The sequence below is a fragment of the Denticeps clupeoides genome, chromosome 13 (assembly GCF_900700375.1).
Source record: "Denticeps clupeoides chromosome 13, fDenClu1.1, whole genome shotgun sequence".
NCBI classification, from domain to species: Eukaryota; Metazoa; Chordata; class Actinopteri; order Clupeiformes; family Denticipitidae; genus Denticeps; species Denticeps clupeoides.
Window position 1 is genome coordinate 19,635,673 of NC_041719.1, and position 288,358 is coordinate 19,924,030.

General features: G+C 41.5%; 6 protein-coding genes and 1 non-coding gene across 14 annotated transcripts; 2 read left to right on the forward strand and 5 right to left on the reverse strand.

Annotated features, from left to right (window-relative positions):
- Positions 1 to 751: 751 nt before the first annotated feature.
- lsm4 (LSM4 homolog, U6 small nuclear RNA and mRNA degradation associated) lies at positions 752 to 4,305 on the forward strand. The gene is made up of 5 exons (XM_029001225.1): positions 752 to 884; positions 1,507 to 1,548; positions 2,053 to 2,151; positions 2,293 to 2,476; positions 3,846 to 4,305. Exons 1-5 carry the CDS (start codon positions 882 to 884, stop codon positions 3,944 to 3,946), a joined length of 429 nt encoding a protein of 142 aa, XP_028857058.1. The 5' UTR covers positions 752 to 881; the 3' UTR covers positions 3,947 to 4,305.
- Positions 4,306 to 5,999: 1,694 nt separating this feature from the next.
- Positions 6,000 to 19,074, reverse strand: rab3ab (RAB3A, member RAS oncogene family, b). Its single transcript, XM_029000310.1, has 5 exons — positions 18,986 to 19,074; positions 12,449 to 12,676; positions 11,359 to 11,477; positions 11,156 to 11,280; positions 6,000 to 8,547 (listed from the first exon to the last, which is right to left on the reverse strand). Exons 2-5 carry the CDS (start codon positions 12,674 to 12,676, stop codon positions 8,357 to 8,359), a joined length of 663 nt encoding a protein of 220 aa, XP_028856143.1. The 5' UTR covers positions 18,986 to 19,074; the 3' UTR covers positions 6,000 to 8,356.
- A 570-nt stretch (positions 19,075 to 19,644) lies between these two features.
- On the reverse strand, positions 19,645 to 81,492 carry pde4cb (phosphodiesterase 4C, cAMP-specific b). Of its 3 annotated transcripts, XM_028999908.1 has the most exons (17): positions 81,286 to 81,492; positions 78,302 to 78,384; positions 70,960 to 71,237; positions 28,281 to 28,472; positions 27,426 to 27,462; positions 27,088 to 27,161; positions 26,914 to 26,963; positions 26,461 to 26,573; positions 24,905 to 24,998; positions 24,170 to 24,342; positions 23,779 to 23,877; positions 23,376 to 23,540; positions 23,114 to 23,213; positions 22,799 to 22,953; positions 22,403 to 22,525; positions 21,924 to 22,106; positions 19,645 to 21,846 (listed from the first exon to the last, which is right to left on the reverse strand). In XM_028999908.1, the coding sequence occupies exons 2-17, from the start codon at positions 78,308 to 78,310 to the stop codon at positions 21,328 to 21,330; spliced, it is 2,364 nt and encodes a 787-aa protein (XP_028855741.1). In that variant the 5' UTR covers positions 78,311 to 78,384; positions 81,286 to 81,492; the 3' UTR covers positions 19,645 to 21,327. The 3 variants fall into 3 exon arrangements, with proteins under 3 accessions (XP_028855741.1, XP_028855742.1, XP_028855743.1); XM_028999909.1 differs by lacking the exons at positions 70,960 to 71,237; positions 78,302 to 78,384; positions 81,286 to 81,492 and adding exons at positions 65,307 to 65,635; positions 65,965 to 65,990; XM_028999910.1 differs by lacking the exons at positions 70,960 to 71,237; positions 78,302 to 78,384; positions 81,286 to 81,492 and adding an exon at positions 42,589 to 43,031.
- Positions 26,116 to 26,227, reverse strand: LOC114802768 (U5 spliceosomal RNA). The gene has a single exon (XR_003751783.1). It is a non-coding gene; the product is annotated as a U5 spliceosomal RNA (small nuclear RNA).
- Positions 81,493 to 87,305: 5,813 nt separating the features above from the next.
- cist1 (colon, intestine and stomach enriched 1) lies at positions 87,306 to 97,815 on the reverse strand. Of its 3 annotated transcripts, none has more exons than XM_029001869.1 (5): positions 97,679 to 97,815; positions 96,620 to 97,234; positions 96,119 to 96,279; positions 95,768 to 95,846; positions 87,306 to 87,356 (listed from the first exon to the last, which is right to left on the reverse strand). In XM_029001869.1, the coding sequence occupies exons 1-4, from the start codon at positions 97,737 to 97,739 to the stop codon at positions 95,799 to 95,801; spliced, it is 885 nt and encodes a 294-aa protein (XP_028857702.1). In that variant the 5' UTR covers positions 97,740 to 97,815; the 3' UTR covers positions 87,306 to 87,356; positions 95,768 to 95,798. The 3 variants fall into 3 exon arrangements, with proteins under 3 accessions (XP_028857702.1, XP_028857703.1, XP_028857701.1); XM_029001870.1 differs by having other exon boundaries at positions 87,340 to 87,362; XM_029001868.1 differs by lacking the exon at positions 87,306 to 87,356 and having other exon boundaries at positions 94,767 to 95,846.
- Positions 97,816 to 98,009: 194 nt separating this feature from the next.
- On the reverse strand, positions 98,010 to 103,146 carry LOC114802389 (mpv17-like protein 2). Its single transcript, XM_029001251.1, has 5 exons — positions 102,805 to 103,146; positions 102,548 to 102,709; positions 101,337 to 101,413; positions 101,122 to 101,250; positions 98,010 to 98,859 (listed from the first exon to the last, which is right to left on the reverse strand). The coding sequence occupies exons 1-5, from the start codon at positions 102,989 to 102,991 to the stop codon at positions 98,749 to 98,751; spliced, it is 666 nt and encodes a 221-aa protein (XP_028857084.1). The 5' UTR covers positions 102,992 to 103,146; the 3' UTR covers positions 98,010 to 98,748.
- A 1,133-nt stretch (positions 103,147 to 104,279) lies between these two features.
- On the forward strand, positions 104,280 to 142,906 carry mfsd8l1 (major facilitator superfamily domain containing 8-like 1). Of its 4 annotated transcripts, none has more exons than XM_029000784.1 (12): positions 104,280 to 104,817; positions 105,081 to 105,266; positions 105,819 to 105,881; positions 105,981 to 106,100; positions 106,366 to 106,445; positions 106,645 to 106,945; positions 107,449 to 107,522; positions 108,421 to 108,634; positions 109,745 to 109,867; positions 112,857 to 112,987; positions 113,486 to 113,589; positions 142,877 to 142,906. In XM_029000784.1, the coding sequence occupies exons 1-11, from the start codon at positions 104,742 to 104,744 to the stop codon at positions 113,558 to 113,560; spliced, it is 1,443 nt and encodes a 480-aa protein (XP_028856617.1). In that variant the 5' UTR covers positions 104,280 to 104,741; the 3' UTR covers positions 113,561 to 113,589; positions 142,877 to 142,906. The 4 variants fall into 4 exon arrangements, with proteins under 4 accessions (XP_028856617.1, XP_028856616.1, XP_028856618.1 ...); XM_029000783.1 differs by lacking the exon at positions 142,877 to 142,906 and adding an exon at positions 124,726 to 124,744; XM_029000785.1 differs by lacking the exon at positions 142,877 to 142,906 and having other exon boundaries at positions 112,857 to 112,997; positions 113,486 to 114,355.
- Positions 142,907 to 288,358: the final 145,452 nt, after the last annotated feature.

A 288,358-nucleotide genomic window follows, 5' to 3' on the forward strand; every position in this document is an offset into this window, starting at 1 on the left:
ATTTCTTCCTTTTGAGTCTTTTCTCCAAATAATTGTATATAGCCTCTGTATTGTTTTTTTATTTTATTTGTTTATATGCTGCTGCTATGTGCCCCTGGCTTCTAATTAATTAATTAATTAATTAATTAATTAATTAATTTTTAATTTCTTGTAAATGTTTGTTTTTGTTATTAATGTCTGGTGGTTTTAATTGTTTTCTAGAAATTTAATTAAGAAGTTTAAGTATTTTGTACTACTTTCGGTTGGAACGTGATAATATTGAAGCGAAAATATTGATACCATAGTGCAAGCATCGATCCAACACTGATACCAACGATACTATAGAATCGATATTTAGGATTTTAGACAAAGCTAGAATTAATGCTGAGCATGCTGAGCTCTTCATTGAAGGCTTACAATAAATGAACACAATTATTTAAACGGTGCAGACATTAATCAGTGTGTGTGGTCCTTCCAAACCCACATAATTACAGTTTCATTTATTTCATTCATTATTTACAAGCTAAAACAAGTCCATGTCAATAAGTGACAGATGATGGCTAAAGAGAAAATGATGCCCAAAAATAAAGAACACAAATAAAATAAATTGATTTTAATACAACGTTTAAATATAGCTTATACAATATGGGCAATAAATACATTTCATGAATTAATGAATATGAATGAATTTACGTTTTTCTGATCTGCGTTGTATTACCGGTTTGCACTCCAGTACAGTAGGCGGCGATGTTGCATTTAATGTTATGTTATCAGCATGTAATTGTAATCGTAGAAGAAGATCAGCGACCTGCGTCAGATCCCGCGGTAAAGTCGAGTTTTTTTGGTGAATTGCTGCTGGAAGTGAAGTTAGTGTAAGGAACCGCTAATTCGTGTTCGCTGTGATGGTGAGTAAACGTCAGCTCTTGGCTTCGCCCGGCCTGTAACCCGCGTAAATTAGTCTCGTGACACATGACAGTACAGGTCGCGTTAGCTGGCATGCTAACGGCAGGGACATGATGCACAGAACTGTTCTTTGTTTTACCTACTACTATAATACGCGATGGAGTGTTTATCCGCCCCTCTTCCAAACAGCTGGATGCGTTTCAGAGCGCTTCATTCTTAAAGGCGTCTAACGCTGTCAAAAAGTCTCCGAAGCATCATAGCCGAGACTGGGGAATTCGGGACTAGTTTCTATCCTGAGGACATAAAACACCACCCCGACTCCCGTGTGGACCCCGGCATGTCCACTGCTGTTTAATGCAATCTCCCATTGTTACACGGGTTATTGCACAATCCAGGCACAATGCACTTTAACTTAATGCATATCCACTACCCACGTTGCCTGTGTTCTCACTGAATATAATATCTTGCTTGCATTAGCCTTACTAGCCTTACTCTCCTTTTATTTGATTTTATTTAATTATTTTACTTAACCATTCACAGTCAGAACAGGGTGGTTCAGGATGTGTCTCATTGTGTGTCGTACTGAACGTTGTTCTCACTTCAGCCTTTATTGTTCCTTCACAGTTACCCCTCTCTCTGCTGAAGACTGCGCAGAACCACCCGATGGTAAGGACAAGGTTTCCGTCCAGCGTTCACTACGCCTTGCCCGTTCATCACTGGCCCTTCTAGTGCGGTACCGGTCTGTCATTTCCATTTAAATGCCACTACGACATGGCCGGTGATTGAAATGCTGCAAGTTTCCATAGAAACAAAATGATTAGAGGAGTTATGTTACCCGATGCAAATTCCTTTTTTTTTTCTTTTATTGGCATGTGGACATGGCTTCAAGGATTGTCCCAGATAGGAAGCAACTGAGAGCGTTCTGCACTTTATACACAATCTGTGGTTTTCAGAAATTCTGTAGGTCTGTGGTGGCCAGCACCACTTTCTATACAGCCTGCCACTGGTCAGGGTCTGTGGACTGTCTAGATTTCAATCGATAATTGACAGCTTTGTTGAGGCCATTACACAGCAGCATGGAGCATTTGAAGTCTGAGACTCATTGGCATAAAAGTGTTTCATTTTCTCTGGCTAATACTTTCTTTCCTTTTGTGGTGCTTGTCTCTAAAGTTGGTGGAGCTGAAGAATGGAGAAACCTATAATGGTCACTTGGTGAGCTGTGATAACTGGATGAATATCAACCTGCGAGAGGTCATTTGCACCTCCAGGGTAAACTTTTTTTTTTTTTTTCCCTCCTAACCTGAATGAGTGCATTTTACTGCCCTTGGTTTAGTTCACTGACACTTCACAGGGATCTTTGTAACTGCAGAACAGATCGGAATCCAGTTCCATTTCTTTTCAATGCTGTAGGATGGTGACAAGTTCTGGAGAATGCCAGAATGCTACATCCGAGGGAGCACCATTAAGTACCTGCGCATCCCGGATGAGATCATTGATATGGTGAAGGAGGAGGTGGTGTCTAAAGGGCGTGGTCGTGGAGGCATGCAGCAGAACAAGCAGCAAGGGAAGGGTAGAGGAGGCGGAGCTGGAAGAGGTAAACACAGTTTTCGAGATTGCAAAGTTAAAGTAAATTTATTCAGCATGATCAGGTGTTACAAACATCTAGCGGAAAATATGGTGATGCTTCTAGGCCTAAAATATCATACAAAAATGTTTCACCTCTGTTTGGCTGTTTCATCTCAATTTTTCTTCTGATGTGTCATTAGAAATTTTTTTCTGTTTGTGTTTTTAAGCCCCATCCAATTAGGTTGAAATGTGTGGATGAAAGTCATAATGACTACTAAGATCAATTTCGTGATATGATAAATGACACTTGGTTGCATATCAATAAAAACCTCCAAAATGAATAATAACAAAATCTTTCATTTCAAAGTGAAACTTTCAAACTACTTATAAAATTGAAATATTTAGAGCTTTCAAAATAGAATAGTTAGAACATAGATTTTGTCTCAAAAACAGGTACATTTTGAAAAAGATGTACTGCGTATATTAGTGTAAAGGAACTGCTGGATATAGACAGGATATTTAGGGTTAGGTGCTGATACAAGTTTGTCGTCTTGTTGTCGGAACTTTGACTTTTTTGGCTCTCTGGGTTCAGTGTCAGTTCGTCTAAATTCCATATCCATTCCCATCTGGGCTGGTGTTGTGACACCCTCATACGACTAAAAACATGTCAAATGTGCAGGGTGCTTTAAGAGTGCAGTTCTGGTGTAGCTTTGAATGTTGAGGCCAAGAACTTTCTGAGGTGAAGATCTGAGAAGAAGAACTTCTCACCCTTTGAAAAGTTATAATTCCCCTTCAGTAATAATTATCTAGGCTCACCACCTGCCATGGAAGAACAGGAGTTTTTTTATGTATGTTGAATATGGGTTGTAAAAAAAATTAATCAGTCAGGTCTAACTTTTTATGTCCAATTACAGCTGGACATAATGGATTTCTACAGCATCCATTTTTCACTTCTGTGGCATGACAAGCAAGGAGTGCTGTTTTTTTCTGTTTGGCTTAAAAACATGAAGAAAACGTATTTTAATGTAGGGGCAGTGGTGGCTTAGTGGGTAAGTAAATGGACCCCTTATCGGAAAAGTTGCTGATTCGCATCCTGAGCCGCAATGGTGCCACTGAGCAAAGCACCGTCCACAAACGCTGCTCCTTGGGCGCCTGTTGTGATGGGTTAAAAGCAGAGGACTCATTTTGTTGTGTCACCGTGTAGTGTGCTGCAGTGTTTCACAGTGACAATCACTTCACTTTCACTAAACTGTGAGAAAATGACTGATATATCATCTGAGTCTATGTATTTAAAATATAAATTGCATAATTTTACATTAATTTAATCGCACAATCTGACATTGTTAGATTTGTCGTCCAGTCCTAAAGAGATGATTATATACAATTTTTGTTCTCAGGAGTGTTTGGTGGGCGGGGTAGAGGCATGTCTGGAGCTGGCCGTGGGCAACAGCAGGAGAAGAAACCCGGCAAACCACAAGGGGGTAAAAACCAGCACTGACTCACCACCTACCATGATGAACCAGGATGTGTTTTCTCCTCGTCCAGGCCTACAGTGACCAGGCTGTGCTTTGTAAATCCAATTTGTTATCGCGACTGAGGGACTCTTGTGCAGGGTGATATGAGGAGTGGGCTTCAGCTGTAGTTCTGTTTAGTTTTATTTTTATCTGTAAAACATTCTGTGTGTTTTGTTGGGTGGGAGGGATGAAGAAAGTGATGTTTGAGTTTTCTGGCTATTACCTAAGTTGTGTTCTGATGCATTTTACGTTCTGCTGGTTATTACTTTATTTTGTGACCGAAGAAAAATTATGTAATTTAATTACAGGTATAATGTGAATAAACCTGTTTTGTTAGAAACGATTCATATCTATATTATTATTATTATTTTTTTTTTTTTTTGGATGTATATTCCTGATTTAGAATATAGAGAGCAAAGCACCGTCCCCACACACTGCTCCCCGGGCGCATTTCATGGCTGCCCACTGAGCTGATGAGACATTTTGTTGTGGCACCATGTGCTGTGCAGTGTATCACAATAACAATCACTTCACTTTCACTTCAATACACAAAAAGATCCACTAAGGGACTTTTCTTCAGCAGGAATGGCTAACAACACAAAAAAAAAGTTACATTTCATTGTTTCTGGGCTGCACACTAGTGCGGTGACTCTCACACTACCAAGCTCTCTTCATGTTCGCTTTGAGTTCCTTGTACCATCCAAAGAATAGAATAGACTGCCTTTTATATCCACTATACACATGAACAATGAGATCAAAGGCAAGTCCTTCAGTGCAGACATGACTAGAAAATAATACAAGAAAAATAAAAAACAAATTTAAAAGATATAATGAGGTGCCAGAAATGGCAGTAATTATGATAAATGACAGTGCTTCATACATATGGGATGAATAAATAACTGAGTACGGTTTTATATACAGTGAGGGGGGTTGCAGATACCATTGGATTATTGCACATTGTATACCTAGTTAGGTGACATGCACTGACTACTCTGAATTCTCTGCAGTTGTGTGTGCACCCTGCATTAAGATGGTCTCCCATGTTATGACCTTTGGCAGCTGCCACCCTTAGTAGGACTATGGGTCTGGAAAGTAAGTGAGAAAATGGGCGGGAAATGTCCTAAGGGGACAATTACATGTAGGGCTACATTTAAAACAGAAAAGGTCTTGTTGCATAGTGATTACTAGGGATGTTATTAAATGTTAATATTATCAATGTGTTTTGAGAAGTTTATATTAATTTTATTCAAATTGGCATGGAATAATAGTTTTTGTGGCCCACAAGGGGGCGATATTCCTTTAATGTTTGTTGACTGCTCATTCGACAACTTATTTGCAGACATAAGATGTTCCTTGTGAGATTTTGTCTATTTATTACTATAATGAACCATGTAGATATAAACCAGTAATCAGAAGGAAAAATGAAGATAGTTGATGACAGATTGATCTAAACCTTGATTATCATACATAAGGGAATGCTTAGTGTATATTGCTTCAGGATGCCCTCATCAGCACAAATGTGCTCCTTACAGGATTCAGAACAAGTTCAGCAGCCTCATTCAAGAATTTTGTGCACTCAGCAAACCAGCTCCACCTTAAGAACCCAGTCTGCCTTATAGTCACCATAGAAACGGAAGAGAGCTGCTTATGCAGGCCTTCTGCTGACATCATTTTCCCATGGGAAAGCTGGCTATTTTCACAGTCTCTGTATTTAAGGCATCATGCAGGCATCTATTAATAAAGAAGTAAAGTCTGATGATAACAAGTTCAGAAACAGCCTCAGTCTGAGCAGACTTTATATTCCAGTTCAATAAGGGCAATCAGAAAATGCTATGATCAAAGGTTTTATTTTAAGTACCAACATGACCTTGCCTGCCTGTTCAGAGAAAGTAAAAAAAAAAAAAAAAAGAAAGAAATCGGAAAATCAGGGGTCTGGTTTCTCACTGACTGGAGTATTTGAATAATCTACACACTGCTCATAAACTGACACAATGTATACAAAAAATATATATTTTACTGACTGAAACCACAGAGCAGCACAGTTTCATATGTATTTATTTTAATTGGTCATCTGAAATATCTCCACAACATGTACAGCAGATTTGGTAATTTTAACAATTTAACATTTTGACACAATTTCCCTTATTGTAATAATAGTACTACTGCATAACATTTTTTCAATGTACATATTTTTTTTCTTCCAACATTAGAAAACAAACTTTAAAAAAAAAAATGTAAACCAGGTCAAACACTATGCAGAGAAATATCCTGTCAAATGCACATTCTGAAACAACAAACAGAAGGAATACATTTTTTTGGTTGATTTTTTTGTTGTTTTTTTCAGAGAAAACCAACAACCAAGCATGAATTCTGACTTGAAGTTGTCTATAAGGAGTTCAGAGCACAATAAACAAAACAATATTAAGCATTTCCCCTCCGTTTTGTCTTCTTTTGGTCTTGCCTCGGTGTAAACATAAGCCATAATAATACAGTCCACCACTGGATGAGCCTGACCTCAGATTTCAATCATGTTCTCACATTATCTCACTTCTGAACAACAATGGGTTCAAACACACAGCACCATATATTTCAAAACAGACATCATTAAAATAAACTAAAAAAGACCCTGCAGACTGGACCATTACACACGTAAAATCGCACAAAAAATGACTGAATGACAGTTTGCATTTCTTTCCTTTTGCTGGGCTGGCAGATGCAGTGACCGCAAAGGCCAGTGTTTATGTGTACTCTAGACATTGTAGATGTTGAAGAAATTACAGAGGAAAGCAAAATCCTGAAAACCTCTCCAGACAGAGTTGACGTCAGAAATGTCATTAACACAGAAAAAAATCGGCGCTTTAGTATTGCTTCTTCAAAGTTACATAATCATTCACAAGCAGGCACACACAAAAGCTTAGCTTTTTTTTTTTTTTTTTTAAATATCTTTTTCATATATTTTTTTGCAATCCTGGAATCAACACAACACAATTCACACTGGAGTTGAATGACATCAACGTATTTACACAGGAAGACTGCAGAGCCAGCTAAAGACCATTTTTTTTCTGCGAGGCAGGGGTGAGGGGTCAGAGGATCATACAAATTACATCAGGAACATCAACAGTGATATGCTTCAACAGCTTCCTCATCACCCAAACTGTCCAAATCACATCACTAATGAATACAGCGTTTCTGTAGTCACCTCCATCCCAGGCAATATTTGCATAAACAGATCGGTCATAACAGTCCCTGGTCAAATCGATTCAACGCTTAAAATAAAGGTGACACTTTCAATATCATAACAGAGGAATGTCATAGATATATTTTTCTACTATGGTAACAATATTAAAATCTGTGTATATCATCAATCATTTTTGGACAAAAAATAAATCTGACATTGACTTGGCCTGATTCAATGGCCTTAATATGTTCACGTGTGATGAAACCATGACAAAAAAAAAGAAATAATAACAACAGTAAAAAGGCCAAAAAAGCACAGAGGATTAAAATTTGAGCTTTCCATGAATCTATTGCACTTTGCATTGGCCCAGCTAAGCAATGTATTTTGAATGAACTGATCTGAACTACTGGACTCAATTTGTAGTGCAGATCTTAAACAGCTTTTTTCTACACATTTATATGTACACCTGCTAGGCATGCCAACTTCATTAATATTTTCTGTTAAGTACAAGTCTTCAGTTATGCCATTTGTTCAGCACAGAAACCAAGAAAAAACTAAATTATTCATATTCCATATTTATGACACAATATGCAGTTTTAAATGCCTCTGTAATATTATACCTGTATTGTACTACATAATATTAATATATACATCTGAAATAAATATAAAGACACGTCTGTTCTCTTCTTAAATTAACCTATTCTTTGTTCATAGGCCATATACTAGGAGAAATAAAATTCACAAAGAATACAAAAATATAGATTAAAACAAAAACACACAGAGAGGCAGGCCCTTGCGAGGCTAAGACATGAGTTTGATGCGAGACATGCTGATAAGGACAGTGCTGCATGCACACTTGGTGTTCCTGAGGAGGCGCTCTAGAGAACCCGCTGGAATATTCCCACACCAAATGCCTCCAACTGTCAAAAACAAACCGACCGCTCTTATGGCTTTCCTTATCTTTGATGAGGGACAGGGTTGAAATCAATGGGGAAATGAAAGAGCTGTGTTTGTTTTCTATGGGAAACTGATGGGAGGAGCATTGATACACAAGAGGTGTGGTGCGGGTGAGACCACAGGTTGGTACAAAAGCTGTACCCCTTTAGTGGCAGCCCTGGCAGAAAGGGAGGTGAACAGTGTATGTGTGTGTGTGTGTGTGTGTGTGTGTGTGTGTGTGTGTGTGCGTACGTGTGTATGTGAGTGAGCAAGTGGAAGTTTAGCATGCACAGTCCTGGTGCGGGGCTGCAGGCTGCTCTGTGAGCTGGGGTCCCTGCTTGGCCCCGGTGACTGCAGGGTCAGCAGCATCCAGGCTCTCGGACATCTTCTCACAGATGATGTCCACTAGCCTCTCGAACGTCTGCTTAACATTGATGTTGTCTTTGGCACTGGCCTCAAAAAATTCGAAACCTGCAACACACAAACAGATTAACAAACAGAGTTGAGGCATCATTGAGAAAGTTCCCATTTATATTTTAAAATATATATATATTTTTAAATAGATATAAAAATAAAAAACTGCTTTTTGCAGATGATGTGGTCCTCCTAGCTTCATTAGGCTCTGACCTTCTGCTCTTTCTGGGTAGGTTCGCAGCCGAGTGTGAAGCGGCTGGGATGAGGATCAACACCTCCAAATCTGAGACCATGGTTCTCGACCGGAAAAGGGTGGCTTGCCCACTCCAAGTCAGGAGAGAGGTCCTGCCTCAAGTGGAGGAGTTTAAGTATCTCAGGGTTTTGAGGAGACCGACAGGTGGATTGGGGCAGCATCGGCAGTGATGCAGACGCTGAACCGATCTGTCGTGGTGAAGAGGGACCTGAGCCGGATAGCAAGGCTCTCGATCTATGTTCCAATCCTCACCTAAGTTCATGAGGTTTGGGTAATTACCAAAAGAACGAGATTGGGGATACAAGTGGCTGAGGAGCTGGTGGAGGTGGCTGGGGAGAGGGCTGTCTGGGATTCCCTACTTGGGATGCTGCCCCCGCGACCCGGACCCGGATTAGTGGAGGAAAATGACATGAGATATAAAAATTAAACAAGAAATAGATAACATTAGAAATACTGATGTAGTTGAAGAAGGCTCGTGTGATTGCACATTTCATCTGTGGAACTGCTTTCAACTGCACTAAGATAATGGCACTAATTGCAATAAGGTAACTAAGATAAGTGACAGACTGACACAGTTTAAAGTTAAAGTGAAGTGATTGTAACATGTGATACACAGCAGCACAGAACACGGTGCACACAGTGAAATTTGTCCTCTGCATTTAACCCATCACCCTGAGTGAACAGTGGGCAGCCATGACAGGCGGTCGGGGGCCGTGTGTGGGGACGGTGCTTTGCTCAGTGGCACCTCAGTGGCACCTTGGTGGATTGGGATTTGAACCGGCAACCTTCTGATTACGGACCCCCTTCCTTAACCACTAGGCCACCACTACCCCAGTTAGTGTTATAGTCAGTCACCACAAGCTGGCAAAATCAAACCTGGAAAAGATGCATGGAGAAGACATTGACCCAAAGACTAACATTTTATAAAACCTACCTCACAGAATTCCTAAATCATATTGATTTTTATGTCATTTTTTCACCGATTCATAAGGCCTTAACCCTTTTCTGGCTTCCACTGATTTTTGTTCTTGTGTTTTGTTGTTAAACCACAACCATCCCAGTATGATGTATAGCAAATGAAAAGTGAAGTGATTGTCATTGTGAAACACTGCAGCATAGCAAATGGTGCACACAACGAAATGTGGCCTCTGCTTTTAACCCATCACCCTTTGCGAGCAGTGGGCAGCCATGACAGGTGCCCGGAGAACAGGTGCTTTGATCAGTGGCACCTTGATGGTTCAGAATTCGAACCAGCAACCTTAGGAGTCTGTTTCCTTACATCTTGTTTCTCACTGGTCTATTGTACAGGTTTATGGAAGTGTTTTCACCACATTGTATGATTTGTGGGATAAGAACTTCACGGTAACATCTCCACTTTTTATTTACTTTATGCTACCCTCGTGCTAACATTGGACTAACACACCCACATAGTGCTAGGAGCTCTGTGCATGCTCCATAATTCCCCTCCAGTCGTAGACTTGGAGGGAGGTAACATCTGTATTTGGAACATTTCATAATGATAATTCTTGTTTTGGTTTCTGATGTAATAGGTATATTAGACCACCTACTGTAGCAGATTCTGACGAGATAAATTCATTTCCATCCTATGCTTGTATAGTGGAAGCATGACTAAAATGGTACATTTAGTCATGTTTCAGAGACAGAGACTCTCTGTTAACCCTGCTTTGGTTACTACATTTTGCTTATTTAGTTCCAACATACATTTTTTTTGCTTCTCTTACTCTTTTTGCATCTCTTTCCGAAATTCAGCCGTGGTGCAGAATTATAGCCACATTTAGGGACGAGAAGGTGGGACGAGAAGGAAAGCGACCTATAGCAGCGCGTGGGCATTCGTGGATATGAAGTCATCAACACTTTCACAAACATCAACTGTTTGCCGCAAAAAGGAACTTGTGTCGATGTTTTCTCAGAAAATAATTAATTAACCCACTGGTTCTTCAGAGTCTCACATGACAGAACTAAAAAAAATTTATTTGTGCTAATTTTTTCAACCAGTCACCAAGCAACTACAATGCTTTGCACATTTTCAAGCCACAATGGTCGATGGAGTACTTGTTTAGAGTATGGGTGGGAAATTATCTGGATGGAGAAAGGGGAGGTAACCTTTCCCCTTATGACAATATAAGGGGAGAAATTCCAGATCTGACTGCCTGAGCTGCCACTCAGAATGACCAAAGCACTCTTCATACATATTGCCATTTCTAGCCACTTCATAACCATAGAGAGGCTAGTGGAGCTCTCACAAAGTGAATTTTTCATAAAAGGGGTGTTACTTCAAAACAAATATCCTGTCTGACTAGATTAACATTTGTATGAGAAATATTGTCATTGACGATATTTTGAGTATATAATTCTTCGGAACATTCCATTCTGTCGGCACTACACACTCACCCAGGTGTTCTGAGAGCTGCCTTCCCCTCTCAGATGCCACCACCCTTTCGTCCTCCATGTCGCATTTGTTTCCTACAAGCAGGACCTGAGCATTGTCCCAGGAGTAGGTCTTAATTTGGGTGGACCTGTAGAAGAAGCACAAATAAGGTATTGATACTGATCCAAAATACAAAAAAATTGGTGGGTATTTCCAAAAATCTTACCAGTCCTGCACAGCATTGAAGGACTCCTCGTTGGTGATGTCATACATGAGGATGAATCCCATGGCTCCCCTGTAGTATGCTGTAGTGATGGTCCTGTAGCGTTCCTGCCCTGCTGTGTCCTTCACAACAGAAAAAAACAGGGTTAAATGTCTGCATATTGGTGCTGGAGACCAGGTTCAAACCCTACTTACTACCATTGTGTTCCTGAGAAAGACACTATACCCTGAGTGTCTCCAGGGGGACAGTCCCTGTAACTTCTGATTGTAAGGCACTCTGGATAAGGGCATCTGATAAATGCCATAAATGTAATTGTAAATGCTGTGGTTTAAATAATTGTAAATAAGTGGTTTAGTGGTCAATTTAGTGGTCATTAAGTGAAATCAGACAGTCCTCTATAGCTATACCAAATTCACTGGTACTAAAAGGTTGTCTTGAAATGCATTCTTGAAATCTCTCCTATATACCTGCCTGCAAAAGATATACTTGCTGAATCATTAGATGGGCAGAACTGTTGAAAGATTCAATAAACTGTTTGCTAGTTTGTCCCATTTAACAATAACAACACACCATGGATGGATTTGGGCATCAAGTGAAGAGAATGGAGAAGAGGAGCACTAGACTCAGTGAAACTAGATATGCCCTCAGCAGTGGCACTCTTAACCCCTACAGGGCCAAATGCAACAGGGACAGACCTAAACAGCCGACTGTACTAATATTAACTTAAACTGCGTCCTAATACAGACAATGTCCACAGTTTGCTTTCCGCAGATCACTGAACCTCTATCAGGTCTGTTCAAAGCAAATAGAGTGTAAAGAGAATGGGCTGTAGTGTGAGGTGGAAGGCCTGGCCGCTCTGTGTGAAGAGGGGGATGGCGCATGGGGGAGGGGAGGAATGTGATAGGCCTAAAGGCTGAAGTGGTGCAGAGGCTGCTTTCCTCTTTCGAACTCATATCATCAAAAATGATATTTGTCCATTCACGCAGAAGCGTTTGACACAAAGGACGGCCACTTACATGCATGCCATTTTTTCATGCATTTTTAAATCCTTCCCAGTTCCATTAATCTGGTATTCCCGTAATGGAATTCTTACCCAGATCTGCAGCTTGATCCTCTTGTCATTCCTGTAGATTGTCTTCACCTTAAAATCGATGCCCACTGTGCTGACAAACGCAGGAGTGAAGGAATCGTCAGCGTAACGGAACAGAAAGCTGGTTTTGCCTACACTGCTGTTGCCTATGATGAGAATCTTGAACATATAGTCGAAGTTCTGGTCAGAGGACTCCTTCTGTCCATAGCGAGAGTCTGTAGCTGAGGCCATCTGAGAGAGAGCCAAGGAAAACAGAGTTAGAACATGGCTGACCATTCATGGGGTTTCTGAAGACTCTCTTTCTCCATCTATAGCCAAAAACACTCATGTCACTAGCACTGACCTGTACACACACACTGTGAATTATGAGACAGCTAATGAGGGCTGAAGACACACACTGCATTTAGTTATTCACTGTTCAAACATAATCAAGCACAGTATGACACACCCTAGTCCAGATCTGCTGGAAGGCAGGTCATGTGTCATGTATATTTGTCCTACACGTGGTTGCCATGGTTCTGGCATGACTGAATATATGCTCGGTGAGTAGTAGAAACTGTATAAATCAGTGGTTCTCAAACTCTTTTCTTGTGAACCTGCCGAGTGGCTAGACACAGGAAAAGAACAGGAGTACCCACTAAAACTACCATATCATCAAATATGAAACATTTATTTATCATAGTTTACCTAATATATGTTTAATATAGGTTAAATGCTCATTCAAATGCACATGCAATTGTTTAGTTAACGTCAGATTCAGTATTTTGTTCCAGTGATGGCTGTAGATCAGTGAGATTTCATCAGTTCATTTATCAACCTACAGAAAACCAACCAGCACGTGACACAGCCAGGCAGCAAAAATCAATGAGAGTGACAGGCTTAATCAGTCACCAGCATAAACGATATTTCCAGACATTTCACAAATTTCATTTCATTTTTGTACAGTTGTGACATGGCCATGGAATACTAAATAAAGGTTACAAGTCACACTTTTTGTGTTTTCAAAATATATCATAATTAAGACGCATACATCTCCTAATTCACACTGAGCTTTTGACTAAGCTGGAAGAAGTGCAAAGTTTCTTATTATGTGATCACAAAATGCTGTCACAATATAATTAATTCCAGAGCTGAAAATACAGTCACAGCACAAAAATTAATCAGCTAATCTAGTGACCACATTAAATGGAATGCACAAAGCGGTGGGAGTGAAAAATACCTTCCGCATCCCGTTCAGGGCTCCTGACCAACCAAAAGTGGTCTGAACATATAGAAGAGCTACTGTGGCTGATAACTGTTAATAAAAAGACATTAGCATACGGTGCATGACTGTGTTTTGGGCTGCTAACCAGACATGGTAATGATGATGATCCATACATGGGTCAGTGATGTGGGTACATGAGCGAACATGAAATAGACCACATAGCAATGGAGGTAGGTTTCCATGTTTGAAGAATCAAATTTCCTTCACACAATGTGGGTGGCTGTGCGGCAATTACCTGGGGAAGACATAGTACTAGGATGCACTATGGGAAGGTGAGCTGGTGGAAAACCGTGGCTCCTTGTTCAATAATGTACCCTGCCACACTGCAAAAATTATTCAAGAACTGTTTGGGATGCACAGCAATTCTCCAGATTCAACAGCTCACAATCCAATGGAGCATTTGTGGATGTGCTGGAGAAAACAAGTCCAATCCATGGAGACATGCCATCACAATGTATAAACATATGTACAATAAACATATCTGTGGCATTTGTTCCAGCAAATATGAACTGCTCAATATATACATACACATGCTCAGCTGTTTCATATATTTTTTACAACATAATGAAGACCATTCATAGGCCATCATTACTTTATGAAAAGGTTATGAATCTGCTGAACGGTGGGAGGTTCTAAAGAAAAGTGCAGCTCTTTTGAGTACGGACATGGCTGTAGTACGCCTGTCAGTGAGTTCTATTTCGGGTTGTAGGATCAATAGTTGTTACTGAGCTGCTGTTGTTGGATTTAGGTGTGTCAGTCCGGCCGTGTGAGGCACGCTTTGACCTTGAGAACACACCACTGTGTTCTCTGCTGTTAACAAGGCCAAGCATGTACTATGGTACTGTAAATGAAAGTTGAACAAAGTTAATCAGGTGTGTGTGGACACACACATCAGGTGAAAGATGAATGCATGGCCTGTTCCAGCAGAGCTACATCATTTACACCTTTCTGAGTTTACGCAGTTGGCAGGTTAGGCCTTATCAGGGCTCTTAGTTTTGTAACTCAAAATCTATAGAAACCGAATGAGAATTGCTGGTGTCTTCCTCTTGCAAGTCGCTTTGGATAAAAGCGTCTGCTAAGTAAAGTAAAGTAAAGTAAAGTAAAGTAATGCATTTGAGTGATTTGTGCAGTTCTCTGTATGGAGGGAAGGTTTGGAAAATGGGCACAAGATGCATCCAGATTAGGTGAAATGATTGGTCTGGACTGCCACCTCCAAGATGTTTAGCATGAATGTATGACAGGGGTGTAACTAGAGGTGTGAACCTTCACTGGTTCCAGTTGATTACGATTATCAATGCTTGGATGCATCCCATTAATTTTCTATATTACTTCACATGATGTTTTCAAATACATGAGTTAAGGTCTCATTCACCCATTTGGATGCTTTGATTTGCTGCAATGATCAGAAAAACTGATGGTGGAGGCGATAGTTTTTCTGCTCATTGTAGCAAATCTGAAGCTGCTTTCAGACCAAACGCAGCATGCGCCGTGAGGTTCGCACCACGCTTGCCACATGGGCTCAGATCAGGCAGCCACACTACCGGCACTACTTTTTAACAAGAAATTTTATGCCGGCATCTGAGAAATCAACAAGCAACATCATTATGATATAATCGTTTATGTCCTGCACTGCAGTGATGCAGAATCGAGCACAGAAACGCGATGCATCAACTAGTTTAAACACCTCTATCTGAATTTTCACTATTTCAAATCCATGGGTCGGTACCCCAATTTTCTACACAAGAAAAGAGATGTTGCTCTAAAAACCAGACCTCATTGCTTTCTGATGGGGGATCTAGTGGCCGTTATATAAGGAGCGCTCTGTGGTATGGTACATTAAACTGTAGGTGTGTGTGACTGGTGAGTCCCCACCATGCGCCCAATGTTCCGGGATGGGCTCCGGAAGCAGCAACCGTGATTTGGATTCAGTGAGTGAGTGAATGAAATAGATGTGTTATTTGCTTAACTTGCTGAGTGAATTACATGTGTCTCAATGTAAAATGAAAAATAAATTTGGCTCCATGGGATCCATTCTACACCTGGTTAGTTTTTTTTTATTTTATTTTATACCTATGGCTCAGCACAAAAAAAGGTCAACAGCATAGAAACTCCTGCTATGACAGGTGAAGAAATATTTAAACCCACTCCAATCTTAAGAAAACTCCCCAAATTGTTTGCATTTTCATATCTCAGGAAATATAATTTCATAACCCTAAGCATCTAAACTGTTCTAACATCTAGACTGTGAGGTCTGTATTGGTTTTCTGTGATCCACACATATTTGATTATTGAAATAGACATTGTGGCCCATCTACCGCTGCATAGGTCACATTAAAAAGCTTCAATTCATAAACACAATGACTTCAGCAGATGATGGAGAGAAAAGTGCAAGGACTGGCTAAAGATGAGATGCCCATCCTTTTCAACCAACAGAGTGTATGGGCAGAGATGTTATGAATGCTGTTGGGAGTCTGAGCTGGATTGCTTTTTCTCAGAGACCTGGATTGTGTATCACAAAAAATTTAAATAGAATTGTGAGAACTGAAGTTGAATTAAGAGAAGCCAATTTGCGTTACATGTTTAGAAAATTAAGTGATTGTCATAATGATACACTGCAGTGCACACAATTAAATGTGTCCTCTGCTTTTAATCCATCACCCTTGGTGAGCAGTAGGCAGCCATGACAGGTGCCCGGGGAGCAGTGTGTGGGGATGGTGCTAGTCCACCACTGCCCCAAATTTAGGGATGTAAAATGCTGTTGCAATTTCCTTGGAATTCAGAAGCAATTTAAAACATTCAGATTCAGTGTGTACAATACATATTCAAAAATCTTCCAATTCAATTTCAGATTGTGCAATTCAGATTCAAATATATTCAATTCAATTATGTTTTTACTGGCACAAATCTCCCAGTGTCCAGTAGAGTGTCAGTCTGGCATTTATTTGGCATGTAGTTTGGGAGCATTTTTAAAAAGTCTTTGGAAATCAATGAGATTTGAAAAGGGTGCTGGAAAGAATGTCTGTGCTTTAAACTGGTTTTGGACTGTTCTCATGTTCTGTCAAATGCATTTTCAGCATCATTAACAAATATACAGTAATATGCTGATAAATTCCACAGCACCAAGCCCTATTATTCACAGACTAGACATCCTTTGAAGAAATGTTCACTTTCTCCAAAGGCTTACTGCTAAGACTACCAGCAGCTCAAACAAACCCCTGACAAAATGTGCATTTGTGTGACTGTGGAAGGAATGAGAACAACCAAATTATCCAGAGATCAAAGTTGTAAAAAATGAATGCATGTCACATTTGGAGTATTTCACCATTTATATAAGTCTATTCAGCATTTGAGCACCACCTTATCAGGAAGAATGCCTGATAATGCTCACAGACCAGTCCTTGTCTTTCAAGGAAAATAAATCAGTTCTCATTACAGAACTCTACCCGATACTGATGACAACCGACACCGGTCCTACTGGCACCAAGAACTGCCGTTACAGCTTTATTCTGAATCTGAAGACACCACATACTGCACTGTTTTCAATACTTACTAAAGAATAGTTTAATCAAATCCAATGCAGAAAACCCGTCCTTCAATCGTAGTTATATATTTATAAATATTTAAGATCTTGGATACAACCATCACTTCATTATGAATTATGATAAGTTTGCAATTCAAACTAAAAAGAGATCCATTTCAGCCCACACAAACCCAACACTCTTTGTTTTAACCCATCAGTGTATGGATGCACTCATCAGTCGAGCGCATGTTGAGGGATGTGAAATGTTTGCTACCAGTTTGATTGTTTCCACAGCGCTGTGGGAGAATGCCAACCCTACCTGAGCCTGTGAAATCCGACCCATTCTGTCCTTCAACGGGGCTCAAGTTCCGACCGGATTCCAGTGAGCTTGCGTGTGTTCTGCTGCCGGTGTTTAAATCGCATTGTGTGTGTAACATGGCCTGGCCTTATCGGGGAAGCAGATAGGTTCATTATAGACAGGGGACGATTGCATTTCGAAATATTCTGAAAGGTCCACTGTCACAGTGACTAAGATCTTCATTTCCTGAACATTTTCAAGGTTCTCTGACTCACTCCTGTCTTGCCATCTAGATAATGTTGCATTTTAAAGTAAAAAAAAAGCATTAAAAAGCTTTAGTTGAAGATAAAAAGAAGAGGGCAGCAACATCTCAGCTCTCAGTAACCTGAGTCAGCTCAGCATTAGACTGTGACCAAACAACGACTAATCTTTAGATTACAGACTGGGCCTAGACACGCCTTCTCCAGCCACGCAGTGCACCACGGAGACGTGCGCCAAAGAGAATGGGTCACTAGTGTGACCCCGACTCTTCCGAAGCCCATCCCTGATCCCACCGCATGATGCTGCAGAGGGAGTGAAGCTGTAATCGGCGGATGGAAGGCGCTCCATCCGCATGATGAGCTGTAGGGTAATGAACACGTTCATCACAACATCAGACATCAGAGCGAATCACAGGCCGACACGTCGACGAAGAGCAAACAAGGGCTAAGATGGGAGTCGCCCCACCCATCCCTGTCCAGAATCTCCAGCAGAAGGGAAACGGTTGAGCTATAAATAGGACAGCTGACTGGCTTTTTCAAATGTATGTGTGTGTGTGTGTGTGTGTGTGTGTGTGTGTGTGTGTGTGTGTGGAACCAAAACACAGAGCTCTTCTTGTGGGAGGATGCTTTTTGGCAGCAACTCCATTAGAGCTCTCTGTTCCCCTCACGGTTCTGGGTCTTTGTGAAGTCAGAGGTGCTGTTGTGACGTAGCGCAGCGTGTTGCGTAACACATTCTCACCGTTCCCTCGTCAAAACACGCCAGTTAAAAGAATTATATAAAATGTATGCGATTGATATGTATTAAAATGATTAAGAAAGCATGTAAAGCGTGTTCCAGTATAAGTACGACACGAGAGCGATTTTAATGTATTTTGTTGTGACAGCATCTGCTGATTCGGACGCTGGCTGGCTGACTGGGTGTCGTTGTGAGGATGCTGCCCGCGACCGTATGTTCTCCACCGGAGGAGATATTCCGGTCAATTCCTCCCGATTATCACGGAAATGCACATTTTCACGTCAAATGTGTCACTGGCGTTTCTGTGGATGACGTCTTTATTTAAAACATCATATGTCAAATGAAGGTTACGAGCATGCGACGTTTCAGCGCTAAATTCGGTCAGAAATGAACTCGACAAAAAAAAGCTGAGGATTTCACCTCGCGTCCGAACAGAAGGAAATATTAAAAGCGCTCACTCACCGTTAGGAATATTTTTCAGCTCCCAATGCGCCAATGCTGCACCTAGCCCAGCACCTGCAGAAACACTGACGTCACTTGACAGGCGTGTGACGACACGAACAGGCGGAGCTTGCGCTTGCGCCACATCTGGGGCCTTGACTGACAGCTTAGATGACCAATCAGAACCTTACTCGTCATTAAAACGGGTTTCAATATCCACAAAAGGGCAGACTTGCTTATATATTATTCAGCCCTGTCGTCCCTCTATAATTAATTAATGAGAAAACAGAATTAGAAAAATAATTTAATTAATAAAATGTGGACCTCTCTTTGAAGGAAACTGCTTGGTATATCTATTCAGTTCTGAGAACGTGCTAGTGCCAGTTTATTTCTCCGTGTGAGAACAGTGCAGGTAAGAAAAATGGAAGAGCTGTGCCCTCGTCTGGCGCCCTGTTGTAATGACGCCAGTACAGCTGCACACATAAACTCACATTTTGACTGACATGAAGCTACATGCTTTGTATATGATGGTATACACAGCGTGTACCATGTTTTACCATAGAGAGAAATAGTTGAACAAATTTAAATATAAATTAACATAACCGCATAACATTAGTGTATTTTCCCCACTTTTGCATTATCAATGTCAAGAGTTTATAATAAGAAGGCCACAAAAAAGCTATCATTTTAGATCTATAATTTATTGTTTGTTCTCAAGAACAACCTGAAAATCTAGAGACCTTTGGTTAAACAAGTGGTAAGCCACTCGATACAAACCTATGCTGGAGTGACACTGACACACCTTTTAAAGGTACACTTGAATTTGCTCCAGATAAAAAAGTGCTCTTTTACAGTACAGTACAGTACACAAACTAACACAAAGAATAAATAACAAAGATGGCAGAACATAAATGGCACATACAGATTAAAGGCATACAACTTTACGTCAGTGGTGTTTATCAGAACAATTATTTTGAAATATTTGGACACTGCAGATCTGGATTTAAGGCTCTGTTAAACAGAACATTGTCAAATGCATGAAGCCTTGCTGAAATACTGCCGATTTCCCTCTCGTTCACTAGTGTTTAGTCCCATGTGTTGCTATCTGTGTGATGAGTGTTTAAAGGAAGAGGCGTGGGTGTTTAAAGACGCAGACATCAGATAAGAACAGCATTCTCCCAGCATTCCAATCAACTAGCTGCCTTCTGTCCCAATATTCTGATTCCCTGTGATTATGGTTGTAAAGTGCTCTATCATGGATGTTGTCTCACAACAAATGCCACTTTCTTAAATCTCATATGAGACTAAAAACATAAAAACAGGAGAGTACACTAAAACACAGAACAAAGAGACACTTGTACAAACTGAGTGATGCTAACTTGGGATATTTCTATAAAGGGACTACAGTCAAACAAATAAAATTAAAAGTTAAACTAATTCTGAGGCAATATTATGAATATCATAATATCAGTATGGTTTAACTCACAGTTATACAGTTCCAATAGTAGCTTGTGATATTTTATGTGCAGCTCATCCTGGTGCTAAAAAATGAACAATTCTGATTAATTCCTTACGTAAAATGAACTTTCACAAACTCTGTTTAACCATATAAAAATGTAAAATGTAGACTTAGAGGGTAAGGGCCTACCCATTAAATCCCTGCTACATTAAAAGGTTTTTCCTCCTCAACACCTTGAGGTTAATGTCTATAACTCAACATCCTATTTGATAAAATTGCCCATGTCCCATTAATAAATAGTCTATTTAGTTTGCTAAAATGAAAAAACACTAATTCATGTAAAACACTGTTCCGACTGTTTGGTCTCTGTTTGGTCTTAGAGTTTTTCTTCTACAGGACTAGTCATATTCATACTCAACAAGGATAATTAGGGATAGACCTAAAACATGTTAGATGGCAAATTAAAAGGAACACCAGTGGCACTAGTGGCATTACTAGCGTCCCACTGACTTATTTTAAAACAAAACAAATTTTCTAATCACTCAGAGGAAGACGCTCTATCGAAGGAGAGCTCTTTGCAAGGTCAGCATCACTTTAGAGTGTGCTTGTAGTCTATGTGCAAAGAGAATACCATATACAGTAGTCTGTGTCCAAGACATGACAAATAAAAAAAAAAAAGAGAAAGAGAAACCAAAAACACTGCAGATGAATGCTGGGAGGGGAAAATATTGAAAACATTCACTGTCTAAAATGTTAGCGTGAATGAGAGAATGAAAGCTTTTGTCTGATGCATCATCTCCAGGTTGATCACACACACTCTGTATGTCTCCTTTAGTGGCTCCATTCTTATTGGTGCGGCCATTTTCACAAGCCATTTTAGAACCATGAGGGCTGCCATTCAGTGTTATGTGCCAAACTGCAAAGTTGACACGCTTGTGGCTTCATGCTCTGGTTCTTGCTCCTTGGAACCATGGTCGACTATGCCAGTGACCATTTCAGTGGGGACCAATGTTCTGTGCCCCCCTGACATGGTCATTGAGCCCAGTGTCCGACCTGAGTGTGGTAATGGTGGCCGTGGTTTAGCGTTGGTGAAAGTTCTGGAGGTTGAGAGCAAACACTCGGTTCCCGCTTGGGACTCGTCCTCTGTGGGACTGTCTGAATCTGACTCCCCCTCCTCCAGGGTAATCTCGAACTGGAATTTGTCCACAGTGGAGCTGCAGCCCCCTGAGCCATCACCCAGAGCACCTGTTGTGCTGTCAGGTCTGTTCTGCTCTTCAGGAGGTGGAGAAGGACTGCGGGGGATCATGCTCTGGTACCACTCTCGATTGTCCTCTAGTGTGTCCAGGATTTCCTGAGCATCCGGGTGCACAAGGTCAGCCCAGGTCTCCCACAGAGGATGGACTATGTAGTCAATAAAGCCCACCTGGAGGGAAACAGAGCAACCATGTGAGAATATCTGAGCTCTTGAGCTATTAATGCTGTCACATAGAACACACTCACCTGAGACTTTTCTATGGAGGCATTGTGTTTGTCACACATGGGGCTGATCTCCATGCCTTTATCTCTCTCACGGTCACCCTGGGTGAAGAACTCTACCATGATCCTATCAGTCCACTGACGGTACAGCTCCAGTGGTTTGGTAGGATTGCTGAGGTCAGCACAGTGCACCATGTTCTGGAGAACCTGTGAGATCAGTCAACAAAGGTCATATCATTATTTATTTATTTGTTTCTTGATTTTTGAGAAGTGATTGTCATTGTGAAACAGTGCAGCACAGCACACGGTGACACAATGAAATGTGTCTTCTGCTTTTAACCCATCACCCTTGGTGAACAGTGAGCAGTGGGCACTACTCAGTGGCACCTCAGTGGTACTTGGCGGATTCAAACCGGCAACCTTCTGATTATGGGGCCACTTCATTAACTGCTAGGTCACCACTGCCCCACCTAGCGGTGGCATAGAGCCAGACTGAGACTGACCTGTATGCGATCAGAGTAGTTATCCAGTAGCAGCACGCCAAGGCTGGTCACCTTCTTGGTCTCAACCATGGTCTTCAGGTCAGCCAGGAAACTCATGTGTTTGGACATATCAGTGGCTAAAACCTTCAAAGGGAGAAATGTCAATTTATGAGTGCAACAATTTCCAGGACGTATCTTCTTGCAAAGGTTCAAAATAAATGTTCCTGGGATGATTATTTCTCATATAGGATTCAGACAGTCTAAAATAAGAATAGCCAACAAATAATGCAAACACATGTATTATCACATCTAAAAACCTGACAGACATTTTTACCAATGACTTCCTAATTACACAATAAGAATTTTACGGCATATTGCAATAAGTGTGACAAATATCATGACATATCACAACCTCACCATGTCAATGACCATCTTGCGCATTGACTGTCTCTGTTTTTTGCTGAGGTTATGGAAGATGTCACAGTTCTCTTCCTGAAGCAGCTTGAATCCCACAGCCAGGTGATGGTTCTCCAGCACTGAGGCATCGTTGTACATCAGAGCCAGCTCAGAGTCTGTCAGGCAGGCAGACAAGTTAGCTGCCAAAAGTATCAATGTTGATAACAGCCATTCTAATAGCTGGAATACACAATGTGAGCCCAAATACCCACAACTTTTGTTTCGCATTAAAATAGAGTATTGTCAAGGTTCTGTGTTGTTTCATTTCGCATTTACTTGTGTTGATGAGGAACTGGTTGGACACCCCGGGGTGGTCCACGTCATGTATGGCACTGGCAAAGAGTGCAGCCATGATTTCAAGGTCAGTAAAGACAGCCTAGAAAAGAGGGAGAAGAAGGAGTGTGAATTTTATGATGTCCTATAACATGAATAATAATTTAATGACATAAACAATGTTTGACAATGTTAAAGAGAAATGTGAACAATGTTAAGATAACTAGTGTAGAAAGTGCAAATCACAATGAATGAGCCATTGGACCTCCAGTGCAGGGCTTGAGAGGAGCACGTGTGTGGACTGCACCACATCAGCAGCGTGGATGTTGTTGTGGTAGGCTACATCTGTGTGGTAATGGTCTTCCAGAGTCATCACAAATGTGATGAAGGTATCCGATGAAATCTTAAAAGATTTGAGTAAATCCCGCTCCTAAAGTAGAAAAAATATGTATATTTATATAAGTTCATATCAGGCTAAACAAGAGCATGAGGAGGTAGAGAAGGGGGGTGAGGGGTGCACATGTAGAGAGCCTAATACATATGCCTGTAATATGTCTGCAGCTGGGAAACAGTAAACTAGAGTAAATAATCAACTTTCTAAAGCACTGGCATTTTATCACAGTTATTATTAAATTACATGAAGTTGCTTTGATGTGAAGAGCCACTACCTGAAAAATGGAGTACATGATGACCGTCAATGGACGGTTCCCTGAATATTCTGCTACCTTGAAAATGTCTAATCCCCATTGGTTAACGTTGTCCAGTTCCTGCATGATTAGAGACATAGAGCGTCCAGGGTGGTCCTTAGTAAATTGTAAAATGCAAACAGGATTGATAAAACACACAAACAACTAAATATAAACAACAAAATACATAGTGAGCAAAATAAAATTGTATATACATCCACTCTTAAGCTGCTATGAAATTCACATTACCGAATTTCCTTCCCACCATGCACTGGTTAGTGCTGCTGTCACACACGTTATCTGTACAATGTTTTGAACTAACTGTATTCTTGCATTCCTTCTCAGCATGACCCAATGCTTTAAGGCCACCCACCTTGGCCAGCAGGCCCTCTTCGTTAGTGTTGACGCCGAAGCGTGGGATGCAGCAGGGTGCGAGGCTAGGGCTATGGGTCAGTTTCTTTACCCCGCTGATGTGGGACATTGGCCGCCTCTTCTTATCCTTGTCCTTGAGTGGTGGGGAAAGGATCTCCACATCCTGCTGTTTCTCTGGAGGACAGAAGAACGTCAACTCATGAAAGCATGTGAAATTGAAAACCAGATCTGTTGCATTCTGCATGGGAAACATCAAATCAGCAGCAATAAAGTTTCACTAATGTGAAGAGGAACAGGTCCCACACCAACATCACTGTACTTCCTTTTCCTGTCAGCTAATGCCAGGGAACTCATCCCCAGCTTGACGGAGGACAAAAACGAGGGATCTCGCTTCAGACATAAAATCCATCTTCTGCATATGCAGCCATTTCTGCAAGGCCTTTCCCCACAGGAGCGCTAGTTAAACACCAAGTACTGACGCACAGCCACGCTAATAATATTACTGTTGCCATGGCAACCACAGACAGCGGGTCAAGGAATGTTGCCTCATCCAATCTCCTTGACCTTGCTCCCTGGAAGCACATTCTAAAGCACATGGAAGTAGTAGACAAACATAACAATAAATGGATTGAAGAGACTCATTCAAACCCGGGTGGGGACAAGATGAGGTGGAGGGAGTGTCATGCCAGACACACACTTCAATTCTAAGGACTATCTAGTAGAATTTAACACTCACCTAAAAATGTGCTGGCAATAAACTCTGAGACCTGGTTTCCTGAGCGGCTGGTTTCTGAAAGCTGCGTCAGTTCTCTGTTCAGCATCCTCTTAAACTATAAAGGAGAAAAAATTGAGTGTTCTATTTTACAAACAAACACACATAGCAATAAACAATCATACATGTTATGTGTTAAAAACAACTGAAATGCTGTAAAAATGGGAAATACTAAATATATAAAATCTTATCTGTTATAACCAATATCACAGGGGCAGTGGGGCCTAGTTGCTAAGGAAATCTACATTTACAGCATTTATCAGACTCCCTTATCCAGAGCGACTTACAATCAGTAGTTACAGGGACAGTCCCCCCTTGGAGCAACTTAGGGTTAAGTGTCTTGCTCAGGGACACAATGGTAGTAAGTGAGATTTTAGCCTGGGTCTTCTGGTTCATAGGCGAGTGTGTTACCCTCTAGGCTACCATCACCCCACCCTATAGAAGAATCTACCCGTAATCAGAAGGTTGCCAAAGTGCCACTGAGGTTTTCTTGAGCAAAACACTGTCCCCACACTCTGCTCCCCGGGCGTTTTAATGGCTGCTCACTGCTCACTAAGGGTGATTGGTTAAAAGCGTAGGACACAATTCGTTGTGTGCACCGTGCGCTGTGCTGCAGTGTTTCACAATGACAATCACTTCAATTTCACTTTCAGTAAAAAAAAAATGTGTGTTGTGTTGAGATGAGGTTGATTTGGTGACCACACTAACAATGCTGGGAATTTTGTATTGCAGGTAGAGAGACACATTCATTTACATTTACATTTACATTTACAGCATTTATCAGACGCCCTTATCCAGAGCGACTTACAATCAGTATTACAGGGACAGTCTCCCTGGAGCAATTTAGGGTTAAGTGTCTTGCTCAGGGACACAATGGTAGTAAGTGGGATTCGAACCCGGATCTTCTGGTTCACAGGCGAGTGTGTTACCCACTAGGCTACTACCACCCATTCCTACTCACTTGCACACAGTCGCGAGATTCAGACAAACAAGTGTGCACTTCTCACATGTCACATCAGGGTGGGGTGTGTGAGACCCTTGGTGAGCAGAGGGCAGCCATGACAGGCGCTCAGTAGCACCTCAGTGGCAGCTTGGCAGATCAGGATTCAACCAAGAAGGAGAGTGATTATGTGACCGCTTCCTTAACCACTAGGCCACCACTGCCCCAAAAGTGTAGGTCTGTCAAAACAGAGCCACCAAAAATATTGTGGGCTTGTTGATGCCCCTCTCCAAGGAAATCTTTAGTAAAAGGCAAAAGATTTGTACGTAATGGGGGTGACTGTGTGTGAATACGTGTGTGTCTCTGGTGCACGTGAAAATCAATCAGCCCTTCAGCGCTTAAACTCTAAACCAGGGTCCATTCACATGCAATATGAATGAATGAGGAAGGTGTGTGCAAGCCTTTACAACAAAATCTGTGAATGGCAACAGTGGGAGAAGCCAGTCACATGATTCAGTAGTTTGTCTGTGTCTCCCACATGCTCACCGTGCATCATCTGTGAGTCTGAGGGAGGAGTTACCTTGTTGGATGCCATCTCACTGACAGAGTTTCTTGTCTGCAGGGTCTCCAGTTGGTCCAGACACCAGTCCAGTTCCTCCAGTGTCTCCACAGCCAGCTTCTGATATGTCTCATCTGCAAGGAACCATGTCTGGTTCTCAAACTGTGGTCAGTTTGCTGCTCTAGTGCTACTACAGGAGATGCTGACATTATTATAGTTTTTATTATTAATATCATCAGTCTAGTACAGGTAACATCCTCACTTGTTGTGTTTGACTGCATTCTTAACAGAGAATCAGAGTCTGAGGTGGTGTTCATTGTGAAAAGTGTGAGAACCACTGCCCTACTGCCAGAAAACTGATCTGTTGATTCAAGCAGTATATGTTATAAATGTTAATTATTGGTCAGTAAGGTCTTTTGTGTGATTGCCCTTTACAAGCAGCATGCAAAAGAGCAACAATGTAGCACAGCTGACCTGGTCCACTGGGATTACACATGGAGGCAGGGTTGTTGATCGAAGTTCTCCTGCAAATGGCAAAGGGGCAATATACTGCACTCAAACTCGTTAATCTAGTTGTACCAGCCAGGAATATAACTAGTTCATGTCACTTTCACTAGTTGCTTTAAAGGAAGTGGAGAAAAGCCTTACTTGGTCACCACACGATCTTGCAGATGGGTCAGAACAACAAAGTTACTCCTCACAGTCCTCAAACTGGCCAGGACCTATGAGAGAAGATCAGCATACATGCAATTCCACTTTATCATGATAATCAATTTCTTTCACCTCTCCTGTCAAGGGTATAAATGCTGTGGCAGATGGTGTGAATATGGTGTCTGTGTGTAATATGGCAATGAAAAGTGTTGCTTCATGCATACAAAAAATACAAGTTTAGTCACTTGACTGTTACTCCCTCCATTAGACTAAACCCTTAATAGGATTTCTATTTCTATGTTAAATACACATTTTATGAATGTTCTTACACTTACCTGTGCAAATGGTGTTACGATCATGTCTTCTCCATGTCTGAAATCACAGCAGGGACAAGCTGTTACAAATAAAGCATTCAAAGGACCCCTGCTGCAGGGAAGCTAAAGAATGATCAAGTCCCATTTTATCAAATCCTAAAAGCAACACATCTGGGGCCTGGATGACACTACATGTAGGTGTCTGAGGACAGTTTCCCACAGCCATCACACAGAAGACCAATATCACATTTTATGGAAACTCTTTCTGTGTAGGAACCTATAAAGTTTTCTGGCCACCAGGAAAGAAGAGTTGAGCTTCACAGTAAAGGTTGAAGCTGAAGGGATTAGCACAGCAAAAACTGCTGACATATTGATTATTCTAACAGATGGTCATGAAAATAAAGAAAACACATTAAATGAGAAGGTGTGTCCAAACCTTTGACACAGTATCTCATAAAATTGGGCACAATTTGGAATTTTTTTTGTTCCATTTTAGACATTAATGTTAGTGTGTTTAGATATATGGAGGGGACAGCAAATTTATACTGTTATACAAGGTGTACACTGACTACTTTACATTGATTCAAAGTGTCACATCTTCTGCGTTGTCCCAAGAAAGATATAATGAAACATTTCCTAAAATGTGAGGTGTACTTACTTTTGTGAAACACTGTACATGCACTTTGGGTATCTCTCCAAAGCAGAATTATGAAATAAAGACACTCCTACCACCAACTCTGTGCCTACATTAATTCATTTTTTTCATAATTCACCCACATGCATATCACTGAGCTAGATGGTCAATTTCAGTGAAAACTTAATGAAGTTTTTAAAAAAAATTTAATGCTGAAACTGTAACTGTGAGAGGGGACATACAGCTCGCTGGCGGTGGACGAATTTCTGGACATAGCTTTAGGAGACAGGTCGAAGTCCGAATCTGAGCGATACAGGAAGGACTCGCGCCGCTGGCTGTGGGGAAAGTTGGCCTGCAGGACAAGTCCCGAACTTGGACTCGCCTGGGGGTCCAAGGGGCTCCGGCCCAGAGAGAACCCATTGTCAACATCGAAACTGCAGACAGGGAAAGAAAGACACATATTTAGTTTGGAACTATCCAAGCTTTACTGCTGCTGCTATATAGTGTAGCAGCTCCTAATGACATTTTCATAAATGTTCTCAATCTCAGAGGCATCATGGACACAAAATAATAATAAATGTACTTTTGTCTGTCCACAGTCTCTGCTGATATTATTCAAAGAATGAAAATGCCATATGAGTGAATTCAATAATTACCGGCACTGCTCTTTCAATAGTCAACATAAGCTGTGGCTTGTTAATATTAGAAAACTAGATCACTATATATTCATGGAAACTTGCATACATAGCTAACTCTCATTTATAGTTATTTCTCCTGTTGATTAATGTGCACTGACCCTGTCAAATAAAAAAAATTCTGGGTGAATGCAGTGTTTAATTGAAAATTACTTGTTGCTATACTAGGGGCAGTGGTGGCCTAGCAGTTAATGCAGTGGCCCTGTAATCAGAAGGTTGCTGGTTCGACTCCCGATCCACCAAGGTACCACTGAGGTGCCATTGTGCAAAGCTCCCAACACACTGTTCCCCGGGCTCCCCAAGGGTGATGGGTTGAAAGCAGAGGATACATTTCATTGTGTAGACTGTGTGCACAGGCACTGGGAAGCTTTTTTTTTTGCTGGTTTTAAATGATGCTAAAGCTCAGCTCCATCAACCTTTCTAGAGTCTGTAAATGGCACAACAGGCACAAATGTTACAAAACAGTCATGTGACGCCTGCATTCACATTCACACAGAAGAAAGGATGAGACAAGAAAAGAAAAGCCAGAAAAGACATCTTTGAGGACAATTTGAGCCTTCTGCTGATTCCCCATCCATTCCTCTGGCGACCGCCTGCCTCATTCTCAGCTCACTGAGCTGCAGACCATGGTCAGATCTCTCCGCAAAGACACTGATGCAATCTCGTGGGATTAAACGAAGGGCTATTTCTGTCTTCCAGTGCCTTTGCTGGATTTCAAGGAAGGAAGGATGTGTTTAGAGTGACCCAATTATGCAGGCATCCCTTTGGGCAGCATAGCTTGATTGTTTTTTTTTGTGGACTGGAGCCAGTGTTGTTCCAAAAAAAAAAAGAAAACATGAGATAAAAATTATAGAAAAGTGCAGGCTGTACTCTTAAGGCAAACACAGGATCTGCTCCGCCATTGCTGCTGTGTGTTGTAAGCTTGGCTTGTGAAGAGGTCGTGGTGGAAATGAGCTCCAGCCCTAGCCGGAGGCAGTGGCAGGGGCAGTGGTAGCCTAGTGGTTAAGGAAGCGGCCCCGTAATCAGAAGGTTGCTTTTTCGAATCCCGATCCGCCAAGGTGCCACTGAGGTGCCACTGAGCAAAGCACCGTCCCCACACTCTGCTCCCCGGGCGCCTGTCATGGCTGCCCACTGCTCATTTAGGGTGATGGGTTAAATGCAGAGGACAAATTTCACTGTGTGCACTGTCTGCTGTGCTGCTGTGTATCACAAGTGACAATCACAATCACTTCACAAACTGTTTACAAACATTCAGTGTTTTTTTTTTAAGGAAGCAGCTCCATCTAGTGCTACAACTGCAAATTGCAGCAACCTTGCATTATAGTTTTCTCTGTTGGTTTGGTTCATTTCTTGAAACAGAATCTGCATTCTTAAAACTTACAGTTCTGCATTTGAGCTCACTAGCAGCTCACTAAGTCCATATCCCTCCCAAAACTGTTTTCAAAAACTAGATTCCTTTCCCATATAAACCATCAAAATCTCAAAGACCTTTCTCAATTGCTTTGGCACATTCGCATTCACCAAAAATACCTGGATGGTTCAGCACAACACCATGGATGACCTGCAAACCTAATTCCTTTCTCAAATAAATAGTCAGCGCCCCCAAAATGCGGCATCCCTTTGGCATTCTGTATGCACTTCTAGTCAAAAGAGCTATATGTTTTGTCACTGTGGAAGAAAATAATACAATTATGTATAAAACTAAAAAAAGAAAAACTCCCCAGAGACTGCTCCCCGGGCACCTTTCATGGCTGCCCACTTCTCCCTCAGGGGATGAAGTAAATGCACTGTAACAGTAAATGCACTGGGTGCATTGGGTGCATAACAGTAAATGTACTGGGTGCTGTGCTGTGGTGTGTCACATGTGACAACTAATCACTTTCAAGCAGCCTTCAAAGTTTTGAATTTATCATGAATTCATGAATTGTCATGAATTTATCAAATGTTCCAAAAAATTCATATATGGTGTTCATGGGTCTGTGTTCTTGACTAATTTAACAATTGAATAGAGGATTCTGAATATGATTACTTACAAAATGAAATCATGCTGACATGTTTTGGAGAGAACAACAATTAGACTTAGAATTAACTAATCATTTTATATATTTGTTTGGAAAATGTGCTAAATGTGGGCTCATTGTGTTAACTGTTGTACATAACCATTTGCAAAGATGAACAGAGACACTAAGACAATTGCAATTTGATGAAATCAATTAGAAATGCCATTCTGTTCTTAACAGATTTGCCCATGTTATTTTGAGAAATGAAATGAGCCAAACCAATGAAGAAAAACTGTAAATAAACCAGATAAACCTTGAACTATAGCTCTAATCCAAGCAAAAAAATCTTACTTAAATTCTTAGAATTTCTCTACATTCTGTCCCTATCCTTCCTTTCATCATTTTGCTCAGTCAGACCATTCATTTAGCGGTTAACGCAAAGACCTGTCCCCCTCTGTAACCCCAGAGGGTCACTGGAGGTCTGGCTGAAGGACAGTTGGCTCAAGCCAGGTCTCAGATCCCTCCAGGAAGCTGCTGAAAGGAAACTGTCATCTAACATAAAACAGTGAGGACATCAGAGGAGCTGCTGAAGCAACGTTTCCTGCGCAGTGACACAGCTGCCACTCTTTCTTTTGACTCTGGCCTGAACATAAATAAACTGAACAGTTACAGACTGAAGTACGTCAGCAGAAGGAGTCAGGAGGGCTCGGGAGCTGGGTGACCTTGACTCTGCTCCATTCCCTGTATTGTTCTGTTGGACGTAATGTTCCCATTCATGGTGGACTGCCGTCGGATCCTGGCTGACTCGTGGGAGAGGTTCTGGTCACAGGGAACCAGTGAATTTTTTTGGATTGCGAAACTGAGTGCTCCAGCAGGAAAAAGCAGTCAACAGTGTAACAGGCTCAGTAGAGGCTGACCTTTGTGTAGCATGTTTTATATCCAGTTGGCTTTGAGACAGTTGTGTTTTCTATCCTGACACAGAAGGGTTCGAGACCTGCAGGCTTTTGGGTTTCCTCTAAAAATTTTAAAATATATATTTCAGGTGCACATTTTATAAAAAAATCGAGAAGAGTGTAATTAAAATGTCAGACTGTGCATCATTATTGTACTGAATAGAAATCAACATGTTAACTGTTTACATAGAACACTTATATATAACTAAATCATATCAAATGCCCCAAAGATTGTCAAAGATGTCAGAGCACTCCAACTGTTTAATTCCCATATACACCCAGAGGGCAGCAGGTAACCATAGAAACACAGCTATGTCTAATGTCTACAAATGGAAGTATATGGGGCTCATTGGAGGTTTTTTCTAACAATTACTTCCATATTTATTCTTGATGATGACAGAGTGATTTTGATAATGCTTACACACAAACATGCTGCTGATAAAATGTGTTTTTTAAAAATATGAATTATTATTTTTATCAGCCAGAATAATCAGTTGAAATATAATTATCTCCATTGCTGTTGAGCGAGGAGCCCTGCTATCCCAGCAGCGTCAGATCAGCTCTGGATGTTTATGTGCGGAGTGCAGCAAGAGGGGGAGCGAGGTTGCCTCCACATCCCTCCAGCTCTGCGGTCATCTGATCCCTGTGCTGTGTGATCTGCGGTGAGAAAGTGGCGGCCCCTGCTTATCCATAGGCATTGGGAAACATGTTTGCTCAGGGATTCTATGACACGTCGAGCTGCACTTTGCTCTTTGTCAGTAAAGGTAATGAGAAGCCCTGATTTATGTGAACTGTATCTCCCGCATGTAGTGCCTGATAACACTTTAATGAAATCAATTCATTTATTACTTAATCATCAGCACAAATAATACTTGAGATATAATTACTGAGACAATAATTATGAACAGGCATAAATGTCACAGCAGGACAGATGACAATGATCATTGCAAATGTGGCTTGTCTTTGTTCATGGGAAGAAACCTCTACCACTATACGTTGCTCTTTAAATCTCATGTATGAAGACAAACATTAATTTGGGTGGATGCTGTTTTGTTCCATTCTACTGTTGGTGCTTGTAATCTGACTGATGTGAAGCAGAGGTAAGTTTTTACACAGTCAAAAAACAAAACTAGCCAGAAGAATATGACTGCTTCACCGTTGGTATGTATTCTAACAGTTAAACCCTAAAACAGAATTAATGCAGCTTTTCCATAATGCAGGACATACAGAATGAGGAACAAGACATCTGACATTTTGAGATGCAGCCAAAAAACAAATCATTCAAAAAATAATTCCAGATAAGATCAAAAGGCAGCTGTATGTAAACACTGCAACTGGCTTTAGAGGAAGTTCAAAATACAAATTTAACACAGTCCTTCATTGTATTGTGTGTTTCTGTCACCCTCACCAACCACTATAAACATGGCAGCATCACTGTACTGTCTGAGGCACCAATAGAAACCAGTGAAAAGAAGCCACTGTTTATGAAACAAAAAGCCCTGTGTCAAACACTGTTTATTGTAAAATATCCTTATTCTCATTGACCAATAACATTACCTGTCTAGAGAATAAGACAAAAATTCTTGAAAAAGTTAATGTTGGGATGATGAAGAACCTTTAATCAGTTCCACTACTGCCTAAAACCATGGAACAGTACTGTACATATCCATCACTTCATGCAGACTCGAATCACTAGCATATTCCAACATAGTGTTGTAGTTGTAGACCAGTCTCAAGACCATTTTCTGTGGTCTAGGTCTCTAGGTCTTCTGTGGTCTAGGTGCATCCTCACAGAACAGTATCATGATTTATTACACGGCTAAATTCTATTGCCCATTGCCCTCTACTTGCCACCTTCTATAACAAACATCCCCCGTTCCATCCCTTGTGCTATTTTACCAATGAATGCACAGTCCATTTAGGGCCAACAAATATCCAACAAATGAAATGGAATCCATTGGAAAACATGGAATTGCATATAATTGCCCTTTCTGGCCATGCGGTCATCTAAGGCAAAGAGGTTGTCAGTGTCGAATCCAGATCACTTACCCGATTGGTCCTGTGCAAACTCGGCAAACTCTTGGTGATTTTATTATCATGGCTCCTGTTCATTAAATATTCCAGGTTACCCCAATGATAATTTATTTTATACATTTTTATGTTGATTTCAAATGTGAAGCACTTTTATTTTCCAAATGGAAGAATGTGTAATGTTGTGAAATACGTCTTTGCATGAAATTCACATATTATTTACATGTAAATAGTTTACAAAAACACTCTCAAATATGGCAAGTCAACAGGGCCAATAATCATCAGGTTCATGATGCACTCAAAACCTGACTGCTTTGGAACTACATTTGAGTATCTGACATGTAACAACAACCATGCATGTTGTTTTAGGATATAATATATTTAGTTTTTACTTAAACAACTATAAAAAGGCACACAGTAGGTCCCCCACCATGTGCAGTGTCTTCAGCACAGAATATGTTCGATAAACAATACAATTCACCATTCCCCCCGATTTATTTTTACAACTCAGCTATTGATTAGCATCATCCACAGATCAGAAGAGATCAGTAACAGGTGTCATACAAACACACAAGCACACACAAATGTGTACAGAGAATTTTAAACTTAACCCTAGATAATCGCACATTCCCCCCCCAACAAGAGACGTTTCTATTATGTTATAGTTTTCTGTCTTTGTGAGGACATGTCCCCACTAATATATAAATATGTACACACTCACACACACAGCAGGTTTAGAGAATGCCACCACTGCATTCCTGAAAGCTTCCCCCTGTACCCCGCAGCCATTCCCATGACGTCAAAGTAGACTGCTTGGATGGACCGGAAGATAAGACAGCATGGGGGTGTGACTGGGGGTGTGAGTACAGATATTAAATATGTCCCAAAAACGGGACAAAAAAAACAGGGACTCCAATGCAGGTCGATGACGTTCACACTGCAATATGATACTAGCCACATGAAAACTCTGAATGACTTTATTGCTGAACTATCAGAAACATCTGTTGTTTCATATTATCCAATGATATATATATTTACTTCTAATAACATGAATATAAGCTTTTGACTAAGTAAGTCCATGTGAATGAATCTAGTGCAATTGAGTAGTTTTTTTATTGAGGAGCACTTCCTGTCAAAGCACCTTTTTCTTTTTTTTGATGAAGTACCACTCCTTCCCTCTTCTTCCACATGAATGTTCCCGACTCATAAACTTTTTTTCTGGAATCTGTGATGTTTTATACCCCTTATAGCAAAAAAATCTAGCAAGTCTTAGTTGCTTTAAACATGACATTCTTTCTGCAGTTAAGATACACATACCCTGTCAGTTTAAACTTTCTCTCTGTTCATTTATGTGTGAATATAGCTGAAGGCATGAAAAAGCTGATGTGCGTGGTTATGTCATCTTAAAATGAAACATTAAATACGGGGGGGGGGCAACTACTTTTACTATATATGTAGCCCATTGTTAAACTTGTTTTTCGTGGACCATTCCTTTGCGCTGGGCTATGTCTGAAAATGTCTGAATGTCAGAGCAGGATATTAAAGAAGAATGTGTACATTAGTTGTGGCAGAACTCCAAAGTTACACAGACAATACAGTCTAGATATTTAATTTTTACATAAAATATTTTCTGTGAAGGTGATAAATGTGATTTACATAAAGCCTTAAGTCCTCAGGAGCCTCCAGTTGAAATGGATGTGTAAACTCTGTGGATTCAGAGCACTATAAAAGGGTGCTCAAACGTATCTGCAACACATTAGGATACAGTACAGTACTTTGGAGGTGGGAAATTAAGTCTTGATCACAATTGTCTGCGCTCCTTTAAAACAAAGTGCTCTTTGTACATATTTATCAAGGCAAATTAGGCAAATCATTGATTCAAACTTGAAGAAGAAGAATGTGCTGTGGAGGATAGTGTTTCTGAATTGGTAGAGGAACTCTGCAAGACAGTTTCTCAGCTAACAAGTGTACAGATGTCCAAATCTGTATACCATATACCATAGAACAAGATATTCAGCTGGGATGATCTTGTCCTATGGACCCACAGGAGAGATCCCAGACTTTGTAGAGAACATACACATGTTGATCTTGGAAGGCAGTGTTTACTTCATTGTTAAGAAATTCAGTGCCTGGTACCAAGAGCATATCAGATATTTTCTTTTGGAACGCAGTAGACAAGTATCCCCTTACAGCTTACAGTACTGCAGGGAAGAGAATGGTTACACTGAAGCGTTACATCTGTTCAACATATTTGGTCTGTGTCAGTCACAGAAATGTTGATTTTGTGAATTCAATTAAATATCACACAAGCCTTCAGTATATAGATGCAGATTCCCAGCTCTACATGACATATTAAGCACACAGCCACAATTAAGGTTATTCTCCAGCTCTATCCAGAACCACACAGTGACAGTTACAGTGAAGGGGTCATATCACAACAATCCCTTAATGCAACCTCCAGAAGTGACACTGAACAAGCTTCCCCTGTTTCATGTAGTTCATCTGTAAGCTCATTAGGCAAGAGTAGATGTCATGGCCAACTGAATTCATAATTTCATGATTCTCTGTTGAAACTGAAATTAATCTTGAGAGAGACAATGAAACTTACAGAAAGGATGGCACATTGCTGAAAACTCAAAATATCAAGCTGGACATTCTTTACAAACTAGCCCAGTCCATTTTTACATACATTGCTTACCCATCCTCCCTGCAAGTTCTCTCTGTTGCTGAAGCACTTTTCAGAACACAACCTTCCCAAATTCTCCCAAACCACCCCTCTGCTACATTCCCTCCACTGGCTCCCAGTAGCGGTATGCATCAGATTCAAAATACTGATGCTGGCCTACAAAGCCAAACATGGAGTAGCACCATCCTACCTCACAGCCCTTATTATACCTCGCACTGGACCTCCTATACTCCGAGCCTCTAGTACTGCTCACCTGGTCACTTCATCTCTGAAGGTAAAAGGAAGACATTACTTTACTTTACTTTACTTTACTTTATTTGGCAGACGCTTTTATCCAAAGCGACTTACAATGGGAAGACACCAGCAATTCTCGTTCGATTTCTATAGAATATCAAGTATACAAACTAAGAGCGCTGATAAGGCTTAGACTTGTAGGACCCCCAATGATGCCAGAGGGCCATTAAAACAAGTTTAACAATGGGCTACATATATAGTAAAAGTAGTTGCCCCCCCCCGTATTTAATGTTTCATTTTAAGATGACATAACCACGCACATCAGCTTTTTCATGCCTTCAGCTATATTCACACATAAATGAACAGAGAGAAAGTTTAAACTGACAGGGTATGTGTATCTTAACTGCAGAAAGAATGTCATGTTTAAAGCAACTAAGACTTGCTAGATTTTTTTGCTATAAGGGGTATAAAACATCACAGATTCCAGAAAAAAAGTTTATGAGTCGGGAACATTCATGTGGAAGAAGAGGGAAGGAGTGGTACTTCATCAACATTAATCTCGACTCTTCTCTGTCTTGGCCCCTCTGTGGTGGAATGAACTTCCCCTTGAGGTCAGAACAGCTCAGTCACTAAGCACTTTCAAATGTCAGCTCAAGACCTTGCTCTTGTAACCTTCTTATTGTCTAACTTTTGTATAGAAAGTACAACATAGTGAATAAAAAGATTGTATTCATAGTTGGGGGTCCTAATGAACCAAAACTGATCAGTTCATCGATGGTAACATGAAAGCACGTTGTAAGTTGCTCTGGATAAGGTGGTCTGCCAAATGCCTTAAATGTAAATGTAAACCCATGTCTGAAGAATAGTGGGAGCTCCTCTGGCATCAGTGGATAGCATTAAATACAAAATGGCAAACTACAGACCAAAGTTAAGATGCTTTGGTATTCCCGAGGTTACATGCAATGCACTGAAACATAAACACCCTGATGACAAGAAAGCTGCAAAAAATGTAAAAAAGGCAAGAAGAGCAGAGGTTTATTACCTCCCACCCAACCCATCTGGTGAAGATGAGCACGGCATGGAGAAAGTAAGGGAAGAGGCCACCACTGCCCCCATAAATACATATTTACACAAAAGTTTTTTTGTGTAAATTTTTAAAGTTTAATGTCAAAATGATTCAGTGTTAGTCCAAAGAGTCCAAAATGTCTGAATAAGTCATATGGTGAAGTCATCTTTTTCTATATTTGTCTAAAGTTTGCACACAGCAAGATAAGAGTACAGGCCTGGTAGAGTATATAGCAAATATTTCCACTTTACATGTGTACATGACAGTGCACAACACATTTTCACAATAGCAAGGATACTGTGTATGAGTAATATATAATAATAATATAATAATATTATTGCATGTAATGTGTTGCCTTAATTTTATTGAGTAGCTGTAGTATTTTTTACAGTGTAGCCCTCTTTTACTGTACACCAAAAATGCAATATAGAAGATTTATAATCAGCTTGCTTGTTTTAATAGGTTAATAATGCTGCTTAAATGTTAAAAAAGGATACTAAATAATAATGCCTCACCAAAAACAACAAGAAAATTGTACATTTCTTTGAAATAATTCCATTAAACCATCATTGAGTTCATGTTCTGATATAGACAACTAGCAGGTCTTTATTTATGTAAATCCCAAGGAAAACTTTTGACATTACACTAGAGAACATGCCAGTTTCAGAATAGTAACTGTTGTCTTTTACATAAAAGTAAAACATAAAAGTATGTTTGATGCAGAACCACAATTTGGCATTAAGCAGAAACTATGCACTTCCCTCTCCCAACGCCATCCCATTTTATCACTCCTGAACACACACCGAGCTCAAATCAGGAAAGGAGGGTCAAAGGATGGTGGTTTTGGAGGTTTGCAGGTGTGGCACAATGAAATCAAAACAGAGCATTCCTGATGCCACCGCAGCTAATGGCCCTTTTTGGTGAGACGTCCACACCACTCACACCTTGTGTGCAAATGCACACATGTACAGAGCTCTTGAATAAACAATTCTCACTGTCAGGAAGACACAAAGATACACAAACATTCATAGTTCAGCCATTTCTGGCACAGACGAGTTGCCCATATATGCAAGTTGCCCATATATATTGTCAGGCTGGTAAACTGGAGCACCATGCAGCAGAAAAAAAAGATATTGTGTAAGCATGGCCGGTTCAGATCTTTAAAATCAATCGATGGTTCTGCGTGAGCTGTAGCTTACGTCAAGCAGTACTGGGAGGACCACACAATGGTGCACACACACATATACTGATCAGTGTCAGGATGTGCCTATGTGTATCGTTCTGATTAAGGCAGCGGTAGAAGGGGTCTTTTTTAGGGTCTTCCATTGATCCACTACCTCAGAACGCCTGTCACCCATTGAGCTGGCCAATTACACACTTCCCCCTGCCAAAACAATGAGGGGAACGGCAAACAGGTACAGATGGGGCTAATGAGTCTGCTTCAATAAAAGCAGCAAATTATGCCCTACAGTGAGGCAGGTCTTGCCACTTCCTCACCCAATTACCCCGTTAAGAGAGGTGCTGGTGAGAGAGACATTCCTGCTGCTCCACACACACAGGGCTGCACTGCTGCCGCACCGCCGGGGAACATGGGAACAAAACAACCACAGTGAGCCATTGGAGCAGACCTTCAAAACACCACATGCAATGAGAAAGACCAGCAAGCAAGATCGGCGAAGAAAAACCATACACACCATTTCATACTGCCGTAACACAGCAATACAACAACACAAGCAATAAAAGACAAAACAGGGCAGTGTATTGTCATAATGACAGTACGATACACATCATTTAAAAGTGAAGCGATTGTCATTGCGAAGCACTGCATCACAGCACACGGTGATCTCTACAAAATGTGTCCACTGCATTTAACTCATCACCATGATGAACAGTGGGCAGGTATGAAAGGCACCCAGGGAGCAGGGTGTGGGGACGGTATTTTGCTCAGTGGCACTTTGGCGATTTGGGTTTACCACTGCCCCATCATGACACTGTGTAAAGGCAGAATCATTTTGTGTGTCATTAAAATATAAGTAGAGTTCACTTTCGCATGTTTGTAACGCATATTGTACAGTTCAAAATATGAACAGTACTCAAGTGCTGAATCTATGATTCTTGTAATTTACAAGTAAATTACGTCAGAAAAAGTATCTATAGATCACATATACAAATAAAGCCAATATAATGTGTTGTAAATAGTATATGTAAAATAGATGATGTGTCATAAAAGAAAAGAAAAAAATTATGCTGTATGCTGATTTTTTTCTTAAACTCTTAACTGTGATTTTAGACAACACGCACAAAAACACTATTATGTAACCAATTTTAATACACTCAACACATAGCAAAAAGCAGACAATACAATATACAATACAATAAACACAACAATAAAACCAAAACAAAATACTAAAAGCATAACACATCATACATAATGTATCACATACCACATCACACACAATCCAATAAAGCAATTGTTTTCATTGCTTTTTGAGGACCTAGGAAAATCAATAATATGTGTATGATGTTCTACTGCCTCTAAATAACAAGACTAAACCTACATCCAACTCTCACCCAAATGCAAATTCATTGTCTATGCTGGATCACGCAACATTTGAAATCTCATAGGCAGACACAGACAGTCACACTAATTCACACAAACAGACAAAGTAGCTTGTGTGTCTGACCTCATATTGTGGGTTTGACGTCATTCATGGTTTCAGCTTTTATAAGAGATAATATGAACACAGCAGGGCTTGATGTAGGCAAGATAATGCAACAGAAGCCCTCAAACAGGTAGTTGCTTATAGAAACATCCGAGCAATAGAGAACCTGATCATTTATATTACCATCCCACCAACAGTCCCAAAACACTACAGGAACCTTAAGACAGTAAGGACAACTTTGTTACCAGACATAACTGATTAAGGGCAGAAACAGGAAGAGCTTCTTCAAGGTTTGTGTGATGCAGGCCTGACTCATAACTGCACAACAATTACCAAGAGGCTTGATATATTTGGTATTGGTAATCCCCACCACACACATCACTGATGTTGCCGCTGTGGTACATATGTGTGACGGAGCCACAGTAAAATCTAAGCCTTGCTTACCACCTTGTAACAAACACTCAGAGAAACCCACAGAGAGCTCAAATCTTACCACTTACAAAACAGAAATGCATAAAGGGATGAGAAACATTTCACAACATTTTGCTACACTTTTTTTGTTAAAATATGCCATAATTAACAGAAAAAGAATAATCATGTTTTTAGATTTTTAGCTTGTCTTGGCCACCTTAGGAAAACGGGGATGTTTTTCAACAGTCCTGAGAGAATTCCCTATGCTGAGGACTTTTTCATTTTTTCATTTAATAACCATGTCTTGAAGCTGGTGATGATGATAAAGTGCCGTCTTGAGAGTAATAAGGAGTGACTGAGGAATCCATAAAACTAACTTTGTAGTGTTAAACAAAAACATGGTGTCAAAATGTTTACCACCTTTAATGTGATGTATAATTACTTAAAAATACATGTCAAATAAAAAAAGTTGAATATTTACAATAATAGCACAAAAAGTATGATATGTTGGTTGAATAAATGGGCTTACCCATAAACTAATACTTTGTTGATGCACCTCTTCATTAAAATACAGTGTTTTCTTGAGTACACACTCTGATTAACTCCAAATAAACTTCAGCAGTTCAAGTGAGATGTTCCTGATATTTCCAGATATATTTGCCTGCTGCAGCAAATGCCATGGTTAAAAAAGAATCAAAGGGATCTCTTTGTTGAAAGGTACCAGTAAGAAGAATTGTAAAATTTCTGATTAAAGATCATTATATACCATGGAACAAAGTGAAAGTGAAAGTGAAGTGATTGTCATTGTGAAACACTGCAGCACAGCAAACGTGCACACAACAAAATTGGTCCTCTGCTTTTAACCCATCACCCTTAGTGACCAGTGGGCAGCCATGACAGGTGCCCGGGAAGCAGTGTGTGGGGACGGCACTTTGCTCAGTGGCACGCCAGTGGCACCTTGGTGGATTGGGATTCGATTGGCAACCTTCTGATTTCGATGCCGCTTCCTTAACCGCTAGGCCACCACTGCCCCCAGTCATCAAAAAGTGGAGGTAATTTTGGACAACAGTGATGTTGGACATCCATCCATAATTGATAAAAAGACAAAAACCAGACCGGGAGGCTGCCAAGAGACATACAGCAACACTGATGCAAGTACAGGTTGTGTAGTACATGTGATAATCTCTTGTATTCAACATATGTCTGGAGTATGGGGTAGGGGTGCAAGACAGAAGCCTCTTCTTACAAAGAAAAACATCCTATTCACAGCAAAAAATAGCAACAAATACTTCCCAAAAGCATGATGGAAAATGTGTTATGATCTGATGAAACCAAAAGGCCTTTTTGGTGCATCACCAAATAAAACAAACATAACAACAGACCATACCGTAGCAGTATTATGCTTTGGGGTAGCTTTTCTGAGACGAAACTAGGGCTTTATTCAAGGTGGAGGGAATTAAGCTAATTTTGGCTCAAAACCTGTAGAAAGCTGAAAATGAATCCAATCAAAAAAGAATGGCTTCACTTTTGTTTCCACTATACCTATATTCAACTGAAAAAAGAATGAATATGGTAGGTACACATGCTCAGTGAAAGTAAATGATACTTGTGGAATATGAGTAAAGGTAAAGTTTTCCCTAGTCGGAAAGTCAGTAGTGGTGTGAGGTAGAAAAGTGTGCCTACTTTGCTATCCCACCACATATTTAGGTACATCAGTAAAGCCTCCTAATAACAATCAGCCCTCTCACAGACAGAACAGAATTAAAAAGCCAAGAGCAGCAAAGACAGAGTTGAAAAAGTGAACACTTTACCGCCGGCGTTTCTGCACGATGTCAATAGGCCGGTTGACAGCGCATGGTGACCCGCAGATATTCCCATGTCTGGCTTTAAACGAACGGTCTGTCTGAGGGAGGAACACACAGTTGGTCGGCAAACTCATTTTTTCTCCCCCTCACTCTCTCCCTCACTTCGCTCTTCACTGCTGCTGCCTGGAACAGCTGTTGAGGGGGTCAGTGGGGGGGTGGGACTCTAGTGCACACTTGCCCTTTTTCTTTCACAAGTCTGTGCCTTCCTAAAGCAGCACCTGGTTTCCATGATGGCTTCAACTCCACGTCAAAAAAAAAAGAAAATAGAAAAAACAAACCAGATTTTTTAGATGGAGGTTCTAGGAGTCCCACTTCTACTCCAGAAAAGTACCTCTGCCGTAGACATCGATAATCCAATTTTTTACCCAGGCTGGGAACGTCTTAGTGTTCAGTTGCTGAACTGGCAAAAAGCAAGTCAGTCCCCGAGCACATGTTCCTAAACACACAGTGTCTGAAAGATGAAACCTAACCCATGGGCCGAGAGAGAGAGAGAGAGAGAGAGAGAGAGAGAGAGAGAGAGAGAGAGAGAGAGAGGGGCAGTGCTCGATCTGACTTAGAAGTCAGAGGCAGAGTGAAACTCCTCAGGTGAGTGATTTGATGCCTGCTCTCTCTCCCTCTGTAGTGGGCCAGGATCTAAGACAGCTGGAACTACCTGAACATAGCATCACAGTATAGGCTTGTTTTGGGTGTTTACATTAAAAGTGCGTATCTGTGTGTAGGATGTATTTTTTCAGCCTTATGGGTTAACCCCTTCCTGACTCTTTTATCTATTTATAGATAAACCTTACACTGCTCACTTGTATTTTTGAAAATACATCTTCATTCCTCATGAGGCCAGTACGACAATAGATGGCAGCACAAACACACGCTGCCAACACTACATAGCTACGGAAACTCATCACCATGTTGTGTGTGTGTATGAGAGACACTGTTCCCTGTAATATATTTTATTGATTATATGTATCTACACCTAGTTTTATTACTGATCAGTAAGGTGTAGTGTATCCATAAAAAAGAAAGTATTCAGGACTGTAACTGAAGGCATTTACTGAGAACACCCCACTGGTCTTTACTAAACAGAATGCATATATTCAAAAGACAACAGATAAAAAAAGTTAAGAACCAAGTTTAATCGATTTTCTTTCTGTGAAATGTCTGATTAACAGCAATACACTCCAGAAGAGCTACAGTGAAGAATCTGCTAACAGATATTCTATCATCAAATGTGGGGTAAATATTTAAATATTGGTTCTGTGGTGTGGGAGCTCATGCTTGGGGTGACAGGCAGAGGATGGAAGGAAGAGAGAGTGAAAGAAAGAAAGAAAGAAAGAAAGAAAGAGGCAGAGACAGACTAACCATATCCTATTATTGTTGCAAGTCATGTTTATGTCCTGTTGACAATGAAGAGATGTAATCAGTGTTATTCAGAAGTGCACACACTTTTGCAGACTTTTGCAAATGTGCTTACAGAGGTTTGGGAGCCTACATAAAATGAGTCTTTGTAAAGTAAAAATAAAATTGTAATCAAATAATTTATTGCTATCTAACAATAAAACCATAAAATTAAAATATATATGTGTGTGGCATTTTGGAACCTGAGAAGATGCAAACTTTTCATAAACAAATTAAATATGGTAAAACAGCACCACCAACTGGTGTTCCTCATAAAAGCCAGAATCATTAACACATACCTTTACAGTGATGAGAATCACAGAACTGCACAGAACAAGACTAAAAATAGACACCAGACTTGTTTTTAGCCTCTAATCCTCTCCCCCCAATATATTAAAAAGCACAATAAATTCTCACATCATGGCTGCAGATCACCAGTCCAGATCATGCCAGCACACACACACACCATTGACACACTAGTCACACTCGCATTCACCCCTACAGACAATTCACCTAGTATCTATTCCCTTGGGGGTAGTGGAAGGTGAACTTGAGAACCCATAGGAAACCTGCACCAACATGGGGAGAGCACGTAAAATTTCTGCAATTTCTGCCAAGCATAATTTTGACTTCAACAGAAGGTGTAAAGATATCTTCATATTAATTTTGTTTTAAATGATTATAATTATTATAATTATAACTAGCCCTTTGGTGGGCTGGCACCCCACATAGTGTGTGATCCGGCCTTATACCCAATGACCCAGGACAAGCTCTTGCACCCACAAAACTAATGTGAATTAAGCCAACATGAATAGTGAGTGAGTTAAATAATACTTATACTACACTCATTGAAATGTTCTGTCAGAAGCTGACACAATACAAAGCATTGCAGTTTTGTATTTGTCACAGTTTTAAGAGTTAATTCGACAAAGTTTTCAATAATTTGATATATAGATCAACCTGCCCTTCCTCTATAGGTGTTGAATCCTTTGAGCTTGAGAAAAAGCACACCACTATTCAAAGATCTGTCTGGATTTCATGTGTCACAATAGCTAACTAATCAAAGTAACCAGAAATAATTTACCAGAAGAATGAAGGAAAAAAAAAAAAAGATGAACTATACACACAGTGTCTGTACAGCTCTAAACACACACACACACACACACACACACACACACACACACACACACACACACACATCAAATCCTGAAGAAATTCATTTCCACCAGAAACAGTCTCCCCCCACAAAAGTTCACTTCACCAAGCTGAAGTGACTGAAATCCAATATTTTCCCTAAATGTGGTCTGATTTGTTTCAGGCTCGTACAGGGAGACAGAAATCCAATCTTTCCATTCCATATGCAGTCCTATATTTGCGGTTATGTGGCATAAACATGATCAGCCAGGACACACCTTTACCATTGCCAAGACTCAAAGCTTTAATCTCCTTCAAATGGAAGATAGTTGATGAGTAAACTATGATGCCCTATTGATCTGAAACATGAAGACATTTCTTCAACAACATCCTCCTTTGTTTTACTCATTTTATTCTTCTCATTTACATTTATTCATACATTATTCTTACATTTATATCCCTATCCAGAGCAATGTACAATCAGTAGTTACAGGCAGTAGTATTGTAATACACTGCAGCACAGCACATGGTTCACACAACGAAATGAAAGGCACCCGAGGAGCAGTGTGTGGGGACTGACCCTGTAAAGTCTAATCAGGATCGAAATCTTTTTTTCAGAGTCAAATAGAGATGTAGTAATGGATTTTGGATGTTTGTTTATCTTGCATTTCCTTATGACTCGTTTTGTGTTTAAAACTTGATTGCATCATTTAGAGCAGATAATTCGAAGCTGCCTGAAGTAATATTTTATCATGACATAATGTCATGACTGCAGTCACACTGTCCCACATTCAGTAGCCGACCTGGAAAGAGACTGAACCCAGCACGTCGGCGAGTATAAAAGGGCTGCTCACACCTGAAGACACAAACTGATCACTCTCTTGACGGCCACTCAACACAGACCATGATTCCTGGATGATCCTTACCTGCTCTTGGTTGCTACCCTTTGCTCCCCTCAAGACGCTGCTCCTGCTTCCACTTCTTATGGTTCCCGGTTCCCCTGGCACTGACCGTTTCTGTCTAACTCCCCTCCAGCCTCTGGTCCCACACACCCGTCACTACACGGGAGAGCACAGATTCATTCCCGCCATTGAAACAATGTCCAGACGGCATCACTTTCAAACCATTGCATGAACACCTATCTAACCCTCCAAACCAGAGTAACAGCTGAATCGTGTCTCCGAAAAAAAAAATTCAAGCTCACCAGCCAATCAAATAATACAAAAAATTAATATTCAGACTACTTTTCAACGTATGCGGTGAACATCACTATGATGGACAAGGATTCAACAGAAAAATGTGTTATTGGTTGCAGAAGATCACTTTTTCCATCCTTCCACTGCTGGAGGAAAACAATAGCAAAAAAAAAGCTGCCATCTATGACATACGCAGTGAGATGGGGCAGAATTATTAGTTTAAGGTGTGAAAGAACTATCGTAAATTGATTCATCAATCAATTCAGCCTTCTCATAGCAATCAAATGGGTGGCTGACAAGACTGCAATACACTGCGACACAAAGAGTGAAAAGATTTCAAACACACACACCAAATGAGAGAAAAAATGTGGTCATAACTAACAACAAAGTGACTCAACTGAAACAACCACAAAAGCTGTGAAGTGCCAATTAATTACAATTAGATGGACTATTTTCCTGTGGAAAACACCTCCTGGAGAGTCTGGCAGCACTGGCTGGTACCAGTGTTCATATCCAAGATACAATAAAGACCCCCCCGCCCAAAAAAGTAATCAGTTTAAATCTGGCAAAAAAATTATCACGATATACTTTCTCAATTTTCAGCCATTTTGGACTTGTAGATAGGAACATTATCATGCTCCCCCAACCCACCCCCTTTGAAATCAGATTTTGAAATTTTATCAGCATTTGAACCCTGTTAAATACCAATATAATCTATGTTTCTGAATATAATTTCAGTGTATAATTTCCAATGGCAATACATTCACAGTAAAAAATATAAGCACCAAAAATTTAAATAAGATTATTCAGCTTGCTCCACTCTTGAAATTCAGGCTCAGGCTCATGATCCTCCACTGTACCAATAACATTTATTGGATTTCAAAGTTATCATAAACTCAAGAATATGAAGCTTGCCCACAATGAAATCTAATTGTTTTAGTTTGCAAAATAAGCCAATCAGGATGCACACGCAGTGTTCCACAAATACACATGTACTCTCTCTCCCACATTCTCAGGGGAGGTCCTAGCCGATTTGGTGCCCTGGGCAAACACCTCCAACCCCACCCCCAAACATAATACATATTAAGAATAATATATTAACATATTTTATTGTAAAACCATCAGTTTTTATCAAGACCATACTGCATTTGACCAGGTAAAAATGTATTGGGCTTTGAGCTCCATTTTCCTTCTTTGTTAATTTTGCACTCCAGTTTCACCACAATGTAAATGAATAGACACTTTAGTGCGCAGATTCTGTTTGACAATATTTTAAATGGATGAAATATGTTTTATCTGGAAAATAATGGTTATTAGATGCCATGTTGCCCTTAGCAAAAACTGCCACTTCACATTCCATGTGAACATGTGATGGAAATGGTAATGTATTGCATGCATGTTTGCTGGATATTTTATGCAATTTTCAGGCATTAAGGAGCCACTATCAATATGTGAGAGATTCCTGCAACTTCTGAGAGACTTGGGATATCTGGCAGATAGTGTTGTTTTCATCAATGAAATTTATGACAAAATATTTTTGTTAACAATATTTTTTGTGAACAATATTTTTGTTTCACATGACAAAGACGAGACAAGATGCAACAAAATGCAACCAGATGCAACAAAAAAGGTTGTCACAATAACTGTAACGTAATATATAATGTAATAATAAAAACAAGACTAAATATGAGATATAGAATAAAAGCTAAATACATGTCTCTTAATTTTTGTTGACAGAAAAAGTAAGTCTTCTGATGGATGAACAGAGGGAGATCTTTGGACGCACGTTCTTTACAATAAAGTGGAAAAGAAAACAGAACATCTGGTCGAAGAATATGGAACAAATCAGAGCGTCTTCTGGAATGAACGTAGTGTATCCTTGAGTCTATAAGATAACAATAATATAATAAAATTAGGTGGGTTTAGGTGGGTTAAGTGGGTTTGACAAAAAGAAAATGTTATTTTAGTCCGTTCTACTATTGCAAATTGTTTAGTGTCATTTAGAAAAACCATGAAAGTTTAAAAGTTAAAGTGAAGTGATTGTCACATGTGATACACAGCAGCACAGCACACGGTGCACACAGTGAAATTTGTCCTCTGCATTTATCCCATCACCCTGAGTGAGCAGTGGGCAGCTATGACAGGCGCCCGGGGAGCAGTGTGTGGGGACGGTGCTTTGCTCAGTGGCACCTCAGTGGCACCTTGGCGGATCGGGATTCGAACCAGCAACCTTCTGTTTACAGGGCCGCTTCCTTAACTGCTAGGCCACCACTGCCCCGTAATGAAAGGGGTTCAAATAGAAATATTACAAAAAGAATAATAAATGAATTTGATGCAGTTAAACTCACATCTGCTGCTGCACTAGCTGCTCTACTAGCGTGCATTTTATTTACGTTTTAAACTCTACTAAAACAATTAATAAGGGCTTTCTAATGACAAATGAAGCCTTTTAATAGTGATAGTGGCACTTGGAATGCTTTGTACGTTTGGAAGGCATGGTGGTCAGTGGAGTTTTTAGGGGAGGGAAATTCTCTGAGCGAACAAATCAGGGTAGTGGTTGTGCCTAACGGGTAAGGAAACAGAAGATTGCTGGTTCAGGTTCCGAACCGCCAAGGTGCCACTGAGGTGCCACTGAGCAAAGCACCGTCCCCACACACTGCTCCCTGGGTGTCTTTCATGGCTGCCCACTGCTCACTAAGGGTAATGGGTTAAATGCAGAGGACACATTTTCTTGTGTGCACCGTATGCTGTGCCGTGTTTCACATTGACAATGATAAAAGGGAGGTAACCCTTCCCCTTATGACAACATCTGAGCTGCTGCTTACTGATTGGTGAAGCAAAATGGCCAAAGCTTTACATCTATCGCCATTTCTAGCCACCGCAGGACCATAGACAGGCAAGGGGAACTTGTATTAATGTAATGAATCATTTACGTTTTGACCCATTTAATGTCTTTTTATGTAATTTCTAATGTACCCTAAACTTTTTAATGGTAGTGTATGCAATGTGAGCATTAATGTAGGCCCTTTACAGTCTTGGGTACAAGGTATTATAAGATGTTCGTACAACTGAGCACATTAATTCAATGGGTGTTGAAAACACATGTCCAACATACAATAGAATCCACCGACAGCCAAGAAAGTACAGAATCTCTATTAACAAATTGCAGTTTTCAGTACCTTGCTAGTCATGTGCTATGTGCTTGATTTCATCCCTTGAAATACCCTCACTGATTGACCAGGGCTACTTGTACAAACATAGTACACTCACAAATGAAAGGCATTTTAGCTCAAGACTTTCATCATATAACAATATTGAAATAATCAAGCCTATAACTGGCATTACTAAGAACCATAATTAAGCATGATTACCAATCTATCCACTTTTCCTTTCATATTGAAAGTAAAACAGTCTGATTCTGACAGTCTCACATTTATCATTAGATTAAGATAATGAGCTTTCAGCACGAGGTTAGAAACCACATATAGCAGAAAGGCTGTAGGATATAAGTAGGATGTTCCTCTGCTCGGCTGCAGATCTTGACCTTCGCAAGAAAAAATAATAACGGACATAGGTACATTCTTAAAACGCTGACATTTGAAGTATAAGCACTTAAATGCTACTGTGACTGAAGGCTCATATGTCTGACATTTACCAGTTTTACAGTGAGAACTCAACAGGGAGTGAATTACAGTAATTATATTAAAGAGCACAGACACTAGGGAATGGGATCTGAAACCGATTGACTTAAACAGACTGAAACTGGAACAAACTAGCACAGATCTATTCAATTCATCTGCCAGATGTGTTCCAGACTGTTTCCAGCATCATTCTGCTTAAATTGTAACCATCTAAGCAACCAGTCCTTGAAAAATTATAGTTTAATAAAAAGGGGAATTAAATACAAATAAAGCTGGTGAAGATATATAAGTGACCTTCCCTGACCCAAAATTGCAGTAAGAAAGCTTTTAAGTGGGTTAGGAATAATAGTGCAGTGTGCAGGAAATGGTCAAGTCTCTAACTGATAATGTAACACAGCTAAGCAAAGAAAATAAAAAAATGAGAGATAACATGGTATTTTCAAGCATCTCGGAATCAGCGGACGAAAATGTAAAATATTTATCAAGATTTATGCACAGCACCTCCATGTATGCTAGTGTCACCACATCAAGTACATCTTCACAGTGCGTAAAGACATATAACAAAAAGTTAGGTATTGTCAGTATACAGTGGGGCAAAAAGTCAGCCACCAATTGTGCAAGTTCTACCACTTAAAAAGATGAGAGAGAAATGAATTTATTGGCAAATTATGGTTAAAAATTAGTATCTGGTCACTAACAAACAAGCAAGATTTCTGACTCTCACAGGTTCCTCTCACAGGTTCCTCTGTCCTGCACTCATTACCTGTATTAATGGCACCTGTTTGAACTCATTATCAGTATAAAAGACCCCTGTCCACAACCTCAAACAGTCACACTCCAAACTCCACTATGGCCAAGACCAAAGAGCTGTGTAAGGACACAGAAACAAAATTGTAGACCTGCACAAAACTGGGAAGACTGAATCTGCAATAGGTAAGCAGCTTGGTGTGAAGAAATCAACTGTGGATGCAATTATTAGAAAATGGAAGACATACAAGACCATTGTTAATCTCCCTCGATCTGGGGCTCCATGCAAGATCTCACCCCGGGGGTCAAAATGATTACAAGAACGGTGATCAAAAATCCCAGAACCATACGGGGGGACCTAGTAAATGACCTGCAGAGAGCTGGGACCAAAGTAACAAAGGCTACCATCAGTAACACACTAAGCTGCCAGGGACTCAAATCCTGCAGTGCCAGATGTGTTCCCCTGCTTAAGCCAGTACATGTCCTGGCCCATCTGAAGTTTGCTAGAGAGCATCTGGATGATCCAGAAGAGGATTGGGAGAATGTCATATGGTCCGAAGAAACCAAAATAGAAATGTCTTGTAAAAACTATACTTGTCGTGTTTGGAGGAGAAAGAATGCTGAGTTGCATCCAAAGAACATCATACCAACTGTGAAGTATGGGGTGGAAACATCATGCTTTGGGGTTTTATTCTGCAAAAGGACCTGGACGAATGATCTGTGTAAAGGAAATAATGAATGGGGCCATGTATCATGAGATTTTGAGTGAAAACCTCCTTCCATCAGCAAGGGCATTGAAGATGAAACGTGGCTGTGTCTTTCAGCATGACAATGATTCCAAACACACCGCCCGGGCAACGTAAGTGGCTTCGTAAGAAGTCTGTGTTACATTTACAGCATTTATCAGATGCCATTATCCAGAGCGACTTACAATCAGTAGTTACAGGGACAGTCTCCCTGGAGCAACTTAGGGTTAAGTGTCTTGCTCAGGGACACAATGGTAGTAAGTGGGATTCAAACCTGGGTCTTCTGGTTCATAGGCGAGTGTGTTACCCACTAGGCTACTACCACCCAGCGACCCAGGTCTTCTGGTTCATAGGCGAGTGTGTTACCCACTAGGCTACTACCACCCAGCGACAGCCCCAAAACATCACTGCTCTAGAGGAGATCTGCATGGAAGAATGGGCCAAAATACTAGTAACAGTGTGTGAAAACCTTATGAAGACTTACAGAAAATGTTTGACCTCCGTCATTGCCAACAAAGGGTATATAACAAAGTATTGAGATGAACTTTTGTTAGTGACCAAATACTAATTTCCCCCCATAATTTGCAAAAAAATCAGAGGATCTGATTTTCTGGATTTGTTTTCTCATTTTGTCTCTCATAGTTGAGGTATACCTATGATAAACACATTTAACACATCATTGTTAATAATGGGGCCGTGGTGGCCTAGCAGGTAAGGAAGAAGACCCGTAATTAGAAGGTTGCCCGTTCGAATCCCGAGTGCCACCAAGGTGCTACTGAGCTCACACTGCTCCCGGGCGCCTTTCATGGCTGTATTTTAAAAGAATTTTTAGAACCCATGCCAACACGACATTTGAGAATGCAAGGGGAGGCATAGGGTCGTCTCACACCCTCGCTCTCTGTTCGCCATCTGGGTCTGGGGGCTGAGAGGAAATCTTGCTGCCTGTTTGAGGTCTGGGCTGGTGAGATTGCTGCTGCGGGGACTTGGTGGTCTTCTTGCATACCCCAAATGTGAAGAGAGACAGTCTCCTGGGTCTGAGGCAGACTGCCCCTCTTAAGCTCAGTGGCAGCTCAATGGCACCTAGGAGGATCAGGATTCGAACCTTCTGCAACCTTCTGATTATGGGGCCGCAATTCCCCCCTTCAACACTCCCTGCCGTTGGATGATGCCCCCCGACCGCTAGAGCGTTGGTGGTTCTGAGCGTATGGGGCAGGGAGCCCAGTAGTACACTGGCTCACTCCTGGGGACTGCTTGCTGGCCCTCCTGGCTCTGTTGTGTCCCTAGCAGGTACTTTGATCTTTGGGTCACTGGGCCCATTACCTGGTCTGCCCAGGTGCCCCCTTCCTCCTTCCTGGGTTCTCCTCTGCCCTTATTTAGGTGGGGGCTGCAATTGTTAGTGCGGTTGCCCTCTTATGAATCCTATGCTCTGTGGAGGTCTTTGGATGTCTATTGCCAGGGCCTCCTACATGTTGGCTTCATGTCCTGGGGTGGACGGGGCACTCTATTAACCACTTACATGGAGAAACCTTGTGGGCATTGGTGCATTCACATACACAGGTGTGCACTAAGGGCTACACATACAGTGGAGGAAATAATTATTTGACCCCTCGCTGATTTTGTAAGTTTGTCCAATGACAAAGGAATAAAAAGTCTCAGAATTTCATTAAGTGAAATAAGTATTTGAACGCTCTAACAAAAAAAGACTTAATACTTAGTGGCAAAACCTTTGTTTGCAAGCACAGAGGTCAAACGTTTCTTGTACTTGATGACCAAGTTTGCACACATTTTAGGAGCCATTTGTCAACTCCTCTTTGCAGATCATCTCTAAATTCCTACGGTTTCGAGGCTGTCTCTGTGCAACTTTGAGCTTCAGCTCCCTCCATAGGTTTTCTATTGGATTTAAGTCAGGAGACTGACTAGGTCACTCCATGACCTTAATGTGCTTCTTCATGAGCCACTCCTTTGTTGCCTTTGCTGTATGTTTTGGGTCATTGTCGTGCTGGAACACCCATCCACGATCCATTATCAATTTCCTGGCAGAGGGAAGGAGGTTGTCACTCAGGATTTTACGATACATGGCTCCGTCCATTTTCCCGTTGATGCGGTGAAGTTGTCCTGTGCCCTTAGAAGAAAAACATCCCCAAAGCAAAATGTTTCCATCTCCATGCTTGACAGTGGGGACGGTGTTTTGGGGGTCATAGGCAGCATTTTTCTTCCTCCAAACACGGCGAGTTGAGTTAATGCCAAAGAAGCACCTTCTCCCAGTCACTCTCTGAATCATTCAGGTGTTCATTGGCAAACGTCAGACGGGCCTGCACATGTGCCTTCTTGAGCAGGGGGACCTTGCGAGCACTGCAGGATTTTAATCCATTGCGGTGTAATGAGTTTCCAATGGTTTTCTTGGTGACTGTGGTCCCAGCTACTTTGAGGTCAATTGTTGTCAACAGTTGTCACCTCCTCTCCCAGCTTCTTGCTAATTTTGTATCCCATTCCAGCATTGTGCAGGTCTACAATTTTGTCTCTGACATCCTTGGACAGCTCTTTGGTCTTTCCCATGTTGGAGAGTCTGCCTTGATTCTGTGGACAGGTGTCTTTTATACAGGTGACTAGTTAAGGCAGGTGTCATTAATGAGGGTGACTAATTGAGTAGGGGTGTGGGAGCCAGATGGTTGGTAGGGGTTCAAATACTTATTTCACTCAATGAAATGCAAATCAGTTTCTATCTTTTATTTAAAGTTATTTTTTCAATTTTCCTTTTGATATGCTATCTGTCACTGTTAGAATAAACCTAACATTAAAATGATACTGTTCTGAGAGTTTTCATTTCTTTGTCATTGGACAAACTTACAAAATCAGCGAGGGGTCAAATAATTATTTCCTCCACTGTAAGGGCTCACACAGGCGCGCTCACATACACTCACTGCCCTAGAGCAGCTGAACATGTCTTCTATTATTAGTATATTAAATAATATAATAAATATATTAAAATGTTTAATATCCATTATTTGTGAAAATGAAGTGATTGTCATTGTGAAGCACAGCAAACACAGCACCAGGTGCACACAACAAAACATGTCCATCACCCTTAGTGAGCAGTGGGCAGGCATGAAAGGTGCCCAGGGAGAAGTGTGTGGGGTCGCTGCTTTGCTCAGTGGCACCTTTGCAGCTCGGGATTCAAACCGGCAACCTTCCAATTACAGGTCCGCTTCAGGCCACAACTGGCCCTGAAAGATGCACCACTCCCAGAGCAATACTGGATTGATATTAATGGATACGTAGCCCTCCGCTGGGGGACATATCAGATATTAAACTGATAGGAACAGATCTTGTTGCTGTGTTTTTTCTGCAGTTTCTTTTTTTGTCAGTTTAAGCAGGTGCAGAAGCAAATGATCTGTGTTTGTGCCCCATCCTTCTCCAAACCCCAAACCTTTTTCTCCTCCACCTGCTGACAACCAGTCATGTCTGTTGTGATTGTAGCAAGTTAAATAAGAAAAATAAACATATTATAATTTATTGAAGAAAAAAAGGTAGTCAATGATGACAGCACACTTTTTTTTGTGTCAACTGTGTTACTGACAGGCCATTCGCCAAAATGGCGAACTCTGCACGCACATCCCTCAGCACCACAGTCCATATTCATAAACAGCTTCTTCCATGCTAGCACTGATGAGTAGTGATGTGTGTAAAAACTGATTTTCATATCTGCCTTCTCCTATAGTAAGGTATGTTCAGTGATAAAGCTGTTAGTCACTAGATTTCCCTATTTTGCTTAAACATCTAACATACCCAAATTATTTCTATAATCATTTTGAATCCTGTGTGAGATCAGCATGGGGCCTGAAACACTTAACCTAATTGGGTTAGATGGTATAGTCATTGCAGAACAGTCACTGGTTGCTGGAGAGGCTATGATTCGTTCCATTGGTCCATCTGGTCCATGAAGACTGGGGGCCAAGAATATCTTCAAACATCCACTGCAAGTATAAAGAATTAAAATAAGCCAAAACAAATCTATCCACTGGTGCTTCAGAGGATATTTAGATGATTGCCAGTAATTTCTGGAAATTGTAGTGCAGTGATTGATGCTATTTCATGCGCCGCATCCACTGAGCATTTGTGCAATGAGATAGCATGGCCAACAAATATTTTGTGTGACCAGCTGTCACTGGCATACATTAAATATTGGGACACATGGGCCAAGGAAAAGGTGGGATGCAGAATTAGAAATGGACCAGTCTTGTTGTACCACATGTACATGGATCTGAGTGATGGATCTTTTTCCTTTAGAAGGCCAGATATGTCAGTTCCAGTTACTTGGATACAAATCCAGTTGGGTGACTACAAGAAGATAAGATAAGATAAGATAAGATAAGATAAACCTTTATTAGTCCCACAAGTGGGAAATTGCACTTGTCACGGCAGAAAGTAGACAGAAGCAGAAGGTAATAGCAGCAAAAACATCCCCAGTGGAGATGCTGCTTCCCCAGCAGACCACACCGTGAAACACCTGATGCCACTACAGAGTCATAAAAAGTCTTTAGGAGTGGCCCCTGTACTCCAAAAGACCTGAGCCTCCGCAGCAGGTACAGCCTGCTCTGCCCTTTTTTATAAAGTGCATTAGTGTTATGAGTGCAGTCCAGTTTATTGTTCAGGTGAACACCAAGGTACTTGTAGCTCTCCACTGCCTCAATGGCCATACCCTGGATGTCCAGTGGTTGCAGTGGAGGATGTTTGTGCCTGCGGAAGTCTACCACCAGCTCTTTGGTTTTTCCAGTGTTGATCTGGAGGTAGTTCTGCTCGCACCAGTCCACAAAGTCCCTTGTCAGTTCTATGTACTCCCTGTCGTCCCCATCAGTGATGAGGCCGACTATTGCAGAGTCATCAGAGAACCTCTGCAGGAAGCAGTTGGTGGAGTTGTGTGAGAAGTCTGCAGTATAGATTGTGAAGAGGAACGGGGCCAGAACCGTTCCCTGCGGGCCCCCCATACTGCAGACAACCGTGTCTGACACACAGCCCTGAGTTCTCACATACTGTGGTCGGTTAGTGAGGTAGTCCAGGATCCATGTGGCTAGATGAAGGTCCACTCCTGTGTGCTCCAGCTTGTCCCTCAGGATCAAAGAACATGATTCTCACAGTGCTCCTAGCGGTCTCAAGGTCAAATGAACAAAGGCAGTGATGCTCTTCATGGTTCTGCATTCATAATTATGTTCTTAAATTCATAATGATGTACCATCGACATAAAAGATTGTTGTGGACCACTCACACACATGCATGGCCATCTGATGCCAAGCTCATAACCACTTTTGAAGGTGTTTCCATACATTGTTTGTAAAGCTGACTGGGGTTACTTCCTCACTGTAAACAAAGTTAAGAGGTAAATATTTGAACAAGGATTCTACTTCCATGGTCATTTTCCACATCATCTTGCTCTGTCCACCAGTGATTTTGCAAAACGCAAAATGACTTGCCCTCCACCTGCATCTTCAAAATATTAAATGATGTGCTGCAGTGTATAACAATGACAATCATTTCACTTTCACTATTTTTCAGAACAGCACAAAATACACACCCATAGGGGGCAGTGGGGGCAGAGAAGTTACCAAGTCTAAGTCAAGTATCAAGCCTTTAGTCCCAAGTCCAAGTCAAGTCAAGGGTGGTAGAAGCTTGATAAATGTCTGATATGATAATGATAAAACGTCTGATAAACGTCATAAATGCCTCAAGCCTCAAATGGCTGAAATGAACAATCTGCAGATAATACTGTATTAGTGTATGTTTTAGATGAATTGTTTTGAAATCTGTGGCCATGCGTGAAGTTGGAATAACTGAAATGAATTAAATAAATGTAACTGCTAAACGTAATGGTTACATAAATAATGTCACGAAAAGAACATGAAAAGTTTACGAGTTATGACTCACAAGTCACAATATATCAAATCTCAAGCTGTTGACGTCAGGTCCAAAGTAAAGTCATTGTTTTTGCGACTTAAGTGTGACTTGAGTCCGAGGCTCAGAACTCGAGTCCCCTTCTCTAAGTGGTGGCCTATCGAGTAAGGTGATTGGTTAAAAGCAGAGCACACATTTCATTGTGTGCACTGTGTGCTGCAGTGTTTCACAATGACAATCATTTAGATCATGAATGTCTCATTACATAATCTGTTATTAAAAAGAAAGCAATCCCCATGCCTTAAACAGTCTAGTCAGTATTATTTTCCCTCAGAAGCAAGAAGAAACTCATCCCTGAAGTGTCTGCCAACCCCCCAGATAGATGCAGCTCTGCAGACCACACAAGAGAAACCTTTTCAAACAGGCCTGTAGCTGACAAAGACATCCTACCAGCAAAAGCACTGCTGAATCGTATAGTCTTTTTATGAAAACGATCTGTCTCTGAGACCGTGCAGTCGACAGAGCAGGAGGAATGGCGTACACAGGGAACCGCACCCAGACTTTAACGAATGAACAGCAATTTGAGATGCAAATGGTGTATGAAAGCCCCATACCAATTACGCTTTTCCAAAAGAAGTATTTAATACATTAACTGCACACACTGACAAGACCATGCATCACATTCAATTCAATTTTATATTCTGAATATCTGTATTTTTTGCTGTTAATGTAGGCTTACATATGTTTAAACACATATCTGTATATTAAAAAGCAGCAGTTGTCTCATCCTAGATTAAACACAAATATATTGATTGAAATAGTTGGCCTATCAGTCATCAATTTTTCTCAGGCGCAATTGAACTAAAATGATCCAATATTAAAACAGCACTTTCAGTTGGTCTTCTGTAGTGTAGAATTATAGGTTTTTATAAAGGGGATATAAAGTCAATAACGCCTGTTGAAATGATTTTGCTCACTTGCTCACTAATGAGCCTAACAAATTAAATACACGTTATAGGTGACAAAAGGTGAGACAAGTTCTGAAATTAATATTTTTTTTCTTTGCAGATATGTGCAAATAATCATAAACAATGGAAAATCCACTATTACTGTAACCCTGTTATCCTATTCACTCAATAGTGGTTTTGCCCATGCATTTTTTTTTATCTTTGTTCTGCATTTAGAGAAAGTATCACAAAAACACACTCTGCTTTAAGTGTTCATTTTTGGCAGCCTTTTTTTGCAGAAGAGGCCATTTAATAAAAGTACAATTGCAACCAATGTTCTTCAACTCTGCTCGGCACCACTATCTCTGAAGTGAATGAGGTCTGTAGTGGACACATGGACCGCAGATTCTGAAGTGGACAGATTCTGAAGTTCTTTCAGGTCCTATGCTGTGCAACCAGACACATTTACAATATGTGCACAGAGCTCGTTCAAAGCTATATCTCACCATAAATCAGTTGAGGGACCACCACACCACAGCAGGAAGTAGCACAGGGATGGCCTCCCAGCATGCACTGGGCTGGTGTGAAATCAGAACCATTGGGAATTTGTTCTAATTCACACAACAGGGAAGGTGGAGTAATTGCCACACCAGTAGCCATGTTTAGCTGTGATAAATCCTATCAGCTGTCGGATGAAAGCACAGATAAGGGCTCAGTGATCATCTGTGACCACCATTCCTGCAGAGTACTTCACTTTTACTGCATTCTTCTCAATCAAATGTGTTTCCTTTTCTCTTAAATCCAAAGCAAGAGTGAAACACTGGGGATTTTATAGATAATTAGCCTGATTGTTTTTTCTTTTCTTTCTTTTCTTGGACAAATCACCACAAACCCTGCACTTACACCAATTGCAGGCTCTCTCTACCCTGGGTTTCTTCCTTTCTCCTATAATTTTTTTTAGTGGAGTTTTCCTTGTGTGCAGAAGGACCAAGTGTTGGGGGTGTCAACTGTAGGGCCTGTCAAAGCCCATTGAGACATACTGTATGTGATTATGGCCTATATAAGAAATAAATGTTGATTTCTGAATGTTCCATCCCTCGGCCCATTACAGATAGGGACGAGTTCTCCTGATGACTCTTTCAAAGCTTAAGGACCCCACTAGTTTGTAGCTTCTGCAGCCAGAATGAAGAATTCCACCCTTAATCCTCATAAGATTTGTCCCCAACTTGTTACAGATGCAATGAATAATCTGTTTAATTAATGAGATCCAGCACTTATCCACACATCCACTCAGATCCTAAAAATGCAATAAACACACCTACACCAGGCCTACTGCCAAAGACAACTAGCCCAAGAACAGCTTTCTTTGTCTGGAAAGCACACACACAGAATTATAAAGGCACCCAAATGCTCATAAAATAATATTACAATATTGTCTGAAAAATTGAAACAATTAAGAGGTGGAGTAGATGTTTTAGCACAGAAATGATCTGTAATATTATGTATCTGTCATATCTGCAGCATGTGGCATTACGGCTCACACAAAGTAAAAACCAAGCAGTATATTCACAGAAAATACACACTGACTTCATATTGGGAAAGTAGCAGTGGACTGATAAGTACACAACACAAAAGGAATGATTATGTACAGTTCTGGACAAGGCACACTTGTTTCATTAAGATGTTAATTGAATGGTGAGTCAGGAATGGTGAGTCAGGAAAGTTGTGTGTATGTGTTGTCCTTGCAGCTCAGGAAATTTCATTAAAAGTGTACACATTTGCTGGTGCCAAAGTAAATAACTTTTCTTATGGCTTCGGTTTTTGGTTTCATAATAAGTTGTAAAAGAGATATGCGTGTTTATGGAGACATGCATCTTTTAAGATGAAGTCATTTATGACAGTCGTACTGGAGTTGCATGAACAACTGACTGCAGGATCACTGTGGGCTATACCATGGTGGCACTCTGGCTGACAAGACTCAAATCCTTATATTCCAGGCCAATGAATGCTATATTTCAGTCTCCTGAATTCTCTCATTTTTATTCAATCAGCTCCAGAAGCAGGGTGTCCTTGCTTCCCTTTTCAATTAATGCTGTATTCTGCATGGAACAGCAACCTGGACTATGTCTTACTGGCCCGTAATTCACCCAGGCACTTATATCTCTGCCAACCCAGTCACACTGTGATGAATACACAGCTGCCTGGAAATTTATGTAAAAGCTGAATGCGTTACAGCACGGCTCGAGTGTGACAAATAATGCATGTCCCCTAGAGGTTCTCCTGACAGATGACTAACAAACATCTGAACTTCTGTCTGAATTTTATATGCAGATTCCATTAATTATTTCTACAGGGAGGCAATCAACAGTTCCTACCACTGACTTCCTTATTAACCTGGATTAATGCTACTCCAAGAACAATAAACCCATTGACATGCACAAACAAAGGATACAAATGTGCACACCCGCATGTGCACACACACACACTCAATCAGCAAGGCACACATTCACTTTTTTATGGCAATCTTATGGCTGCATAAAACAAAAAAAAAACCCACAGAATTACCTTTATTATTTTTTTTTTTTTAAATAATACGCAGAATGAAATTTTGAAATTTCACTAGATCCACAGCCTAGCCAGAATGAGTAGAATGTCGTTTGTCAAAAGCACAATATCGTTTCATTACTTTAAAATTGCAGTGTGACTAGAATGTGCCCAACATCACTCAGACCAACCCAAAATGTACAAAATATACCAATAATACACCAAGAACATTCAGAACGACAGCTGACAGCTAAAACTTATCTATCTGCATTCTTCTGAAAATTTGTATTTTCCAGCAAAAGTATACCCCACTGCTACCAAAATATCAGACCATTTGGTACCCACCAAGAATTAATTATACTCCCCATCCCCCACCCCCCAACCAACATGCACACACACAACACATGCACTGTGTATCATTGCCAAGCAAGTCCCCACAGGCTCTGTCGAGAAACAGCTGATGTTGACACAGTTGGCTGCTCATATTCCCCAGAAGCCCAGGCTCCCTCCCTGTCAACAAAGACTGGACAGTGTGGCGAACAGATTCGAAGCACAGAGGACAGATCAGCACAACCATGATCGAGTTAATGTCACTTTAGACAGTCTCCCCAGTTATTCAAATTTTTGGGGGTGATTTTTGCAATTAAAATGAGAGATTTTGTGCGGTGTTCCCTTAGTAAACCCCACTGTGTGAAAGAAAGTCCACTTTCAGTAGAATTGCTCAGATATTGTTTTATCTGGTATATGTTTATGCTATATGCTGATGTATCTGTAAATATGTAGTGCTGCAGTTACATTTTAATTTACAAAAACTTTCAGGCAAACTTGAGACAGGTCTGGACATATGCTGTCCGGGGGCGCTTTCGAGTGTAGCATGACAACATAGTGTGTTACTTTGTTACTGTGGTCCCTGCTCTCTTCACGTCAGTGACCAGTTCCTATGATGAAAATTACATTTTAAGTTTTTGTGAAAATTGTGTAATAGTCTTGAAAATATGAAGTAATTTGCGGTATTTAACGCAATTGTAAAATTTTTTAAAAATGCAGGGACTGTTCAAAGAACAAGAGAATTCACTCATTACATTTTCTGCACTATTACACTATTATTTTACTCTTCCTTTACTATTTCTTCTATCTCCTTTGCAAAAATCCATTTATATTTTCAGATCCTAGTCAAATGAGGCAGGCCTGCAAAAGGCAAACCAATGACTCCATTAATCAGTAAAAGTAAAGTAAAGATCAGCATTAGTAAACAGTCCAGGAAAAAAATAATGAAATTGATAAATCTATTCTCCAAAGATTAATCGGCTGGCCTTTTCTCAAAGATCAAGGATGAAAGGCCAGAAAACTAAATCCCAGCTGGGGAGAAAGGTAAGGTTTATTACAAGTCATAGCAGGTATGCCTATTGTAGACTTTAGCCTACAAACCCTGACCTGTAGGGCTCAGGACTCAGGACTCAGTTGAAGACTCCCTGCCCCACATCGTAAGTGGGTGGCCTAGCGGTTAAGGAAGCAGCCCCGTAATAAGAAGGTTGTCGGTTTGAATATCGATCCACCAAGGTGCCACTGAGCAAAGTACCGTCCCCACACACTGCTCCCCGGGTGCCTGTCATGGCTGCCCACTGTTCACTCAGGGTGATGGGTTAAATGCAGAGGACAAATTTCACTGTGTGCACTGTGTGCTGCTCTGTATCACATGTGACAATCACTTAACTAATTAATTAATTAATAATGGAGCCACAGGCTGGAGCATGCTCCTGCAATAACAGCAAAATGTTTTAGATTAGTGCAAATGAGAAGGCTCTGCAATCTGTCCTACCTACCTATCTTTTGATGATTTCTCCCCTATAATATAATTCTTTGGACCTATGTGAAAAAACCTAAAATGTCCTTTAAGACATAGTAGCAATTTCCTTCACATCTGCTCAGACATCTAAACAGAAAGTAACTGATCAGAAAGTGCCTGATCATTACACTAATCCTCATGAGATCTTCTGCTCTCTGGACCATGAATAAATTAATGTATATGGGTTGCCATGGACTCTCCAACTAGACCAACACCCAGTAGTCAGTTTCTCAAGACTAGACCACTGAGGTCATTGTTTACAATCATTTTAAAGGTTTTCTCTACTTCACCGAAGCTTACATTTCCATCTCTGCTCTAATCAGAATTTAAAACAAGCTAACCTTAACCTTTCAATAGCTTGTGCTATCAAAAATGCAGTAAACCCTTGACAAGGGCTCAAAGCACACGATACATGTTGCATCTGGGTTATCCAGAGGCATGTACAAGACTTGTGTTTTGACAAATCACCAATGCTCTACATTCCCTACTGCAGCACCACTCACAAAGGCTGTGGGTGCTTGTGTTTTCCTTTGCATCACCTCTGAACCCCTGAAGATGGTCTGTGGGAGTGGCTGCAGGTCACGGCTTTAACTATTTGTCCAGTAGTTGTAAGAAAATGTATAAAATGCCTATTTGGTCCCGGATACAGCTGTTCAGCTGCTATTTAGCAGTAGTAAACTAAAATTGCTCTATATTGCAATAATATTTCAGACAATAACAAAAAGACTGCATTTATGTGTGCAGTACAGTAATGTTCATCCCTGGTCTGCAGAACCTCATATGAAGAGTTCCTTATGCAGTTAATATAAAAATAGATACACATCCCTGGAGCAACTTAAAGTCAAGTGTCTTGCTCAGGGACACAATGGTAGTAAGTGGGATTTGAACCTGGGTCTTCTGGTTCATAGGCGAGTGTGTTACCCCACTAGACTACTACTTCCCTAATCAAACAAATAAGTCAGTGCAAGAATAAAAATACATTCAAATGAGCTGCCACATCTAACACCTAGAAAAAGGGTTCAGATTTAGAGGGCATCATTTGTGCAGGTACCCCATGCAGGTTCTATTAGAGATATTCTATTAGATTTTGACTTATTTGGAACTGTTCCAAATTTGGAAAATTCTGTTCGCTTCAATAAAGCCAGAGTTCCAGCTGAACTCCCTGCTTGTTTTTTTTTTTTTTGCAAATTTTAGCCAGGTCTTGAAAATATTCATTACAAAATGCTTGAAGCCTGCCCCATAGTGTAGACATGGGAAGTTGGCAGTTGCATGTAAAGTTAAACACTTACAGCCTCACCTTCTGATTTCATGCTCAGCTTCTTCAGCTTATTGTGTATTTTTACACAATTAAGACGTGCTGTGTTGCCTGGGCTGTTTTTTAATCAGAAAAAAAGACTACTTGATCATCTCCATTACTGTTTTGAGAAAATCCTGCCCATGGTCAGCATCTTGCTCATCCTCGATACACAGATGGGTCCCATGAAAATGACATCCCAGCTTAATCACTAATATATCCAGAGTGGGCAAACATGTCCAATGCACTTGAGGACTAAAGTGAAAGCCACGTGGCCCACGCTTAGATAAAACCCGCAGGCCCCCGCAAGATCATACCAGAAGCTGGGGGGGTTGGCACGGTAACCAAGAATTCAATTAAATCCAGCCCTTACCAGAGGTACGTGGGGGATGAATGGGGGAGAAGGTAAATAAACGTCTGTGCTGTGTAGCCATCAAGCAGGAAAAGCAATAATGTGTCAGCAGAAAGAAACACTGAGTACTTCCTGTCACCATGTGAGATGTTGTGCCACATGACACCTGATCCCAGACTCCCAGCTTGCACCTGGACACTACTTTTGATTATGAATTTTTTTTCCATTCAATTTGTTATTTTTGCACATGGGAAAAAAAGATACACTTCACACACAAGGCTGTACATTCATTTATGTACCTTGGCGTTATGGCCTGACTCATTAGCGTCGTGGGGCTCTGGGGAATACGGGTGGGTAAATAAATGAGGCAAACTGAGGCAGAGCGTTCTGAGTCACGTATGCACTCCCACCTTTCGGCAGGTCGTGATTCAGTGCCAATCGCTGCCCACCCCGCATTCATCAAATGTTTGCAAAGTGGAGCAATTTCACAATTCCTTTTCCTTGGGGAAGGGTCTCTCAGATTACATTGTCACAATCAGAAATTTAAGGGAAAATACTGGGTCTCTGCATTACTGATTTGTATGATTCTGAACAAATGGTCTAATCTGCTGATTCAACTGATACTTCAGCCCTCTTCATTTGCACTGATTTCAAGGGGAACCAGAGCGAGCAGTTCCAGGTAAGAAAGAAGACTTCTGCCTGAGGTCAATGCTGTCAGTCAGGCTGCCCTTACCAATTTACTACGATTACTGGGGTAACCTCTGCAAGTGTAAACGTGCACACTTACACATTAACCCTTGGGGCTTCCCAGTAGGAATGCTGGTTGAGTGCATGGAAGTCCAGAATAAATCTATAGCGGAATCTACAGGGGTGGGTGTAAAAACAGTCGGAACACCGAGAGAGCCGGACAGGGTGAAGAAAAACAGGAACGTCGTTTACCGTTTGTGGAACGAGGACGGCCACGACATGCGCGGCTTTTTGAGTCCCGGCCGGTGCTTCTCGGCGGAGGCGCCCAGGTAGCGCTCGGTGTCGGAGTGGTAGCGCTGCTGGATGCGGATGTGGGTGCGCGGCTGGCGCCACAGGTGCTTGGGGGCTTTGGCCAAGCCCGCGCCTTCCCGGGCAAGCGCCGCGCACTCCATGCCGGGATCTTCGGTCGGAGCTGTCCGCCGACGGTGGTTCTGAAGTGACCCGAAAGTTGCGGCGAGGGTCCAGGCGCGAGCGGATCCCGGCAAGTTCTGCCGAGGAGCGGCGGCGGCGGCGCGCAGCACCTTATAAAGCGCGGACAGGAGGCGTTACATCACTTCACCCCACGGACACGCACACGCGCGCACACACACGTATGACACACACTATCAAGATTCATCAAGTGTTCCTCCATGCTCCAGCTCCTTAAGGTGCCTTCTACTTTTATTACTGGTGTAAAAACAATAACTTGTATAAAGACATTTAATTACCAAGATTTTTTCGTGGGTATTCGAAACTAAAATGAAATATCTTTAGCGTATATATTAATAATATATTATAATAATATATTCTTTCCATTGATAAATTTGCCAGAAGCTAAGCAAATATCAACCTGAAACTCTGCAGCCCTCACCAGCGACCTTTCCGTCACGCCTCCACCTGAGCCTGGCCTGACACACAATTAACATTCATCAGAAGGAGAGGTGGAGAAAGGGGAGGTTATATACACTTGGCAGCCTGCGGCTCAATCTGGCCTCATGTCCATATCTGATGAGTGGATAAACAAACGGCGATCCCCTCTGGGCCTGTGTATCTGCCCGGGGAGCAGCACTACATCAGCGATGTGGGCTGTGCACTAACAAATATGCAATAAGGCTGGCGCGCTCGCATCGCCTCTAGCTGCAGGTCATTAATCCACACAATGTTGTGAAAAAAAAACTGATTTAAGAGAAAATTATTCAAAGCTCATTACAAATTCTACTACCATAATGAAGGCTAGGAGTAGCCTATAATTCACAGGTTCAAACTTCACTTAATACCATTGTGTCCCTGAGCAAGACACTTAACCCTGAGAGGAACCAGATTGTAAGGTGAGAGGAACCTATTGATTGTAAGGTGCTCTGGATATATGGCATGTAAAATAATCAAATCTCAGATAACTGTATATGAGTAGGGTTAATCATATATGTTAATGAACATGGTAAATTTTATGGCCTATTACCATAATGCAAAATAAAACAATAAAACAATGCTACAGAAATTAATAGAAAAAGTGCCCTCTACTTCTATTACACATGGGAATTATCGGACATTCTCATTGGTCAGCCTGGATGAATGACTAGTGAATGATGTTGTTTACGTTTATTCGAAGACAAATGATGAAAAAGCAAATCACGAAGGATCTCCTCTACCAAATAGCATATGATCATTTCTACGCCCTTTGGTGATTTATCAAATTTTGACGTGAGCGTATATATGATATATCTTGAAGTCAGAACGTTTTTCTTTATCTAAATGTAAATTAATTTGAATTTAGTTTACCTAAGCTAAACACATGTACTAGGATTTCAGATAAAGCTAGGGATGTATAAACTGCATCAATAGCAAGTTATGTTCACATAAATAAAAATGCCAAATGGCACCATTTTATTAATTTCCACCTGAAAAAATAAACATCTTCATTGATTTCAACCTGTACCACCTTCTGTTCCTTCATGTTGTAAAGTTTTGTGGCATGGCCAGAGGTGGAAAGTAACAAATTGCTCTTACTCACATTACTGTTATTGAGTAGTTTTACACATTTGTGTAATTTAACTTTTTCTAAAGTATTTTACTTCACTACATTGGAAAACCAACCGTTACTGAGTAAAAAGATGAAATGCCGGGGGAAAAAAAATCCACCTGAACAGAACTTCCACAGGTTTGCACGCGGCATATTTCTCAGACTGCGAACAGCAGTACCTCACTATGAAACAAGTACTGGGTGAAGTCCTCAGCTCTTGAAGTCCTCACAACAGCCAATAACAAAATAGCAGTATTATATCTGGGCAAAATGCAACTGTCACGGGTGGGCTGGACATGGCGGTGAAGGAGGACGCATTCGCACGATCACAGGACAGGGGTTTAATACAAACTACACACGAGACAAGGGAACATTAACACGCACAATGACCCGACGGCGAACAGACACGAACAGGATAGCTTTATACAATTATATAAATAGACAGCAGGTGAACACGATCAGGGAACATTACACAGGACAAACATGAAACAGTTAACCCCTGCCGGTCCGGATCATGACAGCAACATAACAACCAATGAAATGTAACTCTTCGCGTTATTCTGCTACTTGTGACAAAATCTTCTGAACCAAACAACATTTAAAAATAAAAAATGAGAAATCACTTGAGCATAAACATTCACAGCCTCTGTACAATACTTTGTTGGCCGCAATTAGAGCCTCAAGTCTTTTTGAATATGATGCCAAAAGCTTGGTACACCTATCATTGGCCATTTTGGCATAATTGTCTTTGCAGCACTTCTCAAGCTCCATCAGCATTGGTGCAGCCATTTTAAGATCTCTCCAGAGAATTTCAATCAAATTCAATCTGAGCTCTAGCTGGACCATAACGACATTCACAGAGTTGTCATGAAGCCCCTCCTTTGACATCTTGCTTGTGTCTTTAGGGTCATTGTCCTGCTGAAAAAGTGAAGTGAAGTCCTTCTAGAAGGTTCCCTTCTGTCCACATAAGACCTCTGGAGCTCTGACAGAGTGACCATCAGGTTCTTGGTCACATCCCTGACCTGGCCCTTCTACCCCGATCAATCCTGTCTCAGAGGTCTACAAACAATTCCTTTGACTTCATGCTTGGTTTGTGCTCTGACATGAGTTGTCAACTATGGGACCATATATAGAGAGTGGCGTGCCATCCATTGATGGACTCCAATTAGAGGCAGTGGTGGCCTTGTGGGAAGGAAGTGGACTTGTAAATGAAAGGCTGCTGGTTGCCAACCTGAACCACTAAGTACTATCCCCACACACAGCTCCCTGGAAACAGGAGGCAGTGCTTAAGTTTGAGCTTAATTTTGAGTTTCATGTCAAAGGCTGTGAATACTTATGTATTATGAATACTTACATTTTTTTTTTTCATTTTTAATAAAAATGAAATAAAGCTCAAGTAAACTTTTTTTTTCACATTGTGCTTATGGGGTGTTGTGTGTAGAATTCTGAGAGAAATTCTGATTATTCAATCCATTGTGGAATAAGCCTGTAACAAAATGTGGAAAAAGTGATGCGCTGTGAATACTTTACGGATGCACTGTATATGCTTTTTGCCTGTGTATTCCATACATTACATTGCTCAAACTGAACAAGAGTTTTACAGTCTAATATTCTGTGGGGCAGGGCGCATTATTTAAGTGTGCTCATTTGTCAGTTAAGACAACTGATGACAATAATGTCACAGTTTTGGATACTTTTTTATTTCTCTTTCTTTCTTGAACCATACAATTCAATTCAATTTGAAGCTTTTGTGACCAACTTGGCTTAAAAATGTTGTATGGGGTGTTCTATACTGCCTAAATGTTTAATAAAACAAGTACAAAGTAATGGAAATGAAAAGATACTTTTACTTAATTACACTTTTTCTGTACTTTTTTCGCCTCTGGGCACGGCCATGTAAATTGTGCAACATTTTGGCAGTCTGAACAGGGCAGTAACTCCTATCCCCTTTCTTGACCTCTCCCGTTCTGATCAGTGATCAGTCGCACCCATACAGTGTATGCCTTTTTTCAAGTCTGAGGTGAAAGGAAAGGAACTCATCCACTCATGACAGCATCAGGAAACCTTCACATGGTCTGCAGTCTCTGCAGTCATGGTGCAAAACCCACCTGACATCAGAATATGGCAGGTCCTCCGATTTCAGTTGCCTGCCGTGTCATCATATCTCACTTAACAGATGCACTATTCATCCATTCTACTTCTATTTGATTCATGATGAAGCTGATATGGATTACCATGAGACACAAAATTGTTCACTCTACACTAGTTGACAGATCTGTCACCATTTGTAACACACTTAGCCATAACTTAGTTAATTAGTAAGTTAGTAGGCAATTCCGCTGTGTAAAAGTGTATTTGACCCTGACACCAGTCCACTGGTAGCTTGCGTGAGATCTTGGCACCATGCACACATCAGAGTCCATCAGCACACCCAACTTGTCTGTATATTGGTCTGTATAACACCTGCCTTGTGTTTCTGGTTTTGCCTTGTTTAGACGTACCAGTCTCTTAACCCCTTGCGTCTCTTTGTCCTTGTGTACATGTCTACATACTGTCACCGTGTAACTAAAAATAAACAAGTCAAAAGGTACACTACTGCAATCCCAACTTCCTTGTGACAATATCAAACAAGAACTGCAGTTTTGGAAATGCTATGACCCAGTGTCTAGCCACATTTATGTCCCAGTCTAGGAAAATCAAAGACCCAATATGGCTTTTTTTGTAATTATTTTACAAAAATTAGAATAATAATTTAAAAGCAATAAACATAAAACTAAGGCCTCTGCAACTCCATGCGTCCATCTCAGGTTCACATCCAGAGAGGAGTGGTGATGGTGGCTAAGGTAGAGCACTGGGCATGAGCCGGAGGTGGCGAGTAGTGTGACAGGCAGCAACAAATGATCAAATGTTCTCCTTGCGGGGTGGAAGGGCCAGGCTCCAGTCCGACCCAATGCAGTTACTAGAGCGATTAGGCCACATACTGGCAAAGCACAGGCAACATAAACATCGATAAAATACATTCAGATGTAACATCCTAACCAATCTAAACATAGATTAAAATGGCGACAGTGGAAACTCTGTAATAGTAACCAGTCATCATAATGAACTGGTTACACAGCTCAAGATGGCCACGATTTTTGACCTCTCCCTGAACCAAGTTGCTTTGCCAAACTCACACTTGGCCAGGTCTAGAGTCAATGAGGGGTCATGCATCCAATGGAACAGTATAAAGAAGCTCAAGCTGATTGGATCAGGAAAACAAGTGAAGGACAATCAGGCTTTGGAAACTCATAGGCACATTACAACGACCAAATGGCATCACTGGGTCACAAATGTGTTGATTTCAGCAGCAGAGGGTGTCAAATTAAAATTTCCTTTAAACAAGTCCAGCTTAGTGATAAATTGGGCTACATATGTTCTCTATTTGTGAAAGTGGAAAAAGTACAGCTTTGTCATGGTATTTAATTTCCTGTACAAAACCGAAACCTTCCATCAGGCTTTGGAACAAACAGGCGTGGTGAACTTCATGCATTAACATGAGTATGAGAAGGGATATCCAAAAACAATATTTTTACATTAACTTCAAGAACAAAATGTTTACATACTGTCGTTGTAACAAGAAAATCAATGATATTCACTTCAACTGCTGATGCCATAATGTAAGGCTAACTGATGCTTGGGAGAACCTGGCAGAGATTCACTCATGAGGTGTATTGTCACAGTTAATCAGTAGTCTTTAAAGCATTAAAGACCAAGACTTCAACTCAGTCAGATGATGTCAAGAGAAGCAACACTTCTTAAAAAGGAGTCAGACGAGGACCACAATTAACAAGGAACTGGACTGACCTAGGTAAAGGTTCAGGATGGCTGTCAATGATTGTGTCCAGACTACTGGTCTCGGAGCCAGACAGGGCGGACCTATAAATAGCCTCCAGGTCCAGGAGCTTTCGTATGTCCAGCAGCCTCCTAGCTTCCATGGCAGAGTGGCGGCGTGAAAGACGGGGCAGAAGCAGTGGCCCTGAGAACCTCCTCCTGACTGCATAGCTGGGTTTGGGCAAGGACTGGACGTGGCTGTATTTTGGGATGGCCTCTGGGCTGTCCGGGTCCAGGGACCCCTGCTGTGTCTACAGGAAAAAAGATAACAAACAATAAATGATTCCTAAATTGACATTTTTACTAATCATTCATTAAACTTTGAATGGAAAAATATTAATGTGACTTTTATGCAAACACTCAACTGTACAAATGGTACAATTGCTAATTACAATTACAAATAATGAAAATGCTACATTAGATGTAATCCATTAATAAAACTACAGAATGAATGTCATCACAGCCCCACATTACTAAAGTGGTGGTTTATTAAATAAATAACTAAACATAACATTTAATCTGACAACACAATGTGCTATACATGGCCGACTTTCAGTGGATTCAGCACCACTCAACTTTGCTCACATTTCAGACTTTACAATGATCTGGAGTTGGGATATGGGGAGTGTGTAATCTGACAACCTTCAGTTTATGTGTGTTTTTTAATTAAATGAACATGAATGAAATGAAAGTGCATAAAAGCCCCTAATGAGCAACACAAGGATAAGACTGGCAAGGATTGTCTCTCAAACTGAAACCTTGAGAGGAATCAAACCATCATTCTCTATCCAGTAACAATCAAATAAAAGGTCTGAGCTGAAGACTAAGGTCTCCCCAAATACAAACACACAAACAAACACTTCTTTCTAACCCATATTAAGCATAAGGAAGTAATATGTTGTCTATGACGTTCAATTGCTGTAGATGTAGACTTAAAGTTTAAGCACTTCAATCACTTTGAGAATCAGTACATGAGAAGTGTTGATGGGGTACAGTGGGGGCAGCACCTCCTAATTAGCAGAGATTATTTAATTAATTGAATGACAATCAGTAACTTGCCAAGAAAGCTTGATTTATTAAATTAAATATCATCATATCTGATCAGATGCTCTAATGTATCGTAATCCAGGTCTGTACAACTGTGCTGTCACCATGCATGCAAATCAGAGGCAGAGGCACAACTTCAAGCTGAATAAATGGCAATGATATATAAGGTAGTAATTTATATCAAAAGAAATGAGTTGTCACGATATTGAAATTTCAAACTTGATTTTTTAAAATAAAGAATATATATATATATATATATATACACACACACACACACACACATACACACAAAACAAAAAAAACAAAAGAAATGTATTTTAATGTTTTTAAAACAAACAAAAAAAAAGCTTGTTTCGTTTTCCGCAAAGGTGGAAAAATATATACACATCGTGCAATTACAAATTGTATTTGTAATTTACAATTGTACAGTTGCAATTGTAAAACATAGATATAGAAGTGAAGACACTAACACTACACTAACTTACTTCAACAATTGTTACTTGACAGTGGCAATTACTTTTCTCCCCTCTCGAAACCCTGTGTGTAATTCTGAGTGATGATCTCTGAAATGCTTTGCTAAATTTGTTGTGCTGCTTGCTTTGATAGACAACTTTGTGATTTTTTTTACATTACAAGACACACAAGGCAAACTAATGTGGAGGGAAACACAGGCAGACCAAGGTGAGGAGTTTAAAGTCGAAGAGAGATTTTTGTAACCGCTTAAATGTGTTGGGGGCTATCAATATGTGTGAAATGAAAAATGGGGTCTGTGTCAAATACATCACAGCAACTGCAAAAATGGAGCAGTGGACCAGGTGCTAGATTTGTTTTCTCATTACCAGAATCCACCCTCAGTCAGTTCCTGTTCAGCGTGACCACCAATGAGCAGCTGACAGTATTGACTACACTCTGAATGAACCACATAAAAAATACTTCAGCAACCACAGCCACAGGGTGCACACATCCCTTTAAAGATGTAATTGCAGTATTTGTAATCAGTGAGCTGCATGTTAGCCTCAAGTATTCTCTGAAACACATCATTAGAATAAAGCTTGAAATTCATAACACTTTGCCAAAGGTGATTGCAGCTCATCTCATTTGTGAAAATAACACTAGACTACTTGTGAAAATGCAACTGTGACATACAGTGTGATACGGAAAATATTCAGACCCTCTTAATGTTTTTCACTCTTTCGTTATATATTGCAACCATCTGCTAAAATCATTTAAGTATTTTTTTCCTCATTTATGTACACAATACACCCCATTCTGACAGATAAACACATAATTTTATTAACAAAGAAATCACGTGACCCTACGTATTCAGACCCTTTGCTGTGACACTCATATATTTAATGCTAGAATGCTGTCCATTTCTTCTGATCATCCTTGTGATGGTTCTACACCTTCATTAGAGTCCAGCTGTACTTATTAAACTGATTGGACTTGATTAGGAAAGCCACACCCCTGTCTATATAACACCTTACAGCTTACAGTGCATGTCAGAGCAAATAAGAATCATGAGGTAAAAAAAAACTGCCTGAAGAGCTCAGAGACAGAATTGTGACAAGGCACAGATCTGGCCATAGTTGCAAAAAAATCTGCTGCACTCAAGGTTCCTAAGAGCACAGTGGCCTCCATGATCCTTAAATGGATTCCTAGAGCTGTCCGTCTGGCCAAACTGAGATATCAGGGGAGAAGAGCCTTGGTGAGAGAGGTAAAGAAGAACCCAAAGATCACTGTGGCTGAGCTCCATAGATGCAGTCAGGAGATGTGAGAAAGTTGCAGAAAGTCATCCATTACTGCAGCCCTCCACCAGTCAGGGCTTTATGGCAGAGTGACCCAACGAAAGCCTGACTGGTTGCAATCGAGGGAAAGATGTGGCCAAGTACAGGGATATCCTGCTCAGGACCTCAGGTTGGGCCAATAAAGTGAAGTGAATAATGACCCTAAGCACACAGCTAAAATAACTGTGGCTTCACAACAACTCAGTGACTGTTTGTGAAGGAGAGGACCTACCAGACCCCTGTCATCAACAGGAGCCCAGTGGAGAGAGTGGACAGCTTCCGTTACCTCGGTGTTAACATCACGCAGGACCTGTCATGGTCCTGTCACATCAACACCGTGGTGAAAAAGGCCCGGCAGCGTCTCTACCACCTCAGACGCCTGAAAGACTTCAGACTGCCCTCCCAAGGTGCTCAGGAACTTCTACTCCTGCACCATAGAGAGCATCCTGACGGGAAATTTCTCAACCTGGTTCGGGAACAGCACCATGAAGGACAGGCGAGCCCTACAGAGGGTGGTTCGATCAGCCGAACGAATCATCCGTACCAAGCTCCCTGACCTTCAATCTATCTACAGCAAACGGTGCTGCACCAGGGCCAGGAAGATAGTGAAGGACCTCACCCACCCCAACAATGGACTCTTCTCTCTGCTGCGATCGGGGAAGCGCTTTCGCTCCCTGAAGTCAAACACAGAGAGAATGAGGAGGAGGCTTTCCCGCAGGCTTTCCAAGCTCTCAACAACAGTACATAGAACTCATGCACTTTCACCTCCAATCACTCTTTTGCACAAAACCACTTTGCACAAAACCACTTTGCACAAAATGACTCTGCGCTTTTTATGTCCTTACTGCTCTTTCTCTTATAGCTCTTTCTCTCTTTCTTTAAACATTGTAAAAACTGTAACTCATTTGCACACCTTCACCCTACCAGTTACACATATTTTATGTTAAAGACGTAAAAGTGTAATACTTGGTTATGTTTGCAATATTTGCATATTGGTTCATTGTTTACTTGCAACATTTGCAATACTGTGGTCTGTAGCAGTTGCAGAAAGCATTTCACTGCACATCATACCGTGTATGACTGTGTATGTGACAAATAAAATTAGAATTTTTTTGAATGAAGGACCCAGCCAGAGCCCTGACTTAAACCCAATTCAGCATCTCTGGAGAAACTTAAAAATGTCTGTCCACCAACATTTACCATTCAACCTGCCAGAACTGGAATGGCAAAGGATCCCCAAATCCTGTTGTGAAAAATTGCATCTTTCCCAAAAAGACCTATGGCTATACTGAGCAAATGGTCTGAGTTCTTAGAACCCTATAATATTTCCCTATAGTATTTCTTTGTTAAGAAATATGAAAGATGTAAAAAAAAAATGTAAAGGTGGTCTGAATACTTTCCGTACCCACTGTAGATATAGAAGAAAATGGCTATTGAAAACAGCTGGACAAGTGTATATGAAGATTACAAAAAAAAATATTGTAATACTTTGCAGAAAGGCTTTTTTTAATGACAGTGTTGTCTGTGGACAGTCAAGCTAATACAGTAGGAAGAACAATGGTTTATGGCACTTTCAGAAAAAAGCAACACTATGGCACCATACCGGTCAGCCTGTTTCAGTAGCCACAGGTTTTATTAAAGTGTATTTTTCTTGTTTTTTTTTCTTTCAGCAAGAATAAACAGAATACATTTGAATCCGAACTCCAAAATTTAAAAATGTCTCTGTAGATCAACAGCCAAGTCTGCCACCATACATACCACACCATACCCTCTACAGGTATGTGTCCTGAGTGACTCATGCCAACCATTTCTACGAGACTTCGGCCAAGATCTGTGCTTGTAGTAATACAGTGATGTCATGGGGCAGTTTTTGTCAAAATTAATCATTTGCATGCATGTGTCAAAAGATTTGATTATGACTCAACACAATAAGTGAGAGTGAACCTCACAGTTTATGAGCATACCAGAAGGAACAACCCTTTTTTCTGGGAAAGGCATTCATTATCTGCAGTCATTGCCACATTTGTCCGTTAGAACAGCATGGGACTGTAATTAGTCAAAGTAAGCATTTTTTCTTGCCGGTAATATTACAAATGATCAAGCCTACACCCACTAAAACCAGTCTAGTACAGCAAAAGACACTTAACATCCTGAGGAACCATGAAGCACAATTCCAGGTATTACAATCAGAATCAGTACAGCATTTAGTTATTCAACCACTGGAACTGCCAATGGCAAGACAGTAGCACAGTATAAATTTATTATTAGGTAAATGGAGAATATTGACTAGTTATTATGTAGAATCCACATTTTACTAACACGTTTTAACAATATCAATATAATTGAAACAAGTCAAACCCAATGTATTTTATTTGGGTCAATCAACATTATCTGTTGGTAGGATTAATGCATAAAGAAATTCATAATAAATTAAGCAGAATGCAAAATAACAGCACCGATTAACCTAATGAGCTGTGCAAGTAACCAATGCAATGTCTGTACAACAGTGTCTCACCTCTCCAGCTAGCTCTACAGCTGCGCGGCTGCTACACAACGTGCAGCCTGGATAACTTCTGAAACATTTACATTTACATATACAGCATTTATCAGACGCCCTTATCCAGAGCGACTTACAATCAGTAGTTACAGGGACAGTCTCCCTGGAGCAATTTAGGGTTAAGTGCTCAGGGACACAATGGTAGTAAGTGGGATTCGAACCCGGGTCTTCTGGTTCATAGGCGAGTGTGTTACCCCACATTCATTCCCAGAAACAACACAACACACCTTAGTGTATATTGTGATGTTTATGTTTTTATTGTCATAATATACATAAAACCATAATATTATAATATGGATCAGATATTTTACATGAAAAACATAATTCCCCTCTCATGATATGTGCTTACACATAATCTAAATAAATGTTTCTGGATATATGCAGGAAATCATGTAAAGCTTATAGTAAATAGCTATTACTAACAGTAGCTGATCTCTTTCAGTAGCCAGAGATAAACAAGACTTCATGGAACATAAATGCAGGCCTCCAATTTTGCAACACTGGAATTATTGGATTTTCATGCTATACATTTTTGTTTAAATACATTGTGTTATTTCTTTATTACGATCTCAGTCAGGACATACACAAGTGTTATGATCTGCAGCAGTACAGTCCTAAGAACAACAGTGGGACACTGTTCCAACAGCGCAGCAGGGACAAGTCAAGCCCAGACGGGGCCTGAGGTCTGACTGTGGCCCCATCTGTTTCATATGTACACAGAGAGAAAATGTCAGCATCACACTGCCCAGCCAAGACCTGTACCATGTTCTGTGAGTCCCCCACGATCCATGATGCCCTCAGGCATCATGAATGTGTCACAAAGCATACAAAAATGGCATATATGAATTATATACACACAAACACATATGATCATAGATAAATAGACAAAGGTATGTCATGCTTAATTGTAATCCTTGCCCCCTATATTTTTTATTCCTTAAAAAAATCTATTGATACACACCCATTTACACACACAGATTTATGATGGAAAGACTGCCGGTGGGGTATATGCCTGCCCAGACAGGTAATGCTGCAACCCGAAGAGGGAACGCAAAGCCATTTAGACTGACAGCTAAACAAAGAAAAGCTGCCCCAGAGCCGCCGGGCTTTTAAATAATCCAGGATCGAGGCTGCTATACACTTACATCATGTAATGAAGTTATTGTGAAATTTGCCCGATGGGAGGCATATTTTCCTTCCCTGAGAACTCATACAGCACCTTACAAATGCAACAACACGTGTGTGTTCTGTATACAGGGTATATCTGTCTCTAGGAACTCCGATATATAATAACCACACATCACATTTTACTTCCATTTTTGGTGTTCAAATGTAGCAAAAGGCATGAACTCACTGGCAAATTCCATAAAAAGTAGGCCTGATTAATATTAACACATAGCCCCTCCCTGCCATCCACAGCTCCAGATGAACATATTTCAGGTTTGGTCCTGCAAAGAGTCATCTGATCATTTAGGGATGAGTGTGTTTGAGAGCATTGAGATGAGTAAGGAGTTCAGGCTGGGGAGTGGGAAAATGACTGATCTGTGTGACTCACGCAGATCTCGCTCAGATGAAGTTGCTCTGATTCTTTCCCTCCCATCGCAGCACTTATGCTGGGGATGATTGTGGAAGTAAGTACAAATTACTACTTCATAAGTATAGTATAATCAAGTACACAAAATGTATATTTCAATGGTTTTCGACTATCTCACAATGGGGTCCACTTGCAGCTTTTGTTCTTATAAAGTGCTGTCATTTTGGGCATTGAGAAAAGCGGTTTATGTCAAGAGATAAGAAGTCATGACACCCAAGTCCACCCATAAGAATAGAGATGTACACGAGCAAGACATTCACCACATTTTATACTCAGCATCTGCAGAAACAAACAACTAATCACTGGCCAGTGTCTTGAGCAGGCCGTTACCTCAGTCATCAGCAGGAGCTCTGAAGGACCTACAGCACCCTCCAGCCTGGTCTAAGGCCTTCAACAGAACTGGAAAACTTGAACTGCAACAACAAAAACACAGAAAACGTGATGTTACCCTCACCTGTATTGTTTTATCAACTGCCACATCCTCCTTTCCTCCTGTAACACATATATACCAAGAAGCCTTTGATAAGAGACTGGTGTCTCATTAGTCATCAGAAGGCATTGAGTCTGTTAGTGTGCACTGGGGTGTGGCAGTGGAATACAATAAAGAAGGGTCAGTAAAAGGTAAGCAGGAGAGAAAATGGAAATAAACGGGATAGAATGAATAACCAGTTAAAGTACGTCATTCAGGTGGGGATTTTACCTTGAGCTAAGATTGCTATAAAGTTTTCAGCTTCATATCTTCTCAAACATTAACTTTTCGCCGCCTTCCTTTATCATCACTGCCAATAAAAGGCAACTGTGCCGGCTTCTTTGAGATGATTATAATACCAGTCAAAAGTTTGGACACAATTGCTCCCTGGAGGCTATGAACATTATGACAATCCGGCAAACACATATTCATAGAGCATTATACATATGCAGCAAAGTCAAAGTTATTATTATTTTTGCTACAGAAGAAAACAAAGTGTGTAATGTCACCTCCTCTTTACCTTCATGACTTTGCTGCATTGTGCTGTTATCATCACAACCAGCTTCATGAGACGGTGATCATTATGAGTGAAGGAAAAGCAACAAAAACATATGAACTTTTTCAGAATTGTTGGACTAACTTGAGTATTAGCACAATACTGTGAGATGCTTTGATCCCTAAAATTTGCAACGTTTTGCAATGCAAGGTTTCCATTTTTGGTTGCTACATAACCTCATGTAGGTTTAAATCTCGGGTTTTGTTCTACAATGCAGAAAAACAAGTAGGTGTGGCTAAAATTTCTGACTGGCAGTGTACATCAGTAATAAATCAGCATTCCATGCAGATCTTCTCAAGAGCTGTGATGTTTCTCTACTTCTCTATTGGATTGAGGTCTGGAGACTGGCTACAACACTTTCTGCCTAAAATATCAAGACATATAGCCTCATTCATCCTTTTCTTAATACAGATCAGTCATCCTGTCCACTTTGCAGAATTGCAGCTCCAAAGCATAATGTTTCCACCACATTCTTTACAGTGGGTATGGTGTTCTTGGGATGCAACTCAAGTTCTATTTTGGTTTCATCTGACCACATGACATTTTCACAATCCTCCTCTGGATCACCCAGATGGTCTATGGCAAACCTAAGACCGGCCTGGACATGTGCTGGCTTAAGCAGGGGGACCTTTTGAGCGCTGCAGAATTTTACTCCATGATGACGTAGTGTTACAAATAGTAACCTCTGTTATAGTGGTCCCAGCTCTCTTCAGGTCATTGAATGGTCATTCTGGGTTTTTTCTCACAGTTTTCAGGATCAGATTATCAGTGATCTTGTATTTATTAAATTTTAAATTGTTCCAACAGTTGATCTCTCCTCACCAAGCTGTCCCTGGTGTCCTTGGACATGGTGGAGGTTGGAGTCTGACTGTTTGAAGGTGTGGATGGGTGTCTTGTGTTCAAATGACCAGTTCAAACAGGTGCCATGCACAAAAGGTACACACACTGAACCGGCGCGTCCTTAGGAAATTGCTAAAGGTGGATGTAATTCTGCGCCATGGCTAAATTTCGGAAAGAGACTTCAGATACAGTATTAGGGGATCACTAAGACCTACATAAAGTGAAAAGAAAAAAATCATAATAGGGGACCTTTAAAGAAGAAGTAACAGGTCTGTGAGTGCCAGAATTCTTACATGTTTGTAGGTGCTAAATACTTATTTTCTCCACCATAAACAAATAAGTTCTTTAAACCATACAATTTCATGGATTTTTGTTTTACATTCGGTCTCTCACAGCTGAAGTGTACCTATGACAAAAATTAGAGACCACTGTGACAATTTCAAAATGTGGCTGCCAAATTTTTGTCCCCATTGTATATTTGTGATCCAAATATTCTCTTCTAAAGGTCTACTGAAAAAGCAGACCATTTGAAAAAGTCTTCTGAATTTGGTTTCAAAGACATTCAAAAGCTCTCAACGCTGAGGTTCTTCATGGACTGACTGCCGGAAAGCATGGCATTACTCTAATTTCTCTCATATCTCATACTCTTTCTATCTTCCATGCCTGCTGCTGCTGCCAAGGTGTAATGAGTGTTGGATTGTAGCTGTGTTTCATCGGTTGAAGTTACTTTCTTTAAAGGTACACTGGCATGCATATGAGGAGGAGTGTTTTGGAAAAAGATGCAATAAATCACCAAAAAAAAAAATCTATCCATTTGACAAGACATGAAATACAGAACGTTTCTTTAGACTAAAGTATGCCTGGTCGTCCAAAAATCATTCCTGCTACAACAAATATTTAGGGAGGAAACGAGATATGCATACATAAACGGATTATATCTTCACTGTAATCTGAGTTTCCCAGGAAAGGGGCATGGAGTTTTTTTATTTAGTCGAGCCCAAATTAACTATCTAAATTCTGAAGGGAAATTGCTTCCAAAATGGCCTGGACCTTTAGCCAAGAAAAAAATAGATTTAAAAAAAAAAAAAAAGAAAAAAGAGGGAGGGATGAAGGAAACGAGCAGGAGGGAAAGGGAGAGCACAAGTATGATTTAAGTGCATTCCTACACAGAACATTTCCTACACAGTACTCTTCAATATAATATTGTTAAACAGTATATTTCTCAAAATTGTTAAAATGATTTTTTTAACGCTTTATTGCTCTGAACAACGCTGTAAATGTCAGTGTAGTTTGACCTCTTAACCCAGTGTTTTTCTACTATTAACCATATACGAACTTATTATTAATTACACCCATTTCTACAGGCCCTTTTGCGTTTGTGTGTCTGTTTAACGAATGAGTCAAGACGGTGGGCTGATCTGAAATCAGTGTTCACGATTCCTTACTTACGCCGCGCGGTGATGAACGGGAACCGGCGGAAACGCGGTGGGTCTTCGGGGGAAAAGTTGCTCACGGTCTCCGCGGTGGCCGGCAGGAGCTCTGAAATTTCACTCCACACACGAGGAGTCGCTCAAGTTGCGGGGAAGGGAAAGAAAGGAGAAAGTTGTGCGCTGATCGCCTCTGTGGCGGCAACGACGACTGCAGACCGTAGGAACGCTCCCGGCGTCAGGCGAGGCGGACAGGAGTCACATGGCAGGAAATGTTTCGCGTGTAAACAGTCCGCGGGCACGTTTCGCACCGTATTCACTTTCTGCAGATTGCACCGCGCCCACTGAGTTCATGTCACACAAGTTTAAAAAAGCTCGTGGAAGTCCCGCCTGGCCTTTATCCGAAAGAAGCGGCAGGATTGTCACGGTCAAGTGGTGTGTCCAGATCTATGAACCTAAAAGAGCACAAATTTAATTTCAGGAATTTCAGGGGGCGATGCGTGGATTTTTTCATTCTAATTTACCTAACTGAAATGGCATTAACCTATGCAAATTTCTTTAAAATGCCATCCTTATACGCAACTTTACAGTCACTTTTAGCAAGAGCATCAGGAAAAAAAAAAACTGTCTAAATCATTTTGTTCTCTCAACCCGAATGAAAGATGCCACCATGTGGCTGAAGTTAGCATCACAAATGTAATACAGGGAATGGAAGTGCTGGGAAAATGGTTTAAAACAGGAAAAGGATCCTGTCTAAAATAGTTGTATTATAGTTGTCTCACTCTGGTTTTTCATTCCATTCTTTATTGCTGAATTGGGAGCACGGGCTAATGAGGAGTCGGCCCTTATCACACATAGCAGGTATGAAATGAAGCTCGTGGCTGCATAAAGACACTGTTAATCATTTCTGAAGGAGAGGCACTCTGGGAGAGCAGTTAATGGCCTGTGTCCAATTGAGTTTTTGAAAGGACAAATTATTTGTTTTTCACTGACTTCCACTAAAATAGTTAAAATAATAATAGCAAAAAATAGATATATTGACAAAAAATCTACAACTACTCACTGTGTAATGTTTAAAGCTTCAGGTTGGTCAGTTTAAGCAGACACCAGTAAATTGGGGCAGACTGGACAGGAAAAACATGTTTTAAATTGCATTTCATATGTAATAAAATATAGTCCTTCATTTAAAGAACTATTAAAATGATCACTTGATGTTCTTGCAAGGTTCAGTAATACAAAGTCTGGCTTCTGAGACAAACAAACATGTTCTTACAGATTTTAATGGGTGGAGTGCCAGTCGTGTGGGTAATTGGCTGACTGAGAAAAAATCTGTCTTATTTTACAGGGTAACGTACAAAAGGGGATTCTTCATTCATCGGATTGATTCAGCCTAACCTAAATATGAGCCTTGAAAAGTATTCCGACTCAAACCGTTTTTTTCTTCTTCTAGTAATCTTTTGAAATCTTTTCTAGTGGACAAACAAATGTTGAAGCATCAGGTTTTCCTGTCTTTATGAGGACATTTAGTCTCTGTCTTCTAAATCTTAGCAACTGGTCAGATAATTAATGACTAAAAAATCAGCCTGTCTGTTGCATAGAGCCGATTGGAGCACCCAGACACAAAGTAAAGCTTATTCACTTTACAGTGAAAGTGAAGTGATTGTCATTGTGATACACAGCACAGCACACGGTGCACACAACAAAATGCATCTTGGCGGATCCAGATTCGAACCGGCAACCTTCTGATTACGGGGCCGATTCCTTAACCACTAGGCCACCACTGCCCCAGTTAGTTATAATCTGATAAGGAATACTCGTTTTAGTTCCCATCCTGAGAGCTTACCACATTGTCATGGTCAGTGGGTATGTATGCTGCAGTGACCTAAGATCAGCCTTCAGGTGGGACACCTACTGTAAGTTGTACAGGTCTTAGGGTAGAGGCTAGACAAAGTGCCATCCATTTACATGACAAAAACAGTCATCCAGAGCACCCACCTCACTCATTCTCATCCCAGTTGCCAGCATGGCCTCCTTTCACATTTCAGTCTGACCCCTCATACATGCCTGTCTAGAACCAGCTCTACTTACAAGTGTCATGTTCCCGCCTAGGGGGAAGGAACGTGGACAATTTGTGCAAGGTGGACAGTGGAAAGGAGGAACATTATATTTATATATATATATATATACACACACACACACACACACACACACACACACACACCTCAACCAAACACACAAGAAGAAACTAAATTTTCATTAGTTTAGTATTTATTACAGCAAAAAAATTGAATATAACAGGGATTGTCCCAAATAACATAAATTGACAATGTCAGTAGAGGGTGTTTCCACCATTTGCAGCAATAACAGCTTAACAGCAATGTCTCATGCTCCTCACTAGCCTCATGATGTTGTTCTGAGGCAATGCATTCCACTCTTCCACAAGTTCTACACGCAGTTCTGCCAGGTCACGTGGGGATGGGGTACGATCAGTCTCAACTGTTCCCAGACGTGGTCTATGGGGTTCAGGTCAGGGGATATTGATGGCTATACCATATGAGGCACTCCAACAGTCGAGCTGTGAGAATTTTGCCACAATGTGATGGACCATTACCATCCATGAACAGAAAGTTGGGGGTGTGCTGGTGGAATTGGTGGATGACTATTGGTTCTATGATGTCTCTGAGGTAAGAACGTGCAGTGACTGCGCCATGTACAGTAACCAAATCTGTTTTGCGCTGACAGGTGTTTTGCCTGCCCAGACTGTTGCACCTCCTCCACCAAAGCAGACCCTGGGGACCATGTTGACCTCCGCGACCTCGCTTTCTCCCGCAACACTAACGACCGTTATTTCTGTGCCAGGTGACCGACACCCAACGGTAGACCACAGATGCATTGTCCAGGTCGCATGGTCTTGTGCCCACTGCTAACATTCATGGAGGTGTCTTGGTGTCAGCGGAGTCACCTGTAACAGTCGTCTGGCATTCAAGCCAAAGTGGTGGAGTTGGTTGCGAATGGTTTCTCTGGACACCCTAGTACCTCGCTCATCTCATAAACGGGCCTGCAGCTATGTGGCAGTTGCATAACAATATCTGACTGCACAGATCATTATTGCAGTCTGTCACTCGTGGGGTTTCATTCCTGGGTCTGTTATGATCTCTGCCAGTAAATCAAATTCAAATTTTATTTGTCACATACATAGTCATACACGGTATTATATGCAGTGAAATGCTTTGGCGACTGCTACAGACCGCAGTATTGCAAATATTGCAAGTGTACAATGATTACCAATATGCAAATATTGCAAACATAACCAAATATTACACTTTTATGTCTTTAACATAAAACGTGCAATAGCAAAGTATAAAGTGAAAAAGTGAAAAAAATTTGTGTAAGAGTAAAAAAAAAAAAAAAGAGTAAATAGTTTGTGCAAAAATTCTGGGGGGGATTGAGTCTGGAGTGATTGAAAGTGGAAGTGCTGGAGTGTATTGGAGTTCCATGATATGTTGTGATTGTTGAGAGCTCGAAAAGCCTATGGGAAGAAGCTCCTCCTCATTCTCTCTGTGTTGCACTTCAGGGAGCAGAAGCGCTTCCCTGATCGCAGCAGAGAGAACAGTCCATTGTTGGGGTGGTTGAACTCCTTCATCTTCCTGGCCCTGGTCCAGCACCGCTTGCAGTAGTTCTGTGTCTTGATGCAAATCCGCCCATCCACCTTGCCACCTGCAGATCACAATAAAAAAATGGACCCCTCTGTCACTCATGAAGACAGCCCTTGATTGGTCACAGCCCCTTTGAAGTCTGCCACGGCTACCAGCCTGCCCACCAGGTACTGGCAGATGGGATCCCCTTTTCTCGGATGTTGATCCGGAACTGCAAATGGGCCTGGACTTAAGTGCAGTCCACCATCCTGGTGGCCACACGCTGCTCCCCAATATGACTGACACCATTCAAGATGGCCACGGTTCCAGGGGGGGAAAAGGGTATGGCTCTCCATGTAGGACCTCCATCTCCACACTGAGTGACACAAACTGATGCCCTGGTTTACTGGCCCTTTTCCAGATCACTAGCCGAATCAATCTAGTCACCTGCCGCCCTCAACTCCCTCCCTCCATTCGGGTGCATTGTGTCTTTTACATAAGTCGGTTGAAGCCTTTCATCACCTCCCCTCTCCATTTGCCAGCTCTGGATCCGCCGCCTCCTCAGCTCATCAACTAGTTTTCTGTATCTGGGGGAGAACAAACTACCTACCCACCCAGTGCTTTTGGGTTGGTGTGCCATTATTTCTGACACCTACACATTGTAAACAAGTTTAAAATGAGAGGTTGAACAATTCGTTCACGTTTTTTTTCGTTCGTGTCTTTATGTTGACTCACGACCCCTGGCAGTTTGGGGTACATGGAAATGGGAATTAGGGATTGGATTTTGTGATGAGTGGTGGCAGGTTAAGTGAAAGTGAAGTGATTGTCATTGTGATACACAGCAGCACAGCACATGCTGAAATTTGTCCTCTGCATTTAACCCATCACCATTAGTGAGCAGTGGGCAGCCATGACAGGTGCCCGGGAGCAGTGTGTGGGGACAGTGCTTGGCTCAGTGGCACCTTGGCAGATCGGGATTTGAACCAGCAACCTTTTGATTACGGGCCACTTCCTTAACTGCTAGGCCACCACTGCCCCAATAGGATCAGCTCAACCTCCTCCTGTTCCAATTTGATGCAGATCTAAATTAAGATTCTGGAAACACACTGCTTTGGCCATTTGGTGACCAGTAAAATTGAGAAATCCATATGTAGCATATGGCTACACTTTAGAAAGGGGCAGGCTTTCTGCAGGTTTAAGGAATCCAAATTTAAGAGTTTTTAAAGACTTTTTTAATGCCACTTTCATAAAATTTTAGACCCTGAAGCGAGGTTACATTTGTCCAAGGGCCAGAGATTTTCTCAGCAGACCTTGTGAGGGTCAAATGCTATAGATAATACATTTGTAGATAGTCCAAGAGGTCAGTTATTTTTTAAATTGGTCACTTTAGGTACCTTCTTTAACCTGCAGATTCTTTACATGTCTGAACATTATCCCATTATCTCATCACTGAATCAGAATTGTATTTATTGGGCAAGTATGTGGCAAAGACTGGGCAAAGAATATTCATGAGGCAATGATGTATATATTTTAACCTTTAAATGAAGTTATGGAAAATGCTCCATGTGTGGACAAAACTGAAACAAATGTGGATGCTGGACTCCTTTTCTGATGGCATTGCTCTCCATCAGAAATTCCAGCTAATGGAGCTGTCAGTAAGCAGCAGTTTAAAGTTTGAGCTGACAAAAGTAAAATTAGGATCTTTTTGGATCACAGCGTCAAAAGTGCACATCACCAATCAATCACTCACCAGTTTTTTTCAGAGAAGTAATTTTTGCACAAGACCTAAGGATGATGAATCCTGTGGGGGGGGGGGGGGGGGGGGGGGGGGGGCTGTCCATTAGATGGCGACAAAGGCCACGATGCTTCCATTTTTTGATAACATTGCCTACTTTGATGTTGAAAAGATCCTCATAGTGAGGATTGAGTGTTACCACTCAAACAACAACAACAACAACATCAACAACATTTATTTCTTATATAGCCCAAAATCACATACAGTATGTGTCAATGGGCTTTGACAGGCCCTACAGTTGACACCCCCCACACTTGACCCTTCTGCACACAAGGAAAAACTCCACACAAAAAACTCTAGGAGAGAGAAAAAAAGAAAGGAAGAAACCTTGGGAAGGAGTGATACAGAGAGGGACCCCCTTCCAGGGTAGAGTGAGCCTGCAAATGGTGTCAGTGCAGGGTTGGGGATGATATAATAATAAGTCCTACAGTTGTAGGGTTGGAGAAGTCCAGGATGTAGTCAGTGTCATGGTCTAGATTACGTGTCCATAATGATGTTACTGGTCCATTTGAAGATCCCTATAGCTGTAGTTGTAACGGTGGTGGTGGCTGTGGTGACCCTCTGGTTTGTTTCATGGTATGTCCTTGTTAAGCAGTTGTCAGGAACCAGGATTTATTTGCTGGTCTCTTCACTGGGGTCTGCCAGTAGTCTGGGTGCTTGATTCTGTGTCTCGGAGAAAAACAAACAGAGGGTTTACATTTACATTTAGCAGTTTTATCCAAAGCAACAGGCTTTTTTAAAGTACACTATGCATTTTCCAGACAAAGAAAATACTTTTTACATTTAATATTAAAGCTGAACATCCATTTGCTTGCTTAAAAAGAACAATGGCCAAGTCATGTCCACAGGCATCATGTATAGATTTTTCAAGAACTACAGACTGTCACGTCCGTGCCGGATCCGCCCCCCCCAACACGCTCACCCTCCCCAGAGTATTAGACTGTGTGTCCGTGTCTGCGTGTCATGTCGTGTAGCCGCGGGTGCCCGGGTAAGTCCCAATTCCCTAGTGTGCACGGGGCGTGTCCCTTATCACAGTCCTGGGTCGTGGGTTCCTCAACACATTCCCTCTCCAGGCTCCTTCGGCACGGCTAGTGATCCTCACGGGCTAACGAGCGTCAGGTGCGGCTGGTTTAGTCTAATCCGCCTCATTATAAAAGACCCGTGTGATCCAGAGTCTACAGAGCGATTCTCCAACGCGACTACCGGAGTCTGAGCCCCCTTTGTGTCTGTCGAGTGTGTTCGTCGAGTGTGTTCGTGTGTACGAACGCCCCAGACCCCTGCGGAGTCTCACGAACCTGCCTGGCCGTTTGTGCAGGAGCGCTCGTGAGGAGGACCCCGCCGACGCGCGCCGCACCAGCCCGAGGGTCGAGTGGGACTCCGCCCCTTCCCTCGGTTCAGCGCAAGGCGCCGTGGTTTTGTTCTTTGGATTTTTGACCTTTTTTCCCTGACGTACTTTTGTTTTTGTAAATAAACTGTTTTCCCCTTGTCACCCCGCCATCCGTCATTTTTCCCAAGCAAGACTCCGGCGTGACAGAAGAATCGCTCTCTCTCTCATGATGGATGGCTCATCAGTGCCCCTGCCGCCGGATTACCCCCCCCCCCCACCACCCTGGAGGAAGTGGTGGCCGCACATCACCACCAGTTGGGTAGGCTAACCCACTCCCTGGCAGAAGTGGTGGCACAGCGGGATCAGATCGCGGCGCTCACCACAGCAGTCCAGCAGCTGCTGGCCCAGCCCCCCAGTGGAGCGCCCCCCCCCTTAGCTCCCACCCCCCACCTTCCAGGAGAAGGCCCTCGGGTTCCAGAGCCCCCCCTTCGCCGGGTCGCTAGTCTTCCAGAGCGATATTCCGGTGACCCCGCAGAGTGTAAGAACTTTTTACTGGGGTGTGACTTATACTTTGCGGACGTCACCGGGCTCACGGACCATCAAAAGATTAGTACCATGCTGCAAAGACTATCCGGGCCGGCTCTGGATTGGGGCGGGGCCCTCTGGAGAAAGGGGGGCGAAGAGGTGAGGACTTATGAGAATTTTATACACCACTTTAAGGTGGTGTTTGATCAGTCGGAGCAGGGGCGGTCCGTGGGACAGCGCCTCCACACCATCCAGCAGGGCAGGTCTACCGCGAGAGAATATGCTCTCCGATTCCGGGTCCTGGCAGCAGAGAGTGGTTGGGGGGAGGACGCGCTGCTGACCATGTTCCGGGCCGGCCTGGCGCCCGAAATTCAGCTAGAGATGGCGTGTCGGGACGCTGGGCGGGGCCTGGATGAAGTTATAGACCTTGCCATCAACCTGGACGCCCACCTTCGTGAGAGGCGCCCAAGGCGCTCCCCCCAGCGTGCTCCAAGGTCTGCAGTGGTCCGGGAGGAGGGCACAGTCAGGTCCCGGTTCGGAGCGACGAGAGGTGACAGGCGTTCACCATCCCCGGAGGCGATGCAGGTCGCCACGGCCAGTGTGGAGCGGGAGGAGAGGAGGCGGCGTCTCTGGACCGGGGCGTGTCTTCGCTGTGGGAGTCCAGCTCACTGGAGGGACAGCTGCCCACAGCGCCCCCGATCAGAGGGGCAAGCAAGAAAGGTTCTCTCCCCCAATGACAATGGACAATTTCTTATACAAGTGTCTGTGTGTGTTCCTGACCATCCTTGTGTTTCTCTCCCTGCTCTTGTAGACTCCGGATCAGCGGGTAATTTCATCGCACGGTCTGTTGTGTCTACTTGTCATATCCCTACCCATCCTCTGCAGTCCCCTGTTTCGGTACAAGCCCTGGACGGGCGACCGTTAGGGGACGAACCCTTATCCATAGCAACCGACCCCCTTTTTGTTTCCATTCCCCCGTTTCATGTGGAGAAAATGTCATTTATGGTTCTACCCCAGTCCCCCCACCAACTAATATTAGGTCTGCCCTGGTTACGTACACACAACCCTCACATAAACTGGAACACTCACACCATTTTGTCATGGTCCCCTACATGTACGTCCCGGTGTTTTGTTCCACCCACCCCTGTGCACGCGACGACGGTCGAAAGCCCGCGGGCACAGGAAGCGCACGCCATTCCCCCCGAATTTCAGGATTTGCACGAGGCCTTCTCTGTTGATAAGGCGATGTGTCTACCGCCGCACCGTCCATGGGATTGCGCGATCGACCTCCTGCCAGGGAAAACCCCTCCTCGGTCTCGTATTTACTCATTGTCTGAACCTGAACAGCGGGCAATGGAGGAATATGTTGCCGAGGCCCTGCGTCAGGGTTATATTAGGCGTTCACGCTCTCCCGCCTCCGCCAGTTTCTTTTTTGTGAAGAAGAAGGACGGGGGTCTGCGCCCATGCATTGACTATCGTGGGCTTAATGAGATCACGAGGATGTATTCCTACCCTCTTCCACTGATCCCCGTTACCATCGAGCGACTCCGGGGGGCGACCTTCTTCACGAAGCTCGACCTCCGGAGTGCCTACAATCTGGTGCGTGTTCGAGCGGGAGACGAATGGAAAACGGCATTCAGCACCACGTCGGGGCATTACGAGTATAGGGTGATGCCCTACGGACTTGCGAATGCTCCGGCCGTTTTCCAGGGGTTCGTGAACGACGTCCTCCGAGACATGCTGGATAGGTTTGTAGTAGTGTATATTGATGACATCTTGGTGTTCTCCAAAACCCGTAAGGAACACCTCCAGCATGTGAGGGCGGTCCTCTCCCGCTTGCTTACGCATCAGTTGTATGTGAAGGCTGAGAAGTGCTCCTTCTTCATGAAGGAGGTGACATTTCTGGGGTATCACATAAGCTCAGCGGGAATCGCTATGGAGGAACCTAAGGTAACGGCGGTGACTGAGTGGTCGGAGCCCACGTCTATCAAAGGGCTGCAGCGCTTTCTGGGGTTTGCCAATTACTACCGTCGATTCATCAGAAATTACAGTACTGTGGCAGCGCCGCTCACATCCCTCCTCCGGGGGCATCCAAAGACGTTACAGTGGACCGGTGCTGCAAAAGAGGCGTTCTGCGCCCTGAAGGAGCGGTTCGTCACAGCACCGGTTCTACAAATTCCCGACCCGACGAAGCCGTTCGTTGTGGAGGTGGATGCCTCGGAGGTGGGATTGGGGGCGGTACTGTCACAGTATCATGGTAACCCCGGGAAGCTTCACCCGTGCGCCTTCTATTCGCGAAGATTGACGGAGGCCGAAATTAATTATGATGTGGGAAACCGGGAACTGTTGGCCGTACGGGCAGCGTTGGGGGAGTGGCGCCACCTGCTTGAGGGAGCGCAACATCCCTTCGAAGTTATTACTGATCACCGGAACCTGGAATACATCCGGCAGGCGAAACGCATGAACTCTCGTCAGGCTCGGTGGACTTTGTTTTTCTCCCGTTTCTCATTTAAAATTACCTACCGGCCCGGGAAGCTAAACGGGAGAGCGGACGCACTCTCCCGGCAGTATTCTGCAGGCGAGGTCCCTAAAGAACCTGCCCCCATTCTACCCCCTTCCATGATTGTTGCCCCGGTCATGTGGGACCTTGACGAGGAGATCATTCAGGAGACCCGGAATCACCCGGCTCCTCCTGGATGTCCTCCAGAGCGAACATATGTACCGGAGCGCTTTCGTGGGAGGGTGATAGAATGGGCCCATACGACACCAGCTACTGGCCATCCGGGCATTCGCAGAACGGGAGAAGTGGTGGCCAGGAAGTATTGGTGGCCCTCGTTACAGAAAGATGTGCAGACCAGTGTCTCCTCCTGTACTGTTTGTGCCACCACAAAGAGTCCACGTAGCCTACCCGCCGGGAAATTAGTGCCTCTTCCCATACCAGAAAGACCGTGGTCCCACATAGCAGTGGATTTCGTGACGGATCTGCCGGTTTCGAAAGGCTACACTACGGTTCTGGTGGTCGTGGATCGATTCTCGAAGGGGTGTAAATTTATACCATTTCGCTCCCTCCCTTCTGCCCTCCAGGTGGCCGAGGCCCTTTTCCAACATCTCTTTCGGGTCTATGGCATCCCGGAGGATATCCTCTCTGACCGAGGCCCCCAATTCACCTCCCGGGTGTGGAAGGCATTTTTTAGGAGGCTGGGGGTTGCGGTGAGTCTCACCTCGGGGTATCACCCACAGTCCAACGGACAGGCAGAGAGGATGGTGCAGGAGTTAAGCAGGTTCTTAAGGGCGTACTGCCAGTACACCCAACACGATTGGGCAGAGTACCTCGTGTGGGCAGAATACGCCCAGAACTCCCTGCGTCACTCTGCCACGGGTCTGACTCCTTTCCAGTGCCTGCTTGGACGCCAGCCTCCTCTGTGTCCCTGGGATGGGGAACAGTCTGGGGTGGCTCGAGTGGATGAGTGGTTTCGGCGGGCTGAGCAGGTCTGGGAAGGAGCTCATACTGCCTTGCGGTCAGCGGTTCATCGCTTCAAAGTCCAAGCTGACCGTCGGCGGCGGACTGCGCCTGTTATCAGAGAAGGTGACCGGGTCTGGCTCTCCACGAGGGACCTGCGCCTCAAACTCCCCTGCACCAAACTCACCTCGCGATTTATCGGCCCCTTCCTTGTTGTGTCCCAAGTAAACCCAGTAACATTTAAACTGAAACTCCCCTCAGATCTTCGCATTCATCCTGTGTTCCATGTTTCCCTACTTAGGCCAGTCACGAGGGGACCCTTGCACTCGGACGACGCGGACGTGACTCCCCCAGTGGCAGTAGAGGTGGCTGGTGCCCCTGCCTACAAGGTCCGGAGGCTCCTAAATTCTCGGAGGCGGGGAGGGGTCTTGCAGTACTTGGTGGACTGGGAAGGTTATGGTCCGGAGGAGCGGAGTTGGGTACCAGCCGGGGATGTGCTGGATCCGGGATTGGTGGAAGAATTCCATCGAGCCCGGCCCGGCCGCCCAGCCCCGCGGCCGAGGGGCCGACCTCCCGGTTCATCACAGTCCTCGCGCCCACGCCCACGATCAGTGAGAGGGCGTCGCTTCCGGGTCGGAAGCGTGCCTGGAGAGGGGGGTACTGTCACGTCCGTGCCGGATCCGCCCCCCCCAACACGCTCACCCTCCCCAGAGTATTAGACTGTGTGTCCGTGTCTGCGTGTCATGTCGTGTAGCCGCGGGTGCCCGGGTAAGTCCCAATTCCCTAGTGTGCACGGGGCGTGTCCCTTATCACAGTCCTGGGTCGTGGGTTCCTCAACACATTCCCTCTCCAGGCTCCTTCGGCACGGCTAGTGATCCTCACGGGCTAACGAGCGTCAGGTGCGGCTGGTTTAGTCTAATCCGCCTCATTATAAAAGACCCGTGTGATCCAGAGTCTACAGAGCGATTCTCCAACGCGACTACCGGAGTCTGAGCCCCCTTTGTGTCTGTCGAGTGTGTTCGTCGAGTGTGTTCGTGTGTACGAACGCCCCAGACCCCTGCGGAGTCTCACGAACCTGCCTGGCCGTTTGTGCAGGAGCGCTCGTGAGGAGGACCCCGCCGACGCGCGCCGCACCAGCCCGAGGGTCGAGTGGGACTCCGCCCCTTCCCTCGGTTCAGCGCAAGGCGCCGTGGTTTTGTTCTTTGGATTTTTGACCTTTTTTCCCTGACGTACTTTTGTTTTTGTAAATAAACTGTTTTCCCCTTGTCACCCCGCCATCCGTCATTTTTCCCAAGCAAGACTCCGGCGTGACACAGACAATGAACTGCAATTTTTTCAGGTGTTTTCATGGGGTGAACCTAGTGGGTAACACACCAGAAGACCCAGGTTCAAATCTCACTTAATCCCATGTGTCTCTGAGCATGATACTTAACCCTAAATTGCTTTGGGTTGACTGTCCCTGTTATTACTAATGTAAGCTGCTCTGGATAAGGGTGACTGATAAATACTTTAAATGTAAATGTAAGTGTCAGTACAGAATCTTAGTATCCTTCTAACATTGCTGTTTTACCGAGTTTGTTCTTCTAGTTGGAGAGGCTATGGATTCTACTAAAATGCATTGTGCAATGTCCAGCGTAGCAGTAACAGATTGCAGGGTAGTGATTAAATAAGCAACAACAGTGAACATTTAGATAGTTGGGGTGTGAGGTGTGGTGACTTGTCCTGGTGTTGTTTTCAAGGTTACCCCTTTAAAAAAAAAATCGGCTAATTTGTCAGCGCACCAACTTACGTAAAATAGGACACACCATGCAACATGTAGTGTATAAAACCCACAGTTTGAGAAAATGTGTGACTTATTTTCGAGGGAAGGGTGAATGTTCAGTGTTAATCCTTCACTGAATGTACTGTGGGGGATCACTCACTGAGCCCAATTTACCAAGTAGACCAGTTAAATAGCATTCCACAGGACAGGATGCTTGAAAGATCATGATTTCTAAAAAGTTTATTTTTACAAATGTGTTTGTTAAATGAACACAGACACAATACACAACACTCGGTTCAGGAAGTTGCAGGCTCCTCCTGCCAAGCACTGAATTCAGGGAACAAATCCTTTGAACAGTTTTTTTAGTGACCTGATTTTGAAGTTTCAGTACATCTAAAAGAACTGGCGTGCACATCACTACTTGGAACACCCAATATGGCATTGATTAGATGCATGGGGTGAGGTTGATTGTACGGCATTGTGGCCATTGATCACCATTTTCTAAAACTGTTGCGTAAAAACATTGTTTATAATATAATAATAACACTGTATGCCATACTGCTATACTTAATTTAACCATTTAAACATATAAAGGGCTTTGACCTTTTCTTGTCCATCTTCCATTGATGTTATTTCTGCACATCAGTAACAACACAGCTCCTGTATCACACAGTATTCACAGCTCCTCATTCGAATTGTCTGTTCCAGCTTAAATACTGCAGGCTGCAAAACTATTAGTTTTACACTGAAATGTCCATATTCATCATAAATCTATTGGCACATGAGCAAAGTTCCCAGGTCAATTTTACAATGAAAAATGTTTTGGGCCATAAAGTTATTAATTGATACTATTTCTACACACCCTATTTTACCGTTAACAAGTGAGTTTTCAGTGGCCCAGTTTTGTAAGAAAATGCCATTCATCAGTGAAAACAGTGTTGGGCCAGACAGGTAACACTTAGTTCAGGATGTTGAGAGGGCACAGAGATCATCACCATATGCAGATTTAAAACATTCTTTATTTCTGAAACAGATTTCCTAGCTGTAAGGGCAGCTATAGGGCAGCATGGGTGCACATGCAAAAAAAATAAAATGCAGATGCCCGTAATGCCACCCCCACCATGATGCTGCCCTGGGCAACAACCAATGTCGACTGTATCAAAAACCACCGCTGGTCATATTGGTTGGATCTGATTTTTGCGAGGGTCATGACACCCTTAACCACCCTTATGTCCATGGCGCTAAGCACGGATCGGCATGGGTGCACCTGTTTTATGAATCAGACGTGGAACTTGGTTCTATGATTTTTACACCCAAATATACTGATAAATGAGGCCCACTGTGTTTTTGGATTGGTAGGCATTTTGACCAACGCAGGACCAAAAACTAGACTAAGTCTCAATGGGTTTTTTCATAACACAATTTATTGCTGAATTGAACAACATTGCCCAGGTCTCCCGTAATGGGAGCATGGCTAATGAGGATCCGGCCCTTATCTCAGCAGGTATGAAATGAAGCACGTGGCTGCATTAAGACACAGTTAATCATTTCTGAAGGAGAGGCACTCTGGGAGAGCAGTTAATGGCCTGTGTCCAATTGAGTTTTTGAAAGGACAAATTACTTGTTTTGGGATGGTGAGAACTGAATTGCATTAATATGTGCCTTTCCCTGACTTTCACTAAAATAGTGAAATATGAATTAAATAATTATTAAAATAACAATTCTTTTTTTATATAAATAAATCTGCAGCTACTCACTTGGAGTAAATGGGTAATGTGTAATGTATAGCTCTTAAAGCTATATGTAGCTATGAACCAGCAGGTCAGTTTGAGTGCGCACCAGTAAATTTACTGTAACTTGACAGGAATTCTTATTGCATAGTTTTGTTTCAAATGTAATAAAATATAGTCCTTCATTTAAAGAAAGATTAAAATGACCCTAATCATAAATAAAAAAATTATCTAATGTCTGGCTTCTGAGACAAACAAACATGTTCTTACAGATTTTAATGGGCAGACTGAGAAAACTTTCTTATTTTGGAGGGTAATGTGCAAAAGGGGATTCTTCATTCATCTTGCCCTGAAACAGAGAGAAAACAGTGGTGGATTCAGCTTGCATAGACATATTTGATATGATTTTGAGGACCTAGATTAACATTAACTAATGTTACCTTTTAGTTAAAACCCTAAAACCCCTCTGAAATATTTTTATATAAACATTTCTAGTGGACAAGCAAATATTTTGTTTTCATGTCTTTATGACGGTAACAATATACAGTAAATACCTGACACAGTCGCTGTGTGTGTGTGTCCTGTGTTTGTAAAACAGGGCGTTGGTCAAATTAAACTCACCATTGGCAAATTGTCCAACCTTTCAAACTTCGGCCCTCTGGATCTTATAGCCTTAGCAACACCGACACCCAGCAGCAGGATCAGTATGATGACAAAAATACACAGCACAGCCACCAGGCCTGGGTTATTGGCCAGAGATTCGCTTCCATTCAAATTCTGAACTGAACAGTGATGAAACAGACAACAGCAGCACTTCAAACACTTGGCCTGCCCCCATACACTGACCAGAAAAAATAAAAGGGCCACACATTTAATTAAAACACTTGCTTCACTTTTGATTAAATGAAGCAGTTTCATATGAAGCTCAACTATGTCTTTTTTGGCCCTTAAATTAATCCCAACTGTAGTCATTATGTGTGAATGGGATTATCGAATAAAAAAAATTGCAGCTCTGGAACAATTTGATTTTAATTAAAATTATTGTCAGCAGTAGATACTGAGGGCACCACAAAGTCTATGATCCGTTACCAGTATTACTGTGTTCTGTATTATGAATTAAACCTGTGCTGGAGGGTGTGATGTTGGCTCCTGGAGTTTTGGGGGCGGTGGGCAGGCTACTGCTGTTAGTAACCAGCACTGAGGTGCTGTGGGTGGCACTGGAGGTCTGTGTGGCTGTAGGAAGTGTTGAACCGGTGGCAGTGGTGTTGTCTGTGTGGTTTGCGCTGGTGATGGGCTTCTCAGTCACACCAGAGGTGTGAGATATCTCAATAATTTCCTGTGGTGTTGATGATACCATGGTCGTTAAAGATATGACAGATTCTCTTGTTGATGCTGTGGATTTGGGGGATTTTGTCATTGATGCTGTGGATTTTGTTGATTCCATTGTTGATGCTGTGGATTTTGTTGATTCTGTCGTTGATGCTGTGGATTTTGGGGATTCTGTCATTGATGCTGTGGATTTTGTTGATTCCATTGTTGATGCTGTGGATTTTGTTGATTCTGTCGTTGATGCTGTGGATTTTGGGGATTCTGTCATTGATGCTGTGGATTTTGTTGATTCCATTGTTGATGCTGTGGATTTTGTTGATTCTGTCGTTGATGCTGTGGATTTTGGGGATTCTGTCGTTGATGTAGATTTTGTTGATTCTGTCATTGATGCTGTAAATTTTGATGATTCTGTTGGAGATTGTTTATTTTTTTAACATGCCACAGGGATTTGGGCCAAATGTAAAAGCAAATCCTTTAGTTATTCCCATGCTGTTATTAAAAGTTGCATAACCAATTTTAATGAGATCCTTCAGGAGAATTGAGCATTTACAGAAGTAAACTGAAAATTATTGTTTCAGCATTAAAATAATGGGGTCTCCCACAGTATTATTATATATAAAATAGCCTGACCACAGCTCAGCTCTATCTTCACCTAATGCAACCTTTGCATCAAGCTGCTCCTCCAAAGACAAGGTTGTTTATGAACACTTAGCTTTCTGAAATAAGCACCAAGCCTGGCTGTAGATCAGCTTAGTCCATTGCAACACCCATGGACGTCTCTCCAGGGCCTGCAGCTCTACTCTTTCCATTGACCTGCATTCCTAGAAAAGGCCTTGAAAAGTGTATCCTTACCTTGTGAGAACACCACGGCGATGGCAAAAAGAGAAACAATGATGGGTGCTAGGCGCGCCATGTTGCAAGAGGCAGAAGGAATGAAAGCACCTGCTTATCAGTGTACCAACGTGCTGAAAGCACATCCTAGACTACAGGATATGGCTGATCCGTGGGGGAGTGGCCTCCTTGCTGCATTATAGACAGGCCTGGACACTGTTTGAACAATGTTGTTTGCCAAACAGTAAAGCAGCCCCACACATAATAAAAGTGTGCCTCAGTTACGCAGGGAATTAAGCACTTCTAGCATAATGCAGGACACTACTTGAAACACACACAAAATGAACAAAAGTCTCATAAACATCTTCTTTAATTAAAAACAAACAGCCTGTACCAATGTCATTGTACAGTCATGTCAAAGGCACTCCAACCGATTAGTCTAGATTTCCATAAAAACCAGTCAAAGACTGATTAGTAATTACATACAAATTTTAAGAAAATAATTTATGTTAAATAAGGTAGGGAAAACGTCATACTTTAAACATTAAGATTTCACATTGACATCACAAGTTCACTAGGATGATCCACTGAAGGGAGAGGGGGGTTGGTTCCCAACCTTCTATACATTCAACCTGCCTTTTACATCATTAGGTTGCTCTTAATTAAACAAATGATAGAAAAGCTCTCTGTCAGGGATGCCTCCAGGAACAGGATTAGAAGAACATGCAGGGCATCCCGTTATGGGTGGCAGAACATATTCTCACAGACCAATTAAAAAAAATACAGAAAATGATGAAAAGATGACGATAGGAAACAATAGGAACCAGCAGCATGTTACATAAGACTGACAAGCTGCATAACTTGTGGTTGACAGGCAAAATAATTCACATTCCATTGATGGTCCAAACCTCCAACATCATCCCTGATAATTTTACTCAGCATTTACTCATCTAGAGTAGTATAATCAGATCTGATGATCTGAAGTTGAATGGAATGTGGTGAGGTACCTATGTATTGGACCAATCACAGCTGTTGTGATGTAGATACATGACATGACCACAAAGGGTGTGTTGTAGTGAGTACAGTGAAAACTACAACTTTTCCTTCAAGGGCTGTGCTGTTGTTACCATGGGAACTGTTGGCTTGTTACTGTCATCCGTAGACTGAAGTTCAGTGGTCTGTGAGACTTTCTGGTGGTCTTCCTGTAATGATTATAAATGAGAAAAATATTTCCAGGATGTGTGAAATATAGCCCCCTAGAGAGAGAGATTTGCCCTATCCACATGAGAACACTTTTTTTAAAATGGGTTTTCAGTTTCTAAAAAAACTGCATCCATATGGTGACCTCCTGTAAATGGCGCTACCTGGTCTAACCAAAATGCTCTCCATAATTTGCCGTCTAGTTCTCCAGTTATTTCTAATGTTTTTACATTAGAAAAGTGCATCGCAGAAAGGATTTCTTGTAGTTGCTTTATGAGGTTCTGTAGCTGCTGCAGCACAACTGCTGTGTTATCTGCCGTTGTTGTATGTATGACACGTTTGGGGTTATACAGTCCCTGACAAATCTTGTCGCTTGTGTACAAATAGACCTCAAGTGCCGCTGAAATACATTTCTAATCAAGATTTCTAATCAAACGGCTCATTTTATTCCCAACAGCTTTTCTAATAATGTTTAGGTGCAAAACCAAACTGTCCAAAAATATTGTAATATTCAAAGCCCATTGAGTCCATTTTTGCAAAGACGTAAGTGTTTTCGCCTTGTCATATGAGCTTCACCTGTGACTAATAATGGATCAGTTAGGTCTCAGGTATGTATAAAAGGAACCCCAGTACACTTGACCTTCACATCAACTTCAACTAGACCTATGCAAAACATGCCTAAGATTCACCCTGAGAATAAAGTGTTCATTATCAAGAGGCTGAAGACCAAATCTACTGCTGATGTGGCAGACACCTTCAATGTGTCTCAGCGTCAAGTACAGAAGATTAAAAAAAAGATTGGAAGAGACTGGAGACGTTTTTTGACAAGTCCAGGTTAGGCAGACCCCGCAAGACAACTGCTCGAGAGGACCGTTTACTGGCTCAAAAATCCAAGGCCAGCCCATTTTCAATTGCAGCAGAGCTCCACGAGACCTGGTCACCTGAAGTCCCTGTGTCAACCAGAACAGTTTGTCGAATTCTGTCTCAAATGGCCTCCATGGCTGAATCAGTGCCCAGAAGCCAGCACTAAACAAAGACAATTGAATAACCGTGTGACATTTGCCAAGGCCCACAGCCTGCTAAAAGGATGGACGCTGGAAAAGTGGATTTTTCAGATGAATCATCTGTTGAATTACACCACAGTCACTGCAAATATTGCAGGACATCTCCTCTAGCCTGCATGGATCCAAGATTCACCCAGAAAACTGTGAAGTTTGGTGGCGGAAAAATCATGGTCTGGGGTTACATCCTGTATGGGGGTGGGCAAGAGATCTGCAGGGTCGAAGGCAACATCAATAGTCTGAAATACCAAGAATTTTTAGCTACCTTTTATATTCCAAACCATAAAAGAGGCCAAATTTTGCAGCAGGATGGTGCTCCATCACATACTTCCATCTCCACATCAAAGTTCCTCAAGGTGAAGAAGATCAAGATGCTCCAGGATTGATCAGCCCAGTCACCAGACATGAACATAATTGAGCATGTGTGGGATAGGATGAAAGAGGAAGCATGGAAGACGAAACCAAAGAATATTGATGAATTCTGGGAGGCATGCAAGACTGCTTTCTTTGCTATTCCTGATGACTTCATCAATAAATTGTATGAATCCTTGCCAAACCGCATGCATGCAGTCCTTCAAACTCATGGAAGTCATACAAGATATTAAGTTTGGATCTCACAGGACCACTAATTAATTTGCTGACATATTTTGTATTTGCAGTAAATTTGTTCAATTTCTGTATAGGTGAAAAACTTATTATCTTGCCAAAATTTGACCTTTCTGTCTTGATTAAATGATAAATATTTTTTCAGTGAAACAGTCTTTTCAATGTATTAAACATCATTTGGTAGGGTTTTAGCTTTTCATATGAGCTATTTCTAACACCAATTGATTAATTAAAAGTCAGGTTAATAGCAGGTGTTTCTACAAAATAGATAAGCGACAAGAATTTGTCAGGGACTGTAGGTCAGCATTTACACAAAAGAGGCAATTTGCAGTCCACACGGGTAAACAGTCCCCTGAAATGCAGTTTCAGTGTGGATGCAAGACCAGATAATATAAAAAAGATCCTGTTTCAGAAAAAAATGTTTTGTGTAAAAAACTTAATCAGTTGAACAAAAATAATTCAAAAGCTTAACACTAAAAATAATGCAATATTATTATCATTGGGAGTTAATTCTGTTTTTTCTACATGTTGTACCTAAAGGCTATGTATTCTGTCACAGATACAATCATACAAAATGAATAAATCTAGTGTACGTACTCTATGTTTGAGGTAAGACAAGTAGGTGTCCCAGCCCAGAGTGACAGTGTTGACGTAAAGCACCCTGAATCTTGAAGGTACGAAGTAAAAATTTATCATCTGTGTGGGAGGCCACACACACCAATCTGCCTGATGAAATGAAATGGGAGAAAAAAAACAGTCAATAAACAGGAAAAAAACATCTTGACAGCATCTAGGTTAAAATAACTGGTTACCTTGTAGAATTCCCAAAATTTCTCCATGAATTCTGTCCAGCTTCTCACAACACCATGGCCTTCCATCACACCCATTCCTGCAACAATAATTATACAATACATGCCACCATGACAAAGAGATAATGCAACCCCACCACTACAGCAGGGGTGAATAATCTGGGTCATGGAGAGTGGGTGTAGATACATTTTTGCACAACCTTTATATCAACTCAAGCTTTTTTTCCACATTTGGCTGTTTCCACTTTTGGGAGATTTCCCCCAAAATCTGCACCCTGCCCATCCCTCAAGGGACCAGGTTTCATAAACTTGCTCTAAAAACGTACGTGAGCTACTTCTTGATGATACAGATTTCAGACACATATATATATATATATACACATATACTCATTATGCTGTTGCAATGAGAACTACAGAAGTGAATTAACTTCATGTGTAAAGGACATTAAATGAAAAAATGATTACATAGTAAAGACAGAAAACCTTTCTAAATATCAATACTTTTATGAGCAGAATAACTAAACACTAAAATTGTCAATATTTAATTAAGAGCACTTCCCACTGAATAAAGATAAGGATGAAGCCCAGTTTTTATAAAGTGCAATAGATTTGAGCTGAGCATGACTGGACGAGTCAGAAAATACTGTACAGAGATCATTGGCCATTTGGGAGGAGGAATTAATGGCCTCGTTAATGTCTGAACTAACTATACACTTACATATAAGAGATATCATGCAGATATCATGTGTGGTACCAGTTATGACAGGTCACTGAATGGACTGTGAATGAAAACAGTCATAAGCAATAATAGAGAATCATGAATTTTAATCAAAAGTAATCCTCTTTAACTAAAATCTCCAACCTTGACATCTAGAACTATGAACCTGAAATATCCTCATTCATAATTGCATGACTAACATAAATTGCTTGCTTTTTATGTGTGTAAAAATGTAAGTAAAATATTATTTTTTTAAAGCCAGATAAGACCTGAAAATGAATTTGAACACAAATTGTCTTTTGTTACTGAACTGAAGCCATTGTGAACCAGACAATGACAGCAGTCTGCTTATATTGTTAGTCTATTATATAATGAACAACACTTCGGCCCAGATGTCTAATTTTATTTTATTTCTGTGGCCACATATTGACATATTCACTCCCCATATTGAAAATTGGTTGAAATGTCACTCCGTCACATACATACATATCCTTACCCATAAAATACCAGGCACCAAGGACCGGTGATGCAAAAAGCTGGTCTACTAAAACTTTTCTGCAGACAGTAGCCAGAGCTCTCCCAGCATACATCCTGTCAAGCCACTGGTACCAGTGGTGGAGGAAGGGTCCCATGGAGCAGCCCACCGCAAACATCCGGCCTAGGGAGAGGCAGACACACCACTTCACCATGCTTTCACCAAACCGAAAGACGACAGGGCTGTCACGACACGCGTGACTCGGCGCTCAGTCTAACCTGTGCGGTTCCAGTCCCAACGTCTGTCGGGCGTCTTCCGTTTCTCGCGGCTTTGCTGAATAAAATCTCCCACGGCCAACATTCCACCGCCACTCAGAGTATTAGTAACAATCAAGAACCTGCCATTAAACAGAGGCTTCCAATAAAAAGAAATGCGCACAAGGACGTCTTTGCTCCGGGGAATCATAACGAGAGTTTTTTTCGTCTTACTGAAACATAATCAGTAAATTCATACAAACACGTCAGGTGAAACGTTATTGTCGCCGGTGGATAAGAGCAAGGTTAGCTCACGGCGCAAGTTCCTGGAGTTCTGGGGATTCACTTCCGGGTTAACTACTAATATCCCGGTCCCGGGTGCTGGCCGCAGCTTCCAAAATAAAAGTCAAACGCTTCATTCAGAACGTCTGCTGCGTAGTGCACATGGTGGACAGGGCGGGGCCGTCATCATGCCCAAACCCGGACCACGTTTTCCATTGATAATTTATTTGAGGATCATCTTCATATTATTTTTTATTTTCTACACAGCTGCAATACCCGTTTTGACCAAACATGGGGCGCTTAAATCCTGATACCGTCCCCTCGAGCATAGTGGAAAATACGCTTTTACTTGACTATTTTCCACAAAATAGTTAATTACAGAACGGTCTATCGCAACGCAACAAACATTTGAATATTTCCGACTTATTTTATCTTTTATTTTATTCGTTTATTATGATAAGAGTTTTCAGGGTTAATTATATTTCCAGACATTTATGAATTTTGTAAAAATTCGGTCAAAGGTTTTTTTCATCTGGGGCAATTATGTCCACAACACATGTAGGTTTTACCAAAACATGAAATGTATTTATTTATTTTCAAAACTGGGCATCTTTAGGACTATCGTGCACAATAGTCTGAATCTAATCTAATCTAATCTAATCCTATATTTTTAAAATGTAACTAAAATTAACTGATACATTAATTTGATTGAGCATCTAAATACAATAACATTCAACAACTGCAAATAAATCTTATACAATACTATATTAGGGGAGGGGCAAATAAAATTGAAGGAAATAAAAAACTAATTGGAACATGATTCATACAAGAATGTTAAATAAAGAACAATCCTTAACAGTCCTTAAAAATCCTTTTAGCTTTTAAATTATCAGAACAAACGATTGAGAAATATTACATTTCAGCCTCCTTAAAAAACTATTAGATAGGGTTTCTTGCCACTGAATCGACATGAATCAGTAAATTGGAGGATCAGTACAGTGGAGACATACAATTGAGGTGAAAACAGGCAGGTGGCCACAGTACATGCCCCCAGAATAAAACAGAACTTTCATCAATATTTGATTTGATATAAGAACAAGAGGCCGACCAAATATATATTTACAACCGGACGGTGCCCTAATCCAATCTATTAGTGTAGTTACTTGGGTACACCGGAAGTGACGTATTCAGCGATTTGACGGCGCGAGTCTCACCACAGTCTGTTGGAAAAGCCGGTGCGCTGTCAGCTGATCTCGTCATGGTGTAAAGAAGTAGGAATTTGCGTTGTCGCTGCACCACCGTGGGCATCTAAGGTTATAGAAGGCAGCAGAGGTAAAGAAGGAAATTAATTCTTTACAGGTTTATCTGTACTGAGCGTCTCGTATTCTGCGGTTGATCATAGAAGACATTATTTATCCGAAAACAACAGCAGGTTAGACGTGCGCGGAACAAATCGCCTTTAGTCAACTGGGAAATCTCTCGATCCTTTTTGGCGTAGTCATTTTCGCGCGATCGCTGACATGTCCGAAGCTGCAGCCCATGGATAGAAACTAATTGGATGCAGCGTCTCACGGATTATCGTAGTGGAGATGTCACGCAGGCGCTGTGGGAAAAAGTAAAAAAATAAATAAAATTACGATAGTTCACAAATGAATCAAGCAATTACATAATCAATAAAAATGGATTACCGTCGCAAACGGAAGCTGACATTCTTCACAATTGGACTGATCTTCCTCTTCAGTGGGATCGAGTATGGTAAGATTTTATGATTAATCATAAAATTACGTCTATTTAACAAGTATATCTTATAAAATTGCTTTAACGCATCAAATAAAACGTGAAATTGTTATATAAATGTGTACGCTTCTAATCTCTTCTAATCACAATATATACGGCACAAAGTATCCATTTATTAATGATTACATTATCAATGGTACCATGGCAATATGTGTATATTTATTTTTTTTACGTTTGCAGATGTATAATTTGTATAGTGATTGGGTGTTCTGCTGTTGCAGCGGTGATCCTGCCCACTATATGGAAGTACCTGCAGTCTCTGGGTGCAGCTCCATACTTCTTGGGTTTGGGCCTGTCTGCCTTCAGTCTCAGTGGACTGCTCTCCGGCCCCCTCTTCGGCCTCTGGTCTGACCGGACATGTGCAACCAAGAAGATCATTCTGTTTGCCAACCTCTTTGAGATCGTGGGTGAGTCTTTCAGCTGTAAATTCAGTGAAAGATACAGTTAAAATTTAATATTGTTCAATAATGTACAATATTATGGTGAAAGGGAGCGATTGCATTGACTGCTCCAGTAACTGTTAAAACCTTTGCGGGGTTGTGGCATTATTGTTTTTAAAAGTTAAAATACTGCCTGATATCATTGTATCCATAGTTCCTACTGCCGCTTCTACATTAACTCAATTAGGATAGCAATTTTAAATTAATTATGTTATCAATTGACTGCAGGCCTATAAAACGGAACAGGAATAAGAGGGTGTTGTGTGCTGGCCGATGCACGGGACAGTATGTCACTCATTAGGAAGTGCCCCTTCTTCACTAATTAAATAACCAGGGCTCCATTCTTTCCGGAAATCCCGCAGAGAAATGCCCCAGCCATAGAAAAAAGGCAGATCCTTCAAAATTTGGTCTGTAGTTGTTCTCCTGGCAAGCATACATGTTGTCCTTTTGCCTGTTTTGTATATTTTATTTTTTTTCCCCTCAAAGTCTTGTTTGTTCTGCTTCCTGTTCCCATCTCAGGTAATTTTCTGTACTTTGTGGGCTACTCCAAATGGCTTCTTCTGTGCAGTCGCCTGGTCGCTGGTGAGACACACATTTCTTAGTAATGATCACATCCATTCCTTTGATACTTGACCCTGGTGCCTGTGTGAACTTGTGCATTGTTGTTCTGTGTTGCTGCAGGCATTGGCACTGGCGCTGGCTCCTCCATCTTTGGACTCCTGACTCGCAGCACTGCCCCTGAAGACCGATCCACTGTTTTTGCTGCTGTCATGGCCTGTCGACAGGCCGGCCTTCTTGTTGGTTAGTTTGGAACAGTCTGCATTCCAGAGGGTATCCCCCCAACACACACACACACACACACACACACACACACACACACACACACACACACACACACACACACACACACACACAAATAATGTAACTGATCACATTAAACCATCTCAGTGCTGGTCTTGTTCAGTCATTGTGGTTAGTTTGTGTAACCTTGTGTGTATCTGTACTTTTATTCCAGCTGTCTTTGTTACTGTTTAATTAAACCTGCACTCATTCTGTATTGTTCCAGGTCCAGCCTTTAACCTCTTCTTAAGACTCTTTGACTTCCAACTGGGCCCTTTTGATGTCAACAAGTACACTTCTCCTGGGGTAAAATCATGATTATATCTAGCAGAGATAGCTCTTGCCAAAGCAAATGCAGAAATGTGCAAATGTGCATTCTATTCCAATCTGTGACTATGTCCCTTATAGTAATGGAAAAGTAATTGAAATTATTTAGTTAAAATGTGTAAGTACCCTGGTGATACAAATTCTTCAATTATGAATAATGTTTGATGTTCCTCCTCAGCTCTTCATGTGTTTTATGTGGATCCTGCTGGAGTTGACAGTGGTATTCATGTATTGGGACCTCCCTCCTCAAGACGAGTCCAGCCAAAGGCATGTAGTGGGGGTTGTTGTGGAGGAGGAGGAAGATGGTGACGATGAAGAGGAGGAGCCATTGGTGAGATCCCATGATCTCTCTGGCTACTATGGCACAGTTTCCACTGAGCACACCGGGAATCCAGCTGTCGCAAACGGCAAATTGCCTCGCTTATCATCTTCGGGTTCTCCACCACAAAGTCCACTCAAGAGTTTTGCTGCAGGCCGAGGTAAGAGCTAGGGAAAACCACACAAATGTCAGCTACACCTGCTTTGGTAACAGTAACATGAGAGCTGCAATTACATTCACTAGGAGAGGAGTGGTGTTGGCTAACCTGCTTTAGTGTAGTAGTCTCTAAGCATTACTGGTTCAGTGGTAGAATTCTCATCTGCCAAGCGTGAGACCTGGTTTCATTTCCTGGCCAATGCAGTGCGGCCCTTTTGGGGCAGTGGTGGCCTAGCGGTTAAGGAAGCGGCCCCGTAATCAGAAGGTTGCCGGTTTGAATCCCGATCCGCCAAGGTGCCACTGAGGTGCCACTGAGCAAAGCACCGTCCCCACACACTGCTCCCCGGGCGCCTGTCATGGCTGCACACTGCTCACTCAGGGTGATGGGTTAAATTCAGAGGACAAATTTCACTGTGTGCACTGTGAGCTGTGCTGCTGTGTATCACATGTGACAATCACTTCACTTTATCACAGTCTGTCAATGGTGCTATTTTCCCATTCACACAGAGTTCCTGAAAGAGGAAGTTGTTGTCCTGCTCACAGCACAGTTCATCACGCTCTTCAACCAGACAGCACTGGAGGTAAACGCAACCACAATCTACACCTTTCACATTCCCTCCAAACAGTGGCCATAAACACTCACAGGGCTCAGCAGGTCTTTCTTGCTCTTATGTTTCAGTGTTGCATGATGATTACATAAAAAGTTCCTAAAGTTTATGTTAAAGGTCCCCTGACATGAAAATATGAGATGATTTAACGTTAAAACGAGTTCCCCTAGCCTGTCTATGGTCCTGTAGAGGCTGGAAATGGCAATATATGAAAGTTATTTGGTCATTCTTCTTCGTCGTTCACAGAGCTACAGCTCAGACCTCCAGATGTGGAATTTGTCCCCTTATGTCGTCACAAAGGGAATTTTTTTTTATTCTGGAAAAACGGCAACGCTACTTCCTGTCTGCCTCAAACAATGTGGTTGGTGAATAGTGAATGCCCCTGGTGAATGGTGAATGCCCCTCAACTATGTCACTCTCTTCCTCATTAGCATTTAAAGCTACATACACCAAAATGGCATGTCCTGGGGAAATCTCATTGTGGGACTGGATACCAAGGCTGAATTTCAGAAACAGACTTCAGATATAGTATTTGGGGACCACTAAGACATGAATAAAAGCAAAACAAATGTCAGGGGACCTTGATTGTAAGTCAAGGGATTGTTCATTGTGATACACTGCAGCACACGGTGACGCAATGAAATGTGTCCTCATACTTAATGAGCGATGGGCAGCCATGAAAGGCACCTGGTGAACAGTATGTGGTGACGGTACCTTGCTAAGTGGCACCGCAGCAGTTTGAACCAACAACCTTCCAATTATGAGTCTGCTTCCTTACCCGCTAGTCCACCATGTTAAGTTCTCACTTTTGTCTGAATCCCTCATGTGCTTTTTTATGCTGAATGTGGATGTGTGTGTTTGTGCAATTCAGACAATGGTGACTCCCTTGACTCAGAAGTACTTCAACTTCGGGGAGCTAGAGAACAGTATCATGTACTGTGTGTGTGGCGTGGAAGTCATCGCTGGCTTCTTTTTCGTACGCTGGCTGAGTCGGCGTGTTGCTGAGAGGGTGGTGCTCGCCGTGGGCCTCATCATCTCCAACATCTCTTGTGTCTGGTGCCTCATCTTCCTCGCCAATCCTGCTGGTGAGCAGTATTATGACATTTTCACACTAACCAAGCACAGCTTTTGTGCATCCATGCTTACATTCGTTGCCAAAGGTTTTGACACAAAAACTGGTTTTCACAAAGTTTGCTGCTTCTGTTTTTATTATGGGAATTTAATCCAGAATGTTATAACGAGTGATCAGTTGAATTGCAAAGTCCCTCTTTCCATGAAAATTAAATTAATTGCATAAAAAAATATTTCCAGCATTACAGCCCTGCCACAAATGACCTGCTGAGATCATTATCAGTGATCCTCTCATTAACACAGGTGAAAGTGTTGAGGAGCACAAAACTTGGAGATCATTCTGTCATGCTGATTAAGTTAGACTAGCAAACTGGATGCTTTAAAAGGAGGGCGATGCTTGAACTCATTGTTCTGCCTCTACCTGTAAGGAAACACATGCAGTCGTCATTGCGTTGCATAAAAAGGGCTTCACAGGCAAGGATATTGCTGCTACTAAGATTGCACCTAAATCAACCATTTATTGGATCAAGAAAGTCCAACAAGCGTCAAGATGATTCAGCTGTGGGATTGGGGTGCCACCAGTGCAGAACTTGCTCAGTAATGACAGCAGGCGGGTGTACGATCAGTGAGGGAAATATTTTTGGAGGATGACCTGGTATCAAGAAGGAGAGCAAAGAAGCCACTTCTTTTCTTTCCAAGAAAAACATCAAGGACAGACCGATAAAATAAAAGTACAGGAATTGGACTGCTGAGGACTGGGGTGAAGTCGTTGATGAAGCCCCCCTTCTTCCACTCTGAGAAAGCCCCTTTCCAATAGTTTGGGGAATCTGGATGAATGACAGTCCGGAGAAGAAAAGGTGAGCGCTGTCATCAGTCCTGTCTCGTGCCAACAGGAAAGCAACCTGAGACCATTTATGTGTGGACCTGCTTCTCATCCAAGGGAGTGGGATCACCTAAAACGTTTTTTACACCACAGAAACAACTGACACAAAGACACCAAAACGACAAACTTTTTGAGAAGCAGTATTTGTGTCATTTTCAAAACTTTTGGCCACGACTCTAGGTTTAAGGGAGCAAGTACAGATTGATCTGAATATATTATAATCAGTGTATCTCTGTAACAGGTTCTTTCCCGTGGCAGCTGTCAGAGTTCATCGCTGGTGTTTTCCTGCAGGTGCTTGGCCTGCCCTTCGTGGCTGTGGCCCAGGTTTCTCTCTTCTCCAAAGTCACAGCTGAGAAAACTCAAGGTTGGACCTCAAGTACACTTCCTAGCACCTCAAGTACACTTCCCAGCCTAATCACACAATGTATAACTGTCATTGTCATGAGTCTGAAAAGTTTCCCTTGATGTATATATATTATACATCATATATATATACATAATATACATGTGTATATATTATTAAATTCATTCTTTTGCAGCTGAGGGCTTATATTTTGTCAACGCTATTAGGCACAAAAATACTATCATTATAAATAATATAATTTTATGTAGGAACATTAAAATGTCCATGCTTTAATCTGTGTAAATACATTTAAAATCGTATTAATTAAATGGATTTATCATATGCAGCATAACATGTAAAGTGAAGTGATTGTCATTGTGAAACACTGCACACAACAAAATGTGTCCTCTGCTTTTAACCAATCACCTTTTGGTGAGCAGTGGGCAGCCATGACTGGCGCCTGGGGAGCAGTGTGCGGGGACAGTGCATCACATTGAGTTGAGGTCTGGATACAGTCTTCCCGTTGGCAGGGGGCAGTGCTTCTCCCTGTTAGAGGAAAGGAGGGTCAGGAACTAACATTCCCAACCTCCCTACATGAGTCAGATGCTGGAGAGGGCAGGTAAAAGGAGGTAAACTCCTCCAGCATCCAGGGGCAGGACAAACGTAGCTTCACCCCCCTGTGGCAGACCTGCCGCATCTTGTTTCCTGGCCACTTGCTCCTGAAATCTTGACAACTACCTATCTCTGTCCCTTAGTTTAGTGTGACTGTCTTTCAACTGGAGTTTCAATATACAATGTTCTAAGCAATTTCTGTCACTTAAGCTTTTTTTTTTTTTTTTATTTGCTTCCGTGTCCCGCTTCACCTCGCTTGTGCTTTGGAGCTGACTCAAAACTGCAAACGACCAGTGCAGTTTCTCTTCATATGCAGAATTTTTCCCCAGGCTTTCTGCACACTCAAGTGACCATACAGTGTTTTACTTTGTTGTGAGACCATATTTATCACCAATCTTTGCAGTTGTGTCTTTCAACCTCAGAAAACTTATCACATTCATTGAGATTACAGACCATATGACTCATTTCAACATTAGGTGCTTCTGTTACTTTTTTCTCATTTGTGGCCTTTGACGTTCTTTTTACCATTGCAAACACAAACAAAAATCCAGACGAGAAACTACAATATTTAAGTACTTGATCACTTTCTTGTGATCAAGTATTTAAATCTTCATCACACTGGCACTTCCTCGAAGTGCCAGTGTGATTTAAGACCAGGAGCTTACCTCTAAATGTTAATCCCCTGCAGATGTTGAGATGAATTTGATTTCTCCCGGTCAGTCACTCGAGACAATCTTTGTTCATGACTGCAGTTGTTGGGTTCACCTGGTTGGGTTTGAGAGTCATGTGATGAGAGGTCTTTTAAAAGTTTATTGAAGAAAAGATGAAGATGGATCTCCCTTGAACAAACACTCTCTGTAAGATGGACATTTGCAATGCGGGAGCTAAGGCTGCAACAACGCATCGATTAAATCGCTAAAAATCGATCACTAAACAGTCGGCAATGAATTTCATAAATGATTCTTTGTGTTATGCGATGCGGAGACATTCGATTATTTAAAAAAAATACTTTAGTTGAGTGCAGAGTGGAGTGAACACACTTGGTCTCTCTCGCTCACTGATGCCTGCAGAGTTCGCCACCTCATAGGCGAAAAAAAAAATCGAAGTGGAGGTAGAAGAAAGATACAAGGCCATATGGGCCAAATTCGGCTGCATTTTAACGCATGGTTTTACGCTAAGAGCAAGAAAAAGCAGCACTTTGAACGCCATTTATAAAGCTGGTTTCCTAAGGCCGCCTGGTCTGTGCACGTGCTCAACATGAAAACGCGCTACGTGTGCGTTTTTTGCGCATGCTAAAACAAACCACACGTGATGCGTGGTCAGATCTCCCCATTTCACACTGTTTTTCACCAAGGGTGATGGTTAAAAGCAAAGGACACATTCATTGTGTCACCGTGTGCTGTGCTGCAGTGTTTCACAATGACAATCACTTCACTTCCATTTTTACTTTATTTGATTGTTTTTGAGTTTTTGTTTTTTTGCTTTTATTTTTTATTAATTTGTAAAAAATCTGATTCTCTGATTAATCAACAATCGACAGATTAATCGATTATTAAAATCACCGTTAGTAGCAGCACTAGTGGCAGCTCCCCTCAGATGCACCCTGATGTACCCGTTTGGGCCGAAACAACAGAGATTGAGGGGCTGTTGTCACACTTCCAAGGTGAATGTGTGACCTTTACTGTGTGAAGATCTACTCTCTCCAGCTTACTGATTATTACGTCAAATTAATCATCTGTTACATTGTTGTGGAAGAAACCCTGCCTGAATCAATCAACCGTGACACAACATAAAAAAGCAAACAATAAGATAAAAAATCTGTTATGCATTAATTTGTACACTGAACACCTGAACAATAAGATTTTAACACTGAATTATATGCAGCTAGATCTGAACTCATTAAATTAATAATACTGATGTAAATTATGTGGGCCAGTCAAATCATTTAAATAAATGAAATAGATTTTATAGAATGATCTGCATTTACTCAGGGGCAGCTGGCATGAAGAAAGCTTTTCACCTGTTTTTATCACAGACACAAACAGGGCAGCTTTTATAATTTGGCTTCTCCTGTCCTGGAGGGCCACACCAGGGTACACCACTTTTTTTTTCTTTTCTGTAGCTTGGCAGATTGAGCTCAGGAAAGGCTTGATAATTAGCTGAATTCTCAGCAGGGCCATGGCAGCAGCTAAAGAGCTGGAGTTAAAGAGACACATTTTCTGTGATTTATGCCTTCAGCAGAACATCGGGCAGCATGTCTCTCCATTAAAAGTCCTGCTAGTCTCTTTTCTCTGAACTGTCTTTTTTTCAGTAGGAAACTGAGGTCTGCTTTGAATTTAAAAATGTTCTCTCAGAAACTCATGTGAAGCCTGAAACATGAGTTCTCTTTTTCCTCCAGGGTTCAGTCAGGGTGTCCGCCGCTCCATCGGGGGCTTGGCCACAATCTGTGGTCCACTGTGGGCTGGAGGCCTCACCAATAACCTGTATGTCATGCTGGGAGTGATGATGGCCCTGCTTGTGCTGCTGACGGTGAGAGAGTGTGTGTTGGTCTACATATTTTTCTTAGACCAGAGTCAGTTAATAGCAACACTACATTTATTTTGTCAGATACTAAGGAAAGTTATTTTCAAAGTAAGATAAAGGCCAGAGGCCCTTCAAAAATGAGGGGTTGCAAGTATTCGGCAAGGATGTGAGTAACATTACCAGATGATTAAACTTGATTTTTTGCTGGCAAATGAAGAAAGAAAATCAACAAGTTATTAATGCAAGTTATTAATGTCTTGGATTTATGGATATTATTCTTTAGCTGTAAAGAGCTGTATCATTTTGCTTAACTTGCTGGTTTTTGTTTAAAAGCTTCTTTTTTTTTCAGCAGTGATATATGCTGTGTTTCTCCAGGAGTGGATGCAATTTTTTTCCCATCAGAATTCAGTCTTTTCTTTCTCCTGCAGCTCACCTGTTAACCAGATTAGCTTTTAGCACAGTGTTTTATGTTTGTAAATTAATTTTTTTTTTTCTTTCCCACAGATCATGATGTTTGTTTCTTATGACCGGCTTGTTGAACCTCCAGTGGTTGAACATGCGAACGACTCTGAGGAATGATTGAATCATGGGAGTTGGTCACCTGACTGGTGAGAATCAGTGCACTGTTGTGCGCTCCTGTCCTTTATGCCTGGAGCTTGAGTCACCTTAATTATAGACATCACTATATTTAATACGGAGTAAAATTGTCAAAAGCTTTCCATTGTACCATATTACAGATTGATTCAACATCTTATCTGGGAAAGCATGAATTGTACTTTTCAGCTGCTGATATTTTGCTGCGCCTCTACATCCAAGGATATTAAATATAGATGCATAGGAGGTGGGCATGGCCATGAGAACAGTAGTGATTTAAATCTGTTCAATTGACTAATATAGACTTTACATGTATTATATAGACAGCTATTGACACTAGAGGGCGCAATCACCCTCCAGAAGACACAGACCTCAAGCGAAAACTGAAGAAGGGTTATTTTCATAATTTCATTTCAGATCAAATGAAATAACCACAACGAATGAAGTATTTATTAATGAGTTACTAAAGACTGGTTTAGCTTTAGGCTGCTCCCCTTCTCGTTAATAGCCAATTTTTTGTTCATCAACGTTCTTGGACTGTGCAAAAAAAAAAAATGTATGTAGCTGATGTTGACCATGTTTTTTAAAAAAAAAAATCATGAAAAATTGTAAACCGACAGACAGTTCTAAGGAAAACTGATGAGCAGCCAGCCAGCCAGTCTATTTAAATGCAATATTTTGTATTTCTGTATATAGCACAGGAGAGAGAGGTGCAGCAAGATGTTTTAACTTTGTTGTTAAATTTGATGTTTTTTTAATAAAATTGGAATGTAATATTTTGCTAATGTTATTTTGTGTTTCAGTTCAGACTATAATTTGTGTATTAGCTATACAAAAAATAGTAAATAACACATCATATAAATACATTTTTATAATACATTTTATTGTTGTAATTTTTATTTTCTTAATATTATTCAATTACCCATTTCCAGCTTTTTTAGTAATAAATGATTTTTTTATGGATTTTTGAAAGGATTATAGAAGAAAACAATGAAGATATAATATTTTTCTTTAATATTATGATCTTTTGATAACATATGATATGTCATCTCCTTTCCGCTTCTCCCGTTAGGGGTTGCCACACCGCTCACCTAGTCTGGTTATTCACATAAATTATTTGGCAAAAGTTTTATGCCGCATGCCCTTCCTGACACAACCCTCCCATTTATCCAGGCTTGACACCAAAAAATACAGTGTCACATAAGACACTGTCTGGGTTTTATGTTAAACTACAACAATAAATATAATTTATCATAAACATTTTATTGTGAACACAGTACTTTTTTTTTTTTTTTTTTTTTACAATTATTGGTACTGTAAGCATGTAATTACTTCTTTCTATGATGCAAAGAAGCTTTGTCTCACACATAAAAATTACTCAATTAAATTTAGATACAAATAAATCGCCTAACAGAATAGCAGAATAACAACCGTTTAAATTAGAGAATTAATTTTGGGTTATGACAGTCACTTTTACAATTATTTGAGAGAAACACTTAAATGCTATAGCTGTATTGGGGTGTGAGTCTGAGAAAGGGCTGAAGTGATGGAATGTGATTTTTAAAAATACAAACTCTTGAGTATTTACAAATTTCACATTCATTATTTTATAAACATGTTAACTGCATAGTTATCGAAGTGAGTGGTATCTGTCAATTCGTTAGCAGTGTGAATCGTTTTCGAGGTAAACTGTGTTTTATACAAAGGGGGCGCTGTGTATCTGTGCAGTTCTTGATCCCCAGATGATTTTTCATTGGACCAATGGTGAGGCAGGGTGAAAGTGGTTCATTCCTGAAGACTCTTGGTCTAGATAGTGTCATATTTTGGGAAAGGCGGGGCACTTTTGTGGCCTTTGAGTGAACTCGGAAATGCAGGCTGGGGTGGGTGACGGGGATTTGTAAGGGAATGGGATCGTGGAGTATTTGAGTTATGATTTTTACTGGACCTGGTTCTGGCCCCCAGCGAGAGTCTGACCGAGCAGTGACCTGTCTAACGGGGTTGGAAGTTCAGAGGAGGTCACGTGTCATGCAGTGTGCATCGACTGTCGACGGTGGCCGAGGTGACAGTCAACGGGTGTGTGGGTGGCGGCCAATGTACAACGTCCTATCAACATTGTCAACAACATCAACAACAAATCAGGTTAAGAGACGAGAGAGATCATGGCCTCGAAAATCCACCATGGTGGCACATGAACTTTAGATGAACCCTCGCTTCATACAAAGGATGAGTGAATGTTTTGGGGACATTTTTGGTATTCATATAAGCCAAAGGGGGTGGAGTGGTTGAGAGAGAATTTTTGCCAGCTCATGCTGCTGACATGACCGCAGTTTGACCGCGTTTGTCAGGGGGAGGGTTTTGTAAAATTGGGGAAGATAACATTTTTATATGTGCCGCTTGGCACAACCATGAGGATCCACAATGGAGTATCCGTCAAGAAGCTAAGCCTCTCTACTTTACAGAATTTCTGAAATGTTTCGTACCAGAATGCACACCAGCGAGCGGTATCCGGGCTCACCAAAAGACCCAATTAACACCAGTGTACCATTTCAAATGGAATCCTCCCAACTACACCAAATAACAGCCCACTCAACCGATTCAACATCTGCCCCAAAGCCCAAGTCTCTGCAATCTGTAGATTATGAAATATTGAGATGAAATGGAGTGTCAGGACATGTTTTTAATCAGATAGTGAAAGCATCTCATCAGCCGTCTCTCCATAGCTGAGGTTCTTCAGAAACTTGTGAAGTAGACAACCGTCACTGCAAACGAAGCTCTCGTTGAATAAAACATAGCAGGCTGATGGGGGTGAGCGATGCCATGCAGGCTGGGAAGTGCTCCTGACTTCCCTGTAATGGCTGAAAGCTGCCATCCACACTGGAAACTTTTAACTGTCGCCCTGCAGACCTTTTTAGAAGGAGAAATCCTGCTGCCACCATGGTAAAAGTTCACCTGGTAAATAATGTTCAATTATTTACACTGAGAAAATAATGCATTTGCTTGTCTTTTTTTTTTCTTCTTCTTTGTGAAAAGCCTTTGTGTGGGGTTGACATTTGAGCAATGTTTTTTGGTGGCTGATGGCATGTCATGTGCTTTGGATTTCCCATCTCTGCTTGAAGACCTGTTCAGACCGCATTCAGAAAGAACCTCAGACTGAATGCCTTGGTCTAGGTTCAGAGTTTCAGCTTATTTCTCTGACTGGACATAGCAACAGGTGGCATACAGCTCTGGTTTTAAGTGAATTATTTCTTAATTTATTCATAAAATTAAAAATAGATAAATTAAATAAAAGAAAGAGGTCAAGAGTTCCACACCCAAGAGTGTTCTCTGGATTTTACAGGTTTTTTTTTGACTGCTTCTTTGTGGTGGGACTGTGTCTTTCCCTCCATAACCCTCCCTCCCTCGCCGCTCCTCCCCCACAGGCTCCAGGATCATCGTCCCATCTGTGTCACCAGCGTGCACCGTGCTAAGCCAACGGGAGCCGTGCTCACTGTGCCCGCTTGTTAACCCTGATTAACGTGATGTGCCATTCAGTAGGGAAACAGTGTGAAAATCAAGCGAATGGCGTGACCCACTGCCCTGCCAGTGAACCAGCTTCTAATTGGTCAGGGAGGGAGGGAGGATGGGATTGGGAGGCAGAGTGGAAAAGTGTGTGAGGCTGTGCCACTCTGCTTGAAAGGGCCACGGGAAAAAAAGAGAGAAAGAAAGAAACAAGTTTCAGATGAGTGATTGACAGGTCTGATTTGACCACTTCAGTTCTTACACTCAAAACTCATACCACATATCTACATTCATTTCATTCCAAAAATACAATAGACATTAAATTTGCAGTAATTAAAGTGAATGAATGATGGTTAATACATTTTATTTTACTTTAAAATAAGCATTAGTTTTAGCCCATGTCAGACACTCATTTACGTTGGTGTTAAACTGTACAGGTTAATTGTCTGTAATTACAGGTTGAGGGTTTGAGTTTTTTATAACACAACTGTAACCGCCAGGCTTATTATGATGGAGCCTGGCTGGTTTCAAGTTGCGCTCCTGACATCTTCAGAAAGATAATCTTTCCCGGTCCAATGCACCGTAATTTAAGCAGAAGCATTAAGCCGACTGATTATTTTCTGTTTGTGTGGAAAATAGTCTGCTCTGCCCCTGAGGTGTCAGATGGGATTTCTGCTTTGATCAGCGAATAAGAACTGTCTCCAAATGGCAATATGTTAGGGTTTGGGATAGCAGTAACCAGACCACAGTTGTGCACAAGAATTCTCAAATCCGACAGTTTATAACATGGTTCTATGGGATTAAACAGTCTTTTTTTTTTTTTTTTTTTTTTACCTCAGAGTCATTTCAACTTTACACAGTAACTGCATTAAAATAGAATAATTGGAAGAATATGGGTGTTTCGGCCTGTTGTCACAAAAGACGACCTTGGTCTGTGCCATGCTGTAGGATCTCGACCAGCCCTCGACCCAACCTCGACCTGCCCTTTCACCTCAGCCACAACCAATGGCTTCTGCTTGATAAATAACAAATGCAAGTCCGCAGTGCAAGAGAGCATACTGTTTAAATGTCCATGTATAACTTGCTTGTGCATTCCAGAAGAAGTGCAGCAGAGACATCAATTTGTTTTTAAAATAACTTTGATACATATACATATGTACATCAACCACTGATCCTAAAATGAAAACTGTAGTTATATAACTGTATAACATTACATGGACAAAGATAACCACATAGAATTATTTTTGTAAGTATGTTTGTTAAAAGGACATATTTTAAGAAATACTTTATAGTTGAGATCAGCTCTTTATATTTTATGATTATTTCTTGAAGAGGACATTAATAGACACAATAATTATAAATTATATAATTATAAAATTATAAAGATTCTTGCATATATTACACATTTATATATATTATTTGCCATGTTTCTCATAATTTAACAGTAAACAATTCACCAGTAGATTCTCAATAAGTTTTCTGTTAGCAAAAACTGAGACATTTGAAGACCCAAATTGTATTTAAAATTTAAACTGAAATAATACAAGAAAAGCAACAACTATAATGACTAGGTTTTGGATTAGGATTTTGTGCAGTAAATTGTTATTTGTAATACATTACATAAATGGTAGCATATATAAGGACATGGTTTCTGCATGTTCCAACAATAATATATTAGTTAGATGTAGAATTACAGTGACACAAAACAAAAAGGTCGACAACATCATTCTGAAAGCTGCCGCATCCCAACCCACTTCTTAGCCTTCCACGTTTCTCTCCTTTGACCCAATAATTAATCAGCTTTCAGAATTATGACTTAAAAATCTGCTTTGTTGGCCCACAGTTGTAAATCTCCTTTAATCTCTGTGTTCTTTCTTCTACTGAGGGGAAGCCTGTCTGTCTTTTTCCGCGACTTCACCCCGCTGTGTAATAATTCCCCTGCAGCTGCTGACAGATGAAGCCTCTCTTCCTGCGTTATTATTTGACCTTTAAGCTTAATTGCGTTTAGAACGGTGTATGCAGGTGTGGTAAATCAGCTTTTCTGCATACGCAGTTTATTGTGTGCGTGTTTTTCACCGAGGGAGCGAGAGCAGGGTGAAGATTGAGGGAGGCGCTAGTGGCGCATTCAAATTACAAAGCAGTGACCCGCGATTAAGAGGCGGGGACAGTAGCAGTTTGATTTGATAGGCCTGTGCTGTGTTGTTAAATCACTCATTAAATCCAATTAGGTAGAGGCTTGGGCTCTCTTTTTTTTCTCTCTCGCTCTTTCTCTCTTTTTCCCACTACGAGAGCTTGCGTGTCTGCAGCCTGACGGCAGTCCTGTGCTGAACTCCTGACCCCGCTCCATAATGAAGCTCCTCCCACTGTCCTGGGTAAAAATAGCCAGAGAAACACAGCGTCCTGATGTTAATACAACGAAACGACAGCTCTGAGACTCTGCTGCCCTCACCCTGATCATAGTCATGCCAATTAAAACCATGCCACCGCATATGTTTTCCAACTAGCAGAGACACTTTCTCAAAATGATTTTTATTTATTTTATTTTTTTTTGCCAAACTTGACCTGATGTCATCTATGGTTAAAAATCTTTCTGCTCAATAATGACACACTGACTCTAGCTGCTCACTTCATTATGTGCTTTAGAAATCAATGGTAATTTTCAGAAAAATAGCCTGTGTGAAATTAGTCTTTGCCATTGGGCTCATAAAGAACTTTATCTGAAATTAAGTTCTCTCTTTTGTTTATGTGTAGGTTGCTCTTTATTGTACATCATGAAAACATTCAAGATTGGTTTATCGTCAGTACAACAGTATACGCAGTATATAGCTGTACACGTTTCTCTACTTGGAGGTGGGCTTTCTTGGTGTGGAGGTGGTGTTGAGGCTCCAGTTGGGTCTTCATGTGCCTCAGAAACATTCAGCAATGTGTTGAAGAAATCTATGAAGATGTCTCCAAGCTGATCAGCACACTCTCGTAGCACCCGTTTGCATCATTTGACCGCATCTTAACAGTCAGTCCATAATATAACTCACTCAGTTTATTGAGTATTTTAATGCAGTAGTACATTTTAATCCCACTCAGCTTCAGAGATTAATTCTAGCCTGCGTCACAAGGCTCTACTGAAGAAATAAATGAATAATTTTTTTTGGTGAATAGTAATGGGCAGTATGAAGCTATGTGTGGAAACGGTGTCGTGATTAAAGGGCAGCTTCAGAAATCCATACCAAATTGATGAAGTGACTTCCTTGATGTTAGAAACCCACATCAAGACAGTGTTCGAATATCTTAAGCAATATCTTTAGCTTTCATGTTGTTTAATGAATATTTAATGACAAATTTAAAAAAATTGAGTTGAAATAAACTGGGTTAGACAGACACATCACAGATTTTATGGAAGCAGGAAACTGGTACGATGTAAACACATGAAAAAGATCAGTTTCCCCCTCAGCAAATTTTCGTTCTGTGTCAATAAAAGTGCAAGTAATTACAGCATATATATATATATATATATATATATATATATATATATATATATACACACACACACACACACACACATTTGTAATGTAATATTTAATTTAAGTTATATCGATATTTCATGTGAAATTCCATTATATGATGTGTAGCTATGTATAATTTCTGCACACACACAACTGTATAAAAATGGCCTCTTGTCTCCAGTGGCTTTCACACTCTACCCATCCTGTTATTCCCCAAGTCCTGTCTCCTCTCATCTCTGTTTTCACATGGTGACTTGAGCTGAAAGCAGGAACCCAGGTACAGGCATGCTGTTCATTCAATTGTCATTTTTTTGTAGTTTCTGTCTGATGCCAATAAGAATTGAAACACTGAATTTGTGTGTCTATATGTTTGTGTACATTCCAGACAGTTACTTTGTCACCCTGTGACAGGAAGACTGGAGCACAGTAACACCAGAAAGACAACATGTATTTGTCTAGTTGTATTATGGATCAGCAAATGCAAGGGAAAAGCTGTGTTCTGACATGCTACCGTACAGTAGGAGCATTTTAGAGAGTCACTGTCATGTACAATACATGGTAAAATCATAGCAAAATCATGCAAAATATACATTTTATTTCCTTTTCAGCTTTGTTAATTTACATGCTTCAACATTTCTACAGAAGCATCCCCATTCATGCAAATCTTTTTTATTTTAAGATCAACTCACTTCTGTAGGTTTATTAAAGAACATGTTTTGCAATATTTTAGCTGATCACTTAAACTACATTCTAGGACCTCTTGTTTTTATATGTTGAAATATTTATCTTACATACAGTCTTACAAATTAGTCAAATAAGGTTTGTCTTATTTTCTGCTCTCGTTTTAAGATTGTTGTTGTTATATTTTTCATTTGTGCTGAGTTTGAGTAGTATTAAATGCCCTTCAGATGCCCTGCAGGTTCTATATTAATTTCCCTATTGTGTATTAAGGTTATAACAGTGTGCAGATGAAGGGCTATTGTGAGGGCTTCTGAATCTGTAGCTGAACTTTTCACCTTTCACATTTACACTACATTTTCACGTAACAGGGAATCGCTGTCCCCACCAGGCCATCAGGCTCAAGTTGAGCTGAGCAAAGTAAAAGGAGGTGATTGGATTCTTTGCAACCAATGAGATCAAGCCTGAGTCTGGCTGTGGATAGGGCAGTCTCTCTCCACTCCATCCTCATTCTCTCTCATAAATATACTAATTCCCCCTTTTGTCTTTCTGATTTTTGTCTGTCCCTCTCCGTCTCTCCCTGTCGTCCACTTCTCTTCCCTGGCCACTGTGTCTGTCGCCTCCTGTTAGAACCACTTATGTGAAGCGCAGCAGGCAGCATGAACTTTGGATTCAGCGTATGCTGGCTGAGTCGCTGACCCTTAGTGTGAGCCGGCTTTAAATAACATCCAAATGGAACCAGACATGAAATGCAATGACTTGCAAGCAGAACACATGCTGGACGCTTGGTCCTGCCCAACTTTAGAGCCACTTTGACTGGCTGTTCTCAGCCTGAAACGTACAGAAGTGATTGTATTTTCAGCGGTGGCAGTTACTTTGAGATGAAACCTAAAATGTGTGTGGGATGTTCATGTATTGAACTGGACAGATGGCTGGATGCACTCGGCACTGACCATCTCCTGCATCACTGTGGTTGCGTGCCGCTAATGCAGAGACGGCTGAAGCCACTCTTGTGGAAATGAATCGGTGCTTTGTGGGCTTTTAAAACAATGCTATCAGTGGAAAGGATCTGGTTTAATTCGAGCGAAGCGCACAGACAGGAGCAGTTCGTCATTGTGTGAAGGGGGACATGCCTTATTCTAAATTGCCCTGTACCTTCTCAGCTACTTACAGCTCCTAGATCACAACCACTGCACAGCAACTGGGTTTGTTGCTCTGTTGGGAAACAATGATAAATACTGACAAATAGGCATGTCTACTTTCACGTTTCACCAAGCAGAAATAATGCAGGAAACGTGTGTTTGTGTGTGTGAGATGTAAAGAGAAGGCTGGAAGGTTGTTATATATTGTTGTTGTGTATATCTGTTTTGTGCTGCTTATCCCTCTGATAAATATTGAGGTTAATTGCTATGGGGTGACTGTGAAAACATGGGGTGACATCACATAAATTCAGATCAGAAAATATAATTCACACATTCAACCTGCTGATGTTGTTAATGCTTTGCTTTGAATGTATGTGAAAGTTTTGTTCATTTTCATTTTGCTAAAGTAAGGCGCACCTCCAATTTTTTTAATTAAACTCAGCTGAGTTTTTTTAACTGATTAATTGTTCTATGTGTCTAATGAATGCAGTCACTTTTATATTCACTTTATAATTCATTAAATCACTATAATTATGAATATAATTATTTTCCCAATTATTCAAAGATTATTCAAAGCTTTCTGCTCGCATGCTTTCCTATGGTCCTCTGCCAGGCTCTCAGGCCCCAGCACCCATGATCCAAGTGTGATTAAGCAGTTGCAGATAATGAACCATCATCAAATAAATGCCTTCCATTTGTTCAATTGCTGTAACTGTTGTTCAGGAAATTATTTTATACAAATTACACTTTTAGGAATCCATTATTAAAATAAATTCTGACATTTGGAAATTGCTTTTATTTTCTCTCTACAAACATAAAAGAATCAGCAGTGTTAGACCTGGAAACCTGGTTACCAACCTACTGTAGTCCTGTAATAAATCTCCTGAGATATTGATATATGAACTCTTTTTGCCAGCACAAGGCACAACCATAAGCGAATTTCCCCACACATGTGCCTTGAACCTGCAGATACAGTAGCTACAACAATATCTTGCTTTAGTATAATATGTAAAGGAACTTAAAATGAACATGTGCATACATCACAGAAAGCAGTCCTGCAGCCCTCAGGCAATCGTGCTTTTTTTCTGCTCTTCTGTTGCATGGAACACACTACAAAGGGGCTGAGCTCTCTTGCATAAATCTCAGAAAAAAAAGTGCCAGGAATATGAAGCAGTGTTTTGCTAAGGCTGTTTATTCTGTCAAAGTGTGGCCGCTCCCTGGTGACACTGTTAATCATTGAAATTTGCAGGAGCAGAAATGTAGAGTTCTTTTTACACAAAGTCAGTTTACATTTCATATCTGTGTTTTGGTTGGCTGTAATATAAATTCTCGCAAAGAGAGCTGTGTCAATTAAATTAAATGTAAAAGAAAAACAAATATACTGCATATTTTTATTATGTAGATTAGTTTTTAAATTCCAAAATATATAGTGCTGTTATGAATACATTATTTCTTAGAAAAAATTCTGATTCTTATAAACAACTGTAGTTGTTTGGAAATAAAACCTTTTTACTTTTTAAATGGTTTTTTAATCCAGTTATATTTTCCCATGAACGTAGCATGTGATGTCTAGCAACATTTTTTCTTTTTTCTTCTTTTTTATCCATGAGCCCTTCTTCTAGGCAGGGACTTAAAAAGGTTTCACTTGTGACAAATACAATGCCAATTTATTTTAATGCATCTGGCATTGGAGCACAGCAGAAACTTGAAGCTTAAAGGGGAGAAAAACGCTGTTCAATTAATAGATTATAATTTGTCTGAGTGGCTGTTTTATTTTATTATGCAATTTCGCCTGTTAACTCCTTCTCCTTTATTTTTTAAAAAATAAGCTAGTTGTATCACTATTTTAGTACTATACTAATGTAAAGAGTAATGTAAATAATTGCTTTTGATAGTGAGTAAATTATTAAAAAATAGTTTGTTAATATTCCTGAGTAATTTGCCCAAATGATGTTGTTGGCCTGATGATCAGTGTCACTTTTGGGCCTCAGTGTCCTTTTTGTGGGCATCTGACCCCTGACAGTAGCACCAGTGGAATGGAGGGATCTGCCCTCAGCTTGCAGCCCGATGCGCTTGTTTGGAAAAGCTTCTGACTTATCAATGTGCACAGCCACAATGGAGAGAGCTGCCAGGAGAAAAGCGGCTCTCTGGGCCGGCTTGGTCTCCTCAGCAGAAAGCGTTTTAATAGCTGTTTTATCATGTCGCTTCTTGATGCCAGCACATACTTTGCGATTCTGTCTTTGCCCAGACACAGTAATTATGTTTTGAGCTTGACTGGGAGTGCGTCTGCGAGAGCCGTTGCCAAATTCTCCCTCTCTTCTCAACATTGCAGGATAATCTGACTCTGTGGGCTGGCAAAGCCAGAGCGCTTCCTCCAGGCCTTCCGTGGTCGTTATTGTAAGCGCTACAGTAGCGCATAGAAGCGAAGACATGGGCCCTCGGCAACACTTTCATCCGCATTATCACCACAGCAGCCTGGACTGTGAGAGACCGAGATGGTGGCGGAGGACTAGAGAGAGCGGAGCTGGCCATCACAAGGGGGCAGTGTGACGCCTAAATTCAGTAACTCGAGGAGCCTCGAAGAATCAACTGTGATGAATGTGAAAGAATGATGACCCCTAGATGAACTGTAAAACTGAAGCAAGCCCAGAAGAACACTGATGAGTGTTAATTGGGAAAAAATGTACATTTGTGAAGCTGAATGGTGCGTGTGTGCGCATTCCAATTCTTGTCTGTATGTGTTTTTAAAGCATTGCCTGTCCATCAGGGTCCTGCTGCCCCCCAGCTCTTTCCATTCAGAGCTGTGCCTGTGTGACCTCAGTGCTGGTGGTCCTTCCATTTTCACTAAAGATTGAATTAGGAGCAGCCAAACAAGCCTCAGCTATGCTCAGCTCTGATCTCCTCTGGCACACGTGTAGGATGCAGTTAATTGGGTACAGATCCACATGCTGGACAGTGTCCCCCACACACCTACACGCAATGATTTGTGGTTTAAAAAAGGTAACACACTGTAACAAAAGGACACACAATACTTATTTTGTAGCACACAGAACCTATGCAATGTATTCTGTTACACTAATACACACTTAGAGAATATAACAGAATTTAACATCACATAGCCAGCAATGACAGCGCCCTGGCTGCAACCAGCATCTAGATGCTTGGAGAGAGGGCACACTGGTCTGTCCACAGTCGGCAGAGGACAGCCCCAATGATGCTACAGAGGATCCTGTGTGTTATTGAATCAGTCATTTTTTGTCATTTAATCAAAGAACCAGGGCCACTGCAGGAGTTCAGGGGACAATACAAAACAAACATTCCTTGTTTCTCTACTAACTCATGCCTATACACTGTATGCACACATGTCTCTTTGACACACACACACAAGCACGCACACACACACACACACACACACACACACACACCCACACAAATTATTTGATGTGTCTGATAGAACAAGGCCATGACTCCATGTGTGTGTGGTTTCTGTATGTGTGTGTAGTTGTCACTGCTAATATGTCTTGTTAGTGCAGCTGGTGTATTTGTGTTTTTTTAACCTCAGGATGGCACTTGATTCATTTTGGTTAATTGCTGTGACATGGTTGGCAGCAGTTTATAGTTAATGATGACCTGCAAGTATAATGGAGACGGGGGTACATGTGGAAGAGATGGACACCTGGACGATTACATAACATGTCCTCAGAACTCCATCAGATAACAAAACTTGGGAATCCAAGAGTCTCTTGTAAACAGGAACAATTGTCTGGTGCTTTTCATGAACTGATGAGCAGAGAATGAGAATGCCATCCAAATAGAATTACATGAACATTTTCCTTTCAGATTTTTGATGAGATAAATTGCTCCCTTAATTACAGGGAATGGTCTGAAAAGTGTTCACTGCCTTTAAAAGCATTCTTACAGTAACACAATCTACTGACTGTAAAGAGCCAACTCCACCTCATGAACCCTTCACCCAGTCACCTTACAGCTAGTGCCTCAGCCAAGAACAACACCTAGCCTGGAAAAAGAAAGGAAAGAACATAATTTTCTCATATTTTCTATAATCTAATTAAAGTGTGAAAGTGTTTCAGATAGGGCATGTGGGCTGGTGTCAGTTCTGAGTCAGTTCATTGTTGACCCATATCTCACCTACTTTAGAAGATGGTTCTGATAGTGTCTCTTTCTTACCACTCACTTAATCATAGCAGGAAAGCATAGAGTGGAATAAAGGGAAGGGTCCTCAGCCTGGGAGAAGCTGTAATAACTACAACCAGGCCCCATTGGTGCCCACTAATCCAGTGCTGGCCGGAGTGAACCAGCGGATCTTGGTCCAGAGGAGGTACTGGAACAGATGGTAGGATTTATCATAGATCCAGCAGCTGGCATGCATTCCTAGATGATTTCATATTGTCATCTGAAGTTTCGTTCACACACCAATTCAGTGCTGTCATTATTCTGTATTCTCTTAGTCCCGAATGACTGGTTCTTCAGCAGGAGCACATTGTTTTGTAGAGAAGATTGATAAAGTACTAGTCTCTGTTTGCAAAGGGGTCATGTCTCCTGTTATTATATTTAGACTATGGGTAGGTGACTTCACTTTTTTTTTGCTCCACGCTTTAATGCTTATGCATGTATAGGTGTCTCATTACACTGCATTACATTACATTTAGCTGACACTCTAACCTACATTCAGTAATTACATTCACTAATTATCCCTGGTGGAGCTCAGGGATATGTGTTTTGACCAGGAACACAGTAGAAGAATGCACGATTTGAAAATGCCGTTGTGGGTCATTCTTACCCACAAGGCTACTATCATCCAACAGAAGTACATAATTCTGTGTGACACCATTGCATTTGAAAATCAGAGTACATTGCATGTACTTAAGCTTCATCATTCAGATGCATGCATGGCTTGGATATTTATGTACAGGTGCAAATGTTCTATGTTCTACATATGTTAAGAAATATTTTTTAAACTAAGGATTGGTTAAGGCACATTAACTACGAGCAATAAAAAAGGATAAAATCAAATACAAAAATATTCATTTATACTGCCATTTATACTGTTGAAGTATTGATTCATTCATTTATTTTACATTTTTTTATGAAAACAAACAATCCTTTTCATGGTGTAGTACATTGTTTGAGATGCACTATGGGGGCTCAGACAAGCTGCTGGTCATGGTTTGAATGGATTAAAGAGCAACTGAACTATTAGCATGTCTGCTAAAAGTGAAGCACACAATAGACCAATCTTTGTCCTGTCTTCCCACTGTTATTGTGACCTCAGCCTGCTAATTGGCTGCTCATCTTACCAAGCCTCAGGCGACAAGGCCAGTCTCCATTTCCAGCAGATGGTTGAACTTTCAGGGTAGTTCCTCCTTTAACAAAGGCTTAGAATTTTATCCAGAATATGTGCTTTACAATGGCATTTAAATTTTTTTTATTAGATTCTGTCACTCAGGGACATGTCATGAGTGTTTGATTAGGTGAAATCTCTCCCCTCACCCCCTTTCACTATGTGATGGATGAATAGGGCACATGGACAAGACACATGGTGATTCAGGGGCATCTGGAGACCAGGTCCAGCATGGAAGAAGAGTCATAAGATAAGCAGAGAATGGGATCTCAATACACAATAACAATGACAGTCATGCTGTCTTCAGAAAAAAAAATTGTATGTTGTGCCGAACTGAGAAAGTTGTGAAAATACTTAAAATGTAAATGAACTGACACAGGTGGCAGGAAGGAATGTGGGAAAGGTCGGCCTGTGTGAGCCGTGGCTGGCTGGACATTGCAGGCACCTGCATGGAGACAGGGGGATTATGGTAGATTAGAGGAGGGGGCGGTTTGGCCGTGCTTTGTTCTCACAGCAACTCTTGCTGCTATGCTTGTTACTGTCATTACAGATCTCCTGCCAACGCACAGACATGCAGGCCAATGTTCACAGACTCACACACACAGACACACACACAGAGTGGTCTACTGAGCAGAGTTTACCTGAATCTTCTGTAGTGCAAAGGCCAGGTGTAGTGATGGTCACTCTTAAAATGGCAACTCTTGAATGTTTGAATGGTGCTGCTAAGCAGAGGGATTTGGTGTGTATGTGTGTGTGTGTGTGTGAGTACGAGTTGTAGCAGCATTCCCTCTTTACATGCTACGGTTGCTGCCAGTAAATGCCACTCACTACACACCAGTGACACCTCCCTAATTCCTTCTGGAGACACTGAGATGCACGCACACATGACACGCGCACACACATACACGAGGTCTGTGTCCTGCTCTACAGTCCTGTGCTGTGCAATAGCACAGCTGCATCAAACCAACCAGAGAACCAATCATTTTAAACATGTCCAAGGTTTCACTGGAATGTTTATATGTGGAAATGTGGCTGTAAATGAAGATCTTTGCAGTAAACATTGTGCAGTGGTTGCGACTTGAAGACAGAAAGGTTTCATTTTCTGCATTCTTTGGCTGCTCTGCAATGCTTTGAGCAGACCAGCAGGCAAAATTAAGTTCTAGCTTGTTTGATGAGAGACTAAGATGGCAACTCTTGGATGATGTGTATGTGGATAGTGGTGGATAATTTCATCTGGTCGACCATTTATTTGTGGAGTTCCTCAGTGACAAGAGATGTGAGGCATAGCAGGGTGTTTTAAGTGCTGAAGGCACCTGGTAAAGGCATCTTCTCAACACTTTGTGTGTCAAATTTGCTAGACAGAACCAAGAACCTGAACCTGCGACTGCATCCAAAGGATTGGCCTGGTGTTCATTATTGCGCATCAGCTGATTATATGGCAATTAGACAGCATAGAAACATGTGTCTGCAGTGATCTGTGATCTGGAGTGGTTCTACACACTGGTTTCACGCCCCAAACGAATTCCAGCTCTGTTTCCTGCTGCCTTGCAGAGGTCAATTCTGACCTTTGACTTTTTGGCCTGGGCAGGGTAAGAGGGCTCTGAATTCTCAGTGTATTATTTGCCTGTCTTTGCTGAAATGCCCTCCACGTCCTGACACCTCCGAATGAATCCTGCCTTTTTTCTTATTATGCTCAACAACTGCTCTGAAAGAATGATTTATTTAACGTCGATATTCCAGACAAGATCGAGTCAAGCACTGCGGCCTGTGTGCTCTGTGTACTGATGAGCAAAGAAAATGGACTAAACGGAGGAAAAAAATTCATAGATGGAAAATCGGCAGTTGTCTGAACATGAAAGATAGAGATTTCCTGTCCATCTCATTAAAGTATCACCAGCTCAAAATTGAACTGGCCCTTATGTCTAGTGATGATGGACCAATGATGGTTCTGGCCTGAATTCAGCCAACGCCTAAACCCCCCATTGGTATAGCCAGTGGTAGTAACCTAGTGGGTGAGACACTCACCTATGAACCAGAAGACCCAGGTTCAAATCCCACTTACCACCATTGTGTCCCTGACCACTTAACAGGGAGGCTGTCCCTGTAACTACTGATTGTAAGTGATTCTGGATAAGGGTGTCTGATAAATTCTGTAAATGCAAATGTAAATGTAGCCAGAGATGCTGTTTGATGGTCTGTAGACGAGAGGTATTGTTAGCCAACATTTCACCTTTTCCAACTGTTACCCGCAGGCAAGCGGCATATGTAAATAAAAGCTCAAATAAGCAGACTGAAAATTAGCACATATCTCAGGGCTGTTGGAATAGTAAGTGAACACTAAGAGCATGCCATGTGCAAAACTCTAGATAGTACATTTAATAAATGTAATATATCTGCTATTTGTACATTATTTATTGTTTAAGTTTTACTAATTGTTTTAGACGATAGTTGGCTCTTTCTTGGTTTGAATGGAATTTCAATACAAATTCATCACTTTTACTTCTAATTAGCAAAATCCAGTAACTCTCCTCTTATCTGGACTACCAATTCATTCACCAGTTCAGACCGCCAATAACTACCATAGTATCCATGAGAAATTCACTTAACCATACACTGCTCCAAGGGGACTAATTAGTGAGTGTAAGTTGACCTGGATATCCTGAATGAATTATAAATGTGAATATTTGTGCAAGATGTTGCAGTAATGTTGCTTCAGATGCAGGAGCCAGAACATTGATCAAAGATACTGTCCAGTGCCCTCAGTATCTGAACCCTTTCCTAAAATCACATTAATGCAAATTATGTAAAGGGGTTTGAGAAACGTTAAGAATGAGAGGAAAATGGAAAGGAGATTCTCTAAATTACCAGTGCCCTCCAAATGCAAAAGGAAATATTTATATAGGACGCATGAATGATTTAGCAGGTATGCAAGGAAATTCCTGAAAGACATTTACTTTAGAAAAAGTTGTGGCAAACCCAAATAATTTGCCATTTAAAAAAAAAGCCCAGGTTCAAATCCCACTTACTGTCATTGTATCCCTGAGCAAGACACTTAATCCTAAATTGCTCCAGCGATTGTAATCGCTCTGGAGAAGATGTAAATATAAATGTTGGTGGAAAATGTTCCATTAGGCTGCTGTGAACAATAATGAATTGGCCATGAAGGAAGAAAATCTGCAAAAATAATGACAGTAAGTGAGTGAGCCGCTAGAGTATGGGAGAGGAGAACATTGGAAAATTGAAGAAAGAATGAATAAAATGAAGTGTGTATGAAGTATCAGACTTCCATAAACACTTCCATAAAGACCTGGGTCCATCTCTTCTTTTTCTGGGTGCCGCTGGAGATGCTGTTTACAGAAGAGCTCCAGACATTACACTAAGCAGAACAGACCCGTTCATCTTCCTGAAACATGCTATTCTCTCTTCACAGTCATCCCTTCTCCCGCAGGCAGCAAGGCAGATGGTCATAAAGAATTCAGGAATGAAAAGAGATAAAAACGAATGTGGAGTCTGACTTTCAGTTTTTTAAGTAAACTTGCTCTCTTTCTCGCATTCCCCCAGCCTCTTGGCTGCAGACTCTGCGCGCTTCCCAGCATTTGTTTTGGGTCTGCACATTGTCTTTAGTGCGGGGTGAGAATGGCTGGGTGGTCTATGTTCACATGGTACAAATGGAATGTCTTAAGTAAAATGACCGCTCCCTTTTCCTGCTATTTTTTCAATCTACTCCTCTGCTATCCATCTCCTGTGCCCTGGAGTGCTTTGTTTTTCCTCACTGGTGTCTATGTCCTGAGATGTCACCTCTTGGCTGGGCTCAGTGTGAATCCCACAGTCCCAGTCGCTCCCAATGTGACCTTGAGGTAGAGTAGCTCAAGCCCACTGCACACACACACTCATACAGTGGTGTACTTAAGCTCTTAAGAAGCCTCATTGATTGTCCTTAGAGCAGCCACAGTTAGGACACTCTAAATGAGTCATGATGCTTGAAGGGGACCAAGAAAATAAACTCTTATAAGAGCTACAGGTACTAACACAAAATCAATTCACATTCACAAGGCAGCGTACACAATGGGTTATAGGATTTCCCACATGACCTTAAAAGTCACAGGTTCAAATACCTCTGGAAGTCAGGCTCAAGACCGCTGCTCAAATGAAGTGTTATGTAGGCACTCCAGGAAACCAGAGCACCCAGAGGAAACTCACCGAAATGTGGAGATAACATGAAAACCCACAGCAGCCAGCATGGAAACCCAGGAGCGCAAACCAGCAGCACAGACCCAGCCACTCTGCGGTTGGACTGTTGCAGTGACTGTGACTACAGTTAAAACTTTAGATTATTTATTGATCCACATAACTGTTCCATTGACCCCCATAACACACACAACTACACCCCTACAGCATCACATACCACTGCTTGATGCAGGGGAATGTGGTGATAGTTGCAGATCAACAATGTTTGGACAGTTATCAGAAACATAAAATCTAATTTCTGAATCACTAATCACAAAATGAATTATTTGCTGGCTATTGATCTTTAAGAGACAGTACTGTGTTCAGGCAGAAGTGAAACTACTAACAGTTTGTTTAGTGGTAGTAGTGGTAGCCTAGTGGATAACACACTCGCCTATGAACCAGAAGACCCAGGTTCAAATCCCGCTTACTACCATTGTGTCCCTGAGCAAGACACTTAACCCTAAGTTGCTCCAGGGGGACTGTCCCCTGTAGCTACTGATTGTAAGTCGCTCTGGATAAGGGCGTCTGATAAATGCCGTAAATGTAAATGTAAATGTAAATGTATTTAAATTTCCCAACAGTAACTCTGAAATTGTTTAAAGAGTAAAAGACACAATTAAGAATTATTCAAAGTGAAAGTTTGATTTGAGGAAAACTTGTATAAGTCAACATACCAGCCACTACTATATCTGGATCTAGACAGGTGGGGAAGAAATTGCTATAAACAAAAATGAAAGTGTTTTTTGTTTTTTTTTTCATTTAGCAAAATGCAGTGATTGATCGCAATCTAAATCAAATCAATATTCAGTGTGATGTAACCACATCACACCAGCATCACTTCTTTTCAATCAATTCTTCTTCAATTCATCATCGCTTTAACACAGTTTTTGAAGGAACTCAACTGGTTGGTTGTTCTAAACATCCTGGAGACCACAGATCTTCCTCAAATGCTTCTGTCTCTTCATAAAATCCTAGACAGACTCAATGCTGTTTTAATCAGGGCTCTTAGGGAGTTATAACATTACTTCTACATCTCATTGTTTTTCTTTATGCTGAAGATAAATTTGAATAGGTTGTATGTTTAGGTCATGTTTTTTCTTCTGCTTCCTTCTTCAATTATCAGCAATATTTCGTTTTGCTTTTTCAAAGGAGCTTGATCAGCACATTTTGAAAGCTCAGCCTGCTTTAAAATCTTTGTCTGGAAAGACCATGCTGATGCATTATAACTACATTGTGTTTTGTTGCTGTGTTATGCCATGGTGTATTACTGATGTCATGAAGCTGTCTTCCACAACCATACCTTGGTAGCAAAGTTTGGCAAGTTTGATGCTGGTCTGAAGGTAAAGGTTAGTAACAACAATTGATAAATTGTTCAAATTAAATAATTACCACTGAAATTTCTGAAAGCATTGTCAGTTTCCTCATTTTCACACCTGCCTAAAACTTTTCACAGTACTGGATATGGACAGACATCACTTACAGGTCGAATAAGAATGCTGCTATTGAAGCAGCTGACGTCACGGCTGGGTGACTCTGAGCCGGGACATCTGAAAAATTTTTCCAGATGTCCCGCCTCTGCGCTTCCTTCCCCCATCAGCCCTAATCTAATAAATCTATCTGAACTCCAGAAAGCATCTAGAATATTGCATGATGAATGAAGCTGACCCGCAACAGTGATCCCCCACATTTCCCTGTTCATCTGAGTAATCTGAGATCAGGAGCCTTGTTTTTATTTGGCTGTCGTTTCTGATTAGAGTAACTTGGGAATCTGAGGGAAATCTGATTTCTTTACCCTCCATTTTTTCACTGGCATGCCCAGTGGCAAGCAATGGGTTAGAGAGTTCATGGTTTTATCATTTAAAGAACCACCAAAGTGGCTCATTGTGCATGAGGTTTATTTATGAATGTATTCATGAATGGAGGGCCTCTGTGCCAGCACTGGGATCTCAGGAGATGTATCATGTTTTCACAGGGTTGCAGAGGTCAACAAGAAAAATGGTAACAGATCAATAATTTAGGAGTAGAGTGATAATGCGAGATGACAGCCTTAAGCATAGGGCTGTGCTGTGGAGCGCTTCAATCCATGCTTTCTTCTGCGTGCTCATTTCTCTTGGTCATGAATTGTTGATGTGTAAACACAATTATACCAGAACAAATGCTGTTATATCACCCACCTCCCTCCATTACAGAACTATGCTGAAGTATTGGCTGTGATGTTCTACAGTGTTGGTGAAAGGTGAGTTGTGGATCTCAAGGTTCACTGGAAATGATGAAGAACTGTCAGATCATTTTTAAATCATTAGTGAACTAGTATTCATTCAAAATTGCTGTTATGTATTGTTATCTCATCTATTACTTTGTGCCATAGTCTATAATAAAAAGGGTGATTGCATGATAACTAATATACATTTTCCAACACTAATTCATGGCATTTCTGAAAACATGGTAAAGCAGTAAATGAAGCACAATAGAAGAACATGTGATTGTGTGTGTGTGTGAGAGATGTCTGTTTGGAGACAGTGAAGCTAAACAATCACATATCTGGCAACATAACCTGGACAACTGAGCATGCAACGTATCATGCGTATCAACGTGGTCATTGGTTTATCATCCAGAAAGAGAAAGCCGGAGGAAATTAATTAGAAACAAATTACTGGGAAGTGGTTGTTTTACTTTTTATCTATTTCTTTCTGTAAATCCCAAGAACAAACGTGAGTAAACAAGCCCCATACACTCACAGCACTCAGCACACACTTACTTCATCAATTTAGATGGAATATGGCAGTTCTGGGACACTGACATACAGTACCATGCAAAATCACATTTAAAACTCATTAACTACAATAATCTCACCAGCTAGATAAATGGCTGTGAGTATTGGTTTCTTCACAGTGTGGTGGATATAAAGGTTCTGGTCCCAGACTAATGTACTCAAACCCTTTCTGTCAAATGGGTCCCTCAGTTTTATGCTGCAATGAATTTAACACACTGCCTGGATCAGAAATTAGAATGTGATCCACACACACACACATAAATTAGTGTACATGAGTGTGCACACGTATGTGCTCTGACTGCAGATAGACACTGGCAAGACTCGGAGTGGCTGCCCTTCTTCTCTTCCCAGCAGGAACATGAAGAGGCAGGTGTTGTGGCAGAGAAGCTCTGATTTGCCGATTGTAAAGGTCAGCACTCTTTTCGTTGTGTTGACAGCACCGCGCTGTAATCATTATTTCGCCTGAGGGCTGGGATGGCCTGCGCATCTTCCACTTGCTCCAAGTGCTGCTCTGCGACTGCTGCTTATGTCATTTGCAGGGCAAATTAGTGTGAGGAGGAGCCAAAACATTCGGAGGAGGCAGTGGAGGGCAGTAACGAGACTGATGGGGCGGGGGGAGGGTAACGAGACTGAGACTGATGGATGAGACTACTGAAGCGGAGTAGGCACAGCCACCACCGTCCGCAGGGGAAGTGTGCTGTGGCATGGGCAAATATGACTGCTGTCTCACCGGCTGGTGGGGCAACTCCTGTTCACCTGATCAGACTCAGCCACCTACCGTCCTGTCTGGCTTGCCAGTCTCTCTGAGTGAGAAGCTGTTCTCTACCAAATGTCAAAAATGTCATTTGTATTTTAACAATTGTCTAGTTGGTGTATGGGTTCTGTTTTGCTTTCGTGGATTGATTTTGTCTTTCCAACTCCTCTTTCTTCTGCTGTGAAAGAAACAGGCTGAAATGGAAAATGACAAAAGCTAGTTATCCTTTCAAGACTGTTTTTTTTAATGAGAGTTGGCTTCTGTATAGAAAAAATCTCTTTATTTCATATTTTATTGAACAGTATAGTAACAACAAGCCAGAAAGTGCTCTGAGTCTTGAAATTATTTCTGGTGTGAAATTATTTCTGTCACCCAGAACACTTTAACGTGTTTATATAAACAGAGTTTTAAATGGGAGGAGCCTGATGATTCACAGTTTTCACACGGATTATTATAAACTATCAATACATTGCATGCAGAAACCTCATTAAAGATTGTGCTTCTTTCATGTTTTATTTATTTGACATGAAAAATCCATATGAATCATTCGTTTGGGTGAAAATGAAATAATGTGTATAGTTTCCAGCTTAGTTGCCAGCTTTAATGCGTTGACTCCACTACATCTAACAGGAGACAGGAACTGAACTGAAACCGAACATATGTTTTATCTCTCTGACTGTTTATCTTATTCTTTCAGCTCTCGGTCTAAACTCCATCTAGCCCTCCCTCACTATCCATCGCTCTACATGTTACACTCTTGTACCGCTTCCTGTGCCTATCAAAGAGCTTGGCAAACATTCAACATTTAAAATTACAGCACATGGTGCGGCATGACCCCGATAGCAGAATTTAGCTGTGTGTGACAGGACGCCTGGCTCCTAGTGTGACAGGAAATGTAGCACAGGGCTGTGCTCGGATCGGCCGGTGCAGGGAATAATTGGAGCTACATTCATTAAGCGCAAACCAAATCCAGATTGTTTCAGTTCTGCTTGATCTGAGTTTGGCTGAAAATGCTCATTCCAACATCCTGCGGAGATCCAAGTGCCAGAGCTGTAATTACAGCCCTGAACAAGCTCAGCAAGGCATACTCGGCACTGTCACCTGAGGGTGACATCCATTGTTTTCATGCCTCCCTTTGCTTTTCCTCGGGTTCTGATATAGCACAGCAGAGCCGCTGTGAATCCCCTCAGCTGTGGCTCAGTGTCACCGCTCCGTCTCCTGACCTTAAAAAGGCACGAGACAAGAGATGACTGCAGTCGGCTTGTGTGTGTGGGGGGGTGACATTAGCAAGGCGTCTGGACTGTGTGTGGACCGTCTGCCTGTTGCTCTCTGCGTGTTATTGCAGTGGATGGGAAAGACAAAGAGAGGACCTTCAGCAGCTGGACAACACACGGAAAAACGTCAGGCCAGCCTGCCAAAAGCGAGAACAACGTCCCAAAGAAAACAGCCACCCGGCGGGAAACAGCTTCCCAAAACGTCCCCCCACCAAGTGGGAACTATCAACTGTCAGGGGCAGCCATGCAGTCCAGAGCTTCTTCTTCTTCTTCCTATGGCTTCCCTGGGAAAGGCAAGCTTTGATTTGTTGCCTCTGAATGACCTCACTGTAGGAAAGCTGCTCTTTATTATTATAAATTTTTTTTATGTCTGGTGAAACGGTAATTGCACGATAAGTTAAGGATTTCCCCCTCGGCATCTTTGAAGGCTGTAATTTGATGCAATTTGTTCTTTAGAGGCGAGGGACCAGCTAAAATGCACACAATGGAATGAAATGCCTCAGATATCGATGCCATTTGAGATTAGGCATGGCCAATCGCACCCATGAACGCTTTAATGGCTTGGCAGCTGCTATGGTATTGACTGTGTCATGGACCCAGAGGATGCTAACCTCAATCAGAGATCCTTGCCACAGATACTGCTCAGCACTTCACAAGACACTTCAGGAGCCCAGGATTGCTCTGCGGCTGAGGCTGAAAACGTGCAGACCTTTCAGCTTTGCTTGCTTTCACTCCACTTTTGGTCAATAGGGGGAGCTGCAGCATTTCTAACTGCAGGAAGCAAAAAAAGACACATTTATCATAGTCCACAAACAAGAGCCGCTCTAATTCCTCCCCTTAATCCATATAAATTAGTTCAAGGGTAGATATAGCACGTGGAGCTATGCAAATAAATTGCTTCTTTTTCATTTCTCAAAAGCCAGCTCTGCTCTTTACACTTCCTAAAACAGTCCTCTTTAACACTAGAAGTTGAAGACATTGTTGACAGCAAAGTGGCATGTCTTAAAAACATTTATTCCAGATAAATAAATAAGATGAAACAACTTGGCTGTTCTATGCATGTGAATAAATCTGCTGTCAGGGGCAGGGTTATATGGAGCGCCTTTAATGAAATTAACGTTAATGAGGTCATTGACTCTGTAATATTCTCTTTAATGGATGTGGATAGTTAAGTGCTGTCTTGTGTGCTGCATTATAGATAGGGTGGATCACTGTGTCATTAATATGTGTGGAAAATGGCTGGGCAGCTTGCGGGGTGTGTGTGAGGGACAGCTAGGCAGGACCAAGGTTCAGAACTGGAAGTGAAGAGCAGGTAAATGTTAGTTCAGCTCATGTCTAGTAGATAAATGGTGCTTTGGGAATGAATATGTTTCACCTAGCCACTGCAAAACCACAGCAGCAGGCTGTCAGGTGACCCTTGTGTGTGTGCATGTGTGCATTGTGTGTGTGTGTGTGCATGTTTGTGTTCAGAATCTGAATATGTATTCACAGTAAAATGCTACAAAAATCTAAGAATGCTTTGAAGATTTATATAGTTCAAAATGCATATTTTACAGAGTCTTCTAGTGTTTGTGCACATTTGTGCAGATGAACCATACATATGTATGTACGACACAAACTGGCCGCTTTGACCCATGGACATCACAAGATGTTTGAAGGCATGTTGTGGTGTCTGACAACCAGATGTAAGCAGCACACAGCAGGGTCAACAACTTCAACCATTCGTCATGTTCCACAAAACATTCTTTAACCATGTCTGCAGTGAGGCAGGTTACCTTCACTGCCAGCAAGGAATGTGGTCTGCAGCAATCTTTGTGTTGTGTCAAACATCCACATGAAAGTTGTAGCCATGGTTTCCCAGCAAAACACTGTCCTGGGGTTTGTCATACCTGATCAGCTTCTGCTGCTTGGTCCAGTTCTGATCACTGATGATCTGCTCTCATTATCATACAGATCAGACTTGACTCCTTCACTCCTCAAAAACATCACAGCTCTGGCTCTGGGTCTTCTTCCTTGGAGTGTTTTTGGTTGGTGTACTAGTATCACAATCTGGACCTTGTGAAAATTTCACAGATCCTTACACTAGTCCTTTTTGTTAGTTATTCACCTCACATGAGAGTTGTCTTAATGCTATGGCTGATCAAACCTACACACACACACAAACAGACTATATTCTGCAGTCTCTCAGCTGTGTTGTCAGGCCATCGCCCTCTCAGCAGGTCATGTCATTAGCCCCCTCCCAACTGTTCCCTGCAGAAAAGCTCCACCAACAGTCATGTTAACCCCTTGCTGGGCATTATATTGGCTTTAAATAATTAAGCCCACCTCAGTACACTGGAGAAAAAAAATAGCTGAATAATTGATAGGATGGGCTGCTTCTTAGCAGAGGTTGAATAATTCAGAATGAAGGTTGTGGTAAACGCACCTGTTACACTGCCGTTGCTTCCCTGCCCATTCCCTTGTTCTCTCAGACACATTAGCTCCACCTTCTGATAGCCCACATCTCCACCACCACCACCACCTCCACAGCCGCGTCTCTCTGAAGCTGACAAATCCTTTTAATCACAACACTTTCTGTTGCGAAACCACACACCTACTTCCACGCAGCATTTAAATCAGGCGTAATCCGTTTTCCGCATTACGATCTGCCCATGTGAAAACAATCTGCCTTTTTACATGGTCTGCTCGAATCAGAATCACTAGATTTCACTTTTAGTTCCAGCTCAAGAAATGCCTTAAGCCTGTCACAACAAAGAACATAGAGAGTGCAGACATTCATCATGGAGGTATCACATGTCCACGAGAAAAAGGTGAACATGGGTAAAGTTCCATCACAGGCTTTCCCACACAAACGTGACATGTGACAGAAAACAACAGGGTGCAGGTAGGTGATAAGTGGCTTGATACAAAGAAAGCATTTACAGTACAGTCCAAAAGTTTGGACACACCTTCTCATTCAATGTGTTTTCTTTATTTTCATGACCATTTACATTGGTAGATTCTCACTGAAGGCATCAAAACTATGAATGAACACGTGGAGTTATGTAATTAACAAAAAAAGGTGAAAACATGTTTTATATTCTACTTTCTCCAAAATAGTGACCTGCTCTGATTACTGCTCGAGAGGTCGTCACCTAAAAGGAGTTCCCAGAGGTGTTTAACACTTGTTGTCCCCTTTGCCTTCAGTCTGCAGTCCAGCTCACCCCAAACCATCTCGATTGGCTTCAGGTCCGGTGAGTACATAACTCCACATGTGTTCATTCATAGTTTTGATGCCTTCAATGAGAATATACCAATGTAAATGGTCATGAAAATAAAGAAAACACATTGAATGAGAAGGTGTATCCAAGCTTTTGGCCGGTACTGTATATATTTAGGAACAAGTGCACACAATCAGGAATCAGGGGAAGACATTTCATGATAAACTCAGATCCAGGTTTAACCATGCCAAAATATTTAGATCATGTATGTGTGTGTGTATATATAATGAAAGTGGTCAACCTGACAAATGGAAACCTGACAAAAAAAGAAAGAATTGTTAAGTTGTTAAGTTTATGTTTATAATTTGTATTGTATGTGTGTATTGCATTATTTAAAGATTATTTAGCATAAGTTTGTGCACATGCAGCCATTGGACAGCTGCTATTTCATGAGGTTGAAGGCCTCAGTTGGAATGCTGACCAAAGATGTCCAGTTGTATACTGTATATTAGGGTTTCAGTAACTGTGAGGTATATACCTCACATATATACCCCTCACACACATTGTACAGTAAAACACAAAAAGTAGACAGTTGGCATAATTGCACATACATGCTCCATAGGGCAGCACAATTAAGTATTGGTACAGTATAAAGTTTCAAAAAATGTTCTTTGTACTAAAAACAAAACATTCATAGGCTGCTGAACCATTTAGCATGCCCACAAACCCATTTAACTCATGCAGTATTCAAAACTGATGGCATAATTCCATGTGTTCTTGTTCAGTTTTTTTGTAATTCCAAATAGTACATTTACATTACGACATTTATCAGACACTCTTATTCAGAGCGACTTACAATCAGTATTTACAGGGACAATCCCCCTGGAAAAATGTAGGGTTAGTAAGTGGGCTTTGAGCCCCGGTCTTATGGTTCATAGGTGTATGTTACTTACTTGGCTACTACCACCCTATATAATCAGTAGTATGTTTGTAGTTTGTGTGTGTTATCATGATGGGTGTAGTCTCTAGATTCGATTCTCACCCTCTAATACTGTATGAATTGGGTCCCAGACACAATGTCCTTGTTTATGTTTGCATGTATGTTAGCATATGTATGTGTTTGTATCCAGGTGTGTATGTATGTTTTCCATCCAGGCCCATAGCTGCCACTGCTGCCCCATTCAGTTCTAGCTGAGGCATCACAGATGTCGGAAGACAGTTTAATGTAAGCGCCTGAATCATTCATGAGTGTCACTGCTTCTTGTGTTGGGATCGGTCCCTTTAGACGGGCTGCTGTGGAGCTTTATTAAAGCCACCATAGTAACTGTGCATTTCTGTGTGTGAATGGAATGGGGAGTGAGGAGTACTCCAACTGCAGAGCACTCCCATCATCTCCTCAATAAAAAATGAGCCATTTGTTTCAGACCTTGACAAACAGGTGAGAGGAATTAAATACATATGGTGCAACTGCCAGTTGCAGGCAGCCACTGCAAAGACTATTCTGAGCCTCTTATGGCTACCGGTGGGAGCTGAGTGCTCCAGAGGAGTAATGTATTCACCAGAGCAGTCTGTGTTGTCCTCTCCATTTGACCCATACATCCAGCTGGGACCCAGACCCTGTTTAGACGACACTTTCTCACACTTGTCCTCATTCATAATTAAAGCCGTCAGACCTGCAATATTCATACTTCCAGGGCTTGGGGCAAGTGTTTTTTTTTTAGCTCCCAACCAGCAGCAGAGAAGGCTGCAGCTGGGACGGGACAGAGGTAATCAGAAGGGACGAAGCCAGGCAGAGGCGGCACTCTAATCATGTACTGAGGAAGTTGCCGCCACCTTGCAAATCTGAGTGACATTAGACATGAAAGCGAGACAAGGACATCAGCTGCTTTGAAGAGTGTCAAAAAAGAAATGCTTCAAAGCAGTCTAGAAAAGATGCTTGTCTCATTCTTGACTGACAGAAAAAGAGCTTTTCAGATAAATACATGTCAATAAGTGCTCCAAGGACTACAGCTTCTGGACAGCATGCAATCTTCAATACCTTCTTAAAATTAACTAATCATACCATAGAAGATTTTATTTAAATCACAAGGGCAACACACACATTGTTGAAACCTGAGATGCCCTGTTTTTTTGGGAAAGACATATGATGACATAAGATGATATATGGAACATGTTGAAATGGATGTTTTTTGAGAAACCAGGTCTATGAACAGTTTTCTGTATGGCCTGTAATGTTACCTAGAGAAACTCAGGAATATTTAAGAAGATGCTGAATATTTAAGATGCTGAATCTTTACCTTATCTAACAAGGATTTATAGTACTAAAAGTTGCCCTCTTCAGTTCACTGAATACCTTTTAACCCAACTCCTATTTGAGGGCCATCTCTTGGGGATCCCATGATCCATAGGATTCATAAACAGCAGCCTGCAATGCTGCCAATGTTTCTTAGGGTACCGAAAAAACTAAATTCATTTCAACAAGCTGATCCATCCAGTCTTCCATCAAGGCAAAATCATCTTGGAGGTCCTGGTGAGGTCTGTGAATACATGCACATAAATTCCCTATTTATGACATTTAACTAAACAGAATTGGACTGCTAGAGGTCACACAAATCATGCTTCATACTGCTTCCTCAGATTAAAGTTACAGTGGTGGCCTAGCGGTTAAGGAAGCGGCCCCGTAATCTGAAGGTTGCCGGTTTGAATCCCAATCTGCCAAGGTGCCACTGAGGTGCCACTGAGCAAAGCACCATCCCCACACTGCTCCCTGGGCGCCTGTCATGGCTGCTCACTGTTCACTCAGGGTGATGGGTTAAATGCAGAGGACAAATTTCACTGTGTGCACTGTGTATCACATGTGACAATCACTTCACTTTTTTTTTTTTTTAAGGTAAGGAAATGGACCCTGTAATCAGTGTCACGTCCATGCGGGCATGACGCGGCGGGTGAACGGAGAGGAGGACGTGGAGTGACGAGGAATGACGAGGAATGAAGGACGCTTTCACCTGACATCACGGAACAGGGGTTTTAATGGTGAATCACAGGACAGGGGAGACATCCGAGACGTAGACACTGGTGAACACGGAACATAACTTCAAAGACCTGACAGCGAACAGAAACGAACAGGGCAGCTTTATACATTTGACACAGGTGAAAACGATTAGGGAACATTACACATGACAACATTTCGGACCGGATCCTGACAATCAGAAGGTTGCTGGATTGAGTCCTGAACCGCCAAGGTGCCACTAAGGTGCCACTGAGCAAAGCACTGTCCCCACACACTGCTCCCCCAGTGCCTTTCTTGGTTCACCAAGAATGAACGCAAAGGACAAATTTCGTTGTGTGCTGTGCTGTGTATCACAATAATTTTTTTTCACTTCTTAAAGCAATATAAATGAGAAATGCACTCAACACTTGCTTCCTGACCAAGTATTGCTCATTATTCTCCTTAATTGTGCACTGCTTTTTGAACAATAACATTGTAACATTGTATCATGATCCGGACCGGCAGGGGTTGACTCCGGATCCGGGACCGGAGTTTCATGTTCGTCTCGTGTAATGTTCCCTGATCATGTTCACCTGCTGTCTATTTATATAATTGTATAAAGCTATCCTGTTTGTGTCTGTTCGCCGTCGGGTCATTGTGCGTGTTCATGTTCCCCTGTCTTGTGAAGTTTATATTAAACCCCTGTCCTGTGATCGTGCGAATGCGTCCTCCTTCACCGCCATGTCCAGCCCACCCGTGACAGAATGACCCGACCACGTGGACGCAGCCGATCGACGCCCCGCTGAGATCCAGGGATCCGTGGATGGTCGGAAGGACGTCTGCTCCACAGATCCATGTCCAAGGTTCCATGTATGGACGTCCCCCGACGCCGCCGTCTCGTCCGGATTCCAGCGACGCACCTCCGGTAATCGCCAGTTCCCCGCCATGATCAATGTCATGTTTTTAATCAGTTCCCCTAAGCGTGGCAGACTCTCGGCGGCCTACGAAAGCTACCGTGGGGTCGAGAGGATCTGTCACGCGGTCCATGTTCCCCCTGGCGATTCCGGAGGCGGGGAGTACTGGCGAATCCGTGCGACCGGACCTCGATGGCCTACGAAAGCTACCGTGGGGTCGAGGAGACTGGTCGCGCAGTTCAGGTGCTCCCGGCGTTAACCGAGATGAGGGAGACGGCGAACTTTCCAGCGGGGCATGCCGGAGACTGACCGGAGTGATGGTGCCTGCGGACTGCGGACAGGATGCCGGTCCCCCACGGACGAGCCGTGCTTTGGCCCGGGCCTGATGCCGCCGGTCCAGGACAACCGCCACTCGTCCTTATGGACTTCTCCCCCCTTTCATGGACCGTTTTGTGGGCACTCCCAGGTGGTAGTGCTTTTAAGGGGGGGGGTACTGTCATGATCCGGACCGGCAGGGGTTGACTCCGGATCCGGGGTCCAGACCGGAGTTTCATGTTCGTCTCGTGTAATGTTCCCTGATTGTGTTCACCTGCTGTCTATTTATATAATTGTATAAAGCTATCCTGTTCGTGTCTGTTCACCGTCGGGTCATTGTGCGTGTTCATGTTCCCTTGTCTTGTGAAGTCTGTATTAAACCCCTGTCCTGTGATCGTGCAAATGCGTCCTCCTTCACCGCAATGTCCAGCCCACCCGTGACACATTGCAAACAATAGAGAAAAAAAATTATTTTGAGCGATGCATGTCTTATTCTTGTTATTTCTTTCCTTTTGTCTGATAATGCAGAACTGTTAGGATGGCAGGTACTAAGAATATGACTCACTGAGTGCTTTTACAGTGATTTTTTTTTATTTTACTGTACATTAATGAATGATGCTTGCAGTGGAAATAAAATGCAATTAATTTAAACAGAAAAACCAACACCCAAACACATATTTATTGGCGCACTTAAGCATGCATTAAGTGCCGGTGACTTCAGCTGATGCCATGGCAATTTAACTACACTGTAGTTAATTTAGCTACAGTCATCATGTAAAACCTCTGACCGCAAGGGCTTTAAGATCATTGGGTTGAAATGGCCGTGATCCAGATTTTAATCTGAGCAAAGTCAAGAGTCGAGTGTGCAGATGCAGGAATATGACTTGCCTGTTAATGTCTGGATAATGTCTGCTGAGATGGAAAATTCCAGAGACTTGGCTAGCTGTTACACACCAAACACTGCAGGACTGGCAAAGTGAGGTCGGATGTGAACACACTGTTAGTAGACTTGTGATTTCAGAGAGGTAAGGTCAGAAACAGACAGACACTGTGCAAACCTACACAAGACTGTCAAACGTGCTAATGGACTGGAGTTAAATATTGAGATGCGGTGGTATTCAACCACAGTATCTGGACTTGCTAGGCATATTGGTTTTTTTTCAGAGGCAATCCAACAAACCTGCTCCTCTTTTTACAAGATTTTTCCCAGGAGTCTGTAAGCAATTAATAATGGTGGTATGAACAAAAAAGTGTGTGTGATGAATAAGAATTTTTATCCTTTGATTTTGGTTGACTTTCAGACTTTGGGGGCATTTTCAATAGCTGCTCAGTAAATGCATTAGCATTCAATTACATCCCACAATCTGATCATACTTGTTAGAATGCTCTACCTCTGCATGATTATGTCCCAGTGTTCTCAACTTTAATTATTTGCTCTACTACTGTAGTCACAAAGTGCTTTGAGGAAAGCAATTGGGTTAATAATATATTTTGGAAACTTTGAAGTCACAATTGTTATAGCATTTTAGTATGTGGATAAGTACAGAGTAATAACAAATTGTTGATTTTTTCATAACAGTTTATTCACAAACCCAGAACAATGACATGTAAAAACAAAATATAAATACCTTAATGACAAACTGAGGTCATGCATTGAGATTCACACAGAAAAAGCCAGAGTGTGTGATTTATCACACACAAACAGTGAATTGGTGTGAGGCATGATACACTCAGGCAGAATGCTCCTGGTAACATTGTAAACTGAAGGTCAGATAAAAAATAAATATATAAAAATATATAAAATACAGCCTTCCTAGCCTTCAGGAAGTGGATTTGGAGGATAAGAGAAGGTGATGAAAAGGTCCAGGGCTGACGAGTTTCCCTCCAGTCCCTGCAAGGAATTTCTGTGGAATTACTGTTCACCCTGACCACAGCACAGGTCAAAAGGTGAAGGAGTGATGCTCTGCTCACTGCATTGTTGCCATGGCTGCAACAGGTACTATGCTGCCATTAGTCAAATATTAATAATTCATCCTGAATGAATGAATCGCGGATGAGTTTCAGTTTCTATAGTGATAACAGGGCTGGGTACTATGCTTGGCCCCCTCAGTGAACCTGGCTTGAAAATGAGGGGTTGGTGCGGAGCTCATTATCACACACGAATCTCGTAATTGGCCTTCAGGCATCAGTCATCACCAACAGACATCCCGTCCTCTCCGTTCTAGTTTAATGATGCCACTTCTAATTTTACACACACCAATCCCTCCATTTAATTACTGTCTGTCTTCAGGCCTCTCTTTCAATCAATAATGTCCTTGTTGAAATATAAAAAAAAACATATTGTCCCATCAGTATTCTTAAGAAAGTTATGAATATTAGACAAGGTTCTCTGAAATTAGAGACTGATCAGCTGCTTTTGTATTAATGGTCCTGGCTGAGTGGCCAGAAACACTGTCTCATTATCACAACCGCAAAGGTGGGTGGCAGCAGTAGCCGGGTGCTAACTGGGTGCTGGTGGAGGCGAGCAGCAGCACAAGCGGGGAGCGATGCGCTAGCTTAGCGCTGCTGACAGAGCTAATGGCTGGTGAGAGGTAATTAGACATAAATGACTATTCCGGAACCCTGCTATCTGCCTAGTGAGAAAGAACGGCACGGCCTCCTCATTTATCTTCATCTGCTTAGCAGAACGAACGTTGCCTGAACGCTCTCTCCATCTCTGTCTCCTCTCTCTGATCTTCCTCTCATCTCATTCCCTTCCAACTCCACATTATACGGGGCCTCTCTTTTCATGTGCGGTGTCAACTCCTTCCATGCTGTCTCAAACACTTCTGTTCCCTCTCACTACTGGTTCTTCCTTGTTTATTTTCCCTCCAATTTGGGCTCCATAACGATCTCGCTGTCTCCATCGCCATTTTCATCATAGTGAGTCGGCACCTGTTCATCTCTCTCAAAGTAGACATGAAGGTGTGGAGTGCTGGACTGAGAGCAGAAGCTGTCATGCAAACAAACACTGGAATGTAGGAAAGGTCTTTAGAACAGACAATGCTGGCAGCCCAGTGCTTCCGGCCACCTTATCAACTGGAGAGAATATTCACCAGCACTTCTCATGTCTGTGCTGCTTGGAGGAAAGTGGGAGTTTGCTTTGAAGCAAGGGATTGCAAGAATAACTGTTTTCTGTGGTGATTATAATAATGTCTTTTTCTTCACATAATTAGAATTTGGAATGCAACGCTAGAACTTCTGAGCATAAAAAGAAAGAGGATCCAGGGCTTTTGTTGATAATTGGGTAAAAGCAGAAAGAAATTTGAACACACTTTCACGCACATACACACACATACACACAGACTGAGGCTGCCACACCAACAGAAATCATTTGCTAGCAAGGGTAATTTGTATCTCTCCTGGCTGGTGGCAGTGTGTGAGGAAGGGAAAACAGACACTCAGAACCTCTATTTATCTTTCCCCACTTCTTGGTCTGATTGCACACCAAGGAATTCATCACAGACTCCTCCATCAACCATACCACCAAAGTCCCAAACATCACATGCCCTTTTAATATCCCGAATGAGATGCACCATGAGAGAAGTCAGGTATTCTGAAAACATGGGCAAAGTCTGGGAAGACCATAATGGCACAAACAAGGCACACATTCCACAGATATAATACTAAGATGCTTGTCTATCTTATCATCAAGGCTCTTTCAGAGGCAATGCGGGACAGTGGCTGTGTCTCAGCCTGTTCTTTTAGCTGTGACGCACCTGGTAAGTGGTGCTATTAATTTTAATAAAGCTGCCAAGTTGAAGTGAGTGTTGTATTTATCCAGTGTGCTGTCAAGACATCCTCTTGAAAAAATACAAATAACAAGCAGTATGCCACCCATTATGCACACACACACTGGTGACCACTGCTTCACAATCTTTCAAATATACTGAATATAACTTTAAGGGTAGAATTGTTTTTAGGGCATATTCAAGGAGCAATAAAAAAAAACTATTTAAATTATTTTTTTTCCTTTCCTCCTTATTTCCTTATTTTCAATCTGCCAAACACTTCCTCAGTCAGGATCTGATGTTTTCCACATCATCCAGGCGCTTGCTTTCCCACTATTATACTCTATGGCTTATTTTTCTGTCTTGGATTCCAGTCACATTTTTAATAATAATCTCCAATCTAAGCCCCGGCTGTGTCTCGACAGCAACCTTGAGGAGAGAATGTAGCAAACGTGAACACAGAGAGGCTTGGTGTAGGTCTCTCGTCTGAATATTCTCTAAACATTTGCTTATCTTAATAAAGTGGCCAGTGCAAAATGTGTTAATTTGCACTGTACCTCACCAGGAATGAATCAACCATCTATCCTGTGCTTTTTTGTGTTAAGATCCGTAGATCATTAAGTTCCCCATCTTGTAAATATGCCAAGTTCCTGCAAGACATTCATCTGCACTCACTCATTACGCACTCGTTACTTTTTGTCTTGACCAATGCATATGTCCTGTTTGTGTGCTGGAACTTGGAGCTGACATAGGGGCACATAAATAACTTGACCCTACCAGCGTTAGAAGATGAGATATGTTGCTCCCTGCCAAAGTGTCCCATCAGTACAGATGTCCATCAGGCCTACAACCTGGATCTCCTTAACTGATATGTAACAGAGTTAAGGATGTACCAAATTGCATTGAGTTGGAGAGGGGCATATTGGTAAATGTTAAAGTGAACCATATTGCAGAATGGTGCAAAGGAGCAGGGGAGTGGTCTTCATCGGGGTGCTAAACAATGAACACAAATCTGAACACAAAACTGCAGTATCCACTGGCACAGGTGTTCATACAGAGAAACAGGAAATAAACAATCAAAGGAGGAGGCACACCTCCGGAAGTCCTCAATGAAGATGAAACATCGCCAGGAGGATGAAACACCTGTGCCTTCAACCAGGCATGCTTACAGCGATGGATGAGGAGCTGGAACTGAGGGAATGTACAAGTTAGCATTCTGGTGTCAAAAAATAGGGGTATGGTAGGGTGTTGACCATTGATCTCAGGCAGCCCAGTCATGAAGTCCATTGCCATGTGGGTCCATGGACGCCGGGGAATAGACAGAGGGTGCAGTGGGCTGGAAGGATGAGTAGTGGCGCTCTTGGACCTTGCACACACTACACAGGCCTCCACAAAGTCTGGTCGTTATCAGTGATAGACAGCCAACAGAGTGCTCTCTGGATGAGCATGGGGTCTCCCTTGGTAGCCCGAAAAAGCTGATGAGTGGCCCCAGTGGAGAACATCTGTCCAACAGGAAGGCGGCACATAGAGCCGGTTTGGTATTGTGTTGTATGTACCTGGGTCATCGGCCCGAGCAGTGCGGACACATGACTCAAGGCACCAGAGGAGGGGACCAATGATGCGACTGGGTACCAGGATGGGCTCTGGGACAGAGAGGATAAGATCAGGGGTGTGTTAATGGGTGAGGGCATTGGCCTTACTGTTCTATTTGCCAGGATGGTAGGAGAGGAAGAAGTCAAAGTTTTTGAAGAATAGATCCCACCTGGATGGCAGGGGGTTGAGTTGTTTGTCATTGCATATAATGAGGAGATTCTGGTGGTTGGTCCTTACAATAAACAGTGTATCACTGCCCTGCAACCAGTGCCACCATGCCTCCAGAGCCCACTTGCCCACCAGCAGCTCAGGGTCCCCTACACTGTAAAGTCACCTTGGGTCCATGCCATTGAGAGAGGACGGTGCCAGTGCTCACATCTGACACGTTGACTTGCACAATGAAGGGTTGTGTTGGATGTTGCAGGATTGGAGGAAATGGTGGAAATGGAGGAAATGGTGAAATGGAGGCAGAGTGTCTGGAATGCTTCTGTGGCCTCTGGTGTGAGCTGGAAAAAATGATGGGATGGTTTGGTGAGTGCGGCGACCCTACCGTAGCCTCGGATAGCAGTGAAATTCACTGTAATGCAAATTAATTACTGCTTAATGAACATGCCCCTGCTGCCTGTAGTTTACTTTCACAAGGACATTTTACAGCACACTGTAAGTTATATATACACATACATATGAATGTTATGAAGCTCCTTATGAGCCTCAGACCTCTTCATGACAGATAACTTTTGCTTAAACACAGCAGCGACCCAGACCAATAAAAACCATAAATGAATTGCAACGTTGTCACTAAAAAATAATTACCCAATCTAACACATTACCCAGACATTAAAATGACAGTGTGTTATTTACTGTGTGTGTTTTGGGATGCAAATGAGAGGACTTGTGGGTGGCTGGTACATTAGTCACTGACAAATTCAGTTTTCAGATACAGAGACAAGGCACATCAGCAGAATGACAAAAAATCTGGATTTGCCTAAAACTTGCAAAAACAAGGAGCACCAACTTCAGGATGTGTGTTTTCCCACACAACCCTTGACATGTAAAGATTCCAGCATTTCAGACCCGAAGACAGGCCTGTCTGGGGTGAGGCATTGTGGGTATCAGACTGGAGAGTGCATGGATGTACTTGGCACTGGCACCTGTGGTAATGACCGGCTTCCTTTGGGAGTTTTTTTGATTTATTGCATGGTGCCAGAGCTGTAATCTTTCTGCTTTTTCTCCTTTGGGGTGTTCTTACTTCCTCCCCCACTCCTCTTTTTCTCCCATCCCTCACTCGCAGTGCTTTCTTCTTCTCGGCTGGAGAGATTCATCATTATTACATCTCCGACAGGTCTATTACCAGACCAGCCAACAAAGCAAAACAGAAAGGAAACAGAGGAACCAGAAAGAATGCACACATTTATAACAGAGTTGACTTCAACCTGTGATGGGAAATGTTTTGCATGCCTATCTTGTGACAAGGAACATTTTGTTGATGGCTTCAGAGCAAATGTAATATTACCTTGTGTGACAATCTTGATTTATTGTGACTGAGAATATCTACTCCCCTTGTGCAATGAGCAGTTGGTGCAGTATGTGACCAGTCTACTGTTTTTGAACTTTTTTTCTCTCAGAGGTAACATTTGGGCATTTCTCTCAGAGATAACATTTGCATTTCTAATGCAAAAATGACCAGTCATAATTGCAAGTTCAGGGTTGTTTCCTTTAAAGTGTTGATATCAGTCAACTGTGCAACAGAGTGGAGACCAGGCCACACAGGCTGCCCCGTCAGCAGTGGTCTGTGTGCTAATGTGCAAGCTGGCGGCATCAGGGTGCCAGGTGTGTATGGGGAGTTTTATTTGTGTCAGAAAGAGAAGGATAGGACTGTATGATAAGTTCAAATCTTCAAGTGGATGAAAATAGAGGTCTGATCTTGCGTATCTGAGGTGCCAAAATACGCATCTTACTGAGCAAGGAGAAGACAATTTCCCTTTGCCTTTGAACTGATCAATAGCCTGTGGAGAAGCTCTGCCATGAAGCACTACTGAGCCCCCCATTCCAGGTTAGATACTGCTGCAGAGTGAATGCTTGGCCAGATTTGCCTGACTTGCTGTAATGCTGTTTACTCTCAAGGCCCCAGGTCTGTCATTAGGGTACAGTGCCTTGGGCATGGTGTCCAGAATGTTCCAAACACCATCAACCATTTCTCTTCTCCTTCCTTACCTATTATAGAGACATGCAATTTTGGCTACTCTGTGGTTCAGTAGTACAGAAAACTGCTAAATACTTTGACATCAAGACTTGATGTTTGCAATGATGTTGCAATGTTTCAGATTCTCTTTATCATTAAAACACTAACAATTAACAAGTTTCTGTCATGGTCCGGGTTAGAAGGGGGGGGGGGGTGTATGTGCAGGACATGGAGGTGACTTGTGGAGATTGCAGGACATGGAGGAGACTGAGGAGGATTTGTGGGAATGAGGGTGTTGACTCTTAACATGCAGGATGGATGTAACAGGGATCAGGGCTGGAAAGAGAGCTTGCTGGAGCGCAAGGCAGGGCAGAGGGGTGCTCTGCAACGGGAGGCTGGATTCATGGTGACGAGGAGGAGACTTGGGTTAGCATGGTGGGTTAGCAGTGGGCTGTAGAATCCAGGGTTATTCACATCAGTGGCTGGGGTATCAAAGGCGCAGGCTGGAGAGTAATTGGGGCGCTGCAAGAACACGGCAATATTTGAGGTCATATAATCAGGCAAGGGTTATCCACAAGAATCGTGGTTTGCAAAGGTCATGGCAAAATCAGTCATGAAATAAATTGCGAGCAGCACTGAGGAAAAAACAAAAAAGAGCAAGTTGACCTCATCCTTTGGAGTCCATGCAACCCCTGTGGGCCCGGAGGTGAAACAATGACCATGGCAGTTTTTTTTACTATCACACATTATGAATGTAACTCTTGCCGTAAAGCAGCTGCTTCAATTCTGCTTCAATAATTACATTGACAATATGTGTTTGACATTCAACAATTAATAATGTTCTCAAATGACATTCACAATAGAAATAAAATTGCATCTTGATAGTCAGTGAACCTCCTCAAATAAGCAAAAACTTAAAGCGACACTCCCAGAGGGACATTGCTGATAAAGGACAAGAGTCACCCCGACATAAATTTACAATTTACAGCCATGGTCAATAAAAATAATTTGATTTCTTGATGATGTTATTATTCCAGCTGAGGGAAAAGTTGTTCATGTTGTTCAATTAGATTGTTCAATTAGAACAATATAATTGTTCATGTACTAATCATTAATATAATATGTAAATATATTTAGTAAATAATTTTTTTGTGTTAGAATACTTGTGTTATTCTGTGAATCTGTGTTAATTTGTGAATTGAGTAGTTTTTCTTCATGGTAAGTGGTGAGATAAATTTTGGATAGGCTAACTGTAACAATAGTTTTACTAGTTAAATACTGAGGTTCAGAGGGAACCCAGGGAGCGTATCCCTGGCTGGTCTAGGGGTGTCAGGATTGACTGCTGCTGTGCTCAACACCGGTGGCCAATCCTGACAGCGCTTAAATGCCGGATGTTTCCGCCCCTTCCAGATCTCCGGCATTTTCGTGAACTTGACATTGTAACCGTGTAGGTGTTCGTAATTTCAGTTCTGGCAATCGCCACACGCCTACGGGTTTGTTTACGTTCTTCATTTAAGTTAAATAGTTTTCGGCCACCGCACCATTCTTTATTTGTGTTTATTGTTTATTTGTTAATAAAAACCCCTTCCCAGCATGTCAGACCTCTGTGCTTCCTTCCCCCGTAAGCCCGTAGTCGTGACAAGGGGCGCTACATGTAGATACCTTCTCCACAATATCAGACAAATCCGTCTGTCAACACAGGCCACCCAGATACTGGTTCAGTGCTTAGTTATCTCATTACTGTAACTCTCTTCTAGATGGTCTACCTCTATTTGCCCTCTGACCTCTTCAACTAATTCAGAATGCAGCAGCACAACTGATCTTCAACCTTCCCAAATTCTCCCACACCACCCCTCTGCTACGTTCCCTCCACTGGGTCCCAGTAGCGGCACGCATTAGATTCAAAATACTGATGCTGGCCTACAAAACCAAACATGGAGTAGCACCATCCTACCTCACAGACCTTATTATACCTCGCACTGCACCTCATATACTCCGAGCCTACAATACTGCTCGCCTGGTCCCTCCATCGCTAAAGGTAAAAGGAAAACATTAATCTACACTCCTTGGTGGTGGAATGAAATTCCCCTTTAGGTCAGAACAGCACAGTCACTGAGTATTTTCAAATGACAGACCTTCCTGTATGTATAGAAACTACAACAGAGTGAATAAAGAGAAGATATTCATAGTTGGGGGTCCTAATGAACCAGAATTGATTTCTTCGTCAATGGTAACATGAAACACATTATAAGTCGCTCTGGATAAAGTCTTAAATGTAAATGTGTAAATCCATCCTTCTCTACTTCTCTTTTCCAGCATGCAGTATTGGAACCTTTAGGGTCTTCCTTATAGTCCACAATATGCTGTGGTTTTGCCTCAGCTGCCAGCTGTTGTGCCCTGTCCTTTTCCTCTCTCTCTCTTCCTTGTTTGCTTGTTCCCTCTGTGATTGTTTCCTCAGATGGTACTGACCCTAAGGCCCAGACTCATTCGGTAGCAATGTTAAGAAAAACGGTGACCTTTACTATGAGTCTCATAGTTAAACCATTTGTCTGTAAAAGACTATTAATTAGGTCTACGTGGCATTGCCAAAAAAAGAGTGAGGAACAGAAGTGTGGAAGTGTGGCAGGAAAAGGCCAGGCCCCAGAATGCCTCACTACAGAAGATCATTAGCAGCTCCGTTGCCACTGGCCGGTGACAGCACAGCCAGAGGCAGGAGACATGACTGAGCACAAAGCTCTCAGTGCAGGACAGGTCACAGCTCGATATTCACTCCAGGTCCCTGACACACCAACTTGTTTCTCTACTGACTTGCCCCTTAGTGACAGGCAATATACAATTATTTAATTTGAAATTAAAATGTATATTTAGATATTTGTATATTTCACTTTTACCCACAATTCAGTTTCAGAAAACGATGGATGCAGGACTCAGTTGAGCTGTGGAGAGAGACAGTGAGAGAAGATTGACCCTTAATATATTATGTCATTTACCAAAAAAGACATATAGCTTGGCTATTTCTAACACTCTCTCTTTCCATTACTGTTTATTCCTCCTCTGGGTTGTGAATATTATCACTACTTCAGTTGTAAGAAGCTTAAATCTTTCCCCAGCCCTAAAGTTAAAGATATTTCTCACTGTAATTATTAATCACACACAGACTACTATGCTAACCTCTTCTTGGCTTTGCAGCTGTCACCAAAGGAGTGTGTGTCTTTAAAAAGAAAAACCTACTCTCCATCTTTGCTGCTCTCCTGCTTCCTTGCAGCACCTGTTCTGCTCCAGTGCAGTTTCTGTGGCAGCATCGCAATTCCATTCACGCATCGTTTCTTCTATCCCCAGATGAGTTGTTGTCAGGAGAAAAAGAGAGAGAGCAAAAAGAAGGAAAATGGGTGATTGGTCTGCCGTGTTTACAGCTCTGCTCAGGGTTCAGTTAAAAGAAGGACCAGCCTCCAATCTAATCTCTGTCTAATATCACCGGGGTGGTCACGTTCCTAAATAATACTGAGGCAAGAGTGCCCATATGTTCTAGGGACTAGAGGGCTGTTCCTTTACATGGGAGGAAAAAAATGGTCTTGTGTTTGGTGTCTGAATCAGGGCACCACACAATTTTTACAAGGAAGAAATTCATTCGTCAAGCCACTTCGTTCTGACAGCAGAGTTTATCTGTGCTACACAAAAAAGTTCCACCTCATTTCCCTGTATTATGCTATCTAAAATACACTCAAAGATGGGATACAACTTTGAAACAAAATAAAAAAAATGTTATCATAAATTATGATTCAAAGCATTTGCAAAGAAGAAAGTAAACCTTCAAACCCCGATGTCACCAGTGCACCACACATACACTCTTTGACTTTTCAGTAATTCAAAACCAAAATTTTAGTTTTCCTGCACCAGTTTTAATGTGACATCTGGGCTAAAGCCATGCTGCTCATGTTGTCCGCTGGCAGCTGGATGACCGGTGGATGACTTGCCCAGAGCAGCTGGATGAGGTGTATGCAGGACATCACCAGGTGATGGATGACTGTGGTTAGGTGGATAGGTGCAGTAATTGTGTGAGGGTAATTGGTCCTCCCGTACAGTAATACCCTGAGACCTGGTTTGTGGCTCCTGCAGGAGTAACTGAGCTGCTGAGCTGAATTGCCTCTTTACTCCAGAAAGAGTAAATATATGGTTTATGTGACTGGCATCTTCCATCCTGGACTCCACCTGCATTTACTACAATACCAGGTAGTTTCTTACTATCGCTCTAAATACTAATGAACATGAATCATTCACAAGGGCATGCAAACAAAAAAAATGTCTGTTACAGTGAATTGTATTTATGCTTTTTATTTCCATGATATACGGGTTTTAAGTAAAATTATGCTAGAAATTGTGGGCCATCTGCTTTGCTGAGGTCAAACGATTATGATAACTATGGCAAAATCTTCTTGTTGTAAGAGGATCATCTATAGTATTTTACAAATAGTGTGATGTTTGCTTCCTGATTTTTTTTCCTGTACCAATGAAATATTCCATGTGTCACAGGCTGCAACACAAGGCCAAAACATGATCCATCCACCCCCATACGTAGTAGCTTCAGAGGTGTTCCTTTACTGGAATTCAGTAAGCTTTTTCTCAGAACATATCTTTATGCATTGTGGCCAAACTATTTTATTTTGAATTCATCAGTCCACATAACAAAATATTTCATTTGCAAACAGACATTAAATTTTGTTGTGTGGATGCTGGAAGGGTTTTCTGCATGTCTCAAACACACACACACACACACACACACACACACACGCATACAGTACAATCACATGCATTTATGTCTGAGTAACCCAGTAGCTAGCTAATGTTGCCATATGTTATTGTTCACTTTCATTTATGTCAGTTGTAAAATGGATCTACAGGTGAACATAGTTCCTGCAGATGAAACAGTCTGCCAAAAATGGTCCTAAAAACCATCAAACAGTGTATAAAGCCTTGTATACAGTCCTGCAAACTTTGTGTGTGTGTAGGTGCTGGTGTGGTCCTCTGGTTTCCCTCCTGCCATCTTAAGGAGTGCATGTTTGGTGAATTGATGAATTTACATTGTCTGTAGGTGTGAATGAGTTAGCTGACACCGTTCCCCTTGTGACTCACTGCCTTGCACCGAATGGACCTGGATGGGCTCAAGCAGCCATGACCCTAATTAGGAATAAGTGAGAGTAATGCCTTAATGTCTTGCTCCTAGTCCTTCAGTGAGTTGTGGAATTGGATGCATTGTGTGTCATTCATGCTGTTATGTACAATCATACACAGGTGATAACAATCAGGAAACATTACACAAGACTAACATGAATCTCTGGTCCGAACTCCGGACCCAGAGTGGCCCCTGTGTGTTTTTTGAATCACAGTTAGTGTTGTAGTTAAGCCCACCTAAAACGATACCAAGACATTGCCAAGACCGGAGGGTATCAAGACCAACACACTGTCGAGACTTGAGGGTACCGATACTAAGACACCAAGACCAAGACCAAGGCTGTCACTTGTGATACACAGCAGCACAGCACACAGTGCACACAGTGAAATTTGTCCTCTGCATTGAACCCATCACCCTTAGTGAGCAGTGGGCAGCCATGACAGGCGCCCAGGGAGCAGTTTTCTCAGTGGCACCTCAGTGGCACCTTGGCAAATCGGGATTCAAACCGGCAACCTTCTGATTACGGGGCCTCTTCCTTAACCGCTAGGCCACCACTGCCCCAGTATCAGAGCTGCATTGGTCGGGAATTGTGGTATATCAATGGTATTTTCCATATTTCGCTTATTAAAATTCTCCCAGATTTGTCATAGTTACATGATCTGATGCAAAATAATACTCTTAGCAATCCTCTCCTATAATCATTTTGTCAGACCTCGTCAAGGGTAAGAGATGGAATGAACCAGAAAGATGTTCATATTAAGTCTATTATAACAGGGACAGAGGCCTTGGGTAAGCTCTGAATAAGGCTATGTAATTTGAAGTGAAGACAATGGACATTTGGATATGTAATGTTTACTGACACTCTTAAATACATTTTCTTCTAGCAAATTTGTAATGTAGCCCTGCTGATATTTTATTCTGTTGATATTTATTTTATAGAACTGATAAATGCCTGGATAAGGTGTTTATTTATTGTATGGAGGAATAATTGTTGTATTTGCATTTAATTAACTTTTTATATATGTAAAGTATTTCCTTTCGGTAATATGTGTACTACCTGCCTAATGTGTGTGAGCGGGGGGTGATTGGTTGGAGAGACCGGAAGAGAAGAGAAGGGGAGGAGAAGGATGGAGGACGGACGCGAGGGGCAGTAAAGTTACCTGCGAGTCCGGTTGAAATATATACATAGCACATGTATTTATACCCTCCGGAACATATAGCGCTAGTGGGAAATGGACAGTGACCCATTACAATAGCGGAATTATAGACAGATTACGATCGCGAAAACCGAGCGGTGAATCCGACGCGGTACGCGGGTCACGGAAGGGAAGACGCGGACGTAAGGTCGCCAACGCGGAGGCCCGGACCGAGCGAGCTCTGTTGGACACCAGGACCGATCCTGGTTTTGGTTTATTGCTCTACGAGAGTGAAGCAGCCATTTTATGTTTCGGCTACCACGCACCCGAGCAGCGACTCAGGCCTGCAACGAGTAGTGTGGGGTACCCGGGTTAGTTTAACTATTGACTTTTTGAGTTATTGAGAGTTCGAGGACATTTACTTTTGAGTTGTTATATATGTGTTGAGTGAAATATTATTTTATCTAATTGTTCATGTTCTAATCATTAATGTAATATGTAAATATATTTAGTAAATTATTTGTGTGTGTTAGAATACTTGTGGTGTGTTAATTTGTGTATTTAGTGGTTTTCCTTAATGGTAAGAGGTGGGAGAAAATGAGCATATCCAAAATTTAACAATAGTTTCACTAGTTAAATACTGAGGTTCAGAGGGAACCCAGGGAGCGTGTCCCTGGCTGGGCTACGGGTGCTCCAGTAAGATTAACAATGATCTAGAGTTAGTGAGAATGACCAGGCTAGACAAGATATGATTACTTCAATATAAAATAAACTTACGATGAATACAATGTTGGTTGAGAGAGTTGCCCAAAGTCACAACAAGACAAAGATATTTCGTACTAAATATCAGTGGGCCAGTGGTGGCCTAGCGGTTAAGGAAGTAATCAGAAGGTTGCTAGTTCGAATTCTGATGGTGCCACTAAGCCACGAGGTGCCACCGTCCAGGATCAATTAGAAGGATATAGAAGGGACATAAAACATTTCACATTAGACAGTTCTTCTCAAAGGAAACAAACTATATTAGACACATTGATCTATATGATCTATATAAGTTAAAACTTTTTGTCATGTGTATTGATGGGTGTTTGATGGCTTCTCATGAAAAATTATTTGTCTGAATTCCAACAAAACAAAAAACAAGCAGCTATTTGGGACTATTCTTTGTAAGATTCTCCTCATATACTGACAACAAGAAATGCAGAGCCCCTCCACGATTATCAGATACCGCACACCCACGCAGCCCACCCCACAATCTCCTCGCTCTGCGGCAAGCAGCAGGCACACCTTACTAATGGGCTATAGAAAAAAAAATGACTGGTTGCATTTGAGTTTAGGTAATAAATAGTAATACTGTTCTATGAGGACGCGTTGTTTTCCCATCGAGACTGCTATGTCCGAGATCAAGACAAACCCTATACCAAATAACAGTACCAAGACCAGGATGAGACCGAGACAACAAAAAAAATATTTGCATCTTTGAGCTCTGAACTGAATATTGTTTGCTCTTTTGAGATCTGATTACACTGACATGTGTTACAAGTGTTCATCTAATTGAATCTTTGAACCTTTTTAATTGCCACTCCAAAGCCTTTTTAAAGCCCCTAATGCTCCTGTCCATTATCAACTGTGATATCACAGTATTGTCGGCCAAACCTTTATTATTATTATTTTTAGATATGGCTGTAAAACAGATCAATGGCAGGCCAAACTACAACCCATAATACAATGTGTGTGTGTAGGAGCGTGATTGTGATACATGCTAGTAAAAAAGAAAGACGCACATACTGTATTAAACACTCATCTGATTTTACCTGGCATGAAATAGGCATGGCACAATAGAAGGTACAAAAATGAACAGTTTCTAATTTATTAACACCAGCAGATTACTATTGCAGCTATAGTAAATATTGTATGCAAAAATGTACCAACCCAAAATAAGAGAAATGAGAATAGAGGAAGAGAGAGAACAAAGTCATGAACCAGGCTTCAGCAGCATTATCCAGGAGAAATAATAAGAGATAAAATAGAAGACCTCAGCCCCCAAGAGAAAACTCTTTTATACATTTGACTCCCAAAAAGTTGCCATATACCAATCAGGATTTGTCCTTTGATGTCTCTGCCTTGTGTTTCTTGTCGTGATATAAGCCATTTGCTGGCTTTTGATGCCTCTTGTTTGGGGGTGTCTCAGCTTGACAAAGATACAGGCGGTACTTCCCATCTTACATGCTCTATCAATGTAATCAGCATTATGTTATTTTTTTATTAAACCTTAAAACTTAATCTTATGTATGTTTTTTTGACGAATGTTAATTGAACCAGAGGCTTTTGAGTTTTTTCAATGTTAATGCAGACAGAAATGATGAAGAACAAAGATAAACATTATATTCACACCACCACTGTCCAGCTCTGTTACTGGATGATCATATTCCTGACTAACTGCATTAGTAGCTGTAGTTGTCAGGACAAACATATAGGAATGTTTGGAACATTTTTGGAAAAAGGAGTGAGGAAAGGAAAGGTTCACTCACATGGAAAACACACACACTCAACTCGCGCCCACACACTCCAACTACACATACCAGACTGCAGAGTCCCACCGACTCTGACATAACATGTGGATGAGGTTTGCTCAGGGTCTGCTTGCTGGCCCTGCTAGCTCACTGACCAGACATAGACCCAGAACACTGGTGCAGGTACTCCTTTAAAGAAGTGGGCAATTGGGAAGGGGCAAGGCCGCCAGCTGATGCTTGATGCCGGAGAGGAGCTTTTTCAGTAGGCCTGTAATCTCAATTTGTACACCATGACCCAACATTGTGCACAAAAATAAAACTGTTTGTCTTTTTAAATTTCAGCTAAAAGTGAGCCATCACCCTTAGTGAGCAGTGGGCAGCCATGAAAGGAGCCCAGGGAGCAATGTGTGGACATGGTACCTTGCTCAGTGGCACCTCAGTGTCACCTGCTAGGCCATGACCAAAGTCCTGCTAGGCCATGACCAAAATGTTTCATCCTTTACCGTAAATTCATCAAATTCAATTTGATGTAAGATGTGGATAAATCTGTATGCTCAGCAAATACTGTTTTTTTTAGCAACTGTTTTTGTTTTTACATTCTGATTTCCTCTCGCTGTTTCGCTTGAGAAACAGAATAAGGCACTAGTGCAGTACATAGTGATATTTATTTAAGAAACAAAACACAAAAACAGGTACGTTCCCAAAACACTACATAGTGAAATTCCAGAACTTAAAATAGAACAGACAGCACACATCAGATATGAACAACAGATGGGGGACAAGGAATGAAGATAGTTGGAAAATTGGAAATATGTAGTATACTAATTAGTAAGTGAAACAAGAAATTCATCTTACACAATACTGGTTTCATGAGATGAAAAGTTGCCGGGAAAAGAAAAAAAAAAAAGCAGGATTACCAGCTAAAGGCAGAGAAATGAATGCTGACTGCTGTAGGATTGTTTTTTCTGTATATTTTCATTATGCAGTACACAATTACAGTTTGTATTTTCTCCATTTAAAAATTTTGTCTTTTAAATATTCAATGAGACAAAGCTGTTTGTGCCATGGTTGTTGCAAATAATGCCATTTGAAAACAATTATGAGGTTAATTGTGCATTTTCAAACAATATCCGATTTACAATATATTTGTATCTGTTTATCTATATATTCAATATCAATATATTGGTATTTATATGTATTGTATCTGTGTCTGAATGGATGGGGTTGACACCAGTGGGGAATTCATATTCACATGGACATGAATATAGGCACATTAAACGAACGGACGAGATTCAAACAGACCACAGACCTTTTATACACAGGCATAAACAAGGAAGTAAACAGGCTGATTGGAGCTGAGAGGTACCCCAATCAGAGACGTGACAAGTAATGTGTTCTATAGGTCTGTGAGAAGATAAAGGCTGTACTGAAGTACAGAAGGTCACAGCTGGGAGCAGAATCTTCTCCTATAGAGCTCCGCAGTTGTGGAACGGCTAGTTAGGGTACCGGGCCACTGTAGCACCAATATACCACTATAACCACATATTTCAGTATCAGTAGTACAATACCACCGTCTGCTGCTCCTTCTGTTTGTTTTCTCTGAGATACTGAATCAAGCGCACAGACTACTGGCAGACTCCAGTGGAGATTTCAGCAGATAAATCCTGGTTCCTGGCAACCGCTAAATGAGGACTTAGCATGAAACGAACCAGAGGGTCACCACAGCCACCACCACCACCGTAACTCTTAAAGCTTTAGGGATCTTGAAATGGACCAGTAGCATCATAATGGACACGTAATGTACACCATGACGCTGGACAACATTTTGGACTTCTCCACCTCTACAACTGTAAGACTTATGTTTTCTTCTTATTGGACAATCACAAACCCTGCACTGACACCACTTGCAGGCTCACTCTACCCTGGAAGAGGATCCCTTCTGTATCACTCCTTCCCAAGGTTTCTTCCTTTCTTTTTTTCTCTCTCCTAGAGTTTTTGTTCTGTGGGGTTTTTCCTTATGTGCAGGGTCCACTGTAGGGCTTGTCAAAGCCCATTGAGACATACTGTATGTGATTATGGGCTATATAAGAAATAAATGTTGTTGTTGTGTTACTGTAATCTGTCATGTCAGTGTAATTTAGAAAAAAAATATGTACATATATTGTTACAATACGGCCCAAGACCCCGCCCATGTGAATATTCCAGCAGCGTGGCGAACAACAGAATTGTCAGAGAGAGCAGTCCTCTGTCCCATTTCAGGACCTGTGTTGTGGAATTGTGGCATCGACCACGTGGCCACAGGGCTCCACCTCTGATTTCTTCAAGGAGATTAAAGGAAGCCAGACATAGAAGAGCACAGAATTGGCGAACCACACACATATATGTCAGCATCCCAACCAGAATTTAAACTGTGTGTTTTTGTCCTCCAAGCTCTTTTGTTGTCTCCCACTCTCCTCCTCCACATTGCACCTGGAAGAGCACCAGTCCTGAGTAGGCATTGGAGAGCAAGAATCCTGTGGAGAGACAACATACAGCACTGGAAGCTACCATCCTCACATCCCTGATTTTTTTTTTTGAGCAATTGTCCTAAATGTTTTGGGCTCCTAAGTTAAATCAGGTCTGGTGCAGGACTAACCAGGGTTAGAAACATTTGATATGGATAATTGATACCAAGATAGTTAAAAACAAACCAGGTTACAGACCAAAATACAGACAATAATTACATGATATGACATGATTGTCATTTAGGCTTAATGAGCAGCATGAAGAAAAATGAAAGCAATGTTTAGGGACATAAAAACAGCTTTTTCACTTTTTATGTGGGATGCAGCTGTGTATTTAAATACTTTGATTTTCACTCCACTAAATTTGTAATAGACATTTTGTAGGACTTGCACTTTCAGGTGTCATAAATATGTTGCTATTACTCAACTTTTGCAAATCAAAAATGCATTTGTGGTCCTACAGAAGGGTTGTGGGGGTGATTTATGTGCGCTGTGCAGAGTGCCAAAATGCTTTAGAGTCAGGCTTTGGGCACAGCATTTTATTGCACAGCAGTACATTACAGTTTCATCAAACTACATATGTGCTGTAATGAAGCAAAGCCTGAGACATACACTTAGACCAGAAATACTTCATAAATATACACAAACCAGTACACTTCTAATCTGCATTGTACCTTTTCAAACAATCACATTATGCAAAACACTGTTGGTGTATAGGACTTGTGTATTATAAACTAAACATTCATTGCATAGGGTTGCAATAGAAGACTTAGACATTTGTCAGGCATAGAGTCTATTTGAGCCAGGAAAGCCAGGATACTGAAATGTTACGATGGCTGGCAAACATTAGTAGTGTGTAAAAACCTTGTGAACTCTGTCTGTTACAACTGAACTTTGTTTGAGGGTGATCTGTTGAATGTGGAAGAGTGGCATGCTAGAAGAAAAAATGTGAGCCACAAGATATTTTTTCTTTTGACAGGGCTTTCACTGCCCATTAGTAGTACAACCATCAATTTCATGTCAAATCACCATCTCACCAACAACAGAATGTGTACAGTGTGCCAGTTCATCGACAATACTGGTAACTAAGGCTGATTTTACAATATAAGGATGACTGAGAGAATGTACATAGATCCTGTCTTCCTGTCTTTCTGTCTTTCTACAACTGTATTTTAAATCCTGTTTCATCTGCGCAGTGCTAATGTACAAGTTGTTCCAGCTCAAACGTCTCAGTCCTGGTGTTGTGACAGCTGCTCATTGGGACAGATGTTATTCACAGTTGTGATGGAGGGTTCGCTGGGCCCCTGTAATGCAGGGTGAGGCTGGGTTCACTGCATTTCACTGTATAGTGTCTGCACCATGAGGGGTCATTATTTATCCTGTTCCACAGGTTGAGAGATGGCTCCAATTCCATTACAGCTTTTCAGTGTGACAATGAGGAAAGACAGGACCAAGGGGGCTATTGGACCTTAACACTGTTTTGAGTGTTTTTTTGTTCAAACACTCTCCTTCAGTACTTGAATTTTATCAGCTGGGTCCTCCTCTTTGTTTAGGTGACCACCACATTGCATCTCTTAGAAATTGGTCTCTAAGAATGATAGGGCTTTTTATTTGAAAAGGAAGGTGATTAGGGTATGATAGTGGTTAAAGTGGCTGTTAAGAGTTTCAAGGAGTGTAGCACTCATGACAAGTGCCCTTCATACCTATTGCTTAATTTCATACCTAAAACAAAACAGATCAACAGATTTTGACTACCTCATATGGTTTGTCATGTCACCTTCAAAAAATAAGAAACTACCAAAGGCAACACCACAGGCCAAAGAGCCATGCTGACTGACAAGGAAGAGTATTACTACAAATTTTGTAGAAATACACTACAAATGAAGCCGTGGGGAAAACTCAAGAACGGAAATGTCATTGTGAAACACTGCAGCACAGCACACGGAAGAGCAGTGTGTGTCTGCTTTGCTCTGTGGCACCTCAGTGGCACTTTGGCGGAGAGCAGGATTCGAACCGGCAACCTTCTGATTACAGGGCCACTTCCTTAACCGCTAGGCCACCACAGCTCATTGGAGTAAAGTTGTGGATTACCATGTTGCAGATGTTAGCAGTATTACCACTTTTAAATCAAAGTGAAGTAAAAAAAAAAGGCAAGGGAGTTATCCTGTGATTGGCTTGTGAATTATGTTATTTATGTTTATTCTGCCTCTTAACTGTGTCTGCGTCTCAATTCGACTGGTTCTGACAACCCAGAAAAGTATTAATAATCCAAAATGAAAAATACCAGTAGTCTGATTGCATAATGATCACAGAGTTGATCACAGAACAATGTGCACAAGAAGCAGAGTGCACAGCAGAGGATTTATGCTTATTGCATTTTATTGTTTTATTATTGTTATGTATTATATCATGAGCAAATCGCCTCAAGTTTTTATTAAGTTCAAATCCCAGCTCGGGTGTGTGATTTTTTTTTACATTTTTAACATCCCCTTTTGATATTATTGATATTAAAGATTTTATTTTTATTTTTTAAATTGCTGAGGTTACCTGGACATACAAGACATGCAGAGGAATACAGAGATTATCTATTGTATCAGCCATATCTACATGCCAGATTGTAAATGATACAGTATATCTTCTATCTAGTCCATGTTAATTTTATACCCTGTTACCTGGAGGCATGGCACAATAGAAGTTACAAGATAGAATATAAGAATACTATTGCAGTTACAGTAAATATTGCATGCAAAAATGTAACCAATATTACAGAAAATCCCAAAGTAAAGGAAAGGAGAAAGAGAAGCAGGTAAGGATAGAGAGAGGTGAGAAACCCCCCAGGGGGAAGGGCCCCTGATGGAGAAGGAAAACAAGCGAGTGCAACCTTCAAGAGAACCTCTATTATACTCTGCATTTAACACCCAAAAAGGTTGCCACAGACCAATCAGATTGTCCTTTGATGTTTCTGTCAGGAAGATAGTGGTCACCCACCCCCAACAAGACTTTCCTGCCATGGCACCTCAAGCCATTTGCTGGCCTTTTGGCACCTCTGGTGACACCTCTTACTCTTGCTGGGGGAGGCTACATGCTGTCACACCTCAAAGATAATAGGTTTGAATCCATGACTCAAATCCCTGTCCATGACCAATACCAAGCATTCGTGAGTATCATTCTTCATCTGCTGCCTGACTTGTGCATTGCTCAAAAAAAAAAAAAAAAAAAAAATATATATATATATATATATATATACACACACACACACACACACACACACACACACACACACATATATATATATATATGCCTGGACTTTTTTAGGAGCTTGGGTTAGGAGGGGGTTCAAGGTTATTTGGGCCCTATAAGAGTAGGGGAGTGCCCACACCCCCTGTCAACAAATGTTTGCAAATACATGTACAGTTATCCTACGTTTCATTTGTCTGTGTTTTACTGGCCATTAAGACATATTATTTTATTAAAACCCTACTTTATGTTGTACGCCTGTGTTTTCACCTGTTACCGACGTGGCATGATACAGAGCATTAAAACCACCTAACTAAAAGTGTTCAGGACTCCCTTGTGCAACCAAGACATTTTGTGATGAGATTCTAAACAGTCATCGAGGATGACAACGGTCATGCTGGGCAGAGGTGCAATGGGTGGACTTGAGGAGGGCAGACCGCGCTTTCCTAACGGACTAATGGGGGCTTCCCTGCGGGCAACTGGTGGGCGAAGATGGCCGGTTGGTACCCATAGCAGGTCTCAAGTGGGCTGTGTCCTGTGGAAGAGGAGACCTGCAGATTGTTGGCCAACTCCACCCACAGGAGGTAATGAGGTCAGCTGTTATGATGGTCTGACGCAAAGCACCGCAGGTAACGTCCCAGCTGTTGGTTGGATCTCTCTGCTTGGCCAGAGGAAAGACTGCAGGTGGAACTGACAAAGCAGCAGAATGCCTTCCAAACAGCAGAGACAAACTGGGGTCCCCAGTCGGAGACGATGTCTTGTGGGAACCCATGGAGGCAAACCACAAGATGAAGGACAAGGTCGGCAGTTGAGGCAGAGGAGCGGAGACCAGGCAGGGTGACCAAGTGGACTGTCTTTGAGAAGCATTCCACTATAGTCAGGATTGTGTTAAGGCTGTCAGCTTCCAGGAGATCAGTGATGTAGTCTTAATTGAGGTGGGTCCAAGGACGATGAGGGATAGGAATAGAATGTAGTGGACCAACAGCTGGGGAAGTTGGTGTCCTGTGATGACAACCAGAATGCCTGGCGAATGAAGGTGATGGTCTGTTAGGCGTCCTGGGTGGCCAAATAAATGAGTGAAGAACATTTAACCCATCACCCTGAGTAGCAGTAGGCAGCCATGACAGGCGCCCGGGGAGCAGTGTATGGGGACGGGGCTATGCTCAGAGGCACCTCAGTGGCACCTTGGCGGATCGAGATTCGAACTGCCAAACTTCTGATTAAGGGGCCGCTTCCTCAAAGGGCAACACTGCCCCAAAAATGCTGGAAGAGCTGGATCCGGTTGTTAGGGGGACAAGTGCAGTGGTGAAGCGCTGACACAGGAACTGGAAGGCTTGGATAGCAGCAGAAGTCATGAGGAGAGGACGAGCAGAGGGTTTTGTGAAAGCAGTTAGGGGTGCTGCGACTGCACTGTAGCCATGGATGATGCAACAATAGAAATTAGCAAACCCAAGAAACCATTGCAGCTGTTTCAGCATTTTGGGTAGGGGCCACAGTCCTGGTGCAAATGGTAAAGTTGAGAGGCGACATCCTCCATGGCACCTGGATGGCAGAAGGTGGCCTTGAGATCTGCCATGAATCCTGGGTAGGACAGTGACACCGGTCAGCAGTGAGAGCAGGATGGCGATCTGGGATTGGGAGGAGAGGTAGCGGCTAGGTGGCAAATCAAAAACCAGAGACAGTGTGATTAAGGGGGCTTCGCCACTCCTCTCAGTGCCACTCCAGCATCACAACAGTAAGACGGAACAGGGAGATGAGTGGGTAGAAAGGAATAACTCCAGTGCAGAGAAGTGCAAGGAGGCTGGCGAATTTCCACTACTTTGATCTGAAAATGACAAGACAAAAAAAGGGCAGGTCACGAAGGAAGGAAACAGGTAGGTGAACAAAAAACAGGACCAGTCTTACTTGGAAGATGATGATGATTGACCAAGTCTTCATGCAGAGAACAGCAATAATGACTGAGCAATGATCGATGGCCATTTTGGCTATTTATAGGAGTCGTGTGGCTCGTTTCCGCATTGCTCCCGGTCACGCAGATGGAATCATGTGACATCTTGTATCATGCACTATGACATTGCATCCATGATATCAGTTTGTTTCAATTCTACCTAAACTGTTTACTTTTAAAACCTGAAGAATTTGGTACGACCAGACACAGCTACAGCAATAAAGGTGATAATAATCTGAGGTTTTCACGTTAGCTTTAACAGTAAAATAAAAATTATTCAATAGTTTAAAAATGTTACACTCAAGGAGCAAAACTATAAACGCAACCTCAGCTTCACAGAAGATTTGCAAATCACTAAAACACATCTAATTTTGACAGAAAGATATCAGAAAGAACTGCCGTTTCAAATGACAGCACTTACAAATTGAACACACCAGGCATGTATAAGGACTATAAAAAGGCAGCAGATGAGTTAATTTATCTGCAACTAAAATCTGCAACTAATGAAGAGGAAGAGGATAAGAGGGATGGATCAAGGGAGTTATAGAAGGGAGAAGTAGAGTGGTAGGGTGGTAGTAGCCTAGTGGGTAACACACTCGCCTATGAACCAGAAGAACCGGGTTCGAATCCCACTTACTACCATTGCGTCCCTGAGCAAGACACTTAACCCTAAGTTGCTCCAAGGAGACTGTCCCTGTAACTACTGATTGTAAGTCGCTCTGGATAAGGGTGTCTGATAAATGCTGTAAATGTAAATGTAAGTAGAGGGCCAGATTCAGCAGGGTGATGATATTTTTCTTAAATCACAGCTATTTTGTTTGTTTCTTCCCCCCTTAAATTTACTGTTAGTGTATTGGAGTGTAAGTGTATTTTTTTGTCTACACAAATCTTTGCTGAGATTCCAGTAGTAATAACACTGGAATATTTTTTGTTCTGACATCTATGTTGGCTGAAATCTAATGATATATTATAAGGAAGTTAGATTTTCTACAGTCTGCAGTATTGTTGTTTGGTATTGTTGTGCAACCCAATCAAAGCATCACCCTTTTACAGGGGGTCATGCCAGGCCTGGATACGAGATTCCAGGAGGAATTTTTCTTGGTGCTTTGAGGAGTTTTGCAAAAATTGTGTGCTTTTGCAAGTGATAAACAACATTTGGCTGATTTGGTGTAAGGTTTATATATGTGTTTGATATTTTTTGCAAAACAATAAGCAATCAAATACTGTAATGATTTACTCTGCAGTAACCATGAGGAAAAAGTGCCAAAAATGTTTAAATAAAATCATTATATGAAAAATGTGTTCGAAATGGTGACAGAATATAGGATTTGTAAATGAATAGTTATTTTTTAAGTTGGTTTATGTTTTTAAAAGTTTGCCAAAGCAACCTTTGCCTTGTTTATTCATAAATGTTTTAATGCCAATTGTTTATCCAAAGATAAAAATGTACAGTGATCCAGCAAACTGTAATATTCAGGATTAGATCTTTCATACTGCCAGTTTAATAAATATAAATGGGATTATGGAATGATGTACTCGTCTTGAGAATTTCGAGGACAGCCAATTACTTTAATTAGGATTAAAAGAAAAAAGTTTTAGTCCCCAGTTGCATGGCATTATGCATCCACTGACCAAAGGGACCAGGACCAAGACAGAATGCAGGTTGAGGCTGTGGGAAATGGCCAATGAAACTTGAGCCCATCAACCTGCCTCTCATGACAGCTCTCCAGGTGCAGCACTTTGTTACAACAAGTTCCCAATTAACAGACACACACAGGAAATAATAGGACACCCTAACATACAGGTACAAGCGACAAAGGAAATTTGAGAACCCATTCTGCCTCTATTAAGACAGGTTTTAGGCATGTTTTTGCTGTGCAGAAAGGGATTAGCCCACTAGAGAAAAATGGGACAGGATGGTGCAATGTACAACCTGAGATCCTTTCTTCTAGTGGACCCTGCAGCTCAACAGGAACTGATTTCTACCTGCGCTATCAGTAGTGCCAATATACACACTGTCCCAAGTATGCAAACATGCTCAACTCAACCTTGTATTCATTCCAGAACTACATTCAAAACTTTTCACAGCCAATAAAGCAAAAAACGGTCTATGCACACCACTAAGTAAGGAAAGGAGAGGTTTGCTTTCGAGTTGTAAACAAAGAACTCCTTTGATATTCCCATTTCCCTAAGCGCATGTGCAGAACAATCTCTGGTCCAAATCAATTTTTCACAGTCTAGTCAAAATGCCTTGGAGCTTTTCCGTCTATCAGGCCCCTCCTTAACATGTGGAGAATTAACCCTCGCGTTCTGAGGAGCATGTGAGTGCAGCGCAGTTTAATTCCTTAGCGAGGAAGAAGTCATGCTTCTTATTAACGGCTTAGCCTAAGCACTTTATTCTTTTCTCTCCTGCCGTTCATTATGATTATTTGCCCAAGTATGAATTGTAATGGGCAGGACGAGCTGGGAGCTGCTCCATTATTTTAGGCACGGCTCCGGCTGGCTGCATTGCCTGATTAAAATGCGGAGGAGAGAGCTCTGTTGCGGCCCAAACAGACAGTCCGATAAAACAGGACCAAAATATTCATGTTCTCTGTTCCCAAGACTCTTTCCCCAATGAGTGAAATGAGCCACGACAACCAGCTGGGATTCTGAGAGACAACTTTCCCCTCATTCAGGTTCTGAGGTTCTATTCAAACATTCTTAAGCAAACGTGATGGAAGACAGAGGTGCTTGAAGGACTGAGGAACAAAAAAACAAAAACATCTTTTTTTTTTTTATCTTTTGCCATTGGCTAATTAACAGCAGGTAGAATTGGATTCAGTCCCTGAACATCCCTTAAACTAAAATCCTCTTCACCTTCATGTCAGTCATGACTGAGAATCTTCACAGACATTTCCTCTTCACCTTATTTATGGTATCCCAATATTCAATGCTGTAGGGGCAGTTGTTATTAAAGCTCATCTTGTCGGTCTCTGACTATTTGTTGATATTGGCACTACCACTGCAAGCCTCAGAAATAGCCATAAAATTGCAGATGGCTTCTCTTCCATAGGCATGGCCACAAATCTGTCAATAGAGAGGCTTTTGGGAGTAAAACGCAATGGCTTGTTTACTAGTGTACGTTCAGAGGGCATCCTCAGGATTTACATAAAAAGCACAACTGGTCCAAATAATCCTGTCACCCAGAACACAATCTTTAAATTGAATCTGTGGACCCAGGATTAAAGTATTTTGAGATGAAAAATATAATAAAATTACAAATGCTTTGACAGTAAAAAAAAAAAAAAAAAAAAAAAAAACTGCACCACTGTCAGCTCTGTGTTGGTTATGGACCTTTTTTCTGTATTTACCACATGTGCGTGGTGCTAGGCTTGCACCATAAGAGACATGCTGTGACTGATGCTGACGAAGGTGTGTGAGATGAGCATTCGCTCCCCTCTAACTCCCAGAATTCAATGCTCAGCTGCAATACTATGCTGTTGATAATCTCACGGCCATGCCTCATTGCTCTGGAACGTTAGTCTTGGGCTCGGTGTGTCAATCTGAATTCTAAAATTGCAAAAGAGTGTAATAAACATGAGTGACTGCAGGACTCCATATTGATCCAGCGCCGATGCGCTCAGATGATTTGTAATATCAGTATCTCCAGGACTGCTGCTGCACTCTGTGGGATACAGAAAAAAGTTATAATTGGAGGAGAATCCATTTTATTCTCAGATTAAGTTTAATTTTTTGTCTTAAATTGTGAGTTATTTGCAATGAAGCCGTACATCCACAAGCAATGAGTTTTGTTTCTGGGATATTTTTGGAAGTTCGTCCTAAGTTTGCTGAAATTATTTTTGTCCATGGTCAGGATGAAAGCTGGATCAGATTAAACAATAATTGTGAAAAATGCTGAGAAAAGTTGCAGAGATGCACCATATTAAGTGTTCTGTGATAACACTTAATATAATATTAACTCATAATCAGAAGGTTGCGGGTTCAAATCCCAATCACTGGGGTCCACTTTGAGCAAGGTACCATCCCCACAGTGTTCCCTTGGGATTTTGGATAAATAATGGATAAAACTATAGAATGAATGCTGAAGTATTCTCTTACAAAATGAGAAACAAAATTATTGGGGCTCTTTGATCAGAGTTGTTTGGGTTTGGGAGTGATATCATGAATGATATTTATTGAATGGGAAAGATAAGGTGAAGCACAGGAGCTGAAATGTTTCTGAATGAGTCTACACTGTTGAGAGAACAACCGGAGATAAGACAATGTGTTTCTCCAGACAGGATGTTATCACCTCGGCATCAAAAACTACGCTTTCTCTCATTCGTCTCCTCCACCAACACAAACTTCCTGTTAAGGCATAATAACAAATCTCAGACATGTGTGCAGATATTGCAATGTGCATTTTTATCATTGAATCAGATGGGAGAAGCTTGCCACGATACCTTTTCCATTTGTGCAAAAATGAGAGACAGGTTGCTGTATAGCCTAATGCGGAATGTTGTATAAGAGCGCGCTTCCAGGAGAAGTGAGAAAATTGAGATTCAGTGGCAGTGGTGCAATAAGCAATTGTGTAACAGCCACCAGTGACTGAAGTTCTGCTGCCAGAGCCTCGTAAATAAACCCACTCACTTGAAGTAGTGCTTACCCTTCTTTCACACACCCCCTGCTTGATTAAGCCGGCAGCGCTGCATCATGCTTTTTTTTTTTCTCTCTCTGTTATTATCTCAGACCTACTCAGGCCTCTGCTACCTGCAGACATGCTTGGAAATGAGAGAAATCCAGTTTTAAATGGAAATGGGTTTCATAATTGTTCTGTTTTGAAGTGGAGCGTATACTAAGCCTTTAGATTTGAATTTCAAAAATGAAGTTCAGAAATAGAAATCCCTCAAGCGAAACTGGATTAACATTATTTAAGATATAATTCATTAACCCTTTCAGCAATCATGGCAGTTGGAGGTCTGCTGGGGGCTGATCAGAAATTTCTAGAAGATATTTCATTGTTTCATAGATTCTCCTCTCTTTGTTGGACACCTAATACTGGAACTATGTGTTTGATAATAATTGCTTTTTAAGTGAAAGTGAAGTAAATGTCATTGTAAATGTGGAATGGGACATTGCAGGGCCATGGTGTTTCTGCACTTTTGTTGTGCATGGAGGTTCAACACCTCCGTTTTACATGTATTTGTCGGACGGCATTGCAGCATTTGGCGGCCCTCCTCCGGGTGCGAGGTGCCGGCCGTCGGGATCACCTGCTCTCTTTGTCTTCCCCAGACGGGAGACACCGGGGGCATGACGTCAGAAAGAACATTTTTTGATTGGTCTGTGACAGCTTCTTGTAGGTCAGGTGTATAAAGGATTGTTCACATGTGGTAGCGAGGACTTTGCTTTTCAACTGCTTTTCCATCGGAATTGGGCCTTACGGTTCTCGAGTCTTTTCTCTCCTCCCATTTTTCTCCTAGATCAGGTGATGTCTCTGAAGCTTGGTTCAGGCTGATCTGTCCTTTTCTATATTTTCCTCCTGTCTTTCATTTTGGTTTTCTCATTGGTACCTTTTTTTTTTTTTTTACACACAACATTCACATCTAACTGCAATAATAATCTACTGGAGTTTATACATTAAAAACTGTTCATCCTTTTAACCTCTATTGTGCCATGCCTCTTTCTGCCGGGTAACATCAACTTGAAGTGGTAGAATACAGTGCTTTTGTGTGTATAGAGTGAGAGTTTTATAACCATTCTCCTCAGTTTTACATAAAACAGCAGCACAGTACATGGTGCACATAACAAAATGTGTCCTCTGCTTTTAACCCATCACCTTATGAGCAGTGGGCAGCCATGACATGTGCCCGGGGAGCAGTGTGTGGGTCAATACTTTGCTCAGTGGCACCTCAGTGATACCTGGGTGGTTCTGGATTTGAACTGACAACCTTCATTGTTGGTGGCATGTGACTACGTTTGTCATGACCGTGAGGTTACTTTATGCTCAACCTTGGTCCCCCCCCAGACACAGGCAACATGCAAAGTACAAATTAGTATAGTAACACTTTGTTTGCTATTTAGATAAACCGGTTAAAAATTAATGTTGGGTGCATATCAGAATAAAACACAGCCCGGAGCTGTTACACATCACTGCCGATTTGATGCCGCACTCCACGATAGTGACAATAATAATAATAATAAAGTGAATAAAGTGAAGTGATTGTCACATGTGATACACAGCAGCACAGCACACAGTGCACACAGTGAAATTTGTCCTCTGCATTTAACCCATCACCCTGAGTGAGCAGTGGGCAGCCATGACCGGCGCCCGGGGAGCAGTGTGTGGGGATGGTGCTTTGCTCAGTGGCACCTCAGTGGCACCTTGGCGGATCGGGATTCGAACCGGCAACCTTCTGATTACGGGGCAGCTTCCTTAACCGCTAGGCCACCACTGACAAAGTTCAGAGTACATGTAAAAATCCACAATTAATCACACAAAACACACGTTACAATCCGCAAGTTTTTTGAGTGTGAACCGCAACATGTTCACACTCTAAGAGGATTGGGTGGGTAATAAATCAGCATAGTAGATCAACCAGGCTCGTTATCTTAACCCCCGTACACACACAGAAGACCTGAGTATACAACAAAGCATATATAATATATATATCCTTGTGTCACAATCCTTGTGTTCACGATCGTCAACATCCATGGATGTTGCGGCTGACGTCAAGCTTACATTTGCATATTAGAAAATTCACCTAACTCCTTGTGTCTCTCTGCACCAGGGTTTTCATGAACTTTTAACAATTGGAAAAAACTGAAATAAGAAGATTCTTTCAGGATGCAATGCTAACTTTGCTAATGGTTTGCCACTTGCTTGGCAGGCAAGTGTAAAGAGTGCAGTGGTCGGCGTGTGAGTAAAGCTGGTGTATGGTGAGAGATGGATGCTGCCACGCAGGGATGTGGGAAAGAACAACAAAAAATGTCCACAAGCAAAGTTTGTACCGAAATATCTGTGATATCTGTATTAGCATGCACAGAGAGAAGTCAGGGGACAGTGTAAGGGGGGGGTGACAACCTTTTTCCAGAATAACCAATTGACGATGGTGTGCAGGAAAGATAACAGAGGTGGATGTCACGGTCTGGGAGCAAACAGGGTCATACACATTGAGACAATCAGGAACTTATCAGTACCATAGGATCAAGTCTTTACTATGATCAAGCGGTGGGTTTCATGGTTATTGTCTTTTTATTGTCTGAACTGAAATTAGCACAGGTAGTACATAGAGTACATACACCACAGACACTTCTCCATCACTGTCATGAAAAACAAGGCAAGACAGTACAGTGGGCACCTGTACATGGTTATGAAAACCCTGGTGCAGAGAAGCGCAAGGAAGCCAGTGAATTACCACGACATTAATCTGCAAATGTAAACTCAACCTAAACTGCAACATCCACATAAAAAACAACAACAACAAAAAAGAGATGGAAGGCAGGGAGACAGGACAGGAAAACAAGCAAGAAAAAAGGAAGAACCTTACTTGGAGAATTGGAGGTGAGTAAAGCAAGTCGATGAATACAAACAAAGGCATTTAGTGACCTATGAGCGGCCATCTTGTCACATCGCCTCGTTTCCGTGGTGCTCCCGGTCACATGAGCGGGATCACGTGACAATCAGGAATGGAAAAAATCTTATTTGAGTGGTATTAATTGGAAACAAATGGGATTACATATGTAACATTAGGAGATTAACTAGGAGTTGGTGCCATCTGGTGAGCCAGAGGCACCAGAATGTTACACCGAGGAACAAAAAGTGAAATAATTTTTTTTTGTGAGACTGTAATGCTATTAAAATGGGAAGGTCATGTGGCTTCTGGAGATAACCTCTTCAAAGCTCTGCTGTTTGTTCCTAATGCAACTTTTCAAATAAAGTATAACAATGCTTTATAATGTGAAAACACACATCACTATTCCTCAGTGAAAGAGGGATTTCTGTTGCAAGTCAACGGATAGCCATCACTCGTCTTGCTCTGCTGTTTTTGTGGCAGTGTCCTTTTCTCCTTCCTTATCTTAAGGAGACAGGGTAGAGGTTCCATGATCCAGCAGCATTATCTTTCCCTGTCTGTCTTCTCTGAGAGCTGAGTGCCTGTACAGCCAAGAAGAAAGAGCACAAGCCGGACAGCAAACATCTCCCAAATGACATGCTTCATGCACAAAGGAGCAGCAAAGTGCAACTCCCCCCCCCAACACATCCACATAAACTAAATAAATAAATAAATTAAATACATGAATAAGGCAAACCCTTACCTTTTTAGCGTCCATTATTATCTGAAAATCTTGGACGGGCTAACTTTCATTCACTGTGGTTCAGTTTATCAGCCACAGTAGTTTCTGACTTACAGCCTGTAGGACAGTAGGGGGGTGTAGACAGCTGTAGACAGCAGTTCTTTATTAAATCCCAGAAGCTCAACTACCAACATTAACATATGTGAGTTTCATTAATATTGAGTGATGTGGCATTTATTGAGTTTATTTCAGTGGTAATATGAAGATTTAAGTATAAAATAGCCAGAGTGGAATAATTTGTGTGATTTTTGAAATCTAGTATTCAGTAAGTTTTTTTTCATTGGTTAACCAGTTAATCAGATAAAATGTCAGTCATCATTTTAAACAATATTGATAGTGCATTGTGTAACATGAATGGCCAGTTTAAATAAAAGTGCCTGTTTTAATTACAACTCAGATGCCAACTTACATCAAATAACAAATAAATACACACAGTAACATAAACGTACTGTAAATATGCATGAAAATTTTTTTTTCAATTTTTTCATAAGGGTATTTGTCCTTAGTTTAACAACAAAAGTTAAACAAATCAGGTGAGGTAGTTACCTAGTATGTGTGAGAGAGAGACTTTGCCTTAGCCTGACAATCACTTCACTTTAGTGTATTTGTGTGCAGTGCGTTTTAAACATTTTACAAATGAAAGTGATGGTTACAGTGTATCAATGTGAGCATATCAATATGAGCTGGTTCTGAACTAAGGCTTGCTCTATGCTTTGAGGCAATGTTCCCAGCTTTAAAGAACAAACAGTTTGTGGGTGTTGAAATGGATGTACTACCCAGAAAAGACTTGCTTTGCCACTGTTTGGTATCTTGCTCTGTGTCTGATTTGTGTGATCTGTCACTTTCTAAAACAGAAATTCAGGATTAGTAGGATTATAGTGGATAATAGTTCTAGGGACTTTTATGGCATTTATCAGATATCTTTATAGATATCTGTGTCTAGATAGATAGATAGATACTTCCTTCCAGAGGGGAATAGACAAAGTTTTTCACTACATAGTACAGTCCCTGACAAAAGTCTTGTCATTTATTTATTTGTTGGAAACACCTGCTATTAACCTATTAACTTTTAATTAAATCAATTGGTGTTAGAAATAGCTCATATGAAAAGCTAAAACCCTGCCAAATGATATTTAATGCATTGAAATGAATTAGTTTTACTGAAAAAAGATTTATCATTTAATCAAGACAGAAGTTTTGTCGCCTATACAGAAATTGAACAAATTTACTGTAAATACTAAAATATGTCAGCAAATTAAGTAGTGGTGCTGTGAGATCCAAAATGTAATATCTTGTATGACTTCCATGAGCATGAAGGACTGCATCCATACGGTTTGGCAAGGATTCATATAATTTACTGATGAAGTCATCAGGAATAGCAAAGAAAGCAGTCTTTCATGCCTCCCAGAATTCATCAATATTCTCATGGAAGGTTTCGACTTCCATGCTTTCGCTTTCATCTTATCCCACACATGCTCAATGATGTTCATGTCTGGTGACTGGGCTGGTCAATCCTGGAGCATCTTGATCTTCTTCACCTTGAGGAACTTTGATGTGGAGAGGGAAGAATGTAATGCAGAATTTGGCCTCTTTTATGTTTGGGAATATAAAAAATAGCTAAGTATTTCTAAGTAATACCAATAGCTTGGTATTTCAGACTATTGATGTTGCCTTCCACCCTGCAGATCTCTCACACACCCACATACTGGATGTAACACCAGACCATGATTTTTCCACCACCAAACTTCACTCTTTTCTGGGTAAATCTCAGATCCATGCAAGCTCCTGTTGGTCTCCTACAATATTTGCAGCAAATGTGGTGTAATCCAACTGAAGATTCATCTGAAAAATCCACCTTTTTTCACTTTTCCAGCGTCCATCCTTTTAGCAGGTTGTGGGCCTTGGCAAATGTCACACGGTTATTCAATTGTCTTTTGTTTAGTGCTGGCTTCTGGGCACTGATTCGACCATGGAGGCCATTTCGAGACAGAATCCGACAAACTGTTCTGGTTGACACAGGGATTTCAGGTGACCAGGTCTCGTTGAGCTCTGCCGCAGTGGAAAATGGGCTGGCCTTGTATTTTCGAGCCAACAAACGGTCTTCTCGAGCAGTTGTCTTGCGGGGTCTGCCTCAAAAACGTCTCCAGTCTCTTCTTTTTTTACACATTGAAGGTGTCTCCCACATCAGCAGTGGATCTGGTCTTCAGCCTCTTGATAATGAACACTTTAGTCTCAGGGTGAATCTTAGGCATGTTTGCAGAGGTCTAGTTGAAGTTGATGTGAAGGTCTAGTGTACTAGGGTTCTTTTTATGCACATCTGAGACCTAATTGATCCATTATTAGTCACAGGTGAAGCTCATATGACAAGGTGACAACGCTTGTCATTCACAAAAATTGAGCTTTACCAAGCTTTGAATACTTTTTAACACTTTTGTTTTGCACTGAAACATTCTTACAAAAGCTGTTGGTAATAAAATGAGGCATTTCTTGTAAAAAAATATTGATTAGAAATATATTTCAGCACCACTTGAGGTCAATTTGTACACAAGTGACAAGACTGTACAGTACACATCAAATAGACTCATAAACAAGGGGAACTTAAGAGGTCTTGCCAGAGTTGTCTGTAACAGTCCAAAAATTCGTAAGCATTATTGTGCAGAGCTGCAGTGCAAAGCAAAAGATGCTGGTGTGGATGGCAACATTAGAGTTTGCCCCCTTGGAGACAGTAAAGAGTCTTATGGTATGGGGGGGAGGAATGACCTTCTGAGTCTGTCCATGGAACAGGGCAACAACAGCATCCTATTGCTGAAGCTGCTTTTCTGTCTGTGGATGTGTAAACATGCACATTAATATCTAGCAGATTTGATTAAATGATGAAGGATTCTGGCCCGAGACTTGCCAGACCCATGGCTCTGATTATATTTCAAGTCAAACAGGCCTTGAATGCCATTGTTTCCAATCTAGAAGGTCTTTATAGAATCCTGTGCCAACTTAAATACAAAAGAACTGTGCACATTTTCCAGTATCCTTCCGTCACACAAAACATATCTTTCCACCAAACACAACCTACTGTTTCATTAGTTGATAAAACTGGACGAGCAAAAAGGGGATACTTTTTCTATTTTTGCACTTAGGTAATGGAGAAATTAATTTCCCCTTGTGGATTCGGCATACCCAGTGTCCTTTATCGAATCTAGTGACACACACTGCTATCACAATTTACAGCTCTGGTCCAGACGGTGGATCATGAGCCTTGATATATAAAATGATGTCAGACTCCCAGCAGCTGCTGGTCTGAAGCAATCATCATGTCTGATTGGAGGACCTTCAATGGACACAGGGGAGGCACTGGCCATGGACAGTGTAGCCTCCAACCAGCCAGTTTACAGACTCTTCATGAATGCACAGCACATCCAGACATCCGTTTGTCTGCTATGTGGGACATCACCCGTGGGTTTTGTAATAACAGTTTAGCCTGTCTTCTTCAAGTCTGAAAGAGCAGTTTGGCCTCCTCAGAATACACACGCTGGACTATTACTGTTGGCCCATGGGGTAACCTTGCATACCGGTTTTACCTCAGTCTCCTGTAGGCTCCCCTGACACTGTATTGGAATAATGCATTATGAATAAAGGCTGGAACAATATATTGAACCCTCTGGTGTTTTCTCATTGTGCATTGGCATCAATAAAAAAAGAGGCCCTTGATTTGAAAAAGAAAAAAAAAAAGGGTTGTTCTGCACAGTCATTCTCTTATTTCACAAATTTCACAGAATGTGCACCTAGTCTGCTCTATATCTTTCCCAAACTGACATTTCCCTGCTCATTTGCTTTGATTAAAACCAATAAGGCAGGACTGTAGCATTTCTCAGTATACTTTGGAAAGGATCCTTTTAATGTCACAGACCATTGTGTCAGGGGAATACAATGTATGTAAGCCCTTTGAAGTGATATTTAATGATCAATAAACTCTGAGAAACCCAGAAGAGCAAGGGCATCAAGGCAATTGGAACATGCTTCTTGCTGTGTAGGTCATTAACTTAACCCCATCCAGCAATATCAGACCCTGTATGATTCTGTATGGCTGGCCAGATCTTATTTGGTACTCTGATCTAGGACTACACTAATAGAAAGAAAGACAGAACAGATAGATTTGTGTGTTGATTTCAGCATATAGATTCAGTGTGTAGATTGTGCTGATTTCGGTTCTCAGTGGGGGGTGCTGCTGATGCCATGGGGTCTCATAAACACAGGTTACACTTATTTTCCATTCTGACACATTCAGTATGCTGAGTCTGAGATATGCACAGCACATTTAGGACACAAAAATCTGTACACACCGGCAACCTCACAGTCTCATTCACACACAGAAACACCTTCACAAACTTCCACGTACTGTATGTAGACATATCAAACACTCACACAGCCATGGGGCAGTGGTGGCCAAGCGGTTAAGGAAGCGACCCCATAATCAGAAGGTTGCCGGTTCGAATCCTGATCCGCCAAGGTGCTACTGAGGTGCCACTGAGCAAAGCACCGTCCCCACACACTGCTCCCCGGGCGCTTGTCATGGCTGCCCACTGCTCACTCAGGGTGATGGGTTAAATGCAGAGGACAAATTTCACTGTGTGCACTGTGTGCTGTGCTGCTGCTGTAGCTATAATGTGAGGAACTGAATTCCCCCAATTTTACAGAAATGTCATGTTTTATCCTTGTGTTATTATTTCTTTTAGTGAGAGGAACAAAAGACACACACATTTCTTGCATGCTGGATGTTACACACGCATCAGCCATTACATGAATGTGAAGTGAATAACATTGATTTTCTCATAAAGAAATGGCACCAGCCAGTGGATGAGATATATTAGGCAGCATTTTGTCCTTGATATTGGATCAACTGTGACTTGTATCCACATCACTCTTGATTAATCCATAGCATGATTACGTTCACATTCACAATGAAAAAGGTTTTCATTTCCCCTGAAATATTTCTTCTCCCAATCTTTCTCTCTTGCTCTCCTTCCTGTAATCATTGAGCATTGCTATAGTGATTACGGTGAGCAAGAACTGTTTCAGTATGGATGCTGTTAGGCCATGTGGTTTTGGGATCGGTGGCGATTTCTGGCTACAGCTCCTGTCCTTATGGCACATCGGGGCCTACCAAAACATATTAACATATTTCTGGCGAGTAGATTCATTTAACATTACATTACCACCGCAAGTAGCCCTTAAAGGGCCAGCAGCCCTTAAAACCAGAGCAAAAAGTAACTGGAGAGATGGACTAAAAGAGAGAGAGGTGGAAATGTTTTATGAAACAACAAGAAAATACTGGCTCAATGTGCTGTTTTCAAGTGAGGGATTGCAGAAATGACGCAGATGCCAAAAGGCCCCTTCATAATTCTGTCATGTTTAATATCCTCATTAAACAGAAATGCATAATCGTGTTAAAAATGATGTGCCAATAAAACCTACTGTAAATCAGAATGCCAAGGCATTTTACAAACATTTCGCAAATGAAAAAAAAAAACCCACTATTCTGGGGAATTACTGGAGGAGGGGGCAAACTGCTTGAATTAAACTAGGCCAGGCTGTTAGGATGGCTTCAGCTTGAATAGCACCTGCAGCCATGTGTGTTTGTGTGAGAAGGTGTGGGTGTGTGCAGGACAAAGATTAGGTCAGGGCCACAGAGCGACAGCTACAACCACATAATATGAGGTCTTGATGGGCTGGTGGAGTTTCTGCCGATGACCTGACAGTGCAGTTGCTCAGTTCACTGTGGGGAGAATGTCACTTTAGGGATGAAACTGACAAAAAACTGCAAAAACTGAATAATATTGAGGATGAGTTAGTAAAAAGGTAAATCAGCTGTTGTTGAAGCTTCATGAAAGAAATGGCTGTTTTTGTGACTGTAGTATAGGAGTAGATACATTTGTAAAAGGTAAATGAGCTGTGCCTCAAACTAAAGAAATGACTGTTTTTGTAACATTAGTATGAAGGTAGATGATCTTTTGGAAATTAATGATATTGAAAGATGAGTTAATAAAATGGATAAATGAGCTGTGGATGAGACTAGAAGAAAAAAAATGGCTGCTTTTGTAATGTAGTATGAAGGTAGATGATCTGTTGGAACTGAATGATATTGAAGGATGAGTTAGTAAAAAGGTAAATGAGCCATTGCTGTAGCTGCAAGAAAGAAATGTCAGCTTTTTTTAACTTTAGAATTAGGTAGATGAGTTCGTAAAAAAGTAAGTGAGCTGTGACTGAAGCTAAAGGAAAGAAACGTCTGTTTTTGTGAACATGGGGTTAAATGAGCTGGTAAATGACTAGGACAGAAATGGACAAGATGTTAGATTTTCGGTTGTTTCACTAGGATGAATGTGAATAGTTTTTTAGAGAAGTCATGTGAAAGATAAAGAGGACTCAAAGATAAAAGATAATGAGCTGTTGATTAGCTGTAGATTAGTCCCAGTAGGGTGGAGGTGGTTGAGCCTTGACATGGCAAAGGATCTGCTATGCAGGAGTAAATGTGGATGGGGTTCAACTGTAGGATGAACGATGGTGAGTTGTATAAGACGACTGAGACGTTTGTCACACAAGTACAGGCCAATGAAGCACTTGCTTGTCTAGCTCCTGTTCTTTGTCTCTCCACCATTGTTCATTTTCCCCACACCTCTCTTTGCCAAATGGGAGATGGATGAGGCGCCTGTGGGCAAACCCCCCCCGGATCTCCCAGTGCAGACCTCCTGGCCTGTCTCTGGCTGATGCACTCCAGCACACTATCTCACTAAAAAAAGAATATAAGGGCTTTGTGTGGGATCTCACTGGAGGTGTCTGAACCTGGAGGCACTGGAGAACTATCTGTAAAATTGGGATCTACAGCTGGAATCCATAGCCTCACAGATAAATATATGTTAAGAAATTCTTCTTTAAAACTTCTTTAAAAGTGTGACGCACTGTTCCCTTCTCTGTGTGTGAATTTTCTCATTGCTAGTGAATGGATGTGCAGTGGCAATTGGTCAGGCTTGGCTAAACAGTCATTTGGCCTGCTTAGTTATGAGCTGGGAATTCCATTACAGGAACATTATGTCCAGAGGAATATAGACAGCTGCAACTGCAGGTATTATAGAGGTAAATCACAGCATACTGGACATTTGGTGGGTAAAAGCTCTTTTGAGCCCTTCTATTGGCTAAGAGAAAGCCTTCATTCCCCCATATATCAATGTGGTGAGGAGATATCCTCTGATATATCACACAACCCCCTCTCTGGCTTCAGGACTAGTCAGGAGCTGCACTATCCATACTACCACTGATTGAAGCCAGGGGTCATTAATATTGTGTATGATCTCAGAGGGGATTAGTCGGAGATGGAAAGCTCTGAAGGTGGCTTAGTGTGGAGGATGCTTCATTGGCCTATAGGGCTATAATTCTAGTCATCCTACTTACTCTCATGACCAGCTCCTGGTGTCACCATGATGAACGATGTGTTCTTAAACTGGACTTACTGAGACTTACATCATCTAATAACAGTGATGTTCTTCTGCTGGACTAAGAAAATGACAATGCTATTAAATAAAACATTAGCGATAGGATGGCAAAAGTTTTTTGGGGAAAAAAAGCAACCAAGCCAGAAAGATTGTATGACTGGCACGGATGGATAAATTGTTTTCTGGGTGCATTTAAACAGGAGCACCTAACAGTGGTGTATTTACTGCAGGAGACTCTAAACAGATTTCTCATCAGCTGCATTGTGTTTGATTCTTAATGTTCAGATGTTCAGATTTTATTCTTTGATATGTATCCTAAACGCCTTGATTCATATTTTAGGATCGCTTACTTAACCACACAAATCATTCATATGTGCATGCACACACACACACATACACCAAAACACGCATTAGGTAAAACAAAAGCAAAGTGTAGAGTAAATCGAAGAGGTTCTACTTGACTTTGATGGGGTCTTAGGTACGTCATCCAGTTCCATGTAAACTGGTCCCTGCGGAAAAGTTGCAACAAGAGGGAGAAAAGCTCTTTCCACCTGCATGCACTGCTTTAATCCCACAGCCATGTAATTTAGGGTTGCTTTCCTCATATTTCGATTATCATTATCACAAAATGAAGTGCTGGCCTGCAAGATCTTAAATGTGCCTTAAAGTTTCATCCAATTATTCGCTTCAAAGCTCAATATTTTCATTTCTATTAAAAATGAATTCTGAAGTGTCTAAAGCGTAATTCGAAACCCCTCGCCTAAAACATTGCGAGTAGATCATTTCTGAAAAGTTAATCCGTGGAAGATTGAGTTTCGTTACACCTTAGAGACACAGATTTAGCGAGGGGGAGAGAGCAAGTGAGAGGGAGCAAGAAAGAAGATTCATTTTTAACCTTCTGTGGGACAGTTGGGACCCTCATCTTTCCACACTTACTCGAGCGTAACCCATAAAGAGTTACAGCTGTCTGTTCTCTGGTCTGCCACATCGCACCAACCCATCTCATAGTCAAACCCTGCTGGAAGCGGGGTCTGGGGCAGCACGTGAATTCCTAATCCCCTTGTAAAAAAATCCTGGAGAAATGGGGCCCAGATCTGGTTTTTCCACATGATGGACTTTTATTAGCAGTGGGTACCTCTGCACACGCAGAAATGTGGAATGAAGAACTGGGGAGCATTGTAACAGTGCAATCTAGATGTCATCCACCTGCTGCCTGGAGCATAGCCTCTGAGACCATGCCATGCATGTTAAGAAAGAAACCGCTCTGGACTCAACCTTTAATTTAAATGTCAAGCAAAAGAAATGTCTGGAGCATATCAATAGCAGGGGCCCATTACAAATGGCCTATTAAATTGGCCAATGTCAGCTGACCAACTACGGCTGTTTTAAGTATTAATACATTTCTTTGGTCCCTGGTGTATTTAATGTCAAGACTAGCTTGTATCATTGCTCTTTAAGCAGTGGGTTAAAAGACAAAATCGATACTGTGTGGGAAGGGAATCGAGGTAAATGTCTTTTTAATGTTCCATAATTAAGAGGAACATTCTTTTGGAGGGTCCCAGGGTGAACAAAATGAGCAGCAGTGACGGGATCTCTGCTTATATAAAGTGGTCAGGTGACCTGAGAGACTTTGGGGGTGTGAAATAATATCACCCCAACTCTAATATTTTCAGAGCTTTGTTCCAATTGCAGACAGTATCTTGAAACAGTTGCTGGGGTGTTCATCAAATATGGATAGGTGGGTTGGGAGTAATGTCTTCATTAGAAGAAAAGATGCCGTCTGCCTCCAAGAGATGGGCTGGCTGCTCTCTGGGCCTCGAAGTCACATACATCCTCGCTGTAACACATTGATCTCGGCAGCAGAATGACAGGAAATCAATCTCCAGCAGTTCCTTAATAAAAGCTGCGAACTTGGTCCCACTTTCTCTGCTCTGGCCAACATTCCTTCCTGCCGTTATCTCTCCTGTCCCACTTCTTTCTCCATGTCTTCCGACCTCAGTAATCAAAAGACAAAACAGGTTCCTCTTTGTGTGGTGTTGATTTAAGCCTCTGGATTCAGTGAATGTGACCGATTACTTTTAAATGGGTGTTCTTATAGGGTATCATCATTTTCAGTTGTTTGAACTTGGCTTTACACTGGAAAAAAGCTACACAACTGCGATTTACAACTGGATTTACATTTATTCCATTTGGCAGATGCCCTTTTCGAGAGCAACTTGCAATAGATTTTGAGGTTACCATTAGTGAAAGTAATCAGTTCCTGCATTCGCCTAGTAAATGTTCTCATGGTTACTGGTTCCTGCTGTCCTTTTCAGCAATGGCAGGACTTGCTGAGTAGCTGACAGCCTGCAGGTAAATACGGATTCTTCTAACCCTCTGACATAATCTCATCTGAGAGGAGCCTCACACACCCTTCTCCCCTTTTTGGGGGAATACTCACCCTTCTCAGAAAGCATCTAGGTCCTGTCCTCTTAGCTTCTTGGATTTGCCTTTTTAAAATGCTACTAACTTTAACCTTTAAACAGATGTTAATAAAGTCAGTTTATTAATTTAACCATTTAATCAGTTTTCATTTTTACATTTTGTCCTGGCAGTAGCTGGACAGAGCAACAAAAAAAATTGTATTTGTACGACTTCACAAAAAAAAAACAGGGGTTTTACTAATAACAAAAACATAAAATGACCCAATGAGGACTGGACAGCACGGTGGACAAGCGTGCAGACAATCAGGAGAATGGGACGATGCCATAGACAACAGAAAACTCCATATCGGAACATGACAACAGAGTCAGGCATGCGTCATATTTACATTTACATCATTTATTAGGTATGGAGTTCTGGAGTGTCTTACCCAATAGGCTTCTACCACCATCTACAATACTATTTGTGGTGTTTAGCTTTAGTGCAAGGCAGATCTTACCTTATTATATATATATATATTACTATTACAGTGTGGTGACTTGGAGGAAGAGTGCAAGCAAGACATTCTATGTTGAATGTTTAAGATGGCAGCATTCCTTTTTGTTCAGGCTCTGGAGGAGAACTGCTTTTGCTGGGCAGGTGGCACTGCTAGTCTTGGTGTTCAAAGCCCCTCTGGAACTAGCTTCTGACCTTCATGTGGACTCAGTGCTTGCAGACAGGCCATCTCACAGCTTGTCTTTGAAGAACAAATTAGATCTGATGCATCAAAGACAGTTCCTTGTCTTTGATCATTTTGGCTTTCTTAGTACCCAGAATATATGCATTAAATGGCAGCTTTGGATGCACAGGGGGCGCTGTTTTCCAAGTGAACCTCAAATGTGAATGAAATCACAATACTTAGTTTAAATAGGACCTTTTCTGTGTCTAGATTTAAAAAAAAAAACTCCATCTGCTACATTAAGATAGTTACATTAGGAATGTGACTGCGATGTAACTGTCATGACTGTCGGTGGTGCAGTGGCGTGTGTTTTTTCTGTTGCTACACCTACACAATCTTATCCATGCAGTCCTGCATTTTTCAAATTCCATCTAATCTCACTGGTTTATATATGAGAGTTTGTGTGCATTGACGGCATAACCCCACTTCAGCCCTTGATGGATTTTACTGGGCAATTTGCCATGGGGGCAGGGGGTTGAATATGTCTGAATGTGTGTCTGAAATAATACAACTGTAATAAAAAAAAAATGTGGCAATGATACAGTTGCAAGTAGGTGGATGTAGAAGATGCACAGAGAACTATTAATTCACACTCATAGAAGAAGGGATGGGAATTGTAACTATAAGAAGATATTTGACACCTCTCAACATTTATGTCTGTATTCCTGAATGTGCTGTGAAACGAATTGTTTTGGTTTTATGGCAAAAACAGGCATCAGCCTCATCCACATTTCATCAGCACTCTACAGATGGGTGTTGAAGTTCTGCCACTTTTAATTACCCATAAACCTGTACCCCTGTAGCTCATAAACAACATAAATCCCTGGTTTATATGTCATGATGTGATGTGAGATGCTTTATAACTCTGCACTACTTGAATTTACAGTTTTACTTTAGATTGCAGCCTTCATCATGTTCACTGCTCTTGGCCATCATTGCTGATTGCATCATTGCATTATGTCTACATACAGTTTAAGAAAAAAAAAAACAACAACATCCAAGAAAAGCATTTTGTTAACAACTAATTTCATCCATTAAATGCATGTTGTCAATGACGAAATATATTTTCATCCACAAAATCTGTGGACATTTCATGGACAAAACAACATTCTTTCATGGTGATGGAGGCAGAATAAGGGTGACAGAGGCAGAGACATGGGTGGTGTCACATGGGTGAGAGAGTGAGGGGTTAACCTTTAAACAAGTTAGGGCTTGATGTTTTTGTTTCTCTTGAGAATTTCACAGAGTGACTCATTTATTATGTCTATTGACACACACAGGTCTTTTCACCACAAAGACTACACATGCTTACAAATACCTGAGCTTGACAGTAATCCATAAGCAAATATTTTCTCTACTGCTCACAGGGTGACATACTGTTCTTAGACCCTATTATCATTATCATTATTATTTTTATTATTATTATTATTATTATTGTTATTATTATTATTCTCAGTTTATCATCATCATCATCTTTTCCTGACCAATGTTCAGCACACTTAACATGAAAATCACTAGAAAATAAAAATTATTTATAAAATATAGTCATAAAGTAATTAAATGTATGAGGATCATTTTCTGTCTTTACATCAATTAAGTAATGAATTTAACTGTAACTGTTAACTGATGAATTAGTCGTACGTGCGTCTCGGTGTACATCACAATGTGAGTTTTTTTGTATGCTTGTCTAGGATATTGACATTACTTTACTTGTGTGATTGAGATATTCGACTCTCTTTGATCTCTTTCACCTGTAAAACTGCACTGCAAGCACTGTGGTCCAAAGTAAAGTGAACAAAAAAAACCCCAGAAAGGTTTAAAAGCAGATGGGACTAGTTTACCGTGTTCATATTAGGGTAAACGGAAATGAGATGCAGAATGTATCAGTGGGAATAAAAGCCACTTTCTCTCCATAATGACGTATGTTAGCGTGTCTTCCACCCTCTCTCCTCACCTCCCATCTTTGTGCGGAGGAATTAGGGCCAAGCCCCAGCTGCTTTGTCCTTCAGCACTCTCCTCTTTTTGCGAACAATGATATTTGTACAGGGGGAACCTGTAAAGGCTTGTTCAAGCATCAACGGCAGGCAGCTGACTGATGTCTGTCAGCTGGCCTTTCTTCCACTGCAGAGAAGGAGAGGAACAGCGTTCTTCCCTAACCGCAAGCTACTGCAGACCCCCATCCAATGCCCAACCACAAACGGCACCAGGAGCCACAGGAAAAAGGAGAACAGAGGGCCAACTGAGAACCCTGACACCATACGGGTGCCATTTTCACACACATACCCCAGCATACCAGCAGTCATAATATTTTCCTTCATATCTCATGCTGTGCAAATTTTTAGTTTTGGTTACATTCACATGTAGTATGAGCATGTCCTGTGGAAACACTGTCTCATAGATGCAAATATGGTGCGAGTTCCTGGTTGCAGTTGCATCTTATACAGGAAGAAGAATAAATAACGAAACAAGTGAATTGAACAAAGTAAATGTGTGGCTCAGATTCACCTCAGACTCAAGGATTACGCCATGGCTTATGGGATTCATCACGCATCTTCAGTCTGCAAGACTGGGATGAGGAAAATCTGTGACCCCATGCTGAGCCTAGCCTTGAGACTCCAGATGTTCAGCCCACCCCGTGGCTTTGGAGAAAAACAGATCTCTACCTGGCCGGTTTTCTGCAGCTGCTTATGCGACATGTTTTGTCTGGAGGCATCTGTGACAGGATGTGATGCAATGACTTTAATCTCCTCAAGCCCCTCTTCCTTCTCATAGTGTGAAACGCATAGCTCTGAAGATGTTCTCGGTGAAAGCAGCAGAGCAGGAGCAGGCTATTTACTTTATAGAGGTCTAGCAAGTGGGATCTGTCAGGGGTTCTTCAGCATAACTACATACCCAAGAGCCAGGGTCTGTACTAAAGACCATGTCTCAGAGTCACACTCACAGGGTTCTTCTGATTTATGGATGTGCAGATTGAGGACGAAACTCAAAAGCAGGCCCTGCCATGTGTTCCTTATTTATTACCAATGTACGTGAAAAATGAGCTCATCTTCCCTCTCTTTCTCTTGCACTCCCTCTACTTACCATTTCTCTTTTGTTGAGGAGGCATCTGGGATGAGTTAGGGTCATGCTGGACCACAGAGAGCAGAAATCAGGTCCAGGTCATGGAGGAGAGACTTGTTCCCTTTGGCTGGTACCACCCACTGCCTGACTGTCCTTTTCAATCCCTGATCAGCAGGAAGATGCTGATATTTATGAACACTTGTGCAGCAGGACTTTATTTTAATGCACATGATACAACATGCAGATTCTTGATAGCATTTCTAGGCGAAAAAACAATGCCTCCTGCTTTTTTCCTCATCATATAGCAACAGCATGATGGCTGTATAAAAGGGATCAAATAAATTAAATCCAGTAATGAGATTATTGTATTACATTTTACCCAATAAGTGTTTTCCTTCCCCTTTGCTGAATTTCTAAAGCAGAAGCAGAAAGAGCTGCTGTTTCTGCATGCTTGGAGTATGTGGAATGGCTCCAAGGATCCTTTTTTAAGGAAGCAAGTAGCTTTTGTCATTTTCTTCAGGTAAGTCTGGATGTCTTTTCAACCATGAGAGACCTGTGCCAGCTGCTGGTACACAGGCATTTAGCTATTAATAAGCAGAAGGCTGCTCTTTAACGCAGCTCACCCACAGGCGGCATCCACACAAAGGCAGACAGAGCAGCTGCGTGTTCCATTGGTGCCAAAGCCTCCAGAGAAACCATCTTCAGGTCTAATGGCAGGAAAACATGCAGCACAGCCCTGAGCTACACCTCAACTATCAGATGGGTCAGCAGGAGGGTTGAAAAACAACCGCATCTTTCCACTAACTAAATATATTACTCAGTGTCACCTATCAGACTGGTATGGTGAGACATTGTATACTGCCCAGCCTCTGGAAATAATATTCAGAGGTATCTAAGTACTGTCAGTTTAGGTATTCAAATGGCCTGCAGAGCTACAACACTTACCTGGATGCGTCTGATGCAGTGAGCACCACTGTGTCTGTACAGTTTTTAAGCTTAAATTTTTATTAGTATAGTTTATTTTAGTGTGTATATACATATATATTTTTCTTTTATGATTGCACTATGGGGGGTCTGTGTGAAACATTATTTCAAGACACGGTATACTGTGTATCCTGTTGTACTGACAATAAGCCTGTCTTGAATCTTGAATCTTGTGCACTTCTTGAAATCAAATCAAATGCCTGTCATCCACAGACACAGGTAAGGAATATATAGTATCATAACCAATTGACTGTACTCCTGCAATGTCTTTGTATGAAAAGGAGTAAAAGTAAGAGAAAATTCATTAATTAGAAAAATTATTCATTAAACCATCAATTATTCTTACATTTACATTTACTTCATTTATCAGATGCCCTTATCCAGAGCAACTTACATTCAGTAGTTACAGGGACAATCCCTCTGGAGCAAATTAGAGTTGCGTGTCTTACTCAGGGACACAATGGTAGTAAGTGGGATTGGAACCTGGGTCTTCTGGTTCATAGGAGAGTGTGATACCCACTAGGCTACTACAACCCTCTTCTTCTTGTTCCTTGTGCTTCTCCCATTAGCTGTTGCCACGGTGGATCAGCCAAACTTGTTGTCTGCACCATCAACTTGGCAAATATTTTACACCTGACCCAACCCTCTTGATTTACCCAGGCTTGAGATCTGCATGCAGAACTACACTGTCAAATGCGTTGCCAGTGCCTGGGTTATTCATTAAAAGATAATGTCTTATTATAGAAGTAATATTGCTTCCCTGCTTTTATTTACTTAAAAATAGGCTGATATTCTTTCATAAATAAAGCAGTTTGTTTCATTTAGCACAATGTAGTAGTGGATCCTGGAGGTGTGTGGAGGTAAATGTGCATATGTTGGGTTGGTGTTTCTTAGACCACCATTGGTGAGAGCATACTGTAAGTGTGTTCAGCCAGTGTGTGTGTGGGTGTGTGTGTCAAAAACATCAAATGGCATAGATAATAAAATATTAGAGAGTACTAAATAATGGATATTCTACCATTTAACTTGATTAATAATGTTTAGTATAGTATTGAAAAGCGTAAGACATCTAAACATCCTTCCTCCTTTGCTTTCTCTTCAAAACCCATTTTGATTACTACTGTAGCAAACAAACCCATAAAAGAGCAGGATCATAGGATGTTGCTGTCATTTCCAAATACCACATTATTAACATTTTATGCAAGTATAAACATACATGTGCAACATTTTGAAATGTTGAAAATGAATAAGATAATCTTTCTCACTTTACTAGATTAAAGCGGCAAATTCCAAGACTGTATTAATATACTATATGCATTATTAAACAAACTCTACAGTACCATCAGAGTTCAGCATCCTCTTCTGTACAGACTTTGTACAGCTATACAGCTTTCAGCTGAAATTGACAAAAATGGGTTGTTTTCTTCAGGTTAGTTCGAATCCCGATCTGCCAAGGTGCCACTGAGGTGCCACTGAGCAAAGCGCCGTCCCAACACACTGCTCCCTGGGCACCTTTCATGCATCACCAAGGGTGATGGGTTAAAAACAGAGGACACATTTTGATGTGTGCACCGATGCTGTGTATCACAATGTCAATCACTTCACTTTCAGTATTTCAATGTGGTTACTACAGAAATGCAATTAAAGAGTATTGATGTGAAAATTGTGTGTTTGCACTGCTAATACATGTTTTGTGGGTGGTCAAGTATGAATGCACAAAAACTCAAGATTTTTTTTTATTGATTTTGCCATAAAACATCATACCAAAATGCTGCAAGATCATCTGATATCTATTATGTAACAAAGGAATATCTATATTGTAAGAAAGAAGTCACCATATCTCACTACAGACACGCATTTGAAGGGGAAAAAACATTTTCAACAAAATTTGCCAACCACATTTAAATAGGCTTCCTCCAGCAGATCAGTGATAAGAGTTGAGAAAATACTAAAACACCCAAGTACATTTTTTCAACAATGAAAAGAAACTTTCACAGTCATGAAGAATGAACATTTAAAGTGAAAGGCAAACAAGATAATACCATAAGTAAGTGTTTGCAGAAGTCTGCAGAGGCCACATCAGAGCTCCAACCTGAAGATGAATAAGAATTATTAAGTTGGTACTAAGAGACTATAATGAAGTGAATTCTTAACTCCACGCTTAAACTCTTGTTCAGAAACACACAGGAATGATAATGCTGAGCATAAGATTTGGACCCTCACACTGTGAGTCACTGTGTGTGACAATTTTTACCCAGAGATGGGCCTGTCCATCCCCAGACAGGCTAAAGAGGGCGCCCCAACACCACTTCTGCCCCCTCCAGCTCCCACAGCTCCACTTCATTCTGTCCTTGCAGTAGAGAGCTCATTAAATACAGTAGAGTATCACTGAGCTACCATAATACCATATGTGTTTCTGACCAGACCATTTAAACACACAAACACATACATACATTCAACAGGAAAAGAAAAAACTCAACAGGAGAAAGTTACATCTGGTTTGCTGCATTTCTGGGGCACAGCACTGGGGTATTTAACATCGCCAAAGAAAATTACAGAGACCCTGGATGTCCCTTGGATGTCTATTATGAATAATTGTCACACCGGCCATGAAGCCCGTTTGTGTGTCCGTTTGTTGTGTATTTGTAATGTACATTTGTGTGATGTGTATGTAGGTGGGTGGCTCTAAAAGCCTCATAAACAATGTAAAGCATTCTGGGAGCCAGGGTGCTCTTATTTAAAGAGCACAGTGATAAATCTACTGAGCTCCATCTGGTCATGTGACCTGCAGCAGGTAGCTCTGCTGGGGTTCTGTACCAGCAGATTACATCGTATTCAAACTGGATGAAAAATAGCCCCTCACACATCCATCTGCAGTCTGGGTCACTCCCGGTTTAGTGACGCTTGTGCAGGCAGATCCAAATAAAAAAACAGATGGGAGCCTCACAACCCATTGACAGTGTAACCTGTGAGCAGCTTTCAGTCCTGTCCTCTCTATATACAATATCTGCACTATGGCCCTAATGGATAGGAAGCAAACAACATGTGTATGTTTATTTTATTTTCTTTCTTGTTCATCTCATGGTAGGCTGTTCTTGGTTATTAATTTAATTTCTTTATGTTCTGTCGGTTTTCTCATGGAAATTGAACATTGAACATCAGATCTATGACTCTTTATGATGACATTGTTTTAGATGCTAAATTTACCAAATAAAATTTTCTACCATTGCACTTCATCATCAGAAGCCTCTGTTGGGAAATATGTGAATCTCAGCAAATATAAGAGAAAAAAATTACACTCCATAAAATAAACACAGCTCAAGAGCTGTCAGGAGAAATATAAACACCAAGCAGCAGCAGAAGACTGTGAAAGTTCCGCTGCAGAACACACACCATCCGTTTCGCACTACACACACCAGTAATGATCCCACACACAACACACAGCACATCAATTTCCTAATGTTGCACACCCACATGAATGTTCTTAACACACACATATGAGCGTCAGACATGCAAAAGTTCCAAGCCAACCTTGACCGTGTCTAATTACCAGCTGGGCAAATCTCTATCTCCAGCTCCAGTCCCCTAATAAAGCCAGTGGCACACAGCTCATTACCAGGCCAAAAAAAGACAGAAATGCGCCTTTATCTACTATCTGGCCCATTTAAATAGAAGCTATTTATAAAAGAGCTTGAGCATGCTGCCGTGCAGAGCCCATGACAGCCATTTCTCTCTCCCCCCTCCGCACTTTCCCTCTTTCCCTCACTCGTTTTTTTGGCTCTCTTTATGCTGGTATTTGTCCAATCGATTGCGGCGGAGTTATTTTCGGCGTGAAGACTGCATTGTTTGCAGATGAAAGGACACAGGACAGCGCTAGCACTAGCATTCTGACGTGAGCCTGAGATGGCGCCCAATGTGCAAATAATTCCATCAAACTCTTTGCCGGTTAACTCTAAATAAAACCTTCATCTTTCAAAAGCGAACCTCAAAAACAACTTGCTCTCCCTCTAATTCTTTTGATCCCACCCTAAATGGACGGTGATAAGCCATGCAATCCCAGAATCCTGTATGTCCTGTGCGTTTATCTTTTTTTTTCAATCTGTTATTTATGGCTTGATTTATGGGCCTGAAAAAGTCTTTCTCTGCATTCCATTCTGTTCTGAGTCTCACCTCCATCTGGTTCCCTTTTGTCCCATCTCTCCACGTTACTCCAGGCCTGCTTGTCTCTGCTGAGAAAGGCATATCTGGCTGCCGCCCAATCTGCAGCCTCTGTCTTGTAATTGCTTTTCTGTTGGTGCTAAAAAAAATGAAAAAAGAAAAATCTTCTTGCAAAAATGAATCTTTGTGACGCTTCCTCCCTTTGCCTCTTTGTAGTGTTTATGTGTGTGTGTGTGTGTGTGTGTTTAAGTAAATGTGTGTGAAGGGCAGTACCTTTGTCTTTGTGAGAACTCATTACGAGCAGACGCTCTGCGCTTGCTCAGTCAATGCAGGTTTTGGTTTTCATTTTTCATGCTCCCTTGTTTTTTAACCCTCCCTGTCCCGTCTGTACCTCCCTTCCTTCTTCTATCTCATCCATTTCTCTGTCCCTCCTTCTTCCTCTATCCCATGGTCTCCGTTTTTGTCATTTCTTAGACTCACTTATGCCATCTCAGTCCAGCACAAATCCGGTGCATTAAACCGTAAAAAAAGCTAAACATTTCTGTGTCCAATCGCTGAAATAGGCAGACACATGGGAGCAGGTCCACCCTGACCGCTTCGTTCCTGTGCAGGGGCTGGAGCTGGAAACATTTGTCTGTGTTTGTGTTGCTGACAGCAGGGACGCTGTGTGGTAGCCAAAATGAAATAGATTTGCATACAATTTCGCTAATCCACAGCGCTGGCATTCCTGGGCGAAGTCTGTATCAGATGACCTTGTGCTGCAGAACACCTTCACATGTATCAGACCTGCATGAGCCTCGGCCAGCGTTTATGCCCACTGATCGAATACCGCTACAGTGGTTACAGCATTATAATCAGTCATTCATTCCGAGTGACTTCTTCCTTTGGCTGCTCCCATTAGCAGATCACCAGTCTGTCACCAGTGACATTCTGAGTGACTACTTTCTAAAAAATAAATAATTCAATAATAATAAAATACATTGACCCATATAGATCTTATGAACATCATTATCTTTATTAGTAGTGTAGTAATTGTAGCAGACATAGTAGTAGTGTAATACTTGTTAATCACACCTTTTCATCTTTCTTTCCTTATAAAGGGGTTTGTGTGTCTGAGTGTGTGTGTGCTTGCTTTTATCTTAATGAAGTGAAAATGTTTAGTTGTCACATGTGACACTACAGCACAGCACCTACTGCACATAGTGAAATGTGGCCTCTGCATTTAACTCATCCCCTGAGGGAGCAGTGGCAGTTTGAGATTCAAACCCACATCTTCACAAATACAAGAGAACATGAAGTGATTGTGATACACTGCAGCACACCACATGGTGCACACACCAAGCAATGGACAACTATGAAAGGTGCCCGGACAGCAGTGTGTGGGGCCGCTTCCTTAACCACTAGACATTTGTCGTCCCTGGGTAGGCTTGAACCACCAACCTTTTGGTTAACAGCTGAACGGATTGTGCCACAGAGACGATATTTAAAGAGAGTCCTTATTAGGACAAAGGACTTTAAAGCAAGTAAAAATTGTTGAAAATACTCTTTTATGGTTTATTTTAATACGGTTTAGACAGATATTTTATTTTGTAAAATTCATTATTACTCATATTTTAGAGAGATTTCACCCAAGGTGCACACAATGATACTGTGTGTGATTGGGTGTATGTGTGCATGTGTGTGTGATGTATAGGATCAGGCTACAGAGCCGGAGGGGCAGACTAGCGGTCTGATCTGATAATAAGCCGCCTGTCATCGAGTCGTCAGCCCAATCCCATCTGTCTGCACTGCACACAGACTCAATGTTTCTTCTCCTGCTTTTTAATATTCCATAAGCTGACCTCTTTAGACAAATGTCTACACCCAGCACCCCACCCAACCCACACCCAAACATCAGAATGAATAAATAATCTTATTGATAATGCATTCCAGCCATGCCTTAATGACTTTTATATAATTTTAATCAAATGTCAGAACATTTGTTATAAACTCGTGTAATAACTCAATTGTACATATGTGTTGAAACCTAAATCTTAGGTTTCAACTTTAATAACCATGCTTATGTCATTTTAATCCTTTAATGTCTGCAGCAAGATCCCATGAATTGCTACTTTAGAGTAAAATTATAGCAAGTTTACTACTTGAAAATATAACATAAAGATTTGTTTCACTGCAAAGCAAATAAGCAAAATGTGTAGGGTGGAGGTAGCCTAATTGGTAAGACACTCACTTATGAATCAGAAGACCCAGGTTCAAATCCCACTTACTACCATTGTGTCCCTGAGCAAGACACTTAACCCTAAGTTGCTCCAGGGATACTGTCCCTGTAACTTTGGATTGTACGTTGCTCTGGATAAGGGCATCTGATAAATGCTGTAAATGTAAAATGTGCGTTTCATTTATTTATTTATTTAGCTTAACTGTCTATTTTATTTTTGCTGGGCAACTCGCTGCTTTGGGGAGAGATACACTTGTGCTAAGTTCAGATGTTAGGGATGGTGTATCACTTGTGCATTCTGCAGTCACCTTGACAGCTGCTACAACAATGGCACTGTCAGCGGTGTCCAAACATTCATTCTCGTTTTGCAGGCAGAGGACACCACGCAAATGTTTGTGTCATGCTATGCTAAGGACACACTGTAATGTCCCTCATAATATTTATTCATGTGATGTGTACTTGTGTGTTTGTTTGTTTGTGTTTATTGTGTTGATTCAGGACCTGTATTATCTGTGGTTTTTATAACAAAGTATAAAAAAGTCCCTCTCTCCCTCCGTTTCTTCCTGTTTAAAATGCACTGAAATCAGGCAGTGGAGCTGAAATAAAAAATGGTGATGAAATGTGTTACATTTCAAGACACACAAAGTCAACTTTACTGTGATAGCTTTTAGTACGCTTTAAGCTGAAATGCTCTGTAACTGACCTGCTTGAGGTTCTTGTGTCATCCTTCCTATGGATCCTGTCATTCATAAACAATCATGTCACAGCTATAAGCAGAAAAGGGGCATGTCTAAATAATGTATTTTAACTGCATCTTATACATGTTTACTGCATTAAATATCTGCTATGATTTTTTCCCCCTTCAGCTTATCCAAATATTGCATTTTTTTTTCTTTTTAAAGTGAAGTGATTGTCATTGTGATACACAGCAGCACAGCACACGGTGCACACAGTGCATTTAACCCCTCACCCGTGGTGAGCAGAGGGCAGCCATGACAGGCATCCGTGGAGCAGTGTGTCAGGATGGTGCTTTGTTCAGTGACACCTCAGTGGCACCTTGGCGGATCAGGATTCGAACTGGCAACCTTCTGATTTGGAGTCAGACGCACTACCGTTGCGGCACAAGCTCTTTATATGTGAGTGTGTATTGGAAATGGATTGAATGTTGTTCACGAGATACACATGATACATTCATTCAAGCAGAAAAATAATTAGTTAACTACTTTAATTCATCCTGGACACAACCAAACAGAGTCCATGCCACATCTACAGTATATATAGAATAAAACTTTCACAGCTAAATTGAGGGGGCTTAATGCTGAATATTTTTCTGTATGAGCGGTGCATGTTTGGAACTAGAGTTATATTATGATGGGGAATCTTGTTTATTATTGTTTTGGGGAAGAATTTTGTTATTGTTGTTTCAAGAGTGTAGTGAAGCTTAGATGGGGAGGGGCTTCAGAGTCTTAATATGGGTGTAGATAAACCAAAGATAGACCAAAGAGATGAATGGGAAATGAGATCACAGCTCCAGAAGTAATAGACTATCCACATAATTTTTTTTCTTTTTATATATTTTGTTTCACATAATTTTTGCACATGGAAAAGCACCAAAAATCTGCAACATGACAACATGACTGCCTCCAAATTCTTATGTTGATGTGAATTCTAGAATAAACCTGGCAGTTTATATAATTACATGCACAAATATCAAATAGGGAGTTAGCAATCTAATGCATAAGTGAATAGTTTACAATTAGCTGATAGTTTCAAAGTTCCCATTCCAGTGCAAGATCAAATAAAATGATTACAGTTTTCTAATTAACCAAAACATCCTATAGAAAAATGTATTATTTAATATTAATAATTAATATTTTAAGTATCCATTAATATTTTTTACTGTAAAAATGTCTGGATTATTTGCTTCTACATTTTACAAATTATTTTAATGATTGATGCGGTGTTAAACAATGTTGTAATACCTTGACTGGAAGCTTTAAACACAATATCTCTGTATTGAACGATTCCTCAGAATCTTTTGTAGCACTTAAAAAAAATTCAGTTAACTTAGTTTTAATATGCAAGATTTTGGTTTCCAGTAGGTTTTGTCTTAAATGACCTTCTGCAGACTGAGTTCGGTTGATGGATGAAATGCAGAGGCCGGTGCATGAGCTCTGCATTCTCCTGATCGCTGCTGTGCTCTCTACATGTCTGGAGAACAGCCAGCCCCATTTGGCTCTTTGGCAGGTACGGCTTATAAAACCCTCTTTAAAGGAACTTTTATTAACCTTGCCTCATTTTTTACTATACTAAGCATAAGGTTTCAGCATCCCAGAAGAATGGTCTCGTTAATTATGTTTAGAGCAGAACCTATGAACTCACCAAGGCACATCCACGATCCTCCTGTTTTAAATAACATCCACCTCAACAATATAAATCAACCGTATAGACAGACATATAAGTGTATAAGTGTATACCAAATTCTTACAAAGCTGCTTTACTTTTGGCAACTCATCTTCAAAGTGCATGAGGATGTCTAAAGCTTCTTCATTAAAACAAATACACATGCAAATATACCTGTTCAGTAGTCTTTAAGAGTAAACAGATTCATTAATCTGCATACATAGCAGAGTACAGTGTGGAGCCCCGTTAAGCTCTGCATTACTCCAGTCCCATCGATTCCATAAACACAATGTGGGAAAACTGAGTCAAGTTTCTCATTTATCCATATAAACACACAGACACACAGAGATACACACACTCACACACACACAGACGGGGTAGTTCAGACATGCCAATGACCCCTAGAGGAAACCGGAGCTCTGGAATAAAGAAAAAAACGTCAGAAGCTCAGGAATAGGATCTGAAGTGGCTGAGTAGGGTTCAGCAATTTACAGTTGACAGGTCTTCTCCCTAGAGACTTCTCACAGCTAAACGGGTTTCTGAGACCACGCTTAGGATGGTCCACACCATAAAACATTTCCATGGACAGTTTACTTGACTAATGATTACAGTTTGCCTTGCCACTACTGACCCCGTATACATGCTTAGGAGGGGAATCAATTTATTTTACTGACCTATTACATTACAGACATGTCATGATCCAGTCCGGCAGGGGTTATTCCGGGTCCGGAGTTTCATGTTCGTCATGTTTCCTAATCATGTTCACCTGTGTTCGTGTCTGTTTGCCGTTGGGTCATTGTTTGGTGATGTTCCCCTGTCGTGTGTACCATGTATTAAACCCCTGTCTCGTTGTGCGTATGCGTCCTTCTTCCTCGTAATGTCCAGCCACCATGACAGAATGACCCAACCAAATTTGGACGCAGCCGACGCTGCCCCGCTGAGATCCAAGAAGCCGTGGTTCGTCGAGAGGACGAATTCAGGTATGGACTTCCCCCGACGCCACTATCTCTTCCAGTCTCCAGCAACTCACCTCCGGTAATCGGCAGTTTCCTGCCCCAAGATCCATGCCATGTTTTTATCATAACAGACTCTCGGCGGCCAACGAAAGCTACCGCAGGGTCGAGACGATCTGTCACGCTGTCCATGTTTCCCCTGGCAATTCCAGATTCGGGGAGCACCGACGAATTCGTGCGTCTGGACCTCGATGGCCTACGAAAGCTACTGTGGGGTCGAGGAGACCCGTCGCACAGTTCAGGTGCTCCTGGCAATAACCAAGATGCGGAGAGACGCTGTGGACGGTGGACAGGATGCCGATCCCCTCACGGATGAGCCGTGCTTTGTCCCAGGCCTGACTCCATCAGGACAGCCGCCACTCGTCCTTATGGACAATAACAGATAGACATTTTGCTAGCAGCAAATTAGTATAGTACTTTGTCAAGCAATTAATTGGATACACATTTCGATACAGTTCTATATAATATATGCAGTTTTGTATGTGATGTATGCTTTATTGTACAAATTAGATGCATGTCATTCCTTGTGAACAAAGTGTTTTATAAAGCCTCTGGTGTAATCCCCTAAAATGGAAACTGTTTTATGTCTCAGGCATCAAAACTATGAATGAACACATGTGGAGTTACGTACTTAACAAAAAAGGCGAAATAACTGAAAACATTTATATTCTAGTTTCTTCAAAACAGCTGATTACTGCTTTGCACACTACGCATTCTCTCAATGAGTTACAAGAGGTAGTCACCAGAAAGGGTTTTCCAACAGTCTTAAAGGAGTTCCCAGAGGTGTTTTGCACTTGTTGGCCCCTTTGCCTTCACACCCCAAACCATCTCGATTGGGTTCAGGTCCAGTGACTGTGGAGGCCAGGTCTCCACTTTTCGTTAAGTACATATCTCCACATGTGTTCATTCAAATTTTGATGCCTTCAGTAAGAGTCTACCCATAAAAAGGTCATGAAAATAAAGAAAACACATTGAATGAGAAGGTTTGTCCAAACTTTTGGAGTGTAATATATATGCATATCAAATGGATAATTTTTCCAATAAATGAGGAATTAAACCATACACATTTTTGTTTAACCAAGGCCAGTCATTAACACATATACTTTCCATTTGTTCAATAGCAAAAGTTCACCTAAAAACTTTGTAATGTAACCTTGGTTGGCAATGGCAGAGGTAAAATGTTTCCTGAAGGTTTTCACCAGGTTTGCGCAGACTGTAACTGGTATTTTGGCTGAGATTACCTTCTATGCAGATCATCTCAAGAGCTGTGATGTTTTGGTGCTGTCGCATGGCACAGATTCTCAATTCGATTGAGATTTGGAGACAAGCTACGCGACTCCAGAACCTTGTAATGCTTTTTACATAACTAGTTCTTTCTTGCCCAGGCACTGTGTTTGGGATCATTGTCATGCTGGAAGATCCAGCCACATTTTATCTTTAATGCTCTCAATGATGGAAGGTAGTTTTTGCTCAAAATCTCATGATACATTCATCCTTTGTTTAATACAAATTAGTCATCCTGTCCCCTTTGCAGAAATGCAGCACCAAAGCATAATGCTTCCACCCCCATGCTTCACAGTTGGTATGTTGTTATTAGGTTGCAACTAAGATGTCCCTGGTCTCCTTAGACAGCTCTCTGGTCTTGGTCATGATAGAGGTTGTAGTCTGACTGTTTGAAGGCGTGGACAGGTATCTTTTATTCAGAAAATGAGTTGAAACAGGTGCCATTAATACAGGCAACATGTGAAGTGGCACCTTGGCACCTTCCAATTACAGGTCCGCCTCCTTAGCCATTACCAATTGCACCAACCACTGGCCCAACTATAATCTATTAGAGTTACTAAAAGTATAATTACAGTTTATTATTAAAAGATGAATAGTTACATCTTAATGTTGTAATAGTAGTGTGGTCACGGTGGATCCAGGCAAACCGGACAACTGAAAGCTCTTATTGCGGGCCACGCTCTCTTGATTCCCTGTACCTGCTCTGCCTTAGTATTTAGGCTTCATTGCTCTGGGTTCCAGTATTAGACTGTGAAAGGAGTAAATGGAGATGCATTTATTTCTTGGTTGGTTTTGAAGAAGGTCTTTTTTTTTCATGTCTTGGGTGGAGTCGGTGTGATTTTCCGCATTGTCAGCGTGTAATAATGTATGGACTGGTCTTGAGATTGCTCGTTCTGATGTTTGTGTGTGGAGTGATCTCTGTGTGAGAGTTGACTTTCCCATTCCCACTTTTCCTCGTCCCCTTTCCCAAAGGAGGGCCTTATATGTTTGTTTGTCCTGTAAATAACTTAAAAGCTAGTACTAATCTGTGGCTGAGTCCTTCTAATTTTTGTGTCGTGACAGGTGAAATTTTTTGTCAGCCAATCTGTGCACAGTGCCTATACAAGAGACTGATTATAGTAGATATTATAAGTTAACTCAACCTAATAATTTTACAGCGAGGAAGACCCTCTGGTGGAGAAAAATGTTGGATGCTACAGGCTGGTTGGTATAAAGGGATGGATGGGAAGAAGGATGGAGGAGCCCAGACATTTACATTCTTTGTGATTGGAAGTTTGACATTTACATTTGCAGCATTTATCAGACGACCTTATACAGAGCGACTTACAATCAGTAGTTACAGGGACAGTCCCCCCCTGGAGCAACTTAGGGTTAAGTGTCATGCTCAGGGACACAATGGTAGTAAGTGGGATTTGAACCTGGGTCTCCTGGTACATAGGCGAGTGTGTTACCCCCTAGGCTACCACCCCATATCATTATATACTCTTGAATATTAAATATTTACTTTAGCAGATGATTACAACTTTATGGTCTTACAGTAAAATGAGGCACTAAGTCTGACTTTGTAGTGGCTGTTATTATGATATTATTTTATTGTTTTTGTCACGGCCAATACACCTCCAGCCCACCAGAAAGTGCCAGATCAGCCGGGGAGACGGCAACCCGAAACGGAAGTGAGAGCAGGCAGCGCAAAGTATAAAAGCTAGGTGACACTGACCTAGAACTAGGTCCTGTCCCCGACCTAGAACTTTACCTGCCCCCCTTGTGACGACGATCTCTGAACGGATTCCCCATTGTGACCACAACCTTCGCCCACCATTGACCTCGAGTTTGCCTGCCCCCTTTTGCTAATACGATCTCCCCTGTTACCCCAGCCTCCTGCCATCCCAGACGCCCTCCATTCCATCCTCCTTCCTTCGCCTCCTTCCCCGTTACCCCCCACGGAGCCAGTGTTCCCTCCCCGCCGTGCTGTGGCACTTACAGGGCCACACTCCTGTTCCAGCTCACCTCCGGCCGCCTTTTCACCGGCCAAGTGCCTCCAGCCCTCCTCTCCCAGTATGACAACTTGTCCACCCGCTCCAAGCATGCCTGCGAATGCATCCCCTCGGCCAGTGAGTTATCTTTAAATTCGTCAATTGTAATGATGTTAATCTGTGTATCGAATGGAGCTTGGCAGAATGAAAAAGAATTTTCATTCATAATTTATTAAAGTAATTAAAAAGCAATCAAATAATTACACTACATAATTTTTTTACATTACTACATTATTTTACTACTAATTACTTTTACATTTTAAATAGGGTAACTTGTAATTGTAATGAATTACATTTCCAAAGTAATCTTCCCAACACTGCTCAGGTGAGCAGTTAAATCGTTGACCATTGTCATTTCCCAGTTAGGCAATAAATCGAATTAACATTTAAGAATGTGATCAGCAGTCATCAGAATATATTAATCCCCTATAAAACATCACCTTTTTTTTTTTTTTTTTTTTTGAAAAGACCCTCTGCTATCGGAGAGCCAGGACACTTTTACATGCTCTAGTCTGGAAACTGAAATGGCAACAGCATATTTGTATATATCCACAGATAATAAGATGTTTGTTTTGGTTCTGGTCTTTGCTCCAGTTTTCTTCTTTGTGATCCAGAAATATCTCCATATGAAAGGGATGTCCCTCAGGCAGGCCAACAAAAGCAATGCTGTACCCCACTATCACCACCCTCCTTTTGATTGGATGCAGGGGTTTATGGCTGCACTGCTCAAAAGAGGATATTGATTTCATTATGAGGACGTGAGGAGTGTATTACAGAATGATAACTGCTTCATGGGAGGTCAACAAGAAATCGATAAGAAATTATATAAAATTTCTCTCTCTATCTCTCTCACTTTCTTTCTCACACACACACACACACACACACACAAACACACACACACACGCACACACACACACACACACACACACACACACACACACACAGACAGAAAGGGGCTACATGAGTAGCAACATCTGAGATGCAAGCATAGATTTATACCACTGGGAATAATGGAAAAAAATAATGAAAGGCGAAAGACAGACAGAGAGAAAGAGGGGTGGGATGGGGGGGATTAAACATGTCTGTCACTCCAGGGTTTCCGTATGAAACCTAGATCTCAACATAGCACACAATGGATACCTCTGTGCCATGGCTATTGTTCACTGTGGTTTTAAGGACATAAAGAAAGTCTTACCCCAACCCCCATCTTCCCCCCTTTTTGTATATCTATCTTCGTCTTTGGACACTGCTCTACTCTTCTTACCAAACCACAGACCAGTAGAATCCCTACCAGGATGATTTATTTATGACTTAAAGGTAGAGATTTCCTGTCGCTTGCAGCATTGAAACAGACAGCTAGCACTGCAGTGCTAGGTTTGAGGGATAGGAAAACAGCACGATCATATGGGTGGTGAATATACAGTGCAGTGTGTATCTCTGTGATTTTCTTTTTTTTGTAGGAATGATACTTATTTGCATTTACATTTACAGCATTTATCAGACTCCCTTATCCAGAGCAAATTACAATCAGTAGTTACAGGGACAGTCCCCCTGGAGCAACTTGGGGTTAAGTGTCTTGCTCAGGGACACAATGGCAGTAAGCGGGATTTGAACCTTGGTCTTCTGGTTCATAGGTGAGTGTGATAGCCACTTGGCTACTACCTTATTTGAACAATTTAACTGGAAGGGCCTAATTAGAATTATCAAAGTTGCTAACATGACACTGTTTTTTTTGTTAAAATATCCCAACCACTAATTACTCAGTAGATTATAATTATGTGGTCTTTCACAAAAAATGGGTGACTTTTGTTATTGTATTTTTTATTAATAATTCATATCAGGGTACAACAAGAGGTAGGCACTAGTGTGACATCTCATGGTATATTACAACCATGACCATTAACAACTCCAACAGCTGGAAAAAAAGATGAACTCACTTTATCACAGAAGCTAAATATGTGGTTCTCATAGTGGTGGGCAGACTGACGATACTGGATAACAATTCTAAATGCCACAGTGGATCTGGAAAACACACTTTTCAATTAAAAAACTTTCTAAAAAGCAAATCCTCTATTTTTTAATTCATGCTGGTCATTTGTGGCCCCTGATGCCAACCAGAGCAACTGAATGGGTCCCTCTATAAAATGAGCTGAGGCTGGGCAGGAGAAATCAAAGAACGGGTGAGTGACATGTTCATTGGGGATCAGTAAGCCAGAGGGCCACGGCCAGACACGGTGCTCGGGGCATCCTAATCCCCTTTATATCCTCCATACAGACAGGTTCCTGCCCCGGGGCATTTTAACTGGCACAGACACATAGAGAAAGGCCTTTTAGCTCTGAGTCTTATGTCTGCTGTTCTACAATGTGTCCGAACATCATTCACAAACAAAGGTCATTTCCATTAATCTTAATATGAACAGAAGGCTTATGGACACTATTTTCTCCCCAAACCTTAACAATTAATGAATCATGCTGTAGTTTCAGATGGCCAATTTCACCTGGCTCTGGACCTTATTGTTCTCAGATGAGCTTACACATAATTGCATAATTGAAGAACTATCAAATTTCACTCATTTTAGCCTACTAAAATGCTTTTTCATTATCTCAATGATTACACAACATTTGTGCTGTGGTGTAACTGTCATCAAACAAAGCATCTCTAGCTGGCAAATTACCCAATGATCAGTAAACAGATTTTTTTAGTTTTTCTGCTCAGGCTATATCCAGTTTTCCATAGGAGAAAACAATGCACTCGCAATAATGTGAAATCACTAAAGATCAGCCACAACTGTGAAGATCATCATGAGATGAAAGCTTCAGTAAGCAGTTGTTTTATGCACAATTGTTAATGCACATGACTGAAAAGTGACTGCCATACTCTCCAGTCAGCACAATACTGCCAGAAAGCTGAGAGCTGAGAACCTGGGTCTTCTGGTTCTGGCTCAAGTATGTTACCCACTAGGCTACTACCACCCTGTAGGCTACTGCCACCATGTTTCACCATGCGCATACTCAAGGGTCTCCAGTCTGTGCTCGGGTTTGATTTAATTCCCATAGGATCATTCTGCGCTGCACTGCCAAGACAATGGGTTCAAGAGATTACAAGTGGTGATGAATATCCTGCAGCCACAGAGATCAGCTACCAGAAAAGGGGTTCTTTATTGTCCATACATGGCTAATGTGATAAAGTTGTATTACAAATGAACTCATAAACTAATGTCATGAAATTAACTGTCACAGCACTCTGTACAAATACACAATACACAAAAACACACATACAAACATGTACAAAGATCCCATAATTAAGTAATGTCTTCCCTTTCAGCCATCTTCTTGGGTTCTCCCAATTTCCATTTCTTCTTTCACTCATCTTTATCAGCTGTGCTCGACTCACCCAGGTAACCCCCCCAAAAAACCCACACCAGTATTAATTAACCTTGCACTGCTCTGAGGACGGGCTCACCCTCAGCCACTGCAGGTACCACACAGACACACTCATGCACACACACACACCATATCAACAAATCATACCTGGCTCCGGCCATCAAACACTCTCGAGTGTAGCGTGAGAGGTAGTCCACAGTCTGGTTATCTTTACCAGGGCATAAAAACTGGGCCTCCGGGGAGAGAAAGGGCCACTAAGTCCTCATGGTGACATTTGGGATGTTCAGGGAGAGGGCCTGCATGTCTCTGGCTCCGCTGGAAGCCAGTACGTTCAGGAGCAGAGACTGCCCATACCCGGCAGGTTACGTCCTGTGGCATGGTGAACAGTCTGTTGCATGGTGAACGGAATGCTGAAAGTATCAATAGGGACGTGGCAGGGGCTGCATGTGCCTAGACGGCACCACCTTGCAGAATGGTGTAAAAAAAAAAAAAAGGCAAGCACTGTATTTAAACTCAATTGCCGTTACCTGAACACAAAGGCTTGGCACAATAGAGTTTTCTAAGAATGAACAGTTTCTAATTTATCAACACAGGTAGGTTACTATTGCAGTTACATGTATTGTATGTAAAAAAAATGGTACCAATGCTACAGAAAAAAACTGGCACCAGTGGCACCTTTGCAGCTCTGGATTCGAACCGGCAAGCTTCTGGTTATGGGGCCAAAAACAATCCAATTTTAAACATACAGTCATATATGAAAATTTTTATAAACACACACACAAATCAAAACCACAAATCACATCAACAAAAAGCCATGACAGACGCAATGGGGACGGCATCTCATGAATTTACAAGCCAAACAAACATTCTAAATCCCACACATTCTAACTTCCAGACATGTACCAATGTCTAATTCCCAGATTGTCACAGTCTCACACATTTACACAAAGATCAAACACTCGTACAAATGTACTAAACACACACAAACACCAGTGTGATGCTGCTGAATATAATAGGGTCATGTCCTGACTCTTGGTTTCCCCATCCCTTTAATTCCAAGCTGCTGGAAGTGACACGTGCGCTAAAGAGAAAAACAGTGGCAGGGAATTCATTACTCCGTCTCACCATGGAACAATCATCCTCAAGCCAAACGTCACCAACCCGTGAGAGGATCTCACTCATCATGGCAGTGGAGCTGCGTTTGTCACCTGTCTGCAGCCTGATGCTGGAGAGGAGGAGAGATGAGCAGTCGTGTCTGTGGGTGTGTTGGGAGTGCTGATGAGACAGTGAGCTCTATTTTTGGGATCTGGCTGTGATAAGGAGGAAGGACCCTTCCGTCTGCCAGCAGACTGACCTCCTGTGAGAGAGACTGCAGACAAGAAGATTTTCCAGGGATGTTACTGATCAGCAGCCCTGTAAGCCTTCTACCCCAATGGATGAGTAATAAAGGACTAAATACAACAGAGTGAGTTCCGCACGGAGCTTCAGCCAGTATTTAAACACACCAACATGGGCTGATCTGTGGAGATGGTGTAGTTGCTGGTAGCTCTCCCTCAATCCAGAAGTGAACCACTTCACACACATCAGATTCTGAAGTAGTGTTCCTGTCAGGTGTTATCTTAAGATATACTCTCAGTAAGCTTCAGTGAACATATATGATACATTTTCTTAAGCCCACGATGCTATCAGACTCCCATTTTGTGTGTTTGTTTTTGAATAATAAAGATGAGATTTCTGAATATGGTGCTGTCTCCCGGAGGGCTGAAATGATTTTATAATTCCAACTGGGGGCAGTATTTACAGTGTTATTAGTGATATTAAATGTTTAATCTATTCCCCCATGTCATCTGTGTGGGCGTGGGGCACTTTAGCGGATGGCTGTACTCGTGGTCGGCATGCCTGGAAGTCCTCAGGGATGGATACAATGTCAGAGGCTGGGACCTGGACAGAAGAAAGGGTCGGTAACATCAGTGGCAAAAGAGAGACAGGATGCAATCCAAAAAGGCAAGAACAGGGGCAATGAAGGTCGGCTTGAGGCTTGGTCAGTCATGGAACGGCTTACAGCAAATGTGAGATGAATCAATGACTGAGTTTGCGACTACCTGTTCTTATTCTCCCCCTTTTACTGGGTGTGATCTCCTTCCGGTGCGACGAGGCGTCCCTGCACCCCCTTGCAACCGGGAAGGTGGACGGCCGCCATGACACACCATCTTGAGTCTAAGGCATTCAGGGAAGTTAGGAAGTTCTATTCATCAATACCAGCAACAAAAACAATATGGCAGGTGATGGTTTTTTGTATAGCATTTAAAACACCCAAATTGTCAATTAAGCTTGATATGGGGCAGTGATGGCCTTACAGTTGGTGAGGTGGCATCCCACTGCTCACTAAGGATAAAGATGTAAATGCAGAGGACACATTCAGTTGTGTACTGAGTGCCGAATACTGTGTATCACATATGACGAATAATCACTTTCATGTTCACATACGGGTTTAGCAGCTATATTCAGCAGTATGTATTTTCACGGCCTGTAAATCTAACTTGGGGAAAGGGGGCTACTTAGTAGTGAAGTGAAGTGAAGTGAAAGTGAAGTGATTGTCACACGTGATACACAGCAGCACAGCACACAGTGCACACAGTGAAATTTGTCCTCTGCATTTAACCCATCACCCTGAGTAAGCAGTGGGCAGCATGACAGGCGCCCGGGTAGCAGTGTGTGGGGACGGTGCTTTGCTCAGTGGCACCTCAGTGGTAACTTGGCAGATCGGGATTCGAACCAGCAACCTTCTGATTACGGGGCCGCTTCCTTAACCACTAGGCCACCACTAGGCTGTAAAGTTATTACATTGTGTTTTTTTTAAATATACTTCTTGAGGGAAAAATAACATTGAACTAGTTTAGCTAGCTAAATCAGCTTAATCAATCAACGTTCTTTCAACAGATTTACATTGTACACAAATGCACATTCTAATCTTAACCTGCCAAATGTAGACATTGCAATGCAATGGCAGACACCAGTGCAGTGTGGTAATTATTGGTTATAGTATTACACACACTCTACTATGATCACACTGGGATCACATCTCAGCTTACTCTCCCCACCTCGCTGGAGTCATTATCCACAGTTCCACCCAAATGACCCTGAGCAACACTTGCAGTTTATCCTCGAGTACATTAATCATGTCTGCTCCTAAGCAAATTTAATAACTGTTGCTCTGTCTATGTGTGTATATGTTCATATGTTTGTGTGTTTATTGGGGTCTCATTAGAAATGTCATCAATGTTGCTATACAAAAAAATACTTTGTCTTTTTGTGGCCAAGAGACAGATGAACCGTTCAGTTAAGAAGATGGAAGGAGGGAAAGGGAAAAACATGCAAAATGAAAGACAGTTTGTCTTTACTATGCTTACGTGCCCTTTAGCTTTAGTATGCAGTAGCCTTGCAAACTAGATCACATTTTTTCTAGCTTTTTCTCATGTGTTCTGCTGGCTTCAATGCTCTCATTTGTCTGTTGATATGTCAGTGTCAGCATGTAAATAACCTGAGAGTGTGCATGTTCTGGTCAAAGTGTTTCAGTGGCTTCCTGTGCATATAAAATTCAGTCTCAGTATCATGGCTGCTGTCTGTGTAACCATGCCTTGCACTTGCACATTTTTGAGAGCATAGCATAAAAAGCAGAATTCTAGACACACTGCCTTACCTTAGATTAAACTGTGAAAAAAAGCAGACTCAGATGCATCCCAGGAAGAGGTCAATAAAGGCACCTTCAAGAACTTCAATCCTGGCCTGCTTTCCCAAAATTCTTAACACATTCCTTCAAAATTTCCATGTGACATATTAGCTGATCCATCAGAGCATTTGACAAGGAAAAATATAACAAACTTGTTTCCTCTGACAAAACCATCTTTCACTAAATATGGCTTTGATCTCGTACAAGTGGCAACAGATTAAGATCACATTCAAAGGATCACCATAAAATCATATGAAACTGATCTTTGTACATTTTTTTGTCTACAACGGAATCCTTTAAATTGTATTTGCCCTGGCCATTTTGTAGTGATTTATAAGGGAATTTACTAAATGGGCAAACACCTTCAAGTTAAACAATAATAGTCAGATTATTGATTAATTTTGGATTATTCATATAAGGTTTTCTATATTTAATATAGATTTCTGAAGGTCTGAAGTACAACGTAATATTGCATTTAATCAACTAATCAGCAAATGAATTAGCTCATCTAGTTCTAATGAACTAGAAACTATTATAGAAACCTGAGTGAACTTTTAGTTCTTGTGCGGGGTCACTACTGGTACCAAAAGTACAGAAGGTCACAGCTGGGAGCAGATCCTTCTCCTATAGAGCTCCGCAGTTGTGGACGGCTTGCCTGTCAGTGTCCGGGACTCAGACACAGTCTCAGTGTGTTTTCTCTGGCTTTTTGTTAAAGTCCTAGACACTCATTTCACTTCACTTTGGCGCAGTGTCAATTATAAAGTCCAGTTTATCACAGAGTCCCCCTGTTAGACACAGACAAAGTTAAATTCACCCTAGTTAGGCTGTCCTAGTTAGGGTACCAGGCCACTGTTGCACCAATATACCACTATTACCACATATTTCAGTATTGGTTGTACTATGCCACCGTCTGCCGCTGCTTCTGTTTGTTTTCTCCGAGACACAGAATCAAGACCCCAGTGAAGAGACCAGCAAATAAATCCTGGTTCCTGACAACTGCTAAAGAACGAACCAGAGGGTCACCACAGCCACAACCACCGTTACAGCTAAAGCTTCAGGGATCTTCAAGTGGACCAGTAGCATCATTATGGACACGTAATCTAGACCATGACACTGGACTACATTCTGGACTTCTCCAACCCTACAACTGTAGGACTTATTATTATATTGTACAAATCATCCCCAACTCTGCACTGACACCATTTGCAGGCTCACTTTACCCTGGAAGGGGGTCCCTCTCTGTATCACTCCTTCCCAAGGTTTCTTCCTTTCTTTTTTTTCTCTCTCTCCTATATAAGAAATAAATGTTGTTGATGTTGGTGTGTTATTAACTCAAACATTCACTACTAAATAGTCTGTCATTAGTACTTTTTGTAAAATTGTCTGCATAAACTATCTTCATTATAATCATATTCTGCATTTTAAATACATCAAAAGCAAGCCTTAGGGATGTCACATCTTCCCCATTGCAGTAAGCTAATACTACAGGCATTACTCTGATCAGCATTACATGAATAATGTCTCTTACAAAAGAAACTCAGCAACGCAAAAACTGTCATAAGGCTCCATGTGACATGATGACTGTGACTGTAGGTCAGGTTTCATCGGTCTTTGTTCTCATGCTGTGGTATTGACCACCTAAACCAAGACAAATGCAACTTGGGACCAGACTAGGGACCACACAGGATACAATGTAGCATGTAAACCAAACTCAACCTGAATGAAAGAAACATATAAAACAAAGAGTGGAAATCTTTTCTAACCATCTCTAGTACACGTTGCATTAGATCATTTCCCTACTGCTCAGTGTTTTCTATAGGTTTTAGGATATAGGTATGATGTTTTACAGATTAATTTTTGTACAGATGACTTGGCAGAAATGTCCTCTCTCTTCAACATCTGCTTCTTCTGTCTCCCGAATTCACTTTTTGTGAAGTGACTGCAATTTATTAGTGACACATTTTTCAAATTAGCAATGAATTTTGTTCTGTTGATTGCAAATTCAGCAGGATGTTGTAAAATGACACTAGGTATGTTAAATTTAATGATGCAATGTGCCTTAAATCCATATCTGACCAAGACGAGACTATGTGATAACATGATATAAACTCATCCCAAGGCAAATAGAACCTTCTAAAAATATTTTTTATCTATGATTACTTCATTTGGCAGGCATGTACATTTTAGGATGCTTTGCTCAGGTTGCATGGAACATTCATTTGTCTTACAGTCATGCTTCTTTTAAAATAACAAAGATAGAGGAAATGTTCTCACATTCAGGGAACATTCAGGGTTCCCTGAATCAATAAAACCACCAATTCATCAATAAGTAAAGAGAGTTAAAAAAAAAGAAAAAAAGAAATGACAGCAGATGATAACAATAGGGCATGTGTCCCTGCTCAGAGAAACACTGAGGAAGGAATGCCAAGATTAAGTGGGAATGCAGGGAGGGAAGATTGCATGGGGGAGCAGGAGAGACATAGAGTGGGGAAAAACAAAGCGGGGTCTATCTGTGACCCCGTCCTGTGACACATCCAGTGGGCTTCAGAAGAGCTGTGGGGGAGGGCAGTTTAACATTCCAAAGCTGTTGCTGCATTGGGTGGCGGCACCGCTGGACGGGTGTTGGTGAGGGGACACTTGGTGGTAGGTTGATGGAGAGATGCTGACTGCAAGACCCAGAGGTGAAGGCAGTAAATCAGCCCACACATCTAAGGCCAATAGGTCATCTCTCTTACTGAGTCTCTATTTCAGTCTCCTTCATGTCTGATGATCATTTTCTTTTTTAATGGGAGGGAGTCTGCTGTCATGTTTCATTTCAAATTGGCCTAATTGTTTATTGCCTTAATAAAAGCACACATTTGATGGCATCACCATCATTCTAATTCTTTACAGATACTGTGTTTTTGTCACGCTGGCAAGCTGATGGGGGAAGGAAGCGCAGAGGCAGGACATTCGGGAAACAGGATTTTATTACTACTAATAAAGAAACACAAAATAAACGGCCGAAAACAGTTGACCCTAACAGAACACAAAACACAAACGAGCCCGCAGGCGTGTGCCGATTGCCAGAACTCAAAGCATAAACACATTTACCAACAGAAGTCAAGTTCATGACCAAGTCCACGGAAATGTCGGAGCTCCAGAAGGAGCGGAGCTCCAGTCCCTTATAGGCTGTGCGGATTGGGCACAGGTGATAATACCAGGTGTCGTCAATCCTGACAGTTTTGCCTTTTCTTTTTCAAGGTTGATCCCCCCTCTGTTTGCAAAAGTGAATGCAAGAGAAGAGAGAGGTGGGCTCTGTCTGATATAAATGTGTGGAGTACATTTACAGCATTTATCAGATGCCCTTATGCAAAGCGACTTAAAATCAGTAGTTACAGGGACAGACCCCCTAGAGCAAGTGTCTTGCTCAGGGACACAATTGTAGTAAGTGGGATTTTGAACCTGGGTCTTCTGGATCATACCTGGGTCTTCTGGATCATTTTACCCACAAGGCTACTACTAAAGTTCTAAAGTGAAGTGATTGTCACATGTGATACACAGCAGCACAGCACAAAGTGCACACAGTGAAATTTGTCCTCTGCATTTAACCCATCACCCTGAGTGAGCAGTGGGCAGCCATGACCGGCGCCCGGGGAGCAGTGTGTGGGGACGGTGCTTTGCTCAGTGGCACCTCAGTGGCACCTTGGCGGATCGGGATTCGAACCGGCAACCTTCTGATTACGGGGCCGCTTCCTTAACTGCTAGGCCACCACTGCCCCATCCAACTCTCATCCAACCTGAGAGCTCCTCTCTCAGTTCCTCCCTTTGTGGTTCTGACGCTAACGTAGTCTTGCCAATGGACAATCTTTCATTACATACTGGTAATCAATCAAGGAACCCAGTCCCAGATCATATAATTAGAGATCATATAATCAAACTGGTCACATGGTCTTCCTGCTTAAAGACGCCTTTATTCATCTCACTTCTCAAGTCACAGAAATTCAGACACATTCAGTTTTCTGGGCTATGAGTGTGGCCAAGTTAGTGGGTTGAGTGTTGGGTGCTACAAGAATGTGTGGATCACACAATAACACACACGCCACTTCAAACTGAGACTTGACCTCTCCACTCCAGAGCCACTCCCAGAGATTTTGAAAGCAGCTTTTTGACTGGGGTAAAAAACAGCAGCTGATTCCAGTTATCCAAGACCTCATGGTGAATGAGCAGGTAGTGAATGCAAGTTCTATTCGACTCTAACAGAAGAGCTGCAGAGTTGCAGCCAGCTGGATCCTGTTCAAGAGGTTTGAGGTGACTGATGAAACCAAGCAGAAACTCTGTGAATTCACTGAAAAAAATAATTGAAATGCATTTAGGGGTTGAGAAATAAAAAAATTGGCACTGGGTCCAGTTGCTAACCAACTTACAGATGCTAGTTACAGTGCATCCATAAAGTGTTCACAGCACATCACTTTTTCCGCAATTTGTAATGTTACAATTAATTTTTAGCCCTCAAAATTCTGCACACAACACCATAATGACAATGTGAAAAAAGCACATGTACATAAGCATTCAAAGCCTTTGCTCAACACTTTGCACCTTTAATGCACCTTTCAATGCACCTTTAGCAGCAATTACAGCCTTTTTAAATATGATGCCACAAGCTTGCCACACTTGCCATCATTGTCCTGATGAAAGATGAACCGTCGCTACCGGACCCTAACCCTGTCTGAGTTCAAGAGTGCTTTGGAGCACTCTTTTCATCCATGATGTCTCTGTACATTGCTGCATTCATCTTTTCCTTTTCCTGCAGCTGAAAAACATCTCTACAGCTTGATGCTGCCACCACCATACGTCACGATAGGGATGATATTTGCCTGGTTATGAGCGGTGCCTGGTTTCCACCAAATGTGACACCTGGCAATCACATCAAACACTAGAGAATTGTGTTTCTCATGGTCTGAGAGTCCTTCAGGTCCTTTTTGGCAGACTCCAGGTGGGCTGCTATATGCTTCAGTCTGGCCACTCTACTACAAAAGCCTGGTTTGTGGATTGCTGCATAAATGGTTGTCCTTCTAGAAGGTTAATTTCTCTCCACAGCTCTGACAGAGTGACCATCAGGTTCTTGATCACCTCTCTGACCTTCTCCCTTGATTGCCTAGCTTTGGCAGGCCAGCTCTAGGAAGAGTCTTGGTGGTTTTGAACTTCTTCCACATTCCATGGATGATGGAGGCCAATGTGCTCAATTGGACCTTCAAAGTAGCATATTTTTTCTGTAACCTTCACCATATTTGTGCCTCAAGACAATCCTGTCTCGCAGGTCTACAGACAATTCCTTTGATTTCATGCTTGGTTTGAGCTATGACTTGAACTGTAAAATGTGGGACCTTACATAGACATGTGTGTGTCTTTCCAAATCATGTCCAATCATCTGTTTTTCCACTGGTGGAAATTAATTATTTAAACTGCAGAAAAAACATTTTTGGACTGTGAATTTGGGCTGTGCTTTCTCAGATTTTTTATTTTGAATACATTTTCTAAAACTTCAAGTATTTTTTTCACATTGTCATTATGGGGTGTTGTGTGTAGTTTGTGAAGAAAACATATTCAATCAATTTTAGAATAAGGCAGTAACATAACGATATCTGGAAAAAGTGATGCGCTCTGAATACTTTCCGGATGCATGGTACCTATGAAGAGGTGGAATGTGAAAAAGGACAGGAAATATTTCAAATAAAGTTCATCATAAAGGGAACAAAGCAAAGTGCATTAAACAGTGTAGTAGACAGATAAATAAAAAATGAAGAATGGTATCCTGTAAAGCATTTCAGACCGAGTGGAGCCACAGGTCATGTTCTCCAGGGATCTCATGCTTAATAGAAAATAATTAAAAGCCATGAAGAAACATTATTTATTCAGCATGAATGGCACAAAAAACAACACACATCATTCCCTGATGAAGCAGCACAGTGTAAGCTTCTGGTTTTAATATCACAGGCAGACAGAGTTTGATGGACGCCATACTGTGTCATGAATGTGGCACCCCACAACCCCAAATCTCCCCCTTCTTTTACTGGCCTGTTCCGCTGGAAGCTGGGCAGATTTACTATGCTCCAGTGCAGGGAGTTGTTTTATCGCTGCACTGTTAACCCCTTCAGATGCACCCAGGTCTTACAGTTGCATTTGTATTCCTCGGCACATTTTGTGTCCACATATCTGTCTTCTGTTCTGTAGAGCTTCTTGCTCACTCCCTGTGCACTGCACTCTCCCTGTCCAACCCAACTAAAAATTGGCCAATTTCCATTGTGAAAAGGCCTTTGACTCTTCTATTGCTGTTAATATACCCTTCATGTTTGAATCTACTGTACAAAAAAAAAATAAAAAATGGCAGTCAATGTGAACTACTTTGTAAAGTGAGAAATAAGTCTATACACTTTTACAGTGAAGCACACACTCACTTTGCATGAATTTCCTGATTCTGATATCACAATGATAACATCATTAGGTTAAAAAATGTTGGTATACCTAAATTTTTTTTGCACCCATACATTTTAACAAATTTTCAACATCAAAAGGTTCTTGAAATATGGAATGCCAAAAAGCCCTGGTATACTTAAACGAATCCAGTACTGTGCTTTATTAAGCAAGCTTTATTTACACATTGGATATGTAGCACTTACAGCAATGTATTTTGTGTCATCGTGACTATAACCTATAAAGGCTATAAAGGCCCTTATGCTAACTTGCCTATGTACTTGTTTTTATATTAATCTTCTCTTGGTGTTACGAACCGGTCTAGGGGCTCCGGCCCGTAACAAAAGAAACAAATGTAACCCTACTATGACGAAACGGATAATTTTAACAAGTATTTTATTAACGACTAAATATATAAATAAAGGAGAAATACATACAAAACGAATTACAACGAATAACAGCAAACAAAACAGGAAAACAGAGAAAAACAGACAAACACCGAAGCAGGCCGACACAACAAGTTGTGTCGCCTCCTAGGGGAAGCACAGGGGAAACCGGAAGTGATGTCAAAGGGAAAGGGTAGGAAGGCGGGTGGGTGGATGGCACGGCAAGCGCAGCCCTGAAAAAGGAGACTGAGGCTCCTTTTATTCTGTCTGTCCCACAGCAGGTACAGGTGGGCTCAATTTACAAATCACCAGGCACCTGCAAACAACACAAAACACAGAACAGAAACACACCCCAATATACCAGGACATAACACTTGGTATGTTCATTTTTTTATGATGTTCTAGAATTTATAGGAAGATGCATCTTTCTGTCTCTATTTCCCTGCAATGTTGTAGGACATACTGCTGTGCTCCAGAGCTACATTCAGGTCACCTACCTTCTTGTCTACAAGTCTCACCCAGTCGGCTCCATGCATTCACACACACAAAACCTCTCTGAGACATGTAAGATGGGACGTCGCAGCTTACAGACACAGTAATTAACCTTACTTTTGAGATATTTTAAACTGTCACGGTTCCTGTGCCACAGCCCGATCACCCAGGAGCAGATGTGCCAGAGGTTGGCATCAGCTATAAACACCTGGCTGCCATCTTGCCTCCTCACACGCTCCTCATCATGACTCTACTCCATTGTTGCTGCTCAATTTTTCTCTTGCTGTCTTGTATTTTGCCTCATGCTGACCCTTTTTGCTTGACTAAACTTTTTATAATTGCCCTTGCCTGTCGGTTGTTTGGAACACAATGTTGTCGACCATTCGCCCACCCTCTTCCGCCATCAATGCCAAGTCTCTGGCTGACTGGACTTCTCTGTTGCCGATGTCACTCCTCTCTGTACTACAGCCATTATAAAATCAGAGCTTCCCCTGCCACCATGCGGATTCCTGGATCAACACTCAGTGCCCAGATTTGTGCCTTGAGATAATCCTGTCTCTGAGGTCTACAGATTATTCCTTTGACCATGTAAAATCAAGTGTTTTCTCCACAGGTAGACTCCAACTAAGCTACAGAATCATCTCAAGAATTGCATACTTTGATTTTGGCTTTATTTTGTCTTTTTTATTGTAATGTTTAAGTTGGACCATACAAATTCAGAGTTTTGTACTTTTGTTGCCAACTGTGCTTAAAAATGTTTTATGGGGTGGTCTGAACATAGTTTGCACATCAAACCACAGAAAAGTTTAATAAAAATGTTTAGTGCTATTTTGGATTTATGTTTTTCAGAACTCTTTTTAAAATGATAAGATAATTCGGCCAAACAATAAAACGATAATTTGGTTTTCACGGTCCTAGCATGGGACCAGAATGTGTGAGTGTGTGTTGGGAGAAACTTGAAACCCGGGTGTGATTGGATGCAGCTGGCTGAAGATTCGGAATGGCCCGATGTACCAAGGGGACAGTTTGTGTGACTCAAGATCTTGAGTGGACAGCAACACTCTTTGTTCCGGAAGCAAAGTTGGCATTGGTATCGTCGGTCATATTGGGCTGACATCCGGCGATTGGATGCGACGAGGGCCAACCTCACTGTTCTCTGTAGTTGGTAGTAGCCTAGTGGGTAACCAGAAGACCCAGGTTCAAATCCCAAATACACATATCATTGTGTCCCTGAGCAAGACACAGTCCAGGGGGACTGTCCCTGTAAGACCTCAAAAGGGCTGTGTCCTGTGGCAGAGGAAACCTGCAGAATATGGGCCAGCTCCATCCAAAGGAGATAACCTGAGAATTCCATGAGAATGACAGAGGGTCAGCAGACTACAGACTCAGTCCCCAAGAGCCCTCTTTTTAATATTGTGGGATTTTAATCATCCATCACTAAACTCCACTCTACACACCTTCATCCAGTATTTCACATGCCCCCGGCAGAGACAGTAAAAAATAGAACTTACTCTATGCCTACACAAAAGAGGCATACTGTTCATCACCCCTCTCTCCCCTGGGAAGATCAGATCACAACCTGGTGCACCTTGTCCATGTGTACGAGCCCTTGGTAGGCAGGGAGCCACCAGTCACCTGCACAGTACAGAGATGGTTGGAGAAGAGCGAGGAGGCTCTAAAGGATGTTTTGAAACTACTGTGTGGGGTTGTGCTTTTGATGACCATGAGGAGGAAATCGACAGCCTTGGCACCTGCATCATGGACTAAATACATTTCTGTGTGGGTAACGCTGTACCCATTAGGACTATGTGGTGCTTCTACAACAACAACATCAACAACATTATTTACTTCTTACATAGCCCAAAATCACACACAGTATGTCTCAATGGGCTTTGACAAGCCCTACAGTTGACACTGTAAAAAAGACCACATGAAGACCATGTGGCGTGGAGAAGAGAATAGAGCGTGTAGAAAAAAACTCTTTCTCCCTCCACACAAAGCACTGTATTCAACCACTCCAATTTGATGTTACCTGGCAGAAAGAGGCATGGCACAATAGAGGTTAAAAATGGACAGTTTCTAATTTATTAACACCGGTAAATAATTATTGTGGTTACATGTGAATATTGAATGTAAAAAGGTACCAAGGTTATAGAGAAAGTAAACATGAGAAGAAAGAGTAAAGAGGGAGAAGAGAAAGAGAAGGGAAGATAAAAGTCCCAGAAGCCTTCCGGCTTCTGAGGGAAAAAAACCCCCCTGAGCAAGATAGCTCAGAGCCCCCTTTTCCACATGTGTGCAGACATTTATACCCCTGGCCTACAGGAAGTTGTCACTGGCCTACAGGAAGTTGTCACTGGCCTACAGGAAGTTGTCACTGGCCTACAGGAAGTTGTCACTGACCAATCAGAACCTGTTGTTTCTGATGTCACGCCCCCAGTGCCTCCCATTTGGTGAAGACAAAGAGGGTGGGCGGTCCTGACGGCTGATACTTCGCACGTTGACGTCGGACAAAAGACATGTAAAAACCGGGGTGTCGAATCTTCACCCACAACCGTCGACACAGGAATGTTACACTTCCCCCTGCAGACATCTGTTATGCAAGACAAAGCAGGCTCCCGCGATGTCCATTCTTACAACACCCCCCACACTTGACCCTTCTGCACACAAGGAAAAACTCTAGGAGTGGGAAAAAAAGAAAGGAAGAAACCTTGGGAAGGAGTGATACAGAGAGGGACCCCCTTCCAGGGTAGAGTGAGCGTGCAAATGGTGTCAGTGCAGGGCTGGTGATGATTAAAATATAATAATAAGTCCTACAGTTGTAGGGTTGGAGAAGTCCAGAATGTAGTTCAGTGTCATGGTCTAGATTACGTGTCCATAATGATGCTACTGGTCCACTTGAAGATCCCTGAAGCTGTAGTTGTAACGATGGTGGTAGCTGTGGTGACCCTCTGGTGACCCTCTAGTGACATTATCGTGCGAATTGAATAAGAGCCCTGCATCAATGATGACACCTATATCCTTTACTTCAATACTTGGTGAAATAGAAAGGCTATCCAGGGTTATGATGTAGTCAACCAGCTTATGTCTGGCAGCTTGAGACCCAAGTACAAGAGCTTCTGTCTTGTCAGGGTTTAACAGGAGAAAGTTGGTGAGCATCCACTGTCTAATGTCCTTCAGACAATTCTCTATTTTCAGCTGCTGCCTTTGATCTGGCATTGCTGACAGATACAGCTGTGTGTCGTCAGCGTAGCAATGAAAGCTAATACTGTGTCACCTAAAGGTAATATGTATAGGGAAAAAAACGGACCTAGGACAGAACCTTGTGGAACACCAAACTCTACTTTACTATGTGAAGACAAAACACCATTGATATCCACAAACTGATATCTGTTGGTCAGATATGATCTGAACCATTCAACCCTTAATCTCAATAAAATTCTCTAACCTGGCAAGGAGAATAGTGTGATCGATAACAAACCCTGGATTACACCAGATTACACCAGAAACAAAAGCCATCCTCAAGCAGAAGGGGAGGACCTTTTAATCCAGAGACAAGGATGATCTGAAAATGATGCAAAAGGAGCTAAAAGGACTGATCAGGGAGATGACATCAGATGGCATCAGATCAAGGGTCATTAGATCCTGCACAGATCAACTGTGTGTGGTGATGGAGCATATTTTCAACCTGAGGCTGGGGTGAGTTCCAGAGCTCTGGAAAACCTCTTGTGTGGGAGCAGTGCCAAAGGCTCTGACATGTCACCTGATGAAGACCCTAGAGCGGCTGGTACAGGCTCAGCTTCGGTTCATCACTGGACCCACTTCACTTTGCCTACCAGCCTGGCACTGGAGTGGATGATGTCGTCATTCACCTACTACATTGCTCCCTCTCTTATGTTGTGGTGTGCTGGGGACAGAAAGAGACTGAACAGGCTGATCCGGAGGTCCAGCTCTGTTCTAGGATGCCCTCTGGATTCAATGGAGGTAATGAGTGACATGAGAATGGTGGCTTAGCTATCATCCCTGCTGGACAACATCTCCCAGCCCATGCAGGAGACCCTGACAGTACTGAGCAGCACCTTCAGTGGCAGGCTGCGGCAATCACAATGTGGGACAGAGAGATTTAGACGGTCTTTCCTGCCAATTGTTGTCAGGCTGTACAACAGCTGATCACACAAACATACAAAAATAAACACACACATCCAATACACCCTCTCCACTTTCTCTTAAGTGCACCCCCTCCACTGAGTCCAGCGGGCCTCCTAGTACAGAGCTGGACCTCTGGATCAGTCTGTTCAGTCTCTTTCTCTCCCCAGCACAACACGGTCTGAATTAGAAACTGCGCCTGTGCTGCTTCTTCACGTAAATTCAATCTGATGCAGCAGCGGTATGGGGTGGGGGACTGTGAACTGCTGGCAACCAAGTAGGCACTCGAGGAGTGGCTGCACTGGTCTCAGAGCTGCAACACCCCCTTTCTGGTCTGGACCAATCATCAAAACCTCATCACCAGTCCAAGCAATTAAATCCCCGTCAGGCGAGGTGGGCCATTTTCTTTGAACAGTTCATCTTTACCCTGTCCTACTGACCTGACTCCCAAAACACCGAAGCTGATGCCCTCTTCCAACAACATGCCCCTGACTCCAGTCCGTCTGATCCTGCACCTATCCTCCCTGCCAGCCGCATTGTATGCCATCTCCAGGTCCAGGTTGCCCATCCAACACACCCATAAGGCACCTGTACAAGGCCACTCCTTTGCTCTCTCCGGCCACCCAGGACGGCAACGGATCACCTCCTTCAATCGCAGGGTGTTGTGGTGGCCGTCGTTGGCCAGGGTCTACATCAATGCCTGCGACGTGTGTGCCTGGGCAAAGACACCTACCTCTCCAGTCATCGGTCCCCTACATCCTCTTCCGAACCCTTTCACCGTCCCTGGACCAACCTCGCCGTAGATTTTGTCACCAGACTCCCGGAGGCAGATGCCTTAACACCATCCTGAGCATAGTGGATCGCTTCTCAAAGCTGGCCAACTTGTTTATCCTGCCCGGTCTCCCATCATCTGTCACGACTGCTGACCTGATCCTTCAGCATGTTGTTTGCCTTCATGGATTTCCTTAGGACATAGTCTTCGACCGGGGACCCCAGTTTCTATCGAGACCTGCTATGGGTACCAACCGGCCATCTTTGCTCACCAGGTGCACGCAGGGGGGCCCCTGTCAGCCCGCCAGCTGATCCACACGTCAACCCGTCGCACCTTTGCCCAGATCGACCATCGTCATCCTTGGCGACTGCACTTTGGAGTGGACCAGCACGTGAGGCTCTCCACTCAAGACCTTCACCCTCGAATCAGATCACACAATCTGTCCCCTCGTTTCATCGGGCCTTTCTGGATCCTCAGCCAGCTCAACTCCATCACCTACCAACTTCCACCCACCCTCCGCGCTCACCCTATGTTCCACGTCATTCAGCTCACCTCTTCACCCGCCGGCTCTGGATCCGCCACTGTCTGATTGTTCATGTACCTTCTTGTCTTTTCACATGAACATCAACATTCGTGGATGTTGCGACTCATATCACTTATGTTTGTAGATCAAAGCGGTGGAAATTCACCTAACTCCATGCGCCTCTCTGCATTGGGGTTATTTACCAATTACAATTTACAATTACAGCATTTATCAGATGTGACTTACAACTCAGTGTTAAGTGTCTTGCTCAGGGACACAATGGTAGTAATGGGGATTTGAACCTGGGTCTTCTGGTTCATAGGCGAGTGTGTTACCCACTAGGCTACTACCACACGCTCATTTCCCTGTTCCGCCTTATTGTTGTGGGAATTTGTGCCACCTTCTTCCACTGCTTTGTGGTCCAGTTCTGTTGCTCATGTAATCTTTCAGGGTTCTTTTGTCATTGGATATGGGTCAACCCCATGTGCAATAAACTGCAATGCATTCGGACACCATTTATACTGGAACCAGTGTTAGCTTTTAAGCAAATTGAGCTAGAATAGCGCATATAATAGATCAGACAATTGCATCAGTGAGTCATGACTATTCATGACCCTGTCACCAGTTCACTGATTTTCCTTCCTTGGCCTAACCCACTGCCTACAACCTGCACCTTCATTGTTAGGCCTGTAAAAAAATAACACTATTTAAGAGGGTACTTCAGGCTGAAACAAAAAAAAAAATTTAGGGTAGTCAAGAGTTAGAAACATGCACATTTGTAACAAGCCAATGACTCAGTTCACTTGTCAGTGGTGCTAATGTTATGGCTGATCAGTGTATAAACACAACAGTTAAAAAGCTGTCATCTGTGAAGAGCAAGAGTGAAAGCTTAGTTTACCCTAAAAAGAAACACGAAAAGAAAATTCATAGAGCAAAACAGACAGCTTCTTTGACCAAAGTGGACATAGCAGAGATGCTATTACCTGAGCGCACCCATTTTAGCAGGCCTGATTCCATCTGTCAGTGGATCTGTGAGTCCCCTACAGAGCCGTAGATGTGTTCATATTGAATTGTGAGTGACAGCCGAGTCTCTAAGGCTAAATACCTTGTTTTTGTAGGTGTGGGTCAATGGTTCAGACTAAATGAGCATGCAGTGGCTCAGGGGTGTATGAGTTATCGACAAGCCAAACCTGTCAGACTGAAGAGTGTCAAAGGTTATATAATAGTAGAGGTGAGCTTTACAGCTGACTGTTATGAGTCCAAAAGACACACTTCTTATCAATCATCTTTGAAAGATTTCTTTTAGGCTCCTTTATTTCAATCAACATTGCTGCCTGCGAGGTCAAGAGTAACATCTGAATGTTCCACCTGCTTTGACTAATGAGCTTAGCATCCATCACTCCACCTGCAGAAAACCCTGGAGATACCTCCCGGAAACAAGGCTCAACATGGAGTCACCAGCAAATGGTAACCTACTAACACTTCTCAAACATTTTTCTAACACTTCTCTTATTATCTAAAATTATGGGGCAGTGGTGGCCGGGGCAGTGGTGGCCTAGTGGTTAAGGAAGCGGCCCCGTAATCAGAAAGTTGCTGGTTCGAATCCCGATCTGCCAAGGTACCACTGAGGTGCCACTGAGCAAAGCACTGTCCCCACACACTGCTCCCCGCGCGCTTGTCATGGCTGTCCACTGCTCACTCAGGGTGATGGGTTAAATGCAGAGGACAAATTTCACTATGTGCACTGTGTGCTGTGCTGCTGTGTATCACGTGTGACAATCACTTCACTTTCACTTTCAAAAATGATACACTTGGTTTGGGCTTAACAAACATGACAAAGGCTGTCTTCCACAAGCTCGCTGGCTGTAATAGTCTGACCTTTTTCACCTTGTTTATCACTAAATAACCCCTCAGATTATGGTATAGAATGGTACAGAGACTATGAAGCATATTCTCCTCACAGCAGCCTGAATTTACTTTGGGCTCCCTGAGGTGTGCCTGCGTGAGGGGGCCTTGGCTAAATCAACACATGCTGCTATACAGTGGGACAAATTTTATCATGAGCATAGGTTTGGGTACAAAGTGACTTGTTTTAGATTTTTCAGAAGCATGAGGGACAATCAGAAGTAGTTATTTTTAAGCCTTTTTACATTTGGATTATCATTGTGGATGTTTTTGGTCACGTAAGTGGAGTCAGCCTCATCCTACCTATGAAAGCAATTGGCGTTAATACTGAGTGAGAATAAAAAACAATGCTTTATTTGTTTCTCTTATGAAAGTAAAGCGAAAGTGAAGTCAGCATACAGTGCTTTTAACCCATCACCTTTGGTTAGCAATGGGCAGCCATGACAGGTGCCTGGGGAGCAGTGTATGGGGCCAGTGCCTTGCTCAGTGGCACCTCAGTGGCACCTTGGTGGACAGGGATTTCAACCGGCAACCTTCTGATTACGGGGTCGCTTCCTTAACTCCTATGCCACCACTGCCCCTAATGATTAATCAATAGTTTAATTTATTTATGCTGTATTGGTCTATTAGTCTCTGTATTGTGTTGGTTGTTGTCCAGGGATCATTTTGTTCTTCTGTGCATGGTAAAGAAATCTGCCAAACACTGATTTAGAAAACGCAATCAAGCAAGTCCAGTGTACTTACCTCTACTGGCCTCACTCAGGACAAATGTGCCTTCCTTCCTCTGTGGCCTCAGAGGGGATTGGAACTCGAATTGAATTGGATTGCATTCCAGTGTCATTAAGAGCCTGAGAGTCATTAGGTTCATGTGCAGAGATGCCTCTGCTAAAATGTTCATGTTGAGATGAACTGCTGGTTAATACCAGTAGGGTCTGGGACAGTGGTCTTGGTGAATATTTTGCCTAATAACATTACAAAGGCATAACAATTCAAACATTATATTATTTTACAATTAATAAATGTAAGCAAACTGTGCAAATTGCATTATACAAGATCATGTTTCTTGGCCAAATATGACCTGCACTGATCAACCATCATCTATCTTTAACTTTAGTATTATTTTAAATAGATCAGAATGGGAATTAACTTATTAACACAAAACATAAAGCCAGCATTTACATGAGGTACTTTGTATAGGTCACCAGAGAGCTCGGTCTCAAAAACACAGCAAAACATTCTAGTCTCCTGTGGTCCACAGTGGTCCTTTCAGTGGGGCAGTTATAGGTTTTGATTGTGGCTAATTGCCGTGTTGCTTTGATCCAGCTATTGATTTCTTCTTGCAGTGGCAGCAATGTCACATTTATTGCTGGGATGTTGGTCGATGCAGGTTGGGTGATGGGTGGTTGCTTCCATCACTGCAAATTCCAGCTTCATTTTAAATGGGACTAGATTGATTTTGATATTTAATTTTGCTCTAACCACCTTTCTGACAGTATACGTTTCTAACAAACAGAATATAAATATGACACATTCCCAGTGCTGATGTTATTTTTAAACAACTTTTTTCAAGTTAGACTAAATTATGCTAGTTGCTAGTTAACATGAAAATAGAGAAGGAATATCTGGAGTAAGATTATTAAGACCTGGTGGCTGACAAATCCTGTTTAGAGCATGAAGTTGAGGGCATCTGGGGAAAAACCGAAGCATTGAACACCAGCCATCACAGCCCTGCTGGAGTGTGTTTTCACTCTGTGGGAATGGGTGCAGGGTTGGGTTAATCCAGGTTTCTGTGCATTGCAATTAGTACAAAGGAAGGCCAGTTTGCTTCTGCCTGTCGTCCAAGAGATTGGCTCACTTACAGCAGCACCGCGCTTAGCCTAGTCAGACACAAAAGAGTGACACATCCCTTATGCTCCGAATGTGGAGCCGGGCTTCACCCACTTAAATTTGGATGAAATGCAAATGGATCTAGTACTTCAGGCCATTTTGTTTTGCACTCTCAATAGCATACAGTGGATTGGCTAAATCAGGCCAGCAGATTAGCATTCGTAATGTATGTGCCAGAAAGCCCTAGGCCAGTTGTTAAACAAATGTGATGAAGCAGCCACTCCTTCATCCCTTAACTACACAGTTGATAAAAGTGAATTTCATTAAATGGGACCGCCATATATGATGAAAACAGAAGTTGTTGCTTTTCTCTGTGATGACAGCAGACCTTTTATGATCATCAGATTCTAGTGTGTCCCCCAAACTGTGTTGTACGATGGCTTGATTCTGTGTGTTTGCTGCATGAGCATCTGTGTGTGCAGGCATATGTGTATAAGAGAACTATTTGGTGTGAATGTGTAAATTTTTCAGTGTCTGAGCAAAAATAGTTTGTTTGTGTGTGTGTGTGTGTGTGTGTGTGTGCCTCTCCTTTGATTCCTGTTGGCATGGTGAACAAACAGCGGGGAGCTTTCACTCCAATTTGCCATCGTTTGTCTCCACTTGCCCTTGTGACACAAACACATAGATAAATACCCACACATACATAAACAGCCACATACACAACATTATTCCATTCTCTGTCCTTCATTTAAGCTTCATTCCACTTTCTGCTGGTCATTCTGAAATACCACTCATACATTTTTAAACAATTGCTTTTGGAGCCCTTCTTTTGAATTTGAAATTGAAATCAGAATTCATTTTGAAGTGGGAATCATGTAACCATTACGCGCCTTTGAGAAGGAATTTTTTTTAAACTGAAGCAGAATGACCTACATTTCCAGGCTCCTTGTGGCTTGGTGATAAGGCAATGGCGGCCTTGCAGTCGGTTGCTTCTGTGCTGGGACCTGTGCCTGTCTGACAGCTGGCATGCCTGGACATCACTGTGGTGCACAGACTGCGTTTGGCAGGGCTGTGTGCGGGTGTGAGGGCATTACGCCATCTGGACCTTCTTGTTGTGGAGTTCTAGGAGCTGACACTAAAGACCCCCAGACATGGCCCGGACAATCGGAGATGCCCCTGTGCTCATGGTGCCCACTGCGCTTGGCATGTCCTAGGACTAAAGATGGATGGCACCCATCCCGGTCGGCAGGAGCTGGCGCCTGGGCGAAGGACGACCCATCCGTTTATTTCCGCAGAGATTCCTGTGACTAATACTCCATCTCGACTTTGCTAGAAATTGTGTCTCCAGACCCCCTCCTGAACAAGGAAGCATTCCCAATGTCAGTGTGGGGCACTTTAATCTACTCATTTTTATTTAGATTGGGTTCCTGTCACTTGTGGTTAGTGTGATACAGTCTTTCATGAGAGTCGGCCACACGCTGATGAGTATACTTGTATACTTGCGTGATCACCTGTCAATCACTGCACTGGGCAAGTAACCACACTGCAACATGCAAAATGTGCAGTGACAAGACTTTATAACAAATTTCAGGAGTTAATGTTAACCGCTCTGCATCTAGCCTCACCCAGAATGAATTCAAATGGCATCAGCTTTTGGGAAACTGACACTATTGTTTATGTGGAATGCAAGCATAAAGATTGTTTTCTTGTCCTATCCTGTATATTCTTACAAATATATTTCATTTCATCACATACTTGTGATGTGTTCTCAGCGATGTCACATACCACTCACCCATTTCAAACTGTCCCTTTTATCCCTAAAATTTACATTGCATTAAAGCCTTTTGTATTCTCTGTTATTTTAAGTTTCAGTTTGTCTGTCTGTTAACTACTTTGCCATTTTAAATCTAATATGCATTCATTTTTGGGTATGAACCAATATAGTTTAAATTTCTGACCATCTGTGACTTGAGTGGCGAAACATTCTGGTGGATGGCAGCATTTGGACAGAGGTCGGGGGTAGCAGACCCCAGGGCTAAAGGAGACCCTCTCCCATCAGGAAATCGAATAGAGTCTGACCCTTGCGGACCACAGCTACACTCCCCACCTGTCACTTCACCACGTATTCAGCTGTCCATCTCTCCCATACTTTCCATACTGTCCTTCGTTTTCTTTCTCCTGCCCATTTCTGCTCCAGTGATTTAACTTCAAATAAAAAAGAGCCATCTTCTCCTTGACTGACTGACTACAAGATAATGCTCCAGTTGAAATTCACTATCGCTGCCCTGCCTGATACAACCCAAAAGCTATGTATGAGCTCTTGCCAAGAAGAAGGAAGCGATGTGATCTCTCAGGCGAAAGAAATCCTAAATCTGACACAGAGACCCCATCTCTGCTGAATAATTCAGCAAATTATATTTATACAATTTGTTTTGATGAAATTTTGATGCTTCCTGAGGTCCTGTTCATAATTATTGTAGACTGATAGCATTTATAAAATACATCGGCATGTCTAATAAAAGCTTAAATTAAAAGAAACATGCACACAGATTCCAACAGTACACAGTGCATTTTATGAAACCAAAATGTTTCCATGGGATTGGAGAGAAAATTCATGATCTTGAGATTCTTCAAACGTTTAAAAAAGGCAGCAGCAAAAAATAGAGTTTTCACTAACTACCAAATCAGTCTCCTGTAAAATTCACCACCAAGTAAAACAAGCCCAGAGCTCAGTGTGCTTTATTTATTCATGTCTGTTCATTTCTGGGTCAACATATTGATTCAAATATTGAATATTTTTACACTGATGTTCAGTTGTGTCCTCCTCCTTCTCCTACCTTTGCACCTCAGGCTATAGATTTTTACAGACCTGTAAAAGCCATGGAGTATCACTGACTTTGTGTTTTTGTAGATCTTGTGCCTGTGGCAATTACTACTAACTGGACTTCGGGCCATGAACCCAGAGTCACAGCAAAATAGTCTCAACCAACCAGTTCCACCTAAAACCACAGACCTCCAAGAGCTTCTTTAATCCATGAAACCCCACAGTTTCAGTTTATACATCACAACTGCCAAAAGCCACTGTCTGTAGTTTCCTCTGGGACTTTGTAGTGAAACCAAACCTTCTGTCTTCAAACATTTTGACTTGTTAAGTTAAACACAGTGAAACATACATCAATGTAACAAATACAAACATAAAAATACAGTGCAATTTTGCAACGGTTTTAAGTATAAATATAGCTTTAAACTATGTGTGTACTACATATTATTGAGTATTGGGGTAAAACATGTCCTATCCAATAATGTTAATTATTTATCAATACTGTACTTGTGTATTGAACTAAACGGATTTTAGCACAGTTTACTGCATTAAAGAAATGCATTAAATGCCCTAAAAGCCATAAACAAACCATTCTTTAGTTGTTTCAATTACAATGATCTTTCAAATGCTATTTTTTGCTAGTATTGTAATGAAACTTTGGCTTTTTAAAGTTGTGTCCAAGGTTTTTGTCAACTGTCACGATTGGGTGACAGCGGCAAGGTCTGACGTTGAGTGGGTGAAGCAAGGACGAGGGCGTCGACAGTAGCGAAGAACTGACAAGGGCAGCGAGCGCAGAGGATGCGACCCCCACGATCTTTGTCATGTCGGACCAGGAACTCTGCGCTCTGCTGGCAAGGCTCCCCGTGGACTGGGAAGACACAGACAATGACAAGAGCGACGATGATGCGAGTTGGTGGGTGGTCGGTGCTGGGATGGAAGTTGCCAGCCAGCAACTGCACTGCCAGGACTGCCTCGCGGGGAATCCGCCTCTCCAGCTCCGGTCGTGGACACGCCTACCCTCTGCCTGGACTTTCCCCAGCAGAACAGCAGCACAGCATCAGCGACCCCGCCTGCTGCAGCGAATGTCAACCAGCCTCCACACCCCACACCCACCACCATCTCCAGTTCCCTTGTCGGAAGTGCCCATTGTGCCCGGACCCTTGTGCCCGGAGCAGCAGGTACATGCAAACACTTCTTAACATCCTGTGGTGTGCACTTTGCTGCTCTTCTCTTGCTCTCAGACGGTGAGAAGATCACCACCATACTCGCACATCTGACTGGGGCTGGGACGTAGCCCTTTGGCAGCGGGGAGACACAGACAGAATGGGTTACCGGGACTTCCTGGAGCTGCTGAGGGCGGAGTTTGATCGGCCAGAGCAGGAACCATGGATCGAACCCTGCCCCACCACCACACCCAGCACCAGCCAGGATCTTGTGCAGAAGACCCCACGGTGTGGGACTCTCACTCTTTACTTCACTTTACTTTACTTTATTTAGCAGACACTTTTATCCAAAGCGACTTACAGGAGGAAGACACCAGCAATTTGATTTCTCTGCATGTCTAATCGATATTTTGTCTTGGTGTCAGGATTGCCTGCAGCTGGGCTCCACACCTGACTCCAATCCTGACGCCCCATAAATGCCGGAAGTTTCCGCCCCTTCTGGGTCTCTGGCATTTTCGTGGACTCTGCACGAACTTGACCTGGTTTAGTTTCATGTGTTTTGAGTTCTGGCAATCGCCACACGCCTACGGGTTAGTTTCAGTTCTTTATTTAAGTTAAATCATTTTCGGCCACCGCGCCTGTCTTTATTTGTGTTTATTGTTTATTTAATAATAAAAACCCCTTCCCAGTATGTCAGACCTCTGCGCTTCCTTCCCCCGTAAGTCCGTAGTCGTGACAGAATCTGTCAGGATTGCCTGCAGCTGGGCTCCACACCTGACTCCCATCCTGACGCCCCATAAATGCCGGAAGTTTCTGCCCCTTCTGGGTCTCTGGCATTTTCGTGGACTCTCTGCACGAACTTGACCTGGTTTAGTTTCATGTGTTTTGAGTTCTGGCAATCGCCACACGCCTACGGGTTAGTTTCAGTTCTTTATTTAAGTTAAATCGTTTTCGGCCACCGCGCCATTGTTTATTTGTATTTCTTTGAGTTCATTGTTTGTTTAAAAATAAAAACCCCTTCCCAGTATGTCAGACCTCTGCGCTTCCTTCCCCCGTAAGTCCGTAGTCGTGACACTTGGATGTCAGCCCATCACCTCGCAGCTCTCTCCTTCTGCAACAGCCCACAACCTTGGCGTAACAATAGACAACCAACTCTCCTTCTCAACTCACATCAGCAATCTTTCCCGCTCATGTAGATTCCTTCTCTACAATATCAGACATATCCGCCCTTATCTGTCAACCCAGGTCACCCAACTACTGGTTCAGTCGTTAGTAATCTCAAGACTGGATTACTGTAACTCCCTTCTAGCTGGCCTACCACTATGTACCATCCGACCTCTACAACTAATACAAAATGCAGCAGCACGACTAATCTTCAACCTTCCCAAATTCTCCCACACCACTCCTCTGCTACATTCACTCCACTGGCTCCCAGTAGCTGCACGCATCAGGTTCATACTGATGCTGGCCTACAAAGCCAAACATGGAGTAGCACCATCCTACCTCACAGCCCTTATTACACCTCGCACTGCACCTCGTATACTCCGAGCCTCCAGTACTGCTCGCCTGGTCCCTCCATCTCTGAAGGTAAAAGGAAAACATTCATCTAGACTCTTCTCTGTCTTGGCCCCTCGGTGGTGGAATGAACTTCCCCTCGAGGTCAGAACAGCTCAGTCACTGAGCACCTTCAAACGACAGCTCAAGACCTTCCTCTTTAAAGAATATTTAGATTAAATTGTAATTTTCTTGTTATCGAACTTGTGTACAGAATCTACAACAGAGTGAATAAAATAGATGTATTCATAGTTGGGGTCCTAGTGAACTGGAATTGATCTCTTCATCGATGGTAACTTAATTGTAAGTCGCTCTGGATAAGGGCGTCTGCCAAATGCCGTAATTGTAAATGTAATTTTGAGTTTACAAAACTAAGAGCCCTGATAAGGCCTAACTTGTCAGAAAAGAGCATGCTCGGAGATTGTTAAGTGCTAGACGAAGAAAAAATTATAATGTATATATACATTTTTGTTCTGTTTTGTGCAATGTGTACGCATCTGCGTGTGTAAGTGTTAGATTTGTCTGAAATACTTTTTGAAGAAGGGTTTTCACCTGCTTCTTAAAAGTGGTGGAAGTCTCGGCTAGTCGAATGGAGGAGGGCAGATTGTTCCACCAGCCAGGGACAACAACGGAGAACAGAGTTGATTGGAATCGGAGACCCCGTGAAGAAGGAATTTTCTGTCTCATTTCATTTGCCGATCTGAGAGAGCATGCAGGAGTGTAGCTAGGTAGTATTGTATTGATATAGGAGGGTGCAGTTCCATTCAGAGCCCTGTAGGCAAGCATCAAGCTCGTGGGCGGTGAGAGGGTTGTGCCTCCCGTGAACCTGGCTGCGCCTCCTGAGGAGGTCCTGGAAAGCCCAGAGAGGAAACCAGAAGACCCTCTCTTTTGTCTGTGTGTGTGTGTGTATGTTTTGTGTCTGTATTTAAGCCCCACTTCCCCTCATTGTGTCTGATGGCAGGGACGGAGCTGGGTCCTCCAGTAGCCAGTAAGCAGGGCTGGCCAGGTATGGGCCTGGGTCCGCCTTCAGAGGGGTGGAATGCCACAGAGCCCCCTTGGAGGCATGAGGATCCAGCTGGGACAGGCAGGAAGAGGGACTGCTTGTCCCAACGGACACAGAAGGGGCTGAGCGGATGATCCAGCGAAGCTGGTCACAAAGCCAGCAGGGACGTGCAGTGAGAGGGGTTGCATGAGCCCAGAAGGCACCATCTAGGGGTGCAGTAAACGGTCGCCGAAGGATCTGGGACCGCCTCCCTGCACGGTGCAGGAAGGGGAGCTGGTCAGACTGCCAGCAGGGACATGCAGCGAGAGGGGCTGCATATCACCAGAAGGTACCATCCAGGGATGCAGTAAACAGTCACCGGATGGTCTGGGACCACTTCCCTGCGCGGGGCAAGGAGCACGGGGCAGGGGGTGCACGTGTCCAGAAGGCACTAACCAGGGGTGCAGTAAGTGGTCGCCGGAGAGTCCAGGACTGCCACCTTGTGCAGGTCAGGGAGGGACTCAAGAAGCATCAGAGGGGATGTGCAGCAGCCGGGGCTGCACGTCACCAGAAGGCACCAACCAGGGGTGCAGTAAGTGGTTGCCGAAGGGTCCGGGAAAATGGCTACAATAATGGCTACACTGTCGTAAAAATGTCAATGCCATAAGATGCGATCTATGCTGACATAGCTGACAAGGTCCGATGCAACTTAACCTAAACTTTATGAATTCTTGGCTGTCAAAATAATTTTAGTTCTGTTTTATTCATTAAATATATATTCATAAGGATTTACATTAAACATTATGGGCATTACTAATTCACGAACACAAATGGCATTAGCTACAAAAATAATAACTGGACAACTATATTTATGGCTGCCTGAAATGATACAAGCTAATATATATATATATATATATATAGAGGTGGGCATAGATTCATTTTCTTAATCTAGATTAATCTCACAGTAATTTTAGAATTAATCTAGATTAATCTAGAGTAAGCAAAATTAATCTCGATTAATCTCGATTTATCTAGATTAAAATGGCTCATTTGAATTCTGCCTAAGCCATTCAGAATATGTGTGCTACCCAAATAATGACTAAAAGTAAGAGAACGGCTTTCTCAAGCCAGGTGGCGCATTAGACTAGGGGCTCATCTCCTGTTTCCAAAATGCATCACAAACTGCTTGAGAAAGCTGTTCTACTATGATAATTGGTGATGAAAATCAATAAGATGTACTTGTGTTTACCAACTGTTTATTCAGTAAAATAGCTGCATCCATGTTACCACGTCACGTTTGATGTGGTAATTTCACAGTTCGAAGACTCGTTCTCGCCCCTACAGTGCAATTTGGCTAGGTATACAGCCGCGCTAAAATATCAAGGTTAAAGTCATCATAGTGTAGTGGTTTTTCTTCTGCGTTGTGTAACTTTTTGATTTTGTTTCTTGAACCACAAATGATGAGCTGACACCCAAGATATTTTAAGTTTATTCTGTACAAAAAGCAAGGCCGCGTCAGAACATCGCATCAGAACATCACGTCACACATTGCGTCTTTCTGCACCTCTCTCTACAATATACAGTATTAAAAGAACATAAAAAAAATATTCACAAAATAACACACATGCAAAATATTCCAAATATGTACATAAATTAGAGGTAATTTTCTTAATCTAGATTAATCTCACTGCAATCTTTGAATTAATCTAGATTAATCTATAGCAATCTAAATTAATCTAGATTAATTTTAAAAATAAAATTTCCCTGAAGCAAACCCGGCGGCTTCATAGCTGCATCCATGTTTCCACGACGTGTGGTAATTTCTAGAACTGTGCGATTCACTACTCACCCGGGTTAATTGCCCGGATCCTTTAAATGACTCATGAGTCACGAATCTGAGGTCTCCATTGAACAGAATCCTTCGAGTCCTAACTACACCATGTCTAAATTGTAAACTCCAATATATTGGCTTACATGAGTCCGGTTGTAGAGGAAGTTAACCGCCAGGAGCGCTAACCTGCTCTCTGATCCGGGTGCGTACTGACTCAAGTGACTCGAGTGACTCACGCACCCGGATCAGTTTAGTGAGTGACTCAGAGGGAGCCGAATCCTAAAAAGGATCCGAGTATTACAGCTCTAGTAATTTCACAGTTCGAAGACTCGTTCTCGCCCCCTACAGTGCAGGTATACATCCGCTAGGTATACATCCGCGCTAGGTATACAAAATAAAAAATAAAGATCCTTTAGGAAATAAGAAACTAAAAGACACAAGAAACAAGAAATATACTTATAAATCTAGTGTACAATAGCCAGCTCCGATAAGAGTCTCACGTTAACGCAGCACGTTTTTATCGCCCGATAAAGAGTCTCACGTTAACGCCGATAATATATATATATATATATATATATATATATATATATATATACACACACACACACACACACACACACACACACACACACACACACACACACACACACACACATACATTAAAGGTGGACATTCAGTCGTGTTTTTACTCTAAATGTCTTTGAATGCTTGAGCAGTGTAGAAGGACACCAACCCATGTCCTATACAAAGCAAGTTTGTACCTTCAACTTTTTAATTATTGCCCTAATAGTGCCACATGATATATTTAGTTTTTAATTAATTACTGTATCCTTTGCCTGAATTTTGAAGGTCACCAACCATTTGTCTTCTTTTGTGAGACTCTTCTTCTTTGTTCCTTTTCCACATGGTGGCAGATTTCTTCTAATGTAAACCCACACTGAAACAGGTCAAAGACTATTGATTGTTAACTTAACATTTATTATTATGTGCTTTTGACATACGTTATGTGCATTGACTTTTCTTCGAAGCTCATTCTTGCATTATTCCTGTCTAATGCACTCCAGGGCTTTCATTAAACTGTAAAAACAAACTGTGCAGCTCATAATGTTGGGACAGACTTCACTACACTCTAGACACCTGTTACACCATCTCTCATGACACAAAATGAATGTCCTACACGTGCAATGCTAAGTTAACAATGTAATTTTAAATGCAAGGACTTTCTTAGGTATTAAATGCTAATGCTGCATGAAATGGTGATACATAGATGCTCAGCATAGACCATTTCCATGGCTACCAAGTGCATAATTGCTATCCATATGCACTATCACTCATGCAGGGGATTTATTAAATGTTTTCTGATTCACTCCTTGTATGATGAAGTAAAAAAAGCAAATCACTGTGCATTGCAATCACTTCTGGAATGTGTGGTGATTGAACTTTTAGATTTTGTGATCATCACCCTTTTTTATAATCCTGTTATTGTCAGAATCTAATGGTGATAATACTGCTGACTCCTAGTTAAATGTATGTCAATGTGACTGTGGAGCTTCTACTGAATACATTTATACTGGTTTCATAAGTCTCTTTGTTATTTTTGCATAGACACACACACTCACACACACACATTTGTTTTTTATGTTGTAACTCTCATGCCGAAACCCAACCATACTGCTGACGCTTACCTCAAGGAATCTTTTTTATACAGGTGTCAAAAATGTTTGCATATAGTTTTGTATATTTAAGCATTAATGTGTGTGTGGGAAAATCAGGATAGTCTGCTGTCTTGCATGCAGACTCTGAGATCTACCCACATGACTCCATTCGCTCGCCTTCCTCAATATCGATGTGGCCTGTGTCCCGTCCGGAGTCCCTTCTCCAACTCTTCCACCCCCCAGCAGCTCTGGCCTCACAACAGTCAAGGCTTGGAGGAGATGCCCTGCTGGCCTCCACTCAGCCTGCCAAGAGAGCATGCAGCGACAGACAGGGCTCCAGGGCCCTGGGGTGTGAGAACTCTCCACGTGGAGCTGTCTGCTTCTCTATCAGCACTCTGCTGTCATTCCTCTTTGAAAATAATTGCTCATCTTCAAAGTTCTAGCACGCCATGCTGTGTAATGGAATTGTGTCTGAATAGAGAAATTGGGAGGCTAGAGCATCCACCTTCATGTATGTGACTGACCATTTGGACAGGGAACTGGACTGTGTTGGAAATTCAATATCCAAAAAAATCACTCAGGCAACGGTCATCCCCTGACAACAAAGGTCCGGGGCCCAATGGGGAAAACAGCATCAAAGGCAAGGAATTAAATTATTCCATGGCAGAAGTGCTCAGACTCAAGTCCAGAATGCTCCCTGAGCTAAAGCAGCAGCAGGAGGGCAGCATGCGGCGTCCACTTCAAAGCATGACTACAACTTAAATAAATCAATAGGATCATCTTTGCTCTCTGCACCTTTTTTCATTTTTTCTCAGACATGGATTTCATTCACCCAATCTTAGCTAACAGCTCACCTTCAGTATAATGTTTGGCATGGAGTGTTACTGGGATAGGACAGTGAATGTTGATGAGGGAACACTGGCCTTTCCATCCTGACAATGACACTCAAGATTCCTGAGGGGTAGATATCTAACATACAATCCAGTAATTAGTGAACTGCCTTAATAAACTCTGAAAGAAGATGTGTGTTTAATAGCTGCCATAGCCATGGACCATCTTTGATGTTTTTTGACAAGAACAAAAAAGTTTCATCCTTCCCAGTTCTGTATCAGAAGCCATCAACCCTCGAAAATTTGAAAATTACTTGCTGAGCACCGTAGACTTTGTGTCTGATAATCTGAGCCCTCTGGAGTTATGGTGATTTATTGTCCAAGTATATGGTGAAGCATACAGAATATAGACAAAAATTGTCAATATCTAGAAGTGTTCCCAGAAAAGGTTTTAGTAGGTTAGTTTTCAGTAGCTTTTCTCTTTGGTGCGTGGGACAGGCAAAATATATTGCAACAATGGTCTAGGTTAGTGCCTCACAAATTTTCATTCTCTCTTTCAGACCAGGGTCTTGAAAGGGGTAGGGTATTTTTAACACAAATTTTATTAAGTTAAAAAGGTTTCCACTTTTTGAACAGCCTAACTACTTTTTTTCTTTTTTTACCTAAATGTAAATCATTTTGAATTTAGTTCTAATAAGCTAAAAATATTATGAGAATTTCAGTTAAACCTGCTAAACACATTATTAGTAGAGTAATCATAACTTTGAGTTACGTCTCTACCTCGGTTGTAATGATATCGATTTCCACTTCAGAGCCTCTTTGTTACTGTCTGTTCCTTCATGTTGCAAAGTTTTGGGGCGTGGCCATGTAAATCATGTTGATTTTAACACAGACATGTGCTACAAATGAATCAGCACAGGTACACGTGTTTCATGAATCACACGTACAACCAAGGGTGGTTCTAGACAGGCGTATTTGATGGGGAAGACAGAAATGTGAAAGGGGAACATGGTGGCTATAGGCACGGGAAACGGGTGACATGGGTCTGTACATCATGTACAATGCACGACAAAGCTGCAATTCGGCCGGACTTGAGGAATTAAGCCTTTTCATGTAACTGTATTGAACTTTGTCAGTCTTCAACTCTAAGACCTGTCCAACTTGGGTGTTCCACATGAAGGCTGAGCTCATAGTCACTGAGGGGTACAAACACCCTGACTACAACAAGGTGTCAATCTCTCATGGGAAACTAAGAAATAAAAGAAGTATTCCATATCAGATTATAACTAAAACATAACATTTGCCTTAATTGGAGAAAAGGAGAAGGGGAAATAATTCTACCACAGTTGTAGAGGTCAAAGTGACTCTCAAAGTGAAAGAAGGGGAAACCTAATTTGTGCCTTTTCCAGTGGATTTTCAGCTGCTGTAGTGAATTTTCTCCATATCCAGTTTGTGGGTAATCCATTGATTTCATATTAAACTTCTAAAAGTTTGTTTTAAGGAGCAAGGACTTTTGTTTAAGAGGGCCTTCTTGCCCCAGAGTAGTTCCTGAGGTCACAATTGCAGATTGACAACAGACTTTACTCTTCAGCAGCTCACTCATCTTGAAGTTTGGAGCGATATTAATGGACAGGTGGGTGTGGGTGGGTAACTTAAGATATGAATTGTGCACATTGCACTTTTAAGGTCGTTAATAAAACCAATCCATAAAAGACCTACAGGAGACTGAAAAAAGCAGGAGAGTAGGTAACTGACTAATTTGAATGTCCAAACCCCTGCCTTTGATTATTAAAACTGAGAGGCTTCAGGCAGGCACCAGTTGGCTCCTAATTAACATCTGCACTTTGTGTTTGACTGTTTATCCTTGTTTGTGTGTAATAATGCAAAGTCCTGCCAAAGTCCTGCCAACCCAAATAAACTGGTAGGTTTTCAAAAAAAAAAAAAAAAACACCTTCGACGCATTCAAAATGACTGAGGTCATTACTGTCATATACCTTCCAAGCGTGTCACGGCAGAGTCCCTCGGAACTGCTGCCAACTGCTGCTTTAATTCTCATGTGTCTGTCACGAAGCCCAGAGCAGGCTGGGCAGCAGCATTTATGCTTTTGTTTTGAACTGCGTGAAGCTCATTAGGAGACGGTGAGTACAGATGTGCCAGCAGAGCTAATAGTCGCAAGGAAAGCTTAAATAAAACACCAAATACAATGTTTGCTCCTGCCTGCAGCCTCTTTGTGCAAATGACAAGGCTTGTTGTTTTTCCTGATGTTGTCGGAGTAATTTAGGTCGATGTAATGATGACATTTTACCACAAAGATGCCATGTGTTTCTGATGCACTTTGAATGAACAGTAATCTCATTGTTTTGGTAAAATAAGCTTTAAGCAAGTTAGCAATTTTGCAGAATGCACCACTTTCATGGATTATTTTTTAATATACACTATAAACCAATTTCCCTCAAATCCCTTTACAATGATGCACCTTATACAGTCCCTGCTGACATTAAAGGCTCAGATTCTATAAGAAATAAATGTTTCTGACTCCTTTCTCTGCTTCTGAGAGTAAAGAAAAGTGTGTGAAAGTGAAGGGGAATAAATCAGGTGATTTGTGGTGGAGATTGTAGAGCGGCATCAAGAAAACAGATTCTGCCCAGTTTCAGTCCTAGATATCGTTTAAGCAAGTGCTGGGTTGGCATTTAAACGGCTCCAGTGAATGTCATTGTGCATTTGCCTCCAATTGGACTGTACTCTTCTCACACATGCCACAGCAGTCCAGCTGCAGGGGTCCTGATAAGAAATGTTATAATCCAAAGTCGTATTCATCCCATTAAATTTACAGAAGAGTATTTTGAAATTCTAAAATAGTACAAATTTGTATAAATTTCTAATGCTGTAAACCCGGATTAGTATGACTACACACAGCCTTAGAACAATAATTGTCCATCTGAAATACACATATTATTTGTAGACGTGTCTAATTTGTCAGTGTTTTGAAGGCAAGAGATTCCATGTTTGTAGAAGTTTGTACTGTCAGAAATATTGCCTGTAAATGTTTTCCTCTTATTGTGTCTCCATTGATATTGCTTGACACTGTGGAGCACCCAGCTTTCTGTATCAACATCACAAGGCAGCTCTTCTCTCTGATCAATTTTCACATGGCCTCCTCAAAAAGGCGAATGAGGAAAATCGATGAGATGCACTTGATAGTGGAGGAAAGGACCATAGATTACCATGCTTTCTCAAGACAGCTCTCTATACTCATCCAGCTCCTCATTGCCTCATTTGTAAAGTGGGTCTAGTCAGCCTCGCACCCCTGGTCATTTTATTGTTCTTATTTCACAAAAATTGGAGGTTTCTGCTTAATCACTGCATTTTATTTGTTTGTGAAAAAATTTGAGTAAATGGCAATAGCCTTTGATTCACAGGTTTTATTGTCTGCAGACTGGAGAGCTATGGCCTGGAATGTAAGGAATGGGGGGGTGGAGGATGCTCAGAATGCCAGCATGAAGGTAATTTGATCCTAGGCCCTGAGCTCATGGAAGGAAGAGGAAATATTGAGCTTCTTAAGGATCTGACAAGGACATAATTCAGTGTAGCCCAGGGAATGAGGTTGCGTTGGGAGCCAGCGAAATTGAATAAGGCTTAAGAGAATTTACAATTGGTTATCAGGGGGTCAAACTGTTCACAGCAGGGGCTGACTGATAGCAGTCAATAAGAGTCTTTCTTTTCACTCCACTGTAAATCTTGTGTCAGAAGGTATGAGTGATGAAACCCAATGGGACCCTTGTTCTTTGACTCAAAGGAGGCGCAACAGTGGTCCTCTTTTGTGGCTACTGGTGCCATTAGAGAGTTCTCAAAATGGCTGTTGGGCACAACCAAATAGAACAAAGAGGCCTCTCAGACTGTCTACATGGTGAATTATGTCACAGCAGTCCAGGAACAGCTCACAAATGCCAGCCATGACCTCACAACTGTACCCTAATTGCTGGCCATAAACACCCTGGTGAAGAAGGTGTCAGGGTCGTCTCATGGTTTGTTGTCCAACCTCTTGGCTGCAGTTCATTAGCTGCATGATGGACCCTAGCCAGGTCGGTGACATCACTGCGCCCCAGGGACCCCTGCTAGCTGGTCACCCTCCTTCCGAGAGTCATTTTGGTGGGAATCAGCAGGCCAGCCCATGTCAGATGGCCCTTTGACTCATGAGAATGAGTCGACCTCTTCAGATTTCCAGCTCACAGCAGGCCCTCCTGGTTCTGCTTTTGATGGTTTATTGTGATCTGTACAGGAATGTGTCTGTTTGTGTGTATGAGTAAAAAATATATATATTTGTAAGAAAGCTACTCTGGTCCATTCAGTCAGAGCTCTTAAGCTACCCATCCTGTTTAACATGCTGTCTGTAATCTTCTGAACAACTGTAGGTTGATCCTTTTTTGTCCTTGATAAATGATAGAGTCTGTAACGGTACAGAAAGTCTTTGCTGTGACAGAAGATCTCAGGATTACCATTAAAGGGCTGGGAGCGGCAAGATTTTTTCTTAATATTAAATAAGATTACGTCGAGCTTTGTATATCTATTTATTTATTTATTTATTTATTTGATATGCCGACTTTCAGCTTATCACTAACAAGGCCAACCCCCCATCCCATTACAGAGATGATGACTTCACAGAGAGTCTGCTGTTCCTCTCTGTTGGGAGCAAATAGTTGGTAGCTTTATTAATTCATTTAAATTTTAGCCAAAACCTGATGAAGATGTTGAGATTGCAATATGTGCAACAGGAGGGAACAAAGGCAAAATTCTACCATCTCGAGCCTTTGTAGAGGTCAAAGTGAGCTCTCAAAGTGAAAGAGGGTGGATGAGGTTTGACATTCTGAGAATATAAAGTAGCATCAGAACAGATGTAGCAGGTTTCCGCTGCATCCCTTCATCCCCACCATGTTGAAATCAGAAGCAAATGATTGTGGTCTGTTGCATTTATGTGTTCTTTCCTTTTTTTTTTGTTTTACCAAAAACATAGAACCAAACAGGAAAGAATCTATATATGTTCCTGATGTAATTGTCTTGCAATAATGTTACTGAAATCTAAAAAATTACAACTTGTTAATTGGGTCCCTTGATAAGACTACAGGCCCAGGGCTGCCTGTTTATGTAGCCTCTCAAGTTTGTCCTGTAAACTATCATAATAGATTTATTAAAAAGCAGAAATGTCCTCATATACATGATTGCATTATGGAATGGTCTTATTTGTTGTTGTTAACAGTTGATTTTGTCCCTTGTTTGTCACCAATGTGCAACTGTAACCTTTCAAACTCACATAGTCATGTGGATATTTAAAGGGTGGAGCGCAGTCATCAATGAAAACCATTAAGAAATACATATACTTCCCTGCTACCTTCATGCAGACTGATTACTGAAGCAAGAACATCATGGTAATTTAAGTTTTAATGAAAATGCAATGAATATTAATTGTGAAAATCAACCATTTTACAGTTATTTGCAGTTTTCATAGACCCTCCCTCTCTAAATTGGTCTCATTCATTAGTTTTTTTATCAGCACTGTGCTTGGGGAATCTCTTACGTCGTGTTGTAGCTGCTTGGGAAAATTAAAATAGATTGTCTCTAATTAATCTGTGACTGCTTAATTACACCCATTTACAGCTTCATACAAAAACAGATGGGTGAAGGAAAACAGAGCACAGAGCCCCCTATTATTATTTTCACTGGATGTTGACATGATTGTAAGCTTGATCTTCAGGCATTTAGTGCAGGTTTCAGTTCAGCACGCCACTGTCCTGTAAATTCCAAAGTGATTGTGCTGCTGAGAACTGAAAAAATAAAATAATGAAATATTGTAGTCAGACATCATAACTCGATCAAGACATTTCTTTACTCTTTCAAAGACAGCCTAATATTTCACTGTCAGCCGCATAACTACTCTATGGTCATCCATTAAAATAGAACATAAGAGAGGGTTGAAAAACTACAAAAATAGTAATTAATATTCATTCACAGTTTGCTGATGCACTAGATACACTACTAATATTAATTTTTACTTTATTGTTTTTTTAAATCAATTTTGAATCAGTGACAGACTTAGGTTAATGAACACAGCATTTCACCTTGTCTACATGCAGATGTTCCATCAGTCATTTCTGTCTACCAGACATAAACAATGTCTGAACTGGAGTTTTCACACATTTGATTTCTTTTTAATTGACCAAACAATTCTCTTCCATTCAAGAAAAGGACATTACTAACGTTTTGAACAGTAGTGTAAATCACACCTGACCCGCATTTTTGTGGGTACCTTGAGCAACTGCCATGTCGTCTAAATCGAATCTGCTAAATGTATATAACCTTTACCATTATCATTATACAACAGATAAGAAATATTATTATATTTTTATGTCCCATGATGGGCTCTGCCACCCATGCCCCTGATATGAACTTAAGGGGTTAGTCAGTGAATGAGTCATCATGTGACATTTTTCAAACATTTTACCAACTGGTATTGTTGTAGTTCAGTCAACTGAAACATCTGCATTATTACTGGATATGGCTGTAAAGGAGGAAAGCGTGGTCACTGTGGTTTTGGCACCACTAATCTTCACCCCAGGCGATTCAGATGAGGAATTCAGGGAAGAGGGTCTGAAACTAAACCTCTGTGTCTCACACCTTATGACACATTGTCTGGACAAAGAGCCTGCATGTCAGAAATAGCCACTGATAGCCTGGCTGACCAAACACACACTCACATAATCAGACAGGCCAAGTGGTGGACATACTTGTAAACTGAGAGCTTTATCATATCTACAGAACCTTTTAAAGGCCAGGGAACCACGCAAAACAGCACACAGTATGTCCATAGTCTGGTCCAAAGGAACGGTGAATGGGATGGCAATGGGAATGGGATTAATGAATCCCATTTCTAAAAGAATATGGATTTTATTGGACCATCAACCTTTTCTTATCTCGTGACGGGTTGGGTAGTTAAAACTCCCAAAAATTGAGACTGCACTTAATGCTGAGGTGGTGTAGGACACATGCACGGTTGTGAAAACAGAGACATTCTGGAGCTGGAGATTGTGCAAATTTGTAAACACCCGTCTCTGGGAATTATAGATTTAACATTTGGATGAACCCAAGCAGATTCCATTGAATGTATGCTCCATTGCTCTGTCCTTCCCACAGCAGAAATCTCTTCCCATTCCAATGGCCAAATGTTTCTGCAACACATGACAGTTTGACAGCTGTGATGGGCAGGTCCAGCCTCAGTTTTAATGACGACTCCAACTGTGAACTGCTGGTCATGGGTAAATAAATGCAGAAGTGTTGTGCCTTTATCTCCACGTATGATGTGGAAACACACAATATGCCTCAATATTAGGAATAAACTTTGACTTTTCGAAAGCTGAGATGTTACGTAAAGGCTGACATTATATTGTTATATAGCTTTCTGTTTCCGTCATCGGAGGAGGTGCAGGTAGGATCCCAGTGGCAGGAGAACCGTAGCGCCTTCCAAAAAGCAGGCCAGTCTGAGAGTTGCTCAGCAACGGTGGGTGGAAGGGGTGGGTAGGGAGTGGGATTGTCAGAGCGGCTGGCACACAGCCTTTTGTGAAGTTGAAAGCTGTTTGAAATTTCAGTGGGACGCAGGAGCTTCATTAAAGAGCCATTTCTGCTGAGTGCAAAAGAAGTGTCCATCAGCTTTCAGATCCAGACAGTGTAGACACAGACACACACACACAGTATTATCCTGCTATCTTTCAAAGGACATTTTTACTACAAAATATTTCTCCAACATCTCCTAAAATTTACTACGTTTGTGTAATTAACTGAAACCATCTTAATTTCCTAATAAAACATGTCACTAAGTTAACAAACTAAAAAGCATACAACCACATAGATGCTTTAAATAAAAACATATACAGAAATGGACATAGACAAATGTATAAAGCAAGGTGCAAAGACATTTACTGAGTGGAATATATTCAGCCATCACGGCGTCAGTGTTGAAGCGATATTATAATAATTCAAATACCCATAGTGAGTGGGGCTACAGCTCAACCATGAGAACAACCCCCTTGCCCCGCCCATCTCTCAACTCCTCCACCAGTGACCTTTGTAGGAATCCGAGGCAGTGAAACACAGAGAGGGCTTGTTCATCACCAAGCTCACAGCTTCCAGAGACCTTCTCCAAGAATAGCAAAAAAAAAAAAGAAGAAGATGAGAGAAGGGGTGTGTGTGTGTGTGTGTGTGTGTGTGTGTGTGCATGCAGGGGGGTATGCAGGTCTGGAGTTCTGCTGTGGCATTAGTTCTCTTCTCTGGTGTTTTATGCAATCCTATTTACTCTTCTGTTCTTACTATGGCCGTTGTCTGTTGGCCTGGTCTAGAGTTTCCTCTGTACCACTTTCGTCTTCTCGACTGTATCATTGGGGACATTCGATCACACGGCTGTCTATCGCTGCGTACTGCAGAGCTACTCCTGGAAGTAACACTATATATTTCTGCTTATGAGGGTAAGACCCGGTAACCCTACAGCACGTCAACCGTAACCACACACTCTCTGATTGCATGTCCTGTTGTTCTGAAACAGAGATAGTAAGGAGGACTACTTGCTGCCACCAACCATCCAAACTTCAGAGACAGGATACCAAATCTGACACACCTTTAAAAACTGTTAATGGATCACCAACTACTGAAGGTCCAGAGATGCAAATACCAGCATAATTAACAAATAAAAAATCCTCCTCCATGCAACATCATGTAACATCATGTAGAATCTGTTTTTCTACTGAAAACAAACCTTACAAATCCAGAGCCTTTTGAATAACAATTTATTTTACAGAGCCCCGGAACAGTGTTTAACTAACATTAAAGATGCAATGTGCAACATTCTTCAACCTGGAGAGTTTAATCTCCATCAAATAGGGGGCAGCATATCACCAGAAAGCAGTCTAGCTTTAATGTAAAGGGAATTCAAACATATATGCGACCTGATAAACTACAGAAAATCTTAATTTAGAATAATGTGGGTTTTTTTGCATTTCACATGATCTTAAAATGAAAGTAATATAAAACATTGCTTTTTTAATCACCTCTTATACACACACACACTCACACACACACACACAGATTCTCACTGAAGGCATCAAATCTATGAATGAACACATGTGGAGTTATGTACTTAACGAAAAGTGGAGACCTGGCCTCCACAGTCACTGGACCTGAACCCAACCGAGATGGTTTGGGGTGAGCTGGATCACAGAGTGAAGGCAAAGGGGCCATCAAGTGCTGAACACCTCTGGAAACTCCATCAAGACTGTTGGAAAACCATTTCAGGTGACAACCTCTTGAAGCTCATTGAGATAATGGCAAGAGTGTGCAAAGCAGTAATCAGACCAAATGGTGTCTATTTTGAAGAAATTAGAATATAAAAACGTTTTTAGTTATTTCACATTTTTTTTGTTAACTACATAACTCCACATGTGCTCATTCATAGTTTTTATGCATTCATAATCTACCAATGTAAATTGCCATGAAAATAAAGAAAACATATTGAATGCGAAGGTGTGTCCAAGCTGAGTGTGTGTATAGATGTGTGTGTCCAAACTGAGTGTGTGTATAGAAAACTTGAATTCTATGAATGTAGCAGACTTGCAATTCAATGTAATCCCCCACATTAGGTGACTCTGATTACTTGTGGGCTGCTTCACAAAATGTGTTCTTTTATACTGGAAAATGTTTTCTAAATTTCTTTTCTCTTCAGAGTGAATAACACCATTCAGTGGAACCTATCACCAGGCCTCGGTTGGAGGCCAATATCCAAATAGGACCCTTCTATTTGCCTGCCTTAGTTTCAAGTAGCATAATTCAAGAGTGTGGATATAGGTGTCATAATTGAACTAAGTTAACCCAACAAATATGTTTTTAGTGTAGGTTTATTTGTAGATAGGTCAGGGTTTTTTAAATAGTTGAATAATAATAAAGAAAAAAAAACTGGGCTATAGGGGGAGACATTGTGTGAACCAGAAGGATCACGGCTGTACTGCCACTTTCTCTGAGGTTGTCAGGGACCAAAAGCCCCCAGTCACTAGTAAAGGATTGATGAGTTACTGGACTCTGACTGGATGCAACCAAGTGCTGTAGGATCTGATCCATATTGCTCATTACTCAGGACAGGAATAAAACTCCTGTTTTCACCCCTCTGATGTCTGAAAAATCATATTATATGCCTCTGCCAGTCTCTCTCCAACATGAACTTGAACAAATACACTAAAATAGAAATACACATAATTTATTTACACATAACCTTATTTATGCTTGTGTACATGTACACTAGTTTAATGATTTTTTTAGTATTTCCGTTGCATGTGTTGTGAATTTTGTATTACCCCAGCAACTCTGAAGGCCTTTCTAAGGAAGCTGTAGTAGTGCCAAGTGACCTGACAATAAAATTTCAATTGACTTTAGAATCCAGTGTCATGTAAAGTTCCAAACTTAAGTAACAATAAAAGTAGATTCATAGCAAATGACTCAAGATTTTAGAAGAATTAGTTACGAAGAATCTTTAGTAATGAAGGAATCTGGAGCTCCACATAGTAAACAGTGAATTGCACATTCATGGATTTTGACAGATGGAAGATTTCGTACATGACCAGCTACACTCAAAAATCAAAGTCTACCAGTTATCAGCGTGAGCTGTTTTGGGTTTGGTGAGCGATAGCTCTCACAGTGGACAATGTAACATTTGAGCTCAGGACACCTGATACCCCTACTAAGGCCACTAAGGGTGAATGGTCGGGTAAGAGATCCTACATTCTTCGGCTGGCTTCAGCCGTCTGACACTGCACTTTCTTTTCCCTCCAGCCCCGACCTCTCTCTCTTTCTCCTGTCTTTCACCCAATGTGGCATTTAAGCTCCTTTCCCATTCTTCCTTCCTCTGATGCGCACTCTATTTAAGATTTATGGCTCCGTCAGAGCCAGGTGTAGCTCTTGGAACTGGGGTTAAAAGCTCTTTTATTGCACAATTTTATGAAGCCAGAACAAGGAAACAAGAGAGCCGGTTTGAAGATTAGAAAAAGAGATAGCTGTTCCTCCTTCAAATTCCTATGAATAATAGAAGACATTCCCTTTATGGACCCTCCACTGGAAAAAGGGGGATATGTGTGTGTGTGTGTGTTTTCTTTATTTTCATGACCATTTACATTGGTACATTCTCACTGAAGGCATCAAATCTATGAATGAACACATGTGGAGCTATTTACTTAACAAAAAGTTCAGTAGACCTTGCCTCCACAGTCACCAGAACTGAACCTAATCGAGATGGTTTGGGGTGAGCTGGACCAACAAGTGCTAAGTGGTACTAAGCGAAATTTCAACCTGGGTCTTCTGGTTCAAAGGCGAGTGTGTTACCCACTAGGCTACTACCACCCTTATTATTGTTTTTATGAGGATGTTAACGTAGCCACTGGGCCTGGGAAGGAGTCAGTGGGTAATACAGAGGACGCTACAGAATTGTTGTCTTCTCCCATGAAGGACAAGAGGTTGCAGTAAGCCAGCAGTGAACCCACAAAAATGGGTCATTACAGTTGGTGTCACCGTGTTGTCCATCAAACCCCACTTTATTTGGACAGATAGAGCAGGCCATAGCAAAGTGATGTTTTCATTGGCTTTATTTAAAGAAATCAAAGGCATTTTTCTTCACTCTTCCTTCATTTGCTCTCTCTCTTTTCCTGCTTTTTTTCACTTTTCATTATTCCCCACCCCTCAGTCCCCAATTACAGCCCCTCTTTCATCTGCACAGCCAGGAATGGACTGATAGGATCAGGACAGATGAAGAAAGAGGTATTGTACCCTACACACCCCTTCAGAGTACCTCTCCACCCCTCCACTCAACTCCCTGCCTCTGGCATGTTTGAGGGAGTTTAATATGCACTAAGCCTGCTTGAGGCAGTTCAGGTACTGAGCCCCGCCCTGTCTGACCACCTCACCAGCATAGACCGTGCTGAAGGCATGTCACAAGTCATAGCAACCATCAATTATTTATTCACTTCACTGGTGGACCAATTGCAGCTGAGATCATAAACCTGTAAACATGATATTTTACACCCATTTATTTATTTATTTATTTATATAGATCATAGTGTGATTTTGTAAAATCAATTTTTTTATTTTATAATAAATATCACATCTTCGCCATAAATATAGCATTATTTATACGTGTATTCGACAAATAAAAACTGAGCAAACATTACTGAGTAAATTATAAACTGAAATAGTTGTGTTGTAGTTTGACTTAAATTTAATATTAAAAGTAAAACTAAAGAATTGTTTGTATAGAATTCTGTTGTATTATTGACCTTTAATAACAGATTCATGCTACACATTCTTTTTAAACCATATCATTTATAAATATGCTTGTAGGCCAACTATCATTGAACTATTCAGACTTAATCAAAACATAACATAGACATATAATTAATGTTTTCAGACCATAATTTAAATAAATATGCTGCTATGCTTTGGCTTAAACTGATGGGGAACGATAGCAGCGTTTGGAAGTTGCAGTAAGCAGGAGCACAAACAATATTTTGAGTTGTTTTTCACTCATAATATTGACATATCAGAGTTTATGGTAACTTAGTTAAAATAAATGTGACTTTTTGAATTCATCATTATTAAGTTTGACAGAAAAGGCTGTAATGTGTTTTGGCTGTGGAACCCCTTCAATCTGTTTTTCAGCAGTCTGCTGAGCCTTTCACTGTAAAACAAAGCAGGGTTTTCATGTTTTAACGGCACTCTGGCTGGCCATTAAATTAAATTCAAGTCCTTGGTCACAATCTTTATGATGTTTGGTTTAAAAAGCCTATTTTTGCCCCATCACACTGGATAATTCATAGAGAAGATGTAAGACTCTTCAAAGCCAATGAGCCCAGACAACCCCCCACCCACCCCCCAAACAAAAGAACAAATGAGAAACCCAATACAACACGGAGGTCTTAGCTGCCTCCATTAGCCAGTAATTGGTTCCTTATATGATCATAAAAGTTTGTGGTCCAAAGAAAACAAAAGAATGGACTGAGTGCTTGGTTTCTGGGAGTATGGGCTTCCTCCAGGTGCTGCTCTTTTTTGAGCAGATGCCTCCACGAGTGATGGGGAAATCTGAGTTTTGGTGTGGGCCCCTGAAGCCCGGGACTATCCCAGGAGTGCAGGCCCCAGTAGAGCAGGGTAATTAGGCCAGGTGAATAGGCAAGCAGCCCAGGACAGTGGAGGCCTTGTTCCTGCTGCCATCCAGCCCATTGTCCCTGTGAGGCACACAGTGATTTCATCCAGCAAATGATGGGGAAAAAAAACGATGGGATGTGACTTTAATTAGACGTGAGGTAATTGAATATAATGCAAATGTAATTGAAGATATGCCTATGGTTAGGATTGAGTCGGACACAATGGTTGTGTGTGCAGCTTGGAGTAGGCGGAGTCATGTTCTAAACCCTCCCACATCTATAAAAATAGGTAACAATGGACGACATTTACAGAGAAGAACATTTGAGAAGATGACTCGTTTTGTGAGAAATGCAATATTTGGAGATAAAAAGTCAAACACGCCACAGACTAAATCTGTCGATTCGGCTGAGAGAAACATACAGATCAATTGTGCTTTTGAGTTTAGCCAAACTCACTCTCCTCTCTCTCTGTGTTTCTGCCTTCAGTGCTGCTCCTTTTCCATCTTTTTCTGCCTCTTCCCTCTAGTGCACTGAGCTGCTACAGGCAAGATAAGACTAGTTTCTCTGACTTTGGCTTAACGTAATCCCTCTCTCCCCCTGAAAAAAGACAGCACTCATGCTCATCCACAGACATGGAGGGGGAGGGAGGGAGAAACCAGGGCAGGAGGCGAGGGAGAGGGTGGAATAAATAACATTATTTATTTATTATTTATTAACGTTATTTATTTGAGCATGAAGATGGATATGGAGGCAGTGTGGTGTGTGTTTTGGTGCACAACTGGGGAAGAGGCCTGCACTGTAATGACAAGGCTGGCTCATCCTTTTGAGGAAGGGGACCCTTTGATGCCCATGTCACTCTGGCCAGGGTCTCTCTCCACCCCACTGATCCACAGTTGCCTGTGGACGGTGCATGTCTGGCTAAAGGCACGTGGCCCTGGGGGATCCCAAGTGGAATGAAGGAGTTGGTGCTGCTGAAAACAAAAACAGACTAACAAGATAAGAGCAGCCCTGGCAGCAGAGCATAGAGCGGCCACCCTAACAGTCCAGACACTCGGCTGCTGTTTCCGGTCTCCCGCTCTCTGATGTGTATTCCTCAGCAGGATAATCCACAGGAATCAATGATGCCATTTGCTGTTTACGGCACCGCCAACAACAACTTGCAATTAAGGAGATTTGCACGTTAATTACTGTTTTAGTTTTGATGCTCACAGTGCTGTAATGGATGTGAGTGGAAGTGTGATGTTTGCTGTTTATTTCTTAATGAGGACAGGAAAAAGTGTATTTACAGAAGATTTGCTAATTTGCTTTTTGTTTAAGGGCAAGTTGAAGTTTAAGTGTAGAAAAGTGTTGTTACACATCAGTAGCAAAGTATTTAAATGACATCTATCATTATTTTGAATTAGCACAACGGTGTGTGTGGTGTTGGGAGACTTGCATACAAATATCAGAAATGAAGAATACATGACAAGGCTCCATGGGCAGAATGCAAATAGACAGTGTGATGCTTTGGCCAATGTTCTGCTCAGAATCCTTCAGTTTATTTAATCGGGGATATATAAATTTGAATTATTCAAGTGTTTGTGCTCTCTGTGATTTTACGTGACGTTTATAGTTACATCATTCAAATATTGGCCAAGTAGAATTCATAAAATAGAAAATATATAATGTTTATTTACATTTTTGTTTTGAAGTTAGGATTTTATATTTCCTGTCCAGATTTTACAAACCTCAAAATGAAAACAAGTTCATACACTAATGCTAAATGTCACCTGTCAGAACGTTTTTAACAGGAGCAATCTACCCTCCAATCAAACCTCAACGCCAGATCAGAGCTCTCCTGCCCAGATAACTGCCTTGCCTGTGTCTAGACACGCCTGCCCTCAACAGCTCCTTTCTGAGGTGGAAATGCACCAAGTCACAACAAACACATGTTTCCTGAGGCCACCCTACTGCAGAGACTCTCGCACGGCATGGCTGCTGAAGGTGACAACTGACAACACATCTCTTTATCAATGAAGGCACCTTTCATTTCTAAAGATATCTGACAGCACCCTCCTCATAAAATAAAGAAAAATAGAAGGCAGCAAAGCGACTTTCTAAAACAGAAAAGAAGAATTTTCAGATGGTAAAAAAGTGAGAAAAAGTGCAATGCAGTCACTTTTGTACTTGCGTTTATTTATGCCAGAAGAGATATGTAAACAGGGTAAATATGGTCAAGTCTCACCAGTATCTCTGCTCTGGAGTCATGGAACACAACCACCTTAGCAGAGGAAAAAAAAACAAAAACAACATAAGGCCTGAATTTCCAGGGCCATTTGTTGCTGGTAGAGAAGCCCTCAAAATCATCTCCAGAGAAAGTCCCAGCAGTTTGTGCCTTGTATTTATTTACCAATTCACCCTTTATTCCAGGGAAATCACAGAAAGGCGCTTTGTGTGGTCCCATGAACAGCTAGTCATAAACCAAACAATGGTAGAAAAAAATGACAGTTTGAACTGGACGGCGCTCGATAAATTGATTGGCTTTCAGTTTTCATGCATGCACCATCAAAATCCCATACCTTATACTTGAGTGTATGGCTGTTACCAGTAACACAAACAAAGCTCTTGTTGTTCTAGTGACTTTGGTGGCCTGTCTAGTTTTAGTCTAGTTTTGCATCTAGATTTTTTGTGTGACCAGATGGGAAACAGAAATATTTGAAAACAGAAATACTGCATAAGAATAACGCTATTAAAAGAAATTAAATAATCTTGTTTTCATCAACAAAAATAAAGAATCATTATAGTTGGATTTTTTTTCGTAAACTTCATTTAGTCTTGTTTTTATTTGTCAACAATATTGCATGATATATTGCATTAGAGTAACCATTGCATGACCAGCATTTTGTAGCATCATAAAGGTTGTTTGACAAATTAATTTGTCAAAAATTCCATTGACGAAAAAAACACTACTTGTTATTTGGAAAAAGACTTCTGAGCGCTATGAAATGAACAGATTCTCTCATCGGCATGAATCTCCTTCATCCTGTTAGTTTGGGTAGAGGTGAGAAGCAGGCAGGCGATGCTCAGACTATGCTAGGGGAACTTGACAGAAACCCTTATCCTTGCAGATTTGATCTTCCAGCCAACTTTCTCTCATCTTGGTATGGCTCCAGTGTTAAACACGCAACAATCACAGGGATCTGAGTGCAAATGCAGAGTGTTCTTGACAGCTTTGTCATGTGCAGAGCAGAAAAAAGACAAATAATCACCCGGAAAAAAAAAAACTGAAATGAAAACACACAAATTAGTGGTGGCAGTTTGGTGCTTAGAGAGTAAAGGCGCGATGAACCTTCATGAAGAATGCACTGCCTACTCCTCCCTTGGCGCTAACTGAGCATAGCCTGCGGTTTCACAGGTCACTGGTACACTACAGGAATATCACAACACTCGATGAGCAGCACACTGTAATTCAAGTGTTGCCTTGCACCGTGCCTTAATGACCCGCGACTTTAAACAGCCTTGATAGACCAGTTTGCATGGCTCTTTATCTGTTGTTGTTCCATGTCATTGCTTTGAGCTTTTAGTGTGGCTAGTTATTGTTCCTTTCACCCCGTATAGCATAATTTTTCTTCACAAGTTTACAATCCACCATGGGGACCCCTTCTGCCCTGAATGGCATCTACAGTGTCATGATGAATCGAACACATCTGCTGTGTCCCTGAAGGAGAGCTAGGGTTTGCCATTTATGTTTCTCAGGGTTGCTTCATCCTCTCCGCTGCCCTCTAAAGGGCCAAAGGAGAGTCTTCATGCTCACTTGAGAAGCCTCTTCACAGGAAATGACTGGAAAACATGGCCATGTTGTGACAGGAGAATTTTCACCCATTGCCTAAGGCCAGATGAGATTATGGATGAAGTGGGATATGAACCTTTTGGAACAGCCATGATTTGACAGCTTCCACTGGAGCGGCAGATGACTGAAATTCAGTTTGGAGATGTCATCCTCTATCAAATTAGCCCTTAACTTTGTGTGTCCCTCTGTTGCAACATTAAAAGTCCTAATCAGAAAGTCCTAAACGGTTAGTCTCTTTTTTACAGAAAACATCAGCCTGTGCAGCCTGCACTTTTTCATCCTCATCAAGGAATCTGATCTTTACTGAGTGTTCAGAGATACAGTGATGTGTCCCTCTCCCCCCTGCCCAAGTGCTGTCACATTGCATCAGAGGCAGAATCATTTAACACCAGTAGATCCTTATTAACAGGCATGGGTCTGCTTCCTCAACAATACCAACCGGCATTGCTTTCCTTCCACAGCCCTCATCATCATCATCATTAGTGAGACAGGTAGATGGGAAGAGATGAAAATATACATTTTCCTGCACAGTGAGGAGCTGGTGGAAGAGCAGTGGGAATGTGGGATTTGTGCTGAGAACGTACTGTGATCATTAGGAATTAATGTCAGAATGCACTGACACAGGCATGAAAATCCGTGAAATACCATGATGTGCCTGGTCTCGTCAGCATGGAGAAAACAACTTCCTCAGCAGTGAAATTCAACTGGTCCAAATCTGATGGGTGCCTTTCTCCAGTCTTGCACGCAGAAACACTTTTAATGAACAATGTTTACTGAACATGCTCATATTTTTTGGGAACATTAAATCATATGAACCATTGCTGAACTGAATGAGTGACTGGTGCATGTAAATGAAAAAATATGTTTTTAAAACATATTTAAATATGTTTTATCAATATACAAATGCTAACTTAGATAAAACATAAATTACTCACACTAGTATAAATGCTTAATTTTGCATTTGTGTTTGAATAATAAACGAGTTTGTTTACAGTTGGATACAACCTTATATTTTTTTTTCAAATTCAGATAAACCAGTTGTTGTATCTGTGTCATGACTTGGGGTTGCAGAATCATATTGACAGGGAAAGGATAAAAACAAAGTAACTCAAAACCAGCCCTAAGTGAACTCAGCAAACACAAAGTCTCCATGTTAATGCAACGGCAGCTGTCCACGATTAGAGCCCTGTTCTCAGACTGATTGGTGCTGGCGGTGTGCCAAGCAGCGACCAGCCGTGACAAAACCCCCACTCCAAGGGCTCAGTCCAAGGGCATATGTTGGAAAATGCGGCGGGCCGGGCAGTGGTATCCACATGGCTCCTGCCCTGATCTTTTGCTTAGGAGTACCTGGACCCTCTGGGTTTCCTTTGTTGTGGCTCATGTGCCTGTTTGTTTCCTTGTTTTTACATGTCCAGCTTCTGCGCTTCATTCCTCTTCACACTCGCAGTTGGGACAATCTGTTTGTAATTTTCATTTGTACGTTTACTGATTGTTTACTGATTTCCAGCCATGTACAGATTGCAAGCACATTCTGTTTGTGTGCTTTTTTTCTCTCTGAAGTACATTTAATGGCTTTTGTAAAATAAATATAACAAAATAAGAAATAGAGACACTGTTGCTGCAAATATGACATCATTGTAATTATTAATTCCATGTTTTCCATGCAGTGCAGCAAAATGTATGAATGAATGAGGGTGTTACATTTTAACCTGACTTAACCTTACTTATTTTTTAACCTTTTAACCTTACTTTTAACCTGAACCATATGTGGTTGTTCGGAGTTCACGTTTCCGCAGGTCGTGTCTGGAAGTGCATGGCTGGCAGTAGCATGAGTGCAGATTTCTCATAGAGACTATGTTTGGCCAGGACTCCTTTGGTTGTGTGTGTGTGTGCGTGTGTGTGCATGTGTGTGTGTGTGTGTGTGAGAACCTGTAGGACAGTTTCAGTGCAATGAGACAGTCATCCTGACCACCTGTCCCAACCTCACAGACATCAGCAGCCAATCAGAATCCAACTGATCTCTGCTTGTCACAGCTGGTGATTGATTAGAGCTGAAATCTTGCCAAATAATCAGTAGAGGTTCACCTCACCAATCCTGACGGAGTGGAGTGTCATGTGTGTGAGAGAGAAACAAAGCAAACAAAAGACTCACTGGGACACTAAGAACACACAAACACAAACATGCAATAAATATTAAATGCATAATACAGCAATAACCTTTTAACAAATAAGCTTAGATGTTTAAATGGGCATGCATTCTATTTGGGATCATGGTTTTTACACACAAACACAATCACACAATCATCACAGAGCTGCACCAAGAAAACATGCAGAAAAAATTTACTGCAAACAAATTTTGCAGTAAATTGCCCGTATAACTATACCATATAAAATGTACCATAAAAAGACATATTGATGCTGACACATGCAAACAAACATTGCCCAGGCTGAGTTCTACTTTAAGACCATCTGCATGGTTTCTGCTCTCAGAGTCTTTTCAAATGTCCCCAATCCAATGTCTGATGTAGGATCCTGTGGCAAGGAATAATCTTATCCTGGCTGTGAGTAATTTGGTTAGTGAGGCATGTTGGGACATGTGGGCAGAATCAGTTTTATTTCCTGCTTAGAGAACTCTGTCATACACTCACTTCACAGATTTCTGGCATTTTTTACAGCTTTCTGGCATCAAGGAGCTTGTTGACATCAAATGGGGAAAATCTGCACCTGCAGAAAGTGTGTTTGTGGAGAAAAGTGATATGTAGCACTCCACAAATCTACACTGTCCTGATGCCAGTTATACTTCCCATTCCAAAATTCTGTTTCAATGTAGCTTCTCTTTATTACTCATTAACTACATTTTATTAAGGAAAACACATGGATAAATGAAATGGGTGACCCTTCAAGGGGGGCTGAGATTGTCGAGGCTTCTATACATGAGGAGGTTGTACAGCAGGTGTGAAGGCTGATAAAACTTGTACACGTGACACCAGAGTGATGTTGGAATGATCTGCCTTATGTCCTGGACCAGGTCCATTAGCACTGAAATGAATCTGCAGCCATCTAAGCATAGGAATAACATCCAAAGGTGGACAGTTAAGTGTCCTTATTAGTGGCCCATTCAGTGCAATTACCAATTACTCATTGGAGAAGAAAAGCACTCCATAATTGTTTGGAATCGTACTGAATTTGGAGTTATTTATAGTCTTTGATTTTATGCGGCCATGGGAGCTGTATGTTGCTGACGCTTTCTCTGCTAACTGGATCCCGAGTGCCGGATCCCTTTGAGGCCATTAGGGGGTAGGGACAGCTGGTACCCGGTTTGAGCTGGCCAGCATCAATCTCCACTAAACGAGGCGCTGGCCTGTCTAGTCAGGGAGGGGGGTAATTGAGTTTTCCAGCGCATTATGGCGACAGCTTGGAGCCGCCACTGCAGTGCCAGTGGGCTGTCCTGGGTCGTGACTGACTTTGGAGCTCACCATCATATGCATCCTTGATCTAAAAATCAATTTTTCCACTCATTTCTCAGCATTAAAATAACTGAAAACAAATAAATACAGAAATCACTAAAAAAAATGTGCATATGACAAATTAAAATAGTTTTCAAATAGTTTTTTTTTTTTTTCCTTTGCTGCTCTCACTATATGGTTAATTAGCACAATTCTTCAGCCAAGAAGTACAATTAATTACCATCTAAAATATATTTTCAGAAAACGGACAAACTAAAATGTCACCAGTTCTTAAACCTCTATCACCTGGAGGAGCGGAGATTCATTAATGAGAAAAGTGTCCACTGTTGCTAAGACAGGAGGATGACACACATTGAAAAACATTTCTCCACTTTCAGAGGAATTCTAAAAATAAAAAAACATTTTCTGTTCTGCCAGAAAGGAGCTGATTCCCATTAAGAACCAAAATTGTAGAGCCAGAGGTTTGAAGAATCACTGAAAAACTGATTGAGTAAATTGATTTTATATTATTCTTAATTAGTGCAAAATGACAATGAAAACTGATTTCCTTTGCAGGTCTGCCTAATTTAAATATCCATCTGTACAAATGGCAAGTCTCTGTTTCAAATAAACCTGTGAGAAAATATTGAAAATCAAAAATGTAACAGAGCATGAAATGTATTAGACCTACTCCAACACATCAGAATGAAGTTTGAATTAAAAAAGTTGGGCCAATCAGCTATTACATTTACATTTACAGCATTTATCAGATGACCCTATCCAGAGCGACCTACAATCAGTAGTTACAGGGACAGATCCCCTGGAGACACTCAGGGTTAAGTGTCTTGCTCAGGGACACAATGGTAGTAAGTGGGATTTGAACCTGGGTCTTCTGGTTCATAGGCTACTACCACCCTTTTAGTAGTAACCTAGGGGCTAAAACATGAAGCAGAAGTCCACAAAGTCACAGATTCAAACTCTACTATTGTCTCCCTGAGCAAGACACTTAGCCCTGAGTGTCACCAGGCGGACTGTCCCTGTAAGTACTGATTATAAGTCGATCTGGATAAGGGCGTGTGAGAAATGCACTAAATGTAAATGTATTATACCTATTCTCACCAAACAACCTGTTCTGGATTTAGTTCCTGCTTCAGAGCTGTGTCAAAAGCTGTACACTAGTAACTACCAGTCACGTTAATGTACGTAAACTGACCAAACACTAGTGTTGTAATCAAGAATGCCTAAACTGAGACCAAGACATTGCAGAGTCCGGAAGGTACCAAAATGAAGACACTGCCAAGACAACAAGACCTAGACCAAGACCAAGGTTGGCCAAGACTGAGACCAAGAACAAAAATAGCCAGGGACTAGAATCAATATCACGTTACTCAGATCAATATTAGAGAAAAAAGGCATTGTCCTTACTCGTTAAAATTCAAATTCACGTTATTTTTGTATATTAATTGTTCATATGTCTCTTTTTTAAAATCTCACAGATTTGTCATAGTTACAAGACCAGATGGAAAAATAAATATTCTCAGCAATGCTCTCCTCTAAGTATTTTATCATCAAGGGAAAGAGATGGGATGTACCAGTAAGATGTTCATATTAAGTCTCTTATTCCAGCGACAGGGGTCTCAGATACGTTATGAATATGGCTATGGCTATATTTGCTTTAAGTTGAAAATGAAGGACATTTTGCTCTCAAATGTGTCAAATTTGTCACTTTAGTAATACAGTGCTGGTTCACTGATCTACAGACTTAACAAAAGGGTAGTGTTTAGAAACCCTAAAGTACCATGAACCATGCACAAGTTATTTAAAATAATTTATTCTAAATTAGTTACATCTCTAAAATTGACAATGTTTCACCTCATGATGGAGAGGAATCAGCTAGGTTTTGTTTTCATTTTAAAATGTAATACAATTCATTTATTGCTGCTCTTGCACAAAGACACAGAATTCTAATCAGCTGAATTTATTTTCTGTGCATACTGAAAGACAGACTTTAGTCATGTTATTGACTTCATCCAGGAACAATTACAAGGTCTGGGGAAAAAATGCATATATATGTTCACAAAAAGCAGAGAAAATTGAAAGAAAAGAAGAAGTTAGGGGGGGTCTGAGGGGTCAGCATTAGAAATATTAAATAACTGTGCTACACTTGTGCCTACAGACTGTGGAACAGCATTTTTTTATATCCTAAACTGCCAAGGTGCCATTAAGCAAAGTACCATTCCAATACACTGATCCCTGGGCACCTAGCTTAAGGGTAATGGGTTAAAAGCAAAGGACGCATTTTGTTGTGTCACCATGTGCTGTGCTGCAGTATTTCACAAAGACAATCAATTCACTTTCAAAAAAACAAAATATCTGCCTCTGAACAAATGATTGTAGTATGCGTGCATACACAACATTCTTTGGTCAATTTAGGCGTTTTCCTCATAGTTTGATGACAAGAAACTCAAAGCTTGATAACGATCTTGCAATTAGTTATCTTACTTTTCATGGTGCTTTCTCCCCAGATGCCTGGTGAATGTAGACTTTGTCCCAGCTGTCTCCAGCAAGGTGGTTTCACAAAATCGGCAAACAGCCAGGCACAATAGAAAACCGTATACTCAAAAAAGAACAAATTTATAAAAATAACTTATTTTGTCGATGTCTATGACGCTGCCCTGGCACATAGCCCATATTAATAACTGACTTTGTGTTCATTTATTTGCTGACTTTGCTATGATACGTGTGTGATGTTTGTAAACTGTGACCCGCTGGCAGTGTCCATTGAGAAAAAGTATACAGTGTAACGTTTTTAAAATGTATGATGAGTACAATCTAAATGTATACAATGTAACATTTTAAAAATAGATGTATACAATGTAAATGTAAAATATATGCATCTGACTGGTTGCATTTGAACTTAGTTGTGTAAAAGAAAAGTATAAAAACTCTTTACACAAAGCACTGTATTAAAACCACTTCAATCTGATGTTAACTGGCAGAAAGAGGCATGGCACAATAGAGGTTAAAAGGGTGAACAGTTTCTAATTTATTAACCCCAGTAGGTTACTATTGCAGTATGGAAAAAAAAAAAATGTTACGGAAAAACCCAAAATAAAAGAAAGGAGAAAGAGAAAGAAAAAGCCAGGAGAAACCGAGAGAGTGCCCAGTTTCCACAAGATAATTTTTTTTATACATTTGACTCCCAGGAAGTTGCCACAGACCAAACAGAATTTGGTGTTTCTGCCCTGTTGCTATTTCAAAAGTAACTTGGATCTATTTCATTTGCATATATATTTATAGCATTTGGCAAATGTTCTTATTCAAAGTGAATTACATGAGTGCCTTAAAATGTCTGTCATAGAGATCTCTCATAAGGTTCACTAGGGACTGAGCTGTAAATACTATTAACTTAATCATAACTGTTTTTTTAATAAATATTCATAAGAGCTTTTAATGTAATATTCTGCTTCGTGACTGAAACATGATAATCTTTGGTGTTGTTAGTAACATGTTACTAATATTTTGCATGTACTGATAAAAGTGAGTACTCCATGTAGTGTCCAGAATAATAGCTGGGTTATAAGCAGTTGGTTGCATGATATATTTAATCATCTCATCAGTGCTCACATACAAAACTGGATATTTTATCTGATCACCAGGATCTTTTAAACTCATCCATGCTGGTCAGACTCATTGCTTTTTTTGCCACTCGCTCTTGCAGTTCAGCAGCTGGGGTGGTGAAACATCAGGCCTTCAAATGCAGGTAAAGTTGCAATTTCAAATTGAAAAACAACTCTAAAGGGAAATTTGTTCTTGCACCTGTAACTGGTTTCCTACAACTACTTGGTCTGTAAATGTCTATTGACAACCCCATTACTCATAACTGAATGGTCAGAGTGATACATTGCCACACATGACCCATGGCACCCAGATTATGCCCTTAAATGACGCCTTTAAATTTGCATCAGGAGGCATTTGATGCAGAGTCTCTTTATTGTCTGCCCTTCCACCTGCACACACAGTAATTGCTTTTGGAAAGGAGCAGAGGTGCAGGTTGGCTCTGAATGTGGCAGGCCTCTCATTGGGGAGTGTGCGGATGATAATTGCTTGGCTCCTCAGCGTGGCGGATGAGGGAAAGAGGACCTGCGGTCAGACTAGGAGGCTGCTGAACAGCAGTGAACACCATTACTGTCTGATAGCCCTTCAGTGCTCCTGGGCGGAGTAAGCACTAAATGGGACACCGGTGCTGCCACAGACGGTCCTCTGGGACACTCGGCAGCCCCAGACCCATGCACTGTCTCGCATAAACTCCACAACAACTCTGGTTGTCAGTGAGCACCACACTGCTACAGTCTCAGGTTACCTAAACCATGAAGAAACACCAGTGAATGTTGAATTGAGACTCCTAGTCATTATAATGTAATTTTCCATTTACTTAAGGATGTGACAGCCTTGTGTAAATAAACTTTAAATATCATTCAACATTGCTGTTTTTTTAAGTAGTTAAATCAGAGCTGCTCGAAAGTTATTGTTGGGACAGTCATGTACAATAATTACCGTCCACTCACATTTCTCCCTGGGCACCTTTCACGGCTTCCCTCTGCTCACTAAGGGTGATTGGTTAAATGTGTAAGATGGGATGTCGTAGGACCACTCTTGACGTTTCTGTAATTGATGGGGAGAGTGGAGTAAAAAGGATAAGCAGTTTCTAATTTATTGACACCAGTAAATTATTATTGCAGTTACATGTGAATATTGTATGTAAAAAGGTACCAATGTTACAGAGAAAACCACGATGAAAAGAAAGAGTAAAGGGAGAGAGAGAAAAAGTGAGAGAAGCCATGAGAAAAATAGGTAAAATAGGAAAGACTCAGTTACTGATGGGAAAATTTCCCTCAGCTTCCGATAGAAAAGAAAATGGAAGTCCCCAACCACAAGTGAACAATCCTTTATACATTTGGTCCACAGGAAGTTGTCACCAACCAATCAGAATGTGTTGTTTCTGTCTTGTCCTGCCCCCGTGGTCTCCCGTCTGGGGCAGACAAAGTCAGAGCGGGGTATCACAAGAACATGAGTACAGTACACACACACGGAGCGTTATTGAGTGCTAACTAACTGGAAGAGACGTTCTCGGCTTCTGCCTCCTTCATTGTCTTCTTGCTCTCACGAGAGTACACGTCCCACGTTCAGGGCAAAAGGGGAGTGCTCCAAAGTCAGACACGTGACAACTGTTACAATGGCAATAGTAGATGAGGCCATAATAATATATTTCTTTAGAAATAGGCATAAGTTCAGACTGCAAAGGTGCAGGTCTGTGAGACTATTAAACACATTTTGACATTTAGATGGTTTATAAATGTTTATGCCTTCTTCCAGTCAAAAGCATTTTCTTCCTCATGACACTCTTGAACTATTGGCTATGCTTGCCCTAAAATTTCCAGTACTATACTTTTTTTAGACTTTTGTAAATGCCCACACAAACTGATGAGGGTTCCATCTTCATTGTGCTGCATAAATGAGCCTTTACAAAAAATTAAGAACATCTCCCTTGATTATGTGTGACCAATCAGATGCAGTGGAATAATGAACACCATTATGTATTAACACTAATAATAACAACAACTCCATCTTCCTCTTCTCCTCCTGCAGCTGGTCCAACTAGCATTCCTCCACAAACATGACTAGAAGTGGGATGAAACATGACCAGATAAAAAAAAAGAGAGTAAAGGTAGAAAGTAATGTGTCCGAGTGAAGGTGCTGAGAAGGAGAGAGAAACAGTCTGTGGTGTTTAAGGCTGGGGCATGGGGTTAGTCATGGTTGACCCACACTAGGCTCTCATTATATTTTGACAGGGGCTGCACACGGAGCAAAATCTTTTCCTCCTTCTTGCCTTGAGTTCTTGTACTAACAAGACTTTCCAAAGTTGTTCTTGCCAGACACCCACCACACTCCCCTGACACAATTAGAAAGGCCGCCCGCAAACAAGGGAGGAAAAATCAATTCGATTGAAATTTGTCTTTTCTTTTCAGCAGATGCCAGACTCCCTCAGGTATTAACTTTGGTGAGAACATGAACACTCTTTGATGCATTTTTTTCTAGCAGACTGAAATGCTTAGTAAATCTGAGTTTGCAGAATTTTGCAAACGTTCTTTGCTGTATTCTGCATTGACAGGACCCATTGTAACTGATGTCAGAGTGACAGATTCAAACCACATGTTTAATAAATGCCATCTGTTTTCAAGCCCCATTGATTTTCATGTGGTTCTACTACATCAGCTCTTAAAGCAGCCTGCTTGACAGTTCATACACTATGCCAAGAGAAGAAGTCCATGAGGTCACTTCCCATAGATTTACATCAGAATGGCTCTGCATGGTGTTAGCTAGATGAATACCACCTCTGTGACTCTGTGTGGGCTGGTTTACTCACTCCTCAATGCCTTTTAAATAAGTGGTATTGATCAGGCTTTTAAGTTTTCGCAACTTTTTTTTTACAGTGTACTTTGTGGTTTTATCATGTAAAAGGACAAAAGCAGGTAGACACTGTGAGGCAAGAAGGGCTTTAAAATAAGGAATAGGGCTTCTAATAATCTACAAATGAGTAGAGGACAAACACAGTCCCGACACTCAACTGTCTGCTTTTTATTTAATGCACCATTACAGCTGTAATGAAGTCTCATTTCTGGCCCCAACCCCCCCCCCCCCCCCCCCCCCCAAAAAAAAAAAAAAAAAAAAATGTTTTGGAGGGGACCTGTCAGTCTCCCAAGGTAAAGGTCACCCACTTACAAAAGGTCAACATGGGTGAGGGGTCAAAGGTTAACTGCCGCTCTCTTGCCTAAAAGGAACTTTGATGACAAGTCTAAAGTCTAGGAAAAAGAATTGTGAGGGTCAAACACTGCTTAGCAAACGTTGGACTCTCCATCACTTAAATTGCTGGAATAACAATCTATTTGTCAAGTATTCCAGCCCGGTCTCAGCCTGAGAGGAAACGATGGGAGCAGGAGAGGAAAACCCCTTCTTACATTATTCCTGGGCCCAGCGTTGAGGATACAAAACTGTTAGTACTGTCAAGCAGTTGGCCCTTTACCTGAAATATAACTTTGATATGTGTGGTGGTGGTACTTGGATGAAACTGATGCTGTGCATTATAATCTATCCCTGACACTTATCAGTCATTCCTCAAATGTTGAATCTTTATTTAACTATATATATATATATATATATATATATAGTTAAATAAAGACTTGTTTACTTGTTTACCAGTTAAATAGCTGCATCCATTTTACCACGTCACGTTTGATGTGGTAATTTCACAGTTCGAAGACTCGTTCTCGCCCCCTACAGTGCAATTTGGCTAGGTATTCATCCGCGCTAAAATATCAAGGTGAAAGTCATCATAGTGTAGCGGTTCTTCTTCTGCGTTGTGTAACATTTTGATTTTATTTCTTGAACCACAAATGATGAGCTGACACCCAAGAGATTTTCTGTTCAAAGTGTATTCTGTACAAAAAGCAAGGTCGCGTCAGAACATTGCGTCACACATCGCGTCTTTCTGCACCTCCCTCTCTCACAACTCACGCCATGTGTCCAAGAGAACTGAACATTAACATAAAGCATTCACAATTTACAATACTGCATTCCTGTACAAAAAGCAAGGCCGCGTCAGAACATCGCGTCAGAACATCGTGTCACACATCGCGTCTTTCTGCACCTCTCTCTACAATATACAGTTTAAAAAGAACGTAAAAAAAATGTCACAAAATAACACACATGCAAAATATTCCTAATATGTACATAAATTAAAATGAAAGAAATAACTTTTTGCACACAAACCCCACCATGTGTCCAAGAGCCCGGGTCTCAAAAACAAAAAAAATCTTTAGGAAATAAGAAAATAAAATATATGGAATATATATGGAATATATGGAATGAAGTCTGAATATATGGAATGAAAGTCTGAATATATGGAATGAAATTTGAATATATGGAATGAAGTCTGAATATATGGAATGAAAGTCTGAATATATGGAATGAAAGTCTGAATATATGGAATGAAGTCTGAATATATGGAATGAAAGTCTGAATATATGGAATGAAGTCTGAATATATGGAATGTGTGTGTGTGTGTGTGTGTGTGTGTGTGTGTGTGTGTGTATATATATATATATTATTTTTTTTTGTATTGGCCGGTCAAGTTGGGTACTGGGTCAATACTGGACAGAAGTGTCTGTGCAATATGGTCTTAATTTGCTCTCTTGACCTCGTTCTAACTCAGGGACGTCATTAGTCACAGCCGAGCAAAGAGATGCCAGGAGTCTGGAGGAGGAGAGAGGGATCTGTAGAATAATCATCAATAACCCTGTTCCTCCTCATGCATTATGTTTAAAGACAGGGTGGGGGAGAGGGACAGGGGACCATTACCCTAAAAAAAGTCCCTGTCAGTGGGCTATTTTAAGCCCTCTCTGCAACAGCTTTTGGTAATTTAAAGCCATCCTGGCCAGACTTCGCTGGGAAAAAAGACACATTTATCACAGTGAGAAGACACCAGTGCTCTCTGTGGGAGAGTAAGTGAGAGAGGGCAAAGGAATGAGGGAGAAGCAGAGGGGGAATAGGGATGAAAAGTCAGAGGGGAGAGTGTAGTCATAGGCCTTCTCAGGCCCTGGGCTTCAGAGAGATGTGTGATGTGCAGCAGTGATGGATGTCCAGCCCAACATGTGGGAAATCAGAAACAAGGGCCTCCCCAAGTCTTATTACAGGTCTGCCGGAGTAGGGTGGACGTTTATGCTGGACATAGCTAGTACAGGGGTAAACATGGGTTTAGAATAGTGGTAGTGCAAGGTCAGCAAAGAGCATAGGGATTTGTAGGATGTCAAAGATGACCCAAGTCTCAAAGAAGAATTTACTCAAACCAAGCAGAAATCCTATTGAGCAGTGGTTGCAATGAGTGCAAGCTACACATTTTCTTCTTATTTCAGATGCTTCAGTTAGGGGTTGCCACTGCAGATCAGCCGGTCAGAACTGATTTTGGCCAATTAATATTGACCCCTGCACATCTTTCAGTGTAATTACTTGAATAGTTTCATTCACAGCCTTCTAATAAATAAGGCAAATGGACATAACATACCCAGCATCTCCAAACCACCAAGGTGCCACTGAACAAGGCACCATCCCCACACACTGCTCCCAAGGGTGATGGGTCAAAAGCAGAGGACACATTTTGTTGTGTGCACTGTGACAATCACTTCACTTTCACTTTTTCAGATGAGGCAGATTAATAAGTAAACCTCCATGGCCTCTGGAGATGTGCTAATGTGGGGTGTCTGGCCAGAAAGTCAACAACTGATCATATCTGACTGATCTGTACATTTCCACACATATTCAGAGCAGTGGAGAGGTGTCAGGATGCCGTTGTGCTCAATTACAGAGCCGCGATTTGGCACAGCTTCCTTCTCTGCGCCTGCCTGTAATCAGCTTGACAGGTGCACTCTGGGAATTAGAGGCTCAGTGCATGGGGCAAAGAGGTCTGCACCAATGCCTCCCACACCAGCCAATCAAGATACAAATTGGTGTCATTGCACCAGAGTTGACAGGGAGAAGCGAGGCAGAAACAATGTGAGGCAGCATCCACAGCAGCAGCGCTGATTCCTACATGCCAAACCACCACAATTCTCTTGATTTAGCCATGATGCTAAATGCTATCCCTAATCTGTTTCATCTTGACCCACTGCTAACCCAGGAGAATGTCAGCAAATAAATAAACTAATGAAGTTTTTCATTTGCATAGATGAAAACCACAATATTTCTTTTTTTTTTTGCTTCCTCCCTGAAACATCAGGTTGGTGACAACTTGCACAGTTGCATGGTAACACCGATCGATACCTTAAGGCACACCCTGGGAACCAACATGGTGACCTCATGAGAACTGACCTATTATGGTTTGTGCGGGAATTTTAACAAAACAATAAGCAAATGACCCCAGCAGGCACAGAGAGACAGGGATTGATAGCAAAAACACATATCAGAAGAGAGGTTAAAGAAGGCTGTCCAAATGGAATTCCAGGAGTGTGTGTGTGTGTGTGTGTGTGTGTGTGTGTTCATACGGACCATTTTGAAGGCTATGCAAGAGGAATGAACCTGTGTTGGTTGTTTTTGTTGTGTGGTTGTTATTTAATAGAGCTTTCTATTCTCCTCAGTTAGAGGCCAGATCCCGGCCTACCACCATGGCAGGGCACTCATAAACTAATGCAGCGTGAAGGAATCATTATGGCTCACCACAGATGGGCCAGCCTTGCATGGGGACCCCAGTGGTCCCAGCAGAAAACCCTTTACACTGAACTCAGCTGCACTCTGACAGCAGCAACCTGTTAAAGAGACCCACCAGAGACAGGCTGAGAGAGGGGGAAGTGGGCACAGAGAGAATAGTGGGTAAGGAAAATGGTATTCAGGAGTGGTGGTATTAAAACAATGCTACAAGTGAAGGATCTAATTTTTTATTTGCTTAGTTTTTGGAACAATTTTTTTTATATTTTGGGGTTTATGTGTTAGAAATGACAGTGCAAAGCAACTTCAATAAACCATTTATACATTCTAAGATATGAATGTAAAAACGCAATACTCACATTTCTTTTTTTTTATTATTCTTCACAGGTTTTTTGGAGTGGATTAATCTGCAGACCTGTGCTCAGAAGAGTACACTTTTCCCATAAAAAAAGATTCTTTCATCAAGCTGAGACTGAAGTGAGAGGACACTTTGAAAGCCACTTCGATGGATGAGTGGTGATAACCTTTGCCCTTCCTGCCCTGAGCTCCAGTTTTAAGGCTGTGTAAAATTTTAGGCGGCTTCAGGTGTTTTTTTTTTTTTTATGGTGGAGAGAGAAACATTGGGCTCTCCCATGAAATACTGAGTCCTGCTGTAAACACTGTGGCTTGAGGGTAGTTTGCTCACAGTGATATCAGGTCAGCAGTAATCTGTGACATCGGCACCAGCAAGCCATTTACAAAGCCTATTTCTGCTAAAATCTGCTGTATTAACATTGGAAACATTGTATTTTAGTAAATCTAACAGTATTTCTTAAAATATCTGCCACCTAATTTGAAACAAATTTATGATAGTCCAGTAGTTACAAAAGACTAATGCTGACTCTGTTAGAGCTACAGCATTCTATGAGTCAAAGTCTAGTGGTATATGTATTTTTAATTTACTCTATTAATACTACTATCATGCTAGCAGACACTGCATGGTAAGTCCATTGATTATACCATTAGAAAGACACTCGATGGAAACAGGAAGCTTTAAACTTTGATGGCATACTTCTGGGAAAGAGCATCTCCAAAATGGTCAGTATTATGGGTCAGTACCTAAGAAAAAAATGCTCAAAAGAAAGGTGAACTACTGAAGCAGCTCTAGAGTCATGGATGCCTAAGGCTCAATGAAGAGTATGAAGAGATCTGGGCAATGTCCTGTTTCAAAGATGTGGCTCCTGAATTCATGTGGATATTTGGTTGACATGTACCAGCTACATAAACAATGTTGCAGACTGCATACACCCCTTCATGGGAACAATATTCCCTAATGGCAGGAATGGTCTGACAAGCATGCCAAAAAGTTCAAGGTGTTGAACTCAAATGGACTGAACATCTCAATCTCAAATGGACTTAACATCTGTTGGATTTTGGAAAATTATGGAGGGTTCTCCTTATATGTCCAAAGGTTTTGAGGAGTCAAAGCCTAGATGTGTCAATGAAAATGTCACTTTGTGAGATTATTTAATGTCTTTGACCATTCTGCTCTGCCATTCAGACAGCAGAAGCTCAGATGGTTGATGACCCCTTATATTGTCATAAGGCGACATACCTGCCGTTTCTCATGCTTTGTCAGAGAATTTCCCACTCCTCCCCAAAAAAAGTAACTTCACGGCTTGTAAACGAGTGAATTATTGCAGTTGCTTAGTGATTGGATGTAAAAATGAGCACAAATGTGTTTATTTAGTTCAATCACCCAATACTCTAAAGAACCAGATATTAAATTGATAAAAAAAAATTTTTGGAAAAAAATCGACATGACTGCCTGTTTGTGGCAAATGTTGTGGTTGGTGAATGGTGTTGATGAAGTCATTTCCTCCCACCTCTCTCCACCTTATTTGCATTTAAAGTTACACCCACCGGAACGGCGCATCATGGAAAAATCCCATTGTGTGATTGGCTAAAAGTCGCTGTCATTCTGCACCACAACTGAATTTTGGAAAGAGACTTCAGGTACAGTTTTGAGGGACCAATAAGACAAATTTCATAATAGGGGACATTTAATGTTTTAATTCTTTTCTTTTGCTTTTCTTTTTCTTTTGCCATGCGTGATGCAGTGGAATTACCTTCAGGAGAAGGATTGTCAGAGACTTTCAATGTAACCAGTGCTTCCTTTCAACTTCTAGTCTCACTGCTCTTTTACCACTTGGTGTCAAAAACAGCTCACATTTTTGGGTTGCACGATTTCACAAAGGGTTGGAGAAGTTGTGGCTACACTCCCCAGCACCCCCTCAATCACATCATCAAAAAACCATGATTATATTGACAGTGTTTACATAGCCGGTGCTTTTACTATAACTTGACAAGCGATTGTGTGAAGTGGGATCACCCACCAGATGGAAAAAACCCTCAAGTATAGTATGTTTATCGGCCACATGAAAATTATTAGAAATTATAGAAATACTTTTTATCCTGATTTTTAAATGATGGAATGCCGAACCAGTCACATGATCATATCTTTGTGAAATGGGAGGTCTGGCCTAGGTCAATTTTAATAGGCTGGGTTAGTTCATCTCCTTAGTTAGTTTCCCTTTGTTGCATTAAATTTGGACTGAAGGACTTTTTGGAAAGTCACTTACCCCTAAGGCAGTCTGTGTGATATTTTCAAGGTATTTTACTTTTTAAATGTTACATTTTGGAAACATTTGAATTGAATTCTGTGTTTGTTGCTATTTCAGTTGTTTTGTTTTTTATTGATGGTCTATGAGTGAAAAAATGATGGCACCGGGGTATTACTGCTCACAAAGTATTTCTGTAGTTCTGCAATATCGGTGTTTTCAGAAATAGTAAAAAAGAGGAGTGAACAGGAGATTGATGTTGACATAGCTGACATTCCTGGCCTGTGGTAAGTAAATGTTGTTCTCCACTTTATTCACAGAACTATCTGATCGCCCGAGGCACCACCGCTTGCCAGCCTTCAGAAATGGTGTAAGATCCTGAACGCTGCAGGTTTTGTATTTATTGCCCCTACCCCAAAGTGATGAATGGTGGAGAAGCCAGAGGATTAATTAATAATGCTTCTGGTGCACAGATAATAGCGACACACTAAAATCATTATTGATGACTCAATCAAGGAGCTCCCCATTTTTGACCCACACCGTGTTGGGTAATTAGTTCTTGGGTTTGTAGTATTCCATTTTCTGCCAAGTCTGGCAGGATTGGCGGGTAATATTTAAAGATGCGGGTTATTTATGCATGCTGAGGTCACTTTGTTTTTGCTGATGTGTAAAGCATCCTGATTACTTATGTTCCACAGCAGTCCTTTCCAACAGGATATTGCCGCATAAAAGATTTGATTTGTGTTTATTTTTTTTCTTCTTCTTTCATCACTCATTCTCATAGTTTTTTCATTACCTTTTGTATACAGAAACTTGAGAGATGTGAGAAGGACTCGCAGTGGTTTTAAAAAAATGTGTTACATTATTTACATCTTCTTATCTTATCTTATCTCTCAGCTAGCAGATCACAGATACAAAATTAAAGTAAATTTTCCTTGTAGCCTGACCCCAACTTTTTTCCTGCAGAGCTGTGATTGCAGCGCTGATAAATCCTCACCAGACTTGACTTGGTACTGAATGAATTGCCCACCCTTCACTGGCCTGCGTCCCTTGCCTGCCTCTCTGTGGCGACACTCTATGTTTGAACAGGTGTGTTTGTGAGCGTCGGCTCCTCTCAGGCCTTGAAAATGCCTCAGATGGGGATTGTTGCATGGATTTGTATGGCCAGACTCTTTCATCATACATTCAAAGGACCTCTTTTGTGATTTCTCTTCAGTTTGTTGTCAATGTCAATGTTTGCCAATCTTTCCGGTTAAAATGCACTTAACAGAACACATTTGAGTGAAATCTTTTTTTTGTGGATCTCAGTGAAGTGGTGCAGTGATAAGTTTGACTCCACTGTGTTGGATCCTTTGTGTGACTGTGCCAGTGTGTCATGTGACCCGCAAAGCATTTGAACATACAACTGCTGACAGAAGGCTCACCCCACTGTTATGCAAGAAAGTGGTGCAAGAAGACCAACTGTTCACACCCATAACATATCTTACACTTTTGGGGATTTGGGGATATATAGTGATAAAGTGGGATGAGTTTGATACTGAATCTCTAGTTCAATACAGTTCATCACTTCTGTGTTCCCCAGTGACGTTATCACTGACTCACACACAAGTGAGCGGCTCCACGTTGTCCACCCCAACCCAGAAGGAAATATCCACAAATACTTGCCGAGTCACGCTATTGATTTGGATTTGGCATGCAAACAGTTTCCTCAAGGATCAAATCACAAAATATTTGCCAGCCTGAACTCATCTCAGGTGATGAAATGAAGAAAAATAAACACCGTCATTTCAACTTAAGTTGCACTGTCTCCAAACTATGAAATATAATCTTCACGGTGTGCAAGTGGGGAGCAGGGTCGAAGCACATTATATTTCAATTAATGTGAGGGGAAATATGTGTCTGTGTGTGTGTGTGTGTTCACATTATGGTGAGGGTTTATATGTCAATATATGTCTTATATGTCCATGCTATATGTCCTGTCCTCATTTGTCTTTTATCTTTGCTCACATCTTTTGTCAGTGTGTTATTATTACATTTACATTTTACATTTACAGCATTTAGCAGACGCCCTTATCCAGAGTGACTTACAATCAGTAGTTTCAGGAACAGTCCCCCCCTGGAGCAACTTAGGGTTAAGTGTCTTGCTCAGGGACACAATGGGATTTGAACCTGGGTCTTCTGGATCATAGGCGAGTGTGTTACCCACTAGGCGACTACCACCCTGGAAATGGAAATGGAAATCACACAAATCAAATTATTGAATTCCATTTGTGTGTGACTCATAATTAACATCACTCAGAACCTGTCATGGAGCTGCCATATTGAAACTCTGGTGAAGCCCCGCCAGCATCTTTTCTGAGACGCCCTCAGTGACTTCTATCTGCTGCAGAGGGTGCTCAAGAACTTTTATACCTGCACCATCGAGAGCATCCTGACAGGAAACAGCACCAAGCAGGTCAAACTAGCACTTCAAAGAGTGGTGCGCATGGCCGAATGACTCGTTCGCTCTGATCTCCCTACCTACAGTCCACGTACATCAAGCAGTGCCGAGCGAAATGCAATAAGCTTTTCCCAGCATTTTGGACCACATATCATGGTGCATGTGACAAATAAAATCTGAATTTAAATCTGAATATAAGATGTACATTTATGGCATTTATCAGAAACCCTTATATAGAGCAATCTACAATCAGTAATTACTGGACAGTCCACCTGGAGACACTCAGGCTTAAATGTCTTGCTCAGGGACACGATGGTAATAAATGGGTTTTGAATCTGTGACTTTGTGCTTTTTTGGTTCATAGGGGAGTGTCTGTCCCGCTAAGCCATGCCACACTTTTTCCCTCTGTAACTTATTCTGAATCTAAAACCATGATATTAAGAATCCAAACCAAGATATTAAGATTTTTTTTACTAAGCACTAGTGACTGTGGAGATGCTGGGAATTGAACCTGGGACCTCATAAAAGTGAAGCATGCATTCTACCACTGAGCTACATCCCCAGCTGTTATAAATTGTTAGTTAGCTTGCAAATCCCTAGACAACCCATGAAACTCTTTGAAACATGACTGGTCATTACAACTGAGCTACCTGCATTTGTCACAAGCAGCGCCATGATGAATGGTTTGGAAATGTGTATTAAACATCAATGAATAGTTTTTAATTGCTTGTACACTGGCAAAACAGTGACAGAGAGACAGCCCAAGTGTCCTCACAGCAGGGTGCCATGAAATAACGAGGGAAACTGAAATGATGCCTTTGGCCACAGAGTTTCCAAATCACTGTAACTAACCAGAACATTTGTATTCTAAGTGTTATGGAGCTTAATAACAAGCTCACAGTAAAACCCTTACTGTGTCATAATCTGATATAGTCCAACGAAATTTGTGATCATTTACACATCAAAGCACCACAAACAAAGAGCACCATTGCAACAAAACCCTTGGTGCAGTTTTGTTAGTCTACTCTAGAACCCATCTAGCAGAGCCTGTGAGCTGATCCCCTGTCTTCTTTTGGAAAGAAGGAGCACCAACCCCCCACACTTTCCGCCTGACCTCTCTCAAACCTCAGGCCAGATTAGCACTGCACAACCTCAGTGAAACACAGAGAACCAGTGTTGCAAATTTGTCACCCAGAGTGTTAAAAATCCCTGAGGAATGTTAATCTCTGACTCTCCCTTACCCTCTACTGCACACACTTCCATAATCCACCTATTTCCTAAAGACCTTATTGCCATTCCTTGGCCTGGGAATATAATGTTTAGCATATTTATTTATTTATTTGTTTATTTACGAATCCACGTAAATTAGACAGTACACAACCTGTTTTCTGAATTCCATGATGTACATATAGAGACATCCTTTCCCATTTCAACATCTTATCTTCTTGACCTTCAGCAATGATTGAAACTGTCCTACATCCATACAGAAGAATGGCTTAAAGGTAAAACCACCCTGATGAAAGGCTTGCTATTGTGCAGTAATTGCAGGGAGACTGGATGATTCAAGATGGCTGGGATGGCTGCACCCCTCAAACATGCTTTATTTATTCACAGCATCCCATCTGTTGTTTAGGAATAGCTTGGCCTCAGTGGCAGCCATCAGCAGTCTCCCTGGAAGCAATGGCTTTTGTAAGCCCTGTCTTTCCTCTTGTCATTTTTTTTTGCTGTGTTGAATAATTTAAGCTAAAAATTTAATGAGAGTAAATGCTAAATGCACAAGATGGCATCTGTGACATCCTTCTTAGCAACCTCTCTGCATGTATGTTTTTGGCTTGGTGTCAAAAGGTTTAGATTGGGTGAATTGCGTTTTTGTTGTTGGGTCAGCAGCCATGGTGAAGACATGCCACATTAACCCACCACTGAGCGGTCCACCCCCGTCAGATGATCAGGGATTGTGGGCCTCAGCTTGCGAAAGGAAATGAGCTTTGTGTCAGGGCTGTCTGTCTTCTTCACAAAATGGTGAAGTCATCAATGAAGGCCTCGACCAGCACACCCCACTTAGTCTGAGTGACAGTAGAGGGTGGGGGTGATAGGTTTAGATACAGAAGGAATTTCATTTTAGAGGAGGCTCGGCAGGTGTAAACCCTAGAAGTAAATGATGTACTCTCTGTTGTGTTCTTTTAATGTTGTTATATAGTTTCTGCATGCAACAGATTTTGAAATAAAACTGTTTCATTAGATCAATCACTGATATTTTAATGCATTTATAATATAATGTATGCATTGTTTCATTTTTGGAAATGCCCATGTTTTCACAGGTAGGCCATACCTACACTACATATTTAATATTTAGCTTCTTTTAGTTATATTTTATATTTACTTCCATATTCAATTAAATATGACTAAATATGATTATGGGCAGGGGGCAGTGGGGTTTGGGGCAGTGGTGGCCTAGTGGTTAAGGAGGCGGCCCCATAATCAGAAGGTTGCCAGTTCAAACTCCAGTCCGCCAAGGTGCCACTGAGGTGCCACTAAGCAAAGCATCATCCCTGGGCACCTGTCATAGCTGCCCACTGCTCACTAAGGGTGATGGGTTAAAAGCAGAGGACACATTTTGTTGTGTGCACCATGTAAAGCCCATTGAGACATACTGTATGTGATTTTGGGCTATATAAGAAATAAATGTTGTTGTTGCTGTTGTGATCTGTGCTTCAGTGTATCACAAAGACAATCACTTCACTTAAATATAATTAATTCATAAAAGTAAAGCTATAACAAATGCTGAAAATCTGTGACAGGCAGAAGTGTGGGAAAGTGGATTGGACATTGAGTGAAGGTGAGATGATCTGGTCTTTTAATGAAGTAAATATAAAATTGTGGGTCCATTTAAACCTATTACATATTCACCAGTTTTACAATGTCTGTCTTTATGTAGGGATTATCTCTGACCAGGAAAAAGTTTGCATTGGTGTCATAGGTCTTTATTGTCTTTAATTACACAGCCCAAATTAAAATGAAATAAATGTAAAATTTAGTGTCTGTTTAAACAGTTTAAAAACAGGAAGTCTTGTGTAGATGATGTTAGAGCCATTCTGGGCAATAGAAGGAAAAAAGGCCCGGTCCCATCCCACAGGTGCTGGCAGTCACACATGGCTGCTGGTCACCCTGGTGAACCTGTGCAGGTGTAGAAGCTTTATTAACTCAGACTCGTCAGCCCCAAGCGCAGGCGATGAGTAACATGGTGGGGACAGATGACTTGCCTGTGTGTCTGAAACAGTTTCTGTAGGGTGTACTGTAAGGTTACGCATTCCTTTCTTCTACTAGTACTGACACCTCTTTTGTTGTAACAAGAAGATAATATCCCTGATGAAAACGATCTGAGACACTTTTTCCCAGAAGGTGCAAGGTCCTCTCAGATATGCAGTCAAAATATGAAAAATAGCTATACATGAGCAGATTTGCAGTTTTTTCATTACATCCCTTGAGGCTTGAGGACATGAGAAAGGGGAGATGGTGGACTGCAGAGGGCTGGAGAGAACACTAGGAATCAATTTGTTATATCTGATTGAGTCAAAGTATTGCTTGACGGAATCGCTGCCAATGAGGAGAAAGGGGAATAAGAGTTACAATTTGTTCCTGTAGTTCCTGTACAAAAAAAACTTTGTTTGACACCTTGACAGTAAAGCAACCCCACCAGACATGTTTGCTGTCAGATACTTTTCAATGAAGATATCACATATTGGTCTGAGTAGGGTAGTCATATATATATATATGAAACAAAGAGAGGTCACGTTATTGTCATTGTTTCACACACACACACACACACACACACACATATACATATCCACCTGCCAAAAGCTTAAAAAGAGGTCACGTTATTGTCATTTTTTCATCCAAGATCACAGAAATAAAAAAACAGCACAGAACAGTGAGGCCCGCCTCTCCAGGTTACCAGATGCCTGCTTCAAGGCTTTTGTTTCACCAGGCCAACAGCTCTTCTTATCCAAGCAGAGAAGCTGTGATCCTGAGAACATGGATTATTTACAGTAGCAGTAATCCTATAGTGTTGAGGGGTTCATTGCATGACAGATATGTACATTTATTACAGGTTGTGCGCTGCCGAATGAAAGAAACACATTCTCTTATTGGATACAAAAAAATTGAGCAGATGGAAGGAAACATCAGTTGTTTTCTACTGCATGAAAATGTGACCATCCATTCTGAAGAATTTTTCCTGCAAATTGAGTTACTGTATGTTTGAATGTTTGTCGTACATCAGGCACACTCTCCCTAGCCAGGCAACTGTCCTCATAATTGGATCATGTTGGCATGTGCATCTTATCAATTTTGTAAAAAAAAAAAAAGAAGTCTGCTATCTATAAGCCTGTATTATTATTTCAGTTTGAGAGAAGTATCTTGAACAACAGAATGTTCTAACTGAGCAAAAACGAGGCATTGTTGCATCACATGCTGCCGGGGGGGATGTTCTAGGGCCCTAGACAGATTGATATACTCTGTGTTTTTGTACCGCTGACATTCACCAACCTTCAACATGAGCTTTTCCTTCAATTCATGATCTGCTGCAATTTATGTCTTTATAGAAAAGCAGTAAACCTCGGATTGAACCCTCACATGTCTACCTCCCCTATCTCTCTGTCATCACACGAGTACTCTTTTCTCCCTGGTGCTGTTGGAGCATTGTGAATTCTAATAAAAGTCTTATCTGCAGATTGATACTGTAAACCCAGAGAGGACGATGGAGAGCACAGGCAGAGATAAAGTCAGAGTTGTAAACAAATGCAACTGGAGAGGGAGAAAGACCTGCGAGGTCAGACTGTAATCCAATACACCAAGACTCCCTCATGACTTGTATTCTCCCATTTGAGTTTAGCCACATGTACAGGAGAGGGTCTCAAACAAAAACAACCTTTGAAATTTCATATCTGTGCTCGGAAATTCAAAGGGGAAAGGGAGGGGCAGCGGATGTGTTGGATTGTCCCAACAGCAACTTCTGGCTGACTCCTCCAGGGCTGACTGGTAGCCTGCGTTAGCATGAAACCTCTTCAATTGTTCCATGCTTTGGGAAGTTTGATGGTTTGAGGAATTAATCAGAGGGGATTTCAACATTTTAATAAATAAAATGTGCACAGAGGGTCGGGCTGAATGAGTTTTCAGCTGTAGCTTTATTTTACTTGGTAGTTATTGCTAAAACATGGATATGACACACATTGAGGGGAAAATATAACACCATGAAGTAAGTATATACAGTACAGGCCAAACAGGTCCTTGCAAAGAAAAGTGGTTATATTGGTCGCTGATTTGTTTTTGTTTTGTTTTTGAATGTCAGAAATGTATATTTGTGAATGTGGAAATATTATATTGGTTTCACTGGTAAAAAAAATAATTGAAATGGGTATACATGTTTTTTGTTAAGTGGCCTAATAATTATGCACAGTAATAGTCACCTGCACACACAGATATCCCCCTAAAATAGCTAAAAATAAAAACAAACTAAAAACTACTTCCAAAAACATTCAACTTTGATATTAATGAGTTTACTAATGAGTTCATTGAGAACATGGTTGTTGTTCAATAATAAAATTATTCCTCAAAAATACAACTTGCCTAATAATTCTGCACTCCCTGTATGAATGAACACATGTGGAGTTATGTACTTAAAAAAAGTGGAGACCTGGCCTCCACTGTCACCGGACCTGAACCCAATCGAGATGGTTTGGGATGAGCTGGACTGGAGAGTGAAGGCAAAGGGGCCAACAAGTGCTAAACAACTCTGGGAACTCCTTCAAGACTGTTGGAAAACTATTTCAGGTGACGACCTCTTGAAGCTCATCGAGAGAATGCCAAGAGTATGCAAAAGAGTAATCAGAGCAAAGAGTGGCTATTTTGTAGAAACTAGACTAGAAACTACAGTATAAAACATGTTTTCAGTTATTTCACCTTAAGTACATAACTCCAAATATGTACATTCATAGTTTTGATGCCTTCAGTGAGGATCTACCAATGATCATGAAAATAAAGAAAACACATTAAATGAGAAGGTGTGTCCAAACCTTTGGCCTGTACTGTAAAAGCATATACCAATACTAAACACACAGTAAATGAATCTCCATTATATATCACATATCTGATCTATATTTTTGGTATTTAGGATGTCTGGGAAAAGGAAGGAAACAACATTTAAAGTCTAGAAATTCAAAGCCACCAAAGAATGGGAAGATCTTGAGAGACTGGAGTTAATTCAACACATGCTGGCTAACATGCATATATACTATGCTAGCTCATTCTAATGAAGAAGGGCTAACATAACTTCACCTTAATTTAATACCAGCATGCCTATGTGTAATTCACAGCATTTATCCAATTTATAAAGTTTTTTATGTTATATGACATCAGTGCCCCGGATGGGGAGCATATTTATAGAGCAAGCACACAATTTATAGTAAACTGAAATCATGTTCAGCATTGGTAAAAATCCAAATAATACATAATAATTTTTCATTGTATTTTTTTTATTTAGAACTAGGACATACTTTCTTGTTGAAATTAATGACTTCGTCATAATATGTTGACCTGACCTGTGGTGACGTGAAAGGGGTTGAGTCAGTTAATGACTTCTGTTAGCAGCAGCTACTTTGTCTCTGTAGCTATAAATTCAGTAAAAGGACAGTTAATTAACATGGAACAGCAGGATGGCATTACGCTGCAGCAAGGATTCCATCATGCAACCGGCCACATGAAGGCAATGAAAGAGGGTTAAAGAAAACCCGAGGGACCTGTTTATGTGCTCTCAAAAGAATGAAATTGTGGCACTTGCTCTGTTCTCTTCTATGTTCTGGGCTGTAATTAAAGAATGTACATCGACACAGAGGAGTCATTATCTGAACGAGTCACCGACTCATCCCATCTCATCAGCTCAGCTGTGCCCTGTTGCTCCCACATTACAAAATGGATCTTAACAGCCTCCAATTAAAGAGAGTCTAGAGTGAAGCCTAAGCAAACACACACCCGCTCACAAGCAGCCTTCTGCGGGTGATGGACGAGGAGACACGCTCATGATTTATGGAGTCTCCTTGTCTCCTGCTTGCCGGAGGAAAGGAAGTGACAGAAGACATGATAGGGTAATATTCTTTGTTCTTCCAGAGTGTGGAAATTGTTATGCTCCTGCAAGTAGCAGTCCATTTCCAGTCCATTTAGTGGCGACAATTGGAAGAGATCTATTAGAAAAGGATCTTTCCAAAAAAAAAAAAGGAAAGAAAGAAAAAGGTGGAAGGTACTAAAGGTGGAAGGTACTAAAACATATAACATGTACAGGAGCAACTGGGAAATTACAGATGCCTGCTGTAAAGAGCTGAAGGATGAGCCCAACTTGGAAACAGAATCAAATGTGGGCTGCAGTCTAGCATTTGTTCTGGCACTCTGGTAACCTGGAGGCATGTGATCCATGATAGCGTGCTTTCTTCTGTTTGTCATAAGTTTCCAGGAAGCACAATCCTCAACTCAGCTGATAAACCATATTTACAACAGGCCAACATGCATTTGCCCACATGCATCCTAACTTTTTATACTTATATATTTTTATATATTATAACCTGTATTTTTTTCATACAAAATCTTTGCCATTACTAAGTTAGGTTTAGAAAATAAACCTGCACCAATCTGCTCAGGAAAATAATTATGTATTGTCTTTTGTCCTTCGGGCCACATGCATACCTATGAACAATGCGAGTGCCATTAAAATGGTTTAAAGAATGTCTGTGATTCATGATTTAATGCCGAATTTTCCACCAGTGCCATTTTGCCACAGCTCATTAATAACACAAACAAGCAAATGTGCGTAAGAGTGAAAAATGAGGGGCCATTAACCCCTGTGCTGTGTGGGGAAAGGTGGGCAGCATTTGTTAGCAGTCAGCCCTGCAGTGAGAGGGCGGCAGATGCCTGGAGAGGTGTCCAGGGAGGAGATGGATGTGGTCTGGGTGTCACGGCTGGTAGCTGGAGCTGACCGGGGCCTGTCCCCGGGGCGTGGACAGGGAGATAAGAGTGGGGGAGAATGATTGTTTGTCGGTGTTTACTCTGCTCCTCTGGGCCAGTATGGCCCTGGGTGATGTCCTGCCAAGGCATGTGGGAAGGGTGACGGACGGAAGTTCGCTGACAGACACCCAGAGCAGGAAATGATCTCTTCACACAGTCCAGCAGCACAGAGATGGACGAGATGGGCGATTAACCCTGATAACACACACAGAGTCACACTGTTTGCGTTTGTGAAAAATCGCAAACAACCATAAATTTCCTTGTTGCATTTAGCTGATGCGGCTTCAGGTTAACACAGAAGTGCATCATGCAATCATTCAGGTGTTTTAGTGTTTACTCCTTTATATCACTGAGCAAAATAACTTAATTCAGACTGAATTGGCTTAAAAGATTTTTGAATATGTAAGTGCTACTAAATCAATATTTGAAGCATTAAATAGATTTATTATTATAAAAATACAATTTATAATTTTACAATACAACTGTAAAAACAAGAAATTTTTTAATTATTTGTTTTGTTTGTCTTTGTAAGGGCCCAAGGTAATATGTAATATGGAAATTTTACATGTGTAATTAGCTGTAATCCAAAACCTAAACCCACCCTTGTACTAAAACCTTATAGTACATTTAAAACTCAGATGTAATTTGAAGACACACACACACACATACACAGTCACAAATTTTATTGATGATTGTCATTCATTCATACAGTTTTAGTCACCTGCCAGCTCACGCATTTGTATGTATCATATGATCATATAAACTCACTGTAAAAAGCCCAGGTGCAAGTCACACACTGCTCATACTTTCATATAGAGCACAGACATGATCTCGCAATCTGATGACATACACTTGCTGAAGGACAAGCAAGGCACCAAAAAGATGTGACCAATACAGCAGGTGAGATCTGATCACAGTAAACTGGAATGTGATGCGTCATCCATTTGTGGGCCAACCCACACCATGCCCCGCAGCACAGAGAAAGCAGACAAAGAGAGGACACCGGCAGATGTTCTCAGTGACGTTTCATCTGCTCAACAATCTCACCACAAGCCAGAATGCTCCTGATTTTCTCTTCCGGCCTACTCATGCCTGTTTGTTCTGCAACTATGAAGTATGAAGCTCTGTTTTTTTCAGTAGATACCAGCCATAGCAGAACAGGGTGTGTTCTTTCTAGGAAAGCAGACGCAGGCAGAATGGAAAAGCGTCCTGAACACTGAATGCTTTAAAGGTGCAAAAACTGTGTTTGATGTAAACACAGCGGGATGAAAGATGGAATGATGACTTTGTTTTGTGGTGCTGAGTGAGTGAGCGTGCAGACAATGAGTAAAGTGTTTTCCTGCTTAAATAACCAGCCATGTTGATGGGTCAGAGCAAATGATCGCGCACATCACTGACGGCTCGACTCAAAAGAGCCAGGATGACCCAAAAAATTTCACAGGAAGTACACCTGAAAGGTGTCTATATTCTGAGGTTGTTCTTAACCATATGTTGAATCAGGCATAATTTACAGCCACATGAGATACTGAGCCCCTCTGGTTCAATGCCCAACCATTAACTGAGAGAGGCAACAATGGACAGACAGCTCCAGGGTGTCTCCCTTTCCCTGCCATTTGCACAGCACGATGCTCACAGACTTTAGTCTACTGTGTTGGTGTGCTGCGAGCACTGCTACTGCTGTACTTGGGTGTGGGTTTCGTGTGGCTTTGTCTCTGCTGCATTTTTTCTCTGCTTTTTACGCACTGTAAAACTGCCTCTCACTGTGTGACTCTCTCTACCTCCATAGAAGCACAGACTGACTGCTGCTAGAGGATCGTGATTCCATGCTGCCCCTGGTACACATGGTGGCACCAATTGTACTGATTGTTGTCTTGTTTGATAAGGACCACTAATCATGCCTCGCTCCCCCATTCTGCATTGCCCTTATTTTATGTGATGTTATGTTTGTGCCTCACCTTTTTTTTTTGCTATTACATATTCATCATAACTTTTGTATCTGTTTCTGCATAAACAGATTGCACTTTGCAAAGTGCAAAAATGCAATTCTGTGCATCTGAGAGACTTATTTGTGAACACAAAGCATGACATTATTATGAAATGTTTTACACACATTCTGACATTATTTTATTTACCTGAAGAACATGCCCATACCTATGATGGTATGGGCATGACGGTTTACTGTGTGGGCCATTATCACAGTATGGGGGACAGCCAAGAGGACAGAGGAGGACGCTGGCGCTTGTTATACAATAAAATATCTTATACTTATGAGGTATATATTTATAAAAAAAGTGGATTTTACTTTTTTATTAATAACGGAATGAACAATCAGGAAAAGGTAACATTGATGCACTAAAGGTGGTAATGCACGCACATTGAAATTTTTTCAGAAGCATTGAAAAAAATTTTTCTGATCTGTGTTTAAGTGCTTTGAGAGTTGGTTAGCTGTTCGTCGTCTCTGAATGAGACTAACTTCTCTTCAGTAGTCAAGGTTATGCTGCTTCACAGGATCACAGTCGCCTGCCAGCATCTCAGCCCATTTATGGAGAAAAAAAAGTCTTATGGGCAAACATCAATGCACAGAAGAACTTAGACATAGCAGATCAGGCATGTATTTACATTTTATGTACTGAGTGTGGGTTTTAAAGGGGCTGCTTCAGTCAGATTTGTGTCTTTCATCCATATTTCACAACAGAAATATATATATATTTTTTTTATTGGCCCTGCAAAAGATCACGGCAACTCTTACATATCTGCTCCTGTTGTGATTTACCTGATAAAGAAATCCTCTGAAGAGACTTTATATCTGGGCTTGTGGACACAGAGGGAAGTCCAACAGTGGGAAATCAAATGAACTGAGTGATCTGAGTATGCTTGTATAAGCCTGGTCTGGTGAATCTATCAGCTCCACATTATAGACACAGAGATTATATGCAAATCAATATAATTCTTTTTTTTTTTGTATGCACCATTATTCAGTATTTTATTAAAGACATCTGATATGGTTTGTGGATTCAGTGGCCACGACACCACAAATCACCCAGTGACATGTGGTCGGAAGGGTAAATAAAGTGAAAATGGATATGAGAACAATTTTCAGGAAAAGGGGGAAAAAAGCGGTAAAACAGGTTGACATGACTCTCTGCGTTCACAGCAGACATTTTTGAGGCTTTTCAGTTGTATTTACCTAACTGTGGTATGGGTGAGAAGAGGAAGTTGTGTTCTGTGGGAGAGTGTGTGGAGTGGATGACACCGCTTTAGCAGGCTATCAGAGATGGAGTTCATGGTTGCACACCACATGCAGAAGATTCACATTTTTGTTGTCTGAATATGGCTGAAAGGACCAGAGAACAGAGAATCTCATTAACACCGGGAAGTTCCACAAACACGTTCCCACGTCAGATGCTTACTTTTAATTAACCAACAGGAAGTGTCACCACAACCTGGGAGCTTTCATATCTGACTGGGATTATAAGGACGATGCAGACAGGTAAATAGATTAGGCCCATTAATGAGTTTGTGCAATTAACAATTGGGTAGAGTGAACGGCATATGACAGTTTTTTTAACAAACTCAGTGCTGTCGTGTTAATTTTTTGTGAATGCTGAAATATTTAGTTTAGAAATGGCGATTGAGAGGGTGAGCAATGTTCTGTGACAGTGAGCGCTAGATAAAATGTGGGTAGGAAAAAATGTGGATGGTAGTGAGGGTGGTAGAAGCCTAGTGGATAAAACACTTGCCTCTGAAACAGAAGATCACAAAATCACAGGTTCAAACCCCAGTTTAAACCCCTAACAATGTGTCCCTGAGCAAGACCCTTAAACCCTGTAACTACTGATTGTAAGTTGATTTGGTAAGAGCATCTGAAAAGTGCTGTAAATGTAAATCAGACACTGAGGCAGAGTGTGAAGGGATTCGGTGCATGTGCTTATTACACCCAGCACAGTTTATAATCATAGCCATGATAATTTTAATCAGTTTTATGAACAACTCAGATGACAAGAATATCAGTGCCTGTCAAAGCCCATGTAGTGAAGTGAAGTGAAGTGATTGTCACATACACAGCAGCACAGCATACAGCACACACAGTGAAATTTGTCCTCTGCATTTAACCCATCACCCTGACTAAGCAGTGGGCAGCCATGACAGGCTCCCGGTGAGCAGTGTGTGGGGACGGTGCTTTGTTCAGTGGCACCTCAGTGGCACCTTGGCGGATCAGGATTCGAACCTTCTGATTACGGGGCCGCTTCTTTAACAGCTAGGCCACCACTGTAGACAATATGTTGACATATTGTATGTAATTTGGGCTATATAGGAAATAAATGTTGCTGTTATTATATAAACAACAATTTAAGGTGAACTGGTTTATTTGTGGAATGTATAAAAACAAATTTAGAAGTTTTTGAAAATTAACTGATTTTTCCAAAGTTCTTTTGATGTGTGAACCAGCACAATACTGCCAAGCCTTCCTCTGCTGAAATGTATTGTTCTGTAAGATGTCCTTGACAGACCAGAACCACATCTGATCTGTTGCCAGAAACAAGCTTCACCTCTTTTGACCTTTGAATGTTTCCCAGCATACCCATGCTGAATTCATGAAATTAAGAATTGTTTAGTATGCCATATGTGGAAGCCTTGCCCAGCTTTTGACTTAATTTGACAGCCGTTGGATTTTTATAATTTCAGGTCTAACGGTAATTTTGTTCTTGCATGTCAAGCGCATCACAAACAGTTGCAGGTATTGGTAAGGTTTTGCACAAGCATGGCCTCTGTTATTAAAATGTGTGTTACCTGACTATTAACTCAGTTTTATAAATGCTATTATTGCTTTATTACACACCATGCCTTGGGATTTCTGCACTAGTAAAAAGGAAGTGGTTAAAATGTCTCCATAACATTTTGCGTGCTGTGACATCATATAGAATAACAGCAAGTGTCACTCTGGAGAAGAATCACTCTCTGATTAAAGCAGCTCATGCACAATATGCTTCCCATTAGTGATAATTATTAGCTGTGAAATGAGTGTGAGATTATGGGCTGCGTTTGAAGACCCATGTGTACCTGGCATGTTACCTGGGCCTGTGAGACAATGAATGCTGACGCACCCCCGCAACTTGGCTGCTGCTCCTGTGGGTCTTCTTTTTAACGTGGAGGAAGTGAAAACAGGTGCAGGGTGTCTGGAGAGACAATAAACATGGGGGCAGGTTTCTGTCCTAGTTAGTCATCCCAGCACTTCCTATAGTCAATAGAAATTTTATGGATTTTTTTGCACTTTAAATTAATCCTACAAAATTAATGACTTATGAGCCTCATTTCTGTTGAGCAAAGTAGAGATCTGTCTCATGTTGTTTATTGTTACTGAGTTACTCATGTAACTCTGTCGAAGGAGTTTATTCTCATCAAACATTTCAAAGACTATGTCCTGCCTGTCCACGACAGGGTGCGGTCATGGCGGCGCTTTGATCATTCTACATCTGTCTAGTTTGTGGGCTTACTGAGAAGCATAATAATTATTTTGGTTTTGGTGTCTTAGTCATCTGTTATCATGAATCAGTGACAAAACAATCAACAATCACGTGAGATAACCAGCCACACATGGGAAAAACAGGTTTGAGCACTTCTGTGCTGCAGGTTTGATCTTGCAGCTTGACTGAGAGAGTTTCAAAACCTTCCTCCAGGCCAAGCAAAAAATGACGTCAGTTTCATGT

Excerpts from the sequence above, each read along its gene's own strand:
- lsm4 (XM_029001225.1), top strand. Across the intron at positions 1,549-2,052 it reads CTGCGCAGAACCACCCGATG|TTGGTGGAGCTGAAGAATGG; the intron begins GTAAGGACAAGG and ends TTGTCTCTAAAG. Across the intron at positions 2,152-2,292 it reads AGGTCATTTGCACCTCCAGG|GATGGTGACAAGTTCTGGAG; the intron begins GTAAACTTTTTT and ends TCAATGCTGTAG.
- rab3ab (XM_029000310.1), bottom strand. The coding sequence starts at position 12,676 with ATGGCCTCAGCTACAGACTCTCGCTATGGACAGAAGGAGTCCTCTGAC. Across the intron at positions 11,478-12,448 it reads GGATCAAGCTGCAGATCTGG|GACACAGCAGGGCAGGAACG; the intron begins GTAAGAATTCCA and ends TCTGTTGTGAAG. Across the intron at positions 8,548-11,155 it reads GCAGCTCTCAGAACACCTGG|GTTTCGAATTTTTTGAGGCC; the intron begins GTGAGTGTGTAG and ends TGTGTGTTGCAG.
- pde4cb (XM_028999908.1), bottom strand. Across the intron at positions 27,162-27,425 it reads TCGTAACACCATTTGCACAG|GTCCTGGCCAGTTTGAGGAC; the intron begins GTAAGTGTAAGA and ends CTTCTCTCATAG. Across the intron at positions 22,107-22,402 it reads ACTACTCTGATCGCATACAG|GTTCTCCAGAACATGGTGCA; the intron begins GTCAGTCTCAGT and ends CTGATCTCACAG.
- cist1 (XM_029001869.1), bottom strand. The coding sequence starts at position 97,739 with ATGGCGCGCCTAGCACCCATCATTGTTTCTCTTTTTGCCATCGCCGTG. Across the intron at positions 97,235-97,678 it reads CGCCGTGGTGTTCTCACAAG|AATCATCAAAATTTACAGCA; the intron begins GTAAGGATACAC and ends AATCTCCAACAG. Across the intron at positions 95,847-96,118 it reads GGTTGGACAATTTGCCAATG|GGCAAGATGAATGAAGAATC; the intron begins GTGAGTTTAATT and ends TCTCTGTTTCAG.
- LOC114802389 (XM_029001251.1), bottom strand. The coding sequence starts at position 102,991 with ATGATTCCCCGGAGCAAAGACGTCCTTGTGCGCATTTCTTTTTATTGG. Across the intron at positions 102,710-102,804 it reads TTGGGACTGGAACCGCACAG|GCCGGATGTTTGCGGTGGGC; the intron begins GTTAGACTGAGC and ends GCCTCTCCCTAG. Across the intron at positions 101,414-102,547 it reads TGGTGCCTGGTATTTTATGG|GAATGGGTGTGATGGAAGGC; the intron begins GTAAGGATATGT and ends TTATTGTTGCAG.
- mfsd8l1 (XM_029000784.1), top strand. The coding sequence starts at position 104,742 with ATGGATTACCGTCGCAAACGGAAGCTGACATTCTTCACAATTGGACTG. Across the intron at positions 106,101-106,365 it reads ACAGGCCGGCCTTCTTGTTG|GTCCAGCCTTTAACCTCTTC; the intron begins GTTAGTTTGGAA and ends GTATTGTTCCAG. Across the intron at positions 112,988-113,485 it reads CCCTGCTTGTGCTGCTGACG|ATCATGATGTTTGTTTCTTA; the intron begins GTGAGAGAGTGT and ends TCTTTCCCACAG.